At 43.0% G+C, this 258,813-nt stretch overlaps 4 long non-coding RNA genes across 5 annotated transcripts, besides 1 other annotated feature; 3 read left to right on the top strand and 1 right to left on the bottom strand.

The window, feature by feature from the left end:
* Window positions 1-8,179: 8,179 nt before the first annotated feature.
* LINC01282 (long intergenic non-protein coding RNA 1282) lies at window positions 8,180-32,669 on the top strand. Its single transcript, NR_110385.1, has 6 exons — window positions 8,180-8,340; window positions 20,728-20,903; window positions 22,972-23,092; window positions 23,264-23,467; window positions 32,363-32,441; window positions 32,531-32,669. It is a non-coding gene; the product is annotated as a long intergenic non-protein coding RNA 1282 (long non-coding RNA).
* LOC105373176 (uncharacterized) lies at window positions 12,935-16,301 on the bottom strand. The gene is made up of 2 exons (XR_949023.2): window positions 16,186-16,301; window positions 12,935-13,824 (listed from the first exon to the last, which is right to left on the bottom strand). It is a non-coding gene; the product is annotated as an uncharacterized LOC105373176 (long non-coding RNA).
* Window positions 62,854-62,933: an enhancer, noted in NCBI's record as "active region_29524". NCBI's record gives its function as "activates an Ori minimal core promoter by ATAC-STARR-seq in GM12878 lymphoblastoid cells {active_cell/tissue: GM12878}" and the evidence as "EXISTENCE:reporter gene assay evidence [ECO:0000049][PMID:35858748]".
* LINC01281 (long intergenic non-protein coding RNA 1281) lies at window positions 72,592-94,998 on the top strand. The gene is made up of 4 exons (NR_038968.1): window positions 72,592-72,731; window positions 78,024-78,185; window positions 92,054-92,312; window positions 93,787-94,998. It is a non-coding gene; the product is annotated as a long intergenic non-protein coding RNA 1281 (long non-coding RNA).
* Window positions 94,999-100,167: 5,169 nt separating this feature from the next.
* Window positions 100,168-211,494, top strand: LOC105373175 (uncharacterized). Of its 2 annotated transcripts, none has more exons than XR_007068217.1 (3): window positions 100,168-100,231; window positions 100,491-100,591; window positions 210,041-211,494. It is a non-coding gene; the product is annotated as an uncharacterized LOC105373175 (long non-coding RNA). The 2 variants fall into 2 exon arrangements; XR_007068216.1 differs by lacking the exon at window positions 210,041-211,494 and adding an exon at window positions 185,824-186,164 and having other exon boundaries at window positions 100,422-100,591.
* Window positions 211,495-258,813: the final 47,319 nt, after the last annotated feature.

The following is a 258,813-nucleotide window of genomic DNA, read 5'->3' as shown; positions in this document are numbered from 1 at the left end:
TTTAAATTAAGTAAAATAAGCAAAGTGTTTTTCTTTTTTTAAACACTGTAGCCATGTTTAAATATGTCCCCCATATTCTTTGGCACTCTTCCCATTGCACAGTGGCATCTATTATGCCCTCTCCTCTAGAATCTGGGTGGGCTTGTGACTGCTTTGAACAATTGATTATGGAGAAACCAATACTATGTGACTTCTAGGCTGGGTCACAAAAGGTCATGAAGTTTCTTCCTGATTCCCCTGGAACGTTTCTTGAATGCTTGTGCTTGGAATGTTCAGCCTCTCAAGATCCTCAGGACAGTCTCAGAATCCAGTATCCATGCTGAGAGAAGCCTGAGCCCTGTGGAGTAGTCATGCTTAGGCACTCTACTGGACAGCTCCAGCTCAGCTCCCAGTCAACAGCCAGCCACTGGTCTAGAATTGCATCCTCCCACTTTTGAAAAAGACATGATACCAAGATAAATGTTTTTCTGACTAAAACGAAAACAAAAGCAAGAAAAAATCACGGAAGTCCAGCCTTGTTGAACCTCCAGAAGACTCCAGCTCCAGCCACCACCTGGCTATGATGGCTGGAGAGATCCCAAGTGAAAAACATCCGGCTGAGTCCACTCTATTCACAGAACCGAAGAGACAATAACATTGTTTTAAGTCTCTAAGTCTTAGGGTGGTTTGTTAAATAGCAATAGTAACTGGCAGAAGCATCTACTCTAGTCGGTGTAAGCATGAAGGGCTAGAACGAGATCCCTCTAGTACTGCAGCCTCACTTAGTGCTCCACTCATTGGCATTTGTTGTGTTCTTGCCCCAATTCTCATGGCACTGGAGGGAGGGGCAAGGCATTCCACAGGAAACCTAAGCATCAGCTAGCTGGGAGGGCTGCCAAGCAGGCTAGGGGAGCCCCAGCTTGGAGCAGCCTCCACATGAGGCAATTAAAATGTGAAATGTAACCTTTAAGGAAAGAGCCTGACTTTACCTTTGCATCTTGGAGACTTGGGATGCAGAAGACCTGTCAAGTCCTGTCCTCTCCCCACCCCCCACTCTCTCCCCAGCCCTGATCACGTTTCTGTCTTATGTTTGGACACAGGACTCAGACTTGTGTACACATGGAGAATAGCGTCTGGCGCCAAGAACGCAGAGCGGCTGAGAACTGGTGTTTCTCCTCTTAGGAAAGAAAATGACAGGGAAAGGAAGAAAAATAGGAAAGAAGAAAGGAAGAGAGAGAAGAAGGAAAAAAAGAGGGAGGGAGGGAAGGAAAGGGTAGGGAAGGAAGGAAAGAGGAAAAGAAGGAGGAAGAGGAAGAGATGGAGAGAAGAAAGAAAGGAAGGAAAAGGGAGGGAAGAAAAGGAAAAGAGGGAGGAAGGGAGAAATGGAAGAAGGGAAAGAAGGAAAAGAAGGAGGAAGAGGAAGAGATGGAGAGAAGAAAGGAAGGAAGGAAAAGGGAGAGAAGAAAAAGAAAAGAGGGAGGAAGGGAGAAAAGGAAGAAGGGAAAGAAGGAAAAAAGGAAGAAGAGAGGAATGGAAGGAAGAAGGGAAGGGAAAGAGGGAGACAGGTAAAGAGGGAGGGAGGGAAATAAGGAAGAGGGAGAAAGAGGGAGAAAGGGGGGAGGAGCAAAGGACGGAAGAAGGAAGGAAAGAAGAAGGGAGGGAAGGGAAAATAGAGGAAATGAAGGACGGCACAGGGAAGGGGAAAAAGGACGAAGAGGAGGAAAAGAGGGAGGGAAGAAGGAAGAAGAAAAGGAAAGAGAAAAGAAGGAGGGAGGGAGGGAAGGAAGACAGGAAGGAAAACCAAACGTCGAGGTAGCACTGTGTGTTTGGATTTCTTGCTTTACTGAAGTATTACCTTCATCAGAAGCAGATGGACTGAATCACGTCAAAGTCTACCTAGGCAGGAAGCATTGTTTTAATTTACCCAGGTCACGGCAAACATATTGTCATTCAGCATGTGAAACTGTTTGAACTTACAAGGAGTAACCCAGCAACAGCAATTACCCCACGTGTCCGTTGTGCTCTGATGATACAAACGCAACTGGAATGGAGTCTCATAATTTCACAAGGTGACAAAACATTGAATTCTGATGTTTCACCTCCACCTGCGAATGAGCAGGGAGGTGCTGAGAGGCCAGCTGAATACACAAATTCCTTGGGCCCATGGGCACTGTACAGAGGCCGGCTGCACTGGGGCAAGCTTGCCCTCCTCTCAACCTCAGGCCGGCAGCCAATGCAGAGCAGCCCCACCGCGGGCTTTTGTCTGCTGAGAGCACACCCCCTGCATTTCTTATCAGATTTACTGTGACAAGGACCCGGAGAAAAGCAAGATGCTGGTAAGAGCTCATCAATTCAGACCCCACTATTCAGAAATTTGGATTTATTTTTTTGTCACGGAGAACTAGAACTGATGTGAATCTTGGCACTATCCTTGAAAAAAAATCATTCATAATAACACAACAATAATATATAACATTTACTGAGTTCTGACTCTGAACGAGGTACTGTCTGGAGTGCTCTTCGTGGATGTCTCATTTAATCTTCAAAGCAACACTGTGAGGAAGGTCCTATTATTCTCTCCATTTTGCAGGCGATTACTTTGAGGCACAGAGAGGTCAAGGCCTGCCCAAGGTCACACAGCTAATGAATGGGAGAGCCTGGATTCAGAACCCCAGCAGTCTGATTGATGCCAGAGCCATATTCTCAATCACACTTTAAAAGGCAACTCCCAGCTAGGTCAAGAATTCAGATTGTTTCTATGGACCTGAAAATCATTTTAACAGTACCCATTTCTGTTGTTAAAAAAAAAAAAAAAAAGACAAGACAGTGACCCAATCGATGATTCTTATCCATTCATTAAGTCAAAGTTGCTCCTTGACCATCCTGTTAGCCCTTATTTCATGCATGTGAAATGAATAAAACTTCATTTTGTTCAAAAAGACCCTTGGATTCAGACTTTCTATGCTTTTAGGTGGGCTTTCTTATTATTATTCAAAGTCACTGAGGTTTTTCTCAAAGACTTCGGAGACTAAACTAATCACAGCTGCCTTTGAGGGGATCACCGGGGATGGGATGTTTCAAAGCGCCATCTAGATTGGCAATCAGGGGACAGCCCGTGTCATCAGCTGCTGACTCCCAGGGCAGCTCAGCAACGGGGCTGAGAGCCCTTGACTCCCACTTCTGTTGATAGGCACAGTTGGTGGCCTCTGGCATTTGGCTGGAACCCGGTAGCTGGAGAGATTCTTTGAGCTGGAGATAACCAACAAGGAGCCAATGGAGAATACAGGAAAGAGCAGAGGAATTTGAGGTCCTATATTTGGCACAGACAAGAGCTGTTTCTGGGTTATAAAATGTCTCTGGGCCTGTGTTTCAGGGCAGGTGTGGAGGAAGGAAGATGGCTCTCTCACCGTCTCCGGGAACAGATGGCTGGGCCTTCCCTGCAAGCAGCCGGCTTGCCAGCTGATGCTACAACATACTGGCTCTAAAACCCTGGCAGGGCAGGCTGAGGCTACCTGGATTTTTTAAAACCAAAAATTCCCCACTCCTCAGCTATGTGAAAAGGCAGAAAATTGCATTGTCCTATACAAAAATCACAACCACAAAACCCCCAAACCACGCACAAAATAAACAAACAAAAACACTCTGAACCAAAAACCTTTCAGAAAACAGGGACAGGAGAGAATCTGCCCACAAGCCGTGAAAGGTTTCCCTTAAACCATTTTACTTTGGCAGGAAAGAGGAACGTCTAGATTCTCAGAACCATATGGCATTGGGGATCATCTAGTTTGGGGTCTAGTGTTGCCAAATATTTTTCTAGAGAACATAAATAGTCATGTTTTCATGCAAAAGTTCGTGATTTTGAGAAGTTGATTCAATTTAAAAATTTTTTAAAAGCCATGAAGGCCACACAAAATCCACCCAAGTACCTCATTTGGTTCTCAGGGCTTTGGTTTGCAACTTTTGAAGAGCCTTGGCCTCTTGCAGAGATGGAGAAACTGAGATGGGGAGAGGTGAAGAGGTTGTTACACTGGAGAGCAGCAGATGGCTTACCAACATTAGGTCAGTAGCAGATGCCATCAGCACCCCACCAGTGCCCCTCCCTCTTTCCCAATTCAGTTGGCTCCCTCTAACCCTCAACAGCCAGTGTCTGCAGATCTATGCCCAAGGATATTTTCAAAACTGTGAAAAGTGGCTTTCCTTGTGAAAGCTGGAAGCACTGAGGAAGTAATATCCCCTGGAAGCAGCTCACAAGAAGTGACTATGGGGGTTCATGTATAAATACCCCACCTCCCTCACCCCTTAGATGGGATAACTCTGAGGCACATGCTCTACACCCTTTCCCAGAGCTTCCCCAGGAGATCGAGACCCAGTCACCCACTGTGGTACCTGGATTGATAATGCACCTGTCATTGTCTGCCCTCCCTTCCCTGTCTCACTGCTCCATGTCCTTCCAGGTATTTCCTGCATTTCCCAAATAAACTAGCTACACTTGAATGCTGTGTAGTGGTGTGCCTCAGGGAGAACCAAAACTAAGCACTGGTCTGATTAGCTGTGATGTGTATAAAGAAGAGAGCCTTTATTTCTGGGATGCCTTCTGATGAAAACATTATAAATTATGGAGGTGAAATATTTCTCTATATCAAGTGTCAGGTACCACATGCCCAGTGTGTGAACTCTGGGCCTGATTAAGGGTGCCTATTGGTTTCATGGATGTAAGTGGGGAGAAACAGTAGAGACTGTTTACATCTCTCCATAGCCTTGGGAAAGGCTGCCCTGGAAGAAGACATGCTGGTTCAACTGTACTCAGGAAAAGAGAATGTGCTGGCCCTGCCCAGCACAAATAATTACTGGGACCATGTTTCTGAATATCACCTAAATGCAAAATAATGAGAATGCCATTTCTATTTAATAATGCTTTTATTAAAAGCAAAGTTCAATTCAGTGATGTGAAAAAGCAGGAGAAATTATCTTTTCATTTCTTTTCTCCTTTTCCCTCCTCTTTCCTTCCTTTCCTTTGCTCCTCTCCTCCCTTGTCCCTACAGGAAGGACAGGCACTAGCCGCTTTGGCACCAGCACCAGCTGGATGACAATACAGTGCTGGGGACACCATTTAACTCCTTCTTGGCCAGTGAGGATGGTGCAATGGAAAGTCTAATAGTGCATTTTCTCACCAATCCTTGTGACTTAAAGAAGTACTGATAAAACTTATTTAGGGGTGAGTCTTAACCTTTGCCATGCCATTGAACCCCTTTGGCATCTGGTAAAGCCTATAGACCTTTTCTCAGAATAATAGTCTTAAGCACATGAAATAAAATACAGAGAATCACAAAAGAAACTAATGATGTTGAAATACAGTAATAAAAAAAGCCAGATATGTGATAAATGCACATTTACTAATGCATTAAATATGATCTACTGGCAAGTCTAATAACTACTATAATTTCCATATAGTGCTGAGCATATTTCAAGATATCTGCAACAACTATAACGTGATGAAAAAATATCTATGATTTCTCTTTGTGATAAACTCATAGATATCACTAATACAACTATGGACATGCTAAACTGCAGTCAGAGGTTAGTGCAAATAAATATGATTTTTCCCCATCCAAATTGACAGAGTCCACTCACCCAATATTAACCCCCCCTAGTTATGAGGCAAGAGGTGGAGAAAGCCATTCTTTTGCAGCCTTCTAGTTTCTAGGGAACATGGCAGGTCTTTGTGGGAAATTGCCCAATTGTCCCTTCAGTCACATTTTTAGCAACCATTTATTGAACACCTATGGTGTTCCAGGCACTTTATTTACTTTAAAAAACCTGTTTAGGCTTTCTGGTACGAGAAGATGATTAATCATACTCCTCAGTTCATAGCACATAATAAACCCTGGTCTATGAAGGCCCTGCTTGTGTTTTATTTCCTCTTCCACCCCCACCCCACCTCCATCATCCCCAGTCCTCACCTTCGTGCCCCACCCCCATACAAGCATCCCCTCTGTGTCCTTGGTATGTGTCCTGATATATGCAGGCATCCCTGTCAAATAGGCAAAGCCTTTTTGTGAGTGGGATTTTAGTTTCCATAATTGGCATCATGTTACAAATCTCATTTATTTTCTTACCTTTTTTTCACTCAATGCATTATCATGAAGAACTATTGCCATTGTTGTATGTCCATTTTGTATGTTGCTTTTTGCTGCTGCATGGTATTTCATAAGGTGCATCCACCTTAGTTTCCTTATCCATTCCTTTAAAAATGGACACTCAGTTTGTATCTAACTTTCCTCCAGGTTGTCACCAACAAGCTCAGTGAACATCTGAATAAAGATGTCCTTATAAACCTGTACATGAGTCAGTTCCTCTAAGCTGTATGCCTGGGATGTGGGAGGTCACCAGATCATAGCGCATGTACCAACTAAATTTCACTGAGACAAGCCAGATTGTTTTTTAAAAAGCCTGCACTCATTACACACCCCACAGCCATGCACGAATACTCCCCTCCCCACATCTTCATCAACGCTTGGTATGTTCACCTTTTTAGTTTTGGCCATTTTGATGGTTATAAAGGGTCAGGTACTTTACACATGATAGCAGATGCTTTGGGGCCCCAAGTTGCATCTTGGAGCAACTTTGATATCTACCCCAGTGGAGATGGACCCATCTGTATGAGTTCAGAGTCATATCAAGCCCCCATTGCCTATATCAAAGACTTCAGTAATCCATTTGTGTCATGACTTCTCTTCTGTCCCCCGTTTCTCTCTCTTAGCTCCTTGAGCTTACCCCCCAAGTAAACTACCCATAACCAAGTCCTCTGCTTTTTAGAGTACCCAATCTGAGACATATATATTGTTCCTATACCCACAACAACTCTGTGAAGTAAGTGTTCTTCTCACTTTAAAGAAGAGGAAATAGGCTCAGAAAGAGTAAGTGACTCGCCCAAGGTGACACAGCTGATAACTGACTGAGCTGGGATTGAAGCCTGTGACCATCAGTCATTCTTTCATTCAGGTATGTTTTGCCATTGTGATGTGTGCTTTGAAGGATGCCAAAGAAGCCTGGGTCTCAGCACCTGATGAATGCTCTCACTGGGGAACTAAACAATGTAAATTAAGCAGTCAAAGATGAGTGCCATTCTTTGTTCATTTATTCATTAATTCAGCAAGAATTTATTGAATGTCTACAGTGCCCAATATTAGTGAATAGTAGTAAACAAACACAATGATTACCTTCATGAAGCTTATATTCTGGCAGGGGGTATAGAGAAATAATATAAATAATAATTGCAATTAATAAGCTGTTCATTCTTCCAATTACTTTCCATCAGCCTGGATTACATTTGGCTGCATAGAACAAAACCAGACTCCAGGGGCTTAAGCACAAAAGGCTTTATTTTTCTTCCATAAATAAGAAGTTTTGAGATAGGCAGCCTAGTCCTGATGCATTTGCTCAGGAAATTCAGGAATATAGACTGTTTTTCACTTCTGGTTCTGCCAACCTCAGATGGCCAGATAGTGGCTGCTCCACCTCTCAACATTGTGACCGTGTCCCAGGCAAAATAATAGGATAAGAGTTAAAGAAAAGAATCAAAGGGTTCACTTCTGCCAGGTCTTTCCCTTTAGCAAAACAAAACCAAAAACCTTTCCTGGGAGTACTACTCAGCAACTTTTACCTACGTCTCTTTGAGCAAAACTGGGTCACGTGCTTGTGCATAAATGCAAGAGAGTTTGGGAAGAAGTAGTTTAACTAAGTACATCATCACACCAGACATAATGGGGGTTCTATTAGTGTAAGGAGCAAATCGATAGTGGGTAGTGGGTAGGCAGTGTTGGGCACAATTCTATTCTGTCTCTCAATTTACATGTTGAATGAGGTTGGAAAAAGTCATTGAGTGTGAGGAAAGGAGATACCTGTGAGAACCAAAGACCTCAGCTGCTTCTCTTCTCTCATGCTGTCTCCTCCTGCTGTCCTGGAGTATACTTGCCAACAGGTCTGTGAGATCTTAAGAACTAAGAGAGTGAGTACAGAGTAACACATCTTCAGTTGAATGATGCAGAGGGGTCCTTGTCTCTTTAATTATTATCTAACGTCACAAAGATCATCTTTCTCTGGATTATGACAAAGTAGCTGATGCTGTGAGTACCCCACCCACATTCCCCTTAGCATTTACCAGTCCTGTGCATGCCAGCCTGATTTCTGACTGCAGGAAGCTGTGTCTTGCAGCCTGTGGGCTTTTTCTGGCTGCTGTGGCCCACTACGCCTGCAGCAGGACTGGAGGCTTGCAGGACTGATACCCATTCCCCAGAGCAACCCTCAACCAATGACCTTCAGGATTGGGTGGATAAATATCCCAGCTCTCTTACTCTTCAGGTAGAATGGCTCTAAGATGTATTTTCTACATTGTCTTCCAGAGTTCCCTAGTGTGATTATGTTCCACTTGCCTGTAGTGATAACCTGCTTGATAATGTACCCTTTATTGGTGGCCTTTCCTTCCTTGCCTCACTTCCTGTGATGTTTAATTTTATATATCAATTTGGCTATTCTGTAGTACCCAGTTTTTGGACAAACACTACTCTAGATGGTTTTGTGAAGGTATTTTTTTTTTTGAATGAGATAAATATTTAAATCAGTAGACTTTGAGTATAGCAGATTACTCTTCATAATGGGAAACCTGTTATGTGGATGGGCCTCATACAACCAGCTGATGGTCTTAAAAATCCTGAGGTTCCCAGAGGAAGAAGGAATCTGCGTCCAGACTGCCTTCCAACTTGGATTATGGCAAGTCCAGACAGCAACATCAGCACTTCCCTGGGTCTCCAGCCTGTCAGCCTGCCCAGAAGATTTTATACTTGCCAGGACCCAGGATCATGTAAGCTAATTCCTTAAAATAAACCTGTCTCTATCTCTATCTCTGTCTCTCTCTATATCTCTATCTCTGCATACAAACATCCTATTCTGTTTATCTGAAGAACCTTGATTAATATGCTTCCTCATTTCCTTATTGGTCTTTCCTAAATAAACTATTTGCATTCAAATTCCTTTCTCAGGATCTGCTTTTGGGGGAACCCAAACTCAGACAGGTCATGTGCCAACCTGTGGTCATCTCTATTATTAGTATGGATCATGGGAAAGGAGACTACACCAACACTTTGGGTAGTCATTCAGGACCACAACTTGGTTTCCCAACAATGGCCTGGACATCAGAGCTCACTGTCTCATCTACAATAAAACTTCCCACCAAAATGCTGTTATTAATGCAACTCAACAACTAACTTACAGCTTCTGGATGTCTCTATTCATATTTTGAAGAGAGAGAATCTCATTCAGTTTTTATCATGTATTTGCCCCCAGGCAAGACATCTACAGTCAGGAAAGTAGAGTCATATGGCAAAAACATGAGTATTATGTATGATGGAAGCAAACCCTGTGCATGACATGGACAATTTTTAAAGAATAAGGACTGGGCAGCCACACCAATAAGCATCTGCTACACTGATATTGAAGCATTCTGCCAATTCTAAAACATAGTGTTATTAGCAATTATAATGACAAAGAACATGAGTGAGACTATGTAAATAGGATTGCTTATGGATAAATCCACATCCTTATAAATGTCAAAGGACAGCTCACTGTGAGGATGGACTTGTTGCGAGGAATGATAAAATTATTGCAAATTTCTTTCAAGGGAGGAGCTTCCACAGATCTGGGCTTCCTGCAGGTAAGGAAAATTAAACATATGGAAATGGAATGAAAGGTGAAGAAAGTGTTCTCTCTGCATGTGGAGAAAATATTATAAATAGATCTTAAGCAGGCAATAAGATTAAGGCATTTTGTGAATCTGAGCTTCTATGCTTGTCATCTGTCTATTATATGATGTCAATAACATCTAGAATGCCTCTCACACCAAGTCAAGCAGGTATGGTCTTTCTCCTCTGCCCTCCATGGTGCTTCTCCTTCCTTTGAAGGTGTCCATCATTGTGACTCTCTCATAAGGTCAATAGCTTATTTGAATTCTTATGTAGAGGTTAAATATTCTTGGACCTACTTTTATGCTTATGTCAGTATCTCTTCCAGAGTCCCATCTGCAATTAAGGCCCCAATGAAGGGGGAAAGATGTCTGATGTCTGCTTTCTTGGGAAGAAGAACACTTTTTAAAAATTTTTTGTTATTATTACTTTTTTGAGATGGAGTCCCACTCTGTTGCCCAGGCTGGAGTGCAGTGGCATGATCTCGGCTCACGGCAACCTCCGCCTCCCGAGTTCAAGTGATTCTCCTGCCTCAGCTTCCCGAGTAGCTGGAATTACAGGCGCCCACCACCATGCCCAGCTAATTTTTATATTTTTAGTAGAGATGGGGTTTCACCATGTTGGCCAGGCTGGTCTCAAACTCCTGACCTCAGGTGATCTGCCCACTTCACCTCCCAAAGTGCTGGGATTACAGGCTTGAGCCACCATACCTGGTGGAAAGAGGCTTTTATGTAGAGGGAATTCCTTCCAGGCAGGAAGAGAACCATCTGCCCTGACGGGGGAAGCACATGGTTCGACCCTTGCTTCCCCATACTAGACTGAGATTCTGAGAGTGGAAGGGAAGATCAGTGACAGTGGGACTTTTGTGCTCCGCATTTGGAACTCGGATGTGGGGACTGCCAGACACGGTGGCCCCATGATGCTCGGCTATAGCCATATAGTTAGCAGCCGAGTAAAAGTTGCAGTGCAGTTTGATCAGGCAGTGTTCTAATTACCTACTGCTATGTAAAGAAAGCATCCCCAAATTTAGTAACTTAAAGTAAGGACCATATAGATTTTTACCATAAATGTGAAATCTGAGCAGAGCTCAATGGGGACAGCTTTTCTCTGTTCCACAAAGCATCAGTTGGGGCAGCTCAAAGGCTGGGGGCTGGAATCATCTGAGGGTTCGCTTACTCACATGTCTTGCAGTTGATGCCGGCTATTGGCTGGGGCTCAGTGGGGACTGTCATCCCTACATGTGACCTTCCCATGTGGGCTGGGTTTTCTCACAACATGGTGGCTTGGTTCCAAGAATGACTGTTCCAATAGGACCAGGTGGAAGCTGTATTGTCTTTTTATGGTCTCAGAAGTCATATAGCATCACTAGAATCATAACCACTATAATTATAGGCCTGCCAAGATTCAGCAGGTGTAAACAGAGGCCCCATTTCTTGAAGAATTAGTGTGAACTTCACATTTAAGAAGATAACATGGGGTGGAATATTTTGGTGCAGTCATCTTTGGAAAATACAATCTGCCACAGGCAGAGAGAGGGCAAAGAGACTGAGCTAGCACGTGGAGCCATCCTCAACTTCCTGGTGCTGTGTATGGAAGTCGTAAATTCCACAGGCCCTAATGGGACTGCAGGGGACAACTGAGGGTCAGTTTGGGGACCTTATCAGGGAAAATTGCTGCTACCAGGCCAAGGGCTGAGTGAATGTCATGGCCACACCTCAAGGTGTCTGCATCACCATCAAGAACTAAGGCTCCGTCATCCATAGGGTGCTATGGGGTGGAGGGTGGTTTAGATTCCTGGTTGCTGAGGAAGGCCAAAAACACTGAGTTGGGGTGGATGTAAGAGTTAGGGAGATGCAATAGAAACAGCAGGAAGCCCAGGACCGGGGCTGGGCATTACTAGTAGAACACCCAGAATAAATGCCAAACACTGATGGGGAGGACTGGGGAATCTGTCTTGGGCAAAGCAGGTGAGAACAATACAGTTACAACAGCTTTGAGAAAAAGAAGATGAGTCGGAAGCAGGGAAAGGATTCTGGTGAAAAGAAGAGCTGAACTGGTTCTCCAGGTTGAGGGATGAGGAGTCAGCTCCCTTTTGGGGAGCCCAGGAAGCAAGGAGTAGAGCACTGGCCTGTCTTTGGCATTTCTACACACACGGGCTCCCTAAATTCTCTCACACAAAACCATTGTGAGACAGCTATGATTATCCTCATCATACAGCTAAGGAAAAGGGAGCTCAGAGAGGTAAAGAAACTTGCCCAAGTCATTTACTAAGTGACAAAGGCAGATTGTGCTCTTTCCCTCTCAGCCTTATCTAATAGAACTTTCTGAGATGATGGAAACGTTTGATGTCTGTGCTGTCCAGGATAGTAGCCACTCATCACACATGGCTATTGAACACTTGAAATGTGCCTAGTGAGGCTGAGGAAGTGAATTTTCAATTGTATTCAATTTGAATTCATGTAAGCTTAAATTTAGATAGTCACAAATGTGGCTAGTAGGTACCATATAGGTGAGGGCTGATATAGATCATTAGCAAGTCACTGCCTGCCTTAATGGAGTGGTGCCTTGCATCTGTCTGATGGGGAGCTTTTGCACCTCTGTGTGTGTGTGCACATGCTTTCATTTTGAGAAAAAGTCAAACTTGCAGAAAATCAGCTATTTCTTCATAATATTTAAAGAATCCAATTCCCAAACAGTTTTTAGTAACCAATATGTAGTGCATTTGTATTCCTTGGAAACTGTTTAGAAAGAATAGTACAGAGTTTGTAAATAAGTCAAATTCCTATATACCTCTTGTATTGCTAATGGTTTGGAGGAAACAGCTCCAACGGATCATTAAAAATGTAGAATAATTTTACATCATTAAGATTTAAGAATGTAGGTGATATCCAGCAGGAGAATGCCAGAATGGGCTAACTCCAAATTGTGTCAGGAAGTTACAAGCTACGAGGGCTTAAATGACACCTGCCAACATGAATTACTCTGTTACTAAGATCAGGAATGATCAGTCCTCAAACACTAGGAGAGGGAGAGATGAGAATGAAGATTTTAAAAAATCTCAAACTAGTATCATGGCTTAATTAGCCACCAAACTAGAATTTGTACAACCTAAAGAGGGTTGCCTTTCACAGTAGGAATTGAAGGAATGTTGAGAGTAATGACAGCATCATCATAATCAGTACATAGCTTCCATCAATGACTTCTCTGAAAGAGAAACAGTCACTTAAAGGTTTTATTTATTTACTTAAAATTCATTCATTATTCATCCATTTTGCTTAAAATGCAAAACCATTCCTTTCTTAACACATCCTTTACTCAATAAAAATAAGCTAACCTTGCTTGATTAACAACATGAGCTCTGAGACATGCTGAAAAACAGTGGTTATTAGAAACTTTGCACCTAGCTTATTTAAAGACAACCATTTCATCCAAACAGATGAAACATTAGGCAGCTCCATACATCGTACAATTTGTTCAGTGACATTTATTGGAACTTGAGTTCCTTCTCCAGATCTTACAACCAACAGATTTTCAAAGCACTGGAACGGAGTCTGTCCCATTTTTTTCCTGCCACGTCCAGATCATGCCATTTGCCTTGCTCAAACTTTCCCTTGTCTTAATGTTGCAGACTGATCATGGGAAAAGTATAAAGAGGTTGGGACTTTGAGATTCCATTCTTGTTTTCTGAAAGGTGCTGTTGCCTCCTATTTGATTTCTAGAAAGAGGGAAGGGATAGGCTGGCCCTAAAGATAAGGCTACAGACTTGGAAGCACAAGAGAAATAGGTAGAAAATTAAGGCAAGGACTTAGGGTACACACAGTTGAAGACAGGAGTACAATGTCGGGGCTGGACTAGAGGCAAGCAGGAACTTGTAAAAGTCAGGAGTTTTGAAGTCACAAGTGACTTGAAAACCGCGTCTAAATAACTTAAGAAAAAAGAGAATGTGTCGGTGTATAAAGTCGGAAACTCCAGGAGTAAATCATCAGGAATAGCTGGGCCCAGGCACTCAGTTGATGCCATTAGACTTCTGTGTCTTTCCTTTCAGTTTCGTTGCCCTCTGATTTTTAGGCAGGCTCTTTCTTCCCGGTGACAGCTGTAGTCTTCTCACCTAGGAGCACAGAAACTCTGTTAGAAAGACTTTTTCTTCTTTCTAATCGTTTCTAGGGAAATTTCCAGGATTATATATCTTGTTGACCTAGCTTGGGTCACATATAGAGTCTGACCCAGCTCTTCTGGCTAGAGGGATAGAATGCTCTGATTGGCTACGTCTGGAGGATGAGCCCCAACCCTGCACTCCAGGAGTGGGGTCATCCTCACCAGAATCATGAGGATGAAGGGTGGATGAGGTAGATCTCTAAAATAAAATCCACGTGCTCTTATTAGAAGGAGTGTTTGATGCTGTTGTTGCCACAACAAAGCTGCATAAGAAACTACCTTAAAACTCAGAGACTTAAAACAAGTCTTTAGACTTTAGCTCATGGAGAACATCATCCATAATTGGTTACCTTCCTGTCCAAGTGTTAGAAAAGGGAACTGCATGTGCAAAGGTTTTGAGGCAGGAAAGATCTTGGTATGTTTGAGAAACCAAAAGTCAGGCAGGGGAGGATGGGAATAGTAGGGAGGGGCTTTAGGTGAGAGACTCATTGCAGGTAAAAAGGGATTTCTTCAGATTTATGTCTTAGTAATTTCCCTCTGCCTGTTGGGCAGAGAATTGGGTAATTAGATTGGAAGGGGCAAGAGAAGAAGTGAGAGGTCTGTTTCCATAGTCAATGCAAGCAACCAGCTGGAAATAGGCAGAGATGGTGTGAAGTGGGGAGATTCTAATGGTATTTTGGAGGAAACAGGGTTGACAGTTGCTGATTGGGGGTGGTGAGGGGAGGGAGGACTAGCAAAGATGCCTGATACTGGGCAGCAGTGTAACGTCAGGGAATGCCCAGGAAGCTAGTGGGTCATAGGACAATTGCACACTCCCAGGGGGCTGGTAGGAACATTAATTAGTTCATATTTGTCTGCATATTCTCAGATAAAAGAGGCTTTATAATCTTCAAACGAAGCATGAAATTTTGAGCTGAAAGAGGCCGTGTAGTGCAAATGAAGATGGGAATGGTTGGGATGGTAGACCAATTACAAGGAGCTTGAACGTTCTTGGTCAGCATCTCTCGGACAGCGGGTACTTCTGGTGGCCACAGAGGGTCTTTTCATCACCAATCTTCCATTCCAGCTGAGATGAGGTCTTTTATTTTAACCTGAAAATAAAAGCCCTTTCCCTGAAGACAGTACCTGCCATCATGTTAATTTCTTCAAAAAGGAAAGAAGAACAAAAAGGAAAGACTTACAGGGTCTTGGGAAGATTATAAAACTCATTAAAAGTTCATTTAAACTTGAGGCAGCCTTGATGTTATTCAGAGATGTTCTCCCAGGTTTAGGGAGAGGGGTAAAAAAGGAGGTCTCAGGAAGGCCTGGGGTGGGGTGAAGGTAGCAAGACATTATTCCCAGGAAGTAATTCCAGTGGACTAACATTAGATGGTAGTTTCTTCTCTTGTAAATTTGACGTTTGTCCGTTTCTTTTAACTGCATATTCTTTCCAGGTTGCTCAGATGAAGCGTCAAAAATTATATTAAAACGCTAGTTAGGAAACATCACCCCCAACAAATCCTGTTCATCAAAATGTTAGTGGTCTCTCTGGGGGCCCTGTGTTCGGTTTGTCAACAAGCTGAAGCCGTGGAGCTGGGGATCCGTGAGGCCCAGGAGCATGATTTAATTAATATCCTACCCATAATACCTTGCTGGGTTTATGCAAACAAAGCCCTGTCACTCCTCACCTTAGGATTTACCCTCTCCTTGAAGCAAGTATTTATTTACCCACAGTTTGACCTCATGATGGTGTTCAGCAGATGTGGATCTTACTTATTTGCATTGTTTTGTGACAGTTGGAAAATTCATTAGTGGTTCAGGGATAAATCCTCTGTGGACCGCCCCAATGATAGGTGAAGTAAGAGGGTTGTCACTAATTAATCCTCCTCTTCAGCGATGCTGGATATTGATGATAACATAGTGCCCCTTTCAGAAATTGCCTGTATCTGTTTGAAATTTGGGGGGCAAAAGTGACAGAAACTGCCTCTTGGCTACCTTGGGCAAAAGGGACTGTTAAAGGATGATATTGGGAGCTTAGATAAATGACAGGGAGGCAGGAACACCGGGTGGGAACCCAGCTGTGTGGCAGGCACTATAGAGGCTGGTGCAGGACAATGCTCTTGGGGCAAAGGAGTGTCCTGCAAACCCTCTTCTGGCTGTGTGTCACTCTGCTCACTGCTCAAGATCCTCTCAGAAGATGAGGTCACATAGCTGCCCTTTGCTGGATGAGGGTAGTGAAGGAGAACACTCTTTGGCTTCCATGGGGAGTGGCGAGGCCCCTTAGGTACCATCCCACCCACCCACATAACACAATGGGAAAGAGGAAATTCCTCACCAGCATAACTGGTAGTGGGAGAAGGTGTGCAGGGCCAAAGTTTGACCAATGTCCAGCATCCTGCTTGCTGTCTGTGAATCACTGCCAGTTCCCAAAGCCTGCAGGCATCAAATGTTTTGCTGCAAAGTGTCATATCTAAGGAAAAATGAGGGGAACTGGGATTATTCCACTCAACGAATCAGACTTGGGTTGGAATAGAACTCAATGGTGTATCAGCCCACTGTCTCTCTGTAAAGCCCAAAGCACTGTTAGGCTGAGGACTTTTGTTAGCTCTTCATACCAACTCAGTTGTAAAGTGTGTGGTGTGGGGATTGTCATCCTGTTTTATACAGATGAGAAAGATGGGGCTCTCTTCCCACGCTTTTCACTCTGCAGCAAGCTACATCTCTATGAGGAACATTTATTTGACAAGTGCTTGCCTGGAAAATAATGGCCAGCTTGTTTTCATCTATGCTGAAAGGCAAAATCGAAGAGATGGGCTTTATGACAGACACACTGATCGGGCAACCAAATAATAAAATGACCTCATACATTCAACACACGTTTACTGCATATCTGTGATGTGCAGTCTAGATATTAGCAGGCAGAGTGTTTTATGGGGAGCACTTTAGGGTTAGGCAGGCAGAAGGGCAACCCTCCGAAGTCCCTGGGCTGTCCTGGAGCAGGCACACCTTCCTCCTCGGAAGCAGTTGATCCTAAGGACAGAGAGAGTCTTATCTGTAAGGGTGGTAGAATGCACCAATTACTCAAAAGGCTCACCATACAAAAGTGTATTTTGGTTGAAGGGCAAAGCTAAGGATGGGAGTAGGGAGTACAAGGACCTCTCTCAGCACCCTGTCTCCTCTCCACCTGAGAAGATTCCCTGGAATGAAATAAGGCTTTAGAAGCTTTGGGGGCTGGGTGCGGTGGCTCCTCCCTGTAATCCTAGCACTTTAGGAGGTTGAGGCAGGACGATTGCTTGAGGCCAGAAGTTCAAGATCAGCCTGGGCAACAGAGTGAGACCCCATCTCTACAAAAAATTTAAAAATGAGCTTGGAGTGGTGCCATGAGCCTGTAGTTCCAGGTTCTCAGCTGAGGCAGGAGGACCACTTGAGTCCAGGAATTTAAGGCTGTAGTGAGCCATGATTGCACCACTGCCCTCCAGTCTGGGCAACAGAGAGAGACTCTGTCTAAAAAAGAAAAAAAAAAGAAAAGAAAAAAAGAAAAAAAAAAAAGAAGAAGACGCTTTTGGGAGCATAGAAGTAAGAAGAAATAGAAGATGGCCTGGAGGGAAGGGGGCAGTTCCTTAAGCTTCCTAATATGCTCCCGGGGCGTCTAGTACCCTGGGCATGTTGATAACTTCCCTTTTATCTCCTGGCCAGACCAGTCTTCAACTCCAGGTTTGTGTATCCAACAGTCTCAAAACCCACATGGCCACAATTCGGCTCTTGATTTTCACCACTGAATTTGTTACTTTTCTCGCAACTGTTATCATCTCAGGAAAGGGCAAATCCCTCTACTCAGTTGCTTGCCTTTGATACTTTTCTTCCTATCACCCTCCTCCCTCCAAGATCTAATCTGTCACTACTAAGTACTGCTCATTCTCCCTCCACAAACTCCCAGGACATCTCTTCCACTGCTTTTCATTCCCGCAGCCACCAAGCTAGAAGCAGCTCCCTCCAGCTATTCCCTTGATTGACTGCAGTTTCTCATAACTGGTATTCTGGCCTCTCCAATCCATGCAGCAGTTACAGTGAATTTTAAAAACCTCTCAGCATTATTTCAATGCACTTAGGATAAAACCCCAGTTCCTCCTAAGTCACACATGGTGTTGTAGTTCATGTCTCATTGCCAGAACTCTCCCTTCCCTCTCTGTGCTCCAGACAGACTAGGTCTTCCTTTGGTTCCTCCAGTGATTATGATGAGCTCTCACCTGCCTTGAGGCCTATGGAAGGCTGGATTCTCCAGGAAGATCGCAATGCAGATTTGAAAAGTTCCTGTCAGCCTAGTGGCAGCTCTGAGCAAAGGGTGCCCATGAGAGCAGCCCTTTGTTGGGCAGAAATGGCCAGCCGAGAATACCACCTCCTTGCTCAGCTGCTGGCCCAGGGCCGCTCTGAGAGGAATGTGACCTCAGCTCAAAAGCTGAGGCTGACCCTGCTGAAGCCAACAGCTGTAGGCTGTCAGCTAACTGCAATTCTCGTAGTTGGGCAGCAAATCTTTCCCTGAAAGGGGATCTGAACAGTGCTTCCTCATATATGCCATAGGAAGTCAACACATGCTCTTTCTCTCACTCCCACCTCTCGCATTGATATCTGTCCCTCTAGTAGACTGTCAGTTCTATGAGGGTGTGCATCCAGTGGCTAGTACAGTGCCTGGCACACAGTGGGTACTCAATAAATATTTCTCTAAAAAAAAGTGAAAAAGGTAGATAGAGAGGGAAGGAGGGATGAAGGCAGAGAGGGAGAGGGAGAAGGGATGGAGTGATGGGGAAAGAAATAAAGGGAGAGAGGGAAGTAGGAAGAAAGGAAGGAGAACAGGGGAAAGGAGAGGTGTAGGGAACAAATGTATGGGTAACTGAATGGGATCTAAGCTCATAATGGCCATCCTTTACCTCTTTCCCCTTTGTATCTGCCCTAAATTCCTGTGTTCTCCCACCTCTGGGCCTTTGCATATGCTGTTCTTTCTTCTTGGAAGAGATTAACCTGCACTTTTTATCCACTCACCATTCAGGTATCAGCTTATTCTCACGTTTGTAGGGAGGTCTGCCCCTGAACTCCTTTATCTGTTAGGGTGAGTTTAACTGCAAATAACAGAAGCTCAATATAACAATGATTTAAACAAGATAGAGGTGTGTTTCTTGCTCACACAAATGCCCAGAGGTAGGCAGTACAGAGTGGGTTTGGCTATTTTGCTCCAAAAAGTCTTCAGTGACCCAGGCTCCTTTTATCTTGTTTCATCCCCTATGGTCTCCATTCTCAAAGTCACTTATGGTCCAAGACAGCTACCCTGATTCCAATTATCACATTCATATTCTGGCCAACAGGAAAGATAAGGGGGAAAGAAGGGCACTTTCTGGAAGTTGCATACACCATTTCTACTTATAGCTATTGCCCAAAATGTAATGGCCATAGCTAGCTGCAAGGAAAGTTGGAAACTGTTGTCATTATCTGAGGTAGCCATTGTTCAGCTACAATTCAGGATTCTGACTGTCAATTAAGGAAAGGATATTGGAACACAACCCCTAGGAGCCTTTGCAATACTCCTCATGTAAATGAGTTATTTATCTTTTTTGTTTCCATATCTTTGTCCACCCCTCCTTTAATTCATTCCAGTTGTATATGTTCAGAGCCTATTTTCGACTTTTGAGTTACACGATGACAGTGATCAGTCCTATTTTGTTTTTCTCTTCATTTCCAATGCCTATGCACATAGTAATATGAAATAGATATTTGTTGAATGAATAAATGAATGAATGAAAAATGGCTCTCATATGGGTTCTCATAGCATTGGAAACACATTTATGTTACAGCAACCATTATATTGTAGTATTGTGTGTGTGTGTGTGTGTGTAAATTTTTTAATTGGCATATAGGAGATGGGTTAGGAAATATTACCTTGGGGTATGTTCATTCTAACCTCCCTGAGATGGTTTTTACAATGTATTGCAGGTCCCCTTCAAGTAGGAAAATCCTTGGATGCTCAAGTCTCTTATATAAAATGGTACAGTATTTGCATATAACCTATGCTTATCCTCCATATACTTTAAATTATCCCTAGATTATGTATAATACCTAATACAATGTAAATGCTATGTACTGTCAACCCTCCGTATCCACAGTTAAATCCATGGATCAAAAATACATTTTAAAAAATTTGTAAGAAACAGTAAAAAATAACAATACCATAATGAAAAATAATACAAATTTAAAAACAATACATTATAACAACTATTTACATAATATTTACATTATCTTAGGGATTATAAGTAACTAGAGATGATTTAAAGTATCTGGGAGGATGTGTGTAGGTTATATGCAAATACTACACCATTTTATATAAGGCACTTGAACATCGAGATTTTTGGTATCCACAGGGATCTTGGAACCAATCCCTGTGGTTACAAAGGGACAACTGTAAATGACTGTTATACTGTATTGTTTTTCTAATTTGTAATATTTGTATTGTTCTATTGTTACTTTTAATTCATTTTAAAATATTTACAATCCCTGGTTGGTTGAATCCGTGAATGAGAAACTCATGGATAGAGAAGGCTGATGGTATTTTTAAATTGGAGTTTTAAATTTAAAAATAATACATGCTTATCATTTCAAATTAATATGCAGATACTTTACTGTAAAAACTGAAGCCTTCTGGTGTAGGATAGATTATTGGACACAATTCTTCACCCCTTCTGTATCCTTCTCTACCCTTTGCTCTGCCCCCTTGACTTTGGAGCATGGCCATGTGACATGCTTCAGCCAATAGGATGTTAGTAGAAATGAACCAAGCAGCATCTTGCCATGTGCTTATGTGGTTGTGCTTTACCTCTTGTATCTCTGCCAGCACCATGAGAAGAGCTTCTCCCCTGTAAATGGCCACTCTCACTTGTGGGTCCATGACTAGCTGAACTGAACCCATTCCACAGTAAGGACCCAAGCCCAGCAGATCTGCAGCCAAAACCAAAGTTGCTCAGTGGGACCCATGCCACATAAGCCGACCCATGGCCAACCTGAAAATAAGTAAGCAAGAATTGTTGTTTTCTAATCATTGAGGTGTGGGGTTGTTTGTTACAGCAGCAATAGCTGACTAATAATCTCTCTTTCCTCCCCCTCAGACCTTTATTCTGCTTGTGCACACATATTTCTGTGTAGATATGTGGCTAGACTATCAATTTCTTAAAAGTGGGGATTGGGTCTTCTTCATTTTTATCTTTTCCCCTTAGAACAGTGATTGAAAACACAGTGGAGTGGGAAGACAGGCCATGGCATATGACATTTCCAGTCAATAACATACTGCTGTGTGACCTCGGCTAAGCTGTGTGATCTTCCTGTGCCTCACTTTTCTTATTTATAAAATGGGAGTATTAAAATCTACCTGACATGGTTGCAGAGAGGAAGGTTTGAATATCCTAGCAGGGTGCCTGGCATGAATGTGCATTACAGAACTGGCATCTTTCATAGTTGGTACAAAATACATGTGTGTTGTTGCTTAGGTAGATATGCCTGAGATGAATAAGGAACTGATGTGAATAATGAGGTGGCTCAGAGTGCCTTGGTGACAGGTCAGTGTCCACCCTTTAGTACCCTTCTTGTCTTGTCATTGTTCTTTGCTTTGAGATCATTGAACCTCACAGCCAAGTTTCCTGGGAAGACAGACAAGCATCTTGTCCTTTGGATGTCAGCTGGTGGGGTGAACACCAGCCAAGCAATCAGAAGGCCTAGATTCTGAGGGCTTCTTCAGTCCATTAGGTAAACCATTCAGCTGTCATTGCCTGGGCCCAATACCAACCATGAGGCAAGGAGATGTTAGTTTTCCCATTTTGCAGACAAGGAAACTGAGGCATGAAAAAATGTTATGACTTACCAAAGAATGAACATGAATTACTGTCTGAGACAAGGGTAGACTCTTAATCTAGTGCTTTTCTTCTATACCCCACTGCCTCCCAGACTGTCAGGAAAATGATGTAATCCACTCCGAGAATTCCCCTCTGGAAGCTCCCCCAACCCCAGCCTGTCTATCTGAAGATAAAAGCAACCACAAATTCAGTTTACATCTTCTTTTACTCCCTAGCCTGTTTGAGCCAAGGCTGAATGGTGCCAATTTGCCTATGGTGGTTTTTATGATGTGGGCTGGGATCACTGGGGACTGTTCTGAAACCATCAAATTCATTTCAATTAGAAGTGTAACTTAATGTCCAATTTTCAAACCAGATTCCCTAGGTAAAAGGAGGCCATTTTGTTTGCTGAGCTGCCTCAACCCAGTGAACAGTATTTCTGGGTACCAATTATGCCCAATTGTGCACCCTGGTTGGGGCATTTTCTCCAAGTTAATAGGAGGCACAACTCAGTCAAAAGGAGGGGTGGGAGAGTCTGCATGGAAAATGGGGGGACATGTGAAATTTGAGCCAGTATAGATCAATTCCAGAACACTGCCCAGGGATTCCTAAAAAAGAACCCAGGGAAAAATAAATACATCTCATCCTTATTAACACTCCAAGCCCTTAAATGAGTCCCGATGTTAATCCCTAAGAGATGCCTAAATATCTATTTCAAATTGCTGCCCTACTTGTCTTATAAAACAACTTGTACTTCTTTTTATTCTCTCCATGTTCAAAAATAAAGGAAATTCCTTTTGCAGTCTAGGGCCAAGGAACAACCCAGGCCTGGCTTTGATTACTGAAAGCCAGAGAATTTTGAGTGAAAGCTGCAGCTGGCTGCCAGGCTTGTTATTAGCAATAAGCATCAAGCCATTCTCAGGAGAGCAGGGGCCTTTTGAGAATGTCAGACAGCAGCCTGCACCTCCTTTTGACAGCACCTGCAGTCACTGCTGGAGGTACAAGCCTGTCCAGAACTCCATTTCCCCTTGGCTGAATCAGCAGCCATAATCAACAGAGAAATAACTCCTTATATTTATATAATATCTACCTACAAGCAACTCAAATTGCCATGATCCTGTTTAAGATTCGACAATGGCTCCCCATTGTCTCTCAGACCAAGTCCAAATGCCTAGGCTTATTGTTCCAGGTCTTGTGACAACAGAGCCCACCTTAGTTATTCAGGAGCTTTTTTATTTTCTTTTTTTAAACAGATTTTCAGCCAAGACATTCTTTTGCAGCCTAAGAGGGTTATTATGGAGAGGTGGAAAGATCTTCAAACCTGGAAGGCTTGCTTCAAACCCCAGCTCTACTCCAACTACAGGATTGGGGCAGGCAAGTTACTCACTCTACCCAGGACTCAGTTCCTTTCTCATTTATAAAATGATGCATTCACAGTAGATGATCTAATCTAACATGTCCTTAGTGAATCTGAAATCTTATATATTTTTTGCTCCGCTAACAGCCCTTTCCAATCCCTTTCTCCCCACTCTGCTTCTATTCTAGAGGCTGGAAGAGCTAAAATGTTCATTTCTCAGCCTCTCCTTCTGCCAGCAATAAGACACTGGGAGGTCTGTTGATGTGGCAGATGGCGGTGGCATGCCCTGTGTCCCATGCCCACAGTCTAATCACCTCTGACTTCAGTCACAGCTGTGGTGGACAGTTCCGTGTGTTCCAATTCACCTCATGCAAGACAGCATCCAGTCTCAAGTATGTGCTGTGCATCTTTCTGCTCTCTGCTCCAGGGCCTTCTCTGACACTATGGAAGCCCACTGGGCCTGCATAAAAACAAAACTTGGAAGTGTGAGATTCATGCCCTTGGGATCGACCCTTAATCGATGGGGAACACGGCCTAGTGGATAGATGCTCCAGCCACCTGTCCTTTGGGGGCACACTTCTGGGAGGCATTGTGTACAGTTATCAGGAGGTCTGGGTGCAATTGAGCCTCTAGGGCCCCAGGCAGTAACCTTTTTAATATGCCTTTATATTGTCATTTTCGTCTTTACTCTCTCATTCTCCTTGCTTCCTCTTGCGCATACAGGGATCAGTTACCAAATAAACTATGTGCACTCAAAGTTTTTGTTTGGGGCTCTGCTTTTGAAGCTACTTAAACTAAAAGAACTGGCATCACCTCTCTGTCTTCTATCTTGACTGCAAATACAGATATGATGGCTGGAGCTAAGCAGCCCTTTTGGGATCAGCCATATACCATGGCTATATGTGAGTGAGTGTGAGAGGGAGAACAATTTAGGTGGCGGGGGATGGTGGTGACTCCACACTGATTGCCTGGGATGGGAGAGTTTCCCTTGGTTTCTCTAGGCTCCTCTGTTTCTATCTCTCCTGATGTGACTGTCTCCTTCCACTGCATATGACTTTAATATTAAACACAGCTTATTATTGTTTTTTTTTTCAATATAAAGTGCTGACACAGTGCAAGCCAACTACCTTCTCTAGTGGCTCACAGAAGAAAGAGTGATCTCTTTGGACACCACGGGGATGGTGGCTGCTCTCCAGTGTGTTGTGCCTCTGTGAGAGATTTTGATGGCACGTGATGTTACTGGCTGATGGAAGAACCCAAGCCTCATGCATGAGGGCCCCCACTTTTCTCATATCTGGAGCTACCTTCTTTGTGACTATAGCCCTCTGCCTGGGCCATTTCGTTCATTGCCAAATTTAGTCCCTTCTCCTAAGCCTAGATCCACATTGCCAGGGCCTGCTGTTTTTCCCCACGTGGTCCCGGTCATTTGGATTTAAACATCTGTGGGACTTGTTCAGTGGGCTCCCTCTTCTTGTCCTTTTGCCTGCCTCTGATACCCTGTGATTAATCATTTGGTTTTCCTTGCACAATGTGGCTCAAATGGATTGGTCTTTGTTTATATTCCTACCAGTCCTGCCCTCGATTAGGCCCTTAATACTTCTCTCTCTTTTTTTCTTGAGACAGGGTCTTGCTCTGTCACCCAGGCTGGAGTGTAGTGGCGTGATCATGGCTCACTGCAGCCTCAACCTCCTCAGGCGATCTTTCTCTCTCAGCCTCCTCAGTAGCTGGCACCACAAACATGTACCCCCACATCCGGATAACTTTTTTGTATTCTTTGTAGAGGTGGGATCTCCTTATAATTGCCCAGGCTGGTCTTGAACTCCTAGGCTCAAGCAATCCTCCCACCTCCACTTCCCAAAGTGTTAGGATTACAGGCGAGAGCCACTGCACCCAGCCCCTTAATGCCCCTCCTAATTGCTTCCTTGCTGCCCTTCTTGGTTCACATCACGCTGCCCTATTCACTCCCAAGAAGTTACCCTTTTAAAGGGTGTTGCTGAGCAAGACATTCCCTTGCTGGAGAACTTTCAGTGACTTCCTTTTCCCCATGGAATGAAACTCAGATTGCTCATTTTATTTTCTAACTAAAAGGAATCAACCATTATTGTGAGAATATATTACTTACAGAGCACCACATTTGGTTTATGCTATTCCTCCCCTCCCCCATGAAATGCCACTCCTCCATCTCAAGCTTTGGAGGTTCTCCCCTCCTTCGAATGCCATGTCTCGCCCTCGAGACTTTCCAGATATCTTCAATCAAATTAAAAATTTCCTCCCTTTTTTTATCCAGAGCAGTGCATACTTCTACTATAGTTTTCATAGATATGCTCTTGCATTGTATTGATTTTTGTGTGTGGACTGTCTCTTTACTAGGGTGTTACTCATTTGTATATCCTGGTGGTTTGGGGTAGAAAGAGAGGTGATGGATGGTGTGGTGGCAATAGTGAAAAGACCAAGCCTGGGTGGCAGCACACAAGCTTCAACACCAACTCACAAAGTGGTTCCAAATATTTGAATTCTACATGTGAAGAAAGTTAAGCCTCATTACCTCAACCAGTTAATTTCAAGTATATTTTCCTTTGCACAAGAGTGCTATATCATACAAATCTGTATAAATACATTTTAAAGTACTCTTTTAATAACTATACAATAAAAATTCTAAGTGGCATGAAAGCATTGAGTTATAATTTAAATGGTGGCATTTTTTCCCCTGCTTGGTACATAAAATATTGGGAGGTCTTATATTGATGGATCTAAGATTCAATGAAATATCCTTGCCACAAAGGAAAAAAGACAAGCAATGGGGCTCCTGACCCTATCTTGGCCATCGGGGAGGGTTTTCCTGAGGAAGTGACATTAAGTTAAGATCCATGCAAAAAAGGACACTAGGAAAGGATTCTTCAATTTTCTTAGGTGAAAGAAATAAAAATATAGCCCCTGTTTCATCCTACTTTCATGAGATTTCCCTACCAGAGGCCCATGGCTCCTCAGCAGGCCTGATTACCAGCTCCCTTAAATGTAGTTCAAGGCTGATTGTGCTGCATTCAGTCCCTGCCTCTTAACCTGGGGATGAATGACACTGACTGAGGCAAGGAGTACCCAACTTTTCAGGGAAGGCAGAAAAGTCAACAGCCTGTCCCTCCAGTGTATGATGTCCCCATTGCTTCAATGTCAGTGTACAATGCCAGATTTTGACATTGATTTTTTCAGATCTGAAACCTTCCTTTGGTTTGGGGCTTCATTTATGTGTGTTCACTACCTCGAAAGGTAACACTAGAAGAAGGGTTTTTAAAATGCTGCCTTGCAGCAAGGGGAAGGGATTGCTTATCTTGGACACACACAGAAAGGAATGAACCAGAGCCTTCGGAGGTTTCCAAAGTGTACTTCAAACCAGGAGCTAGATGAAAGTGAAATAAACAAAATGGCATCTTTATCATAAATATAAGCCAACAGGTTAACCAATAAACAGATTTGGCAGAGATAGTGATGTCTACTTCCTTACTTCTGGAAGATTTGGCTCATTGATCATGGGACTGTCTCCTACTATGTCCAGATTGAGCCTCAGAATCCTTCTCATCACACTGGTGCCAGGCAGCCTCTGCCAGTCAATTAAGGAAACTGATTGATTAGGGCTTCACTTCTGGGGGAAGGAACACTGGAATCCCAACCAAGAAACCTGGCCAGTATGTCTAGCTGTGCTTCCAGCCAGCTATGTGGCTGTGGGAAAGTAATTTAATTTCTCCAAGCCTCAGCTTTCTCATCTGTAAAAGGAGGGACTTGCTCTGAGTTCTTTTCTAGTTCTCACATTGTAAAACTATGAAAAGCAAATAGTGGTAGCATTGGAAATCCATGTGGGCTTAGAAATCACATCAACATTTTGAAGGTCTACTAGATGCTCAGTGTGGCTGTTAAATAATCTGTAAGGAAACAGAAATGTAAACTTAAACAATCAAGAGTCCACCAGTTAGGTCTGGGAGGTGACACTTGTGAATATGAAAGAATTAGGATAGTGAGAAAATCTGATACAGAGACAGCCAATGGAAATTCACAGAGAGAGAGACTTCAACTTGGGATGGATGGAGTTATATCTGCCAGCTATTGCCACAATAATACTGCGTAACAAAAACCTCCTTAAAATCTCAGTGGCATATAATAATAAACATTTATTTCATTTCCAGGTCTGTAAGTTTCAGCCACTCTGGGCCACTCTGGGCAGGACTCAGCAGGTCTCAGCTGGGTTTGCTCATGTGGCTGCAGTCAGCTGTGGGGCAACCAGATGGTTCTGCTCACCTTGGCTAGGCTCAATCATATGTCTGAGGGTCTGCTTGGGAGGTTATCAGATGATGTAGAATGGCTTTGCTTGGGATAACTAGGGTGAGTTGGCTATGCTCCTTACATCTTTCTTCCTGTAGCTTCTTGGCTCAGGCATGTACTCATGACAATATATTTGATAACAAGAGCACAAACAGAAACACAGACATGCTAATTCAAGCTTTGCTTGCCTCACTCTGCTAACATTCCAGGAGAGGATGAAGGCCGTCTACAAACGATGCTTTGATAACTTAAAGGATGCATTGCCCTGGGGCTAAGGGACTATTTTCTTCAAACTCATACTTATGATAATGTGGTTCAGTGAAGGATTGTTGAGTCACTTCCACACATGACAGACCATCTGCGCAAGTAATTTGGATGTTAAACTCTAGAACTTTCCAGCATCATCAGATAGTTTAGGGCATCAAAAGGGGAAGAAAGGTGGTGCTTTAGGCATTGACGCTGTATAGGGATTAGATAGGAGAATCTTTAATGACTATTCTTTTCTGATTTTCTAAATTGGTGCTCAATAATCATTCCAGACCAGGTTTAAGCACCATCCCAGTTCTGCAGGGCCCCGTCTACCCCAACCCCTCTTTCTCGGTCACTTGTGCTGTCTAGTCAGAGCGGCTTCAGCCACTGCTTTGCTTTCTGCAGTTGGGAAGTGCCACTTCGCTAGTTTCACTGGGCTTCAGCCTGATTTCTTCTTACCCACTGCAGGGTCTCCAGCACTAGTTTCAAATTATGAAGACTTGGCTTCTCTAAAAGCTCCTGGAGAGGTAAGGAACACAGCTGGGATATGTGGGGGAATTAACACCACTCTGGAGTGAGCTGTGACAAGAGAGAGACAAGTGGTAGGAAGGGACTGGTATCAGGGCCCTTCACTCTCATTGGCTGGTTTCAAATGCAGTGGTTTCATAGCTTCTTTGAAGAAGTCCATGATGACTGAGTGGTCAGCTGTGCATTTTGTGAAATGTACCACCTTGTGTTCATTTTCGTTTTTTCCCTGCCTCACTTCTTCTTTCCCTTCACTCCTACTGTCCTGTCACTTGCCTCATAAAGCATCAGCAAGCTGGCCTCAGCCTCTGTTTTCTTGAGGACACCAGCTATGATACTAACCAAACTTCACTTACTTCTATAGTTTGACTTTTCCAGTACATAAATGCAGGGGAAGGGGGCCTCAGATTTATTGAGAGATTTTATTACACAAAACTTCCTTCACCTCAAATGCATAGACACTCGTGTAAAATGGCATTTGGATTTACAGATGAGTTTCCAATGAGGCTACATTAGGAAGGAACACTCACTAAGAATAGATGATTGGCCAAGAGATATAAGCCACTGAGCCAACTAGTCTGAGTTTAGAGCTTGGTCTGAAGACTAGCTCAGGACAAAATTGCAAGGCAGTATGAAGACTTTGCTTGGTATCTCCTTGCCTGTCTTTACAAAGAACCTCTTCCCATCTTCCTACCAAAGAGATTCTTTTCCTTTTATGTTCTAAATTCAGGCAGCAGCCGAGGTTAGAAAGAATACAATAATCGTGAGTTAAAATGATAGCTTATCGCAACTTGAGGTCTAACTACCACTCAGGGTAATTTCATTTTGTTGGGGAACCCTTGAAAATAGAAGATCATCTCTACAAAGATCTGAATATCTAATAGTAGGAATTCAGGCACTCTAACAACTGGCAGGTAAATTACTCTGTGGTGAGCTTTTGCTTATTTGACCCTACAGAAGTGACTCTTAACTGTCCCTTTTTTTGCAAGGTGAACCAGAAATGATTATCTCACCAGGAAATTGAGCCTCAGAGATGTAATGAGGCTTTCCCAAGATCACTTGGCTGACTAGTAGCAGCTCTATCTCTTCTGCCACTACTCTGGGAGAGATGAAGGAGATCAAAATTTGGGAAGCCTTTCCTGTGATACTGTGCACTCATGAAAAGTTTCTTTTTGCAGTCTGATGGATCAAGAAGGTCAACAAATGGAGGTCAAGGGCGGGTGGGCACAGAGAATTGTTCAGTCTAAGATCGCCCCTGAGAGGGGTTCTAGCATGGCTGCCTACACCAGGTCTATGATTCCAAAGGATGGGGCCTCAGTCCCTTGAGGGTCTTCCCAGTCCCAGGCAGAGCTGCAGCTGGAGTGGTGGCATCAGGAGGCTAAAGACTTGCTTCTGAGTTAGAAGGTCCACAGCATGCAGGCCGTGCACTGCCAAGAGCAGGGCAGAAGGGTTCTAGCTAAAGAGGTTGTTTCCTCTGCCAAGGTTCTAAGCAGCCCAGGAAAAACCCTTTGGCTTCTCTGAGCCTTGGTTCTCTGGGAAAAACAGAGGCAAAACCTTCTTTCCCTACCCCGAAGCATTGATGTTGTGCCACAGGGAAATTTTTTTCTAAATTTAAGTACTGCACAAACACAAGATGCCAATGGCAGAGATAAACTTCTTACCATACGGCATGCAGTAACTTGATGGAAGAGGCCTGTATTCATTTCTTGTTGCTGCTGTAACAACTTACCACAAACTTGGTGACTTAAAACAACACATATTTGCTCTCTTACAGTTCTGGAGGCCAGATGTCTAAAATCAGTCTCACAAGGCTTAAGTTAAGGTACCAGGAAGGCTGGTTCCTTCTGGAGGCTCTGAGGGGTGAACCCATATCCTTGCCTTTTCTAACTTCCTCATATCACTCCAACCTCTTGCTTCTGTCATCACACCTCCTGCTACAGACTCTGATCTTCTATCTCCTCTTGTAAGCACCCTTGTGATTACATCCAATCTACCCAGATAATCCAAAATGATCTCTCCAACTCAAGGTCCTTAAATTAATCACATCTGCAAAGTCTCTTTTGCCCTGTAATGTAACGTATTCACAGGTTCTGGGGATTAGAATGTGAATATCTTTGGAAGCAATTATTCAGCCTATCATAAAGTCCATTCTCCCCTCTCTAGCAGAGCTACTTTCCGCACTATCCCCAGAAAGTGTCCTACTGTGAGCTGTCAGTATCCCAACCATGCTCCTACAGTACTTAACATTTCTGTGTATGCGGGTTGGACTTCCAACTGCCAGCACCTGCATCTCTGCCTAAGGACTTTTGGTCACTGGAGCCTGCTCTGCCTGTGCAAGAGGGAGGTGCCAGGGAATTGAGGTCCCCATGTCCTCCCCATTTCCTGGGAGGAGCCTTTAACCAATGTCTGATGGGATCTGGTGGATACATACCCCAACCCTCTTGACCCTTGGTTTGGATAACTGAGGTGTGTTCTACATACTGTTTCCCAGAATTGCTCTCCAGTTGCCCACAGTGGTAACTAGCTTGATAACACACCCTTGGTTGGCTGCCTGCCCTGTCTCTTTTCCCCCACTCTTCTACATAAAGAATTATTGGGGCTGGGCATGGTGGCTCACGCCTGTAATCCCAGCACTTTGGGAGGCTGAGGCGGACAGATCATGAGGTCAGGAGATCAAAACCATCCTGGCCAACATGGTGAAACCCTATCTCTACTAAAATACAAAAATTAGCCGGGTGTGGTGGTGTGTGCCTGTAGTCCCAGCTACTCGGGAGGCTGAGGCAAGAGAATCACTTGAACCTGGGAGGCAGAGGTTGCAGTGAGCCGAGATTGCACCACTGCACTCCAGCCTGGGGACAGAGTGAGACTCCATCTAAAAAAAACAAGAATTATTGGGAGATAACTTTTAGAATTATCTCTCAAATTAACTACTTACACTAAAATCCCCACCTCTAAACTAAGACACAAGTCTTGCCAATATTTCTTCTAAGACTTGCTCATGATGTTTTCTTGCCTGAAGTGTCCCTTTTCTCTTCCTGCCCATCTGTTTGTTTTTCCAAGCCCCTCTCCTCCTTGGGGTCTTCCCCAGCACTTCTGTGTGCTCACCAACCTCTCCTCTTGCTGTCTATTCCATGAGGTCCCAATAGGTTGTTGTCTGTATCAAATAATTGGGAGAGACAGTGCAGCATACAGGTTAAGACAATGGATTCTGAAGCTAGACTATGTCAGTTCAAAGCCTCCTCCACCACTTACTACCTGAGCAATAGTGAGCAAGTTACTTACTCTCTCTAAGCCTCAACATGGGGTGGGAATAAAACCAACCTATTGAGCTTCCTGAGAGAAATAGATGTTAGCATAGACAGTTTTCTTAGAACAGTGCTTGGAATATAACAAACACCCCATAAGTCATACCCATCATTAGTCTCTTTAACAGGTTAATAGACAGTGCACTTATAGCATTGCATGAGCCTCTTTCATATACTTATTTAACCTGCAATTAAGCAATTAATTTTTGTGGGTTCAATATCATTTTCTCCTCTAGACTATAAGCTCTTTGAGAGCAGGGACTAGTTCATGTTTATCCCTGCTTAGCCTCAATGCCTGGAGCAGTGAGTTGGTGTTTTATAGTTTTTTTAAATGAGTATTATTTCCTAAAGGAAAGGTGGAGAAAGAAACAGGGTCTGATAAAGGATGGAGGGAAGAAGGGGCCATGTGGGGAAGAAAAACAATTTCTATGTAGTTCTGCCTGGTGCTCAGTGGATGCCTCAGTGTGTCCAGCTAGGAGGCTTGGAGTAGTCAGCAAGCCCTGGGCAGCACTTAGAAGCACTTAGGCCCCTGGGCCTGTGATAGACAGATGCACTTCCCAGCTTCCCCTTCAAGGAGGGCTTCCCTGCCCTGTTGCGAGGAACATGGTCAGCAGGCAGCCTCCAGCGGTCAGTTCCTTCTGGGGAGCATCTCAGCTGCTGGGAGCTGTCTGGCCCTAGGTCATGCCTTTCCCTTGGGTAGTCCACGTCCCCCACTGAGCAGTGGAGGAGTATAAAGGTCTAGCCATTTCTCTACCCGACATGAGACTTTCTAGAGGCGAACTTTGTCCACAGCACTTCACTGGGTTGGCTAAATCTTAACCAGGTGTGCAGGGCAGCTTGAGTCCCACTCCTTGCTGACCTCTGCTCACTCCTGCTTCCTCTCCCTCCCTTTCACAGGTGTGGACTTCTAACAGCCATCTTATATCACAAACGTCATCTCTGCTTCCAGAGGGCACAGCCTAGAACAGGAACAAAGGTTCGACCTCCTTCCAAGTTCAAGTTAATATTTGAGGCTCTCTTTAGAAGTTCAGGGATCCAGAACCACATAATATTTTTCCTCTCTAGGGGCTTAACTCCTCAGTGATGTTAAGTATCCTGACTGAAGCCTGGGAATGTTCCACACTCACTGTCCTGTGGCCCGGACAAATGAGAGTTGTTTATCTTTCAACTCCACTTAGAAAAGTAAATTTAAAAAACTCATTAATTCAGACTGTTCTTATTTGGAATTTGTGATGATCCAGAGAGGGCCCCTTTGGGGTTTGTTTACTTTTGCATTATCAGGGCAAAGAGCTCACCGGGCAGATGGAGAATATAAGCAAGATTGTAAGGGAGACATGTCAACAACTTTAAAGAGAGGGGAGAAAACTTCTATCACTTTAGAAGCACCAGTTTACGGTCCCAAAATTCATGTGACATTCTTATCAGTTTATTAAAGCTGATATAAAAATATTTTTATTTTTATTTTTTTGAGACAGAGTCTCACTCTGTCACCCAGGCTGGAGTGCAGTGGCATGATATCGGCTTACTGTAACCTCTGCCTCCTGGGTTCAAACAATTCTCCTGCCTCGGCTTCCTGAGTAGCTGGGACTATAGGCGTGCACCATCATGTCCAGCTAATTTTTGAATTTTTAGTAGAGACGGGGTGTCACCACGTTGGCCAGGCTGGTCTTGAACTCCTGACCTCAAGTGATCCACCCACCTCGACCTCCCAAAGTGCTGGGATTACAGGTGTGAGCCACCTCTCCCTGCAATCAAAATACTTTTTAAAGCAACCCATTGGTGGTCTAGTTGGCATTACTCTATGAACTTAAGTTCAATCTGACATTTACTGAACCCCTAGTTCCTGCAGAGCATGAGATACCCACAAGGAGTTTACAATCATAGTGGATGCTATCACCACATTAAAAATTTGCATTTCTTTCTTTCTTTTTTTTTTTTTTTGAGACAAGGTCTCACTCCACTGGCCAGGTTGGAGTGCAGTGGTGCAGTCTTGGCTCACTGCAGCCTCGACCTCTTGGGCTTAGGTGATCTTCTCACCTCAGCCTCTCAGTTAGCTGAGATTACAGGAGCACCTTACCTTGCCTGAGTAATTTTTTTTTTTTTTTTGTAGAGACAGGGTTTCACCATGTTGCCCAGGCTGGTCTCAAACACTTGGGCTCAAGCCAACTGCCCTCCTCGACCTCCCAAAGCGTGATAATTACAGGTGTGAGCCACTGCACTGGGCCTTTTTTTTGTTTTGTTTTTTGCATTTCTTTTCTAATATTTAAAAATGCTTCCTAAATATCTAGCCCCGGCCTCCAACCTGATATATATAAGTGAAACGATGTATAATGAAACCAATTATTTTTTCTTATCAACGTTACTAAAAATAACATTGAGCTTATTCAAGGACCTGCTGTATGTCCTTTCACTTAAAGTCAATTTCCAAGACTCTATTGACAACATTAAGTGAGGACTTACAGTACTAGTTATACAGTAACTACTTGTTAAATGAAAGAATTCTGAATCAACTTGACCTCTCCCAGTCACTGATCACCCAGCGACTGAACAATTTGGTCCCTAGAGCCCCAACAGGTTGTATGTTCACTACTGTGGTACTTTGGGATGCCCCAAACAGCACACACAGTCTCCCAAGGTTGTATGTATCACAGAGGAAATCCTCACCCACAACAATCAGCTGTGATCTAAACGTTTTTGAAAAAAGACCCTGTTTAAAATGGCAGTTGTGACCTTGGCTCAGCGTGCTTCCCGGGGACAGAGCTGGCTGGGTTTTTGGCCTGCGGCTCAGCCTGCAGGCATCCAGAACTTCCAGACAATTACCATTCCCCTGGAATTGCCCTCACTCCTGATTGCTATTGGTTAATTAAAGAAATCTAGGCTCCAGACTATATTACCCCCCCATATGTCACATCCGATGTAACTAACGAGTTCTCAGCAGTACAGGATTTTGTGTGTGTGTGTGTGGCAATGTTGTTAAATCTGATGCACTTCCACTGCCAGCGTGCTTCTCTCCATAGAGAGGATTCCCTTTCTCCCCTGTGACTTTTCATTGCTGTGCAAATGCTTGAGCTCTGCCAGCTGTAATTCTGTAACTTTTCTCGACTCATCCATGAGGTTTTTAACCTTAGTCCTGGTGTCTCCACTTTGTGCTTCTCCTTCTCATCCGAAGACCGTCAAACACTTCCTAAACTCTTTAACTATTACCAGTCTAGGGAGACAGTCTTTCTCCCCTTCTGGCAAAGTAGACTACTAAAATGGCTGGTTTAGGGAGACTCATCTAGTCAGAATTAAGTTTCTTCTATTTAATTCAATTCAACAAGATCCTGTCACCAATCTGGGTGCTTTGGGGACAGTAAACAAAGATAGGGTCCCTGCACTAAAGGTGCAGTCTTGTCAGAGAGATAAAATGAGATTCTGACAGCATTTGCAGAAACATACACTTCATTCATTTAACAAATATTTACTGAGCATTGTATTAGTTAGGATAAAGGCTAAGCCACTGTAACAAAAGATCCCCTAGTGCAGAGGCTTACAAAACAGAGAAATTCATTTGTCTCTCATATAATAATTCTAAGGTTAGTGGTCCTGGTTTGCAGGGCAGCTTGGCTCCATGTGGTTCTTCAGGAATCCAAGATCCTTCATTTTTGTGCTCTCCTATCTGTTAGAGTGTTGCTGTTATCAGTAAGGTCAAAGCCAGGCCATGGGCTCATTTGTGTTCTAGCTTGTGGAAAGGTAATAGAGGAACTTCAGGGCAAGCAATTTTTAAAGCACGTGAGGCAAAGTTGCACACACATCTTCCACTTTCACTCTATTGGTGAAAGCTTAATTGCATGGCCACATCTAGCTGCAAAGGAGGCTGAAAATGTTATCTCTATGTGGAGGGTTGGTGTGTCCAGAAGGAAAAGAGGAATGGATTTGAAGGAGCAACAAAAAGTCTTCCACAAGTATATACTATGTGCCAGAGACTTCCAGATCCCATGGTTACAGCAGTGATCAATAAGACATGGTCACTGTGTTAGTCTGTTCCTGCACTGCTATAAAGAAATACCCGAGACTGGGTAATTTATAAAGAAAAGAGGTTTAGTTGTCTCACGGTTCCACAGGCTGTACTGGAAGCATGGCTGGGAAGGCCTCAGGAAACTTATAATCATGGCAGAAGGCAAAAGGGAAGCAGGCACATTTTACATGGCTGGAGCAGGAGGAAGAGAGAGAGAATGGGAAGGTGCTATAAACTTTTAAACAACCAAATCTTGTGAGAACTCTATCATGAGAACAGCACAAGGAGGATGGTGCTAAACTTAGAAACTGCCCCCATGATCCAATCACCTCCCACCAGGACCCACTTCCAACACTGGGGATTACAATTGCACGTGAGATTTGGGTGGGGACACAGATGCAAACCATATCAGTCACTGACCTCAGAGAGCTTAGATTCCAGTGGGAAAGAGAACAAATAACTCCTTCTATAGTTGTGAAGCAGGAGAGACCCCAGATTTGATACCAAGACCTACATTCTTAAGCATTGGGCTCTGGAAATCCTGGACTTTAAAGCTCTCTCTATATATATATTTTAATTTTTCGAATTATTAAAAACATTTATTTTAGTCTTGGGGTACATGTGAAGGCTGTTACATAGATAAACACAGATCATGGATGGGGGTTTGTTGTACATATTATTACATCACCCAGGTATTAATCTCAGTACCCAATAGTTATCTTTTCTGCTCCTCTCCCTCCTCCCACCCTCCCCCATCAAGTACACCCCAGTGTCTGTTTTTTCTTTAAAAGCTATATCTTTTAAGCACTCTTCCATTTAATATTTGCCAAAGACTTCCCCCAGTCTCAGGATAAAAACCTAGATTTTTGTTAGTACTACCCTGGGAGAGCTGGTTCCTGCCTGCCTGCCTAACTTAGTTTTCTGGGCAGATTAAACTTATGCTCTTGGCTTCAGTCATGAGGAACTACTTGTAGTTTCCTGAAAACAAAGCTTGCTTTCCTCCTTCTATGCCTTTGCCCAGGCTTTCCCCTCTGTCTATAATATTCTTTCCCCAAAATGCCAGATGCCCTCTCTCTGTCTTCTTACCCTTACCTGTCCAGTGGCTTTGAAGTTCAAGCAACTGGACTTGCTCTTTCCAGAAACTCCCCTTCCATCACAGCTGGTGCAAATCTTAGTTAGGCTTTGAGCCACTGTGTGAAGTGGTAGAAAACACTCAGGCTTGGGAATCAGACAGGTCTGGCTCCGAATTCTAGCAACTCACTAGCTATGTGGCCTTGGGAAGATGTTTGTCTTAGGTTGATTGGGCTGCTATAATAAAGTTCCATAGACTGGATGGCTTACAAACAACAAAAAATGATTTCTCAGAGTTCTAGACTCTGGGAAGTCCTAGATCAGGGCAGTGGCAGGTGTGTCTGGTGAGGGCTCGCTTCCTGGTTCATAGATGGTGTCTTCTCACTGTGTCTTCACATGGTGGAAGGGATGAGGAAGCTCTCTTAGCCTCTTTTATAAGGGCACACTTCCATTCATGAGGGTTCTGTTCTCATGATCCAATCATCTCCTAAAGGCCCCACCTCTTAAATGCAATTACCTTGGGGGTTGGATTTCAACATGTGAATTTCATGGGGACACAGATATTCAGTCTATTGCAGTACTGAATTATCTACCTGGAGATAATACCATGAAGAGGGAGAGTTAGTTAGAACTGATTTTTATTTTTTTAAATCCAGTGCCCAAAGCAGAGAAGATGCTCAACAAAGGCCATTTCTGGTATTGCCATCGTATGTCTGCCTCCCCTAAGAGATCATGAGCTTTTCAAGGCACAGACTTCACTTTGGAGTCCCAGAGTCTGGAGAAAAGAAGGTGCTCAATATCTATCTGTTAAAGGAGTAGAGGGGTTGATTGTGTTAATTCATGCTAAGATGTAAATGAATTACTTTCATACTGTCTCCTTCTGGGGCATTTATGTAGTTTAAAGGACCATAGAAAGATAGAAATATTTACTACAAATATAATATTTCCTAGTGGAATTTAAGACAAGCTTTCAGAGCAAAAACACCTGGGTTCTTGCAAATCCCGGGAATTAGCTAGCTACTCCTTCCAGCTATTAGTGAGTCCTGTCTCACCCAAGCAACCAACATCCATCTATCCCAAATTGCCCTCTCCTCTTTCCTACCAGGGAAATATCTAACTGGTTGGTGTCCTGCCCACAGTTAGAGGGTAGAAATACATTAGGATAATTAATTTATGCAAAGCTACGAAACACTGGGGCCTGGCGAAAGGACAACTGGGGTTGGGGGAGTGAGAAGACCTGGGTGTTCTACTATCTCTGTCCTTCCCAGCCGTGTGACTTTGACCAAGGCCTCCCCAGTCTCTCAGCTTCACTTCACTCACTTGCATATTAAAAGGGTTCCTTGGGACAGCTGATATTTAAGGTCCAAGAGGACATCCCTGGTCCCACAGTAAGGCTGTGTTTAGATACAAGAAAGCATACACAAGTTGGCCCATTTCCAAAAGAGTAACAATAGGCAGATTCAAAAGCTCAGTGATGCTAAGAATGCTCTAGAGACTGCAAATTTCCATGGCCCAGACTTGCAGAGCAGCAGCTTGGCCCTGCCCTGCCCTGTCCTGCATGCCTCCTCTTCCCCTCTCAGCCTCTCCAGATGACTCTGGAAAAGGCCAGGGGTCTCTGGGCAAGACTCTTGCTTTTCTTTCCAATGAAGCCCCAGCCTTGCCTTCTTAGCCCATGGCCTGCTAGCAGACACTGTCCTCCTCTCCTGCAACTCTTTGTTTAGGCCCATGTCAGCCTTGCTAATTATTATTCAGCCCAAACACCTCCGTCATTCTGGCATTTTCATTGATTCAAATTAAGAGCCAGACTAATAATTAATGCAAACTGTCCTCTCGTCCTCAACCCCTGACTGATGGATTTTCAGTGTCAAAACATTAACCTTTAGGTTTGGGACCTTGATGCATTTAAACCCCATAAGCACCTGATAAGCAAGCAAACTACAGAATCTTTCCCTAAATCAGCTCTTTCTATCTTACCAGCCCTTATTTGTCTATGCAAAAAGATATTTATCTTGGGAAAGAAAACAAACTTATATTCACAAAGACACACACACAGAGAACCAAACTAGCCATTATTACTGCAAAGGTGAAATTTGAAAGCTGTTTAACAGTTCTCCTGGCTCACCACAATGGGATTGAAGATACTCAACTGAATCCCCAGAGGAAACCCCATGAGGCAGTATGGAGACTCCCCTTAGGAATTCTTTCAGACCCAGAGAGTCGGACCAGACTCCTCTGAGCATGAACACAGTGTCCTAGTTATCTACCACTATGTAACCAAACAACCCTATACATTAGCGGCTTAAAATAACAGCAATCACTTATTTGCTCACAATTCTGCAATTTAAGCAGAGCTTGTCAAAGAAGGCTTGTCTCTGCTCCATGTGGCATCCACTGAAGTGGCTCAACCTGGGGTGAAGGATCCACTTTCAAGATGGCTCACTCATGTGGCTGCCAAGTTGGTGCTGGCTTTTTGCTGGAAGCTCAGTCAGGGTTGTGGTTGAGAACCTTAGTGCTCTGCCACATGTCCTCCTCATATGTCTTGGGCTTCTCCTAGCATGGCATCTGGGTTCTGAGAGGGAGTACTCAAAAAACTGAGTGTACAAGAGGACAAGACCTAATGTGCAAGTGATGATTAAGCCTTAACTTGCTTCATGCTTGCTAGTGCCCCATTGGCCAAAACTAAGGTCAATCTCAAAGTCATTGTGAGAGGGGACTCCATAAAGAAATCAGTAATATGAGACATGGTTCATTGGGGGAGGAGGCGAGGAAAATGTAACAGCCTGCCACAGATGACAACTGAAGATGAAACATTAAGATGAACTTTCTTTAAATACAACAACCACATACTGTATAATTGGATTTTTTTTAAGCAAGTGCTGTACAATAACCTCTTTTAAACAAGAAGAAAAAATGTGGCCTCTTTTAGTTCTTTCTAGTTTTCTTTTTTATAACATGAAGGAGTCCAGTGGCTCTAGAGATCTTTAAGGTCCATTTTGATTCATTTGTGCCATGACTTCTTAAACCAGTGGCTCTGCTCTTTGCTTTCAAATTTCCTGTCGGCTCCTACTCAGGATATCTTTCTCATGCTGCAGCCTCAAGATATGGAGGAAAATAAATTTTCTGGGTGTTTGAATTTAAAACAGCCTCTTAATGCATGGACTCAGAGAACTGGAAGGAGGCCAAGCCATCATTTGGCCCTCTCCCTTCATCTGAGAGATGGAGGAAAAGCTGAGGACCTCTCCTTGGGGAGGAGCAGAAAAGAGCTAGGCTAAAACAGCTATAGAAGAGGCCACAGAAATGGGATGGGACCCCAAGAGGTCAACCATTCTCCAGAACCTTTTTTGTCAGACCTAAGTCTGGACTTTCCTACAAAGCCAAGGATATCAGAAACATATCAAAGAGAGCAAATGTAATGCCATAACAATTAGTAATTTCAAAAAAGCCAGAAGATGTACTTGCCAAGTTGATAAATATTGTCTTGAATCCTCATTCTGAGGACATACTTGCGTTTTGAGTGAATAAGAGCATTGTTTATCTAAGGCTCTTGAAGCAAATTTGTTCTTTTTTAGTAGGTCCAGATAGATACTCATTGAATAGAGATCTGAATAGCACCTCTTCTGCTGCTGAAAAGAGTGGGTTGGTGTGGTTAACAAGGGTAGATTTCGTAGTCAGCTCAGCCCCTAATCCTTAAAAATGAAGTGCAGGTCTCTAGTAGAAGTGATGAACCTCTGAAAGGCATCATCCTAGGGTACTTGTGGGATAAAGAGTAAGTTTCTTAATTATTCTAGTGGGTCTTTTTGCAACAGTTTGTACCAGGTATAGCTAGACACTTTCCAAACATGCAAAGTAGGCCCTAGCCTCTTCTGTGCAGTGGCAGCCCCATGATTTATACTTGCCATGAGGTGGCCTGAGTAACCCCAGTTCCTGCTCTTCACAGGAGCTGGGAAGAATTGGGACCCTCTCATTTCCATCACGATGGAAGAATTGGATCTTGGTCTACATTTCTTTAAAAAAAAAAAACCCTGAATAATGTGGCCACCCTTGGTTGAGATCTTGGGCTTTCTAAAGTTACTGCCCTCTCACTCTCCAATGGGCCACTTGTCTGCAACTTGCATAGCATCTCCTTGATTTGGTAGCGGTGACTGATGGCTTCAGGGAGATTGAGGGAGGGGCTGCAACATCCACCAAGCTTCATGCTTCATACAGTGGTTGAAGAAGATACCATCACATGTGTATGACTTGCTCCATCCATCCATCCATCCATCCATCCATCCATCCATCCATCCATTGAACTTGTATTTAGTGATCAACAGTGAAATTTAAAGCACTATATTTAATAACTTGAAGACAAGCTCATATTCTAGTTGAGGAGAATACAAGGAGAGGTAAAAATTTACAAGAAGACGACATTGTTTAAAGGCAGCACATGGCAGTCCAAATATAATTGATTGACAAAAATTTCAGATTATAAGAACTGGTGTTTAGAGGAAGGTGAGGATGGAAGGGGTTAGGAAAGGGTCATGGACTCAGCTGGATTCACCTGCATATTCCTTACCTTGAATTCTCCCCCACATTTTGGCAACATATAATATCTCCACTCTACAAATGAGACATCTGGAAGCCAGAAATGGGAAAAAGTGACTTTAAACAAAGCTATGTAGTTTGCACATAGCACATAGTGGAGGAGGAATTAGAGATCAAGTTTGTTTGGATCCAAAGGCCCTTGTGTCCATTACACCATGATGCCTCCTTGAAACAAATGTCAAACACGCTTTTCTCATCTACTGCATGTTCCAGCCTGTGGAGGACCCTTGCATTTGCAAACATGTTAAGGAGACAGGTGTCTAGGAATAAAGCCTGGTGCTCTTGGGCCATGTTTCACAATTAACTGTAGTGGTTTAGGCCTTTGCTATTCAAAGTGTGGTTTATGGACCAGCAGCATCAGCATCACTTGGGAACTGGTTGGAAATTCAGAATCTCAAGCCCTACGCAGACCTACTGAATGAGGCTTTGCATTTTAACAAGATCCCCAAGTGACTCATATGTACATTAAAATTTGAGAAGCACTGGTTTTGAAGGCATACAGGTATACTTCAATTTTAGTACTTTTAGAGTAGTGCATCAAGATCCAGCTTAGAATAAAAGATAAATGAGGAGGGAATTCTGTGCTTTAGGAAATTCACCACTCAGTTGGGTTAAGCGTTGATTGTCATTATGGCATTCAAATTAGGATGCCATGTGTAACTTCTCAGGAATCTATCTTGCACCTACATTCATACTTGGGCAGAGGGAGATAGCTTTCATCCACTAGGGGAGAGGAAGCTTAAATTTGACACAGAAGGCATAAACTAGCAAAAGGAGACGAATAAAGATAATGTGTGCTGAGGAAGTTCAGAAACCTAGATGTAAAGAGGGTCTACATGTGCCTCTGGGATGGACAGGACTCCAGTCCTTCTGGATTGCAAAGCTTCCTGTCTTCTCCTCTGCTCCCGACATCCCAAGGACATAGTTTGTCCTCAGATACAGGGCAGGAGACCCCTATCTTCAGCTCCTCTCCCTGGTAGGCTGAGGCAACACAGAATCCCTTGCTCCCAGGAAGAGGGCAGGTGTGTCCTGGGCAGTACACCGCCCCCAGATTCATCTCCAACTATTGTGTCTGGCTTGATCCAGCCCAGCCTAGTTGCAGAGAGCAGCCAAATTTTCTCCCTCACTTCTTAGAAGCTGCAGGAGTTCCTCTAGCATGTCACCAGCACGGTGGCACTGCATTTATAGTTGGTGATTTTCTATGTCTGAGATTCCTGCCCCCAATCCCTCCATGCCCAAAGGCATCTTCTTGGGCTTCTCCTGGTCTGGCTTCTCTCCCACCTGCTGATATCTGGTTTTGGCCTGCTGGTGTTCTCTCTCCACCTCTTTACTCTGCTATGTTCCTATTAGCATCTCCAAGTCATTTGCTGGAGCAGGTGTCCCCTTTTCTAATCAGGTGCTGCTGAGAGAGGTCCACAGTTCAGCTTTGCCCCGTACCTGCCAGACTGGCTTCAGGCCTCGGCCCTCACTGACTTGGATACTCTCTGCAGCTCAGCCTACAGTAATGCGAGTGGTTTCAGTGTACGGGTAAGCATTCCGGGAAAGGGGCCAGGGGAGACTATGCATGAGAGGGGACCTCTGGGAAGGGAGCTGGAGGGAAGGAATTTAGCCCCACTCCCTGTGGTGGGCTCAATGGAACCCAGTTTTCCCATGAGACTGAGCCAGGGAGATCTCTCCCACCAAAGCTTTCCCTCTCTTTGCCCTGGGGGCCTAGGTGAGAGTTGGTTTTCACTCTTCCTGTCTGGAGTAAGTTACTACAGTTTCTGGGATCCGATGATAAAGAAACAGGGTAATTTCTAAAGAAAATGTTTGGATTTAAAGAAGGGGTTCTGAAGGAAACTCATATCTTCTTTACCAGCATCGAGTTTCTTTTAGTGTCTGGACTCCCAAGTTCAACCTCTATCTCTCTCAGCCTCTCTTTCTGTCTCCTTGTGTCTTTCTAGGTCTCTGCCTGTCTCCCTCTCAGTTGCTCTTTGTCATGTATGTCTCTCTGTTCTGTCTGTCTTTGATCCTCTGTGTTTCTCTATTTGTTCTTCATGTGTCTCGCTCCATCTGTCTCTGTCTCTGTCATGTCTGTCTCTCTCTGCTTGTTCTTTTTTCTCTTTCTCTTAGTGTTTGTTCTCTCTCTCTCTCTCTCTCTTTCTCTCTCTGTGTGTGTGTGTGTGTCTGTCTGTCTGTCTGTCTGTTTTTTCTCTGTCTCTCTTTGATCCTGTCTGACTCATACCGTTTTGTTCCCTCTTTGTGTGTGGATGTCTCCGCATGTCTCTCCCTGTCTCTGTGGGTATGTGTGTATATGTGTCTATCTCTCTTGCTTTCTTCTCTCTGCCCTCTCAGAGTTTCATGATCCCTGAGCTGCTCTCTGGCAGAGCATCTTCTCCTGTTTCTGTGTCTATGCTTGGCCTATCTGCACAGTTTGTTCTTAGATCCTGATGCAGGGTCCCTGCCCTGCCAGCTGCCAGTGTGTGGCTCTGGGCCCTGTGTCTGGCGGTTCTTCTGTGGGCAGGCTTGGTGCTCACAGCTTGCCTTGCCACCCAGACCCTGCCCACACTGGCAGAGACAACATTATTGGAGGGCCAATGGCTTGCATGGGCACTCAGTGCAGGAGCCCAGTTTCAACTGGGAGGGCAGAGATCACACACATGCACACCATGTAAGTATACTCACACAGACACAAACACTCACACGGATCAATTTTGGTAAACACACTGACAACATATTCAGATGCACCATCAAGGAAGGACTTGTTTCCCAGCTGCTGGGAGTGCCATCAGTGGACACTCTCAGCTGTCAGCCTTTTCCAGGCTGGCCTCAGTGGCAGAAAGAACTTTGCACCTTCTTGGGGAAGCTCATATCCAGTGGGTGATTTCTACAAGATTGTAAAGGCTTGACCATCTTGACCTATCTTGGAAGGACCATTCTAGCTCCACAGCTCCCCATGGGGTTGGCCCTGCTTCCCAGCAGCTGGTGAGCTCTGTCTGGCCATTCTAGCTTCCTTCCTCTCATTTCCCAGATGTTGATCCCAAGGTCCCTCCTTAATCCACATCCTGCACACTAACCTCAGTCTCAAAGTTTTCTTCCCAGGAAACCCAGCTGGTGACAGACACACACATTTATATTCTTGCTGTTTTCTTTCCTTCCCTCTTTCTCTCTCTCTCTCTCCACACACACACACACACACACACACACACACACACACACACACACACACTCTACTTAATTTTCTTTCCTCCCTGGGCATTAAAATTTACCTTTTCCCTTGGATCTCTCCTTTGTAACGTACTGAAGTTTTGTTCCCAGGAAAATAATTATGTCCGTGTTTCTCGCCCCAACTGGCACCAGCTGCCTGGTTTAGACCTTGCAATTGTCTCTTGGACTGTGCTAGAATCTTTGGCAGTTCCTTACTTTGCATTTTCTTCATCAGCACAGTGGGAAGAACATAGGTTTAGGAGAGACGAGACCCAGTTTGTAGTCCTAACTTCATCACTAATCAGCTGTAGGACCTTGTGAAAACCATTTTCACTCCTATGCCTCAGTTTCCTTGTCTGTAAAAGGAGTTCCCATGAAGTCTACCTCACAGAGCGAGAGATGGTATCTGTGTCTGTACTGTGATGTGCTACATAATTTTTAGTTTTATTAAACACATCAGGTGGATTAAGCCATGTGACAATTTTTCCCTTTATTCTCTTTCCTGATTTTTTTTTGGTTCCTTGATTGTGCAAAGGCAGCAGAGCCCTCACCACCACAAAACAGCAACTCTATTATTTACTGAGCCCTTACTATGACTATTCATTTTAATGTCTCATTTGATTCCCACAGCCATCTTGTAACGATGGCTCTATTATCCTTTCCTACAGATAGGAGCACAGAAATTTGGGAGGTCGATAACTTGAGAGTTTATTCAAGGTTAAATGGCAAGTGAATGCTGGTGCAAGATCCACATTTAAACTCCATCGTGTCCAACATGCTTAAGGTAAAAGGGCAGAAAGAGATATTCCATGCAAATGGACACCAAAAGTGAGCAGGAGTAGCTATTCTTATATCAGACAAAACAAATTTTAAGGCAACAGCAGTTAAAAAAGACAAAGAGGGACATTATATAATGATAAAAGGACTAACCCAACAGGAAAATATGGGCATTATATAATCATAAAAAGACTAGTTCAACAGGAAAATATCACAATCCTAAATATATATGCACCTAACACCAGAGTTCCCAAATTTATAAAACAGTTACTACTAGACCTAAGAAATGAGATACACAGCAACACAATAATAGTGGGGGTCTTCAATATACCACTGACAGCACTAGACAGGTCATCAAGACAGAAAGTCAACAAAGAAGTAATGGACTTAAAATATACCCTAGAACAAATGGAATTAACAGATATTTACAGAACATTCTACCCAACAACTGCAGAATATATACTCTATCAGCACATGGAACGTTCTCCAAGATAGACCATATGACAGACCACAAAAGAAGCCTCAACAAATTTAAGAAAATTGAAATTATATGAAGTACTCTCTCAGACCATAGTGGAATAAAACTAGAAATAAACTTCAAAAGGAATCCTCAAAACCATGCAAATACATGGAAATTAAATAATCTGCTCCTGAATGATCATTGCATCAGCAATAAAATCAAGATGGAAATTAAAAAATTATTTGAACTGAACGATAACAGTGACACAACCTATCAAAACCTCTGGGATACAGCAAAAACAGTGCTAGGAGGAAAGTTCATAGCATTAAATACCTACATCAAAAAGTCTGAAAGAGCACAAATAGACAAACTAAGGCCATACCTCAAGGAACTAGAGAAACAAGAACAAACCAAACCCAAACCCAGCAGAAGAAAAGAAACAACCAAGCTCAGTGCAGAACTAAATAAAATTGAAACAAAAAAATACAAAAGATAAATGAAACGAAAAGCTGGTTCTTTGAAAAGATAAATAAAATTGATAGACCATTGGCAAGATTAACCAAGAAAAGAAGAGAAAAGATCCAAATAAGCTCAATTAGAAATTAAACTGGAGATATTACGACCAATACCACAGAAATACAAAAGATCATTCAAGTCTACTATGAATACCTTTACATGAATAAACTAGAAAACCTAGAGGAGATGGATAAATTTCTCAAAATATACAGCCTATTTAACCTAATAAACAACAATCTATTTATTCCTAGATTAAACCAGAAAAAATAGAAACTCTTGACAGACCAATAATAAGCAGCAAGATTGAAATGGTAATTAAAAAGGTACCAACAAAAAAAAAGTCCAGGACCAGATGGGTTCACAGCTGTATTTTATCAGACATTCACAGAAGAATTGGTACCAATCCTATTGACACTATTCCAAAAGATGGAGAAATAGGGAATTTCCCCTAAATCATTCTATGAAGCCAGTATCACCGTAATACCAAAACCAGGAAAAGACATAACAAAAAAGAAAACTACAGACCAATATTCCTGATGAACACAGATGCAAAATTTCTCAACAAAATACTAGCTAACCAAATCCAACAGCATATCAAAAAGATAATGCACCATGATCGAGTGGGTTTTATACAAGGGATGTAGGGATGGTTTAACATATGCAAGTCAATAAAATGTAATACACCACATAAACAGAATTAAAAACGAAAATCACATGATGATCTCAATAGATGGAGAAAAAGCATTTGACAAAATCCAGCATCCCCTTATGATTAAAACCCTCAGCAAAACTGGCATAGATGGGACATACCTTAAGGCAATAAAAGCCACAGCCAACATTACACTAAACGGGGAAAAGTTGAAAACACTCCTCCTGAGAACTGGAACAAGATAAGGATACCCACTTTCCCCTCTTCTATTCAACATAGTACTGGAAGTCCTAGCCAAAGCAACCAGACCTGAGAAAGAAATAAATGGCATCCAAATTGGTAAAGAGGAAGTCAAACTGTCACTGTTTGCTGAGACATACATGATCATATACCTAGAAAACCCAAAAGACTCATCCAAAAAGCTCCTAGAACTGGTAAATGAATTCAGCAAAGTTTCAGGATACAAAATTAATGTACACAAATCAGTAGCCCTGTTATAAACCAACAGCGACCAAGCTCAGAATCAAATCAAGAACTCAACCCCTTTTATAACAGTTGCAAAAATTAAAATAAAATACTTAGGATTATACCTAACCAAATAGGTGAAAGACCTCTACAAGAGAACTACAAAGCACTGCTGAAAGAAATCACAGATGACACAAACAAATGGAAACACATCCCATGCTCATGGATGGGTAGAATCAATATTTTGAAAATGACCATAATGCCAAAAACAATCTACAAATTCAATGCAATTCCCATTAAAATACCACCATCATTTTTCACAGAACTAAAAAAAAAATCCCAAAATTCATATGGAACAAAAAAGAGCCTGCATAGCCAAAGCAAGACTAAGCAAAAAGAACAAATCTGGAGGCATCACAATACCCGACTTTATACTATAAGGCCGTAGTAACCAAAACAGCATGGTACTGGTATAAAAATAGGCGTATAGACTAATTGAACAGAATAAAGAACATGAAAATAAAGCCAGATACTTATCCCCAACAGATCTTCAACAAAGCAAACAAAAACTTAAAGTGGGGAAAGGACACTCTTTTCAACAAATGGTGCTGGGATAATTGGCAAGCCATATGTAGAAGAATGAAACTGGATCCTCTCACCTTATACAAAAATCAACTCAAGATGGATCAAAGACTTAAATCTAAAACCTGAAACCATAAAAATTCTAGAAGATAACATTGGAAAAACCCTTCCGGACATTGGCTTAGGCAAAGACTTCATGACCAAGAACCCAAAAGTAAATGCAACAAAGATAAATAGATGGGACTTAATTAAACTAAAAAGCTTCTGCACAGCAAAAGAAATAATCAGCAGAGTAAACAGACAACCCACAGATGGGGAGAAAATCTTCGCAATCTATGTTTCTGACAAAGGACTAGTGTCCAGAATCTACAAGGAACTCAAACAAATCAGCAAGAAAAAAAACAGATAATCCCAGCAAAAATTGGGATAAGGACATGAATAGACAATTCTCAAAAGAAGATTTACAAATGGCCAACAAACATATGAAAAAATGCTGAATATCACTAATTATTAGGGAAATGCAAATCAAAACCACAATGAGATACTACCTTACTGCTGCAAGAATGGCCATAATAAAAAAATAGTAGATGTTGGCATGGATGTGGTGTTGAAAAGGGAACACTTTTACACTGTTGGTGGGAATGTGAACTAGTACAACCACCATGGAAAACAGTGTGTAGATTCCTTAAAGAACTAAAAGTAGATCTACCATTTGATCCAGCAATCCCACTCCTGGGTGTCTACCCAGAAGAAAAGAAGTCATTATACAAAAAAAGATACTTGCACATGCATGTTTATAGCAGCACAATTCGCAATTGCAAACGTATGAAACCAGCTCAAAAGCCCCTCAATCAATGAGTGTATAAACAAAATGTTGAATATATGTACCATGGAATACTACTTAGCCATAAAAAGGAACGAAATAATGACATTTGCAGCAACCTGGGTGGAATTGGAGACCATTATTCTAAGTGAAGTAACTCAGGAATGGAAAATCAAACATTGTATGTTCTCACTCATAAGAGGAGCTAAGCTATGAAGATGCAAAGGCATAAGAATGATACAATGGACTTTGGGGAACTCAAGGGAAAGTGTGGGAGGCGGGTGAGGGATAAAAGACTACACACTGGGTACAGTGTAAACTGCTCAGGTGATGGGTGCACTGAACTCTCAGAAATCACCACTAAAGAACATATTCATGTAAAAATAAAAATAAACTTGATTGTGTCAAAAGCCCATACTGCACAAAGAGAGATAAGTCTCCTGGATGTCATGATTGACTCAATGGAATAGGATGAGATCAATCCATAGATCTACCAGAAATCCTAGGGAAGGGATGATGACCTTGATACTTTTTTTTCTTCCTTCCTTCTTTTTTTATATTTAGATGTTGATTAATTTTTATTTTTTTCCGTAAGTTATTGGGATACAGGTGGTATTTGGTTACATGAGTAAGTTCTTTAGTGGTGATTTGTGAGATTTTTGTGCACCTATCACCCAAGCAGTATACACTGCAACGTATTTGTAGTCTTTTATCCCTCACCCCTCTCTCACTCTTTCCCCATGTCCCCAAAGTCCATTGTATCATTCTCATGCCTTTGTGTCCTCATAGGTTAGCTCCCACATATCAGTGAGAACATACGATATTTGGTTTTCCATTCATGAGTTACTTCACTTAGAATAATAGTCTCCAATCTCATCCAGCTTACTGCACATGCTGTTAATTCATTCCTATTTATGGCTATGTAGTATTCCATTGTATATACCACAGTTTCTTTATCCACTCGTTGATCGATGGGCATTTGGGTTGGTTCCACGATTTTGTGATTGTGAATTGTGCTGCTATAAACATGCATATACAAGTATGTTTTTTTGAGTAATGACTTATTTTGCTCTGTGTAGATACCCAGTAGTGGGATTGTTGGATCAAATAGTCATTCTACTTTAATTATTTAAGGAATCTCCACACTGTTTTCCATAGTGGGTGTACTAGTTTACATTCCCACCAGCAGTGTAGAAGTGTTCCCTGTTCACTGCATCCATGCCAACATCTACTGTTTTTTATTATTATTACTATTTTTATTATGACCATTCTTGCAGCAGTAAGGTGGTATCACATTATGGTTTTGAGATTTTGATTTGCATTTCCCTGAACATTAGTGATGTTAAGCATTTTTTTTCGTATGTTTGTTGGCCATTTGTATACCTTCTTTTGAGAATTGTCTATTCATCTCCTTAGCCCACTTTTTGATGGGAGTGTTTGTTTTTTTCTCACTGATTTGTTTGAGTTCGTTGTAGATTCTGGATATGAGTCCTTTGCCAGATGTATAGATTGTGAAGATTTTCTCCCACTCTATGGGTTGTGGTTTACTCTGCTGACTGTTCATTTTGCTGTGCAAAAGCTCTTTAGTTTAGTTAGGTACCAGTTATTTATCTTTATTTTTATTGCATTTGCTTTTGGGTTCTTGGTCATGAATTCCTTTCCTAAGCCAATGTCTAGAAGGGTTTTTCCAAGATTATCTTCTAGAATTTTTATAGTTTCAGGTCTTAGGTTTAAGCCCCTAATCCATCTTGAGTTGATTTTTGTATAAATTGAGAGATGAGGATCCAGTTTCATTCTCCTACAGGTGGCTAGCCAATTATCCCAGCACCATTTGTTGAAAAGGGTGTCCTTTCCCCACTTTAAGTTTTTGTTTGCTTTGTTGAAGAGCAGTTGGCTGCAAGTATTTTGGTTTATTTCTGGATTCTCTATTCTGTTCCATTGGTCTATGTGTCTATTTTTATACCAGTACCATGCTGTTTTGGTGACTATGGCCTTATAGTGTAGTTGGAAATCAGGTAGTGTGATGCCTCCAGATTTGTTATTTTTGCTTAGTCTTGCTTTGGCTATGTGGCCTCTTTTTTGGTTCCATATGAATTTTAGAATTGTTTTTTCTAATTATGCGAAGAATGATGGTGGTATTTTGATGGGGATTGCATTGAATTTGTAGATTGCTTTTGGCAGTATGGTCATTTTTACAATATCAATTCTACCCATGAATGAGCATGCGATGTGTTTCCATTTGTTCGTGTCATCTATGATTTCTTTCAGCAGTGTTTTGCAGTTTTCTTTATAGAGGTCTTTCGACTCCTTTGTTAGATATATTCACAGGTATTTTATATATTTTTGCAGCTATTGTAAAAGAGATTGAGTTCTTGATTTGATTCTCTGCTTGGTCACTCTTGGTGTATAGAAGAGCTACTGATTTGTGTACATTAATCTTGTATCTGAAAACTTTTCTGAATTCTTTTATCAGTTCTAGGAGCTTACTGGAGGAGCCCTTAGGGTTTTCAAGGTAAATGATCATATCATCAGCAAACAGTGACTGTTTGACTTCCTCTTTACTGATTTGGATGCCCTTTATTTCTTTATTTCTTTCTCTTGTCTGATTGCTCTGGCTAGGACTTCCAGCACTATGTTGAAGAGGAGTGGTGAGAGTGGGCATCCCTGTCTTTTTCCAAGTCTCAGAGCGAATGCTTTCAACGTTTCCCCACTCCATATTATGTTGACTGTGGGTTTGTCATAGATGGCTTTTATTACATTAAGGTATGTCCCTTGTATGCTGATTTTGCTGAGAGTTTTAATCATAAAGTGATGCTGGATTTTGTCAAAAGCTTTTTCTGCATCTATCAAGATGACAATGTGATTTTTGTTTTTAATTCTGTTTATGTGGTGTATCGCATTTATTGACTTGCATATGTTAAACAACCTCTGCATCCCTGGTATGAAACCCACTTGATCATGGTGGATTATCTTTTTAATATGTTGTTGGATTCAGTTAGCTAGTATTTTGTTAAGGATTTTAGCATCTATGTTCATCAAGGATATTGATCTGCAGTTTCCGTTTTTAGTTATGTCCTTTCCTGGTTTTGGTATTAGGATGATGCTGGCTTCATAGAATGAATTAGGGAGGGTTCCTTCTTTCTCTATCTTGTGGAAAACTGTCAAAAAGATTGGTACGATTTCTTCTTTGAATGTCTGGCAGAATTCTTCTGTGAATTTGTCTGGTCCTGGACTTTTTTGGTTGTTGGTAATTTTTTAATTACCATTTTGATCTCTCTGCTTGTTATTGGTCTGTTCAGGGTATCTAACTCTTCCTGATTTAAGCTAGGAAGGTTGTATTTTTCCAGGAATTTATCCATCTCTTCTAGGTTTTCTAGTTTATGTGTGTAAAAGTGTTCATAGTAGCCTTGAATGATGTTTTGTATTTCAGTGGTGTCAGTTGTAATATCTCCTGTTTCATTTCTTAGTGAGGTTATTTGGATTTTCTCACTTCTTTTCTTCATTAGTCTTGCTAATGGTCTATCAATTTTATTTATCTTTTCAAAGAACCAGACTTTGTTTCATTTATCTTTTGCATTTTTTTTTGTTTCTTTCAATATCATCTAGTTCTGTTCTGACCTTGGTTATTTCCTTTCTTCTGCTGTGTTTTGTTTGGTTTGTTCGTGTTTCTCTGATTCCTTGAGGTGTGACCATAGATTGCCTGTTTGTACTCTTTCAGACTTTTTGATGTAGGCATTTAGGGCTATGAACTTTTCCTCTTAGCACTGCCTTTGCTGTATCCCAGAGGTTTTGATAAGTTGTGTCATTATTGTCATTCAGTTTGAAGAATTTTAAAATTTCCATCTTGATTTTGTTTTTGACCCAATGCTCATTCAGGAACAGGTTATTTAATTTCCATGTATTTGCATGGTTTTGAAGGTTCCTTTTGGAGTTGATTTCCAGTTTTATTCCACTGTGGTCTGAGAGAGTGCTTGATATAATTTCAATTTTCTTAAATTTATTGAGGCTCGTTTTATGGCCTATCGTATGGTCTGTCTTGGAGAAAGTTCCAGGCTCTGTTGAATAGAATGTGTATCCTGTGGTTGTTGGATGAAATGTTCTGTATATATCTGTTAAGTCCATTTGTTCCAAGGTGTAGCTTAAATCCATTGTTTCTTTGTTGACTTTCTGTCTTGATGACCTGTCTGGTGCTGTCAGTGGAGTATTGAAGTCCCCCACTACTATTGTGTTGCTATCTATCTCATTTCTTAGGTCCATTAGTAATTGTTTTATAAATTTGGGAGCTCCAGTGTTAGGTAGATATATGTTTAGGATTGTGATATTTTCCTGTTAGACAAGACCTTTTACCATTATATAATGTTCCTCTTTGTCCCTTTTTACCTCCGTTGCTTTGAAGTTTGTTTTGTCTGATAGAAGAATAGCTGCCCCTGCTTGCTTTTGGTATCCATTTGCATGAAATCCCTTTTTCCACCCCTTTACTTTAAGTTTATGTGAGTCCTTATGTGTTAGGTGAGTCTCCTGAAGGCGGCAGATAGTTGGTTGATGAGTTCTTATCCATTCTGCGGTTCTGTATCTTTTAAGTGGAGCATTTAGGCCATTTATATTCACTGTTAGTATTGAAATTTGAGGTACCATTGCATTCCTCATGTTCTTTGTTGCCTGTGTACTTTGGTGGGTTTTTTTTTTTGTTGTTTGTTTGTTTGTTTGTTTGCTTTTTAACTTGTATTTTTGTTTTATAGGTACTGTATGATTTATGCTTTAAAGAGGTTCTGTTTTGATGTGTTTCCAGGATTTGTTTCAAGATTTAGAGCTCCTTTTAGCAGTTCATGTAGTGGTAGCTTGGTAATGGTGAATTTTCTCTCAGCGCTTGTTTGTCTGAAAACGACTGTATCTTTCTTTCATATATGTTGCTTAGTTTCTCTGGATACAAAATTCTTGGCTGATAATCGTATTGCTTGAGGAGGCTGAAGGAGTGCCCCAATCCCTTCTAGCTTGCTGAGGCTGCTGCTGAGAAGTATGTTGTTAATCTGATAGGTTTTCCTTTATAGGTTACCTGGTGCTTCTGTCTCACAGCTATTAAAATTCTTTCCTTCATCTTAACTTTGGATAAACTGAATACAGTGTGCCTGGGTGAAGATCTTTTTGTAATGAATTTCCCAGGTGTTCTTTGTGCTTCTTGTGTTTGGATGTCTAGGTCTCTAGCAAGGCTGGGAAAGTTTTCCTCTACTCCTCCTCCAAATATGTTTTCCAAGCCTTTAGAATTCTCTTCTTCCTCAGGAATACCGATTATTCTTGGGTTTGGTCATTTAATGTAATCCCAGACTTCTTGGAGGCTTTGTTCGTATTTTCTTACTCTTTTTCTTTGCCTTCTTTGGGTTGGGTTAATTTGAAGACCTTGTCTTCAAGCTCTGAATTTTTTTCTTCTACTTGTTCAATTCTATTGCTGAGACTTTCCAGAGCATTTCACATTTCTAAAAGTGTGTCCAAAGTTTCCTAAATTTTTTATTGTTTTTTCTTTAAGCTATCTATTTCCTTGAATATTTCTCCAGTCACTTCTTGCATCATATTTTGGATTTCCTTGCATTAGGCTTTGCCTTTCTCTGGTCCCTCCCTGATTAGCTTAATAACTAACCTCATGAATTCTTTTTCAGGTAAATTGGGGATTTCTTCTTGGTTTGGATCCATTGCTGGTGAACTAGTGTGATTTTTTTTTTTTGTGGGGGTGCTGTTGAAGAGTCTTCTTTTTTCATATTACCAAGGTTGGTTTTCTGGTTCCTTCTCATTTGGGTGAGCTCTGTCAGAGGGAAGGTCTAGAACTGAAGGCTGTTGTTCAGATTCTTTTGTCCCATGGGGTGTTCCCTTGATGCAGTACTCTCTTCCTTTTCCTATGGATGTGGCTTCCTGTGAGACGAACTGCAGTGATTGTTGTCTCTCTTGTGGGTCAGGCACTCAGTTAATCTACTTGGCTCTGGGCTGGTACTGGGGGTTGTCTGCACAGAGCCCTGCCATGTGAACTGTCTATGGGTCTCTCAGCTGTGGATACCAGCACCTGTTCTGGTGGAGGTGGCAGAGGGTGCAATGGACTCCATGAGGGTACTTAGCTTTGGTGGTTTAATGCTTTATTTTTGTGCTGGTTGGCCTACTGCTAGGAGGTGGTGCTTTCCAGAAAGCATCAGCTATAGTAGTGTGGAGAGATATTGAGGTGGGTGGGGCCCTGGAACTCCCAAGATTATATGCCCTTTGTCTTCTGCTACTAGGATGGATAGGGAAGGAGCATCAGGTGGGGGTGGGGCTAAGCGTGTCTGAGCTCAGATTCTCCTTTGGAGGGTCTTGCTGAGGCTGCGGTGGGGGATGGGGGTGAGATTCCCAGATCACTGGAATTGTGTACCTAGGAGGATTATGCTGCCTCTGCTGAGTTGTGCAGGTTGTCAGGGAAGTGGGGGAAAGCCGGCAGTCACAGGCCTCACCCAGCTCCCATGCAAAGTGAAGGGCCAGTCTCACTCCCACTGTGTCCCCGCCAACAGCCCTGAGTCTGTTTCCAGGTGGAGGGCTAGAGGGGCTTGAAAACTTGCCCAGGCAAAGAGGAGGGCTTTAGTTCTTTCCCGACCTGTGAAGTCTGCATGCTGTATTAGTGCCCTCCCCTGAGTTCTGACCAGGAGGCTTCTCACCCAGTTCAAATTGTTACAAAGTTCAGCTAGAGAATTCCTTCTCCCTGTGGAATTTTACCCCCTGCTCCTCTGGCCACCCTCCCAATGGATCCCTGTGGGGCCAGGCAGGACTGGGCTGCTTGGGGACCCAGCAAGCTCCCAGGGCCTTTCTGCTGCTTCCTCTACCCGTGTATTTTGCTCGGCTCTCTAACTTGACTCAGCTCTATGTAAAGTTAGAAACTTCTCCTGCAAACAGACCTTCAGCTTCTCCAGTGGGGGTGTGTGTTTGGGAGAGTAGAGTCTCCCTTTCCTACTTCTGCAGTTGGGGCACTCACAGTATTTGGGGGTCTCCTGGGTCCTGCAGGAGCAGTCTTCTTCCTTCAGAGGGTCTGTGGGTCCTCTTGGGATTGGTGGTTTGTTCTTGCAGTCAATCTGGAGCTAAAATTCACAATGCAAGCCTCCACATACTGCTCTCCAGAGCTGCAATCTAGTCTGCCTCCTGTCCACCATGATCTCAGGAGCTCCCCAACCTTGATACTTTCTTGAGAATTTGGCTCTAGTCTATTTATTACCCAAGAGCCAGGGGCAAGCAAAAGAAGATCTGGGGTCAGGAACACTGAGATGTAATCCAAGTTCTGCCTGAATTAGTTGGAGAGGTTTGCACAAATCTCTTAAATGTGGCAGGTTTTCACTTTGTCATGGGGTACATAGCTGCATGATTTCTGAGGTATTTTCTTGCTCTCAAATGCAGATCACCCGCTGAAATGCCTACTTTCTATTCTCTGACTTTCTAAATCCCATCTATCTCTCAGACTGCAGCCCAAATCTTATCATCCCACAGTTGTACCCATTGACTTCAGCCTGCACTGACCTCCCCATTTATGGCTGCCCATGGGCCCTAACTTTTTTCATATTCATTTAGATGCTTATTTATGTGCCATCGGGCAGAGGACAAAGAGCTCACCTTTGGACTGAGACCAACATTTAAATCTAGACTCTGGAATTTATCTGTGGTGCAACTTTGGGCAAACCATCAACCTCTCTGAACTTCAGCTTCCTCTTGGTAAAGTGGTGATGGTGCTTACTTCACAGAGTAATTGTGAGAAAATGATATGATAATTTTATGCATGGGAAACTTCAAGATATTATATCAATCTTAGTTTAAATTATCAGTATCATGATTAATCAGTAGTTGATTTGCAATTTGATGGAGCATTCCTGGAAAGTTGGGACTTTCTCTTCTGTAGGATCTAGGACATGTGTGTGTAGTTGGCACTAAAGACTCCAACTGGCCTGAATTGAGCCTGATATCCAGGAAAAATATCTGGTGTATTCTCTGTGAAGCAATGCATGAAGATGGTTGAATTTTTGAGAAGCAGGCAGTACCTCTTCCAATCTGACCTCAAAGGTGAGGAAACTAACCTTGGATTCTATAGAGTGTGGGATCACACAGTTCCTCCAACCACTCTATGGTATATGCCACAATATTCACCTTGTCTTAAGATCACAGAATGCAGGCTAGATGCTTCAACCAGGACAACTCTATGTAATAGGCAGTTGCTATATTGGAAACACGGTATTGGAGCTTGTGGGCCAAAGTTCCAATGCTGTGGGCTAGCATATATGTGGGCCAAAACCACATGTATGCTAGCAGAAGCATAGGCACAGGAAAGGCAGTCCCTGGAAATGGAATGTGAGGGATAGGCTGTTGCAAGAACAGGAGAAGGATAACTTTGTGCTGTAAATAAGGACTACTCAACAATAGCCCACAAGACCTCTAAGACTGTCTAAAAGAAAGACGGATCAATGTGTGGGTAGGTGAAAGAAATCCAACCATGCATAAGAAAGTCAGGTATGCTGGGTGTTTTCTGGTTGTCTCTCATTCCCAAGACTGTCCTTCCTTATTCTGTGCTGTAATGCTGGGGTTGAAACTTGTCAAGGTTTATGTCCCAGGATCTTTTGCAAGTTGACTCCCATTATACCCTGCTGATAGGAGGCACTGGTAGGAAACCAGAAGGCAGGAGATAGGAAGCAGCATTGTCTGCCCCTCTTTCTCTTTCTGTTTCCTTCTACCATGGGGGTCTCTGGGAGTAGCTATGCCCAGTCCTCCATGGTCTCAGTTCCTGAGGTGATGGTCCCTCCTCTTCATTCACAGAGGTTAGTAACCACCTCCTATTTGTTCTCCTAGCCTTCACAGTGGTAGCTGTTTCCTGTAGTTTCTAATCTTTTGGTTAATTGACTTTCTTTTGCCTTTTTCAGACTTCCAATACCTGGAAACCAATACCCCGTTTGAAATCCTCTCTGTTTAAAATACCTAGTTGGTTTCTGTTTTCCTAACTGGATATTCCATAATGTAAAGTAGAGATCAAGGAGCAATAGTGCTCGATGAGAGCTACTGGGGAAGTTTCCTTTCCATTAATCTTGGCAATACATTTGGTTGAGACAAATGGAATAATAGTAATAATAATGTTATCTAGCACACAAAAACAGTCATCATGTACCAGCCATTATTCTAAGTCATATACATATATTAACTCATTTAATCCTCACAACAGCCCTGTGAGACAGGTACTATTAGTTTGCATCTTACTGATGAGAAAAGTGAGGCACAAGACACAGAGAGATTAAGTGAAGTTGCCTGAAGACATACAGGTGGTAAGAGGCAAACTGATATTCACACTTAAGAAGCCTGGCTCCAGAGTCCATAATTTTAACCACTGTCTTATCTTGGTTGTCTCTAAAAGCAGACCTTGAGACAAATATTTGGGTTCAAGTAATTTATTTGTGAAATGTTTTCAGGAAGCACAGTGAGAAATGAGGCAGAGAAGAAAAGAAGAAAGCTGATAAAAAGAAAATGTGTTAATAAGTTGGTTACTGCTGTGGGCAACTGGGACTTGATTCTGCTGGGGGTGCCCTGAGAGGGTGTGTATGGCCCAGTATTGAGGATCATTCCTCATGTGTTAATTCCCTGGTCATTTCAGTCATACCCTGCATGTGCCAAGCATGCTCACGTGACCAGAGAACAGCCTCAACCAGTGGGACACAGTAGCCTCTAGTCATATATATGATGTTTCAGCAGTGACCTCCTGGGTGGGCAGAAGGGATATGGGCAGGGCATTGAAAGTGCCTACTGTACTCACTGAATTACAATGCTTCTTGGTCACTCAAAATCATGTCCAACTAGTTGTATCACGAGTAAGATGGCAAGTACAGATCACTGTATGGAACTCAAGAAACTCAGAGCTACTCTTCCTACACCCAAGGAGATGTTTCTAATGTCAATGACCAAGATGATCTCACCCTTCATCTACCTTCATCTTATCTGTCACCATGTCACATAGACTTTACCTCCTTAGTAGCCCTTCTGCTCCTTCCTTTCTGCCTCCTCGCTTTGTCTTCATTCAAGCCTTCATTGTCTCTCAGCAAGACTGGCCTCCCAAACTCCATTCTCTGACCCTTTCCAATATACCTTATTGCTGGAGTCATCTTACTAAAACACAAATCTGATCACGGCCCTCCCCTAATAAAATCCCTTGAGATTTTCCATAGCTTTCAAGGAAAAGGCCAAAATCATTGATATGGCAAATGAGGCTACCATCTATGAATCTAACACCGCCTCTCATACATCCTACACTCATGGACTCATTTCCATGCACAGTCTGACATATCCATGCCTTGCTGTATGTGAGTCTTGTGTCCTGACACCTTCTCCCTCTTCTTCATCCATCTCTGATTTACAAGATTCATCTCAGACATTGCTTCTCCCAGCAATGTCTTCTTGCCCCCACTCCATGTTCTCAATAGATGTGCCTGTTGCTCTCAAAGGGCTCTGCATTCCCTGTACCCAGCATAGTATTTGCCGCATGGTGAAGTTGACCAAAGAATTTTTAGTTCAAACTGGGACACTTCTGAGAGTGAAAGGGGATATTCATAATAATTATATAAAGACAACTCAGACTATCCTAGGGTAGTCACCACGTATTGTCACCCTAACACCCATAGTAGATGCCCAATTCATATTCAATTCAATTATCAACAAACTCACATAATCCCTACAAATTTAGTGAAGTGATCTCATAAACAGAGCTCACATATCACAGGAGGCGTCCAAGATGAGCCATTGGAGGCCAGAAGTATTAGAAAAAAATATATATAAATATATTCACATATATAATTTCTCCTAAATCTCTCTTCTGTATGTTTGACTATTGGATCAGTCAGCTGGCGTCACAATTATGGTGAATGACAAAATCACCCTCAAACTTTGTGACTTAAAATAACAAACATTTATCCTCATTTTCATGTTTGTGGGTTGGCTGACTCAGGCTCTTCTGGGCTGCCAAGCTGCAGGTTGAGCATTGGTCTGCTCCACGTGCGTCTCTTCCTCCTTGGACCTGCCTGCTACCTGTCAGGTTCTTCTCATGGCAATGGCAGATTTGTTAAAGGGTTAGCCAAAACTTGCAATGATATTTCACATCTCTGACTGCATCACATGTGCTAACATCCCATTGTCCAAAACAAGTCACAAGCCCAAGCTCAATGTCAAGGAGTGAGGAGATATACTATGGCTACCATGATGTCATGGCAGGAATGTGAATGTACAATACTACTCCAGAGGAGTGAAGAACTGGAACCAATAATTCAATTTATCTCATTATGTATGCATTATATTAGGGCAGTAGTATACACACACATACACACAAACATGCACACACCTGGAGCCACTATATAACTTATAGATACATATGTGTTTTTATATATATATATATATAATATAATATATATATTTTATACATACACACATACATACACACATATATGTAAATATGGAACTCAAAATATTTCATGGATCAACAGAATTTGGACACAGCATCATATTATTACCATATGGTAGGTAGTACGTCTGTTAGTGCTCAGTAGTCATTGATTGCCTCTCCCAGGAATCATAAATACCCTTTTGTTGACAGTTGAAAATACTTAGCCATGCTGTCTTATATCCAGTGGCACATCAGTGTCCTAAGGAATCTCAAGGTCTTGTGACATAGGTACCTCAGATGCTGAGATTCAGGAGAACCAGGTTCCCATCCAGCTCTGCCACTTACAAACCACATGATATTGGGTCTCCCTCTGAATGTTTTGGGGGCTCAGTTTCCTCTTCTGTAAGAGGGAGCTATATTACCTGCCCCATCTACTTTATGGAGTTGCTGTAAAGATGAAATAATGAGAAACATCTTAGAAAGTATATGTTATCTTAAGGCTAGGCCCTGCAAGCAGCAGCCTCTGAGGCAAGGACTGAAGTGTGAGTTGTTTATGTAGAAGCTGACCAAGGGAGCACTGCTGGAGAGTGGGAAGTGAGACAGGGAAGGGAAGGCAGCCAATAAAAGGCATGCTGATGAGCACGTTATTGCTGTGGGCCACTGGGGCTCAGTCCCACTAGGTCTTCTGGGAGATGCTACAGAGCACATGTTAAAGTTGTCCACCCAAGGGATGCACAAGCTGGACTATGTATGCACCAACTTCCTGTCTGGCATTGGTTGGTGGCTGCTTCCTCTGCCCATCAGAATAGTCCAAGATTCCATATCTTGGCTACTGTGAATAGTGCCGCAATCAACATGGGAGTGCAGATGTCTCTTTGACATACTGATTTTCTTATGTTTGAGACATGTCTGCACTCTCATGTTGATAGAAGTACTATTCACATTGGCCAAGATGTGGAATCCACCTAAGTGTCTATCAACAGATGAATGGACAAAGAAAATGCGGTGCATATACACAATGGAATATTATTCAGCCTTTAAAAAGAACAAAATTCCATCATTTGCAGCAACATGGATGAGCTTGGAGGACCTTATGTTAAGTGAAATAAGCGAGCCACACAAAGATAGATGCTGCATGTTCTCACTTACATGTGGGAGCTAAAAATAGTTGATGTGATAGAAGTAGAGAGTAGAAGAGTGATTACTAAGAGGCTAGAGAGAGTGGAGTTGGGAGGAAGGATAGGGAGAGGTTGGTTAACAGATACAAGAGTACAAACAGGTAGGAAGAATAAATTCTAGTGTTCTATAGCAGTATAGGGTGACTATAATTAACAAAAATTATATATTTTCAAATAGCTAGAAGAGTGGATTTTGAATGTTCCCAACACAAAGAAATGGTAAATGATTCAGGTGATGGATATAGTACTTATCCTGATTTGATCACCGCACATTGTGCTCATGTATCAGAACATCACACTGTACCTGATTAATATGTACAATTATTGTGTGTCAATTAAAAATAATAATAAAAGCCAAAAGAATTGTCCAGGAGTCTATGACACTGAGTCAATAATCTCTCCAGAGCAGAGTATCTGCCTGACCTCATTTGTGAAAATACATTTGTATGGAACTTCAGACTATTTCAAGCACTTGTATTTACACATCACAAAGCAGTATAGTGTGACTGTTCTGAGCACTGATCCTGGAGCTAGGCTACCTGGGTTCAAATCCCACCTCTGCCACTTACCAATTGTGTGCCCTTGGGCAAGTTATTCAACCTCTCTGTGCCTACATTTCTTATGTGAAAAATGGAGATAAAATAATGGTACCTATCTAGTGGAGTGGCTGTGACTATTGAATAAATTAATAAAAGTAAAGCTTTTGAAACAGTGTCAGGCACTCAGCAGGTAACAGTTTATGATATTCTTATAAATCATATACAAAGCAAGTAAAGAGTATGATTCCTTTTTGAAAGCTGGGGAAACTGAGGCAGGGGGAAACTTGCACACTCATCTGTCAGATTTGGTTGCTTTCTTTAACTCTACCCTCAGCCCTTGCCCAGTCCTTAGTTTCTACCTGGTCTGAGTTGGCAAAGGCTGGCTTCTGTGAGCTCACACGCTCCAGGCTCTGGCACAGCTGGAAACACCGGTGTGTGTGTGTGTCCTCTGCATCCCAGTGGTTCTGAATGGCAGGCACTCAAGGAGAAAAAGGCAATGCTTCAGCATGAATGCACACAGCCAGCCCAAGCAGCCACCCTTCCAGGAGCTCTGGGCCCATTGGGCAGCCTCGAAGCAGGAGCTATTGGGTTCTGGATGGCATACTCCACACCTTCCCCTCCCTGTGTAGAGTTTGGCAGGTTCCCTGGTTCATGTTTGCTCCCCCACACACAGATGGTGCCTCTTCCAACACAAAGACAAACACAAACACTGCTCTCTCTTCCCACGGCATCTTCTAGAGACCTGGCGGACACATGGGCAGATTAGTCCGGATTAAAGTTGGTGATATTTTTCTGTCCTTGAAGAGAAAGAGAGAGAGAGAGAGAGAGAAGAGAGAAAGGGGGAGAGGGATAAGGGGGGAGAGGGATAAAGAGGGAGAGAGAGAGGGAGAAAGGGAGAGAAAGAGAGAGAGAGAGAGACCAACAGAATAAGGAAAAAAGACACAGAAGTGCATGGACCAAAAGAGAGGATCAAATTTCCTTGATATAAAGCCAGGATTTGGAAACAGAGGAGACAATTATAGTCTCTGCTTTCTGGCAAAGACACTCAGTGACAGTGGGTTCCTGTGGCCCTGAGTAAATCTGAAGGAGAGAGCAAGAGTTGGGGGCCTGCAAGTGTGACTGTGATAAGGACACTCATGTTGTTAGTACAGAGGAAAAACAAAGCACAAAGTGAAACTCTCAGAGTGTGTTCTATTGATAGATCTAAATCGAACACAGGAAACGGCCCTGGCCACAGGGATATTGTAAATATGAAGGCAGCCGTGGGACTTGTAGTGTGTGCATGAGGGTGTGGTGTAACTCAGGACTGCAGGACTTCGTGGTGGGTCTTCTGCCAGAAAGCAGTGGCTGTAATTGTCTCCCTCTCTTTTTCAACCCTGCCTTTAGACCTGGAAAGAGCTTTATCCTCCTTCTTGGTCTCTGAGGTCATTTGTTAATGTAATAGTTACTGGGTGTTCCTCTGAGATGCAGGCATTAGGCCAGGCACAAGAAATACACATATAAATATGATGTCAGCCCCAGGCTCCAGGAGCTCCCAGTCTGGAAGAGAAAACAGAAACATCGTCAAAGAAACCAGCTCCACAGCAGAGGGGGTCACAGAATAACATAAACATGCTCATGTGCAGTACAAACTCAGAGACATCAACTCCAAAGAGTAGGAAACTTGGTGATAACACTCAGAATCACCTAAGATGTGTGCTTCCTGAATGCAAAGCCTGGACACAACAGTGATCTGGGAGAGAGAGGCTGGCCCACAGGCTCCCTGGAGCTAACGATTGTCCACTTGGGCAGGGTCCTCTGATGGGGTAATCTGGGGGCTGCAGGAGAGGCCCTAAACAGCTCATCTCCCCACTGCCATCTCCATGTTACAATATCTAAAATTTCGACATGAAAGAAATACTTCCTCTTGGCTTTTTAAAAAGAATTTCTTTCATCTGTAGAAGCACTTCACACCTGGAGCAGCAGTAGCATTTTCGCTGGGCTGCCACTAACATTAGATCCCTTGATACCTGGGGCCTCTCAGGGCACCGAGTTTGCAGTTAAGGGAATTCCTGGAGGTGTGTGCAGTAAAGAAACATACAAAGGTGTTAGCAAGTCCCTAGACCTCTTTTCTGAAGGCTGAAAGGCGCTGGAGGAGAACAGAGTAGAGGTGAAGTGGTAGGTCCTAGAAGCACGGAGAGAGGACTGCCCCATGGCCTTGAGTAGCACTGCCTGTGGGTTGATGTATCTTTAGGAGGGGGTTACAAAAGCTCATTGGACAAACTGCTATGGGCTTAGGATGTGCTATGTGACAGGGTGTCTCTATATTTTTAGACACAAATTATTGATGGTGTCACAATGTTGAAAAGAGGCAGTTTGTGGCCATTTTTTCCAGGGGGAACACTTCTCATTTTCACGTATCAGTGTCTGAGTGACTTTGTGTGCCAGACACTGATGGTTGTTTAGACAAAGGGTGTTCCCCATTTTACCTTGCTAATGGAACTTTGGTTTGTTCATTGGCAATGTGCCCAGGCTCAAAGGATAAATCATGATTAGACCAAGGCAACCAGACAATTCTCTTTTGCAATTGACTAGTACCTTGTGACCCAGTTCTGGACCGTGAGATGTAAGAAGATCTGTGCTGGAGAGACACTGAGAAATACTAGCTCCTCGATAAAACAAGGCCACAAGAGAACAAGGCCTTTTACCCCTTCTTTTCTTCCTGCTTTGGATGCTGACATGTGAGGATGATGCCTGGGGCTGCTGAAGCCATCTTGAGACCATGAGGCAGCCAATCTGAGAATAAAGGCATCAGTCTGAGGATTGTGCAATTGGAGGATATTTGTTGGCCTGGTTAAGCTGCTGAACCAATCCTGCAACTGGCCACCTCCAGGCTACTGGTTAAGTAAGCAATATGCATACTTGTGGCATAAGCCACTGGTAGGTAGATTTTTCTGTTGTACTGAAATATATCCTAACTGCTATTTCATACTGACATTGGAAATTGGAGACCAGAGTAATCAATAAGATGAAAACATATACTGTTAATTCTTCCAGGTGGGAAATACAAGTTGTTTTCTGTTTAGGTAGAGCACTGAACCTCACAAACACCAAATTTATTTGTAAATCGATTGATTGTTCATTGGCGTTCATTATGAGGGAGCCTAGGACGGCAGAAAGCTCATGGGACTGGTGTCTAGATAGCAAAGTTTTGGTCTCAGGTCTGTGATCTCAGGCATCAGTTCTCTCTTTCTGTAGAAGAAACACAAAGGTTTGAAATTGAATCAAAGCCCGACATTCAATAGGGCATTAGTCCAGGACAAATTTTCCAGACTGTATTTTTTTTCTGTGACTGAAAACCCTTACTTCTTCAAATCTGAATCTTAAAAGATGAATAAAATTCATCTTTAAATAAAATATCTTTAATGTGAACTAATATTTTATTTTAGTGATAAAATAAATGAATAAAAAGAGTTTCAACTGGTTTCTCTTGTTTATTAAATAATGTAATAAATATATATTACATCTATATCATTTTTAATTGATCCATGGTGGAGAATTTGAAGAGCTTACCTTTTCTTAGTAGAGTTTGTGTTGGGAAACACAGAACTAGATGGCTCTGATTCTGAATAGAAAAATGTGTTAGAGTTCTTTGCCGATACAAAGAGCCAAAACGAAGGTTTCAGCTGGTGGTGTTCTAGTTTCAGGGGGCCAGGGCAGAAACACTTAGAACAGAAACTGGGATGGCATCCCAGCTTCCTGCCTGTTGTTCAAGCCCACCCTGACTTTCTGGGTGAGGGACCTGTTTGCCAATGCTATGCTTCACTTATGACCCTGAATAAAAATCTGGATACGCTGTTCTATGGAAGTAAAGCAAAAAACTTTAATTTAGGAACTGTCATATACTAGTGTATGGAAATCCATTTCTGAGGCCCTTTGAATTCTTGTTTTCATAGGACAAGATCAATGGCTAAGAATCAGATAGTCAAATGCTGGAGGACTCTTTACTGAGCTCTGCTACAGGCACAGTGCTATGTGAAGACATGGTCCTTCTTTTCTAGGATGTCTGTATGTATGCATAGTCTAGAGAAGCTGATATTACAAGAGGCCCAATCCCATTTTTCTGGACAGAAGGAAAGCAGTCGACAGTTATATAAATGGACAAATATAATTATATTGCTCTGGAGTGGGACTGCTCTATGATTTAATTAAATCAGACGCGTTTAGCCCATTTCAATGGCTATTGAGGCTTCTCACTTTCAGAGTAGCTTCAGAGAGCCTTTTGGACTGAATTGTCTCGATGCAAAACACAGCTGAGTTTTGAAAATGGAACCCAGTGTCCCCAGTGTATTTCTGCCCCCTGACAGCCTAGGAGTATTTTTTTTTTCAGAAAGTCGAGAATTCAATACATCATGATTCTTTTTTAAATCATAGAGCTTTCTGCAGCCAACCAATCTGGAGTCCCAGTGAGTTAACTGCATTCTTTATCCCAAGGCAGTTTGGTAGAAGAAATTCTATTAGTTCTGCTGGATGCTGGTCTGAGTCCCAATCAGAAGATGAAGCAAGAAGACGAGATTGGCTGAATATACATATGTTTGTTTTGGGGTGAGGGAGTATCTTAAGAAAAGAGAGTTGGATCAGAAATAGAGCTAGACTCAAAGAACACTGCAGGCGACAGAAGGCCAGCACACTATCTTTCCACATGGAAAAAGAATGCCTGAGAATGAAGCTAATGCCAAGGAAAGCAAAATGAGATGGAGAAAAGGAGACAGAGTTGGAATCTGAACTCTTAGCTACAAGCAAAGCTTTATATTTCTGATATATGTAAACCAATAAACTCCTCTTTTTATTAAGAATAATAAAAAGCCAAGCGTACCACAGATTTGGTCCAAAAAGTCTAGCTTCTTCAGCAGGAAGGCAGGTAGCAAGGAAAGTCCTCAAATTTTCAGAAATGTAAAGAAAGAATTAAAAAATGGGATCAGAGACTGTGAAAAAATAAAGGTGATAATAAAAGTGCTTTGGAGGTATGGAGTGCTTCATAGTTTCTAAAACAACATCAGTTCTCAAGACATACAATAGATACTTCAACTTGTCTCAATGCTGCAGAGCACTGTGGGACTATTGGAGCTTTGATATGAGTACTGTATGTTTATGAATGCAATCTAGGGTAGCATTAGCTTTTGGGGGCATTTCATTCCAAATAACTTAATTGCCACAAGGTTCCTATGGGATTGATAAGTCAAGTATTGTTATTTATTATTATTCCCATTTCAATAATAAAGAAATATTCAAGGTCACAAAACTAAGAAGCGGCAATATTGGGAATTAAATGCAAAACATCTGACTCCAAGCTCAGTGCTCTTTCCACCACGGTATCATCCAATTATCTATTCAGTTATCCATCCATCCATCCATCCATCCATCCATCCATCCATCCATCCATCTACTCTTCCTTCCTTCTGCTTACTTATTCATCCATCTATCTGTTCATCTATTCAACAAACACTAATTAGACTACTTTTATGTGATAATGCTTCAGGTTCTGGATATAAAAAATGTAACTTTAGTATTTAGACCTCCACAGGCTTTGAGGGCAAATGAGGTGCTATGGTTTGGTTATTTGACCTTCTAAAACTTATGTTGAAATGTGATCCCCAATGTTGGAGGTGGGACCTGGTGAGAGGTGTTTGGGTCACAGGGACAGATCCCTCATGGTAATGAGTGAGTTCTTGTTCTAGTTCCTGTGAGAGCTGATTGTTAAAAAAAAAAAAAAAAAAAAAAAAAAAAAAGCCTGATTCCTCCTCCTCCTCTCTCTCTCTCTTGCCTCCTCTCTCACAATTGATCTGCACACACCAGCTCCCCTTTGCCTTCTGCCATTAGTGGAAGCTTCCTGAAGCCCTCACCAGAAACACATGCTGGTGCCATGTTTCTTGTACAGCATGAATAACTGTGAGCCAAATAAACTTATTTTCTTTATACATTGCCCAGCCTCGGGTATTCCTTTTATAGCAGTACTATTGGACAAGACATAAGTCATACTAGAATTTATATCTGTGTTAGGGTTCTCTAGAGAACCAGAATCAATGGGATGTGTGTGGGTGTGGGTGGGTGTGTGTTGGCGGGGGGAGAGAGGGAGACAGAGATACAGAGACAGAGATAGAGAGAGATTTATTTTAAGGCATTAGCTCACACAATTATGGAAGCTGGAAAGTCCAAAATCTGCAGGATAGGTTAGCAGAGGCTGAAGGCCCAGGAAAAAGCTAGTGTTCTGACAGAATTCCCTCTTGGTCAGAGAAGGTCAGATTTTTGCTCTATTCAAACCATCAGCTGATTGGATAAGGCCCACCCATATGAGGGAGGGTCATCTGCTTTATTCAAAGCCCACCCATTCAAATGTTAATCTCATCCAAAAACACCCTCACAGAAGCAACCAGAATAATGTTTGACCAAATATCTGGGCACTGTGATCCAGCCAAGTTGACACATACAATTAACCATCATAGTATTTAAGTTGCAACAGCATGTTGTTTCTACCGAAAAGGCTACAGGATGATAAAGTTTCCTCCAGGTTTTTCTGAGACTGCTCAGAGAAAGCTTTGACTGTGAGAAGAAGTCCACTCAGGTTTTGTAACTTTGGCATCTTAGAGGAGAACCACAACCAGTCAACCATTCAGGAGATGACTCTTCTTCATGGACCCTGCTCCAACGCTGCTGAGAAGATGTGGTTCCCCTGGGGACTATGGTCATACTCACAGTTCCACCACACATCAGTTCTTTCCGGCAGTGCCAACCCTGAAGTGCTAGAGTGCCAAAGTTGCATTGAGATCTAGAGTGAAAAGATATGGGGAAAGAATGACTTCCTCTCCAAACTTGGGTGGCTTTTTATCCCTTGGGTCCTGGAAAGTTCCACTTGTCTCTGTCTCACATGCTTTTATAATGAAATCAGCCTTTTCCATGTTGACCTTTACCCAAATGGTCTAACTGATTGCACTTTAAATATATAACCACAAACCTCGAAATAGCATTCTAACCACATGGCAAGCCTTCTTAGGAAGCTTGTTAAATTTGCCCTCTGATAAACCTACTTCACACTTTCTTCTCTTTCTTCAAACGTACATTTCCCCAACTCCTTACTCAAAAGCTTATGCTCTCATGTCATTCTTTGTTAACAAAGTGGAAATAATGACATGAAGCCTCCATATTTTCAACACTAACCCAACAAATTTACATGCTCTGATTTCCAAGTTACCAAGTTACCAAATCCAATGGACACTCTCCTTATCCCTCATTGTGCTGGTTCTCGCAGAAGCAATTGACACAGTTGGCCCTCCCTGCTTCTTCTTCTCTTTTAAATTTAAAATTTTTTTGAGACAGGGTCTTGCTCTGTCACCCAAGCTGGGGTATGGTGGCACAATCACAGGTCACAGCAGCCAGCTCAATCTCCTGGGTTCCAGCAATCCTCCCACCTCAGTCTCCCAAGTAGCGGGGACTACTGGTGCAAATCACCACACCTGGCTAATTAATTTTGTTTTTGTTTTTTGTAAAGACAGGGTCTCACTGTTTCCCAGGCTGGTATTGAACTCTTGGCCTCAAGCGATCTTCCTGCCTCAGCCTCCCAAGTAGCTTGGATTACAGGCACCAGCCACCATGCCTGGCCCTCCCTGCTTCTTAAAATACTTCCATACCTCATTTTTCATGACACAAATTTTGCTCTTTGTCTTCTACTCAACTTCTACAAAGATAACTCCAAGGTTTAGTCTCACAGTCATCTTTTCTTTATCTATACCTACACTCCTAGGTGATCGCATACAGTCTCATGACTTTGAATACTGAAGCATCTATATTCCAGATTTACATTTCCAGCACAGACCCCTCCAAGCTTATAGATAACCTGCTTAGTTTTGTTCATTTGGGTCCTCCAAAAAACAGACTGGATTACAAGTGCAAGAGATTTATTGGAGGAAAATCCTGTCAAGTAAAACAGCAGGTAGGGAGCTAGAGCAGGTGGAGCCTCCAGAGAGCAATGCAGGTCTGACACCTGTGGAAGGAGAGTGAAGGAAGGGGACTTGGGTAGAAAAAGTCTTGGACTGTAGCAGAATTCCAGAAAATGTCCAGCCAGGCTGATGAAGAGTCCTTGAGCCAAGGTTGCCTGTCAGAGGAGTCCCCATGTCCTGCAGGAGTGGACCTGCTTTAGTATCCCTGGTGTCTTCAGTCACTGCCTGGGAGCAGCCTGTGGCAAATGTGGCCTCAGTGTGCAATGTAGAAGGTGGGACCATCAATCAACTTTGCTTCATGCAGCAAGAGATCTAAGTGACACATTTTCACCACCCCAATATCAGTTAACATCTCTTCTTTAATTTCTAACAGACATCTCAAACTTAGCATAGAAAAAAAATGGAATTCTTAATTCTTAATTGTCCTCATCACATATGTATTCCCTTTAAATTTTTGTCATCTTGGTAAATGGCCTCACTTTCTTCCAGATGCTAAAGCCAAAAATCTAGAAATCATTTTTTAATCTTTTGCCCCATTCCCTACATCCAGTCCAGAAGTAAGTCCTTTTGGACTTACCTCCAAAATCTCAAATCCATCTACTTCTTTCCATTTCCACTGCTACAGTCTTATTCCAAACCTCCATCCTCCCTCACCTGTTTTCCTAAATGGCCTCTCCACTGCTACTCTTGCCACCACTATAGCCGATTCTTCACAGCAGCCAAAATGGAACATCCCGCAGGCTGTTGCTTCAGCGGTGCACCATTATAATAGTACTGGAATTTGAGCACACTGCCTTGCTCTGCAATGCCCTATGTGATCTACGCCTGTGTACTTCCTTGTGCTCACCAAGACTGAGGCACACCTTGCTCCTATCTGTTCTTCAGACACTGGTCCACCCTCCCCAGTGCCTTTCTGTTCTCTTCCCCTATCTTCACACCTCTCCCTTCTACTCAGTCTTTAAAGATCATGTCGCCTTTGCTTTCTCAGATAGCCTTTCTCTGACCACCTTTTTAAAAGCAGACCCTTACCCCCACCCAAGTTATACATTAGCAAAAAACAGTGATTATTTCCTTCATAGCCTGTATCACTTTCTGCAATTACCTTGTCTATTCATTTTGTTTACATATTTCTCTGTCTCTCTTTATGCAAATGTAAACTCTATGAGAGCAGGGACCTTGCCTGTCTTGTTTAATGCTATTTCCCCAATGCTTGGCACAGAGCTGAAGATAATAGAAGAGACATATTGACTGTTTGTTGACTACTAAGCGAGTGACTCTCTCTTTAACAAGGGCTCAAAACTGTCCTTCAGGTGCTATTGGTAGCTGTTTCAGGTAGAAATAGGTTTTATTGCATATAACAGTGGCTTAGTCAAATTGTGATTTGCTTCTATTTTTCACAGACCGCGAAATTCAGGGGTAGTCAGTCAGTCTAGGACTGTACCATGGTTCTACAATGCCACCAAGACAGGGGGATTCTTCATGCTTTCATTTGGCTGTCCTGAATGGGTGGCTTTCAACTTTATGCTTGTTGTTTCACGGTCACAAGATGGCTCTCTGCCCTCTTTATAATGTTTTGTACAAGGTAGGAAAAAGAAGGTCAAAGATCAAAAAATATCAATTGGCTGAGTCTCCCTTTTTAAGGAGCTGTCATGGGCTGGGCTGCCCAGAATTCAGACTCTTAGATGGACATTAGCATGTGGGAGATTTATCACGGAGACCTTTTCGGATCAACAAGAGAGATCTGGGTCGTGCACAAAAGATTCTACCATGCAAGCTTTCTTGAAAGCCCATATACTAACTTCTACTTATATTTCAGTGGCCAGAGCTGTAGCATGTAGCTACCTTTAGCTGAAGGTAGCTGCAAAATATAGACTTCTAGTTGGGCCACCATGAACAAAATGAAGGTTCCATTAATAAGAAAGAAGGGGAAAATATTTAGGGTATTTAAGCAGGTGACCAGTGGCCTCTGCCATGGTGCCCCTTCTCTACTCTCTTATCTCTCTTCTCTCTCTTCTCCTACTGTTTTAGCATTAAAAATGAACAAACAAGCAAACAAACCAAACACATAAACAAAGCAAACAAACATGAATAAATCTCCTTCTTCCTTCATTAGCTAATAAACAAAAACTTATTAAAAGTCTCACAAAAACTGTGTAAAAACTTATGTGTATAGACCTTGCAAGGAAGATGGTTGCCACTATGCTAAAGATATTTTGATCTTCACTGGGGCCGACTGAGCCAAGATGAAGAGATGTAGATTCATCCCCAGGAAATACAATATAATGTGGAAACAAACTAATATATGACAACCTGATATAAGACAATACCCTAAGTGGGAGGGGAGGAATGTTCTAAAGGCAAAGGAAACTGAAAAGAGGAGCACCCTGGTCTATGTCAAAGAGACAGGGAAGGCTCCAGAAATGCAGAGATACTGAAGACATCATCATAAGGAAAGAGGAGCATATATTTTGCAGGGGCCAGAGGGGCAGGGAGCTGGATGACAGGCAATATACAACCCAAGCTGGAGGAACTGAGCACTGGGAAGCCAGAATCTAAGCATGGTGGAGACAGAGTGTGGGACAAGCTCAGGCACCTGCAGCAAAAATAGTGCTGGCCAAGGAGCCATAGTCCTTTCCCTGGCTTTTCACTCCTCCCGCCTAGGTCCAGAGATGCTCCTCTGGGCAGATCTCCAAGCTAGGGAAAGTGTGGCCTCTTGACAATATTGCTGGAGAAGGAGGGAGGAATGAGGTTTGTAGCCCGTGGCAGGTGGGTAATGCCTATGAGTGAATTAAATTCACACAAGCAGCCCTTTCACAATCGTCTAGACAGGAAATAGAGAAGGGAGCTCAGTGGAAAACATCAGTTGTGCCCACGCACCCAACTGTTCCAGTAACATAAAAGCAACAGCAGTTGGAGATACTTAAGGCAGCCATGGTATTGACAGAAAAAGACTCTGGATTTGGATTGCAGCTGTAGCATTTATTAAATGCACGTCACAACCTCTCTGAGCTTCGTTTTCCCCACGTTTCAAATGGGATGCAGTGGACCCTGTTGCCTACCCGGTAACTTTTTACCTTCTTTATCCTTTTTTACAAAACCTCAATGTCATTCAGGAATCCTCCTTGTTCAGTGAGGCCACATGCTTCAAAGGAAGCAGGCTGTAGTCTTGGCCTCACGAGCCAGAGAACTGGAGTCTATGCCCTAATTCTCAAATTTACAAGAAATGATTCGCCTAAGTTAAGTATGATGGTCCCACTCCCTTTGGTAGTGATTGGTTACTCATGGGTGTGTAATTTAATTCTGGCCAGTGCTCTGGGAGGGGAAGGCTTTGGAAGCCTTCTGGGAAAGATTTGGATGATAAAGAGAGATGTATTGAGATAAAAACTCTACTTTTTCTATTACACCTTATAATATCTGCAAATGAATTCCAGAACTCCAGCAGCCGTCTTGCGACCATGAGGCGATTTTGCCAAGGACAAAATAATATACCAAGAATGCAGAGGGAAAGATAGAAAGAGCATAAGACCTAGATGACTGAGGTGAATCACTGAATTAACCAATCCTAGAGCATCCACATTTTAGACCTCCTTATTACATGAGGGAGTAAATCCTTTGTTTGAATCAGTTGCACTGAGATTTTTTGTTATTTGCAGTTAAAGGTTATCCAACTGATACAAAAGTTATCTGCTGCAGTAAGGACTAAACACAGTGGCATGTGAAAGTGTCAGTCCAAAGCCAGTACACTAGGTCCATAATATATATTTATTCATTTATTTGAATTCTATTTCATTATAATATCTCTCAAAATCCCAACTACTTATGTAATTTTTTTATTTGAAAATTTTTCTATCTTTGGCTGTCTGGGAGTCACTAGCAATCTGGGCCATTGTCTGGCCTATTAACTATTTGACCTGCTTCCCAACCACTTCTAACTATTGGCCCAGGAGTGGTCCCCAGAGTATGTCTCCTAGCAAGAACCCACAGCATGGGGCTCAGGGCATAAAGACAGGGCCTTTGATTTTTAGCCTAAGGATAATTTCTCCTAGAAAGAATCAGGACATCTTAAAAAGCAGTGTACATTTTTAGAAAATATGATTTAGAAAAATCAGAATTAACTTTGTTTTGAAATTAGTCTCACAACCAAGTTAGGTAACTCCAAATGGAGCTCTGAATTTACAATTTCAGGATTCTTGTATTGCATGTCCAATTTGGGAATTAGTGCATAGACTCCAGATGAAACAATTTGACAGCACAAAACCAATGTACAGTATAAATATTCTTATTTCCTAACTACTTGTCAGCTATTTCCAGTGAGTAAATATTTACACGTTTTCCTCTCCCCCTGTGGAAAGCAGTACTCACATATATGAACATAAATATTTTGGTGTATGTAAATATTTACTCACATGAGCAATATATTTCTTTTTCTAGTCTCTGTTGTAAGTTTTTTAATAACAGAACAATTCCTGCTTACAAATAAGTTCTGATCTTGCAACTCTCCTAAAATATTCTGCAAATGAGAGGCATTTTATGGTAGTGGTTAATTGCTGATTAGTTAGAGCAGCTGGGGATAAATTTGAACTCAGCACCCTACTAGCTGTGTGACCTTGGGTAAGTTCCTTAGTCTTTCTGTGCCCTGAGTTTCCTCATCTGTAAGATGAGAGTAATAATAGTATCTAACTTATAGGATTTTTCAGAATATTAAATAATTTAGTGCATATAAGGTGCTTCACAACACTTGGCATATTGTAAACCTTTAATAATTAAATATTAAAATGAATATTTTATCATTGTCAGTTACAGAAAATGTCATTTTTTTCTATTTAGTATTATATTATGAATATAAATATATTTATAAATAATATCTTAATTTTATGTCTCTTTTTTATCATTCAAAGAATTTTCAAATGCTAACAATAGATTCCATGTGAGTAAATTACCCTAGACTGGCTTTTGATTATTTCTCACAATCCACTGGGTTAGTGGCCATCATTTTTTAAGCACTTACTGTTTGCCAGGCATTGTGTTATGTGCTTTCAAAGGCAACATTTAATTTAATCATCACAGCAACATATGAGGGTTTTCAAACTAAAAAATAGGGCCTCAGTGAGGATAATTAACTCATTTTACATTAAACAACTGGAAAGTGATAGAGTTGAGACTCAAACCCGGGTCTTCTTGATGTGAAAGTCCTTGCTCCAAACCATTATGCGATCTTGTTTCCATCATTTACATAGAGATGTCCCTTGCAGGAAGGGTTCGGTGTTTTAAAATTTTCTTTTGTCAGGAAAGTAGAGTAAATTTTAATTTATGTTCTGGCCTCTGGGAAAATATACATCATTGACAAATCAACATTGCCTCACTCAGAGCCTTATCAACACCATGTTATAAAATGTGGTTGACTGTATGGTGTTGAGACTCACCCCACAGTACCCCATCTTTTGAGTTTTAGCTTGGATTCTTTTCACAGACTCTAGACAAGATACAGAATCTCCCTGCCCCCGATGCTGATCTTGTATTCATGCTGCCCAGCTCCTCCAGATGGTATGTTGAATCGAAATGTTGGATTTCAGCCATGTGGTCCCTGTTCTCAGGAAGCTCCCAGAGACATCCTCTGATTAGGTATCCTTGGCACATGAGGAAATAATGTCTCCCAATTATTGGAATCTTCTCTTGCTCTTGACCACCAGGCCTGTCAGCAATCATTGGACCAAAGCCAATGGTATTTTCCAGTGTCCCATGCCCTTGCAGCACTTTTTCCATACAGCTATAACCCAGATGTCAGGAAACTTACTCTCACTGCCTCCACAGCCACCTGCATCCATAAAGCTGCTGACCACACAGCAGACTATGGTGTCCAGTTACTGACAGGATTCATGTGGCCAGAGCCTACTTGGCCACCTGAATTGCCTTGGAAAGATGACCTACACCTCCCTTTCACCTTCCAAATCTCTCAGAATTATATCAAATGGGCAGAACTCTAGTTCTAAAGTAATGTTCAAAATATGGTTTATTTTGTTTTACATTTTTAATTGACACATAATAATTGTACAAATTTATGCGGTATTGTGTGATGTTTTGATAAATGTATGCATCTTGTAATGAGCAAATCAGAACAATTAGCATATCCATTACCTCAAACATTTATCATTTCTTTGTGGTGGAAACATATAAAACTGCTCTTCTACCTATTTTGAGATATACAATACCTTATTGTTGACTATAGTCACCCTACTGTATAATAGGACACTAGCACTTGTTCTTTCTTTCTAGATGCATCTTTTTACCCATTGATCAGCCTCTTCTTATCCCCTCTTCCCCCATACTCTTCAATCTCCGGTAACCACTGTTCTATTCACTGTTTCTACGAGATCAAAAAATTTTAAGATTGTTCGTATAAGTGAGATCATGTATTGTTTTTCTGTGCCTGGTTTATTTCACTTAACATATGGCTTCCAGGTTCATCCATTCACATTGTCGAAAATGACAATTTTATTCTTTTTTTATGACTGAATAGTATTCCATTGTGAATATATACCACATTTCCTTTATCCATTCATCTGTTGTTGGACACTTGGGCTGATTCCATATATGGCTATTGTGAATAGCACTGCAATGAACATGGAAATGCAGACATCTCTTTGATATACTGATTTCATTTCCTTTGGATATATACCCAGCAGTGGGATTGCTGGATCATATGGCAATTATAGTTTTAATTTTTTGAGGAACCTCCATACTGTTTTCCATAATACTGTACTAATTTACATTTCCACCAACAGTGTGTAAGGATTCGCTTTTCTCCCAATATGTAGTTTTTAGCTTTCCAATATACCCAAATAGAAAGTGGTTCAACTGGAGTTTGAGAAAAGTGAATCCAGTTATCCAGCACAATTCTCTCACACGGACCTGTTCTGAATTTCCTTTATGAATTTTTGGGTTGAAGGCACACCTTCTTATTCCCTTGGTCTCTCTTTCTCTTAGACACCACTTATATTCAAGTTCATGAACAAATTAAGAAACAGTGATTTATTATTTAAGAATCACTTTTGAGCACCTACTTGTCTGAGAAGACACTGTATTAGGCACAAACAACACAGAAAGGAATAAGATTTGGTTCCAGTTTTCAAAAAGTGCACAGCCCTTAAAGGTAGAGGGACAAGAAAGTAAATTATATGATACTGAGTGAGAAACGGTAGAAGAGATATGTGTGTAGGATTCTGTGGAAGTGCATCTAAAAAGTCAGATTCTTAACCATGCTAAGAGGGAAGTGTTAGAGAAAGTAGAGAGAGAAATAAGGAAAATGCATCTAAGAAGAGGCAGAGGCTGGCATGAAACTTGATAGACATTGAACCAGGTATCCAGCAGGTATCCAGTGCTGCCTAAAACCACTCCAGTACTTATCTTCAAACAACGTTTTATTTTGCTCGTGATTCTGCAATCTGGGCTGGGATCAGCTAGGTGACTCTTCTGCTAGCTTTGCTGGTAATCACTTTTATGATTGAATTCAGCAGGCAGTTTGGCTGATGGCTGAATTCAGCTGAGATTTTCTTTCTCTCCAAGTAGTCTTGGGCCTCTGTCCACATAGTTTTTTTCACGTGTTTTCTCTTACAGAGTCAGCTGGATTTCTTAGACAGTGAATCAGGCTCCCAAGAACAGAAAAACAAAAGCTGCCAAGTCTTCTTAAATATTAGGCCTGTAGCTATTCAAGTGTCACTTAAAGGTAATCGTAGGAGACCGGCCCAGATTCAAGGGGAGATTACAGAAGGGCATTAATGCCAGAAGTAAGTGCATTAATATGGTTCCTTGGAGCTATCATATGATTGATCAGCTAGATGAAGTTGAAAGAGGCTCCAGTCAGGAGAAGAAATAAGAGCAAAGACCTGGAAGTTTATAGTGTTTTGAGGAAAATTAAGCATTTCTGGGTGGTAAGTTGGTGGGTATATAGGCACCAATGAGTAAGATAAAGCTACAGTGCTGGCTTCTTCAACCATGATCTCTGCTTGGCTCTCATCACTTGCCTCATCTGACTTCCCTGGACTTGACTTGCTTCCTGGCAATGACTCCTGGTCTGCTGAACTCCCACCTGATCTAGCTCTTTTTTGATCAGATAAATATCAAAGCTATGTTGGCAATTGTTATCTGACCACTGAAGCCATTTTCTCTTCTTTCTGGGCACTCGGGTAGACCATAATTCTCAGCTTCTCTTGTGGTTAGTTTTGGCCATGTTAACTGAGTTCAGGCCGAAAGAACATGGGTGCAAGTGGTGACGTGCAATACTTCCAGACTTGGATTGTTGAAAACCTTCCATTCCATCTTCCGTTTTTTTTCCCTCTCCAATTGGCTGCAAATAGAGAACAACTTCAAAGCAACTTTGAGAGCCTTGTATGGAAGATGGCAACTTTGAGAGCCTTGTGTTGAAGATGGCAAAGCCACAAGATGGAAAGTGCTTGGGTTCTTGGATCATTGTATGGAGGGGTTCTGCCCAACTAGGATCACCCAGGCTGGATTGTCATGTGAGTGATAGTAAAACAATTTTTGTTGTCATAAGCCCTTGAGTTTGTGGATGTTCATAAGTTATAGCTGTCAGCATTGCCTCAACTAATATAACGGGGAACCGAGGAGGCAGAGAAGTTCTTAGCATCACCCTGAGAAACAGGAGAATTTGTGGGGAAGGAGATTGCATGAAGGGGAGGATAATAACTCAAGCTGAAGCAGGGCCAGCCAAATCTGGGAAGAATTCTTTGAATGAGGTAATGACAGTCTTCCTTTCCATGTGGCCAAATGTATATAGAGAAATATCTGGAACCCACTGCAGATTGACTCATTGACACATTCTTATCTGAAACTGAATTTTACCCTCAGTTTCTTAAAGTATCTTTGACAACTCGTATCCTTGGAAACTCTTCATATTTAACCTACTGACAGGTGAACAATATAGCTTTTTGGGTAAGTTAATTAAAGGAAGAGGATTTTATGTTAATGAAATAATTCATATTTGATTCTCTGATTTAATTTGGTTCCCATAACAGTCCCTCAAAGTTAGATGGACAAAATCTAATATATATGTATTTCTGGATGGAATAGTCAAGGCTGAGGGGGAGCTTACTTGGCTAAGACCTCTCAGCTACATGGAAGAGGCCTGGGACCCATGTTTTCTAGCTCTAGAACATTTGTAAGCAAAATATGCAGACCCTGGTGATAGCCCACCCATACTGTCTAGACCTACCTGACTTCATTGCAGTTGAGGTGGACAATTCTAGAGCACACTACAGCTCTCCCTCTGCAAGGACCTGTACCTCTCAGCTTCTCTGCCTGATGATTTGTTCCAGCACCCTGGGAGTCTTCTTAGCTCAGCACAGGCACGACTTTGGAAATGTAAGGGAGTTAATGTCCCAGAGGTCAATCCTCAAGCAATGGGGTGCAGGAAGTTGTTGGATAAATACCCAGCCTCCCATTCCCTGAGGTGTACTCCACCTGGTTTCTCAGAGGGTTCTCAGCAGGACCGATCTCCAGCAAGCATCCACAGCTCATTAGCACACACTAAACTGGCTTTCCTCCCTTCCCTGCTCCCTCATCCATGCTTTGTGGGATCATCTCCCAAATAAACTGCCTGAACCCATTCCTTATCTTAGAGTCTGCTTTCAGGGTAACCCACACTTAAGCAGTATACGTGGACTAGAGAAATTAGAAGCACGCAGGGGAAAACAGGATTTTTTTTTTTCTCTTGCTCCCTCTGAACTGAACTCAGGCATGAGTGAGGATAACCTCTCATGGCAGTGAGTGAGGATAAAGGCCACATGAACACCTCATCAGACACTTCCTGTCAGACTCTCCTCCTTTTCATAGGCAGTTGGTGGCACCTGCCAGTCTGGACTCCTCTATGCATGGTGACTTTGCTCTGCTGCCCAGCTGGCACCAGGCACTAGATGAACAGCCTTGGTCCCAGACAGCAGCAGATGCTGCCAGCTCACCATCTCCTGGCAGCGGATTCAGGGTTGGGACTGGGCAGCAGAGTTTGATCACTTGCCCTGGCTGCCACAGTTTCCATCCTCTTCCCTGTATCTTCTAGTCATGAGAGGCCTGTTTGATAGAGATGTCAGCTCAGCAGTGACTGATGTGTTGAGACAAGCTTAGTGTGGCATGGTGCCATAGGGAGCAGCAGAGGGGCCTCAACCAGATGCCAAAGGGCCCACAGGCCCAGGTCTGACATGCTGAACTGTGGCAGGCTGGGTGTGCAAAGATGTCATCTGTGGGTTATCACCAGAACAGCTGTGTTCATTTGTTCAAGCATTCATTCATTCACTTGTATAATATTTACTGATGCTCCTTATGTGCCTGGTACTGTGATATGAACTAGGTATATGAGAGAATGAGAGAGATGTAATCTCTCCCTTCCTTGAACTTATAACATAGAATGGAGGAAGATATTGATAGAATATCAGACATATAATTATATGGAATCCTGAGATTTTCTTTTCCCCATTTCTCATACCCACCCTCCATCTGGAGCCAAAGCCCATATCAAGACAGAGTGCTTTAAAGATGGTGAAAAGAAAGAGTCCTTTAGTATGATAAAAGCTCCAGAGTTATGCCAGGAAGCAAGCAGCTATGCAGCCACTGGTAAGAAAATGTAATACACAGAAGTTCTGCCAGCCACTCTAATTATGACAGGTATTTCTTCTCTGCAGGCCAAGGTGAGACAGGTCAGTAGGTGGTAACTCCTGGAAAATGGGGTGGGATCATTATTTGCAGGGAGGTATAAATGGCTAATATAAGAGCAAGTGTGACTTCTTCTCTAAGTGCATGCCATCACATACTAGCATCTCAGGGCTAATGAGCATAAGGAAATAAAGTTCTAAACATGGGATTTCAACATTTGTAGGGAAAGAGTTGGGATGTGGGGACAGCTTATCTTTCTAGGGTCTTCCTTGTGTTTCTCACATAGGCTGGCCTGGGTCTGGGAGTGCTGAGGTTGGGGCTTGGGCTTCCTGCTTGTCTAGAAAAGGGCCAAATCTCAGCTCCAGTCATTGTTGGTCTCCAGGGCTGCTCAAGATCTGGTTCTTGCAGATGCTATTTGGAGCAGCTCCCAAGCCATTAAACCCTTCCTCCTGGGGAGCTCCACAGCTGTCAGAGACGAGGAGGAGACAGGGTGGAACAGCCAGTTCAGATTCACTTCAAACCAGAAGTGGAACAATCCCTGTTACATTATTAATCCCTGGAGCCATGTAAAGTTTCATCTGTTTTCTCTCAACGATTTGTTACAAACTACATTTTCCAAAAGCTGCAAGACCTACGACCAAACAGCATCTTTCACATGTGTGTGAAAATCCTGGGGTAACTCCTACAGGGCTAAGAGCAGAGGGCATGGGTTCTAATCTTGCCTTTGACACAAGCCAGCTGTGTGACGATGACAGGGCCACCTTTCCCCTCTGAACTTCAGTGTCTGTATTGGTTAGCTATTGCATGTAAAAATACCCACAGTCTTAGTAGCATACAACAATAACAATTAGTATCACAGATCTGCGGGTCGGCTGGGGTTTGGCCAATCTAGTCTGGGCTCAGCTTAGCAGCAATGCTTCAGACTGTAGTGGTTCTGCTTCATATCACAGGACTGGGGCTTGGATGGGCTAACTCTGCTCCACATGCTAGTGGGCTAGACAGCTGTTATGGTTTGAATGGTTTTGTCTCCTCCAAAATTCATATGTTTGAAATTTAATCTCCAATGCAACAGTGTTGGGAGGTGGGGCCTCTTGGAAGGTGTTTAGATTATGAAGGCTCTGCTCTCATGAATGAATTAATGCTGATAATGCTTGTAGGAGTGGGTTCACTCTCTTCTGCTCTTCTGCCATGTGAGGGCACAGAGTTCATCTGTCTTGCCCTCCCACCTTCTGCCACATGAAGAAGCAGCAAGAAGGCCCTCACCCAGGTGTCAGTGCCTTGATCTTGGACTTCCAGCCTCCAGAACTATGAAATAAATAAATTTCTGAGGTATTCTGTTATAGCAGTACAAATGGACTAAGACAACAGGCATGTTCTCTGCAACAGCAGAGGTATCAGGAGGAAGTGGAAATATGTGAGACCTGTTAAGGCCTAGGCTTAGAACTAGCATAAGTCCCACTCCACTGGCCAAAGCAAGTCAGTTGGCCCCAAATCAAGAGGTAGAAAGTATGCTCCACCCATGATATGCCATGACCATGATGCGACTGCAGGTTGGGGTGAAGAAGCATCAGGACCATTTATTCGACCTACCATAGTCTCCTCACTTATAACATGAGAAGATCAGCAGATCACATGGTTCCTTGGGCCCCTCATAACCTAAATATTCTGTAGGTCTAAATAATGATGTAGAAGCAGAACAGTGTAAAAGGATATAAACCAGTGAAAAAAACCAAGAAATAAATCTGGTATGTCTTAATAAAATTTCTCTGAATGTATGAGCAAATTACAACCAGGTACAAAGAGATGGCTTTTGAAACCTGCCCACCTCACTCAAATCGGGCAACTAATTTTCACAAGCTCAGCATATGTGAGCATCTATATAAAAATGCAGAAGGGCCCTGCTCCAAGTTTCCCCACCTGTCCTCGCCTCCCTAATACCAATAAGGTGATTTAACCTGAAGAAGAGGTCAAGAGCTGAGCACCTCCCAATGTGTACATGTTTTCTGCTTTAGAGGCAAAAGAAGCAGCTTCCTACTAGAGAATATGCAATAAAAAAATTATATCAGCAGGACTCTCTTTGCTGGAAGTGTGAACTTGATAGAAATCAGAAATGCAAATGGTATTCAAGTGCGGTTAAAACTTCCACTTTCCAAAAGGGGGAAAAATTAATTGCTTTTATACTTACTGTAGTGATAAGCCGGAGGCACATGCTATACACAAGGAACAGCATCCAGAAACCTTCCAAGAGGTGGAGGGAAGGGAGGCAATAAATCTCCCCTAGAAAGCCTCACGTTCCTCACTGCAGATGTGCATGGCATGTAATTTTTTAGCTGTGTGGTTCAGGGACCTGCTAAGAGTTTCAGATTCAACCGACTTCTGTGAAGGCTTGAGAAGGAGATGTTTGGGAAATGCTCATAAATGATAAAAGAAGAGCTTAAGCAGTGAGTAGGTGTCCAGAACCTCTCAGTTGCTGAGGAAAAGGTGTTAGTTTATGGATTTTTATTGCAAGGACATCTGCAGCTTCTCAGCTTTATGGAGCACATATGTTTGCAAGAAAGTCCCACAAGCCTCAAATCATGTCCACCTTTTTCAGAGGGTGGGCCCTGGAGGGAATGCCCATGGTGTATGGATTGATAGGACTTCCATGAATGGGGTAACTATTTTGTCCAGTTTTCCTGGGACAGTGCCAGTTTATTTCTGTTACTTCAGTACCTTATCTAGTTAGCAACCTCATTCACTCTCAAAAGTCTCAGTGGCACAATAACTTTGAAAAACTGTTAGCCTGAAAGACCAGGCTGTGCATTAGACCCATTCATCCATTCAGTTAGCATTCCACTATGAGGACCTGGGCAAACACCTGTTATTTCCCTAGAGTTTATGAATTCCTAAAGACAAGGGCTGTGTTTCATCCATTTTTTTTTAACTTTAAGTTCTAGGGTACATGTGCACAATGTGCAGGTTTGATACATAGGTATACATGTGCCATGTTGGTGTGCTGCACCCCTCAACTCCTCATTTACATTAGGTATTTCTCCTAATGCTATCCCTCCCCCAGCCCCCCACCCCCCGATAGGCCCCGGTGTGTGGTGTTCCCTGCCCTGTGTCCAAGTGTACTCACTGTTCAATTCCCACCTATGAGTGACAACATGCAGTGTTTGGTTTTCTGTCCTTGTGATAGTTTGCCAAGAATGATGGTTTTCAGCTTCATCCATGTCCCTGCAAAGGACATGAACTCATCCTTTTTATGGCTGCATAGTATTCCACAGTGTATATGGTTTCACCCATTTTTGAGGCTACGGCCCTTCTCCTCTTCTCTCTTCCAGTTGTTTCTCCCTGCTCCCCCAGGTTCTGTTCTGCCATTCACAGCCTTGACTCTCACATTATTTTCTAGAAGACTCTTGTCTCCCCAGTCCTCACCATAACCCCCTCCAACAGCCATTAGTTCTGTGGCTACATCCCTGGATCAGCCCAAAGGTTGATGAACATTGCATCATTCACAATCTCCAAGTCAGACTACGTCAATAGAGGGCCATGCCATTAACTCCCCCAGGGACTTCTAGAACTCATAACTCCCTCAGTCTCCATATCATTTTTGTCATACAAAACAAACAAAACCGAGATGTATTCTCTAAATTTAAGATCATATTTCAGAGACAGCAATAATCTTGGATATGTGGAGACTAGCTAGATGTCCCTCAAAAACATTTTGCTTTGTTCCTGGGTACACAACTGGACTATGTTTCCCAGTGGTCCTTGGGGTAAATTGTGGCCATGTGACTGACTTCTGGCCCATTACATGTAGACAGAAGTGATGTATATTACTTCCTGGTCCGATCCATAAATACAGATGCTCCTTGACTTATGATGGGGTTATGCTGTGAAAAACTCACTGTAATTGGAAAATATTATAAGTTGAAAATGCATTTAATGCACCCAACCTACACAACCTCATAGCCTACCTTAAACATGCTCAGAACACGTTTGCCTATGATTGGGCAAAATTACCTAATAGAAAGCATGTTTTATAATAAAATGTTAAATATCTCATGTAATTTACTGAACACTGTACTGAAAGTGACAAAGAGAATTGTTGTATGGATACTTGAATTATAATTTCTACTGAGTGCGTATCACTTTCACACCATTGTAAAGTCATAAAATTGTAAGCCTAATCATAGTAAGTTGAACCACTGTAAGTCAAAAACTATCTGTATTTCCCACATGGTCCTTTGATGTGTTTCTTCCATTTCCCATATCTGGGGGTTGGATATTGATGCCCACAATGGTGTTGGAAGACAGGATGAGATTCTCAGCCCTGGCTGCCCAAGAGAGACACCAGGATACTTAAAACAAAATTCTGTGCACACATCCCACCCTGAACTAATGGAATTAGAATTTCTACTGTCAGAGAGGCAGAGCTCTCCATAGGTTTGAACACCTCAGTGACTGTGTGAAGAAAAGTCCCTGCTTCTTCCACCAAGTGTACTTTACCTGAAAAAAAACAAACAAACAAAAAAACACTTCCATTGTGTTAGGCTCGTTCTGGCTTTACTTTAACTAATACAATGAGCAACTGCATTTCTACAAATGGATTCACCAGTCATATTCTTACCAATTCCTGGATGAAAGGAGGCTGTTGGTAGGAGGTGAGTAAAGAGATTCACATCAAGGAAAGGGGCACAGGCCTCCCACTGATCATCTAGGAAATACTTGAGAACCTAGGGTTGTGAAAGGAGAATTGTGGTATGGTGAGGAGTGGACAGATGGAGAAAGGAAGCTGAGGCCTGCAGGCCCTATTTTTATATGGTCTGAGAAAGCAGGTATGAGTGTGTGTGATAAGGGAGTGTGTTTTGTGAGTTGATGATATTAGGCTGAACTTGAAGTCCTCCTAACTTTGGAAATAAATTACTTGGATTACAACACTTTTCAATTGGATGACAAATCTCCTTGTACTTATGTGGCCATGCTCCTCTACGTGGAGGCATGCCTCCCTGGCTAAGAGAAATTGGCTTGCTACAAAGGTTTTGCATTCTTGCTGGTTCAACATGGGTCTTTGGCTTAAGGCTAACCATCCTGGAAGCCCATGAACTGGATGCTCTTGCTTAACTAAATGACTTTTCCTGGCTCTTACCAAGAGCTTCATTCTCTTTCTCCTTTTCCTTTTCTTCTCCTCCTCCTTCTCCTCCTCTTTTCTTCCTTTTCCTCTCCCTTCCCCTCCCTCTGTCCTTCCTTTGCCCCCTGCACTTTCCCCAACCTCTCCCCTCCCTTCTCTTTCTTCCTCTCTTCCTCTTTCTCTCCCTCTACCTTTGACCTTCCTTTCCCTTTCCCCTCCTTAGCCTCCCTTTCCCTCTCTTCCTTCTTCTCCTTCTGTCCTTCCCCTTCACCTCCTCTCCAGGTTTTTTAACAAAAAGGTAGCTTTCCACTCCAGTCACATCCCTTGAAATCCTGACCAGCCAGGCTATGGAGGTGATTGTTAATTGGCTCATTATTCACTTATTCTTTCAATCAACACTGTTGGTTGGGCGGGGCTTTGTTGGGTAAGGATGGGTCTTGCCAGGGTTACCACTGTGCTACAAGTGGACATACAGAGACAAAAGAGATTATCTTTGTTGTAGAAATAGTCAGTCTTATGAACAGCAAAAGTGGGCAGTTACATGGTCAGGAACCAAGGAAGCAGTTAAGCAAATCATTAAGAGTTAAAGGCTGCCTCATATCTAGCAGAAGAGACCTCAAATCCCCAAGGAGCAGACGATTCTGTTTATGAAGAGCCCATCACTGATGCTGGACGTTTTTGTTTTGTGGGTACAAGGCAAGTAGAACCCTCGCTATGGAGAAGGCTTGTCAAAGACTGTCCCTCCATGAAGCTCAGGGAGGAGGAACTTGATATTTTCTAGGGAAGGTTAGGGCAAATGTACATAGGAGCAAGAGATCTTGTAAGAAAAATGGGATAGTAATCTTGACACCTTCTTTCTGGGGGTTTTAGACCATCCCTGAGGGACTGAGGAGCATGATGTTGCCAAGCAAGAAGCCTGGTGTTCATGCATGAAGAGGAAAAGAGAGGGTGCATTGCTGAGCTGGTGTGTCCTTGGAAAGTTGCCTAGGAGGGCATCTAGAAAACAGATGTTTAGAAACAAAAGAAAACCCAGGAGCCCAGTTCTACTGTGGTCTGGGACTACCACAGACAAGTGTAAATCTTGGAGTTGCATGCCTAGTTCCACAGCATGGAACAAAGTTGGACTTAGACTGTGTACCACCAGCATTTCCCTGTTTCCTGGGTGATGGCGTTATGGACTTTAAACTTTTTTATTATGAATTAAAACACACATATGCAGAAGCTCACTTAATGACCACACAAGCCCCATCTGTGTCAAGCACCACCTGGGTCAAGACATAAAGCAAAACAAGCACCCTAGAAGCCTCCTTCATGCCCTCTTCTTATTATGCCCATTTCTTCCACTGTACACATCTTAATTTCTAACACCACACCTTCCTCTTGCCTGCTTTTGAAATAGACACGTAAATGAACTTATGTGATCTGGACTCTTGCATCTGGCTTCTTTTGCTCAATATTACATTTGTGAGATCCATCCATGTTGCTGTTCATTTTCCTTGCTTTGTAGTACTTCATTGTATGAATATATGCTGATCCATCTATCCATGCCCTTTTTGATGTATATTGGGCGGCTTCCAGTCTGGCTGTTCCAAACCAAGCTTCTGTTAAGATTCTGGAACATGTTGCCTAGGAACACAAGGACCATTTGGTGAATGATGATAATGAGACCATGGCTGGAAAAGATTTTCTCAATTTTTTTGACTCCTTGAGCAAGTGTGCTCTGGCAGCACTTGGACTCATTATGGGATGCAGAGAGAGAAGGAAGGGTAGCAGCAGGTGCTAGAGAAGAGACATTGCAAGATGGGGAGTTCTAATCAAAGTAAGTTGAACATTAAAAAAAGACATACCTCAGACTGAGGAAACTGAATAAACTGAGTTTCTCAAATAATCTATTTTTTCCCCCCATGATGCTGGAGTGTGAATAAGAAAAGGCCCCAGTAACAGTACCAAGAATAGTCACTGGCTCTGGTTACCTCAGTGAAATTTCTGGAACTCTGGCTTGAAGTTCTCTCCTTGGCCGCAACAGGATGGTCCTATGTGAGCCTGCCCTAGCCCCCCTCCTCAGTTCCTGTTCAGATGTGACTGTCCTTCATCCACTCATCTCGTGCATAGCTTGCTCCTCTCGGCTCAGTTCTCCATCTCTCCAGAGTCAGAGCCTTGTATCCATCAGGGGCCCCACATTCTTCCTTCTTAGGTCAGTTACTCACTGTTACAGGGTGGCACACTCACTGTGCTGTGCTCCTAGCTACCCCTCTGCTCTCATCCAGCATCCATTCGTTCGTTGAACAAATGCTTATTGGCCAGGTGCGGTGGCTCATGCCTGTAATCCCAGCACTTTGGGTGAGACAGGAGGATGGCATGGGGCCAGGAGTCCGAGACCAGCCTGAGCAACATATTGAGACCTCCATCTTTACCAAAAAGAAAAAAAAAAGTGCCTATTGACAGATACTTGGTGCCAGGATGGGCACCTTTCTTTCATGTCAGAGCCACTGCCTAAGAGCTTAATGAAACAACTGCCTAAGAACCTCCAACCCTGGGCTGCCATGATCTCTCTCATGGTACAACGGGTTCTTAGGTAAACATTTCTTCTACCAGGCTTCCTACCCATGCCCTCACCCCATTCTGGGCCTTGCTCTGCAACCAGCACAGTACAATGTAGTTCAGAGGAACTCGACCCACCCTATCTATGCTGAAGTGCTCACAGGCCTTCCTGTGGGGGTTGTAGGTAGCCCAGGAGTAGCAGAGCCTCCTGTATTTGCCCTTTACCATCCAGTAGAAGAGAGAATCTCTTCTTGTAGCTCCAGAAAAAGAAAGGAGCATTCTCACCTTTCCTTCATCCCCATGCAGGGTGGGGGATGGAGAGAAGTGGGGAGGGGACAGCAAGCTTGTTTGATAAGTCCCTCTCCTGGGGATACTAACTCATCTTCTCTTTTCCTTCTTTTGGGACAAGCAGATAGCCCGTGGATTGTGCTTTTTCATTTATGATAGACTATTCAGCAGAAGAAAGAACAACAAAGGCAACAGCCTTTCAGTTCTCTTTGGACTGCACATGAAATCAAACCTGGAACAGCCGTCCCCTGTGTTCTTCTCTCTGCTGCCCTGCCTGTTGCCTTTCTCTGCTCTAATTAATTCTGTTGATTCTCACATCCCCACTCCTGGGCTCCTCTATATAGCTGTGTAGGTCGTGCACTGTATAAACTCTCCCATCCCCAATCCCCTCTGTGTTTTGCCTGCCATGCCTCCCCAGTCCCTTTAACCCCATAGAGCCCTTCTTACTTCATTTCCTGCAAGTTCCTCTTCCCTAACTGCCTCAAGAGAGAAGAAGCCTGACCTCTGTAGGGCCTGACCCACATTTATCACCCTTGGCAGGGTAGGGCAGGGCCAAAGCCAGGTGTCTACTGCTCAAGAGAGTCAAGGGGCCTCCTTTCCCAGGGAGCTGCCCCAAACAGCTCACAAAGCCCGGAATCTTTTTCTCATCACAGTTTTGCCTTGCCAGAAGTAAATTGTTCTCTAGGTTCACCAAAAGGCCAAAGAAGCTGTTTCATAAATAAGCTTAGCATCTACTTTTGCGTATTCCCTTTAACCTGGCGGGCTGCTCCTCCCCGAGCACCAAATTTGTGGAACTACATACATACATCCTTACAGCACCCTGCACAGTTCACAGCCTCAAGCATGTTAAAAAAAAAAAAAAAGGTGACCTTGTTTTCTCTCCATAACAATCCCATGATAGAGATATTGACCAGTTTTATGGAAAATAAAACTGAGGCTTGGATCACATCCCTGTGGCAGAGTCAGATTTGAACTGAAGTCTGCTAGTCCCAAAGAGATCCAAGGTCTGCCTGTGTTCTTAGTCACCCTAGATCTTTGCTCCCTTGAGCTGTCCCACGCCCGTCTCCCACCTTCCCTGTTCCTCTCAGTGCCTGTGCTCATGACCCATGGCCTTTCACCCTCCCATCAGACCTATGTGTCCAATTCCAATGCCTGCCTTCCCTCCTTGGTCCCATCTCACATTTGTCCTCCTGGGGTGCTTTCAGCCACTCTCCACATAATACTGCTGTCTGAGCCAGCCCAGTCTGGGGATCTAGCACTTAGGAATATGCCCACAGGACTGGCATTCTAGCTGGGTGTGTCCCATCCAAATACACAAGATTTTTCTTTTCCCTCCAGCCCCTGACAGTGCCGGTCATCCAGTTCTACAGTATAAACTGGCCATAGGCCCACAACGACACCTCTAGCTTGAGCACTGCCTTAACAAAACAACAATAACAACAACATCAACATCATCATCATCATCATACACAACAACACAAGTCTGAATGGCTATCTGCCTCCTCTCCATCCCAAGCGTCATCTCTCCTCCCTCTCTTCCCCCAGCCCTCAGGGACCAAGATGGGGAAATTGTCCTGTAATCGCATTTTACATGCACGTGCACAGGATCGAGGCATTTCTCTCATCTGGTTATCTTTGGAAACACTGGAAGGGAAGGGGATATTAAAGTAATCCTCCTCTGCTTCCATCTTGAAAAAAAAAGCGGCACATTTTGATTCACTACCTTATCTTTAAAGAAACCCGACATGGAAAAGGCAAGGAGATAAGATCTATGACTTCATCAGCTTGTTCTCTGAAGTTGTTTCAAGCTTCACCATCCCCCGACAGGCCCCTTCATTTCCTGTTTTCAATATCTAATGGCAAAGAATACACAGCCGCTCAGAGCTAAGTGACCCTGGGGGTCAACACAGGAAGCTGGCCAGGGAGGAAGCTTTTAAGATCCAAACTGGAATCTGGCCACAAGTCAGGAGCACATCTTCTTAATTCGAATTTTATTTTTACCTTCACTTTGTGGTCAGCAGCTCTCAGAACAGCTGCTGGTTTGAAATACCTTAAATGTAATTTGAAAACTCATAAGGTTTAAAATTAAAAGAAAAAAATACTTTAGGATCTTATAACAGGAATTCTTGACAACCTCTTTCTTTCAAGATGCTCCAAATGCCTCCCAGACGTGATTGCGTCAGTTCTTGCTGCCTCCCACGGTGGAGGCCAAGGAACCAGTACCATCTGAATCATTTTATGGAGGGGAAAACACAGACACCCACTTGTTCCTGCTTACCCAGCAAGTCAGCACAACATTATGACAGGTGTTTTCCAGTGCCCAACCAGTCTAGAGTAGGGAGTGTGTGTGCATAATATGGGTCACAATCACAATGTCAAGAGCAAGGAAAACTAACTATCTTGGTTCTGGCCACCTGCCATAGAGGTGCACTTCCTGGCAATGGCCATTTCTGTTCCATCTCTTCTGTCACCAGCAGCGTCCTTGGGTGGGCTCTTGTTGGTTGACATGACAATACTGCCAGCTACTCTCTTGACAGTCAGGGAATAGCATTCCTTGCAGGGGGCGTCACACAGAAACATCCCTACCTGCCAGGATCGTCCACTATCTGAGGGGCTGAGCACATGGTGCTTCTATGGCAAACTGAACTGCATGGAGCACTAAGCTTTGTCTCTCTTAGATGGGTTTCCTTTTCCTGCTTCCTGTCTCTAATACTTCCCAAAGGCCAGAGGCCTGACCACACAGGTGTAGACCTTGGATCAGGGAGCAGATCTGTCACTTGCAACCGAGGGGTGGCCCACTATGATGTGGGTCTGGAGCATAAGCTCAGGGCCTTCTCCCTGCAAGGCTGATCTGGGGCAGTGTTGCATATTCTGGAGGTTGTAGTAGATGGTGTCAGAATCCAACCCATATCTTCTTGCCGCTAATATTTTAAAGAATACCACCCAACTCCCAGCCAGCAATTCCTTTATTCCCTTGCTTCAGGGCTTTCTTAGGACAAGAAGCATACTTTACCTGTTGCTGCTGACAGCCAGAAGTACCAAGGATTAACATCCCTCCTAATTCTGCAGAGCAACCCTCAGCCATTGACAGACAGGACTGGGTATATAAATACCCCAGCTTCATCACCCTCAGGTGGGCTAACTCTGAGGCACACATTCTGTGCTGACTTTCAGTGGTTTCTAGCAGGATTAAGTTCCAGTTGCCCACAGTGGCAACTGACTTGGTGATGCCTTCTTTTATTTCTCCACTCGCTTTACTAGTGTTTTTTTGGATTAGTTCCAAAATAAACTATTTTCACTTGGGTTCTTATCTCATTCTGCTTCTGGAGAACCTAACTGAGTCATGGGAAGAACTCTTCTGCCACCCCAGCCACTGATGGGGCTGTCACTTCCAAGCCTGAAGCAAAGATTTCTGGAAACTTTCCCATGTCTGGAGGCTAAGTCTGGGAGCTTCTCTGACCTCTTCCTAGGCCTTTTTAAATCTTCTTTTCCATGATTCCATGATTCTCAAAGTCTTGCTCCCAACATTATCCTTAGCTACAAGATATCATCCAGGTCTAGTACACTGTTCTCATTTTTACATTTTATAGAACACAAAACTGAGGCTCAGAGGGGTAAAAAACTTGCCCAAATTTACTTACTTTGCAAATGTCAGGCAAAGAAGAGACCAAAACCCAAGCATCTAGATTTATGGTCCACAGTATTTGTCAAGTAAAGCTATTTATGTGTAAACTTGGCTCATGAGTTTTTGTTCTGAATCCTTCTTCTTTTTCATTACAGCAAAGAATTGGGTCCTGAAAGTAGCATACTCAATGGGGACTGTGAGCATGCATCACTTAATCAGTACATTGGCACTCCACTCCCTCCTGGGCCAGATTGTATGTAGGTCAACACCTCCAGTGGCTGAACCTCCAGAAGGGCTATCACAAAGGTCTGAGAATCTGTCTCCCTTAAGGCAGCGAGAAGTGGTCACAGACACGGCTTGGCTGCTAGCATGGCAGAAGGTCTAGTGGGGGCAGCTGGGACTCCACCAGCCCAGGTACAAGGTCTTTGTATTTACTCTTTTTTTTGGCCTAGAATGCTGTTCCCAGATGGCCACATGGATTAGCCCCTCACTTGCTTCCAGAATTTGCTCAAATGCCATCCTCAGAGAGACCTTTCCTGACCACTGTCTAAAATACAGCCTCTTGTCCCACAACGTTTTAAACCCACTTCATTTTCTCTCTTAGCATTTGTCACCCACTACATGATATTGTGTGTTATCTTTGTTTATTTCTGCCCCCGCACCTTGACCCCAGCCATGAGCATGTGCGTTCCACAAGGACAGATACTTGTTTTTATTGTTTTTTCTTCTGCTTTATTCTCATCACCTTGAACAATGTTAGTGCATCCTAGAAGCTCAAGAAATACCTGTTGAATGAATTAATTAAACACTAAAAGCAAACTATGGCTCAGATAGGACAGGTTAGTTACCTGGGCCCAGGTAGTACATTCAGCTAAGTGGAGCAGAGGCATTATGGGGCCCCAAGCCAGCTTGACTCCATGGCCTCTGGCCCATTTCTCTACCTTGTGCTGGGCTCGTTAAGTTTCCAAAGAACATGGGATTCATAAAGCAGAAAACAAGAAGAAGAGAGATGGATTCTCAGTGGAGATAGGACATATTCCCCTCCCTCTCTCCTTCTCAACCTGCCTCCTCCCTCCTCTGTCTTATCCCAAGGAGCTCCTTAGGAAGAAACCCATCCCCAGTATCTCCCAGAAACTGCTCTCTGAACACTCAGATGCACAATCAACCATTGTTAAGTCCTCAACAATACCTCATCAGCAAGCACAGCACTATAATTAAAAGTAAATCCAGCTCAAGCTCTTTAAAATAGGATCTAATTTAATTGGTGCATTTAATCTATCACTGTCACTCCAAGCCAACCGGGGGAGAATCTCATCGTAGTGGTAGGTGATGGGAAGACTTAAGTGGCCCCACTTCAGGGTCTCCCTGTTGCCCCAGGTCTTGTGAACTACTGGGAACGTAAGGCAGCAGCAAGTCTGGGAACCATACGGGTGCCAACTGAAACTTGGATGTGGCTGCCATGGGGCTCTGCCCTGACATCCAGCCACACTCCCATGAAAGGCTTTCAACAGGGGGTCTGGGCAGGGGTCTCTCCCTCCTATCCACATATCCTCAAAAATGAATCTCAGGGCACCATGCAGAGAAACTTCAAGAGAACTAAGCTCATCTTCACAAGGCTGGCATTGGGGTGTAACCTTTCTACAGAGTCACTGTGTGTCTCTACTTTGAGTCACTATTAGTTTAAGACCCAGCTCAGAAAAAAAAATTCTGTCTCTTCAGAGTAAGATAACACAAAACACCGATCAGTTGGGAAGTCATAAAGTTTGATGCTTCAGGATATTGGCCCCAAAATAATATAGAAATGAGTTATGATCCTGGGTAAGCTACTTACTAAATTATGACTTTTGGGATAATTTTAACCCCCCAACCTTCATTTCCTTGTTTGCAGAGTGAAGATAAGAATACCTATTTTAAAGTTCTGTTGTGAGGTTCAAGTGCCACATATGGGGCCACCAGAAGCTGTTGGCGCCCCTCCCACATCCCTGTGGTCCACTCAGGAGGTTAACTGCAGTCAGCTGTCATTCTGCTGGTGGCTTCCTGCGTCTTTCTGCCTGAGCTTGTTCTTTGGCCCTGGAGGAACCCTCCACCAATGAGAGATGGGAATTGTTGGATAAAAGTCCCAGCTTCCACTCCAAGGCATGTTCATGATCCATGCAGCCTCTGAGAGGCCTCCCATGGGCCTGAGCCCCAGTTGCCCACACTGGTAATACACACATCTGCTCACTCTCCACTGGCTTTCCTCTCTCCCTTTCTCACTGCTTCACCTTCCCAATGTGCCTCCTGGACCACGTCCCAAATAAATGATTGCACTCAAATCCTCGTCTTGGGGTCTGCTAAGGGGAAATCCAAGTCCAGACATTGGTATGACTCAAGTGCTTAATAAATAGACCATGTCACTATTGTAGTTTCTAGATACCCAAAATTCAAATGTGGGTCTCTCTGCTTATATTTTGTATTTTCTATGTAAAAAATTCCCTAAAGCCCTCCAGGAAGGACTCCTCTCCCTGTGGCTCCATGCCAGTCCTATGCTCTGCAGCCATAGGGAGGATTGCTGTGCCAATGCTCACAAACCTTGGGGCTGCCATCCCCAAGACTCCTTGGACTCCATACAAAGATTGACCTTAGGAGGAGTGAGTCACAACAACTCCATGTGAGTATTGGGAGGCTTTATAGGTTGAATTATGACTTTCCAAAGAGATTTGTCTTAAACCACAATTCCTTAAAATGTGATCTTATTAGGCAACAGGGTCTTTGCAAATGAAAGTTAAGATGAAGTCATTAGTGTGGTCCCCAATTCAACATGACTGGTGTCCTTATTAAAAGTGGAGATTTGGACACAGAAAGACACAAACAAGGAGAACACCATGTGAAGATTGGGATCATGTGACCAAAAGCCAAGGAACTACCAGAAGGTAAGAGAGAAGACCAGGAACAAATCCTTTCCTAGTGCCTTCAGAGGGAGTGTGACCTAGTTGACACCTTGATTTTGGACTTCTAGCCTCTGAAATTGTGAGACAATAAATGCCTGTTGTTTAAGCCACCCAGCTTGTGGCACTTTGTTACATCAGCCCTACCAGACTAATAAAGGGGAATTGTCTTTATGTACTGCCTATGTGTGGCTGCAGGAACCATGTGTATGTATAACAATGGGGTTTTCATGAAGCTGGCTTTTTTTTCTGTGTAATTCTACAGATTCCTAGATAATATCAGGCCTTGACACTGGCTGCCCAAGCTAAGCTTTTCTCCGATGTCTTCCAGCACTCTATTTTCTCAGCCCTTTGTCTCCAGAGTTGTGTTGTCTCCCTTCCCCTCCTGTTGGCCTGTAGTTACCAAAGTTCCAACATGGCTTCATGGAGACATATGGGGGCCCCCTTTCCACACGGCCCTTTTTTCTCAAAGATTCATTCAGGCTTTGTCCTTACTTGTCATCAATGCTCCATTTTACACTGAAGTTAAAGGCAGATGGGAAACAAAGTCTTGCCCCTCTCAGAAGTAGGTACTCATTAGAAAAGCTCAGCATCCAAGAAATGATCCTCTAGCAGTAGGAATTTCAGCCTGGTGTCTCCAGATCACTCACCACTGCCACTAGAGAGTGCCTCAGGCTATTCAAACTCCATGGTCTCAAAAGTAACTTCACCTGCTTCCACCTCTGGCCTGGCCAACTTCAGGGACCTCCTGGACTGGATATTCTGTTTGCCACTCTAGACCCAGCCTTTGTGCTTCTCCACTGTATTAGTCCATTCTCACATTGCTATAAAGAAATACCAGAGACTGGGTAATTTATAAAGAAAATAGGTTTAATTGGCTCACAGTTCTGCAGGCTGTGCAAGAAGCATAGCACTTCTGTTTCTGGGAAGGCCTCAGGAAGCTTCCAATAATGGAAGAAGGCAAAGGGGGGAGTGAGGCATCTCACATGGCAGGAACAGGAGTATGAGAGAGTGAGGGGGGAGGTGCCATAGATTTTTAAACAACCAGATCTCATGAGAAGTCATTATCATGAGAACAGCAACAAGGCGATGGTGCTAAACCATTCTTAAGAAACCCACTTCCATAATCCAATTGCCTCTCACCAGGCCCTACCTCCAACATTGGGAATTACAATTTGACATGAGATTTGGGCAGGGACTCAGATCGAAACTATATCATTCCACCCCACCCCCTCCCAAATCTCATGTCCTTCTTCTATTGCAAAATACAACCATGCCTTCCCAATAATTCCCAAAGTCTTATTCCAGCATGAACTCAAAAGTCCAAAGTCTCATCTGAGACAAGGCTAGAGTGCCCTACATCCATGAGCCTATAAAATAAAAAAAAAAATTAGTTACTTCCAAGATACAATGGGGGTATAGGCATTGGATAAATACCCCCATTCCAACAGGGAGAAATTGGCCAAAAGAAAATGGCTATAGGCTCCATGCAAGTTCTAAACCCAGCAGGGCAGTCATTAAATCTTAAAGCTCTAAAATAATTTCCTTTGACTCAGTGTCCCATATCCAGGGTACATTGATGCAAGAGGTGGGCTCCTAATGCCTTGGGCAACTCTGCCCTTGCAGCTTTTCAGGGTTCAGCCCCCATGGCCTCACTCATGGGCTGGTGGTGAGTGCCTGTAGCTTTTCCAGGCATAGTGTTCTGCAAGCTGCTGGTGGATCTACCATTCCAGGGTCTGGAGGATCATGACCTTTTTCTCACAGCTCCACTAGACAGTGCCCCAGTTGGGATTGTTTGTGTGGAATTCAGCACCACATTTCCCCTTCACACTGCCCTAGTAAAGGTTCTCAATGAGGGCCCTGCCCCTGCAACAGGCTTCTGCCTGGACATCCAGGCTTTTCCATACATCCTCTGAAATTGAGGCGGAGGCTCCCCAGCCTCAACTCTTACACTCTGTGCATCTGCAGGTTTAATACTACTTGGAAGCTGCCTAGGCTTATGGTCTGTCTAAAGCAGTGGCCCAAGCTTTACCTTGGCCCTTTTGAGCCATGAGTGGAACTGGAGCAGTCCAGATGCAGGGAGCAGTGTCTCAAGGCTGTGCAGGGCAGCAGGGCCCACAAAACCATTCAGTCCTCCTAGGCCTCCAGGCCTGTAATGGGAGGGGCTGCCAAGAAAGTCACCAAAAAGCTTTTGAGGCCTTCTCCCCATTGTTTTGGGTCTTAACACTTGGCTCCTTTTTTACTTATGCAAATTTCTGCAGCCTGCTTGAATTCCTCCCCTGAAAATGGGCTTTTCTCTTCTACCACATGGGCAGGCTGCATACTCTCCAAACTTTTATGCTCTGCTTCCCCTTTAAATATAAGTTCCAACTTTAGGTTATTTCTTTGGTCACACACATGAGCATAGGTTGTTAGAAGAAGCCAAATTTTGAATGCTTTACTGCTTAGAAATTTCTTCTGCCAGATACCCTAAATCATTTTGGCACTAGGGACCAGTTTCATGGAAAACAATTTTTCCATGGACAGGGTGGAGGGGGTTGGTTTCAGGAGGAAACTGTTCCATCTCAGATCATCAGGCATTAGTTAGAGTCTCATAAGGAGCATGCCATCTAGATCCCTTGCATGCACAGTCCACAAAAGGGTTCATGCTCCTGTGAGAATCTAATGCTGCCACTGATCTGGCAGGAGGCAGAGTTCAGGTGGTAATGCTCACTCGCCTGCTGCTCACCTCTTGCTGTGCAGCCCAGTTCCTAACAGGTTATGGACTGGCACCAGTTGGTAGCCTGGAGGTTGAGGACCCCTGCTCTAAATAATCATTCTCAAGTTCAAAGTTCCACAGATCCCTAGAGCAGGGTCACAATGCAGCCAATTTCTTTGCTAAGGCATAACAAAAGGGACTTTTGCTCCAGTTCCCAAGAAGTTCCTCATTTCTGTCTGAGACCTCCTCATCCTGGCCTTCACTGTCTATATCACTATCAGCATTTTGCTCACAACCATTTAACTGGTTTCTAGGAAGTTCCAAACATTCCTTCATCTTCCTGTCTTTTTCTGAGCCTTCCAAAGTCTTCCAACCTCTGCCTGTTTTCCAGTTCCAAAGTCACTTCCACACTTTTAGATATCTTTATACAGGTATCTTTTATACCTAAACATGTGGAAGTGGTATCAATTTTCTGTATTATTCATTCTCGCATTGCTATAAATAAATACCTGAGACTGGGTAATATATTTTTTTAAAAAGAGGTGTAATTGGTTTATAGTTCTGCAGGCTACAGAAGAAGCATAGTGGCTTCTGCTGCTAGGGAGGCCTCAGGAAGCTTCCAATCATGGCAGAAGGCAAAGGGGGTGTGAGATATCTCACATGGCAGGAACAGGAGCAAGAGAGACATGGGGGAAGTGCTACATACTTTTAAATGGCCAGATCTCATGAGAATTCACTCACTGTTAGAAGGACAGTACCAAGGAAGATGGTGCTAAACCATGCATGAGAAACCCACTGCCATGATCAAATTACCTCTCACCAGGCCCTACCTCCAATATTGGGATTACAATTTGACATGAGATTTGAACAGGGACACAGATCCAAACTATATCATCCACCCTCCTCTGAACCCCAGAAAGGCTGGCTTTTGTGGGGTACATCAACTGGGAAGCCCCACCATCTGGCTTATGGTTGGATTTTACCAAGGAGAGTTTCTGGCAGAAGCTAAGAGGGTGGGCAAGCAGACAAGTGGGAGTATTTGTTCCCCTGGCTCCTCCACCCTCCCTACCAGGTTGAGGTTGATTCTGGCTGCTTTCCTCTACCTAAGGCCCCAGCTCCTGTTGAGTGGCCCTCTCTTATAGCCATGGGACTCTCTGATGTCTGGGAACTCTTCCACTCCTTTTGAGAGTGCCATCTGTTTCCTGCCCAGAGCCTGGCTGGCAAAACTCCTAATCATGATCCTTGGGCTCAAATTTCACCTGTCACCATCCAACCCACCCTCAAAGCTGCTTTCTGAGAGAGCTTGCTAAAGCTCAGAACATGTCACTATTTAAACACTGATGGGCCCTCATTGCCTCATGGGGGCTGAAATGTAAACGCCTTCTTCAGGTAGATTCAAGTTCCTGCACAATCTGGCCCCTGTTTACATTCTGGCCAACCTCCTACTGCTCCCTATAATGAAGCCAATGCTTTGGCAAGGCCAGGAAGCCTGCACTTCACACTGCACGTGCCTTGCACACTCAGGGCTCACTGCCTGTGCACCCTAAAGCTCATTGCTCCTCCTTCTGTGCCTGAAGAATGTGCATCCTTCAAGGATTGGCCGGCCCAACTATTGTGTCTTCTAGAAGATATCACTGATCTTTCACTTCTCCCAGCCCAGGGTGAATTACATGCCCCCATGCAGGTTGTATTGATCACCAAGCCAAGACTTATCCCAGCATCTGGTGGTTAGATTGCTTGTTTGTCTTTACCATAAGCTAATGAGTTCTTTGAGGGCAGAGGTAACGTGTCTAATTCATCTCTCCATCTGTAGCAGACCCTGTTGGTGTCTAATCCTCAGCCTGTATCACCTTGGCCGACCCAAGTTACCTGCAGCCACAGTGTATGGTTCAAAGTACACTGATAACTTCCAACCTCAAGAGCCTGCCTTTTTTTGCTTCTGTGTCTCAGGGTTTCCCCAGAACCTTGGGAGCATGATCTGCTGCAGTAGGCATAACCCTGTAATGTAAGGAAATTAATACCTCTGGGGCCAAAGAAGTTAACACCCTAGGGATGGGAGTTGGTGGATTGATGCCCCAGGCTTTCGGTCCTCTTTTAAGAGTATTCCCAGGATGTTCCACATGGTGCCTCAGAGAGTCCTCAGGGAGATGGCGCCTAAGTTGCCCAGTGGTAACCTGCTTATTAACGTCAATAGCTTTTCTTCCTTCCCTGCCACACTTTTCTCATTCCCTTGATTGTGCCTCCTAGGTATTCTCTTGAATAAACAATCTGTATCTTAGACCTTGTCTCAGGCTTACTTTTGGGGGAACCCAAACTAGGACAGCATCATCAACACCCACACAGTGCCTGGCACATAGTAGCAGACTAATAAATCAAACAAGAATACATGATTAAGAACACAAAATCTGCTGACCCAATTTGGCTATATGAAGACCTCTCTGGCATTCAGAAACTGTGCTGTTTTGAGCAGTCAGGGATCCTCTTAGCCAGGAAGATGCCACCCACATTTTAGGGGGCAGCCTGAGCCTTTTCCCAAGCAAGATGCCTCCTGGGGAGACTAGTGCAGACAGGCAGTTCTGATTATGTATGCAAATACAGGTCTGGCCCTGAAGCTTATTTGAGAGCCACACAGCTCAGCTAAGCCACCCTGGAGAAAGAATCTTACAAAGAATACTAAAGAGCATCCAAGTGTGAAGAATGAAACACACGTGAGTTTTCTTTTTTAAAAAATGGAAATCAAATTGTACTTTCATCTTGGCTTTCTTACAAGTCGGCAGTCCCCAAATAAGCCCTAAAAAGGCAGAAAAAAATATTTTATCCAGCTTTCTGACCTGGATTTAGACAAGCCATTAACCTTATTAGAGCGAACCTCATGAAATATTATGTGTCTATTCCCAGAGATGAGCCCCAAGAGGATGAGGAAGGGAGAGGCTGGTGGGGGTCTGATTCTCATCTCCACCTTAACAGAATGCACATGAAGTCCAGCCATGGTGTAGCCAAGGAGACCCACTAAGACCACCAAAAGCTTGGAAATGAGGATGCAGGGGCAAAGGACGGCATTATAGGCGGTAAGAATAGCATGCACAAAGTCATGCTACTGTGTGGGGTGTTGGGGATGGAGGGAAAAGAAATAAGAATGAGAAAGTAAGCATGGGCTTTATCACAAAAGGCCCTGTGCATCTTTCCTGGGAAATTCCATGAGGGATCCCTGAAGCGGGTCCAGGAAGCCAGTTTTGAGACTATTGCAATAATCCACATGGGTGCTGAAACCAAAGAGGTTGCATATGAATGCAATAAGCAGAGATGGATTTAAGGGGTTTGAAGGAGGTAGAATGAAAAGGACTGGGTTGGGACAGTGTTAACCAGATGGAAAATGTGGTCCTTTAGTGAGTCAGTGTATCCAAGAGAGAAAAATGAAAGAGGCTATTTTGATGGTGGTAGTGATAGTGTGGGCTGGTGAGCTCATTTTGGATCTAATAGATTTGAAGCACAGGTGAGAACCTCCAGATGGATGTGTCCTGTGAGCAGTTCAAGGGATAGTCTCAGAGGAGACATGAATTTTGCAATTATCAGCATGTAGATGGTAATTGAAGCCATGCGAGCAGATGAGTTTATCCAGGGAAAGTGAGCAGAAGGAGGAACAAAGAAGGTTGAAGACAAAATCCAGGAAAGATAAACATTAAAGGAGTGGAGCCAGAAAAGGAGATTGAGGAATAGTTGAAGAGTTCAGAGAACAGGAGATGGTTTAAGGGAAGTCAAGGGAGTAGGGAGATTCTGTAAATTGGCAAACAGTGTCAAATGCTACATAGACGCCTAGAAAAGTGAAGACTGAAAACTATTCTCTGTATCCTATTATTGTCTCAGTGAGTTCTTGACTTGGTGCTTGGCATTCCATATGTACCTCTCAATTGTTGGGGGAGGAGGGTTTATTGACCAGTTTATGGGCTACCCAGGCCCTTTGTCTGCTTTCTTTTGAGTCATTTCACAGTTTATCAGCCCTTCAACCAAAGGCTGGACAAGGGAAATAAACTTTCCCCAGTCAATTTTATGACATAATCTATCAGTTCTTTGGAAAGACTTAGCTGAGGAATAATGTGAAATGATTAGTTGGTTTCCATTTGTTGTTGTTGGATTGTCTATGAATTTCATTGTTCAAGGAAGGGCTGGTGGTCTTCTTTGGAGTCAGCCATCCTCTTTCACTACATACACAAAATAAATATCACATGGATTAAAGAGAGACATATAATTTTTAAAATATCTAGTAGAAAAACCAGAAGGAAATAGAAGTGTACATTTAGCAAACCTCTGGGGGAAGAAGAACTTTCTATGTGTTGAAATGACAGAAGACACCAGAAAGGAAAGAGACTAACCAGTTTAACTTTATAGTTATTCTTAGTTAAAAATATTTGTTTATATATATAACATACATGCACACAACATTTATAAAATACTGCAGCAAATTTATTTTTATATAGAAATCAGAAAATGGAGAGAAAACAAAAGCATTCAGTTGTTAATATTTCAATGGGCAAAGAACAAGAGTAGATAATTTGCCAAAGAGAAAATACAACTAGTTCACAAACATTTAGAAGAATGTCGTGCCTCACTAGTAAGAAAATAATTGCAAATTAAAATAATGAGGTGCCATTTTTTCCTATAAAATTGCCTAAAATCTTACCTAGTGCTGCTGAGGGTGTGGCAAAATTATTGCTGACAATGATGTCAATTAATAAAACTATGTTGGGAAGGCATTTGGTAAACACAAATTAAGATCCATAAAAATGTTCATATGGCTAGACTTAGCAATTCCACTTCTATCCAAAGGAATCTAGTCTAAAGACAAGATCATAAATCTGAAAAACACTGTATGCAGGGGAATACTATAACAGCAGCAACACAAATACCAAATCTAAACTTTCAGCTACAAGGGACTGATAGAATAAATTGTGGTGCATTTACCAGATGAAACATTATGAATATATTTAAAATGATGGCTAGGATGATTGGATAGTACCATGGGCGAAGAAACGTTGTATAATGTTGACTGGGAAGGGGAAGAAAATTTGCTTAAAGCAGTATGTGATAATTACATAGATTCATACTCACAAACACACACAAATTAAAACATGAAAAGAGGCAAGGTGAAAATACACCCAAACACTATGTCACAATGCTGCTTTTGAGTGAATTTTTTTTTTCTTTTCCATATTTTCCATATAGTGAAGTGACTAAACCTGGATTCAGGGGATCAAATACTCTTGGATTCAAATCCAGTTTTATCATTTGCTGTGTTATATTGGGTAAATTATTTAATTGAAGCTTTAAGTTTCTTTTTCTGTAAATGGAGAATTATAACATCTGCCTCATAGGAGTGTTACGAGGATTAAATGGGAAAATGTAGGAAAAGTGCTTGTCATTGTGACCAGAACATAGTAAGCTATCAATAAATAAGAAGTTTTATTATTGTAGTTATTATTACTTAGATAATGCAAAGAATCCTACAGTTTTAGAAACTTGCTGAACCCCATGGACTAGGAAGTATGCCCTAAATCTAAATAATACTGTCTTTTATTTCATGCCCTCCCTCTGTCACAGTCAACCACCAAGATAGAGTTTCAGAGTTAATTTTAGGAGGGAAATGTTTTCTTTGCTTAACGAATGTGAACTTCTTCATTTTTCTGGTTTGTTTTTCTTTCAAGTTGTTTTTACATCAACACCACCCGGGCAGGATGCGCCAGGTGACAAGACTGTGGGAAATTTCACATAAAAATAACTTTCGCATTTCACACACTGAGATGCCAGGCCTCAGGGCACTAACAGGCTGGGTCACTCAACATGCCCAACATTTCTTATTATCTCAAGTCTGGGTGACTCCTTTTTTGTTCTCCACACTCTCAAGCCTTTCTTTCTCTTTTGGTGAGCATTAGCAACCGCCAGGGATTTTGTGGGATGTCCTAGCAAGAAACCTTAGCAACACAGGGATCAGAGGACCTGAGTAAGACTGTATGTGAGTATGTGGGTGTGTGTGTGTGTTGGGTGAGCTTCATGAGAAAGGCCAGTGCTATGATTTGAATGTCCCCTCCAAACTCATGTTGAAATGTAATTGCTATTATAACAGTGTTGAGAGGTGGGCCCTTTAAGAGGTTATTAGGTCATGAGAGCTTTGCTCTCATGAATGGATTAATCCCATTATTGCAGGAGTGGGCTAGGCATTGTGGGAGTTTGGCTCCCTTTTTCTTCCTGTCTCATATGCTCATTTTCCCTTTTGCCATGGAATGATGAAGCATGACGGCTTTCACCAGATGACTGTGCCATGTTCTTAGACTTCCCAGCCTCTAGAAACATGAGCCAAATAAAGTTATATTCTTTATTCTAAAGTTCTAAATTACCCAGCCTGTAGTATGCTGTTATAGCAGCAGAAAGGAAGACAACCAGGTAGGAAGTAGGTAAAGGCAGAATCCTAGTGGGTAGAAAAGGGCCAAAGCAAATAATGTGTGTACACTTCTTTTCTGGCCATGTTCTGTGTACATGTGAAAGCTGCCAGCTCAGAAATTTTCTTCCTTAACCACCATTTCCTATCCTCTCACTCTCTCATTTCTTTGATCTAACCCTCCTGTGTCCACCAGGCCCCCAGGCTCTCCTCTTCTCCCATTCCTCAGTAAACACTCTCTCCTCTCTTTCCCAGACTGGCTTGGACATCCCCCACTGCCAGTCGTTAGCATCATGACCTTATCAGCATCCTCAGTATCCTTCCACCTTGGTCTTTCTACCAGAGTACCAAACCTTTGTTTTTCCCCTCCAATACCAGTCACCCTGTTGGAAAGAATCTTACAACTGTGTCTCAGAAGGAGATTGTAAACTGATCTTTTTCCACTTCAGCAGAACTACTGACAAAGGGTGGTCATCTTTTACCCAGCCTAGGGAATCCCCACCCAGCCCCACTGTCCCCACTCACCATTTCCCATTAAGGTGGCTGCTCCTAACTTTTTCTTCTCTCCTCAAGCTCACAACCCAGTTACAGCTCCCTCAGTCTTGTTACGTGCCCTAATTTCCTAATTGGAAGACAAATCAAAGGCAAGTTGAGGCATAAATTCTCCAGATTCCATCTCCCCTGCCTTCAAACTTTACTTTTTTCTGTTTTTCATTCTTTTCTGAAGAAAAGCATCCCCTTTCCTTGCCAAGAATAACTCCTTTTCCTTGTTCAGAATGACACCTCCCTTGTCCTGATTCTTAGCTATGTGTAGCTAACATGCTATGAGCAATTCACTCTGTTCCAGCCACACTTTCAATATTTTATCTTCTACTGAGAACAACTCTAAAAGGTTTGCTCTATTATTTTCTTCATTTTAAAGGTGGGAAAACTGAGGTGCAAAGAGGAGAAGCAACTTACTCAAGGCTACCCAGTAGTGATTAGGAGAGTGAGGACTTGAACACAGACCATCTGGCTCCAGGGCCCATTTTCTTGGCAACTGCATGATGCTATCCCTCTTAGTTTTCTCAGGAAATTTGTTCCACCAATTATTTCTTTAATCTCTGCAATCTAGTCCTCTCTACACATTCAATTTATCTCTTTTCCTAAAATAAACGCTTGCTTCCTACACTTCCTCTTCAAGGTGCCCTGTGCCCTTAAAATACCAAATTACCTATGAAAATATACAACATGCTCTCTCTAGCTCCTTATTGCTATTTTACCCCATGCTCGTCTCAACCTAACTTTTTGTCCCACCACACCCCTGAAAACTGAAAGCCTTATTGAGACTATATTTTCCAAGATGGCCATAAAACGCTTTCCCATACCATGTGATCACCTTATAATGTGACATTGCCAGTCCTTTCTTCAAGACACGGGGTTTATGTTCCCCCCAACCCTGAATCTGAGCATGTCTATGACTGTAGTGGAATGACAGTGTGTGATTTCTTCAGCTTTCACCTGTTGAGGTACTCACTCTTAGAATCTAGCCACCATGCTGTAAGGAAGCCTGCCCAGCAGCCACACAGAGTGGCCACATGTTGGTGCTCTGGCTGATAGCTCAGCTAAGGTTCCAGCCAGCAGCCCGTATCTACTATCAGACATGTGTGTGAAGATGCTTCCAGATCATTCCAGCCCCCAGACTTTGAGTCTCCTTAGTGAGGCCCTGACATCGTGGGGTAAAGACAAGCTATCTCTGCTGTGCCCTGTTTGAAACTGAGAGATAATAAAATGATTGCTATTGTTTTAAGGGACTAAGCTTTGGGATAATATATCATGCAGCAATAGAAACTGGAGCAGACTCCAACAATTACCAAGACTAATAGTATCTTTATAATACTCATCCCACCAGGCTTATCTTCAGTATTTAACTTGGGCCATTTCTTTCTCCTCAAATTCCTCTCCTCAATGACTAGAAGACACTAAAAAGACACAACTAAATGTAGAACATGATATCATGGATTGGATCCTGGAACATAAAAAAATGACACTAGTGGAAAAACTGGTGAACATGCATGAAATCAGTAGTTTAGTTAATAGTATTGTGCTTATGTTAATTTTCTGATTTTGATATGTGTACTACAGTTAGGCAAGTCATTAAAATTATGGAAAACAGAGTGAAGGGTATATGAGAATGCTGCACTATTTTCACAACTTTTCAGTAAGTCTAAAATGATTTGAAAATATAAAGTTAAATAATAACAAGAATAGCACACAAAATAATGATAATATTTATGAAAAAATCTCTTCTCACTTGGCATCTGGTTTCTCAGTTTCCTTGTTTCCCATTGGTAAGCATTCTTTGTTGCCACCCTAATGTCTCATGCTACCCAGCATTCTATTTTGCCCTTCTGGTCTCTCTATGCACCCCTTATGCCCCAGCCACACCTACCACCTGAAGGGTACCTTTTCTGAGTTCTGGACTGAATACCACCTGCCTTTAGTATTCCAGATTCACCTGTTTCTCAGGCAAAATCGAGATTATTGCTTCTCGCATCCTCTTCCTCTGGCTGCACAGTCTGGTTCCTCTTGCTCCATCTTAGCAAGTAACCTCACTGTCAACTCTGTGGCCCCTGGTAGAAACCTCAGTTACACTAATGCAAATGACTCAACCACCTAAATTGTTTTTAAATTTTGTCATCTCCACTCCACTCCTACAGCCAGATGCCTGCCCTCTCTTATTTAGAATAATGAAATCGTCTTCTAACTGGTTCTTCTGCCTCTTGTTTCTTTCCTCTCTCTCAGCTTAATGAGTATCACCAGAGATTATTCTGTAGTACAAATCATGGTCATGGCACTTTGATGATTCTGGCTTTTTGGAATGAAGTTCAACCTCCATAGCATGGGATGCAAAATCTTTCTCAAGACTGGTCCCAGATAACCTATCCAACCTTACCTCCTAGCAGTCTTTTTCCCATTTCCACCATCTTAAGTATCAGCTGTTCACAACAATTCACAAAACTTCAGAGTGTTTCTTCACACCTGCAAATCCTTGTTTAGGCTGCTTCCTCTGCCAGGAATGACTGGTGAAATCCATAATATCTTCCAGGCCCAGCTCAAATGCCCTCTCATCTAGGCACTGTTTTCTGATGCTTCCAGTCAGTTCATCATTAATTCTTCCTGTTCTATTTCCCTAGTAAACTTTTTATCAAATGATATTATCTTTATATGCTAAATTGTGAATGTCCAGAGGATATAGAGTGGGACTTACTCACCACTATATCTCTCAATAAATGTTGAATGAATAAAGAATCAGATAGATATGTAAATGGATGAATGGATTCTGGGAGGGTGGTGTGTGGGTGGAAGGATGAGTGAATGGAGAGGTGGTGGGTAGGATAGATAAGTAGGTGGGAGATGGGTGGGTTTGTGAATGAATAGCTAGGTGGATGGTGGATAGAAGGAGACATGGATAGGTGGTGGCTGACAGTGAGATAGAGGGCATGTGATTGGATGGATGGTCGGTGGATGCATGGATATAGAATGGGAGGCAAGTTGGTGGAGCAATAGGTGGATGGGTGGTGAATATGTGGATTGGATATGGGAGTGGTTGTAAGACACTGGATGGATGACAGATGAGTGGTGGGTGAGGGAATGCATGAGTGGAGAGTGGAATTTTGGGTTGATATCAAGAAAAATCTTAGCGGAAATAAAAAAGCCTTACCAAAGAGTTATGTGTCCTGAAGTCATGTGGTTCAGGGTGGGCTCAATGTCAACTCAAGTCCACCCTACCAATCTAACTCAAACTTAGGGCTCTTGGGGCAGAAACCTGTGCTGGTCATCCCTACCTTCCAGAGTCAACCACAGTTTCTGCCTTCCTCAAAACAGAGGCTTAATCAAGTCTTGTTAAGTGGAACTAATTTCTTCCCAATTACCTTCCTCTAACATCTAGAAACAGAGGGCTTAAAGAACTGTCCCTTGTTTGGTTCAGGGGAGAGGTCTGGCCTGCCCTTAGTCCTGCCTAGCCTGCCACTGCTTTGTTCTTCCTTTTTCAACAGGGACCAAGGGTCTTCTTTTACCTTTTCTGGGCACAAACTTTGTCATCTCTAATATGAGTCTTGGGCTAGGTCAGTTTGGCTAGCTTGACATCTCTTGACCCAGGATACAAAGGAGGTAAGTAATGAGAAGGCATCCACTGTTGTCAGTATTTCCAAAATCCAGATGGGGAACCATGTGCTTGTCTTTGAGAAGCCCACCAGGCAACTCACAAGTCAAATACTTTTGCTTTGGGCTTGCATTACATCTTTTCTGGAAGAAACATGGGCAAACTTCAGATTATGCTAATCAGAAGCCCTGCTTTATAATTTTATTGCTTTTTATTTTAAAAACTGAAAATGAGTGAATTATTACATAATAGTTGTAGCTAAGTTGCAAAATCCTTCCAAATGTGATGATCATATGATCATGGGGGGAATGTCTATCTCCTCATGGTCCTGAAATTCAGCTGGCCCACCCACATTGCCCAGACCACTGGCCTATTACTGGTAATTATTGGCCTGCTCTCCCAGACCCCCAGCTCTGCCCCAAATTCCAGATATGCCACTGTGACTTGCAGATTCATGGCTCCCCTGGGTCTACACCTGCTTTTGGTCCACATGGTTTGCGGAAGCTTCCATAGTCTCCTTCCTTTGAAATACTGGTTACTTTCTTATTAAATACTCTCTACAACCTCCTCAAATGAGAGATCCTGTCCTTTTTCCTGTGCCGTTGCTCCCCTCTGCCCAAATTCACCTTTCCTCCCTGCCCAAGACTGCACTGAAGAAGAATGTGGATTGGGATCCATAGAAGCCGGGGCCTCTGAGGTCCCTTCTCTCCAGAAACCTCCCTCAGCATTGTGAGAGGGACCTTCATGATTCAAAGCCAGAGCTGTTGTAGCCACTGAGGGCTGAACCATAGGTGACATCCCAAATTCCAAACATGTGGTCTAGGCCTTTGCTTCTCAAAGTGTGGCACCTCGACCAGCAGCATCAGCAGCAGCTGGGAGCTGGTTAGAAATGCAGAATGTCAGGCTCCACCCAGACATCCTGAATCAGAATCTGAATTTTAACAAGATCCCCAGGGGATTCCTGTGCACCGTTAACTCTGTGAAGCCCCGGGCTAGATGACAAAATCTCAGTGTGATTTAGCCAATAAGTCCAAATTCTCACCAGCTCCAAAATGTCTTACCATTCACCCGTCAACAAAAGTCACCCACACCCCCATGAAATTGCCACCCCAAGAAGTATCTTTATTGTAAAAATACTATCAAAACCCTGGGTAGCATACTCAGCCTTTTATACCTTAGTATAATTTGGTTTTCAGCCACAAGCAATGGAGTCACCCAGCATAGCTCTGAGGAAATGGGATGATAAACAGGTAAGCTTTGGCAGGAAAGACAAAGGGAGCTAGAAGGGTTAGAGCACAGCCAGATGAGCATTTGGTGGTGGGGGAGGGGGAGGAGTAGGGGCATGGAATGAGGTAAGGAAGTGCAGCTGGAGGGGGTGAGCAGACCTCAATTGAGGAAATAGGGGAATGACTGTGATCCCCCCTACCAAATTCATATGTTGAAGCCTTAATCCCCAGTACCTCAGAATGTGACCATATTTGGAGACAGGGCCTTTAATGATACGATTAAGTTAAATGAGGCTATTAGATTGGGTCCTTTATCCAATAGGGCTGATGTCCTTATAAGAAGAGGAAATTTGGACACAGAGAAAGACATCAGGGGTGCACATGCAGGACACAGGATGCCAGGTGATGGGCAGCCCTCTGCAAGGCAAGGAGAGAGGCCTCAGAAAAAAACTCTGCCAACACCTTGATCTTGGACTTCCAGCCTATTGAATTGTGAGAAAATGCATTTCTGTTGTTTAAACCACCCAGCCTGTGGCACTTTGTTATGGCAGCCCACGCAAACAAATACATCACCTTGGCCTGTTTCGTTGTTTTACCCAGAACTAGTAGAGGAAAGAAGCGTGTCATCTCTGTTAGGGGTGTCCCCTCCACACACAGAGCCTGCTTCTCCTCACAATGAGTTTTGGGAATAAATGTAGGCCAGCTGAACCCAGAACAAAAGCTTGCTGCTCCTTAATGTTTCCTCTCATACTCTTATGCACACTCCCCATAAAAGTGCCTGCACTGTTATAGCCAGTTGCGTGGGTTCTTTAAATGGGAAGAGGTCTGAGCACCTTATAATAAAAATAGCTAACACTTCCTTCCATAGCACCTACTTTGTTCCAGGCACTGCTTTCATCAGCATTGTATGCATATTAAGCCACCTAACTTTGTGAAGTAGGTTATTGTATTTATTGTCTGCAGTGAAAACTGTATGCCTCCCTCAAATCCCCCAACCTCTTTAGGAGCAACAGTTTCTTTTTCTCTACCCCTCTCCCCACCCTCTTGCTGGGATGGCTGTCTGCAGATGGTCCTAAGCTATCAGTCTCTTCAAGAATGCCTCAGTTCAAAAGAGTCAGCAAACCTCATGCAACTACTGATCAATACAGGAGTATAAAAGCTCAACCCTGCACCCCCAACCCTGGATCATCCCAATGTCAGATCCCCCCAAGAGGGAGTCTGCTGAAGCGTTCATTGATGTGACTCCTTTACATCTGTACTTCTCCCTCGGCCTACACTGCTTCCTTCCCTACCCTTTCACAAGTGTTGGTGTGGAGAGTGTGCCCTAATTACCTTCTTGCATGCCAGTCTCCATCTTAGGATTGGCTTCCTGGACAATTGAATCTTCCACATCTCACTTTTACAATTCAAGAAACTGAGGCCCAGAAAGAGGTTACACAATTGTTCCAAGGCCACACCATTAGCAAGTGATAAAGCCAGGTCTTGAGCCCATGCAGTCTGGCTCCAGAATTCAAACTTTGAATCACACAATCCCATCCAGTGGATAGCTGATTGCTAACCCTCTCTTTGATGGCAGATGATCCAGAGAAGGTGGCAATCTGGGCTCTCTTATCTTGTCTCCCTGAAAGTCTATTAGGAGTCAAGTGGGATGGATTTCCTCAGGGCTCCGTTCTCCTAAGAGGCAGCCAGCAGACCACCTATGGAGCCTCTCCCAACACCTGCAGCCAGAGTGGCTCTTTCCAGGCCAGGAGTTATGAAGACAGCCTTCTTTCTCTGACCTGTCCCTCCCTGCTGCTGCCCTGCTCATGTAGGAACACAGCATAATTGCTTGCCTTGTGGAAGCGAACCGAATCAGTGTCCCTCTGCTGATAGTGTTAGTGACAGGTGATTGCATCAGGACACTGGAACAGCAGCCAGGGCCCTAATGCCTGTGTTATTTACTGGCCCATCATGTATAATTTCAGAATTTAATTTTATCTTCACAAACTTACAGGTGCAAAATGCAGGATAAAGTTCTTTAAGGGGCCCCTGTGAGAAACCAGGCTACACTTGTCCTCCCTCCCCACATCCGCAAGAGCTCTCAGGGTGGCTCACTCAAATTAAATCATTATTGAGTTGGAATAATCCTGGTAGGTTCAGAAAATCAGTTTTAAATTCAGCCTGCTAGCAAAATTCTGAATGTATTTACTTTCTAGATTTCATTTCTCCATCCATATTAAAGCTCCGTGGCATTATCAATTATGGGTTTATTGCAAAGCACAATAGGATTCAATCTGGAGGATGCCTCAGGGTATGTCTTAGCAGGACGATAAAGCTAATAGTAATGGGTCTACAACTTCTAAGGCTAATTTCCACAGTTACAAATTTCATAAATAAATAGAAGGCATGTCAGCTTCCAGTCACCCAGCTTGAGGTCTCTCAGACTGATAAAAAAGGACCTTCCAGAGATCCGGGGGCTTCTGTCTGAGTCTTGGTGGGCTTGCCTGAAGTTTCTCAGATCCCCAGAGGAAGAGAAATGATGATCACTTCAGATGGAACCCTTTAGGACCCTTGTGCTGCTCCTCTGACCAGGCCATGAGTTGCTTTTGATGAAAATGGACACAAAAGCACAGCCAACCCTGAAATCTGGGAGGCTGGTGGTACAGCATCAGCTCAGAATCCAACCAAACTTTGCAACTTGGTAGGATGGGCTGTTAAGCCCTAGTGCTGCCATGCTTAGCCAGGCTTCAGGACTCCAGACCGGTTGGAGCTGTGTTTGATGCAGTCTGGGGCCCCTGTTGTCCTCCAAAAAAGAACAGGCAGCAAGGACAAGAAGGTGGTGGTGTAAGGGGACAATTTCTACCCTCCTGTCTATTCTCAGCTAGGTGCCTCTTATACAGAGAGGATGGGCCCTATCTACTGCCTCTCTGATGCTTGTACTCACATACCTTCCACCTGGCCTGCAATGTGGTCTCAGACACTCTGTTGTGCAGAGCTGCATCTTCTGGCAAGCCTCAGCTAGAGGTGGTCAGTTTCTTGTGAGCTCAGACTCATCTCCAACTGGCAGCATTCCACCTCATGTACAGACCTCTAGTCTTTCCATTTTCTACGCTAGGCTGCAATAGCACTCTTGGCTAGTGCACACGTAAAACCCAGAAGTGCAAGGTTAACACCTGCAGGGGCAATCTTCAATCAATGCAGCACAGGAATTGGGGATAAATGCTCCTGCCTCATTTCTTTCAGGTGGGCAAGTCCAGAAGCATTCCATATACTTCCCAGGATGTCCTAGCAGGGTCGAATCCTGATTCCCTGTGGAAGGAACCCTAAAACACACTTCTATTGTATTGGCTTTTCCCCCTTTTTTAATCTCCTTCTTCGTGCTGCCTCTCCCTGAGATCACCTCTCAAATGAATGCCCTGCACACAAGTCTAGGACTCAGGTTCTGCTTCCAGAAGAAACAAACTAAGACAGATGCACATCATTGGATTCATTCCTTTGAATAAGATAAAGGCAGGGCATCTTCCCATAGCTCTTGTAAAAATGCACACATGTAACTTGGCAGGGGGAAGAAAAGTCCTCTCCTCTTTCTTATTCATGTGGAAGTTCCACCAAAGGAGTTATTTGTCACCTGGGAAGGCAGAGAGAGGAGAATCAAGAGATGCAAGATCATTAATGGGAGGCTGGAGGGGTGGAAGGGAACAGGACAAAAGAGGCCCTGGGGAACCAGGACTCAGCAAGAGTGACAAGAGCAAGGGCAGGCAACAGATCATGTGCTCTAGGTTGTGTGTGTGTGCACACGTGTGTGTGTGTGTGTGTGTGTGCATGTGCCTATGTAGAGGGGACTTCACAGCTTCCAGACAATATGAAGGTGCATCCTTAGGTGAGAAAGGGCCTGGGTCCTAAGACAGTGTGCTAGGGTCAAGACCCAGTGACAAAACTTTGCCTGAAACTCAATTCTGACTGGACACAGCTTCTGTCCTCAACAGTGACCTCTAGATGCCAGTAGGGTCCATGAGGTTGTACAGTCTCAGCTGTCCCAAATGAGGCAGATAAACAACAATGCCAATGCAGAGATCAGTCAAAAGATGTCTCAGGAGTCTTTGGAAAGTCAACTCAGTCTAAAAACAACACCAATTAGCAGTGGCTGACATTGATTACAAGATTACTATTGTGCCAGGAACTGTTCTAAATTATTTGCCACATATTAGCTATTTAATCCTCATGACAAGCTTATGAGGTAGGTACTATTATTATCCATTATCTACAGATGAGGAAATTGAGGTGGAGTGGCTAAAGTTACATAACCAGTAGTGCTAGACTAGGATTTGAAGCCAGGCAAATATATGAGCAAGACAAGGTATTTGGTGCTTTAGGTACATAGATGTCATGTGGGACACATTTCTGGCTTTCAAGGAGTCTAACATTTATTGGGGGAGACAGACATTCAGACATTTACGCAAATAACAAAGATATGAAGCAAAAGGAAATAAGCCTTATAATAGCCTCTAGGGTACTATCCTCTGTTAAATAGTCTCTGATTCTATGGCTTATGTCTCATTCTGGCTTTTACAAGAACAGGTGCTTGGAAGTTTTGGGGTGGATGTGCTTAGGGTCCCAAGAGTGGATGAGGTTAAGTTGATGTTTTAATTCAGATGAAGTCAAGCCTCGTTGACGCTGCTTGGGAACAGGGCTATGATTTTCCTTTAGGGATACTTGCTGAATCACCCCCATATGCACCTTCATTCATTGAATCATTCATTTATTCTGTAAACCCATATTAACCCCTCTAGCTCCTGTGTGTATATCCCAACTTGTTTCAGGTAGCATAAATATTCTGGAAAATCACACTAGACAGGCTCCCCCTATGCCTGTACCCTGCTGAGTAGGCAGCAGGCCAGGGAACCCAACACACTTCCTGCCCCAGAGTTGACTAGAACAAAAATGGTCACCTGACTTACAGTGGTAGAGCAGGATCGGTAGGTCTTCCATAAGCTATGTTGAGCCAATTAAACTGTGACTCTACAAAACTTGAAGCAAAAGAAGTCTTGTTCTCATCTGTAGTTGATACTGAAACTTGCAAGGGCTTATAGATTCAGGACTTGGTTGGCTGTGATAGGGTAGGCATATTGAGTAAGTGAAGGCATCCTCTCGATGGGAGAGGGAGCCTGAGGAAGGCTCGTGGAGAGAGTCCTGGATGAAGGATATCATATGGCCCCTCAGATAGAGTGAGTCCCTCAGTTCCTGATTTTTTATTCCTGGTTCCAGTTTATAGCAGACTTGCTGGTCTCCATTTTCTGCTCTTGAGATTTTGTGAGATCTGTGTATTGACAAGTAAACCTCCTTCTTATTGGAGCTAGCTGGAGTGGGTTTTTTCCCCCTTACATACAGAAGTTTTTATTATTATTTACTCTTTAGACTAAATGGAATTAACTGTTATATTGTGGTATACTAACAAATAGTAAGAAAACACATAAGAGAAAGCAAGGGAATGTAAATAATAAATGTTTTCTTCTAAAATATAGAAAAATGTTTTCTTTTAAAACATAGAAAGAACAGATGCAAACATATGAAGCCGACATCCAGAGTCTACAATACAATGGGTCAAAGTGGAACAATGATAAACTTTCACAAAAGGGAATATTAACTGTAGATTCATGCCTAGGAAAACATTAAACTTCATAATTACAATTGAATTTATTCATTCAGATATTAAAAATACATTTATTGAATACCCATTATCTGCCAGGAACTTTGTAAAACTTGGGGAATATGGGGTTGAATCTGTCATAGATGATGCCCTCAAAGTGCTTACAGCCTAGACAGGAAGACAGCAAATTAGACAGACAATAACAGTAATGCCTAGAAAGTTCAGGGAATTACAGTAATATAATAATACAAAAATTAGTACAGGCTGGAAATGAAAGAAATGAAACTCCTGAGGTGCCAGGCTCAAATTAAAAGAGAAGTTTGAATAATAAATGTAGGAATTGATGCTGCAGCATCCAGACTTCTATCAGAAAGAATATAGATAGGCCTTAGTAGTTAGGGGTTAGAGTTTGAGTGTGGATGTGAAGTCAGAAAAGATGATCTTGGGCCCTCATAAAATAAGAGAACTGAAACAGATCTTTGCATAAAGCTGATACCTTGTAAGAATGAAAAAGGGTAGCGGACAATTTTGCCATCAGTCCAGGATAGTGGCAAGTATCCTCTTCTCTTTTCCCAGAGCTCTGGGTAGTAAATAAAAAGTCCTTTATAAGAATTCAAAGCCATCTGGAGTGTAAATTTACACTATATGTATGATATAGGAATTCCTCAAGGCAAAAAATTACATAAAAGCTGGCCCTAGAAAACAAAGGCAAAACTCCTCTATAGCAATACTGCCACACTCCAGGGTGAAAAAGCCTCCCATAAAACCACCTAAGAAAGACTGCTGAAGATGACTTCACAAAACAAACAAACAAACAAACAAAAACAACATTACAAGCCATATGAGGACATGATTCACCATGAGGAAGAGTCAGCAAAAAAAACACATAAATAAAATAATAAATAAGCACCCTAAGAACATGAAGTAATAGGACAACTGAGTAAGACTGTTAACAAATTTAAAATAATTAAATCAATAAAAGAAGTGTAAGTCATAATTAAAGAATGTGACAGTATATAAAAACAAAGCAGATACATTCAAAAAACAAATAGAATTTCTGAAAATGAAAAATAAAGTGTTACTGAAATTACAAATCTAATAGATTAGTTGAACAGAATAAGAGACAGAGCCAAAGAAAGGATTTGTGAACCTCAAGATAGAGCAGAAGAAAGCACCTATGATGTATAGTGAGATGAAAATAAAAGAGAGAACAAGGAAGATATGAGAAGGTTCAGTGAATATCTAATAATGTCTCCAGGAATACAGAATAGAGAATGTAAGGGTGTGGCTAAAAGGTATACAAAATGGCAGAGAACTTTTCAGAATGAATGAAATACATGAATCCTCAGATTCAAAAGCACAATGAGTCCTGAGGTAAGTGAAAATTAATCTACAATTAGATGCATCATAGTGAATAGCAATGACAAAGAGGAAATCTCAAAGACAGATCAAGAGAAAAGGAAAAGCATTTACAAGGAGCAACAATTAAATGACAGCAGCAGGTTTTGCAGCAGCATCAATAGAGGCCAGAAGAAAAAATGGCTGAAGAGCAGAGGGAAAAAGAGTTATTAATTCAGAATTTTATACCCATCTCAACTATCACTCAAGAGTGAGAATGGCAGTGATCAAACTTAGCATTACTAATAGTGAGTCCCACATGTGCCTCCTGATATGGTGCAATATGAAATAGGTAGTGTCACCTATGAACTATTCTTGTAAAAAATGTTTAACCTAAAAAGAAAGGAAAAAGGGGGCTCTTCTGGATTAAAAGGGATTTAAGAGACATAACAACTAAATGCCATATGTGATCCTTGGGTTGAGTTTTGATTTGAATGAATCAGCTATAAAAGCCATTTTTGGAACAATTGGAGAAATGTGAATATAGACTGGATGTAAGATGATATTAGAGAATTACCCATAATTTTATTTAGTTTGTATGATAATAATATTATGTTCATGTTTGAAAACTTTGTGTGTGTGTGTGTCTTAACTCTTCTAACTTTTTTCTAAACTATTATTTTAGGTTAAAGGGTACATGTGCAGGTTTGTTATATAGGTAAACTGTGTGTCATGGGGGTTTGGTGTACAGATTATTTTGTCACTCAGATAAGCATAGTACCCAATAGGTAGTTTTTCAATCCTCACCTTCCTCCCATCTTCCACCTTCAAGTAGGCCTTGGTGTCTGCTATTCCCTTCTTTGTGTCAATGTATACTCAATGTTTAACTCCCATTTATAAGTGAGAACATGTAGTATTTGGTTTTCTGTTTCTGTGTTAGTTCATTTAGGATAATGACCTCCAGCTCCATCTATGTTGCTGCAAAGGATATAATCTTATTCTTTTTTAAGGCTGCATGGTATTCCATGGTGTATATGTACCACATCTTTTTTATCCAGTCTACCATTGATGGGCACTTAGATTGATTCCGTGTTTTTGCTATTGTGAATACTGCTGCAAAGAATATACCCATGCATGTGTCTTTACAGCAGAACAATTTATATTCCTTTGTGCATACACAGAATCATGGGGCTGCTGGGTCAAATGGTAGTTCTAAGTTCTTTGAGAAATCACCAAATTGCTTTTCACAATGGCTGAAATAATTTACATTCCCAACAGTAGTGTATAAATGTTCCCTTTTCTCTGCCACTTCTCCAACATCTGTTATTTAATTTTTTTTACTTTTAATAGTCATTCTGACTGGTGTGAGATAGCCATATCATTGTGGTTTTGATTTGCATTTCTCTAATGATCAGTGATGTTGAGCATTTTTTCATATGCTTGTTGGCCACATGTATGTCTTCTTTTGAAAAGTGCCTATTTGTGTCCTTTGTCCACTTTTTAAATGAAGTTGTTTGCTTTTTCCTTGTTAATTTGTTTAAGTTTCTTATATTTACTGGATATTTAACCTTTGTCAGATGCATAGTTTGCAAGTATTTTCTCCCATTCTGTAGGTTGTTTGTTTACTCTGTTGATAGTTTCTTTTGCTGTGCAGAAGCTCTTTAGTTTAAGTCTCATTGCTCAAATTTTGTTTCAATTTCAATTGCTTTTGGTGTCTTCATCATGAAATCTTTGCCAGGGTCTATGTACAGAATGGTATTGCCTAGGTTATCTTCCAGGTTTTTTATAGTTTTGGGTTTTACATTTAAGTCTTTAGTCCACCTTGAGTTGATTTTTGTATATGATATAAGGAAGGAGTCCAGTTTCAATCTTTTGCATATGGCTAGCCAGTTATCCTAACACTATGTATTGAATAGGGAGCCCTTTCCCCATTGCATGCTTTTGTCCACTTTGTTGAAGGCCTGATGGTTGCAGGTGTACAGCTTTATTTCTGGACTCTATTCCATTACATTGGTCTATGTGTTTGTTTTTGTATCAGTATCATGTTATTTTGGTTACTGTAGCCTTGTAGTATTGTTTGAAGTTGAGTAATGTGATGCCTCCAGCTTTGTTCTTTTTGTTTGGGATTGCTTTGGCTATTCAGGCCTTTTTTTGGTTCCACATGAATTTTAAAATAGTTTTATTCTAATTCTGTGAAGAATGCCATTGGTAGTTTGATAGGAATAACATTGAATCTGTAAATTGCTTTGGGCAGTATGGACATTTTAACAGTATTGATTCTTCTTATCCACAAGAATGGAATGTTTGGCCATTTGTTGGTATCATGACTGACTTCTTTCAACAGTGTTTTGCAATTCTCATTGTAGAGATCTTTCACCTTCCTGGTTAGCTGTATCCCTAGGTATTTTATTCTTTTTGTGTCTGTTGTGAATAGGATTGCATTCTTCATTTGGCTCTCAGCTTGGATGTTATTGGTGTACAAAAATGCTACTGATTTTTGATGGCTGGCAAGATGGCTGAATAGGAACAGCTCTGGTCTGCAGCTCCCAGTGAGATCAACACAGAAAGCAGGTGGTTTTTGCATTGCCAACTGAGGTACTTGGCTCAGCTCATTGGGATTGGTTAGACAGTGGATGCAGCCCACGGAGGGCTAGCTGAAGCAGCATGGGGCATCACCTCACCCGGGAAGTGCAAGGGGTTGGGGAAATCCCTCCTCTAGCCAAGGGAAGCTGTGAGAGACTGTGCCATTAGGAACGGTGCACTCTGGCCCAGATACTATGATTTTCCCACGGTCTTCGCAATCCACAGACCAGGAGATTCCCTTGGGTGCCTACACCACCAGGGCCCTGGGTTTCAAGCACAAAACTGGGCAGGCGTTTGGGCAGACACTGAGCTAGCTGCAGGAGATTTTTTTCATACCCTGGTGGTGCCTGGAATGCCAGCAAGACAGAACTATTCATTCCCCTGGAAAGGGGGCTGAAGTCAGGGAGCCAAGTGGTCTAGCTCAGCGGATCCCATCCTCACAGAGCCCAGCAAGCTAAGATCCACTGGCTGGAAATTCTCACTGCCAGCACAGCAGTCTGAAGTCCACCAGGACACTCAAACTTGGTTGGGTGAGGGGCGTCTGCCATTACTGAGGCTTGAGTAGGCAGTTTTCTCCTCACAGTGTAAACAAAGCCACTGGGATGTTCTAACTGAGTGGAGCCCACCACAGCTCGGCAAAGCCGATGTAGCCAGATTGCCTCTCTAGATTCCTCCTCTCTGAGCAGGGCATCTCTGAAAGAAAGGCAGCAGCCCCAGTCAGGGGCTTATAGATAAAACTCCCATCTCCCTGGGACAGAGCACCTGGGGAAAGCGGTGGCTGTGGGCACAGCTTCAGCAGAGTTCAATGTTCCTGCCTTCCAGGTCTGAAGACAGCAGCGGATCTCCCAGTGCAGCACTGGAGATCTGCTAAGGGACAGACTGCCTCCTCAAGTGGGTCCCTGAATCCCATGCCTCCTGACTGGAAGACACCTCCCAGCAGGGGTCGACAGACACCTCATACAGGAGAGCTCCAACTAGTATCTGGTGGGTGCCCCTCTGGGACGAGGCTTCCAGAGGAAGGAACAGGCAACAATCTTTGCTGTTATGCAGCCTCTGCTGGTGATACCCAGGCAAACAGGGTCCAAAGTGGACCTCCAGCAAACTCTAGCAGACCTGCAGCAGAGGGGCCTGATTGTTAGAAGGAAAACTAACAAACAGAAAGGAATAGCATCAATATCAACAAAAAGGACGTCCACACAGAAACCCCATCTGAAGGTCACCAACATCAAAGACCAAAGGTAGATAAATCCACAAAGATGAGGAAAAACCAGTTCAAAAAGACTGAAAATTCCCAAAACCAGAATGCCTCTTCTCCTACAAAGGATCATAACTCCTCGCCAGCAAGGGAACAAAACTGGGTGGAGAATGAGTTTGACAAATTGACAGAAGTAGGCTTCAGAAGGTAGGTAATAACAAACTCCTCTGAGCTAAAGGAGCATGTTCTAACTCAATGCAAGGAAGCTAAGAACCTTGAAAGAAGCTTAGAGGAATTGCTAACTAGAATAATCAATTTGGAGAAGAACATAAATGACCTGATGGAGCTGAAAAACACAGCATGAAAACTTTGTGAAGCATACACAAGTATCAATAGCCTAATCGATCAAACAGAAGAAAGGATATCAGAGATTGAAGATCAACTTAATGAAATAAAGCATGAAGACAAGATTAGAGAAAAAGAATGAAAAGAAATGAACAAAGCCTCCAAAAAATATGGGACTATGTGAAAAGACCAAACCTATGTTTGACTGGTGTACCTGAAAGTGACAGGAAGAATGGAACCAAGTTGGAAATACTCTTCAGGATGTTATCCAGGAGAACTTCCCCAACCTAGTAAGACAGGCCAACATTCAAATTCAGGAAATAGAGCACCACAAAGATACTCCTTGAGAAAAGCAACCCCAAGACACATAATCATCAGATTTACCAAGGTTAAAATGAAGGAAAAAATGTTAAGGGCAGCCAGAGAGAAAGGTTGGGTTACCCATGAAGGGAAGCCCATCAGACTAACAGCAGATATTGTTTTTTTTTCTTTTTTTATTTTATTTTATTTTATTTTATTTATTTATTTATTTTTTTATTGATCATTCTTGGGTGTTTCTTGCAGAGGGGGATTTGGCAGGGTCATAGGACAATAGTGGAGGGAAGGTCAGCAGATAAACAAGTGAACAAAGGTCTCTGGTTTTCCTAGGCAGAGGACCTCGCGGCCTTCGGCAGTGTTTGTGTCCCTGGGTACTTGAGATTAGGGAGTGGTGATGTCTCTTAACGAGCATGCTGCCTTCAAGCATCTGTTTAACAAAGCACATCTTGCCCCGCCCTTAATCCATTTAACCCTGAGTGGACACAGCACATGTTTCAGAGAGCACAGGGTTGGGGGTAAGGTCACAGATCAACAGGATCACAAGGCAGAAGAATTTTTCTTAGCACAGAACAAAATGAAAAGTCTCCCATGTCTACCTCTTTCTACACAGACACGGCAACCATCCGATTTCCCAATCTTTTCCCCACCTTTCCCCCCTTTCTATTCCACAAAACCGCCACTGTCATCATGGCCCGTTCTCAATGAGCTGTTGGGTACACCTCCCAGACCGGGTGGTGGCCGGGCAGAGGGGCTCCTCACTTCCCAGTAGGGGCGGCCGGGCAGAGGCGCCCCTCACCTCCCAGACGGGGCGGCTGGCCGGGCGGGGGGCTGACCCCCCCACCTCTCTCCCAGACGGGGCGGCTGGCCGGGCAGAGGGGCTCCTCACTTCCCAGTAGGGGCGGCTGGGCAGAGGCGCCCCTCACCTCCCGGATGGGGCGGCTGGCCAGGAGGGGGGCTGAACCCCCACCTCCCTCCCGGACGGGTCGGCTGGCTGGGCGGGGGGCTGACACCCCCACCTCCCTCCCAGACGGGGCGGCTGGCCGGGCCGGGGGCTGACCCCCCGCCTCCCTCCCAGACGGGGCAGCTGGCCAGGCAGAGGGGCTCCTCACTTCCCAGTAGGGGCGGCCGGGCAGAGGCACCCCTCACCTCCCGGACGGGGCAGCTGGCCGGGCGGGGGGCTGACCCCCCCACCTCCCTCCCAGACGGGGCGGCTGGCCGGGCGGGGGGCTGACCCCCTCACCTCCCTCCCGGACGGGGCGGCTGGCCGGGCAGGGGGCTGACCCCCCCACCTCCCTCCCGGATGGGGCGGCTGGCTGGGCGGGGGGCTGACCCCCCCACCTCCCTCCCGGATGGGGTGGCTGGCCAGGCAGAGGGGCTCCTCACTTCCTAGTAGGGGCAGCTGGGCAGAGGCGCCCCTCACCTCCCGGACGGGGCGGCTGGCCGGGCAGGGGGCTGACCCCCCACCTCCCTCCTGGACGGGGCGGCTGGCCTGGCGGGGGCTGACCCCCACCTCCCTCCCGGACGGGGTGGCTGCCAGGCGGAGACGCTCCTCACTTCCCAGATGGGGTGGCTGCTAGGCGGAGGGTCTCCTCACTTCTCAGATGGGGCGGCTGGGCAGAGACGCTCCTCACCTCCCAGATGGGGTCGCGGCCGGGTAGAGGCACTCCTCACATCCCAGACGGGGCAGTGGGGCAGAGGCGCTCCCCACATCTCAGATGATGGGCGGCCGGGCAGAGATGCTCCTCACTTCCTAGATGGGATGGCGGCCGGGAAGAGGCGCTCCTCACTTCCTAGGTGGGATGGCGGCCGGGCAGAGACGCTCCTCACTTTCCAGACTGGGCAGCCAGGCAGAGGGGCTCCTCACGTCCCAGACGATGGGCGGCCAGGCAGAGACGCTCCTCACTTTCCAGAGGGGGTGGCGGCCGGGCAGAGGCTGCAATCTCGGCACTTTGGGAGGCCAAGGCAGGCGGCTGGGAGGTGGAGGTTGTAGCAAGCCAAGATCACGCCACTGCACTCCAGCCTGGGCACCATTGAGCACTGAGTGAACCAGACTCCGTCTGCAATCCCGGCCCCTCGGGAGGCCGAGGCTGGTGGATCACTCGCGGTTAGGAGCTGGAGACCAGTCCGGCCAACACAGCGAAACCCCGTCTCCACCAAAAAAATATGAAAACCAGTCAGGCGTGGCGGTGCGTGCCTGCAATTGCAGGCACTCGGCAGGCTGAGGCAGGAGAATCAGGCAGGGAGGTTGCAGTGAGCCGAGATGGCAGCAGTACAGTCCAGCTTCGGCTCGGCATCAGAGGGAGACCATGGAAAGAGAGGGAGAGGGAGACCATGGGGAGAGGGAGAGGGAGAGGGAGAGGGAGAGGGAGAGGCTAACGGCAGATATTGTGTCCGGAATTGGTGGGTTCTTGGTCTTACTGACTTCAAGAATGAAGCCACGGACCCTCCCAGTGAGCGTTACAGTTCTTAAAGGTGGCGTGTCCGGAGTTTGTTCCTTCTGATGTTCGGATGTGTTTGGAGTTTCTTCCTTCTGGTGGGTTTGTGGTCTCGCTGGCTCAGGAGTGAAGCTGCAGACCTTCGCGGTGAGTGTTACAGCTCTTAAGGTGGCGCGTCTGGAGTTGTTCGTTCCTCCTGGTGGGTTGGTGGTCTCGCTGGCTTCAGGAGTGAAGCTGCAGACCGTCGCAGTGAGTGTTACGGCTCATAAAGGCAGTGTGGACCCAAAGAGTGAGCAGCAGCAGGATTTATTGCAAAGAACGAAAGAACAAAGCTTCCACGGTGTGGAAGGGGACCCAAGCGGGTTGCCACTGCTAGCTTGGGCAGCCTGCTTTTATTCTGATATCTGGCCCCATCCACATCCTGCTGATTGGTCCATTTTGCAGAGAGCCGAGTGGTCTGTTTTGACAGGGTGCTGATTGGTGTGTTTACAATCCCTGAGCTAGACACAGAAGTTCTCCGTGTCCCCACTAGATTAGCTAGATACAGAGTGTCAACACAAAGGTTCTCCAAGTCCCCACCAGAGTAGCTAGTTACAGAGTGTCAATTGGTGCATTCACAAACCCTGAGCTAGACACAGGGTGCTGACTGGTGTGTTTACAAACCTTGAGCTAGATAGAGAGTGCCGATTGGTGTATTTACAATCCCCCAGCTAGACATAAAGGTTCTCCAAGTCCCCACCAGACTCAGAAGCCCGGCTGGCTTCACCCAGTGGATCCCGCACCAGGGCCACAGGTGGAGCTGCCCACCAGTCCCGCGCTGTGCGCCCGCACTCCTCAGCCCCTGGGTGGTCAATGGGACTGGGTGCAGTGGAGCAGGGGGCAGCGCTCGTCGGGGAGGCTTGGGCCACGCAGAAGCCCACGGCAGGGGGGTGGAGGGGAGGCTCAGGCATGGCGGGCTGCAGGTCCCGAGCCCTGCCCTATGGGAAGGCAGCTAAGGCCCGGTGAGAAATTGAGCACAGCAGCTTCTGGCCCAGGTGCTAAGCCCCTCACTGCCCAAGGCCGGTGGGGCTGGCTGGCCGCTCCAAGTGCAGGGCCTGCCAAGCCCACGCCCACCTGGAACTTGCACTGGCCTGCAAGCACTGCGCACAGCCCCGGTTCCCACCCACTCCTCTCCCTCCACACCTCCCCGCAAGCTGAGGGAGCCAGCTCCAGCCTCGGCCAGCCCAGGAAGAGGCTCCCACAGTGCAGCGGTGGGCTGAAGGGCTCCTCAAGTGCCGCCAAAGTGGGAACCCAGGCAGAGGAGGTGCCAAGAGCAAGCGAGGGCTGTGAGGACTGCCAGCACGCTGTCACCTCTCAATATCTCTTCAGAAACCCTATAAGCCACAAGAGAGTGGGGGCCAATATTCAACATTCTTAAAGAAAATAATTTTCAACACAGAATTTCATATCCAGCCAAACCAAGCCTCATAAGCGTAGGAAAAATAAAATTCTTTACAGACAAGCAAATGCTAAGAGATTTTATCACCACCAGGCCTGCCTTACAAGAGCTCCTGAAGGAAGCATTAAATATGGAAAGGAAAAACCAGTACCAGCCACTACAAAAACATACCAAATTGTAAAGACCATTGACACTATGAAGAAACTACATCAACTAACAGGCAAAATAACCAGCTAGCGTCATAATGACAAGATCAAATTCACACATAAAAATATTAACCTTATATGTAAACAGGCTAAATGCCCCAATTAAAAGATGCAGACTGGCAAATTGGATAAAGAGTCAAAACTCATCAGTGTGCTGTATTCAGGAGACCCATCTCATGTGCAAAGACACACATAGGCTCAAAATAAAGAGATGGAGGAATATTTACCAAGCAAATGGAAAGCAAAAAAAAAAAGCAGGGGTTGCAATCCCAGTTTCTGATAAAACAGACTTTAAACCAACAAAGATCAAAAAAGACAAAGAAGGGCATTACATAATGGTAAAGGAATCAATGCAACAAGAAGAGCTAACTATTCTAAATATATATGCACCCAATACAGGAGCACCCAGATTCATAAAGCAAGTTCTTAGAGACCTACAAGAAGACTTAGACCCCCACACAATAATAGTGGGAGACTTTAACACCCCACTGTCAATATTAGACAGATCAATGGGACAGAAAGTTAACAAGGATATTCAGGACTTGAACTCAGCTCTGGACCAAGTGGACCTAATAGACATCTACAGAACTCTCCACCCCAAATCAATGGAATATACATTCTTCTCAGCACCAGATAGCACTAATTCTAAAATTGATCACATAATTAGAAGTAAAACACTCCTCAACAAATGCAAAGGAATGGAAATCATAACAAACAGTCTCTTAGACCATAGTGCAATCAAATTAGAACTCAGAGGTAAGAAACTCACTCAAAATCGCACAACTAAATGGAAACTGAACAACCTGCTACTGATTGAGTACTGGGTAAATAACAACATTAAAGCAGAAATAAATAAGTTATTTGAAACCAATGAGAACAAAGACACAACCTATGAGAATCTCTGGGACATAGCTAAAGCAATGTTTAGAGGGAAATTTATAGAACTAAATGCCCACAGGAGAAGGCAGGAAAGATCTAAATTCAACACCCTAACATCACAATTAAAAGAAGTAGAGAGGCAAGAGCAAACAAATTCAAAAGCTAGCAGACGACAGGAAATAACTAAGAGCAGGGCAGAACTGAAGGAGATAGAGACACAAAAAACACTTCAGAAAATCAATAAATCCAGGAGCTGGGTTTTTTTGAAAAGATTAACAAAAATAGATAGATGGCTAGCCAGACCAATAAAGAAGAAAAGAGAGAAGAATCAAATAGACACAATAAAAAATGATAAAGGGGATATCACCACTGATCCCACAGAAATACAAACTACCATTGGAGAATACTATAAACACCTCTATGCAAATAAACTAGAAAATCTAGAAGAAATGCATAAATCCCTGGACACATACACCCTCCCAAGACTAAACCAGAAAGAAGTCGAATCCCTGAATTGACCAATAACAAGTTCTTCCAGATGGTTTCACAGCCGAATTATACCAGCGGTACAAAGAGGAGCTGGTACCATTCCTTCTGAAACTATTTCCAACAATAGAAAAAGAGGGACTCCTCCCTAACTCATTTTATGAGGCCAGCATCATCCTGATACCAAAACCTGGCAGAGACACAACAACAAAAAAAGAAAATTTCAGGCCAATATCCCTGATGAACATCAATGCAAAAATCCTCAATAAAATACTGCAAACTGAATCCAGCAGCACATTAAAAAGCTTATCCACCACAATCAAGTCATTCTCATCCCCGGGATGCAAGGCTGGTTCAACATACCCAAATCAATAAACATAATCCATCACATAAACAGAACCAATGACAAAAACTACATGATTATCTCAATAGATGCAGAAAAGGCCTTTGATAAATTTAACACCCCTTCATGCTAAAAACTCTCAATAAACTAGGTATTGATGGAACATTTCTCAAAATAATAAGAGCTATTTATGACAAACCCACAGCCAATATCATACTGAATGGGCAAAAGCTGGAAGCATTCTCTTTGAAAACTGGCGGAAGACAAGAATGTCCTCCCTCACCACTCTTATTCAACATAGTATTGGAAGTTCTGACCAGGGCAATCAGGCAAGAGAAAGAAATAAAGGGCATTCAAGTAGGAAGAGAGGAAGTCAAATTGTCTCTACTTGCAGATGACATGAGTATATGTTTAGAAAACCCCATTGTCTCAGCCCAAAATCTCCTTAAGCTGATAAGCAACTTCAGTAAAATCTCAGGATACAAAACCACTGTGCAAAAATCACAAGCATTCCTATACACCGATAATAGACAGAGAGCCAAATCATGAGTGAATTCCCATTCACAATAGCTACAAAGAGAATAAAATACCTAGGAATATGACTCACAAGGGATGTGAAGGACCTCTTCAAGGAGAACTACAAACCACTGCTCAATGAAATAAAAGAGGACCCAAACAAATGGAAAAACATTCCATGCTCATGGATAGGAAGAATCAGTATTATGAAAATGGCCATACACCCAAAGTAACTCATAGAATTCATAGATTCAATGCTATCCCCATCAAGCTACCATTGACTTTCTTCACAGAATTGAAAAAACTACTTTAAATTTCATGTGGAACCAAAAAAGAGCCTGTGTAGCCAAGACAATCCTAAGCAAAAAGAACAAAACTGGAGGTATCACACTACCTGACTTCAAACTATACTACAAGGCTACAGTAACCAAAACAGCTTGGTACTGGCACCAAGACAGATATATAGACCAATGGAACAGAACAGAAGCCTCAGAAATAATGCCACACATCTATAACCATCTGATCTTTGGCAAACCTGACAAAAACAAACAATGGGGAAAGGATTTCCTATTTAATAAATGGTGTTGGGAAAACTGGCTAGCCATATGCAAAAAACTGAAACTGGACCCCTTCCTTACACCTTATAAAAAATTAACCCAAGATGGATTAAAGACTAAAACATAAGACCAAAAACCATAAAACCCCTAGAAGAAAACCTAGGCAATACCATTCAGGAAATAGGCATGGGCAAAGTCGTCATGACTAAAACACCAAAAGCAATGGCAACAAAAGCCGAAATTGACAAATGGGATCTAATTAAACTAAAGATCTTCTGCACAGCAAAACAAACTATCATCAGAGCAAACAGGCAATCTACAGAATGGGAGAAAAGTTTTTCAATCTATCCATCTGACAAAGGGCTAATATCCAGAATCTACAAAGAAATCAAACAAATTTACAAGAAAAAAGAAACCATCAAAAACTGGGCGAAGGATCTGAACAGACGCTTCTCAAAAGAAGACATTTATGTGGCCAAAAAACATATGAAGAAAGCTCATTAGAGAAATGCAAATCAAAATCACAATGAGATACCATCTCACGCCAGTTAGAATGGTAATCATTAAAAAATCAGGAAACAACAGATGCTGGAGAGGATGTGGAGAAATAGGAATACTTTTACACTGTTGGTGGGAGTGAAAATTGGTTCATTTTCCAATGGTTCATTGCTTCCATTGTGGAAGACAGTGTGGTGATTCCTTAAGGATCTAAAACCAGAAATACCATTTGACCCAGCAATACCATTATTGGGTATATACTCGAAGGATTATAAATCATTCTACTATAAAGACACATGCACATGTATGTTTATTGCAGCACTGTTCACAATAGTAAAGACTTGGAACCAACCCAGATGCCCATCAATGATAGACTGGATAAAGAAAATGTGGCACATAGACACCATGGAATACTATGCAGCCATAAAAAAGAATGAGTTCATGTCCTTTTCAGGGACATGGGTGAAGCTGGAAACCGTCATTCTCAGCAAACTAACACAGGAACAGAAAACCAAACACCACATGTTCTCATTCATAAGTGGAGTTGATCAATGAGAACACATGGACACAGGGAGGGGAACATCACATACCAGGGCCTGTTGGGGGGTAGGGGGCTAGAGGAGGGATAGCATTAGAAGAAATACCTAATGTAGATGACAGGTTGATGGGTGCAGCAAACCACCGTAGCAAGTGTATACTTATGTAACAAACCTGCACATTCTGCACGTGTATCCCAGAACTTAAAGTATAATTTTTAAAAAGATAGAAAAAAGAAGAAATGCTACTGATTTTTGTAACATTGATTTTGTATCCTGCAACTTTGCTGAAATTGTTTATCAGATATAGGAGCTTTTGGGCAGAGACTGTGGGGTTTTCTAGGTATAGAATCATATTGTCTTCAAACAGAGATAGTTTGACTTTCTCTTTTCCTATTTGGATGCCCTTTACTTCTTTCTTTTGCCTGATTGCCCTGATGAGGACTTCCAATAATATGTTGAATAACATTCATTGTTTACCCCCAAATCATTCTGAAGCAGGTTTTTAAATTTCCATGTAATTGTATGGTTTGTATGATCTCCTTAGTATTGATTTCTATTTTTATTATGCTGTGGTCCAAGAGAGTGGTTGGTAAGATTTTTTTTTTAATTTGCTGAGAATTGTTTTATGGCTGAGCATGTGGTCAACTTTAGAGTATGTGCCATATGCAGATGAGAAGAATGAATATTCTCTTATTTCTGGATGGAGAGTTCTGTAGATGTCTGTTAGGTCCATTTGGTCAAGTGTCAAGTTCAGTTCCTGAGTATCTTTGTTAGTATTCTGCCTCAATGCTTTGTCTAACACTGTCAGTGGGATGTTGAAATCTATCACTATTATTGTGTGCTTATCTAAGTCTCTTTGTAAGTCTCTAAGAATTTGTTTTGAGTCTGGGTGCTCCTGTGGTGAGTGCGTATATATTTAGGATAGTTAGGTGTTCTTGTTGAATTGAACCCTTTACCATTATGTAATGCCCTTCTTTGTCTTTTTGATCATTGCTGGTTTAAAGTCTGGCTAGTCTGAAATTAGAATAGCAAACCCTGATTTTTTTCTGTTATCTGTTTGCTTGGTAGCTTTTTCTTCATTCCTTTACTTTGAGATTATAGGTGACATTGCATGTGAGATGGTTCTCTTGAAGAAAAGATACAGTTGAGTCTTCCTTCTTAATCCAATTTGACATTCTGTGCCTTTTAATTGGGGCATTTTGCCTGTTTACATTGAAAGTTTGTATTGATATCTGTGTGGATTTGATCCTGTCATCATGTTGTTATCTGGTTATTATGCAGACTTAATTGTGTAGTTCTTTTATAGCATCGATGGTTTACATACTTAAGTGTGTTTTCGTGGTGGCCAGTAATGGTCTTTCATTTCCATATTTAGCACTTTCTGAAGGACTTCTTGTAAGGCAGGTCTGGTGGTAATGAATTACCTTGGAATTTTCTGGTCTGAAAAATGTCTTATTTCTCCTTCTCTTATGAAGCTTAGTTTGGCTGGATATGAAATTTTTCGTCATAGTTTCTTTTCTTTAAGAATGCTGAACATAGGACCCCAATCTCTTCTGGCTTACAAGGTTTCTACTGAAAGGTCTGCTATTAGCCTGATGGGGTTCCCTTTGTAGATGACCTGCCCCCTCTCTCTAGTTGTCTTTAGCACTTTTTCTTTTGAGAATCTGATGACTATGTGTCTTGGAGGTGGTCATCTTGTATAATATCTCGCAGGGGTTCTGGTTCTCTGCATTTCCTAAATTTGAATGTTGGCCTCTCTAGCAAGGTTGGAGAAGTTTTCATGGATGATCTCCTCAAATATGTTATCCAAGTTGCTTGCTCTCTCTCCCTTTGTTTCAAGAATGCCAATGAGTTGTGGATTTGGTTTCTTTACATAATCCCACATTTTGCGGAAGTTTTGTTCATTTTTAATTGTTTTTTCTTTATTTTTGGCTGATGGAGTTAATTCAGAGAACTGGTCTTCAAGCTCTGAGATTCTTTCCTCAGCTTGGCCTATTCTGCTTTTAATACTTGCAATTGTATTATAAAATTATTGACGTAAGTTTTTCAACTGTATCACATTAATTTGGTTCTTTCTTAAAATGGCCATTTCATCTTTCAGCTCCTGTATCATTTTACTGTATTCCTTAGATTCCTTGGATTGGGTTTTGACTTTCTCCTGAATCTTGAGAAAAGTTTTTTTTTAAGAGATGCTTATTTTTTAGGAGCTCCACACTTAGAAGTGTAGATCAAATGGAATAATAGAGAAAGATTTAATAAAAAGACTACCTATACAGTATAGTCATGAGATAGGAAACCAACAAAATATGTTGAAGCACCCCAGAGCTATAGGGGTTCCCAATCACAGGTCTTAAGAGACAGGAGGGAGCAGTTACTGGGACCTAAAAAACGAGCCATGGCTATAGTGCTAGACAATTTACTGAAAGAAGCTGTGGACTCTAGTGGGAACACACAACCACTGCTCACTCTTGGCCCACCTTCTGATCTTCTGTCTGATCCTCCCATTGGCCAAGCCCAACTAAGAGCAAGAGGGCAAGGGAGTGTGAGGAGAGGATGCAGTCCAGAGAGGTCAGTTTCTCAAGAAAAAAGCAGGATGGAGAAAGTGATGGGGCAAAATAAAAGTATTCTGCACCAGGGAAAATGTGAAGATGCCTGTAATAGATGAAGTAATATGGCATATGTTAACAATTGTTAAATCCCTATGGAGAATATGCATGTTTGCTATATTATTTTTCCTACTTTTCTGTATATTTGAAGTTTTTCATAACAAAAAGTGGAAAGAAAGTGAGGGCAAAATAAATGTAGACATTTTAAAACAAAGTCTGAAAGAACATACTCTTATGATCTAAACTGGAAGAACTACTAAAGTATTGACTTCAGAAATGAAACCCAGAAAGAAGCTGTAGGAGGTGAAAAGCAATGATGAGTGATGAGCTTGGTAAATAGATGAGTGCATCTAAATGAGCATTAGCTCTTAAAAAATAGCTGGAAATTACAGATCCATGTGTAAAGTGATATTGTAGATATAGAACAGAAAAGAGGACATCTAAAGTAGACAGAAAAGGAGAGTTGAGGGAGGCTTCTTGAGAAAGGAAGGAATGACAAATTGGCCAGGTTAAAAAGTCAAATAGGATTTATCAAAGAAGAGTTAGAGGGAATGAAAAATCCAGGTAGAAGGAACAGCATGAGAGACAGCAGAGATGATTCCAAGGATACTTGGCATTTGAGACACTTGAATGGTAAGAGATCCCTTTGGGAGGTCTTTTAAAAGTTAGATCTTTAGGGACCTAAGCTAAAGCCTGGGGAATAAATGAAGAATTTTATGCAGAGAAATAATCTGATCAGATTTGTATTTTAGCAATGAAACTCAAGCTCACTTTTGGAGGACTGATTTGAGAGTTTAGAGGGGAGGCAGATAGCAGTTCCAGCAATCAAGGCCATCGAAGCAATCAAGGTGAGGCAGAATGAATGTCTGAACTAAGGAAGTGACAGTGGTGATGGAGAAGAAGCTGATTCAAGAGATAGTCTAGAAGTCAAACGAATAAGACTTGGTGATTTATAGGGAGTGGGGCAGTCCGGAATGGCTCTCAGCTTTGCCTGGGTTACTGATGTACGTAGGTAAAACCACAGGACTATCAACTTTTGGAAGGAGCAGTTTGGGAGGAAAGATGATGGCTCAGTTTTCTTCAAGTCTGAATACTTAGATCTGAAGCTATGAACTAGGAGGTAAAACCATAGACATCAAGTCTAAATTCAGACAAGGTGAAAGTGCAAGGAGAGCCATGAAATCTTGCCTGTTTCTTATAGGCAAGAGAGAGAAGGAAAAATTTTTCCAGAGTATACTCCCCCAACTCCACACACACATACACATTCTTCCTCTTACGTCTTATTGGCCAGAATGAATTGGATCATATGGCATCCCTAGCATCCCAGGAGGCTGGGAAAATGGAGAAGAAAATTGTCATAATTGGCTTAGACAAATCATGGTCCGATGCCTGGGAGTGACATAATGCTCCCAAACAAAATTGAATTTCTGTTACCAAGGAAGAAGGGTGGATGGGTACTAGGCAGACAACTAAGAGTGTTTGACCCATATAATCACACTAACCAGGGCTGGGATTTGGGAACTCTTGAAGATGAACTGCAGGGGAAGGGAGATAAGCTACCACCAGACACTCTGTTTCGAAGCCTAGAGGTCAGTGCCAGGAGATTCCTAACTTCTTGGTGAGCTTAAAGAGTGTGGGGAATTGGCTTCATATCAAGACACAAGAGATTGAGGGATAGAAGCCAATGGTGATTGAAAATTTCTTACCTCAATAGATTGTTCTGGGACCCAGGACTGTGCTGAATGTGTAGATGGGAAGCTTGATGGGCCCCAGCTGGAGGGATTCAGGGAGGCAAGGAGTAAACGAAAAAAAAAAATCAAGTCAATATTAGGTTTGCTCTTAGACGCAGCTTAAAAATCATTCCTAATTGATGCAGTGTGCTACAGCTTTAGTCTTGTTCTGAATTCCAATGTCAATAACTCATCCTACTGCTAGGTTCTCACCTTCATCCCCACAAGGCCTCTTGGGTGTTCCTTGTTTTTGCTTATCTAGGGCAGGAGTCTAGTCCCCAAGTAGAGCCAGATGCCTGCAACCCCTCTTTCTGGGAATCAGTTTCATGGATGCCACCTGCCTGCCTTGACTGCCCAGAATTACTTTCCCAAAGGCCCTCACAGCCCTGCCTGGCTGATCTTCATTATAGGAGAAATTCCTTGAGGAAGAGTAAAAATGGTATCTCTCATCCTTTCCAACTTCCATGATGCTTCATACAAAGTTCCCCTCAAAACATTTTTTTTGTGTGTTCAATTGCATTAACTTGAGGAGGGATACAATTTAGTGGTTAAGAAAGCAGTCTCCAGAGCCAGACATTCTGGGTTCAAATTCCAGCTCTGCCACTCTCAGCTATATGATCTTGGGCAAGCAGTGGTGTTCAGCAACACCCTTTGAGGGGGGTAATAATAGTACTAACTTCCTTAAAGATTTTTTTGAAGACAAAATGCACTTGGATCAGTGCCTGGCACACAGAGAGCACTAGGTGTTTGTTCTTTTCATTGAAGAAGCAATTGATCGTGAGCTGAGGGCATCAAGGCTACTCCTGGGGAAAGAAGACCTTTTTTGGCTTCACCAAGCCTATCATTCTCTCCTTTACTCATGTCTCCTATTATGGAAACCTTCTTTCTCATTTCCTGTGTCCTTATTGAAGTTTCTCCCACCTGCCCCGCCTTCCAGGCCAGTAACATCTGCTCCAAAATGACTTTCTTGCCCCTGAATCCTCTAAACCTCTTGCTCCCAGCTACTTGTCACAGAAGGAAGAAGTCTGGGCCACTATTTTATTCTGCAGTGTTAGTGTCTTACACCAGATTAATATTTCACCCCTCACTCATGCAAGGGTGTTTTTATATCAGTAGAGCAAACTTCAACATAATGGGTCAGGGGAGATACTTTTAGAAAGAGAATATTAGGTGCCCTTAAATTACCACCTAGGCCACTGTCCACATCAGTTGCAAGATGGCTGTCATGTATACTATCCATTGTGTGGGAGACAGGGCTGGGGTATGGGTGACAGGGCAGTGTGGGAACTGCTAAGTGGACCACTTCCCCTCACTGGAACTAAGGATCCCAAGAATTTCTTCTGTCCCTAATCAGCGCTGCATCCCTAGAAATCCCTCCATTGGAAGAGCCTCCATTTGCTCCAGTATCAGAGCATGAGGGGATGCCAGTGATTGAATTCAGGTAAGGAGACTAGAAAAAGGAGACTCTGAGATCCCTTCCAGACTGTCTTGAAGTGAGCTGGTACCCCTCTCTTTCATCTCACATTCTCTCCTTCCTCCCAAGGGGAAAACTAGTTCAAGGAAGTAAATACAAAGGCACACAGAACTTAGAGTAATGCCATACCACTACTAATAGTAAGATACTGTCTTAGTTAGGGCTGCTATAGCAAAGTACCATAGACTAGGCGGCTTATAAACAACAGAAATTTATTTATCACAGTTCTGGAGGCTTAGAAGTTCAAGATCTGGGTGCTGGCATGGTCTTGTTATGGGGAAGCCCTGCTTCTGAGCTGAAGACAGCCAGCTGACTTCTCCTTGTATTCTCACTTGGTGGAAAAAGAATGAGATAGGTTTCTGGTCTCTTTCTTGTAAATAGGGCACTAATCCTATTTATGAGGGCTCCATCTTCATGACCTAATTACCTCTTAAAAGCATTACCTATTAATACGATCACACTGAGTCTTACAGACTTGTCAAATTAGGACACAAACCAACAAAGAGAGATTTACCTATATAACATGTCTGTCAACTGTCCCTCTGCTCTTAGATCCATCGCTGCTGTGCCTTTTATGGCAGATAATTACGTATCCCAGACTCCCTTGCCCTTCAGCTTCCAGCTCAGTTTGGCCAATGAGAGGCACTGGTAGAAGATTGGAGAGCAGGGGGAAGAGAGAAGTCAGAACATTTCACCTCCCTCACTCTCAGTTTCCTAAGGCATCTCTGGCAGTAGAGACATTCCAGATCCCACAAGACAACCTCTCCTTCTGTGGCCACAGCTCTCTGGGGAGCTCTCACCATGGTTTAAGCTCACCCTAGATGGCTCCAGCCCCTGAATTCCATAAAGCCATCCCTGTATCCCTTGAGACTTTAAGGTGGTAGCAGCTTCCCACTGTTGCTAATCTCTGGATTGCCTCATCATTCTCTGTTTGACTTTTTCTCCCTTCCAGTTTGTGTGTAACCAATTCCCTGAATTAACTTGAAAGACTTGGAGAAGTTTTTCTTTTCCTGTCTGGATCCTGATTGATGCACATACATTGTACCCATAAAACATACATATATATGTACATATTCTTGGAAATATACAAACAAAACATGACTGCATATCTCTTTGTAGAATCAAAAAGTTAAACATGGAGCTCGTTTATGGCTTTTGGTGTTGGTTTCCCTCTGTGGGTCTTTTCAGAAAAGAACCAACACCTCCAGTGTTGTGGCTTGCCACTGGAAGTGACACTCAGGTCACCCTCTGATCCCACAAGTGAGAACAGTGCCCTGTATAAAAGGCCACAGTTAATTTTTATTGCACATACGTGTGGAGAGATACCTGCTTGGCCTCCATGTGAGAGCCATAACTCTCTTAAATTGATGTGTCAGCAAACTAAAACTCAATATTTTTTTTCACACAGTATATTTTACAGTCAGAGGCCCTTCCCTAATCGGAATAAAGCAATTTGGCTCCCTGTCATTGCTCACTGAAAACATATGAGCTGGTTGGCATTTCTAGCAGCCCAGATTTATCAGGGTCTCTGATCTGGTGCACGAGAGGTTCAGGGCTGTGGCATGGACAAAAGTGGATTTTTTATGATAGCATTGTGCTGCATCTCTGCATGGGTAGATTTATCCCTTCATTTCAGAAATATTTCTACTGTCTTTAGTCCCAAATCTACTTCAGTTTGAAAAGATTACACACAGTTTGCATGAGGGTTTGGGGTCATTCTGTACCTTGAAAGCTTGAATTTCTATCCTATAAAAAAATTCCCTGAATTGCCCTCTTCAGCACTATGGATTCTGGAAGTTAGAGCTCTGAAATACTAAGTCTCCTGCATGTCAGCTGTCAGCTGCATTAGAATGGGCCAAAGACAGGATTTTTGGAGCCTGAGGGCCAAGGTCTCATCCACCAAGTCTTGTAAATCTGTATCAGAACAGAGCCAACATTCATACAAGTGTGGCTGTGCCATACCTCCCTAAGTTTACATTCCCCTGAGGGCAATGACTGAAGGGTAAGGGAGAATGAAAAACCCTCTCCCTTGCCTGGGGTCACCACAGAATATGAGGTGATTTGCACACCAGCGCTTCCCTGTGGGATCAGGCTGAGGCTGGGACTTTCCTTGACATAAAACCCTTTTTTGGCTTCCTTCCCTTCTCTATCCTGCTTCTCGCACTTCCTTACTGTCCTCCTTGGGAAGCATTTCATTACTAAATCACTCAAACCTGAATCTTCATCACAGGTCTGTTTTCTAGGAACTCAATCTAAGACAGCGTGTTGAAAGTTTCTTATTTCAATCACGTATTGGATGCTACAACATTCCTTCCATGTGGTTATCAAGCATCTGCTTACTTACTTCTAGAGAAGGGCACTCACCACCACCAAGGATAGAAAACCCATGGTGCAGGCAACTCCATACAGCAGAGAATTATTGGACACATAAGCTGGGAGCAGCCTTGGAGGTCATCCAGACCAGTCTCAATTTTGATATGAGAATGTTGTTGATACCCTTTCCTATGTTCCCTTAGCACACTTGATTTCCTAGAAGTCTCGGACAAACTTTGGCATGCAGACAGCTTTCCACTTCAAGAGTTTGCCCTTCACTTCTGACATCACTCTCCAGAATCATGAGCACAACCCAGAAATGTGGGTAAGCTGATGCCCAAGGGGAAATCTTGAATGAATGGGGAATAGGAGTTGGTGCGCAAATGCCCCAGCCTTCCCATCCTCCAGGGAAGCTGACTCAGAGGTGTGATCCACATGTTGTTTCACCTGGCTCCACACAGCATTGAATGTTAATTGCCTTCAGCATAACCAGCTCATTAACACACATTTATTACCTTTCCTCCCCTCTATCACTCTCCTTGTTCCCTTACTTGCAGTTCTTGAGACCACCTTGCAAATAAATGACCTATACCCAATCTTCATCTCAGCATCTGTTTTGAGGGAATTCAAACTAAGACAGGAGCCCAGAGAAGCTAAAGGATTTCTGTTCCTTTTCCCTGGGGAGGCTACTCTTCCCACTAAATGAACTTCTTTTCTGAAGATCCACTGAACTGGCAGAGTCCATTCAATGAGACATCTTGAGCCTCAGCCCCTGAAGCTCCACGCCAAGGCTCTCAACATGATTCTATTCCATGTGCATTCATTCTGTTGAATAAACCACAGTTCAGCTTTGTTCAGTAATGCTTTACTTGAAACTTTCCTTAATATATTATATTTTATAACTCATTTGCATAAACACATAGTATTGTATTTATGTTTATAGTATACATATTTTCTTAGGACACATTTTCTATGCCATAATTGGATTGCTGTGCTTGTTTATGTTACTTGTATTACTAATTAGGGAACAAGTCAGGCCTCCTGATCCCCAAGTCCACACACATTAACCCACTGTGGCCACTGACAGCCCTACTAGGCTCCTCTAAAAGCTCAACAGAGAGACTTTCCAGCAAAGTTCCTCTGCTTAATGACATATGACTTTGACCTCAATCCCCCATGCACCCCTGTGAGGAACCCCTGGATCTAGTGAGCAAAGGTGAATCATGGCAAGCCACAGGATTCCATTGCTCCTCTGGCCTAAGGCCCAGACTGAAGTATGTCCATGCATCATCTTTTTCTCTGCCCCATCCAGTTCCTGCCAGGGTTCCTTCAATGTGGGAAGGGCCACTCCTATGACATCAGCCATAGGGGAGAATTCTCAAAAGGTTGCTTTCCGAGGGAAGATAAAAAAACAAAACAAAACAAAACAAAAACCATTATGCATATACAAAACCCTTTAACCTCCTGGCTAGGCACAGTCAAAGATCACCTACCCACTCCTGGGCCCAATAATATCCTTGACCTTGACCCATTTCTACCAGTCCTCCTCCTCCCCAGAGCAGAGGGAGGAGAGAGAAGCCTTGAGCTCCCCCTAGAGGTTACATGTTTCCACTTACTGTTTCTTTATCAAGTGTTGGGAGTTTGTGAAGAATAAAGATACTTATCTATTGAAGAACAGACTTATGTAGGGGCTACATATTGGTAATACACATTATATATACTTCATAATTTCATATCTGAGCCAAGCATGATTAAAAACAAAGTATGAACTATATACTCTGTGCAATGCTTAGAAAAACAATTGTCAAGAGTCTCTCAGTAAATACTATCACAGTCTCACTCTTGAATAACAAAACTATGTTATTATATGTGTGATTATAAATTGGAAATATGTAATATGGGTGACTACTTAAGAAAGAACTAAAGAACATTATTGTGAATCCTGTCTCCTGCTACTAGGGATAAATGTAAATTGGGTGAGGTCATGATTACTCAGGCCCCATTTTGAGTTCAAGATGAATAAACACAGACAGATGAGGACTGTAATACTCCCTGTGGCCACCACAAGGCTAACAAAATACCTCTATGCAAGCAATATAACTACAGAAACAAACCTGGCACACTTACATTATATTTTTCTAGGTACCTGGTAATCTTTATGACCGATATGGCCTTGCACACTTACATTATTTTTTTCTAGGTACCTCGTAATCTTTATGACCGATATGGCCTATAACACTGTCCAATCTGAGTGTAGAAGTCTGAACTTCAAGCTCCAGCTCAACCACTAAATAGCTGATAAACCTCATGAAAGTTTCTTAACGTCTCTGAACCAGAAATTCCTTAATGGTGATGTGAAGCTAATGGTAATGGCTCTATGTCTTATAAGATGCCTGTTGAGTATCACATGCAAGAAGGTATAGAACTGGCAATCATGACCCATTTGTGCTCATCAATGAATAGGCCATTTCTACAGAGGGGTGACAATAGGTATATAGATGTGAAGGCTGGTTTGAGGTGTAAGGGGAAGGGGCATGGCCATAGGACATGTTTTCCTTCACTTAGCTTGAGATTTTTTTGAGGAAATTATAATATAGGCTTCCATAGATATATAGATAACAGGTAGGCTTCCATAGATATATAGATAACAGATGATAGGTAGCATTAGAGTGTAAGATCCATATGGATATGAATTTGCTTCTTTTGATCACGAATATAAATATGCACTTAACACAGAGCAGTTAATTAACAAGTATTTGTTAAATTAATTGATTTGCTATTTCTTATGTACTAATTGATTTGCTATTTCTTATGTACTAATTGATTTGCTATTTCTTATGTACTTGTCTTTCCAGTTCCTACAGCTGGGAAGACAATCCCCAAAAGGGAGCCCTTGTGTTTTTTAAAAGAGAAGTGAAGGCAGCCTGTGTAAAACTTGTGCCAGGTGCTGTCTGAACAAGTGTTCGTTTGTGGGCTCAGGGTGGTGCCCAAGTCTTAGAACTTAGAACAAAGAAGAGAACTCAGAGCAGAGAAACTTCAGCAGGACATTTTTTTTTTTTTTTTTTTTGCATTGCTGGAGTGGAGGGTGAGGTTTCAGACACAGAGCACGGGAATGTCCAGGGTAAGATGGGGACTCAGAATGAGTGAACTTGGTGAAGCTAAGTGGGTCTCCATCAAGTCCATCATCAGTACACACTCTGGGTGCCCTATTATAAAGGTCTTGAGAAAAGAAGTGCCTGGGTCAACCTAGCCCCAAACCAAGTAGATGCTAGAGCCTGCGGATTCTCTACTCAGAAAGAGTCTCCTGAAATCGGGATGATCTACTCAGAAGAACACTGGAGAAAGGGAAGCAGCCTGACACTATGAAATTTTTACTGCAGATCAACAAGGGGGCTGGAGAAATGGTTCTCATTTCCTGACACCTGATTGGAGGGGGTTCAAGGGTCATGGGAGGAGAGGAAGTAGAGATGGCAGGTTTAGACAAAAGCAGTTTTACTATAAAGATGGGGAGGAGAATGGATGGTGGCTGGAGAGATGTGTGCACCAGGGAGGTTTCTAAAGTATTTTTTAATGGCAGGTATTACAGCATGTTTTTATGCTGATGGAAATGATCCAGTGAAGAGAGAAAAACGGAAGAAGCAGGAGAGAGAAGAGATAACTGCAAGACCCAGGCCTTGAATAAGCAATAGAGGATGGGATCCAGTTCACACCTAGTGGGGCTAACCTGGCATATAATAACACAAAGTTCATCCATTTTATTAGGAGGAAAAGCAGAGTTTGTGAGTATAGATTTGGGTAGGTAGGCAGATGGTGTGGTGGAAAGGAAGCAAGTTCTCTGCTTCCATCTTAGGGAAGTAAGGAAGAAGGTCATCAGCTGAGAAGAAGGAAGGGGGAGGAATTGTTGGAGGTTAGAGTAAAGGTGAAAAAGTATGAAATAGTCATCTCAGAGAATGAGGAGAGAGAATTGACTGGGGAAATGCGATAAGATTGCTTGGCTGCACTGAGGTCCCACTAGAGGTCTGCCATCATAAATTTCAAGTGAGACCGGTCAGAAATGGTTGAGTGTTTTTCACCAGCTTGCTTAACAAGGGCAAGCAAAATAATGGAGTTGAGAGAATGTACAAGGAATTGACAATATGTGCAAGAAGTGGTTATGGGAATGGGCTGTGGACTCTAAGGTGAAATAGGAGAATAAGGAGAGAGTAAAGGAGGTAAGATGCAGTGAAAAGTTGGTGCAATGGCGGGACTGGGGACCTAAAGGGGCCCAAGATTGATTGGCTTCAGAACACTAGAGAAAGAGAGCTGGGATGATATGAGGTGGGAATATGGGAAGCTGGAAACTAAGGCTTGGGAATGGAGCAGTTTTGTTAATGCCACCTTGGCAATAGGTAGCTGAGATGGAGATGATAAAGACCACAGAAAGTGAGGATGTCAAGGCAATGAGAGGTCACAATGTTGGAAGGTCTCTCTAGGTGTTTGTTGAAATGACAAAGAGTTAAGAAATTTGTAGTGGTGGAGAGAAAGATAGTGTTCCTGGTGATAAAATCTTCAGTGAAAAGCAGTGATGGTGTGTGTCTGATAGAAGATGATTGCAATAGGGAGATTGTGGCAGCCACAAGAATGCCCTTCTCAGACCTCTTACTGGCAGGAGTGTAACTGACCTGTGGCTGCACTCTGAAATCCATTATCACATTGAAGCCACACCCTCCACCAGCTGCTCTCAGCCATGAGTGAGCACAGCAGGGACACTAGGGCAGGCGCCTCAATGGGAGATGCAGGATTCCTCTGATCTGCCCCTTTGGCCCAAGGACTCCTCATTAGTTTTGCCAAAACTTTCTTAGACATGCACTGAAGTCAGACTTTCCCAGTTACCCTTCCTTCTACAGAATTAGACCTGCATCATGTGTGAAGGCTCTCTCTGCTTCCTCCAGCTCCCTCTCCATTTTTCCCCCCAACAGGTAGTTTCTCTAGTAAATCTCTTGCATGTCTAATCTTGTCTTAGTGTCAACTTTTCAGATGACCTGAGCTAGCAGAGAGAGGATATGGGGAGTGTATTGGTCCATTTTGTGTTGCCATAAAGGAATACCTGATACTGGATAATTTATAGAGAAAAGAGATGTATTTGGCTCATGGTTCTGCAGGCTGTATAAGCATGGTGCCAGCATCTTGGCTTCTGGTGAGGCTTCAGGGAGATTACAATCATGTCAGAAGGTGATGGAGAGCCAGCATATCACATGGTGAGGGGAAGCTAGACAGAGAGAGAAAAGGTGAGGTGCCAGGCTCTTTTAAACAATCAGATCTCACATGAACTCACACAGAGAAAACTCACTCATTATCGTGATGACAGCACCAAATCATTCATGAAAGATCCACCCTCATGACTCAAACAACTCCCACTAGGTCCACCTCCAATGTGACATTGGAGGTCACATTTCAGCCTCCAAACCATATAACAGAATGTGGTCTGTAAGAATTGCTTCCAGGGATCTGGGTGCTTTAGGGATAAAGGAGGGACAAAATAATCTGCAAGGAAAATCTTCATCCCTTCTCCAAGCCCAGGATTCATGGGGTTTGGGTGTGACAGGGTGGTAAGAAAATACCACTTCTTCTAAGGGCTGAATGGGAGGTAATGTCTCCAGGATTCAGACAGAATTCAGGTAGGCAAAAAGTGAAAGGAACAGTCTGCCAATCCCTGACCCGACCACCTAGCCTGATGATACCAATGGTGCCCTGATAAGATTCTGTAACCCTAGCCCAGACTTATGGCATATGCTACAGAAGCAGTCAGACAGCATGATTCCCAGACGGTCACCCTGCATGCACAGTAAACTATCCCTCCTCCCCTGGGCTCATCTGTCTAACGAGCCCAGCCATCACCAGCCTAAGAGATTTTGCTTTTCTAATATGGGATGGAAACACTCAGTCTTTTGGCTTTAAAAGACCTGCCCTATTTCTCTTTCCTTGTACCTCATCTCCCACAGCCTAGACTCCATGCTGGATCCCGTTACCCCTTAGCAATGAAACTTCTTCACGAAGAGCTCAATGTTTGATCTTTATTTTATTTTCCTTTAAGTTTAGTGAAGAGTTTGAAAATATAAAAGTTATTATGTGGATAAAGATCACATGTTCCAGAGGGCAGAGTTGAAGTGTCCAGGTGGCTGGGGGAGGGGTGGGGGGGAGGGGCGGGTTGGAATTGGGAGCCCAAGTCAGCTTGGGGAACATTCAGACCATTTGAGAAGAGGGGTCTTAGAGAAACCTGAAGGGATAGGACAGTTGGTAGTGGCCAAGATAAATCAGGATGTGAGGCATGATGGGACAAGCCCACATGGTCTCTTGGGAGGGAGTAGATGATCAGTAGTTGCAATTGTGGGTCCGTTCTTGGGACCCATATGGATTTGTGATAGAAGGGCAAGGGGTAAGAATTCCAGGAGCCCACAGAACTCTGGGAGCCCCTCTTCAGGTCTACTTTGGGCCTTGTCAAGGCCAATGGAGGGGAAGCCCTGCCAAGAACATGCTGAACACTGCAGGCCTTGCCTATACAGTGTTCAACAAACATTTGTTAAAGATCTACTATGTCACAGACTAAACTAGATGCTAGGGACATATCAGTGAATATGACACCATCTCAACTTTCAAGGACCTTAAAAAGCAAAGAGAGCAACACAAAAAAAATAAATGCACTATAATAATAAAGTACATTATTGTAATAGTCTTCTTGTGGGGCATGAATGAACACATGCACGGGGGCTCTTAATCTTGAAACCTCCAATCTGACCCCTCCCCCACCAGGCCTTGTAGAGAATGAAGTAATATGTGCAATGCCAGTCCCCATGGCTGTGCCAACATCACTTGCGGACAGCCATCCTTGTCACCTTTTCTCCCAAATATGAAGACATCGCCTGTCATTCACTGCTGTACTTTCTGAGGCCTGCAGGCCTGGATGCCCTCCTGTTGCCTGCTGCTTGTGCCTATGAATATTCCTGCCAACAATTCCTCCCATCCTGTATACAAATGACTGCTGTGATCTGAATGTTTATGTCTTCCAAAAGTAACACATTGAAACCTAATCCCCAGGGTGATGGTATTAAGAGGTAGGGCCTTTGGTAGGTGATTAGGTCATGAGGTTGGAGCCCTTATGAATAGGATTAGTGTGCTCATAAGAGGCCCCAGGGCGTTCATTCTCCCCTTCAATCATACAAGGATGCAGCAGTAAGGCACCATCTATGAGGTATGGGCCCTCACCAGATGATGAATCTGCCTGAACTTTGATCTTGGACTTCCCAACCTCCAGAACTGTGAGAAATAATGTCTGTTGTTTATAAGCCACTCAGTTTATGATATTTTGTTATAGCAGCCTGAACATACTTAGACAATGACATTCTTCTCATTAAGAGAGAGTCTGTGTCCCCTCCCCTTGAATCCAGACTGGCCTGTGACTTGTTTTGGCCACCAGAATGCAGTGGAAGTAACACCATGCTACCTCTAAGCCTAGGCCTTAAGAGACCTGGCAGCTTCTGCTGTTACTGCCTTGCTGCACCCCCCTTTTCTGAGACATGGTCTTGTTCTGTCACCCAAGATGGAGTGCAGTGGCACAATCACAGCTCACTGCAGCCTCGACCTTCTGAGCTCAAATGATACTCCCACCTCAACCTCCTCTCAAGTAGCTGGAATTACATGCATGCATGCACCACCACATCTAGCTTATTATTATTGTTATTATTATTATTATTATCATTTGTTGTAGATACAGGGTCTCACTATGTTATCCAGGCTGGTCTTGAACCTCTGGGCTCAAGCAATCCTTCCACCTGGTCCTCCCAAAGTGCTGGGATTATAGGTATGAGTTGCTACTTTGACTCACTATGTAAAGAAGTCCAGGCCACCCACTTGGAAAGAGAGGCTAAAAAAGGGGACCAAGTGGAGCAGGACTGACATGCACAAGGATCCAGACACATGGGTGAGGGCATCTTGAACTTTCCAGTGTACCATCAGGTGATGCACCCACATGAGTGACCTAGCCAATCACATGTGGAGTAGAGATAAGCCATCCCTCCCAAGTCTTACCTGCAGGTAAACCCAATCAGGGTTCCATTCTCCCTCCTGCTTGTTTGTTAGTGTAGTGGCCTCATGCTCATTATTCAGGAGTGATGAAAACTAACTAGCTATTCATAGGCCTAATTTCCTCTTCTTTCTGGGCACACTACTATATTTCTCAGGCTCTCTTGCAGTTAGCTGAAGCCATGTGACTAAATTCCAGGCAGTGGACCAGTAGGGAAGTGATGTGTGTCACTTTCAGGCCTGGTCCCTAAAGACAGGGACTCTTTCAGCTGTTTCCCCTAATCCTAGCTTGGTGTAGATGAGTGACTTTGGAAGACCTGTGCCGAAAATGGTGCAGAATATACAGCCTGTGTCTCTGAATTCACTTAGAGGGAAACTTCTCATGAATCAGAAGTACCTGTTTTAGGATGTTAAGTGAGCCAGAAATAATCTACCATGTTTGAGTAGCACACATGTTGAGATTTGTTTCTTACAACAGTTAGCATAATCTCCATCAACAAATCAGATATTTCTGATATAAACAAGGCATTTTTAGGATCCTTAAATTTGGAACTGAAAGATGGAAAGAATTATTGGATAATAACTCTCTATGTACAATATGGAAAAAATTTAAACTGAAATAACTAAGCAGTTAAATTAAGTAATCTCATTTGGCCTGGACAGCGCTGGCCCAGGGTAGCTTTAAATACCATCCTCCTCCTCCTTTTCTAGTTTCCCCTAACTGTCAGATCCACCAGCAGATAAAGGCCTGCCCAGGTCTGCAAAGGCCCTGACAGCTTCAGAAAATATGTCCTTCAATCCAGTGAGTCTTGGCATTCTGTCATTCAGGGGACCCAGCCATCCCCTCCTTGAATTATCTTTGATGCCGATTAGACCTGGTGCCCAGATTAGCTCGCAAAGCCTCTGGGTCATTGTGTTGACTCCTCTTCCTCCAGGCACTTGAATCAGCCAGCAGAATTGGAATCCTACCCAGAACCCCATATTTATTTTTGGTTCGTTGTTTTCTTATTTCCTTTCCCCTTACCCACACCAAAACCCTATACTAAACCCAAGGTTATCTGTTTGGGATTGTAATATCCTGTCTGCCTTTTGCTAGTCCCTGTCCTTTCCCAGGAATGGGATCTGTCTTTGTGTTCCCAGCTCAATGGTTGGGGTCTTCACTAATGACAGATGTTCAGGAAACATCCTCTTCCAACCTCTAAGGATTTAACCAACTTCTGAATTTGAGACCCACCTGAAAAATTCTTGAAGGAAAATGAGGCTGCAGCAACTAGTGGACACTACCTGGGCCTTCTGAATGGCTTTTCCAGGGCAGCTGGTTGTTTCCTCAAGTATACATTTCACCACTTTCTGTGGGCATTGTGCTGCAGAGTGACTCATGACTGCATACTTGAGTCTGCACAAGTCCTGCCACTGTGCTAGTGTCTGAGTCTCTTTCTGCTGTCTCCAGCCTTGCCCCAGGCTTTCCACATTGTCTTTATCCATTCCCATCAATTCACCTGGCAGTCATCCCATGCAGTGTCTTTATTTTGTTATGTCTTGTAACAGTCACTACTGGTGTCTCTGTTCACATCCCCTCCCCAAGCTCACCAATATGGTTCCCTGTGGACCTTATTGTTAGTTCCCATGTGCATGCACTGTGATTCCAACTGCTTCCCACCTCAAGCATCTGTGTCTCTCTTCTTCTCTATCTCAGGGATTTCACTAGCACCAAAGGAGCCCAAGTAAGGACAGCTCAGAGGAATGGGGATTTCTTATTTCCATGGGGTAACTGTTAAGCAAGGGGGAATCAGAGTCAGTAGACTACATACTCCAGGAGCTTCCTCAGTAGGTCAGTTCTAATGGGTAATGTACTGGATTTAATGATGGCCTCCCAAAAGACATGTCCACCTGGAGCCCATAAATGCAAACTTATTTAGTAAAAGGGTCTTTGCAGTTGTAATTAAGTTATGGATCTTGAGATTAGATCATCTTAGATTAGGGTGGGCCTTAAATAGAATGCCAAGTGTCTTTACAAGAGAAGAGAAGGAGAGAAGACACAGAAAAGAAGGCTATGTGGTGAAGACTGAAGTGATGCAGCTACAAGCCAAGGAATGCCAAGGGATACTGGCAACCACCAGAAGCTTCTGGAGGGAGTCTTGGAATGAAAGAGCCAACTCTGCCAACAACTTGATTTCAGACTTCTGGCCTCAAGAACTGGGAGAGAATAAATCTCTGTTGTTCTCACCTGTCAAGTTTGTGGTTATTTCTTATGGCAGCCCTAGTGAACGAATCCATATATTCTACACAGTTTCTCAGAGGGTTCCTAGAAGTTTGAGCCCCAGTTGCTCAAAGGGATCTTTCACTTGGTCTCTTCTTCCTGTCTTACTTTTCCCACTCCCTCACTTGAGTTACATGGGATCTGCATCCTCATCTTAAGATCTGCTTTTGGGAGAACCAAAAATAAGACATGTGCGTAGTAGGGAATGCTTCTATCAGTAACTCAAGACCTGAACATTAATAGGATTTGTTGCCCTCTCTAAAAACCCACAGCTGCTCTATCATCGGGTTAACTCACTTTGCCCTTCTCCTTTCTCCTCCTCTTCTTCTTTTCCTTCTTCTTTCACATATGCTTGGTTTCTTTCAGTCAATCATTTTTGTTTCATTCACTCCTGCTATATGGCTGGAGAAAGGATTCATCTATCCTTTAGAAAACCAAAAAGTTGGGACAGGAAAAGTTTGGCTTCTAGAAATGTACTGAAAAATGCCACTTCCTCAGGAAACAATGAAACAAACAACCTTACCTATTTTCTATGGTACTTGCAGTTCCTTTACCCCAAAGCACCTCAAAGCTATAATGGTTCAAAAGCAATTCATGATCTCAGCACTTTAGGCTTTTAAGCTTGAACTGCTTATTCCATCAGGGTCACACTGGGACCTCCCCAAACCATGTATCCTTCCCTCTGGGTCTATTTGACCTTTGGATTCTAGCCATGTCCACCATTGGCCCAGCCTGCTACTAGCAGGGTCATGAGTGGGACAAATGTGTTTGTTCCTCTTCATGCATCTGAAACTGTCTTTGAGCACATTCTAAAGCAGTAGAATTTGGGTTTTAGTTGCTGACCTTCATTATTTGAGCCGCCTGCTCTTCTCTGTCAGAACTCATTGTAGATATTTAAAGTGAACTGTTAGTTTCACATAAAAGTGCAGGAAAGTTTACAGTTGGAGAGTAGTCCAAAATCTATTCATTTATCACCTGCCATCTATTTTCTAGTTCAGGTGATAAAGATGTATTTGCCCTGCTTTTATTTTGATTTGTTTCCATTCTAATTCAAAAGTTTCAAGTAACCCATCTACTCTGATGCCATTTTGCTTTCCCACATGTAGAATCTTTGATTCTTGGAAGGAGTGGAAAAAGACCTGGGTGAAAAGCTTCTACTTGGATGTTTAAAAGTTAAGGCTAGAAAGGATCTCGAAGATAACCTAATCCAATCACCTTAAAAAAAAAAAAAGATGGGATCTCGCTATGTGACCAGGCTGGTCTCAAACTCCTGGGCTCAGGTGATCCTCCTGCCTCAGCATCCCAAGTAGCTGGGACTACAGGTGTGAGCCACCATGTCCAGCCCAACCACCTTCTTTTACAGGAAAATAGAGACTCAGAGGAGGTGAAATTACTTCCCCTAGGTCAAATGGCTAACTGTAGAGTGAGTTGCAGAACTCGGGGAGACATGCAGCCCTATAGGCCACAGTGCTTTCATGACCGAGTAAGTTGTGGACTGAAAACCAATGCTCTCCCAGTATCTCCAACTGACCAGGCTGAGGTTGCTGTCTGTTGTCTACATCAGCCTTATTAGTTTCTCTTCCAACTGTGCTTTAAACATCTCTTCTTGTCTTCTCATCTCTTATCAGAGTCGCTATTAAATTCAATAGGGGGCTTACTTTCTTTTGTCTGCAAGTTTCCTCTGTAAAACATGAAGCAGTCAATATTTTTTTTCAAATCCAGCATTAGATAAACCCACCATTAACTGAACATTTTTCCTTAGAATTGCCCCGGAATGCTTTCACTATTTTTTGCCCAGTGTGGGGACAATGACTCACACTGGATATTCCATCACCAATGCCTCTGTTCACACTGAGGCCAGAGCAGAGGTTTTCTTCCAGCCTAAAATAGGGAGGTACCATCCATTTGTTAAAATGAAATAAATGTTCTCTGTAGCTTGGGCTCCTGGGCAGTAGACAAGCCAAATAAATGCGGAATTGCTCTTTTTTTCTCCAATTCTATGGTTTCAGACAGAATACAATATCTATCCATTGTCTAACACAGCCCATTAGCCACCTGGCTGACAGAAAATAATCTTAAATGGACACTTTGAAGATGGGTCAGCCCACGGCTTTTTTCTCATAGGTTTCAATCTTAATAGAAAACTATACTTAGCACTATAGAACCTTGTCAGTCAAAAGTCAGGGACTGTACTGTGTCACAATCCCTTTTTGCTAGGAGGAAAAGTAACACTTGGATATTGTTATTTGTATTATCATTATCATTATTAATATTATTTTTGAGAACACAGTAATATGCCAATTTAATTCTTTTAGTATTAACTCATTTTTAAAATTAAAAGCCTATAAAAATTACCAGCTGTACAACCTTTCAGATTCACCTCTGTCATCCATAAAAAGTGGACAATAATAGCCATCTGGCAGAGTTGTGAGGGTTAAACAAGAAAGAATCCATAAAATAATCACCTGATACGAAATCAGTGTTTCTTAAGGGTAAAACTTTTTTTCTCTTAGCCATATAATCTTTCTGAAGGTCAAGTTTGCCCTCTTCCCACAAAGCTCAAGGATGCCCCCTAGATAAACAGAACAGGCAATCTAGTGCTTTTCTCATGACAGGATGACAGTAAATTTTGTTGAAAAAAATGGAAATGAAGCTTGATGTGACATCCTTCCCTATGACTGAGCTATAGAACTCTGTCTCTATTGAAGGTCATTGGCCCACACAGAAAAATCAATCAAAGGCTGTGACCTGCAATGTAAATTAGCATTCTTTTAGAGAAAACCACAGGAAAGGTTGAACTCACATCATTTCAAAAATCAAGAAAAGGTAGTCCTGCTCCCAGTATGGCTGAATAAGCTCCTAAGCTCCTACTTGACTAACTCTGCCACAGATATCAGCTACATGGTCTGAACAAAATACAAAAAGAAAATAACTACCTGAAGGCCCTGGAAGGCAGCAAAAATAAGCAGATCCTGCCGTGGAGTCAATCTAGGGAAGCAGGGGGAAAAAAATGGATGAGCTTCTGATTTTTACAGCTGTTAGTCTGAGATTAGACAATAGTAGCGTTTAGTCTGAGATTAGACAATAGATGATGCTGCAAGGGGCTGCTGAAACTCCTATAGAAAATCCAATCTTCCCAGCATGAATGGTTCAGGGCAACCTGAACCCATAGTCATTAGAAAATGAGGCAAAAATCCTAGAAAGTAGTGGGCTAGAGAAGAGCATCTAAATTCAGTGTATATATTTTGCCCAAATCTCCATCTGATCCCTGAATCACATGTACAGGGAAGACTCAAAGTATCCCAGGTAGGGACAAAAAAATTACACTGAGATTTGAGTTAGCACCTAAAAAGCAGACTTTGCAGTTTGAGTCCAACCAATTTAATTGTCTTTTTAAAAAGAGAAATAATCTTTGGAGGAATATAACAGAGACCACAGTCCCCATAACATTCACAATGTCCAGGATATGATCCAAAATTACTCAATATATGAAGATGCAGAAAAATGTGAATAACTCTCAAAGAAAAGATAATCAATGAATTATATCCTCAAGAGAACCCAGATGTTAGAATTAACAAACAAGAATTTTAAAGTAGTTATTATTATAAATATGCTAAATGACTTAAAGAAAAATATGCTTGTGATAAATGAAAAGATAGAAAATTGTAACATAAACTATAAAAACAAATAAAAATATTTTATCAGTAATATCTGAAACAAAAGTTAAGAAAAAGAAACAAAGCTTCATTGAACAACTCTTTACAAATATATTTGCTTTATATTATGTTATTTAAGGAGAAGGTAGAGTGAGGAAACAGAGACAGAAAGAAGAGGCAGAGAGGGAGGGGATGCTAAAAGGAGAACTGGAGAAAAAAAGCAGGAAAAGAGTTATGACCAAGGCAGCTTCCAGAAAAAGGAAGATACAGAAAAAGTGGAGAGAAGGAATACATTGAGGCTGAGGGAGCAAAATATAGGAAGAGAGACTGGAGAAGAAAAGTTCATAAAATCTTAAGGCTTATAAACTACTTTTGCTTAAGTCACTGTTCATTTGGCATGAACTGGAGAGGTTTATGGAAGACCTGAATATATGGCTTCTAATCACGTTTAAAATGGCCTTTTAAAATGTCAGTTATTGCTTAATAAATTACTAATCAAACTTAAAGAGATGCCACTCTTAATTATTTCCTTGGCTTCAATGGTGGAACCTTAAGTCACAGTCGCCTGAACAGAGGTTAGATTCTTCATCTTCACACCACACAAACCCCAGAGCATTTGGGTCACATCTATCACCTGTGACAACTGTCTGGCTGAGGAAATTCCAGCAAGATGGGTCCTCAGAAATGACTTCCTCTCACCACCGTGAGTAGGGTTGGCAAGGGGTTGCATATCTAACGGTTGTTAGGGTAGCTTGAGAGCCTGAGAGGAAAGCACTATCTAATCTAAAATCAACTGAGATCTTGCATATTTTCTGTGCTCCAGTTCCCTTGGGACAAAACTGGCTGCCAACTAAGCCTGTCAGGGGCAATTTACAGTTTAATAGAGGATTCTGGTTAATAGACAAACCCTTAAATACTTAACGATATGATTTTGTAATGGTAGAATTTCAGAAAAAAAGATAGTTTTGATTGGGAGATAAAGGCTTCTCAGACAGCATAACCCCTGTCTCTTGGGGCTGGAGACCAAGCTGGAAAATGACCAAATGACCCTAAACCATTGATAAACCACTGTCCAGCTGTGGGCTTTTAGTTCACATGCAATGAGAACCAACTGAGCAATTTCTAACTCTTCCATCCTAGTGTCACTTTTCAGATTCAGAATCACACATCAGATTGACATTGCTGTATTCTTTCTTTTCCATTCGATTAAGCTTTTAATCCTCACCAAATATGACTATTTCCATGCTTATATCCCTATATGGCAATAATGGTCTTTCTTCCTAAATTGGATGTGTTATTTCTGTAAAATGTTTTCGATCACAAGCCATTCCTTATTTGCTTTGAGAAGTGATAAGAATTAGTTCGTAATATCACTGATGAGGGAAAACGTTAATGGGAATTTTAGCATCATACAACATCAATGGAAATAAAGGGAACTTGCTAGTCTACATTTATTCGCTAAACTGCATTTTCTTAGAGCCATGAATTCAGGAAAGGTTGCATGATAAAGAGAGAATACAATAACAGTTGGCCTTGATATAAAAGCTCTTTGTGTACAAAGCAGATGCAGATCTGTAAACAATGCGAGCTTCTTTCAATAGATGTCCTAAATGAATTTAGGCTGTTCTTTGCTTTGTTTTTCAACAGAAGCAATTTTAGCATTTTGAGGAAATTCATTACTTTCATCAATAAGAATAGATTGAGTTATGGGGTACATGAAATTCTGCTAAATACTCAAGATATTGAGCTTTTTGTGGAAAAAAAGGAATATTAAGAATTTCTCTTATTGGGTCAGTCAAAAACATTTTAATGACAACTTAACTCACTATATTTCAAGCTGTGTGGAGATATATAATATATTTTATATATATATATATGTATATATATATGTATATATATATACATATATATGTATATATATATATATATATATATATATACATATATATATATATATATATACAGATGAGCTCTATTGTCAGACAAGCTGTTCCAAAGCTCTACTTTGTTGTCAAAGTGGATACAGGAGCAAGTTTTGTTTGTGGAGTTGGCTCCACTCTTTCTTCTAGGACCTATCTGAGCAATTTCTTATCCACTTTTTAAAAACAGCTTTATTAAGATATAATTTACACACTATTGTGTATTTTCAATTGTGTAACTACCACCATTATCTAATTTTAGAACATTTTCATCATACCAGAAAGAAGTCCCATACCCAATAGCAGTTGCTCCCCATTCTCCCTTCCTTTCAACCCCTGGAAAACACTACTGTACTTTCTGTTTTTATAGATTTGTCTATTCCAGCCATTTCACATAAATGGAATTATATAAGATGTAGCTTTCTGTGTGTGGCTTCTTTCATTTAGCATAACGTTTTCAAGGTTCACCTATTCACCTATGTTGTAGCAGGTATCAGTACTTCATTCCTTTTTATGACTGAATAATATTCCATTGTATGAATGTACCACATTTAGTTTATCCATTAATCAGTTGATGGACATTTGAGTTGTTTACACCTTTTGGCTACTATGAATAATGGTGCTATGAACATTTGAGTACAAGTTTTTGCGTGAATATGTGTTTTTATGTCTCTTGGATAGGCACATAGGCGTGGAATTACTGGGTCATATCGTAATTTCATATTGAACATTTTGAGGAACTTCCAAACTGTTTTTCCAAAGTAACACCATCTTAAGTTCCCATCAGCACTATATGAGGGTTCCAGTGTCTCCACAACCTCACCAACTTTGTTATTATCTGCCTTTTTGATTAGTGCCATCCTAGTGGATGTGACATGGTATCTCATTGTGGTCCCCCTCCACTTTTAAGTGTCATTACTATAAATATTCCTCAGCCATCAGTTCCAAAAAGGCTTTTACCTTCACTGTGTCCCTGAGTACACCTCTCCCCTTGTATCTGGTAGCAAATCTGAAGAAGAAATAATCATTTCTTCATTCATGTGCTAGACACTGGAGATAAAACAAGAGACACATAATCCCAGTCCTCTTAAAGCTTACAGTCAACAGAACAGATGGATATTTATACAAGGGATACTTTATGATATGGAGAATATCTGGAGGAAAAAGCCAGAGTCCCTATTGTGCACCAATAGAGGATGGCAGGAATGAGGATAGAGTGATAAAGTGGGTGGGAAGATCATAAAAGGCCCCACGAGTCAGGTTAAGAAGTTTGGACTTTAAGAACATGTGTAAAAATAAAGGTTCATCTAGAGAGAGAAATCATTTGATCAGATTTGAGTTTTTAGATAGCTACTCTAATGGAAGCAGAAATCTATAGGATAGAGAACCACATAATGGCAAGGGTGACCAGCCCTATTGTAACTTAGTTCCTACAGCAGAAGACATCCTTCCAATCTCTGGGTGGACCCTTGCGAAACTGATCCTGTGTTCTTGGCCTCATGGCTGAACTCCTAATTTTCACATAAATCCTATCAATAACCTGTTCCACTTTACTCAAGGCAGTGGTTCTTAAAATGTGGTCCCTGGACCAGCATCATCAGTATCATCTGGGAACTTGTTGGAAGTGCAAATTCTTGGGCTTTACTCCAGATCTACTGTGTCAGAAATTCTGTGGGTGGGCCTAGCAATCCATACTTCAATAAACCCTTCAAGGGAATTATCATATACATTCAAGTTTGAGAACCATTAAAATAACTTGAATGAGATTCCATTTTTTTTGTAACTATTTTACTATTACAAGACAGAGCGGTTCCATACAAGGAAATGATACAAGGTGATACATATTTAGTTGTCTAATGGCTTAGATTAGGGGTCTGCAAACTATAGCCCATAGGCCAAATCTTATCAGCCACCTATTTTTGCAAATAAAGTTTCATTGGAACATAGCCAGGTCCATTTGTTTAAATATTGTCTGTGGCTGCTTTTGCATTGCAATAACAGAGTTTAGTAGTGATAACAGAGACTATATAACCCATAAAGTGGAAAATATTTACTACCTGAACATTTACAGAAAACGTTTGCTAACCCCTGGTCTAGACTAGTTGCATGATACAGGAACATTTTAATAAGGGAGATGTCAGAGAGTCCAAGTAATAAAATAAAATACAAACACATGTGATAATAAAATCTAGTTTCTCCAAGTATGACACTAGAAGGCACATTGCTTGGTGAGCGGAAGCAGTTTGACCATATTAAACTTCACAAAGACCTCAATGAAGTCAAGACCAGGAAATCTCAAACTTAAGGGGACCTACTAAAATGCACATTACAACTCCCTCTCCATTATGATTGAGAGGTGTGAATCTGAGGTGGAACTTAAGAATGTATATGTTTACCCAGTGCTCCAGAATAATCTGACACAGGTGGTTCCTGACAACTCCTAGATGAGCACTGGGCTGGAGGCTGCTCAAAGGGCTGTAAACACAGAGTATCATGAAGCAGCACAGTCTCGCCCTCAAAGCATGCATTGCTTTCTGAAGCTCACTCATCTTTTCCCATCCATGTAGGACCCAGGAAAAAGAAGAAATCCTTCTTTGATTTCTGTTTTATTTGATTTCTTGCTTTTTTTCTGGCCTTTAAAACCCCCCTCCCAGCATCATATGTTAGATGTCTGGATACTACCAAGCTTAAGGCAAAGGAGAGGCTAAGCTTTCTCTTACATGCCTGAGGCTTCTCCTTGAGTTCTGGGTCCCTATCTAAGGACTCACCCTTCTGGGAATGACCTTGGGTTTCAGAAAAGATCATCTTTCTTGCCCATGAAGATGTCTTACTTTGCTGATCTCAAATGATGAGCCTTAACAGAATACAACATAATTACTGAAACATTCACTCAAAGGAAACTGACATACAGCATAAGAGTCATCTGCTTATGAGGTCATGGCATCTGGACAGTATTATCAGAGAGTTGATGGGATATGATACACAGCCAACTCAGTTCTACTACAGGACAGCCGGATGACTTAGCATGGCCTCCTTTGTGACTGATATGTCCAAGCTCTTCAGATCTAGCATTGTAATTCTCTCTACTTGTCTATGTGCCTCACTAGACTGTAAGTTTCTTGAGGCCAGCTGTGTCACCTTTATCCTTGTATCCCCAGCACAGTGTTTATCTTATAGTAGGTTTTCAACAAATATTTAATAAATGAACAAGTAACTGCATGGATGGTTTACTGAGTCATGTTAATCTGTTAAGCCCAAGGGTGAATATGATGGTGCTTTCTTTCTCCTGTTTAAAAATCCCATTGCATTAACTAAAGCATTCCAGCAGTATAAGTAAATTTGTCAAGGTGATTGTTACATCAGGGCTTTCATAGAATTTTTTTCTAGTAAGCAAGTCTTAGAAAAACCAAAAGCAGTATGGACTTTTAAATCCAAATTCAAGCCTGGCCTATCGAAAGCATCTACTTCGTGTCCTAAATCTGGGTGACCCCAAAGTGTTGTTCTAATATCTTCAGCCAAAGATAAATAAAGGGTGAAATATTTCAGTTGACAACTTACCTACATTCTAGTTGGCCTCATCAACTTAGAATTTGGTTCATTTATCAAGTTTTCTCATTTGAAGTTTGCTGCATAATTTCCCTTTTCTGAATGAAACTTACTTGGTGAAACACTTCACTGTCAATCTTAGCTTGAATTTAGTGGCTTTGAAATCACTGGCCCATAGACCAGCCACGGCTTCTAATAAGAATAAATTCTAACAGGAAAAAAAAAAAAAAAGATGCCTGAACAGGGAGTAGGGAGACGGAGGGAGGCAGAAAAGAGATTATTTGTCCCCAGGTTGCAAGCACAATAGGTGAGTAAAAAGATGCCTATGCATGAAAACACTCCTTCCACATGACAACATAACAGATGATGCAGTTTAGTGTAAAGGTGACCTCAGCAGTGTGTGGAAAATCAGGGGTCTCACCCTACCATCACCACTCCCTGGTTATGTGTATAATCTTAGGTACACTGCATCAGCTCTCAGGGGTACCAGTTTCCCCATATGATGACCTGAAGGAGTTCAAAGTTCTTTTCAGGTGTGTACTATATACTCCAATTATGGTGGTTGTCCTGCCTCTGGCCCATTCAAAGACAAGCCCATTCACGGCCAGGAGCAGGACCCTGACCCAAGGCAGCCAGTACATGATCTGACATGGCCTGGCTTTAAGAGACAAATTCAGCTGATTAGCTTCCCCCCTTTATTAAATATAAACTCAGGAAACACCAAGAGAAGGGATCTATTTGCGAAGGGAGCTAAAGTTGAAAAGCCGTTAGGTAGAGAGAAGTCACGTATGACAAGATGGGCCCTATGCAAGTCAATGTGATGAGCAAGAAGTATGAGCAAGCAGAAATTGGAAGGTAGGGATTGGTAGATGATGAGAAAGTCTGCGGAGGGAGGGAATGGAACTGACATAGGAGTTTGTTGAGCCCCAGAAATCCTGCTCTTAAGGGTTATATACTCACCAGCTTTGAACCTTTTGTCAATTTTGCATTTCCCAAGGCCTAGCTATACAAAGGTTCCTAGACACAAGTATCCTTATCCCACTGAGGTACTCTTGTAAGCTTACTCAGTTGTTGCTTCTTGAAACCTAAAAGAACCTAACTATAGCAGGAGCCTGAAGTCTATGATCCTATGAAGTTTCACAAGGCTATATAGCACAAACTGTGTGCTAGGCACAAAAAGAATAAGATATATTAATTTAAATCAAGAGTTTTCAAACATCAAAGCCAATAGCTAGTTAAAACCCAAACCCAAACCAATGCTGAACCTTCATACCTTTGCTCATGCGGACATGGCCACAATCCCAGTACTCAGGGCTTCTGGAATCAGGTAGGGTGTGGTTGCTTCTCAGGTCAAAGGGACAGAACATGCAGGTCTGAATCAGCCACCAGAGGGAGTATAAACAAATCCACAAATAGGCTAGGGGGAGCCTCCCTTGTCACATTTCTCCTGGGTGATAAATTTCCACCAACTGTGTTCTTTCATCTGTAGTTTATTCCAGGAGAACTGCACTTAGCTGAAAGCAAGCATGGGGTCCCAAACAGGGGAACACTTGTTCAGACCTGAAAGCATCCAAGGTCAACTACATCGTGCTTTTGCAGTTTCATACCATGTATTGTTCAGGTAGGGCAGGGTTTCTCTTTGCACAACACAGGCAGTAAAAAATTAAAGAACACCCTGTGTTCTAATGATTGTCTACACATTGTTTAGAACCGGGAACATCTTGACTCACAGAGATAATGATATAAGGAGTCTTTGGATTGGCAAGCCAGTCCTTCGGTGCTACTTAATCTTTGATCACAGAGTCAACACTTGTGAGAAATGAAAAATCATTTAAAATATTGCTTCTCATGACCTAATGTACTTCAGCTCAAGAATCAAGCACCACCTCCTCCAAGCAGCATTTCTTGATAATTCTGGCCCTGGATGAAGCCGAGTGCTTTCTCCTCTGTGCCCCCCACCATACCTTCTGGTCCTACATGTCTTTCTTTCATAGTATCTATGATACTTTATGAAACTCATGTTCACATATGTCTCTCCCTACTCTTCCCCAAACCCAAGACCTCTTAATGATCTGGATGATGTATGTCCCTTATCACCCTGGTGCCAAGCACAAAGTTTGCACTTGAGATGCGTTAGATGAAAAGGGATGGTGGTGGGATCCCACCACACCCACTTCTCATCGTACTTTAAAGTCCCTTCCCACCATCACTCCATGACTTTTCCTTCCTTCTATAAAAAAAACTTAGGGATGGGAGCTCAAACTTAAGGCAGGAGTAAGAAGACATCAAAGATTTCTCCTTTGTACGACAAAGAGGACATTTTATAGCCTGTGAGAATGGCCAGGGTCGGGAGGGAGAAGAGGGGAAGGGAAGAAGACCCAACAGCTTTGTGGCTGATTCCTGCACTGGATCTTTTTAGAGGTGAGAGAGTGGGCAGTGGCCTTGGCTCCCACAGATACACAGCTCTGAATCCCCACCTTGGCTTCATCAGAAAGGCGACCCAACATTCTGGAAAACACAGAAAGAGCATTTTCCACATTCAGACATAGCTGACTATCTGTGCTCATTGAAGAGAATTATAATTTGGAAAATAAAAATCTTGTGTGTTTGGCTTTGGAAATTGTGAAATAACTATTGGAGTCTTGGGTGCTAGGCTTAGATTGGCTGCTTAGCAGTTCTGAGGCCACACAATATCTCACTGAGAAAATGGATGGTTTGGACTACTGATTTCAATGCGGGATCTTTGCAGTAGACTTATCTTCCCATTTCTTTTGACTACTTTGCTACCTCATGGAATTTTAGAGCAGGAAGAGATCTTAAAAAGCATAAAGCCAAGCTTCTTCATTTTACAGCTGAAAAACCTAAGAGGTCCCAGCAGGTAAAAACATGTGTTCAAGGTTACCCAGCTAATCAGGAGTGTGTCAAGAGCAGAATCCAGGTGGTCAGACCCTTGACTCGGCACACTTCCATTTCCTCTCGCTGTGTCCCAAGCTGACACCTGCACAGGGGGCCAAGGGTGCGTCGCAAGTTTTAAGGAAGTAATTTTGAGTTTTAAAATTAGCTGTGGATAAGTTACACATGGATAATCAAGAGCTGACTGCAGCCTGGGCTCTAACTGAGCTTTAAGTCAATATTATAAGCTTGAATATTTATGGGTGTTTTGGTTTGTTTCCAAAAATGGATGAAAGTGGCATCTTTCCTCCTGTCACATAAATGGAAAACACCAGAAAGGCAGGATTTACAATGCTTTCCCAGCATTTGTGCATTTTGATGTTGATGTGGTTGGACTGAAATCTGAAGGAAGACAGAAGGAAGAGGGCATCACTAGTTTCTCGGTTTGAAGAAGTGAGGGGGTGATTACAGAATTTGGAGTTCTCAAAGTAAAAGGTACTATTTGGCTGAATGATTAGCTATGAAATTTGAAAAGCATTCTCGGGCATTTTTAAAGAATGCCTCTGAGCTTTTTGGAGGAAAGTGACAACGTGAGGTCCCCTCTTATGCTTGGCAGTCAATTCCTGGCCCTGGCTATGACATTCCATGGCTTTTGAAAATCTGACCTCCTTCTTTTTTTCCCACTTCTATTAGGGTTAGAGAACATTTTTTAAATTTATTAAATTTTAATTAAATTGTATTTTTCCTTTGATAACTTTACAATGTTCTTGAGATCATTACAGAAGATAAGAGCAAGGGACTTTAGAGTGGAACTCTGGGGTCATAACCTTGCTCTATAATGTATTAGCTTTGTAACCTTGGGTAGGTCACACCTTGATAAACCTCATCTGTAAAATGGAAGAGTTATGTGTGGCCCATGGACTTTTTTGGAGGATTAAACAAAAGATGAGTATGAAGTGCTTTGTAAACTGTAAATAGCTGTACCCTAGTGCTTAGTCTCCATAGTCCCTATTAACTGCTAGTGGATCCTGGGCGGTTATGTGATCTGGTGTGGGAATTTTGTGGACCACTTTTTCACATACAGCAGGCCTAAGGAAATGTGTCACAGGTAAGGCTGGTCTTGAGCAATCACCTCTTTGAGTCTCTGTTAAAGGTGACATTTATGAGCACTTATGATGTGCCAAGCATTCTACTAACACTATACATGGCTCATATCACTGAATTCTCACAGTAATGCTATGTGGTCAGAATTACTATTATTCCAATTTCCTTATGTGGAAAGTGAGACACAGAGTGGTTAAGAAACTTACCCCAGGTTACACAGCTAATAAGTGTCAGATCCAGGAAATGAAACCAGGTGTGCCTTACTGCAGAGTCCTGGCTGTCAGCTACTGTGGCAGACAGTATTTTCCAAAGATGGCGGCAACAAAAGCTCCCATCCCATGCCACTCCTCCATCAGAAGATGGAGTCTAATTCTTCTCGTGGGCTGTCTTTAGTGATTCACTTGTAACCAATAGAATGTGGCGAAAATTACACCATGTGACTTCTGAGCTAGTTCAGAAAGGATCATGCAACTTCTGCCTGGGTCTCTTGGGACACTTGCTCTTGAGACTTTCTCTTTTGTGATGTTCCTTTCCAAAACCCAGACTCTGTGGTATGAAAAGCCCAGGCCACATGGAGAGGCTGCGTGTGGGCTGCCTGTTGACAGTCTCAGCTGAGGTAAGCCTTCATATCATCCTAGCCCAGGTGCCAGCCACACAATGAAGAAGCTTCCAGAGGATCCCAGTCTCCTTCTGCCCAAGTCTTCTCAGGTGAGGTGCCAGGCATCATGGAGTTGAAACAAGCCACCCCTACTATACCCCATCTGAATTCTTGACCCATGGTCTCCATAAACATATAAAATGAGTGTTGTTTTACATCACTAAGTTTGGAGAGGTTTGCTGTGCAGCAACAGATAACTGGAACAATTACTTTGCTATTCTCTCTCAGTTCCCTCAGAGGATCTCCCTTCATGACTGGTCAAAATTCCTGACTGCAATGTCCTGGATGGTCCTAGCAAAACCTACCCATCTGTTTCCCATTCTCCCAAGATCCTGAACTCTCCACATGAGAGAGAAAAACCCAGAGAGCATTAACTATACTCATCCCTGCTAAGCTATTTCCTGGCTAATGCTCACCACTTCAAGGTATAAGAGGGCCTTCTTCTGCTAATATGCCCATCTTCATAAAAGGTTGTAGGAGCCAGGCCAGCCAAGTGAGGAAGTTCCTGGCCCTGCACTGGATAGGCTGGAGACAAATTTCTGGATTGGGGCCTGTTCATACAAACAGGAAGGCTGCGTTTGCTCTGCCTGGTGCTGGCTCTGTTACAGAGCAGCCAAGGATGGTTTTCCTTTGAAAAAGTCAAAGTGGGCTTAAATGGAGCCACACAGACATGGCGCCAAGTGCTAGACCAGTATCATAATGGTCCAGGCACTTCCCATCATGCCTGATCTCATCACATCTCTCAGCTTGGCTCTCGGAGCTTCTCTCAGCTGGGGACCAGCACCCAGCTAAGAAACCTGAAGGTGGGACTCTGTGCAGAGCAGTCTTTAAGTCAGGAAGGTGACTCGCTGTTGGGGAAAGGTAATGACTGGGAGGGAACACAAAGTGGGAGAGGGGCTTCTAGGGGCCCGTCACATCCTGTGTTTTGATCTGGGTGCTGCTTACACGGTGTGTTCACACTCTGATGACTCATGGAGCTGTGCACTTACAACTTGTGCATTTTTCCTGCGTGTGTGTCACACATCAATAGAAAGAAAATAAATCAGACACGCAATTCAGCTGCGGGGATGAGACCTAAAATAAATGCCTGAGGAGTGATAGCAGAGGCAGTGTGCCGTACTACAGCGATTGGAGTGGTGCCACTCACAGTGAACTCCTTTAGAAAAGAGACTTTTTTATTTGTGTCACCAGTACCAACATAGAGCCCAACATACAGAAGGTATCCAACGAATGTTCACTGACCCACCACCTTTAGCTTCCCTTTCCTCCTTTTTGCTCATTAACTCCAACTAACAGGAAAAGCTTTTCCAGAAGGTAACAATACCCCACTGTAACAAAGTCTACACTTTGTTATACCTACTCCCTGCCATTGTTGATACCTTAGATGACACAGGACAGATAAAGCAAGGATGACTGAAGACCCTAAAACTCCCCAAAGGAAGCTTTAATCAAAATTTTTGCCTGCCTCCCCCAAGCAAGCCCTCCACAGAGCTCTGAAGAAATAGAGCTATGCACTATGCAGTGGATTGATGCAGCACTGGGTACTTCATGTGTCTCAACTCATTTAATCTTCACACTGACCCCGTTGGGTTAGGACTGCTATTAATATCGTTTTGCAGATGGCTAAACTGAGGCACAGAGAGGCTAAGCAACTTGCCTAAAGCCACATATCTAGTAAGTGGTAGAACCTGGGTTAGACTCAGCAATTCAGCTCCAGAGCCCATGTTCTCAAGCCCTAAGGAATCCTGCCTTTAGGTCAAATTAATACACTTGGGAAACATTTCCAAAATATTTGTTTGATAAATACTGAAAAACGCAATAGAGAGTAGTTTATCCTACAACATAAAATGAACCAGTGCTGGAGCTGGTGATTGATAATTATTTTCAGCAATTGGGGGTGAAGGTGGGGAGAGGCTGGAGGGTGGTTTGCTGGGTCTCCCAGGCCTAGCAAATAAGTGTTCCTTGGATCAGAAAAAACCAAAGTCCCAGTCATAGAAGAAAGATCCCTTGCTATTCCCCCACCCCCCTCAGGATCCAAACAGATAATCAGAGCGTGCAGACATTCAGCAGTAATCAATTAGTACCTACTTTAGATTAAATTGAGAATATGTAAATCGGGCGCCTCATCAAGGCTGCACAGAGCCAGTGATTTGAGACGCAGGCACCCCAACGACGTGCTGCAAACATCCCAAGTCTCTGCGACGCAGAAGGACATGCAAATCTTGTCCCACAGCTGAGAAATTTCTTAAACTGGGAAATCAGCTATTCTTCTTTACACACACACACACACACACACACACAAATGTACACATGCACATTCCTCTTCCACCTTTCTCCATCTTTCCAGAAGCATATAATTTCTTATATCAACAGAAAGAGCCTTTAATATGAAAATCCAGTGTGAGGATTACAAGCAGCAGAGCATCTCTGAGCTTGATCCATAACCCCATATCACCACAAGGTGATATGGTCCAGAAGTTAAGCCTTGTTTTGGTGTTTGGTACTATTTGTCTGTTTGGTTGGTTGTTTTGTTTTTGAGAGCATTTGAAAACAAAATCAGTGGCTAAATATGACCAGCGCTTCCTGGTTTCCCCTTCAAATTCTCTGAAAGGGAAATGAGAGAAGAGGATACCTATCAAGTTTCAGAATGTATTTCCAAGAGTAGGCCTGGCATGCATCCCAAGAGATGAACATGCTCCAGTATCAACACACTGGGCAAACCAGGTCCTGGAAAGCCAAGTCTGGGAAGGCAAGGAGAGTCCAGGTGTGGCTGGGGCAGAGGCCTTTGTAAGGCAGGTTCTATGCCAACACCTGTCTATGGACATCCTTGACAACATAGAGTAGGAAGCCCTAACTGCCTGAGAGGGGGAACTAGAGAAAGTTACAGCCAGTAGGAAAAGAGTATTTCCCATCCCACGCCACTCCTTGTAGCCATAAAAGCTGTCATTGTTGAGTCCTAGAAAACTGGCATCTTTCATGGAATTTTCTCAAAGGACATGTCATGACTGAGAAAGATGCTGATTTCCAGCCATGCAGTATGGTGTTAAGCCTACAGAATGAGAGCTAAGGGCTTTTAAATGTAGGCATGTGGCTAGAGAGCTAAAGAAAACTCTCCCAGGAGACACACAAGGTTTTACTGGGCCCAAGGTAAGGAGGACCATTCCAGTTGGAGCTGTGATTCCCACCTTTCAGTCAGAAAGCTGAACTGATTAAACTATCAGAGCTTTCCCAACCACCTTCTTATGACTGCTGAAGGCATATATTTTTTTTTAACTTAAATGAATTTAAGAGAAAAATGGCTTTTAGGAGAATTCTGAGATATTCTTAGATATTAAATAACCAACAAGTATTATTTGGCACCTCCCAGATGCTGAACACTGCATTAGACATGAAAGTAAATATATATTAAAAGTATAAATGTACATTTCATGACTAAAGATAAGAAAATTATTCCTTGGAAAATTCATATTTCAATTCAGAAGATGAAATTATGAATTTAAGAAATGATCAGAAGATGGCAAAAAGTAAGTGAGGACACAGAGAGCTGAAATGGCAGAGAACTGGTTGTTTGGGGTTTCTTAAAGCAGAGTTAAAAAAGGAGGCAAGTTAACCTAACATTTGGTGAGAAGAATCTGATTTAAGGGAAAAGAGCAAGGTGGGGGGATATTCCCATGGCAGAATGAACAAGAAGAGTATACTACTGAGTCGAACTCATAGTTCCTGCTCAGTGTGGTAGATTATAAAAATGCTTACAAATTGTTCCCTATTCTGTATCCACTTCCTTGTGAGGTGACATTGCAGATCCTCCCATCAAGAGATGAGATCTATTTCCCTACCCCTTGAATCTGGGTTGTCTATGTGATTTGCTTTAGCCAATGGGCCATTAACAAAAAGACACAGGCAGAGGTTTGAAAAAGACTTATACATTGGGGCTTGTCTTCTTGCTGTACTTGGAACCTTGATACCACCACCTAAATGAGCCTGCACTAATCTATTTGAGAGGCTACATGGAAGAGAACTGAGACACCCTAGCCAACAGCCTGCCAACCACTAAACATATAAGGGAGATCATTCTTGACCATCCAGCTCCCAGTCAATCCACCAACCAAATGCAGATGCAGGAACAAGCCAAGCAAAGCCCAGCCAAGCCAATTCAGATTAGCTAACCTACAGAATTGAGGGCTAAATAAAATGGGTACTGCTTTAAACCACTAAATTTCAGGATGTTTTGTTATGCAACTAAAGTTAACTGATACATTGGAGAATAGCTAAGTTTGTATGTAGAATAAATTTACCTGAAAGGGACTTAAATAAATTGGGTGGTCAAGATAAGCAGAGGGCCTTAAAGACCATAAAGGAGGAGCAAAAGACCATAAAGAACTCTGATGTTCTTTGACAGAGCAATAGTATGATAACAGCAATATTTTAAGCATAAATAAATGATAGATTGGAGGAGTTAAGCTTAGAGTGGAGAAGCCCAGCCTGGCTTAGGTCTTGGATAAGGGAGGATCCAAAATGTCAGGGGCATTTCAGAGGAAAAACATAGTAAGACATTAAGACAGATAAGCTATAGAGTAGGCAAGAATGGTCTCAAAGATGCCTCAAAGTGTATCTTTCTGGAGCCTGGGAAAACAATGATGCCAAAGTTATCAAAAGAAAAGTCAGGAAGGGCAGGAAAATCCAGTACGATTCAGTCAGAAACTTCATGGATGCAAAAAAATAAAATTGTAAAACTCACTTAAAGAGTGATTTACTGGAAGAATCAGGATGTCTTTCAGAGTTCAAGGGAAAACTGGCAACCCAAGCCGTAGAAAGGGCAAGAAAGAGACTAAGCTTGGAAATCTCAGAAGCAAAATTTTATGGATCTTCACCCTGCCATTCCAGTATGCTCTGGTTCTCCATTCAGCTCAACTTCTTGAAAGAGAGAGAATCGGATAGGCTAGCAGCCCCACAGTAGATGAGCCCCTGGATTAGGTGTTCATGGACCCTGATCTAATTGACTGTTGGGGAGGATGAGAATGATAAGCTTATAGGGTGAACTCACCAGAATTGTAAAGAGCAGATGAAAAGTAAGGAAGAAATAACAAGCACCTCCATAAAATAGGCAAGGATAATGAACAGGGGGAAGAACAGGCTGAATTGGAAGTGAAAGTAAGAACTCCAAATGTAGTTGTTCTGCTGGAAGTTTGAAACAAAGGACTAATGGTTAGGGTAAAGGTTCAGATATGAGTGATATTACTAGAAGTGAGGGTAGACACCAGCAAATAATGAGTAATTGTTTTCAAAGGGAATAGCAAGAGAAGACCCTAAGGCAGAGACCAGGAGCTGTGAGCAATTCCTGTAAATGTGAAAGAAGATAGGTAATCTACTAAAAGAGAAAGGGCAAAGAGAAAAAGCTTCAGAGAAAAGTGATATGGAAACCAAAGCAGGAGGGCCTGGTCAACTATGTCTAATGAAATGGGGGTCAGGGAGACGAAGGACTATAAAAAACGTCCTGCATATGTTTGGGTGATCATCGGTGACTTTCAGGAGCAGAAAATAGAAGATGATGGTTTAATATTTTTTCCCCTAGGAGAGTCAAGAAGTAAAACCATGGGAGGAGTTTACAAGGAAACTCATACTAGTTGGTTTGATACTATACAAAAAGCAAATGGGCTGATTTTCTTGGAGGGTGTAAGGCTGGAGAAATAATTGGAAGTATCTTCACATGTCCACAAAGCAGCCTTAGGAATCTTCTTCTGAGGAAAATAGTCCCCAAATTCAGAGACTGTACAAAGAGACTTCAGCTTTCCATATATCACTCATGGAGGTATCATCCTACAGTTCTGGAACCACTGCCAAAGGACTGGCTGAGCCATGTGTGATTTGTAGGTTCTAAGTTTCTGCAAAGCATTTAGTCAAGCAGTTTGGTAGCAGTAGAGACAGTGGACAAGCCCTTATTGCTCACAGGGATGCCTCTGGGGCTTCTTTCACTGCAGTTAATTTCCAGGACATGGCGCCACTAAATATTAGCATGTCCCCTCGTGTTAATGGCAAATGGCAAGAGGCTCTCATAATTTAGATATTTTTATGGCTGTTCTGTGGAAGCTAATTTTGTCTAACAAAACCCCATTAAGTTTTAGCTCTATCCTTTTCCCTTCCTCCAACTCCCAGAACTGGGACTTATATGTTAATTGCAGCCAGTCTATGCTAATTAGGTTTCATTTCTGTTTCTTAAAGAGACAGATGCCACCAGGTCCTGCCCCAGTCATCACTCTCTCCCACCCCCATAACCAGCTTTTCAGAGGTTAAACTTCAGACTAGATGAAGAATTCACTTAAGGCTTGCACTTGAAGTTGGAAGGCAGAGGGGTCAGTTGTTTCCATATTCCTCACAACTTCCTTTGAAGATAAAATGCTTCCTTTCCATGAAATTCTAAGTGTAGCATTTCTAATTGAGAAACAAATCAAAATACTATCAGATTTTTAAAGTACACACAAAACTCAACAAAATACCCCCAAGCCCTGCTATAACCATTGTTTTAAACAAAAGGCCCTCAATCTTGGAGGTTTCATCAGTGTTGTGATAAGTTTGGGCTCACCACTATAGGTTGAGTAAGGATTTACAAGGCAAGAACTGCTGAAGCAAAAGAATAACTTTCTATATTAGTGTTTGGTTCTGTTTATTGAATGAGTGCCTTCTAGGAGCCCAGTGGGTATTGGAGAGGATAAAAAGATAGCTAAGACAGACTTTACCCACAAAATGTCTTCAGTCTAGTGGGAAGACATTATAATAATAATATAAAATAGGTTACCTCCTATTTATCAAGCCTACTATGAACTCGGTTAACATACATTAACACATTTTAATCATCCCAACAGCAATATGAGGTATATATTTACATATCTATGATACAGATGGGAAAATTGTGGCTCAGAGGCATAGTGTATCAGCTATGTAGTCCCACAAATAATGCTTTGCAACCAACCACCACAAAGCTCAGTGACATACCATAAGTCATCTTGTTTTTTATTTAGCATGGGTCTGTGGGTCTACTGGGGCAGTTCTGCTTCAAGACGTGTGTCACCTTGGCTTGGTTGCAGGTTGAGTTCAAATCGGTTTCATGTATATCTCATCTTCCTTCAACCTAATAGCTAACCTGGGCATGTCCTGATCATACTTACAGTAGAAGCACCAAGGGACAACTAGAGACATATAATACCATTTAAGGCCTTTTAAGGCCTAGGCTCAGAACTCACACATTGTCACTATCACCCATAGTCTATTAACCAATTCAAGTCACATAACCAAGACCAACGTCAATGGGCAGGGAAATATTTTACACCCAATCAAGTAGGAGAAACTGCAAAGTCACATAGAGAAGGCTGTGGGTATAATTTGAATAGAGAAAGAGAGTGAAAAACTGAAAATAGTGATCTAATCTACCACACATAGATTAAAACTGGTGAAACTGGGGTTCAAAGTGAGGATGATCAGGGTCTAATTTCATCTTTTTAACCGTTATGCTAGATGTAATCATGTAAACATAATCAAGTCAATCAGTGACTAATGAATAGTAATGACACATTTCTATTGGGGGATTGGGTCAGGCTTCACAAAGAAGATATCTGGGCATGAAGACCATGAGAATTTTTGATAGGCATGGAGGATGGTTAGGGCATTGCTGCTGGAGGATACAGTGTGAGGATGGATGGAAGGACATGATGCAATCATAAGACTAGAGCATAAGATTCCAAGGTATGGTGGGGAATGATAAAAGCTGAGGATGGGAAGTTAAGATAAGATCAGGATGTAGTTCTGAGCGTGTATGTGATATGATCAGACCTGGAATCCTTTGGATCAGTGCATCTCAAACATTATTGCACATAGGAATTTCCTGAGGATCTTGTTAAAATTCAGATTCTGATTCAGTAAGTCTTGGGTAGGGGGTTGGAGACTGTGCATTTCGAACAAGCTCTCCAGTGATGATGATGCTGCTCTTTCACACTTTGAGTAGCAAGGCTCTGAGCAAACAGCCTGCTAGCCATTTGAGGTCAGGAATTGTTTTCTACCTCTTTGTTCCCACACAGTATCTAGCATGTTGGCTTATACATAACAGACCCACCATGATGGTTGGATGTTGTTGATGCTGCTCATGTTTTCTCTTTCTTTTAATCAGCCTACTTGCCCTCCTCCAAGGCTTTCCCACTCAGCTGTGAAAAGCCAAGGCTTTCCACCAACCTTGTTGCATTGACTCCCTGCGTACCTATACTCTGGCTTGTTTTCTCTTTAGAAATGGAGAAAAACAAAGTGCTGCGAAGAAACAGCCTTCTATTACTGGAAGTCTATGCAGATTCATTAGAGCTTTGGGGAAGCCATCAGAAGTTGATTGTGCTTGAAGGGGTTGCTCATCTCCTCCCATTTCCTAATTTGATTTCACCGCTCTGCAATGAAGTCAGAATTAGAGCCACATTAAATATGGGAAGAGGGAGAAAAAAATTCCACCACCAATCAAGTTGTGAAACTTGCAAGGTGCCTTCTCCCAGCCTCCTCAAGGAATCACCAATTTTGCTAGGGTGAAGGTGACCTCAAGGGGTAACATGGGGCTGAAAAATCATGGCTTTTAGAGTTGACTCACAGAACAGGAAGAAGATAGATTGCAGAGAATTCTCACATTTGTGAATGAGGGGCTCTGGAGAAAGGAGAGAGAGAAATTCTGAAAACCCTACTTTGGTTAGGGCTCACCTTAGGAGTGCCAGGTAAACTGTACTGGAGCCCATGCCTCAAGATGTCCCAACCCAACTGCCTGCCCCTGAGCTTAGAGGTGTCCTTGAGTTTAATAGTTACAGACTCATTCTTGTAAGTTCAGATGATGTTCAGCTGCCTGCAGCAGACACTATTGCTACCCTCCCTTCCTCCCCTTGGCATTCTCTCCTGTATCCTGCAGGCACTTACACTGAACACCTGCTGAGCTCTGCCTGAGGGCTTTTATTCTGGTCACAGGAGCATGTTTAGGCCTCAAACAAGATGAGCTGGAAGTGCCAGAGACTTTATATCCTGGGAAGCAGTCCTCAACCAGTGGGGTCGACAGATGAGTACCTAAGTTTCTTCATCCCTTAAGTGGGATACCTCTGGGACATGTTCTATACTGCCAACCAGAAGTCCTCAGCAGGATTGAGATTTCATCTCCCACAGTTTTCACTTGTTTGATAACACACCTTATGTGGGTGTTCTTTCTTTCCCTGTCTCCATCCCTCTATCAGTGCGCCCTGAAATCCACTTTCAATTGAACTACTTACACTCAAATCTTTGTTAGAAGATCTGCTTCTCGGGGAACTCAAACTAAGACAGTGCCCCAAACTTCCTCCATTAAAATGCCACCACTCCAGGGTGGCAAAGGTCCAGGGCTTCAGGAGGGAGTGGATTCACAACATGAATGAACAAGTTATGAATAAAATGTGGGAGAGGAACTCAGGATAATCCCCTAGGTGAGGGATGGGATGGGAGTATGGGGTATGTTGCGGGGATATGAGAACTAGGTGCAACACAGGTCGCTGATTGCCAGACAGAAAGGCGCCAGATATTCTGTCATTGCAATTCTGCTTGGAGCTTATCCTATCCTTGGGTTTGCATTGCAAAATGGGAAAGATTAATGAGCTCCCCCTAAGATGTGGGGTTTGAGTCTTGTCTTGCCTCTTCCTGAGTGTATAACCTGGAGCGAGTCATTTTCTTTTTCTAAGCCTTGATGTCCCTGGATGTAATTGGAGATAATAATAATGCCCATTGAACCAAACTGCACCGAGGTGGAGTAGAGCAGAGCCCTTAGTCTCTGCAGGCCTGGGACGAAACTTCAGCTTTGCCCTTACTTGCTGGGTGACCATGTGTCAGTTACTTAACATCTCTGAGACTGTTTCATTATAAAATGGAGAAATAACATTAACTTGAACCAATGAAATTGACTATATTTGAGTTTCTGATCTACAGAAACAGCAATTCCATGTAGTTCAACCTAAGACCTTGCAGTGTTTATATGAGGATTTAAAATAATATATGAAAAACACCTAGTGTACTGACTGCCACATAGTAGGTACTCAATGTACCATTACAGCTACTACGACTATTATTGAGATAACATCTTGTGGTGACCACACCATAAAAACTGTAAAACCCTACCCAGATTTTAAGTAAATAATGATAATAATGTCCCACTGTTAAAGGATCCTGTCTGACTGCCGACTAAGATGAAAACAAAGTAACAATCACTGGACAACCAGATGCTGGAAGAACATACCAGGTTTTGCGTATTTCTGGCTCCCTGCAGAACACAATTTTTTTGTTTGTTTTTCCAAGTATCATACTGAAACCATTGTTAGTGAAAGAATCAGAGATGATTTCAGCTTCCATCTTTTGTGATGCTCAGGTTTAAAAAAATAAAGGATCGCCCAGCAAAATTAACTTTATTATTTTAAGAAACAGCCATTGAATCAGCTGTTGAAAATATATTCATTATTATACAATGCCGAGTGCTGTGCACCAGTGCGGGCAGCATCTGTCTGCTCACTAATTCTCCCGTTATTATTACCCACTGAAAGGGCAGGCGGGAGAGAATTCCAGGCAATCTCCCTAGGCAGAGGTTTGCAGGTTTCGTGGAACACTCATAGCTCCCCAAAACGTGACAGAAAAAAAATCGAAAATAGCTAATGGCCTTAATTTTCTTACACCTAACAGCTAACCAATTCATCCCACCCCAAACAGTTACTCATTTGATTCCCTCCCTTCCTTCCTTCCTTCCTTTTCCTTCCTGTCCCTTCCCTCTGTCTTTCTCTTTCACTCTCTCTTTCACACACACACACACACACACCCTACTCTTTCAAATCTGTCAGTCACAGTTTGCGTGTGTGTGTGTGTGTGTGTGTGTGTGTGTGTATGATGGGGCTTAATTTTCTTTGCCTCTCAGGAAGGTCACAAACTGCAATACGAAGAGGCTACTCAGATGGCAAGAAGGGAGGTACAGAGAGAATGGCCTCATCAAAGTCTATCAGGTACAATCAGGACGCAGGATGACATGTGATGTAGATCACCCAAGGTGACCATTGTGAATAAAATGGAGAAGAAACAGCAGAGTTGGGCCTGGGAGGTTGATCTGGTGAGTGTCCGCCCTTTAAAGTGGGTTGCGGGACCTTGTGGAGCAGCTGCTTTTGCAGACTGTCCCCAGGAGAGCAAGAAGTCTGGGGAAGGCAGGAGGATCTGGGAAAAGCACCAGGTACTGCTGCACCAGGTTCTGCTGCCTCAGGATCCAGGCTCAGAGGCAGCACCTGGGGAGGAATTTGGTGAAAAGTCAGCTAGAATTTGTTGCTTCTCTTTCCTTCCCCTCCCCTGCTTCCTGTTGCTGGTGTTAACTATTTAAACCTGGAGCCAGGGCTGTATCTGTGAACATAAAAAGTACAGGAGCAGCAGCTGTAACTGCACCAGATGAAATTGAACTACTCTTTGTGCCAGCGTTTGTGTGTGTGCATGCATGTGTATGTGTGTACATGCGTGTGTGTGTGTGTGGTGGGGTGGGATGGTTCTGCATTTTAAAGGGATGGATTAATGGCTAAATGGCTGTTCTATGCTTTAAAGGGCCAGCTGTTCAGCAGTTTGTATTACAAGATTTATCTCTCTGAGTGGTTTTTAAAATCACCCCTTTCCCCCAGCTGTAGGATTGATGTTATGAAAGAAGAGAAACATTGTCTGGGTGGAGGAAAAGCCTGTAGGTGTGCAACTTAGACCCTTACTATCCAGCAGAGGCCTGGATGGTGCCTCCCTCCAAGGGTTTATTTCTATTTTTATTTCTTTAATTTCCTGGATTACTCAATAACATGGATTCTACTCAAAAAAAAAAAAGAAAGAAAAGAAAAAGAAAAAGAAAAACCCAAACAAACAAACAAAAAAAACCTTCAGAGACTCATTTGCAAGTTGTGGGAAAACAAGGATTCTGTTTTCATCTATATTTGTATGAATCTCCATCCTGATCTTCCCCTGGCTTGGAGCTGTCCTTATCGTCAGCTTCAGTGGCTTCTGACCCATCCCCTCCCCACCTCCCTTTCTTCAATTCTGTCCTCTGCTCCTACTTGCTCTTTGTCAGGCCCAGAACCTTCCATGTCTCCTCCCCACAAGCCATTTCTCCAGCTCCAGTGCCTTTTCCCTTCTTCTCAAACTGCCTATGTCTGCCCTTTGAGTAGTCATAGGAAGACCCCTTCCTCCAGTAAGCCTTCCCTCTCTCCCTCCACTGAACTCCAAAGGCTCTACGTACCAGGGCTCCCCTGAGCAGATGCCATGAATATGTACAGGTCTCTGTTCTCTGCATCTCTGTAGTTTTCCTTACACCCTCCTTCCTGTCTTCTGAAGACAGGGTCCTCATCCTTGTTTTATTTCTTGCTCTCTCCTGCCCATAGCCCTGACTCCAGCTTGGGAGTGGGGTGTCCAGGGACCCTCCAGGATCGATGACAACAGACTGAGGGGCAGCTGCAAAACAACTGGAACAAATCAAACCAAGGCCAAACGTTAACTGCCTCTGGCAACTTCTCCTCTTTCTTCGCCTCTCTCCCAGGACCCAGAAAGGCTAAAGGTTCAGGTCATAAAATCCAAACTCCCCGACCCACAAATCATCATTTCCAGCCTGAGGGAGACACCCAACCCTGCCAAGGTCTTCAAGGACACACATTAGTCATCGGATCAGCCCTGCCCATCCCACCTCCAAGGCCCTTTCATTTCCACACTCCTCAGATTGTTCCATGAGTGGTAGCCAAATAAAAAGTCCAGGAGGTTCTAAGGGAGCCCTGGGTCTTACCTGGAATTGTGTGTTACTGGCAACTAATTCCTGTGGACCGACCCAGGGGAGCTAAGGTTGTCTTTTAGCCCCCCCATGCAGAGGCCAGAAGACCTCACACTTTTACCAGCCACAAGCCAGAGATCCCTGCTGTGAGCAGATGGAGCCTGAGCCACGACCTGCACACGTGTCCTGAATGAGATTTGTTCTCCCAGGAGAAACTGCTCTTTCAAAAGGCTTGTCTTTCTCTCTTTAATGAAAACCTATATTCAAACATGGGACTTGATATCACAGACACATTGTGAAGGGCTCTTTGGTTTTGCAAAATATTTGCCAAAGAGCTCTTTGGGATTGTGAGGCACCCCACTCCAGCCGAGAGAAGGCAGTAGAAGGCAGAAGTTAAGACTATAGACTGAAGGGACTAACAGCCTTAAGATCATTCCTGGCATTACCACTGACCAACTGCGTGACCTTAAACAAGTTATCTCGCCTCTCTGTGACTCAGTTTCCACATCAGTAAAATAGGGGCACTGATTGCAACTACCTATTAAGGTTGATGTGAGGACTAAATGAGATAATTCAGGCAGAGAATTTGGCACAGAGTAAGCTTTCAAAAAGGTTAGCTATTACTTGAAATGTGATTGTTAAAGCCAGCTATCAATCTACACTCAGTTTGGGGAAGGGAAAAAGGCCAGACAAACTGGTAACTTTTCATGTTGAGGAAGAACTGATTTAGCATGAAAAGATGCTGAGCAAATGCTTTATTTCAAGATTTTTTCATGGTGAACATCTACTGTCCCCAAACCTCCTTTTAATTTTGATTATTTTTTTAAAAAAGCAAAAAAAACAGGCAAAGTACCAGTCTCTTAAATGTTGGCCATTTGTGGGGAAAGAAAAATAAAGGAATTAGATTACAAATGTGTTGTTTTATCTATTGTTTCCATTTCCTGATTTCTCTCTGGGGTTCCCTGCCCCTACTCTTGGTCCTCTGGTTTGGATGGGCTACTGAAATGGTGTGCTGGAGTCCACTTCTAACTGTGACTTTTCTTCCCAGCTCCATGTTCAGTAGCATCATGCTGGTAGCTTAAAATCAGCCATGGCGGGGGTATTTACACCACCAAACTTGGCAATCACTACAAATGGGCATCTCCTTTCCCCCATGCCAGAGCTGGTTGTTAAACATTTACCAGTAAATTCATGGGCTTACACTCCTCCTATAGACATGTGACCTAAGAATGGCCAATCAACATATTCTAACTGCCTGGCCTCAGTGATTGGTTCAGAGAGGGATACACGTTCAGAGCCAGACCAATGAGATCTTGGGATATTGCTGGAAAACTTTGGGAAAAAAGTTTCCTGTGGTGGGATTGTAAGAATCAAGCTGCTAGTCTCCAATTTACCTCTATAAGGAGGTGGTCTCATCTGAGAGAAGGAAAGAACAAAAGACCAAGTGCTGATGACTAAAGCCAGACTAACCCTTGTGTTTAAAAGGAAAGTGACCCAGTAAAATGTTCCCTCCTTTTTCTTTTTAAAATTATTCTAATTATTTTAATTTTTTATTTATTTAAGTTTTTTGAGACAGTCTTGCTCTGTTGGCCAGGCTGGAACGCAGTGGTATAATAATAGCTCACTGCATCCTCAAACTTCTGGGCTCAAGCCATTTTTCTGCCTCAGCCTCCCAAGTAGCTGGGACTACCAGTGTGCACCACCACATTGGACTATTATTATTATTTGTAAAGTCGAGGTCAGGTCTCATTATGTTGCCCAGGCTGGTCTCAAACTCCTGGCCTCAAGTGGTCTTCTCCCTTTGGCCTCCCAAAGTGTTGGGATTACAGGCATGAACCGCCATGCCTGGCTCCTCGTTTTTCTTGATAACCCAGTTTGAGCTGGAATTCTGTCATGTGCAAGCAAGAGTTCTCCATAACAGAGATGTGTTAGGTACTATCTAGTGTCCAGGTTTGATCTATCTGTGGTATATAGTTTAACAACTACAAATTTCTCCTGTCCCACTATGAACACTTCTTTGCACTGTGATTTTATAGCAAAATATGATTTTACACCTTTCAAGAGGTAGAGCCTATTCTTCTCCTCCCTTGAATCTGAGCTGACCTTGTGATTTGATTTGGCCAATAGAATGTAGTGGAAGTCATGTTGTACAACATCTGAAGCTAGACCTCAAAAAAATTTGCAGCATCCAGCCCCACTCTCTTGATACCCTGAAACCACCATGCTCTGAGACCACCATTCATATAGGATGAAGGACCGCATGCAAACGGATGATCGACTGCCCCAGCTATCCTCCCTGAATCCAACCCCAAGACAACCCTCCAACTGAATTCAGCCACGTGAGGGAGTCAAGGCAAGACCAACAGAAGAACCTGAAGCCAACCCACAGAATTGGGAGAAATAATGAATCATTGTTGTAAGCCACTCAGCATTGGAGTCATTGTTACACAGAAAAAAGTACTTGATGCTTTTTAGCATGCAAAGTTTATCTACCCATTAATGAGGGGATCAAAGTCTTGTATAGAAAGATACTTGGGGCTTTAGAGCCAGAGTTGAGCTTGAATCCTGGTCCCTCTGCTTAGTAGCTGTGTACCCTTGGGAAGTTTATTTAATTTCTCTGTGCTTCTGTTTTCCCAGTTTCTATGGAGTGAATTGGTTCCCCCACAAATTCATATGTTGAAGCTCTAACCCCCAGTATAATGAAATTTGGAGATAGGGCCTTTGGATGGTCATTAAGTTTAGATGAGATCATGAGGGTGGGGCCCTTATGATTAGATTACTGCCCTAATAAGAGCAGATACTAGAGATCTTGCTTCTCTCTCTCTACCATGTGAGTACACAGCAAGAAGGCAGCTTTTTATAAGCGAGAGAGCCCTCACCAGAATCTGACCATGCTGGCACCCTGATCTCAGACTTCCAGCTTCTAAAACTGTGAGAAAAAAATAAACTTTCATTGTTTAAGCCATCCAGTCTATGATATTTTGTTATGGCAGCCTGAGCAGACTAATACATCATCTGTCACATAGGGATAATAATAGCATCTACCTCATAGCGGTAGATGTCATGAGGATTAAATAAGCTAAAAACTTGGGTACGCCCAGTACCTGGCATATAGCAAGCATTCAATAAGTGTTAGCTCTTATAATTATTAGTATTAACACCCACGCTACGCAAAATAAATAGAAATTCTGTTAAACAGTGATTCTGATTGCAGTAATTGTCCCAGGTTGAGCCTAATACTATGGTCATGGTAGAAATCAAACTTGTTCAATCATGTTTGTAAGGATTGGGGTGGGAGACAGCCAGTAATCTATTAGCATTTCATATCAGAGACTTCTGGGAAATAACTCACCCTAAGTATGAAGGGTAGTAGTAAACAATAATAACTTGCATCTATTGAGTGCTTATGTTCTAGGTACTATACCAAGTGCTCAATGATGTGGATTAGTCCATTTAAACTTCACAACAATTCTATGATGTAGGTGCTATCAATATCTTTACTTTGTGGATGAGAAAACAGTGGCTCAGAAAAGTTACCTTACAGACCAAAATCCCACAGCTGGTGAGGGTGGAAATTCTCTATTCTCGTTGGGCACTTAATGCATAGGGAGAGCCTGGGAGGGTTGATAGCAGTCCTTTGGTGGCCCACTGGAGGGGGTTCCTTTGCCTGACACCAGCTGTCCAGTGTGGGGTTTCGGCACCCCAATCAGACATTAGTTGTCTATGGCAGCCAGGGTATCTCTGACAGGGCCAGGTGGCAGTAATAGTGCCTTTGGCAGACATTAGGGGTGAAAGGCCCATTTGGGCTTAGGCAGGGATGAGAGACTCTGCTATAGCAGCTGCAGGGAGGGAGAGGGGAGGCTGGTGACGCCACAGGCCACCAAGAGCAGGAGCCTGCTGAACACAGCAGGAAGGCTCAGAACCATTTGGGAGGAATCAGAGGGGCTCCTAGTCTCCGCAGAGTGTGTGGGAGTAGACCCAGAGACACTCTGCTTTTTATGGCTGTGACTGTGAAGCTATTCTTGCTCTCAGGGAATTCAGATTGCAGAACATGTCAAAGGCAGCCACAAATCCAGGTGTTGGCCAAGGCAGAGGCCATGGAAAAATCTCTATGCCCAGAAACATTTTCTCCTCCATCTCCTTGCCTCCTGAAACTCTCAGCATGCAATCCACTCTTCAGGGTTAAGACAGCATCTTCAGAAACCCCCTAGTTGTAGGTTAACATATAACAGCCTAGCCCATTATTGTCATAATTATTGCTATTAATAACAACAGTAACCAACATTTGCATGCTACTTGTGATTTTCCAGGGTCTTTTCAATGTAAAATACTCCCAACAGCCCATAACAGGGATATTATTCTATTTCAAAGATGAGGACACAGGCTCAGACAGACCAAAAGAAGTGCTTAAGATCCCACCAACAGTGAGAAAGGAATTCCCTTCACCTTTTCCTCCTAATCCCAAGCTCCAGCTCCATATACCTGTTTATACCTCAGCAGACACCAATTTCTGGTTCATGGAAAGAAGTGGCATGTGTCAGATTAAAAGGTGAACACACATTCTTTGGTACTTTTCCCATTGAGCCGTGCCCTCTAATTCCCCTCCTTTTAAATCTGGGCTGAACTTAGGGGCTCAAAACCAAGATAATGTAGTGGGAGTAAAACTACATGACATCTAAGGCTAGGTCAAAAGTTTTGCAACTATTGTCTTGATCTTGATCTCTCTGTCTTTGTCTCTCTCTGTCTCTCTCTGTGAACCCAATTGCCATGCCCTTAGTGATTTAAGCCACATGGGGAGGCCACCTGTACTCTATGCCAATCCTTCCCAAATGTTGCTGTGCTTATGGATCACCTGGGGTTCTTGTTAATATGCAGGTCTGATTACACAGGAAGGGGAGGACCCGGGAGTCTGCTCCTCTGTACTGAACCACCACAGTGGATCCTGGCCACCTCAGGTCTAAGATAAGGAACTCCAGTTTTTCACAAGCAGCTCTGAAGGTTCCTAACACTGTATTTCCCTTTTGCTGAAGCACATATTTAAATTACACCTACTTTGAGGCTGGTGTGAGAGAGTCAGTTTGCTTTCATTGGAATGTAATATTCGACAAAGCCCATATTAACATTTCTTTTTCCAGGAAGTTGGGGATTTATTAAAGATGCATCCATCACAAATATCAGGGCTCTATAGCTCTCCAACTGTTCTAATCTCTGCCATTTATCAAGATGTCCAGGAAGCAAAATGGTTTGCATTCATTCATTCATTTATTCAACAAATATTTATTTGTTGAATATTTATTGAACAGTTTCTCATTGCCAGGCACATGCTAGTTGGTGGGTAGGGGAAAAAAACTTCATCATAATCATCACAGACCCTGAAGTCACGGAGCTTACAGTCTAGGGAATAAAGCACACATGAATGGAATAGTCACATCCATGAGGCTTTGTGAAGGAGAATGGGGGCTGAGAGAGCAGGTGACAGGGGACCCTCATAAGCTTTGGGAGTCAGAGGTGGCTTTGCTAGGGAAAGAGAGCACCAATTGAGATCTGAAGGATAGAGAGGGGTGGGTGGGTGCAATGTCTGGGTCACAGCCAGAGAAAGGGCACTGCCAGAGGCATGTTTATTGCTCTTGCTGGCCAAACATTCCATCTTCCTGTGACTAGGAATGTCATATCACCCACACTGTTGGTCTAGCCAATCTACTTTCCAGTCTTCACAAGATGGGGGCCTTGCCTCTATCTGCAGCCAGCCACATGTCTACCCAGAGGGAGCCATGCTAGACTGCTCCCCAGTCTGTGTTCTTCCACTATTCAGTTGTTCTATGAGGACAATCATAGATCAGTGGCATACCTAGATTTCTATTAGAATGGTTGCTATGAGTTGAATTATGTTCCTTGCACTTCCCCACAGAAAAAGAGAGGCTGAAGTCCAAACTCCCAGTGCCTGTAAATGTGATCGTATTTGGAAATAAGGTCTTTGCAAATGATCAAGTTAATCATTATGGTCATCCTTAAGGCAATCTGACTGGTGTCCTTACAAAAAAGGAAATTGGGACAAAGACACATAGGGAGAGTGCTATGTGTCTTTGCACTCTCAGACAGAAACGCAGACTCAGAAGAAAGATGGCCATGTGAATATGGAGACAGAGATTGGAACTATGCTGTCTCAAGCCAAGGAATGTCTGGGGTTATCACAAGCCAGAAGAGGTAAGGAAGCATCCTACCCTGGAGACTTCAGAGGGAACATGACTCTGCTAACACCTTGTTCTCAGACTTCTAGCTTCCAGAACTGTGAGCCAACATATTTCTGTTGTTTTTGGCTACCCAGTTTAGATTACTTTGTTATGACAGCCCTAGCAAACCAATACATTGATGGGGTGGCCCATTGGGCTGTCCTAAGGCAGCTGGACTGAGCAGGCTGGAAGGATGGTTACAGGGCACCACCCTGCCCTAGGTCAAGAGTGTGATCACCCAGATCAGGCTGTTGTGGACAAAATGGGGTATAGAGGACAAGAATGGAAGCTGAGGGACAGTCAGGAGGTCTCGGGAGCAGTCATGGATTCATGAGACATTTAGGAGGTAAAATGGATGGATTTTAATGATATACATGGCAGAAGATACAGGTGTCAAATGTGACCCCCAGTTTCTGACTTGAGGACCTGGTAACAGAAAAGTAAAGAGGGTTATGGGGGTTTTTTCTGCCTAATCTCACCAAATAAGTTAATTGTGTTCTCACAATTTTGGGGGCTTTCCTATCTCATTTGGTGGCCAATTTTCAAAATGAAAAAATGTTTTCTCACTAGAGAAGGCATTACTCATAGAGAATGACGAGTAGAGAAAACAAACTAGGGTCAGCTTCTTCCTCTCTCTGCAGTCTCCACCCCAACCCTATCTTGTATTTCTTAAAGGCTAGTCAAGGTGGTTGTGAAGTGGAATTCTAAGATGACCCCAATGACCCACTTCCTTGTATAATCCCCTCCCCTTGAGTGTCCTAATCAGGTGAGTCCTTTAAAGAAGATCTAGAGTTCAAAGACAGAAGAAGTCAGAGAGATATTTCTCCTGGCTTGCCTTGAAGAAGCAAGCCCTCATGAACCCTACAACTGCAAGAAACTGAATTTGGCCAATAACCACATGAGCTTGGAAGAAGATCTTGAGCCTCAGATGAGACTCTCAGCCCCAGCAAATGCTTCCATTGCAGTCTTGTGACACCCTGAGCAGAAGACCCAGCCAAACTGTATCAGAATCCTGACCCATGGAAACCATGAACTAATAAATAGTTTAAAGCCTTCGTGTTTGTGGGAATTTGTTATGCAGCAATAGATGACTAACATGGTGGTGATCTTGATTTCCCTCCGCCAAATTAAAAAATTGATTCAGCCCTTGCTATCTTCTCCCTGTCCTATTACTCCCACCCATGAAATTTGCTCGATCTGGTTGAGGTGTTCCAGTAATAATAACAGCAGATGCTGGAATGTTTGAATGAAAGCATGATTAGCAGGCAGTGGAAGCCTAATAAGGCCCCAGTGGAATTCCTTTCCTCTAGAACGAAAGTGGATTTTTGCATTCATCCAGCTTCTGCTTGCCAGTGTGGGTTTGGGTGTAGGGAAGGGGTATTGGAAGACAAATATCACAAATGAGAGAAGAGGCTGGCCATTATGGGTCCCAGTATATGAAGAAAGAAATACAGTTTACTTTTCCAAAAGGAATAACTGTTAGCTGTGGACTTTGTGGAATCTAAGAAGAAACAAGGAACCTTTTATTAAGCAACAGTGGGTCTGAGAGTCTGAGTATCACTGTGTGGGTGATGTGGTGCTCAACATCTGATGCCCGAATTTGGGTCTCTGCAAAACTGTCCTAGTGTCTTGGTCTGTTTTTCCAGAAAGCAGAGTCCAAGACAAGGACTTGAGTAGAGGTAGTTTATTTTAGAGGTGAACTTAGGAAGCAGGAGGGAAGGAGCAGAGAGTGTGAGACAGGGAAGGAGATAAAGCCAATAAAATGACACATTATCAAGGTGCTATTCAGCCAGGAGTCGGATTTTGCAGGCACTTTCGTGAAGCCAACAGAATGCTCTGTGGAATGCCCCCACTGGAGATTTTAGTGATTAGGGCATTTATTCACTGACTTCTGCCTTCATGGTGCAACAGTTACTCCCAGGAGTGAGTGCAGGTTATCTCCTGCACTTCTGGGCTATTCCTACATAAAGGCTAGACAGGTTTACAGCTTCAGAGAAAATTCTGAGGTAGAAAAGTGGAAAGACACATAGAATGGGAGAGAGATTGCATTCTCCCTCTGCAGGAACCGGTCTCTAATAGCTTCACTGAAATCAGAGATAGGCCAAGGGGACAGGACACAGGGTACAGAAAACATCTGCTACACCTGGTCAGCTACCTCTGCAGCAGTGAAGGAAATCCAGGCAGCTGAGTAGAGCTCCCTTGAGAATATACATATGCACAAAATTGCACACAAAATTCAAAATTTCGGGTGTTTCATGGAGCTCTCATTCCTAAGCTCTCATTCAGGGACCACCAAGGTTCAAAATCTCTACTCTGAAAAAAGAGTGGGATTTACTTCCAAGTTACACTGCTGGAGGGGCTATCTTAATGCCTTCAAATTCTGACAGACTTCTTTGTGGACACTGGCAGGCATCTTGCCTCTGGGAAAGTCAGACTCCACTGAAAAGGTGTTCTGACAACAGTGCATGGCCCTTCAGCACAGAGAGAGCTCTGATTGGTGCCAGAGAAACCATTTTGCCACGTTTCTTAGAGGTGGCTAGCCAGATACAACCCTAGCAAGAAACAGAATCCAGATCAAACGGTTCTGGAGACTTTAACCAAAGGCAAACTCACAGAGCTGTGGGAAGGGTTTATAGGAACCAATGGAATGTTGAGACACCCAGAGACTAGCAACCTTGGGAAGCAGGAGACATGAACAAGGGAAGAATCAGAGTTACTTGAACTCAATAGGAGCTGGAGCCATGAAGGAAGGGCCACAGAAAAGGAATGACCCAGTAGGAGTTTATATTTTTTTTCTATTGCTGCTGTAATGAACTGCCATAAATTAGTGGCTTAAAACAACACAAAATCTCTATCTTACAGTTCTGGAGTTCAAAATGAGTCTTGCAAGGCTAGAATCAAGGTAACAACAGGGTCATATGCCCTCTGGTTAGAATCAAGGTGACAGCAGGGTCACATTCCCTCTGGTGGCTCCAGAGGAGAATCCGTTTCCTTGCCTTTTCAGCTTCTAGAGATTGCCTGCATTCCCCAGCTCATGGCATCTTTTTTGCATCACTTCAACCTCTGCTTCCTTCCTCACATCTACTACTGACTCTGGTCCTCCTGATTCCCTTTTTTTTTCTCTCTTTTTTGAGACAGACTCTCCCTCTCTTGCCCAGGCTGGACTCCAGTAGCACCATCTTGGCTCACTGTAATCTCCGCCTCCTGGGTTCCAGAGATTCTCCTGCCTCAGCCTCCCGAGTAGCTGGGATTACAAGCGCCTGCCACAACATCCAACTAATTTTTGTATTTTTAGTAGAGACAGGGTTTCACCATGTTGACCAGGCTTGTCTCAAACTCTTGACCTCAAGTGATCTGCCTGCCTCGGCCTCTCAAAATGCTGGGATTAGAGGAGTGAGCCACCATTCCCGGCCCTGATTCCCTCTTATAAGCATGCTTAAGATTACACTGGGCCCACCCAGATAATTCAGAATAATCTCTCATTTTAAGATCCTTAACTTAATCATATCTGCAAAGTCTCTTTTGCCATGTAAGATAACATATTCACAGATTCCATGGATTAGCACATAAACATTTGGGAGAGGGCACTATTCTGCCCGCCACAGAGCTGTAGTTGAATGGCACAGTCCCTACCAAAAACATGGATTCAGGGAGAGACTCTTCAGATCTCCTGCCAATGCTTCCCATGATCAGAATGTAATCAGCAATCAGCTACCAAGGGAGCTAGGAGATGCTGTCCCCAGGGGTTAGAAGAGTATAAAATGGATGAGTGGGTGTTGGATTGGTGGGAAAAAGAGAGATAATAACTAGCACAGTGACTATGGTTTAGAGGGGATGAGGTTCACTCTGGAAATGCCTTTTACCTAGGTGGTTCACCTAGGTAAATAAATACCTTGGGGCATTTATCCTATCTCAGTTCCTCTCAAGGTTTCCTTGAGGAAGGCCAGTCAGAGTAATAATCCTGATTTCCTCCAGCCAAAGTCAGCAGTGGATTAAAACCCTGCAACGATTTTCCATTTATACCAAATCTTCCTGTGTTTCAGAATCCAGCTTGAGTCTCACCTTCTCTGGGAATCCATTTTTGATGGCTTCAGACCACAATAATCTATTCTTGCATTTGTTAATCCATTAATTTATTCAACCAACTTTTATTGATCATTTGCTCTTGTACCAAGCACTGTGCTAGGCACTCTGAGTACAGAGTTGAATGACACACAGTCCCTATCCCCAAGAAAACCATAATCTGATAGGAAAGAAAAGAAACATAAATAGTCCCTAGGAAAGGATAAGTGGGGGAAACAGCCCTTGGGGCAGACCCTGAAGAATCTGTCAAATTTAAACCACAAAAATGGAAGTGAAGAACTCCTCAGGTGAGGAAATGTCATATGCAAAGGTAGGTGGTTGTGAGAAGTCTTGGGGTGTTCAGAGAAAACTGAGAAGTTTAAATAAATTGGAAAACATGGAGCACTGGGTAACTTCACAAGAGATAGGTCTGAAAATGCAGGCAGAGGCCAGGTTAAGAAGGACTTTGCATGCCAGCTAGGGATTTACAGAAGCACTACAAGATTTTAAGCAGGAACCTGGAGTGATTAGATGCTCATTTTAGCAAGCTGAGGTAGGGAAACCAGGTAGGTAGAAGACTGGGTCTATTGGTTTCAAGGTGCATCCCTAGAGTCCAAGATTCCACATGACAGTAGGTTTAGGGTGGGAAGATGTACTAGGGCACCTTTACCTTTATCCACAGCAACAATTTTCATCAGTTTTACACCTTAGACTTTTGTATAAAATTTCATTTGATGGAAGTATTTTGCTCCGAAATTGGTTAGATCTCACTGTGATGGGAGAGCCTGGATGAGGGTCTTGGCTAAAGTTGCTAAGTGAGGTTGATAAGTAAGCAGGGGCCAGATATGAACCCCTCTTCTAAGGCTGCAGTGGCAAATTGGACACGGGGGAATGAAAAAGAGAAGTCAAGCATCACAGGGGTTTCTGGCCCTGGTTAGTTAAGTCTGGCTTTGTGGAAAGCTGTTTGTTTAAATCTAGCACTGGGACTCCTGTTTCCATAGGAGTAGATATTGTGAAATAAAGCCAGTGTGCATTTGGCTCACTGAAGGTTAAGGGACTTGTTGCCTCTGGGAAATGCCTTAGTGTTATGGAAATCAGATCATCATTCATTCATTCATTTACTCATTCATTCATTCAATAAGCATACTTTGAATATTCATTCATTCATTCATTCAATAAGCATACTTTGAACACTGCTAGGAGCTGGCCAGACACAGTCCCTACCCTAACAGGATTCACAGCCTGGGTTGTGGTCCATAGCAAGGGAACAAGCAGAGGAGGATGGCTGTGAGTGCCCCTGAAAGGAGCTGCGCCACAGAGAGCCTGGTTGCCAGGGGGGAGGCCACCCACCCCCCGTTGCATGGCTTTCCTAGTCCTCCCCATTCCTCCCTCTCCAACAGTGGCTGGTCTCAGCCTGACATCACAATAAAAAGGGCTGGGAAGACGCCAAGCCCTGTCTTTGCTCCAGTCAGGGAATGTGCTCACTCAGCTGGGACTCAAACCTGAGACAATTGTGGGCTTGTGGGGGAGCTTGGTGAGAAGACTCCAAAGGGTTTCTCTTTTCTTTCCTTTTACCCTTTGAGAGCCACTCTAAAAATGTTACGTTTCTACTTAATTAGAGTTCTCAAACTAGTCTGTATTTGACAAAGTAGAAAAGTGAAAGAATAAAATGCGTGGATTTTTGTTATGGTCCCAGATGGCCAATGAGAATGGCCTCAAATTTTAAAGTAATACAATCCAAATTGGGGATGCTCAATCAGATGGAAGATCCTGGGCCAAGTAAGCAGAGCTATTTAGCAAACCAGGCAAAGGTTTTTTGTAAGCTGCAGCCCAAGAGTTTTACAAAGAACCCACAAAAATTGCACAATTAAGCTGCTCCCACTCCCCTTTTCAGCATACATCTCTTCACACCATGAATGATTTGAAGCTTGCATGCTTTTGGATTGCCCTGGTGAAGATTTAGTTTCCAGCTCAAGAAAACCCATGTCAGAAAATCGTCCTTCAGCATTCTCAGAGGATAAATAAAAAAGATTGCTACTGAAAGAACCCAATTTTGTTTTTCAAAATATATGTGCAAATAGACATTGAAAAAAATATGGGCATGATATAATCAAAATGGTATAAATTGTCATGTATGGATAGAGGATAATAATGATTTCTATTTTGGGGGAGGACTTTTTAATTTTCTTGTTAGCGAACTTCTTTTGTAATAATAAAAAATGAGTTTTTAAAGAATCCCTATGAAAATCAGTTTCGTTATCTATAAAAAGGGGATAATCATGTTTCACGTAAGATACACGAGAATTTGATGACATAATATATACACTGATCTTGCCATAGACCCGAAAACATAGGAGATATCCAATAGATGGTAAATATGCTGTGGTTGCATCAATCTATGTTATGTGTTTTCAAATTACCTTGCTTTTTAAATGAAAGCACAGAATGGAAGTTTTACACAAATGTGGCAGAATAATTTATTAAGATATTAATTTTCAGTTCGATCTTGCTACTGTAGGTATTTTTCCTTCTCCTCATCCTCTCACAGGAAGACAAACCGGGCACTCCTTTGCCTCAGGGGCTTTGTGTGGAATTGTGGAAAACTACAATCCCTGCCATTAAGACACAGGATAGGAAATGCAATTCCAGCCTGTGGCTTTACAGAAACCTAAAGCCAGTGAAAGGAATTATTCAAAGGATGCATCTATGTGAGGAGTGGGGCGGGGGGGTGCCTGCGGGGGGCAACAGGGTTGGACATAAGGAATACTTGGAGTTCAAGGATTTTAAGAGAAAGAGAAATGGAAGAGAGGTAAAGATTGCTTGAGACTCTTTAAAGAAAGGGACCAGGTTCCTACAGGTGCTGCTGGTATGTTGGGGGAATCTGAGCCTTATTTCCTCGCACAGTGACTGAGTAGGATCAAGTCCTATGACAAAAGGGCTCTGGGATGGCAAGTATGATGATGTGTGTAATTCACTTTAAATGATTTTAGCATAGACCATGTGATTTTATGTATGTGATAGTTTAAGCTTCAGCTTTAGGGGCCATCAGTTGCCTATTAGAGACTTCCCACTCCAGGAGTGCTCTGCTGATATTAGACCAGAAAGGCTAACTTACAGAGGTAGTTTCTGCAAGCATGCCTTCAATGGTGTTCCAATCAACACCTGAGGCTTTCCTAATTCATATATAGTAAATATCAGAATGGGCTTTCATTGGCAAAACTAGCGACTTGTTATGTAGCAGAAGGAATGCCAGCAGTGGGCTATCTGTAGCAGATGCTCTTGGCATGCCACCTATGTTCCCTCACCCTCAGACTTTGGGGAAACTGGCCCACTGCCAAATGCCAGCAGCTACCTAGCCTGTGGGCTTTCTCTTCTCACTTTTCTGCCTGTGTGACTCACCAAAATTGCCAGGAAATTGATTCCTTTTGAGTAGTTCTCAAATGAACTTCTTCAATGACCCAGGGTTGGTACATAAATACCCCAGCTCCCTTATCCCTCTGTATTAGTCCGTTCTCATGCTGCTAATAAAGACATACCCAAGACTGGGTAATTTATAAAGGAAAGAGGTTTAATTGACTCACAGTTTTTCATGCCTGGGGAGGCCTCAGGAAACTTACAATTATGGCAGAAGGGGAAGCAAACACATCCTTCTTCACATGGCTGCAGCAAGTAGTGCCAAGCCAAAGAAGGAAAAGCCCCTTATAAAACCACCAGATCTTGTGAGAACGCACACACTATCATGAGGACAGCAGCATCGGTGTAACTGCCCCCATGATTCAATTACCTACCACCAGGTCCCTCCCATGACACATGGGAATTATGGGGACTCAGATGGAATTACTTGGAGGCTGATATGGTTTGGATCTGTGTGCCCACCCAAATCTCATGTCAAATTGTAATCCCCACTGTTGGAGGTTCGGCCTGGTGGGAGATGACTGGATCATAGGGGTGCTTTCTCATGAATGGTTTAGCATCATCCCTTTGGTGCTGTTCTTGTGATAGTGAGTGAGTTCTCACAAGATCTGGTTGCTCAAAAGTGTGTGATACCTTCCTTTTCACTCTCTCTCCTGCTCCTGCCATGTAAGATGCCTCACTCTCCCTTTGCCTTCTGCCATGATTGGAAGCTTCCTGAGGCCTCCCCAGAAACAGAAGCTGCTATGCTTCCTGTACTGCCTGCAGAACAATGAGCCAATTAAACCTCTTTTCTTTATAAATTACCCAGTCTCAAGTATTTCTTTACAGCAATGCGAGAACAGACTAACACAGAGGCATGTGCTCTACCCTGGCCCTCAGCATTTTCCCTACAGATTTAATCTCTAGTTACCTATAATGGCAACTAGCTTGACAACATTCCTTTTGGCCTTTCTTCCAAGGGCTTAATTATACACTCTCTTACTGGTGGTTTTTTCTCCTAAATGAACTACTTGCATTTAAACTCTAGCTTATGGGAGAGCTCAAATTGAGACAGGAACAGGCTATAAGAAGCTAGTAAGGCCTGTAGCCCATATTCACTGGCAGCTCTAGACTGTAGCTCTAAATGATTTTATATATGGCCTTAAATAGGAGAGGTGCAATTGCATGATTCATGAATCCTGCCTCTAGAGTTTTGAGATCGCCCTCAAATGAACCTTTCAAGCAAGATGGTGATGGTTGGAGCACCTGAAAGAACAGAGACTAACGTCTTCCTAAGGTTGTATGAACTGTTACTTTCCTTTAAACAATTAATAAATGTCCAGATAAATGATGAAATTTGTTCTAAGAGCTGCATTCTCTTGGCAGGTTATAGCAAGAGTAGCTAATGCTTCCCCATCGCAATATTTCTGATGGCTACATTTACCTACCCAAAAGAACCTCAGAACTGTTCATTTTGTCATAGATTACTTTGCAACTGTATGGAAATGGGTTACTAAACCCTAAGAGCCATGGTGTTCAGAGCCTGGGCAAAAGACTGGTCCAGCTTGTCCCTAAAATCCATAATAGCCTTGAAGAGCCCATGTGGGCCTCAACAAGGAATATGTATATATCACTGAGCATTTAACACCCCCACACACCCTCAGGATCCTTCTTCAAGTGTCTGGATTGTATAAACTGCTCAAACCTTTCACACAGTCTTGAGAAAGGGGCATGAAGAATTATCAGTAGTCACTGAGATTGAATTTTCCACTGGCTCAGAGCAGATTAAGTTAAATATAGTAAAATTAAGGTACAAATCGCTTCCTGCACCCAGGTTTGTAAATTAAAACCCATACTTACACACATTGGCAACTTACTCTGTCCATGTTTTTCTACAGTTAATCAAATCTATACTGTGTCATAAATTGCTGGATTTTCTAAAATGTTCATTGATTTAAACTGCTCTCAAATCCTCTCCCACCTCCATAAACTTATTCCCTAGACCAAGTGTCTGTCGTCTCTGGATGGGACCCTGCCATACCTTCTAACTGGTTCCCCCAACCACTAGTTCTTGCAACCCTCCACTGCGTAATCTGATTTCCTCACTTAAACCAGAATGATCTTTCAAAACCCCAGCTCTGTGCATATAATATCATCCACTGTCTTCTCACTGCTATGAAGGAAAGAAGTAAATCCTATTAAGCATTTCAGGATGTGTTCCCCATTGGCCTCTCCTGGGCATCTCTATTTACTCTGCCCCCACCACCTTCCACAAACACACTGGGCCCCAAACACACTGTCTGTCTTCCATACCCAGAATGTAGCATAGACTTCCAGTTTCTGGGTTTTTGCATGAACTCATCCTCCTGTCTGAAACAATCTCACCTGCCTCACCCACACTTTTCGTCTAGTTACTCTCACTCTTCCTTCAGTTATCAGCCCATAGTCTCTTCCTCAGGAAAGCCATTCCTGGCACATCGTAGCCCCCAGGTTGGATCAGGACTCATGGTCACAGTGGGAGGGTGAAAGATGGCCCCTCGAAAGATATACTATTCCCTGGAGCATGTACCTGTTACTTTATAAGGCGAAGACTTTGCAGACAGGATTAAATTAAGGATCTTGAGATGAGGAAGTTATCTTGGATTATCCAGGCGGGCTCTACATGCAATAACAAGTGTCCTTATAAGAGAGCCAGAGGGAACTGTGATACAGACACAGAGAGAGCCATGTGAAAGTGGAGTAGAGAGATTTGAAGATGCTGGCCTTGAAGACTGGCATGATACAGCCACAAGCCAAGGAATGCCAGCAACCCCCAGAAGCAGGAAGAGGTAAGAAATTTCTCCTAGAACCTCCAGAGGGAGCATAGCCCAGTGATGTTGATTTTGGATTTGTTGACTCTAGAAATGAAAAAGAATAAATTCCTGTTGTTTCAAACCACTGAGTTTGTAGTAATCTGTTACAGCAGTCTTAGGAAACTAATACATTCACATAGCAGGCATCACAGCTTATTATTTGGTTGAAGTCTGTTCACACCCTGAGACCAAGGGTTGTTAATCTGAGATCTATAGACCACAGAATTCAGATGATCCATTAATTTGGATAAGAAAAAAATTACATATTACATATTTATTTCTACTAAATCTTACTAAAATGTATCTTTTCCTTCTATTATGTATATAGACAGCAAACCACAATAGCATTGACTGTGCTTGTGACTTTGTCACCAACAGATATCACAACTATTTTCATAATACAGTTTTTGCAAGGATCTCAACATATTATTCCCACTCATCACTACCATGAAATTCCTTAGGCTCACCACTAGATCTTGTTATTTAATACATTCATAAAGAAACACATATATTATTATATCACAATTTTTAAAAAATATTTTGGTAACTACTGCAACATCAGTAGTTTCCTTCATGAGCTTAGGCATTTTATAGATTTAAAAACATGTTTCTGAGAAAGGGTCCATAGACCTCACCAGATGTCAAAAGAGTTTGTGGCATGAACAATAGTAAGACTTCTGCACTGGACTCCATGTCCAGAAAGACGGAGACCCTGCATGTTGTGCTCACCATCACATCCTGAACATCTAGAAGTACACCCACTGCATAGTAGTGGTTTGATAAATATTTATTTGATAAATAAATGAATTAATAAATCATCAAAAATCTGTAAAGATGGGACAGAGAAAGGAAATTCAACACCAAGAACTAGTCTTTCCATCAGGAAGTCAACACATAGGGACAAAAAATCTAGAGTTCTCATTCAGAAGGCTTAATACTTCAGCCAGAGGTACAGAACAGTCTTCTTGTTTTGAAGAAATATATCCTTTTTGACTAGGCCAGTAATTTCTCATAACCCAAGAAAGAAAAAGAAACTTTAGCTTAGCCAGCCAGTGTTCTAATTATCTATTGCTGCATAACAAACCATTCCAAACTTAGTGGCATAAACAACAACCATTTTCTTATGCTCATGAATTCTGTGGGTTAGAATTTTAGACAGTGCACAGCAGGGATGACTTGTCTTTGCTCTACAATGTTTCTGTTCCATAGTGTGCCTCAGGCAGAGGGACTTAAGGGGCTGGGTGAATCTATGGCTTGGGACTGGAATCATCTGGAGGCTTCTTCACTTACATGCTTGGTGCCTGGGATGTGACGATTTAAGGCCGGGTTCTGCTGGCTTTGGTGACCAGAATACCTACATATGACCTTTCCTGGTGGCTTGGGCTTCTCTTAGCATGACAGCAGGGTTCTGAAAGGGAGTGTCCTGAGGGAGTGTCCAGGGAACAAGCATTTCAAGAGACAGAGGAATCTGCATGGCATTTGATGACCTAGCTTCAGAAGTCACATACATAGCACACTTCCACCATACTCTTGGTCAAAGCAATCACAAGTCTGTTCAGATTGAAGAGGACATGAACCAGAACCCCCCACCTCTAAATAAAAATTTAAAGCCTTTCAAAGAATTTAAAGCCTTTCAAAGAATTTAAAGCTACATTTTAAAACACTAGCACAGCCAGGTTGGGGTAAGAGGTGTCAAAGGCAAATTACCCATGTATTTGAAATCCTGTAGGAACTTCCCTTGAATGAGCTGGACCTTCAGCGAATGCAGATGAAGCTCTGGATGTTTGATATGGACTCAGTTCAGGAATGATTCATGTGATTGTTGCTGCCACATCCAGAGGATGAAATGAAAGGGAAGACAGCTGAAATATTAATCTATGGAGGCCTGTCTTTTCATGGGGTCTTATAAATTATACAAAGCGAGTCACTGGTTCTAAGTGGATTAGCTGCCCATCATGTAGGGAAGGTCATGGCCCTGTGCTCTAGTTAAGGAAGATTGTTTCCCTCCAGTTTAAATGATAATGTATCTAGAGAAACTTTGAACTCAAACACAAATAGGCAAGCTAAGCTGAAATTTCTTATCATGAGACCAAATAAATTTCCCCTTTAAAGGCAGAGCAGTAATTTCTTAAATTCCAAAGGAATGAAGTCTGAAGTGAAAAATAAACCAAAACTTTAGTTAGTTGACACTCATAGAATTTAAAGTTAACCAGCTTTCCAAATCTGTCTAAAGGTAGAAGCCTGGCTATAGTGACACCACAGTGGTCCATTCAGGTCTTTGAAAATTATTGGATAATTAGCATAATACTATTAACATAATTATAATTTTTACAATTGTGTGATTATATATTGCATTTGAAGAGTTCCTTTAAATTTTTATGGGATTCTTAACATATATTATCTCATTTGTCTTCAACATCACACCTTAATATGGGAAAGTAAGACTATCTTATAGATAAAGAAAATGAGGCACTAAGAGGTTTAACACATTGTCTTAGGTTAGCCAACAAATTATTGGCAGACCAGACCCTAGAATCAACACTCCCAGCTTAATTTCCAGTTGACCATCTAATGTTAATTGCTTCCATGGTGCCTGAGTGAACACCAGCTCCATTACTAGTGATTCTCATAATTTTTTCCTAGACATAGACTCCTAAAGATCACAGACCAATTCTTTCCTAATCAACTTGTCTCTCAATGTTCTCTAGGCATACCCTAAATCTTTTAGGGCTTGTGGCTCCTCAGAGCTGCTTTGCACTATAATAAATGGCATCCTAGAAATCTTCCTTCCAGCTGCTGAGCTTGTAAGACTAATGGTGATTTCAGATATCTCCTTGCACACTGCTGTTTGCAACTGATATTAACTTGGAGCCAATCCCCTCCTAAGTTCATAATTTAGTTAGTGGCAGCAGACGGTCATCTTACAGGTCATTTCAGTCCCTCTCTCCCTCCATGTCTAATCCATATGAGTTAGTCATGTTCATAAACAGGCTTCTCAGCCAAAAAATAAAACTACCTTCTGATTTGCAGTGTTTGCCAATTTCTGTGGTGTAAATACCTTCAACATAGCTAATTTTTAGCTAACAATATGACATCATTGAACATGAAGCTGAGAAAGAGAGGTATATAATCCATTTTTGCAAGCTGGTGCAGCCAGCACTGGCGCAGCCACTGACTCATCCCTCTTCTCCTCTAACCTTGCTGTGATTGATTTTGGATCATTCTGAATCGCTTTCCAGTAGGATTTATGCAGTATCTTTCCAGCTAGTCTGTTTCTTTCTGTTCTTGGAATCCTACCACACCTATCCTCCATTCCCCACCTACTTACTGCTCAGCAGCCAAAGGAACTTTCAAAAAACATAAATTTGACCACGTCTTCCTGCTCCTTAATGCCCAAACCTGGCCCAGTACAAATCCCTAGATTTACTGGACAGTACACAATTTCCCTCAAGGTCTAGAACAGTAGTTCTCTGTACATTGGAACCACCCGAGTATTTTATCTTTATTTTAAAACTTTATTTTGTTTATCACAGAGTTTTTGCATTAATTTTGATTTTTTAAATATTGTATTGAAACGTTACTTATCTTGACTACTGAGTTGTTTCTTTTGGTGTCCCCTTAAATTTTGTACCTGAGGCAAGTACCTCACCCGTTTCATGCCACTCCTTCCATTGCCACCTGGAGAGTTTTTCAAAATCCCTATGTCAACACAGCACTTCACGCTTATTACAGTAAAATCTCTTGGGGTCGGGGCCAGGCATCCTTATGTATAAAGCTCCCTGATACATTCTAATGAATAGCCAAATTTGAGAACCACTGGTCTTGCTTTCATGACTTCTTGGCTTAATTTCTTGCCACGTACCCCAACATTTTGAAGTCTAGCAACACCAAACTGTTTGTAAATTTTGGAATACACTATGCATTTTCATATTCCTAAGCAATTGTTGTTCTCTCTGCTCAGATATTCTTTCTTCTTTTGCTACCTATAGAAACATTATTCTTTGTCTCCCGTTTTCTCTAAAATGCTTTCCTGGGCTTCCCTCATCCCACTTTGTTAATCACTCACTGTATTACTCATCTATTGCTGTGCAACAAATTACCACAAACTTAGCAGCTTCAGGCAACACACATTTATTATCACACCGTGTCTAGGGGTAGGGGGGCAGGAATCTGGGTGTGGCTTAGCTCGATCCTTTGCTTCAGTCCTTCATGAGGCTGCTATCAAGGTGTCAGCCAGGCCTGGGGTCTCATCTGAATGCTCATCCTTCCCCCTTCCCCTCGGTTCTTCTGCCATAAGGTGGGGACTTAAGGCTGGGGTATATTGCCAGTCATTTTCCTCTTCTCTCTCAGTTCCACTCTTGCCCTTCATGCCCTGCTCTGTTTCACTCAGGATTGGAAACCTACAAAAACAGTTATCCAGGTTTATTTGTCAGTTGGCTTCCAGTCAGTTTATTCTAATGGGAAGAAGTGATGGGTACTGGGAAAGTGAGAGGGAGATAAAAAGACATTTTTCTTTTTTCTATGTCTGGTGGCATCTTTGTCAGCAGTGGGTGGCTCCAGGCTCCAGTGACTTTGGTGAGTCAGAGGGGCCTCTGGAGTTTCAGTAATGGTTCTGTTCTAGCCATGTCAAATGTTCCAGCCACATCAGTGGTGAGCAGGACCTGGACTCCAGGCCCCGAACTCTGTTGTTCCAGTATAGAGGTGTCTGTGACTTCCTGCAGTTAGTTACTAATCTCTGGGTTACCTCATGTCATAGGTTGGGTTCTCTGGAAGCTGACACCAAGATAAAGTCTGGCATGCAGGATATTTATTAAGAATTATCAAATGTGGTAAGGAGTTGGAGAAAGCAGAATTGGGCAGATGGAGAGTCAAACTGTGATGCAGTTCTGGTAAAACTTTGGAGACTCCCACAGAGATATCCGGAGTGTATAGGGCCCATCAGTAATCCAGCAGTGGGCCAAAATGGCACTCCAGGAGGGTGTGGCCTTGCGCAAGGTATTGTCTGCAGCTGAGGCAGGTCCTGAAGAGGCTGACAGCTGGAGGCTGCTTGCCCACAGCACTCCCAGCAGCTGAGACAGCAGGTTCTTCCTTGAAGGTGGTTCTGGATGGAGTGTCATGATTGCCACTATACATCTCTTCCTACTGCCCATCCAACACATTTGAAACCTGTTCTTTGTATTCAGTTTCCTCTGTTTTGAAACACCTGGAGTACTTTAGGCTGTCTTGGCTGAACATTAACTTATATGAAAGGCATAGTTCTCGCTATGAAATGAGAAGGTCATGATTCAATGGCAGTTACTCCCAGACAGCAGGAGCAAACAAAAGCTCTTGCGATGGTAGAAGGAGGAGCCTCAGAAAGAGAGAGAAGGTTGAGGGGTCAGATGTCAACATGATCACTTCCCTCATACACCCACAAGGGGTCAAATATGGGGTGGGCATCAACGGAGAGAATCACAAACACTAAGAGAGCTTTGGAGGACCAGCTATGGTCCTGCAAAGATGGTAATTTTAAATCGGAAGAAAGAACAAGAGAGGAGGGAAAAAGACCCATGCCAACTGGTCAGCCCTCTTTAAGAGCTTTCCCAGATGTTCCACTCAGAGGCTGGAAAATGTGGTTTTGATTTGGACATATTGCTTCCCCAAATAAAATAGCATTCTGTTTGTCAAGAAGAAGGAGAGAATGGGTACTTGGTAGGCAATTTGCAGCCTTTGCCACAGATGGTGATAGTGAATTGACAAATTTTGAGTATATTCTTTCTGGTCAAAACTAAAAGTTGACATACTTATGGCCACCCCCCTAATTTTAAAAAAATTGTATTGGTCTATGAAACCCAAAATCCAAACTCACTACTCTTATTCATTTTGCTATACAAGCTTGGGCTAGGATACATAATACTTTTACTAAAATTAGTAAATGTGATCAACTCATCTAGGCTGAACTGCTAATGAGAAAAGACTCCAGGACATTCACCCACCACCCAGGCAGCCTTCCCTCCTGCTTCTCTCAAGTGACCATGTTTTATCTGTGGCCTTTGGAGCCCCTTCTGAAGTCCCAGAAGGAGGCCCTTAATATTGGATGTGGCAGCGATGTTAGAAAGGAAAGTGGCACAGCACCCTAGGGCTCTCTAGACTTTGGACCCATCTCCTGCCCCTGCTTGCTCTACCCTGTGCTCCAGTCATCTAATTCCTGGCATTGATCCAGCAAGCCTTATCCCCGTGCCCTTCTTTGAGCTGGACCTACTGACAGTTATATTTCTTGTCAATCACCTATGACTATGTAGGAAAATTCCTTCTATCTCTTCAGGCCCCGCTCATATTACCTCCTCTGCAAAAGTTTCTGAGATCTCTGTAGCTGGACATAACCCCTCCACTTTGAGCACCCAGAAACCCCACTGGAGGAACTTTATTAGGACAAGTATTATGTTTAATTTGTAATACGGTTGTTTGGGTATGAGCTTGATTTCTTTAAGTCAGAATCCTTATTTTATTTATCATTGTAAGACTGGAACCTAGAATAGTACTTAGTACATAGGAGATACTTAATACATGTTTGTTGAAAGAATAGACATATAATAAATGCAGAATCAATAAATGTTATCATTAATGAATGCAGGTGAATGGATAAATGTATACTATAAGAAATGGGGAAGAAAGAAAGAAAAAAATGAAAGGAAGTAAGGAAAGAAAGAAGAGAAAGGAGAGAGAAAGAGAAAGAAAAAAGAGTGAATGAATGAATGAGTGATCCTGCAGCTCATTCTGGGTAAGCCTCCACTGGCATGGGCTTTGACAGCCTCCAGGGTGGATAACTCACAGACTCAGCAGTACTTCTACCTTCTTTTTGTCAGATTTTCCCTGACAAGAACCCTCTCTTGTCATTGCCCATTATCTTTTCTATCTCTGAGTTGCCTTGTGTCCTCTTCCCCACAGATAAAGAAGGTAATTTAACTTAGCAGGCTCAGCATGACCACTGGATAAGAGCAAGCCTCAGCTGCCTGCAACTAGAGGGCAGCTGGAATGACCACCTGAGTGCAGGTATCTCCAAGGCAGACAAAGACAGGATCAGAATCCAAGAAGGTCCAGGCAGGCTGGACCTGTCATTTAATGTGAGGAAGTCTCGAATCTTCCTGCAACTGGGGCAAATGATCAGGCCATATTTCAAGGCAAAAAGAAAGATCTACCTTGGCAAAATACAAAGACTCATATTTGTTGGATTTTACACTAAAATAGCAAAATGCTGCCAACCAAGCAACCCACTAACCAAATAAGCAAACAGATAAAGCAAAGCCAAGTAAAACAATCCCTGACACCTTAACTTGGAAAAGCAGCTTTTTGTTGTTGTTGTTGTTGTTGTTAGGGTAAACCTTATCTTTTCCAAGACTGCATTTGTTTTCAGTGGGTTTCACAGAAATGTAAGGGTAAGCTACAGCTCTCTGATCCTGATAATAATTGGAATTCTCTCTCCCTCTCTCCCACTCTGCTCCTTACCCAATCCCCTGCCTCCCTCCTCTCAAGATTTTTGCTCCATCTCTCTCTTTCTCTCTGTGCACCCCACTCCCTTCCCGTCTCTCACAACTGGGTAAGGCACTAGTGCCATTTTCCCTTTCCAAGGTGTTGTCCTTTGATCAGGAAGGAAGCAGCAATCACAGCTTCCACCAAAAAGGCCCACTTTGACAGCTATGGTGTCAGTCAGGAACTACATTTCCCTCCTGTGATATCAGACCTAGGGCTATAATCAGATTGAGTATTTGGGTACAGAAGACATTTCATTTCAAAGCATTTAACAGGCATTAACTAATCCATCCTCACTGGTGAAGGAGGTGGCTTCCCGCTACCACAAAGACGTAGCTGGATTCTCAGCTCCTTAGCACACACACTGCTTCTCTTTGTGAAAGGGGGAAAAAAGGAGAGGAAAGCAAAGCAAGAATGTGTCTGCCACGTTAAATTGGTATTCCTTGTGTAAGTTTTGTTTCCTAGAAAGGCACCTCCTTATCAGATTCCAGACCTGAGTCACACATTCTTCTAGTTCAGGCATGAAATGAGCAGAGGTAATTATTTCCACCCATTTCTCCTTCCAGCTATTAGAAATGCCAAGGGGAGGAAAGTGTTTCTACATTGAAATTAATAAAACAAAAACCAAAATCTCCACCAACACTGGAATAAGGTGGTGACATGCAAATAACACAAGGCAAGAAGCAGGCTGATTGGTGCTTCTCTCCGGATATGGTGATGTCAGTAGCAGGCTGAACTCTGAGTGGCTGAGAGAAAGCCTGAAGAGAGATTATTGAGATTAAGACTCTCAGGAGATGGTGTGTGCATGTGTGTGTGTGTAAGAGGAAGTGGGAAGGTGGGTGCATGAGACCAATATCACATGTGGGTGCGCCCCAGCCCATTATTCGAAAAGCAACTGTGTTCATCCCAACAACCTTCTGCAAGAAGACAGCACAGCCTTGGGGATAAAATTGGTTTTTCTATTTTTAAAATGTTCCGCCTTGTAAATTCTCCAGGTAGCCTTCAACTGTATAAGGCTCAAGGCCACTGAGAGCTTCTAAAGTTCAGTGTATCTGAATCTTTGCCCACAAATACATTCTTTTTTCTAAAAGTTGGGGCATCGTGGTTTGATTGTCCTCAAGATCAATACTACTGATCTTAGTGTTGGCCAGGGATCTCACAGCCCTGAGCACCTCCAGCACATGCTGGAGACCTTGACTATCTGGTCACACAATGATAGGCACCACATTTCCATGAGGACATCTGGAGATGTCACCTCTGCTTTCTCATTCCCTTAGAGTCACAGAATTTTGAAGGTAGGAGAGCCAGTAGAGCTCACCCGAGGTCCAATTGCTTATCTCATAGGTGAGGAACCTGAAGCCTAGCAAAGATTAGGGGTTTTCAAGAAGACACTCAGCTAGGCCTCAGTGCACAGCTCTCTCTAGTCTACTCCCAGTCCTCCAGCTAAGAATGTGCCAGTAAAATGCACTAAATTCCAGATTCCTTTCTTCTCAGCAAAGTCAAATAAATAGCAAGCTTCTTGAGGGCACTTCAAGAAACTTCTTGGTTACTTTGCCTGCATTTGCCATATCTTCTTCTCAAAAAAGTCCCTTCTGAGTGGACAGCCAGCTCCATAACCCCATTTGCTTCCTCTCTTAAAGGGACCATAAAAGTACAACTGACCTAAGATGTGCCTATTGATGTTCTCTTTCAGGAATTGGGAATTTGGTCACAGCAACTTAAGTAAATATCTGTTATACACAAATGGCAAAAACACATGTATCAGTCAGGGATCTCTGGAAAAACAGAACTATATATATATGTGTGTGTGTATGTATATGTATGATTTGGGGGGCTGAGAAGTCCCATGATCTGATATATATATATAGAGAGAGAGAGAGAAAGAAAGAAGGAAAGAAAGAAAGAGAAAGAAAGAAAGAGAAAGAAAGAAAGAAAAACAAGGAAAGAGAGAAAGAAAGAAAGAAGAAAGAAAGAAAGAAAGAAAGAAAGAAAGAAAGAAAGAAAGAAAGAAAGAAAGAAAGAAGAAGGAGATTTGTTATGACTCATTGGCTTATATGATTTGGAGGGCTGAGAAGTCCCATGATCTGTAATCTGCAAGTTGAATGCCCAGGAAAGCCAATGGTATAGTTCCAGTCCAAGTCCAAAAGGCTGAGAACTGGAGAACCAATGGTGTGTAAGTCTCCATCCAAGTCCGAAAGTTTGAGAACCTGGAACACCAATGTCAAAGGTCAGTAGAAGATGGATGTCCCAACTCAACAAGAGACAGCAAATTTGCTCTTCCTCTGCATTTTTGTTCTATTTTAGCCTTCAATGGATTGGATGATGCCTGCCCATATTGGCAAGGGCAGATCTTTACTTGGTCTACTGATTAAAATATTAATCTCTTCCAGAAATACCCTCTCAGACACAACCAGAAATAACTGTTTCACCAGTTACCTGGGCATACTTTAGCCCAGTCAAGTTGACATGCAAAGTTAACTGTCACAACATGTAAGATCCCCTAGGGTGTTGGATTTTTCCCATGTATAAGGAGAAATAGAAAATGTCTGTCATTGAGACAGAAGGAGGCCATCATAAAATATTTAATGGCCTCATAAACAGAGGAAGTCAGGAAAAAAGTGACTCACTACCTAGTTCTCAACAGATCTTAAGTTCTGCCTCCAGTCTTCATGAGTACTGTTGCCCTTCCTGCCCTTGATTTCTGGGAAACAACCACAAATCCTTCTAATACATGCTCCTTTCTGCTTAAGGTAGTTTGCATAGATTTCTGTTACTTGCTTATAAGTCCATGCATTTTACTCATACTTTCATTGCCAACATCTAATGCAGTGCTTTCTGTATCAATTACCTATTGCTGTATAAAAAATCACTCCAAAACTTAGCAATAAAAAACAACAAAAAATTATCTCACAGTATTGTATGATCAGAAATCTGGGTATGGCTTAGCTGGGTCCTCTGGCTCAGTGTCTCTCATGAGGCTGCAATTAAGGTATCACTGGGGCTGTAGTCTCATCTCAAGACTCGATCTGGGGAGGATGTGTTTTCTTTTTTTTATTATTATTATTACACTTTAAGTTTTAGGGTACATGTGCACAATGTGCAGGTTAGTTACATATGTATACATGTGCCATGTTGGTGTGCTGCACCCATTAACTCGTCATTTAGCATTAGGTATATCTCCTAATGCTATCCCTCCCCCCTCCCCCCACCCCACAACAGTCCCCAGAGTGTGATGTTCTCCTTCCTGTGTCCATGTGTTCTCATTGTTCAATTCCCATCTATGAGTGAGAACATGTGGTGTTTGGTTTTTTGTCCTTGCGATAGTTTACTGAGAATGATGATTTCCAATTTCATCCATGTCCCTACAAAGGACATGAGCTCATCATTTTTTATGGCTGCATAGTATTCCATGGTGTATATGTGCCACATTTTCTTAATCCAGTCTATCATTGTTGGACATTTGGGTTGGTTCCAAGTCTTTGCTATAGTGAATAGTGCCGCAATAAACATACGTGTGCATGTGTCTTTATAGCAGCATGATTTATAGTCCTCTGGGTATATACCCAGTAATGGGATGGCTGGGTCAAATGGTATTTCTAGTTCTAGATCCCTGAGGAATCGCCACACTGACTTCCACAAGGGTTGAACTAGTTTACAGTCCCACCAACAGTGTAAAAGTGTTCCTATTTCTCCACAGAGGATGTGTTTTCAAGTTCACTCACATGGACCTCTTTAGTGGGTTGTCTCATGACATGGTAGCTGGCCACCTCCAGAGCCAACAACACAACAGAGTATGAGAGAAAGCACCCAGAACCGAAGCCATGGTCTTTTTATAACCTAATCTTGCAAGAGACATCTCATCACTTCTGCCATAATCTATCCATTACAAGTGAGTCACTAGGTCCAGCCTATACTCAAAGAGGAGACTATTTCACAAGGGCAGGGATGAATACTACGAGGCAGGGATCTTGGGAACAAGACTCTTAGAGACTGCCTGCTACACCTTCCTAGCTCAGATTAATATCCAGTTATAACTTTCTGAGTGCATATTTCTCATAAGCACTCTGTATTTTGGGTGCCCTTTGGTCTCTTCCTTATGTTTCTGGAGTACTAGCTGATCGAATAGAGGATACCTAAGCCAATACCTTTCTAAGAAGTACATATAATGACTGGGGAACAAACTTCTGTCATCTAGATTACAACTTCCCTGAAAGCAGGAACTATCGTTATACTTCACAATCCTATGAACATCATGGATAGTTAATAAAGATTCTATTGTTGGCTGAATGGATTTGTATGATACAGTAAAAAGAGCTCTGACCTGAATCTCCAGCACTCAAGTTGTAGATATGGCTCAGGGTTTGACTATTTTGATGTTGGGTGAATCAGGACTTTGTAGAGCCTCAGTTTTCTCCCATTAAAACAAGGAGATTAGACCAAATATTTAAGGCATACAGTAATATGGTCTAAATAATTCCTCCTCATTTAAATTTCCTTTGGGGAAGTATATCAGACACTTCTAGAGACCTTCATCACCCCCTTGGCCCACCTCCAGTTTCAGCCTCAGCTGCAATGGGCAGACTTACCTTAAGCCAAGCGTCTGTCTTCTTTCTGCCCCTGAACCTTCATTACTTATGTGAAAGTTTGCCCAGGTCATGTGCTTGTGTAGCTCAGAAATGGGAGAAAGTTAACATCCTCAGGGACAATCCTCACCAGGGTCAGACAGTGGCTAGTGAATAAATGCCCCAACCTCCTGCCCTTCCAGTGGACAATTCTACAAGGCATTCTATATGCTTTCCTGGGAAATCAGTCCCTGTTGCCCTCCATTATATTGATATTTGTTCCTACTGTGTCTTAATCCCTTCTTTTTTCTCCATTCATTCACTTTACTTCTTCACTGGGATTACCTTTGAAATAAGCTACCTTCACCCAGGACTTTGTGTCATGCTTTGCTTTCAAAAGAACCCAAACTGAGAAGAGAAACCATTTCTTTCTCCATCCAGCCTCTGCCATGAAGGCTAAACCATGAGGAAGCTTGGATCAGGAAGACAGTATATATGGCATGAGTGAAGCTTCAACTAGACCAGAAAATCCTGCTCCTTCTAGCTCTGTCTGGATGAAAGTTTCAGAGAGGGGAGTTGTCTAATTGGAGTGAAGGAAAAGCCAATGGCAGAAGTGCAGTCATTTTACTCTCTGTCTGGGACTCCAGGAGGAGCCAGCCTAGCGCTGTGTACCCGCAGTAACCTCAAGTAGCTACTGGTGAGGCAGAGAGCAAGTCGAGTTAGCATTCCTGAGCTATCCTGGGCTCCATTTGGCACACAAAAGATGCCAGAAATGCTCAAAGGCCCCTAGGGGAACAGAGATGTTGGCAAGACACAGGCAGAAGAGCTCAAAAAAGGAAAAAATTCTAGAGTCAAGTGAGTGGATTGGGCCACCTGAATGGGAGATTGAATAGAGGTCATGACCATGTCTCAGGGGACATTCAATAGCAGCAAGGGCTGAGTACGGACTGAGTCAGCAAAGAGGAAACCACAGGTTCACTAACCACAGACTTCAGCAGTTGTCAGCGTTGTGGGACATCTGTTGTGGTGGAGACATGAAGCGCCCAGGAATTGGAATGATAACACTGATAGATCCCCTTCCTCCACCACCAGAAGGATGTAGCATGTTCCCACCCCATATCCAGGTACCATCTTGGAGAGGATCAAGTAAAGGAAAGCAAACTGGAGAGAGAGACTGCTCTGGTTTGAATATTTGTCCCCTTCAAACCTCATGCTGAAACTTGATCCTCAGTGTTGGAGGTGGCGCCTAATGGGAGGTGTTGGATGGGGGTGGATCCCTCGTGAATGGCTTGGTGCCATTCTGGAAAGAGTGAGTGAGTTCTAACTATTAATTCCCTTGAGAGCTGTTTGTTAAAAGAGCTCAGCGTCTCCTTCCTCACTCTCTTGCTTTCTGTTTCACCATGTGATCTCTGAACCCATCAGCTCCCCTTTGCCTTCCACCATGAGTGGAGGCAGCTTGAGGCTCTCACCAGATACCTGATCTTGAACTTTTCCAGACATCGGAATTGTGAGCCAAATAAAAACTTTTTGTCTTTATAAATTACCCAGTGGTAGGTATTCCTTTATAGCAACACGAAACGTACTAAGACAGGGACAATTTAAAGTCAAGGAGACTGAATTTCCAAAAGAGAGTTTAAATTATTGCAGTGGACCAGGTTTACCAGATCAGAACCAAGTTTTGTACCTACTTCCAGTTCTGTGGGGTCCACTTTGTGTGTGTGAGTGCATGACTATCTGCTTTAGAAAATTTTCTTGACCATGTGATTGGAGTGTGGAGAAATATTTAAACTCCTCCTGGGTGCTGGTTGGACAGAGAGTAGGAGGGGCTCAACCACAGATAGAGGGTCTCTCAGCTGGAGCAGCTTTCCATGCTCAAGCCAAGCTCATTTGGACTGTAAATGCTACATCAGCTGCAGATCCACCTCCAAATGTCTGGTTTTACCTAGGAGGCAGAAGTCAGGGGTCTTAACACACTCAGCAAGAACTGTGGAGGGAGGATGGGAGTAGGGAGGATGGCAGCATCTGCCCCTTTCATCTCCTTGGGCAGTCTCGATTTCCCTGCCCCCATCTCAGAATATCAAGGCTCTCTGCGTCCCCCTGTCTTTCCTGGCCTCCTCTGGGACACCTTCTCTACCAAGACAGTTGCTGAGGGTTCCCCAGGGCAGGTCGAAGCATGATTTGCTTTTCAAGCTCTGCCCACTTATTGATCTCCTGTCTGAGAAATGTCAGCAGCAGCCGGGAGCTCTCCCTGCTAAGGCACTTAGCTTGGAAGCCTGTGGTATCTGCCTGCATAAACCCTCCTGCCTCCTGCCTGTCTGGCTTTAGAACTATCCCCACCCCCACCTTGGGCAAAGTCTTCTAAGACGTGATGGCAAGAATCAAACAGCAACGTGCTCTGAACACTGGGATGGGAACCAGATTTAAATTGGGCAAAAGCCGTAAGCTCAGAGCCAGTGCATTTCACTTCCTGCCATCCCTCCCCCTCTCAGCATCTTGTCGCGAGCAGGTAGGGAAGGAAATCTTCCAGAGAAGGCTGGCCAGGGGCAGGTGCTTGGCCCAGGAGTCAGAAAGTGGGGCGCTGATCCAGAAGCTGGGCGGATAAAGGCAACCCATTATTTCAACTGCCATCCCCTGGCCCTGCACCCCCACCTCCATGCAATTTAAATGCAGGATTGTGAGGAGGGGAGGGGAAGAGAAAGAGACTGTGTTTAGTGGTTAAACCTTTTAAAGTTTAAGTGCATAAACAGGGCCTTCTCCGTATCTGTCTATAGCAATTCTCATGACAGTTACAGCAAAATTACAGAAACTGGGTCGTTTATATAACCCTTTGTATTGTCAAAGCACATTAAATGTCTGCTTTCCTGCACCCTGCTGAGCTGTCTTCAGCTGTCAAATCCCCATACTGCAGCTCAACACACTGAGGGTAAAGGACTCTGGCAATGCGCACATGGGGAATACTGGACCCTCAGGTGCAGCAAATGTTTTGAAAAGGAGATTTAAATTTCCTCTGCACAGGAGTCCCATGGTTTAAAATATATTGAATTCTCTGCTTTCCAGCCAAATGCTTTGTCACCTGGCTAGTGGGCTTTTTTCCCCAAAATGAGCAAACATGACATTTGTTTTTTATTCTGGACAGGGTTGAAAGAGCTCATTCATCTATTTATTCATTTGAAAAAGATTTATTGGATGTTTTCTAAAATCCTAGCACTACAAATAGTATGCAGCAGCCACTGTTTTAAGGACGTTCTACGAATTAACTCTTTTAATCCTGATCTAAACCAGTAATGTAGGCACTATGATTATCCACATTTTATAGATGAGGAAACTGAGGTACAGGGAGGTTTAGTGGATGCAGATGTCCCTTCAGGACCGAGGCACTTATTCCCCCAGCTTCTGGGAGTGTTGGCATGAGGACAGTTCACATTGACTGTCCCTTCAGAAAACATCCTTAAGGTCACACCCCTTCTTGGGGGCAACCCACATTCAGTGACAGGGTTATGCAGGGGTATAAAGGCTCATTGCCTCACTTGGATGCTGGACAACTCAGTGAGGCTACCCCAGCTCCAGAGGTCCCAGAGATTCAACTGAGGTCTCCTTTGTGACCACACCGCAGTAGCTCAACTCCTTCCTTGACCCAGCCCTGCCTTCTTCACTCACCCACTGTTGCTGATTCCAAGGGCACTCCTCAATAAACCTCTTGCACTCACATCTCCATGTCCACCTCCATCTCACAGTGTGCTTCCTTGTGATCCCACCAGATGTAAGAGGATAAGTAACATAACATTTGTCAAGGTCACAGGCTCATGGCCAGTGGATGTCATTTTAACCTTCTTACTTACCTACCACTATCTCATTTACTGAGAAGCTTCACTCTTCCCATCATGGGGCCTAGGACTATATCCATATTCTTTGACTCATTTAATCCTCCAGCCTCAGAGGTATCACTACCCCCATTTTACATATAGGGTACCTGAGGCTTGAGATGGTAAGTAAGGGGTTGGGGCTTCAGTAGGACTTGAGCCAGGATGTGTCAGACTCCAAAGCCCTGGCTTTTTTGGCAGCTCCAGCCCTAGCCCCAGCCATCCATCCACTGTTCATGGGAACGAACAGTGCAGCAGTTTGCAATAATGCTTCTATCTCACAGAGATCTTTCAACTTTCGGAGAGGGATGGAAAGGAAGATATCATCATCTTAATTTTATCAGTGAGAAAATTTAAGCCCAGGGAAGTTCAAAGGACTTACTCTGTCTGTTGGTAACACAGCAGAGAGTGGCACCGAGCTATCCAATTTCTGATGTCTTGCAATTGTCCCTGCTAATGCTTCCCAGCCAAAACTTTAGGTTGAGAGCAGGGCAGGATGCTCTTCTATATGAGACTTTGCCCCTGCCCAGGAAGTGGGGCTATCCATACCTTCACTCTGCCTCTCTGCCTGGACTCCAAGACTCTAGGATTTCGAGAATCTGGGCAGTTGTATCAGCCCCATCAATGCCATTACAATCTTCCCCTTAATAAAGTCCTTGTACACATGGCTCCTCTGCCAGGGCTAAGACTCACTGTAACCTTGTGAATCAGGTAGGGTGGGATTTATATTCCCTATTTCACAGATGAGAATAATGAGACACAGGCTAAGGGTCATAATCACCACCTGGGCCATGGAAGAACTAGGACTTGAACGCAGGACTTTCATTACAAGTCCAGTGCTCTTTCCACCCTGCCCTGCCCTAATTGATCTCCTCAAAGCCACTTCCTTTCCTTGGTTCCCTTCCTGTTGTGCACATATATATCAGGAAGTTAATTCCTGGAGGAAGCAGGGAGACCAATTGAAAGATATCTCATGTGGTGTGATTTGTGGAGCTCTGGGAAGCTCCCCCCTTTCACCCCTAACATCTAAAATTTTCCAGTATTGTCAGTCCTGAGAGCTAATCATTGCCTTTTCCCTAGAACCTTCTTTTGACATGCAAAAGCCAACTGGAACTCCTCTACACTGCTAATGGGAATGTAAAATGATAAAAACAACTTTGGAAAAGTTAGGTAGTTTCTTAAAAAGTTAAACATATGCTTATCATTCCACTCCTAGGAGTTTGCCCAAGAGAAATCATATGTACAAAGACTTGTAGATGAATTCTCAGAACAGCATTATTTGTAACATTCCAAGCCTGGAAATAACTCAAATGTCCATCAATAGGTGAATGTACAAACCAATGATGGTATATCCATATTTTTGAGCAATATAAAATAATAGACTATCAACACATGCAACAATGTGGGTGAATTTCAAAAACATGTTTAACAAAAGGAGCCAGACACAGAAGGATTCCACCTACAGGAAGTTGTAGAACAGGCAAAACTTATCTATGGTGATAGAGGTCAGAATAGTGGTTGTTTTGGTGGGGGGAGGAGGAGGTTTCGACTGGAAAGGAGCACAGGGAATTTTCTAGGGAGATGGAAATTTTCTATATCTTGGTGAGGTAGTGGTTGCATGGGTGTATACAATTGTCATCAAACTATACACTTAAAATGGGTACATTTTGTTGTATGTTAATTATACATCTATAAAACCAATTAGAAGATAGGTCATTGACACCGTAGATGTGATATTTTTAACCTGGGGCTCCAGTAGTCTCTGGTATCCATAAAACTATATTCACTATAGTGAGTCTTAGGTATGTTTTACAGAAAAAGGGCTCGAATTTTCCTCAGGTTCTACTTCTACAATAGTGTCTACAACTCATTTAACACAGATACATAAGAAACAAAGCACCTCAAATAACCATTCTGTGTTACAAATCCAGCAGACAGTTTCTTTCACAGAGCTCTGCAGCCTTTTGGGGCTAGATTCCTGGGGACACAGGGACATGGTGAAAAAGGGAAAGGTTTCAGAAGGAAATACAGGCCAATCTCATATTGTGGATGAGAAGAAAGGGCTGAGGTCCAGTTCTGAGACTGAAGAATCACCAGGTACTTAACCTTGTCTGCCAGTAAGATGGCAGAGAAGCCACAATTGCTCAGGTGTCTGTGACTTATACAGGTTTGAAATCACAATCTTGTCATGCTTGTTTAAACCACCACGATGCAGTGAAATATTTCTGTGCTGTCAGATGTGGGAGGGAACTGTGGACAACATCAGACACACCTCATTCCCTTGGGAACTGGGAAGCTTGGAAAATTCTGTCCTGGCAACAGCCTCCTTAAAACAATCATCTCAGCCCTCCAGACTTAAGCTGGGATGAGGATTGAGTTTTGTTGGAGCAGCACCTGGTGTAGGAAAGCACGTGAGTGTGCCTGTGTGTGCACGTGCACACACCAGCAAGAGCTGGGGCGGCCATTTGCAAGATATTTCAGAAACTAGCAGCACTTGGGAAGTTGAAATGCTGAAACCTGTGAATCAATCCAAGTACAAAGCTCTCAGTTTCTAATTTGGTACCTGTTTCCAACACCTTGCAAAGAGTCAATCTGTGCAGAACCTCACGCTTTTGGCATTTCTGATACTCAATTCTAGGAGGATGCAGTAACAGCAGGTGTCTAAGCCACTGATTTCTTGCAGAAGATCTTACACCATCAATGACATCGAATTTGCTCTTGTAAAAATACTCAGGAACTTTTTGTAGTCCACATTTGGAAGCACTCAATAAAACACGAAAACCTCTGTCTTCTATAGCCTATGGTTAAAGCAGGCCCAGGGAATACTTTTACTCATTCTTTTAACATATATTTATCAAGCATCTAGTATGTGTCAGGCCCTGATCATACAGCAGGAAACATGACAGAGGAAAAAAAAACCGAAACACTTGCCCTCATGGAGTTCATATTCTAGAGAATTAATGAGTAAGTACATTATATAATATGTTAGATAATATGGTAGGAGAAAAGTAATGCAGAGAAAGGCAAAGACGAGGTTGCAGATTTAGGTTAGGTGGTCATGGAAAGTCTCACTAAAAAGAAAACAGGTGAGGGAGCCTGCTTTATGAATAGCTGGAAAGACAGTCCCAAGGAGCAAGATGGCCAGTGCAAAGGCCATGAAGTAGGAATATTCTGGGGTATTAGGGGAACAGCAAAGAGGCCAATGTGGCCAGAACCAAATGAGCAAGGGAGACTAGAAGTATGAGATGAAACTAGCGAGGCCAGATTGTGAAGGTCTCGGTAGGCCATTATAAGACTTGGGTCTTCAGTCTGAGTGAGATGGAGGGTTCTGAGCAAAGGGATTTACTTGAGCTTAGGTTTTAAAGGATCACTCTGGCTGATGTGCCAAGAATAGACTACATTACAAGGGCAGAAGCAGGGTGACTGCAATTTGGAACATTTTAATTTTCATGTACCTAGCATGTATTCAAGTGAAGTGTTGAGTTTTGATTTGGATGTGCAATTCTGGAGTCAAAGGGGGAAGACTGGGCTAGAGGTAAAAATGTGGGAGATATTAGTGTATGTATTCTGTTTAAGGTAATGAGACTAGATTGAATCACTAAAATTGTGATTGGTGATTGAGAATGGAAGGACCAAGAACTCAGACCTAGGTTGCTTCAACATTAAATGGTTAAGATAATTTCTTAAGAAAATCCCTTCAGTGTGTTTTTTTTTTCCTTGAAAACAAAAACAGCCAGATCGAAACATGCAAAATTATCTTCAGATGACAGTAAGGTGACACTTATTTTCAAGTTTACCTAGGCTACAGAGAAAAAAGGAGCCATGGAATAGTGGTCTGAGAGATGTTTGAGAACCCCAATCTGGTATCTATGAATGGAAGGACTTATGGATTGATTGTATTATATGATAATTAATTCTTCTCTTTTTCTATTTAGCTGCCAAAGACCTCCACTGATATCACTGCTTATGGACCAGTTGTGTAGCATCTGTAATGGGGATAAAATAACCCTCATTTCTGAGATTCCTGACACCATAGGATGGCTCTGTTTTATCTAGAGATGCCAGCACATCTTTGCTTTAGAATGTTCTCCTACTTCATTGTGTCACTCTCCAACCAAAAAGTTCTCGAAATTTTATTTCCAGTCACCCTCAAACTGCATATGCATGGTTCTGATCCTAATTAGCATACCAAAGACTTTGAGAACTGAACTAAGACATAGATCACTGCCCAGATCCCAGACAGGCCACTGGATGGTCCACACCCAAGACAAATCTGAAGTGCACTACAGAGCCTTAGAAAACTGAACTGACATAGGAACCATAACCCAAAGAAGGGGGATGGTAATTTGCAGCCTTATCCTAACTAGATCAAGTGCCTGCTAAAACAAAAATATCAATATCCTCCATAAAATTTAATCAAGACCCAGGGTCTTATAGTATAATACTCAAAATATTCAGGAAACAACTTCAAATTACTCAGCATAAAAAGAACCACAAAAATTTCAACTTACATGTGAAAAGACAATCAACGGATGCCAATGATGAATTGAAGCACTTGTTGGAATTATCAGATAAATATTTCAAAGCAGATACTTAAAAATTGTTCGAGTAAGCAATTGCAAACACTCTTGGAACAAATCCTAAAACAGAAAGTCTCAGTAAAGAAATAGAAGCTATGAAGAAGAACCAATGGAAGTTTCAAAACTGAAAAATAAAATAATTGAAATTTAAAAACTTACAGGATGGACTCAATAAGAGAGCAAAAAGTCTGTGAATGTGGAGATAGATCAATAGAAACTATACAATCTGAATAATAGAGAACAGGCTGAAAAAAATGAATAGGACATCAGGGACCTGTGTGATTTAACATTAATGTCATCAGAGACCCAGAGAGGAGGGGGAAGAGTGAAATGCTGACAAATTATTTGAAGAAATAATGGCTGAAAATTTCTCAAGTTTAGCAAAAGACATAAACCTACATATTCAAGAAACTGACTGAACCACAAGTAAGATAAACCCAAAGTAATCTATACCTAGACACATCATAAACTGTTGAAAAGTAAAGATGAAGAAAGACTCTTGAAAACTGCCCAAGAAAAACAACACATTCCCTATAGAGGGACAGCAATTTGAATGACCATGGTTAGCGCATTACAAATGATAGAGGCCAGAAGGAAGCAGCACAACATTTTTAAAGTGCTGAAAGAAAAAAAAAAACTGTCAGCGCAATTCCAAATTGAGCAAAAATAAGCTTTAGGAATGAATAAAGGTGAAATAAAGATATCTGTATATGATAGAAAACTAAGAGAATTATAACCAGTAGATCTGCTCTAAAAGAACTGCTAAAATAAGTTTTTCAAAAAAAAGAGAAATAAAAGAAGGAAACTTGGAATATTAGAAATAAAGTAAGAGCAACAAAAATGGTCAGTATCTCGGTAAATGTAATAGATTATTTTTGATTTTGAGATATTTAACATATGTTTGGTCATCAAAAGCAAAAATTATAACATTGTCTTCTGGAGATTTTAATGTAAGTAGATGTAATATATATACGACAAATATAGTACAAAAGGGAGAGGGTAAAGAGTCCTAAATTGTGATATGTTTTCTATATTCTAATTGAGTAGCAAAACATTGATTCTAAGTTAATGGTGAAAAGTTAAGCACATATGTATTTTGTAATCCCTAGAGAAACCACTAAAATAACTATATGAAATATAGCTAAAATCACAATAGATAAAACTGAATATTAAAAATGTTCAAATAACACTGTGACTGAATACAATGTGGTATACTGGATTGAATCTCAGAATAGAAAAAATGATATGAGTAGAAAAATTGGCAAAATCCAAGCAGGCTTGAGTTTAGTTAATGATAATGTACCAATTATTGTTTTCTTAATTTTGACAAATGTACCATAGTAATATAACATACTAACATTAGGGGAAAGTAAGTGAGGAGTATACAATAACTTCCTATATTATCACTGCAACTTTTCTATAAGTCAAAATTTTTTCCAAAAATAAAAAATTTAAAAAATATTCACATAACCCAAAATTAGGCAAGAAAGGGGAAACAGAAAAACAAAAATAGAGGTAGCAAACAGAAACCAAATAATAAAATGGTAGAATTAATCTAAATATAAGTAGTTACATTAATATATGTGATCTAAACACACCAATTTAAAGAAAGATGATTAGAATTGATTAATAAAAGAAAAACTTGACTCAACTATATGCTGTCTACGAGAAACTCATTTCAAATATGATGATATAGGTAGGTTAAAAGTGAAAGGAGGCAAAAGATGTACCATGCAAACACTAATCAAAAGAAAGCTGGAGTTGTTCTATTAATGAACAGATAAAGGAGACCTCAGAGTAAAGGAAATTACCAGGAATCAAGACGGACATTATATAACAAAAAAAGGCTCAATTTGCCAAGAAGACATAACAGTGCCACATGTGCATGCACCTAACAGAAGAGTTTCTACTATATAAAGCAAAAACTGACAGAACTAAAAAGAAAAATAGGCAAATAAGCAATTATAGTTAGAAATTTTTCAACACTTCTCTTTCAGTAATAGAACTGATAGGCAAAAAATCAGCAAGCATGTAGAAGAACTAAACAATGTCAACCAACTGGATATAATTGACTTTTTTTTTTTTTTGAGACAGAGTCTCACTCTGTCTCCCATGCTGGAGTGCAGTGGCATGATCTCAGAGTTCACTGCAACCTCTGCCTCCCAGGTTCAAGCAAATCTCCTGCCTCAGCCTCCTGAGTAGCTGGGATTACAGGTGTGTACCACCATGCCCAGCTAATTTTTGAATTTTTAGCAGAGATGAGGTTTCACCATGTTTGTCAGGCTACTCTCGAACTCCTGACTTCAAGTGATCTGCCCACCTCAGCCTCTCAAAGTGTTTGGATTACAGGTGGGAGCCACCGTGCCTGGCCCTAAATGACATTTAGAAGAATATTCCCCTCAATAACAGCAGGGCACACATTTTTTTCAAGTGAACATGAAATATTCACTAAGATAAACAATGTACAACAAATCTTAACAAATTTAAAAGAAGTGAAATTATCCAATGTATGTTCTCAAACCATAATGGAATTAAACTAGAAATCAATAATAGAAAGATAAGAGGAAAAGCTCCAAACACTGGAAAAGTTAACACGGTACTTCTAAATAATCCATAGGTGAAAGAGGAAATAGGAGGGGAAATTGAAAAATGTTTCAAATGAACGAAAATAAAAATAAAACATATTGAAATTTGTACAATGTAACTATAGCAGGACTCAGAGGGAAATTTATAGCATTACATGCTTACAGTAGAAAAGAAGAGGCAGCTCCAAGATGACCGAATAGGAACAGCTCCAGTCTACAGCTCCCAGCATGAGCGACGCAGAAGACAGGTGATTTCTGCATTTCCAACTGAGGTACCGGGTTCATCTCACTGGGGCTCGTCGGACAGTGGGGGCAGGACAGTGGGTGCAGCCCACCGAGTATGAGCCAAAGCAGGGCGAGGCATCGCTTCACCCGGGAAGTACAAGGGGTCAGGGAACTTCCTTTCCTAGCCAAGGGAAGGGGTGACAGATGGCACCTGGAAAATCGGGTCACTCCCACCCTAATACTGCACTTTTCCAATGGTCTTAGGAAACGGCACACCAGGAGATTATATCCTGCGCCTGGCTTGGAGGGTCCCACGCCCACGGAGCCTCGCTTATTGCTAGCACAGCAGTCTGAGATCGAACTGCAAGACGGCAGCAAGGCTGGGGGAGGGGCACCCACCATTGCTGAGGCTTGAGTAGGTAAACAAAGTGGCCAGGAAGCTCAAACAGGTGGAGCCCACTGCTGCTCAAGGAGGCCTGCCTGCCTCTGTAGACTCCACCTCTGGGGGCAGGGCATAGCTGAACAAAAGGCAGCAGAAACCTCCACAGACTTAAATGTCCCTGTCTGACAGCTTTGAAGAGAGTAGTGGTTCTCCCAGCACGGAGTTTGAGATCTGAGAACTGACAGACTGCCTCCTCAAGTGGGTCCCTGACCCCCGAGTAGCCTAACTGGGAGGCACCCCCGAGTAGGGGCAGACTGACACCTCACAAGGCCAGGTACCCCTTTGAGACAAAGCTTCCAGAAGAACGATCAGGAAGCAACATTTGCTGTTCAGCAATATTCGCTGTTCTGCAGCCTCCGCTGCTGATACCCAGGCAAACAGGGTCTGGAGTGGACCTCCAGTAAACTCCAACAGACCTACAGCTGAGGGTCCTGACTGTTAGAAGGAAAACTAACAAACAGAAAGGACATCCACACCAAACCCCCATCTGTATGTCACAATCATCAAAGACCAAAGGTAGATAAAACCACAAAGATGGGGAAAAAACAGAGCAGAAAAGCTGAAAATTCTAAAAATCAGAGCACCTGTCTGCCTCCAAAGAAACACAGCTCTTTGCCAGCAACGGAACAAAGCTGGACGGAGAATGACTTTAACGAGTTGAGAGAAGAAGGCTTCAGACAATCAAACTTCTCCGAGCTAAAGGAGGAAGTTCGAACCCAACGCAAAGAAGCTAAAAACCTTGAAAAAAGATTAGACGAATGGCTAACTAGAATAACCAGTGTAGAGAAGTCCTTAAATGACCTGATGGAGCTGAAAACCATAGCACGAGAACTACGTGATGAATGCACAAGCTTCAGTAGCTGATTCAATTAACTGGAAGAAACAGTATCAGTGATAGAAGATCAAATGAATGAAATGAAGCGAGAAGAGAAGTTTAGAGAAAAAAGGACAAAAAGAAATGAACAAAGCTTCCAAGAGATATGGGACTATGTGAAAAGACCAAGTCTACGTCTGATTGGTGAACATGAAAGTGACGGGGAGAATGGAACCAAGTTGGAAAACACTCTGCAGGATATTATCCAGGAGAACTTCCCCAACCTAGCAAAGCAGGCCAACATTCAAATTCAGGAAATACAGAGAACACCACAAAGATACTTCTTGAGAAGAGCAACCCCAAGATACATAATTGTCAGATTCACCAAAGTTGAAATGAAGGAAAAAATGTTAAGGGCAGCTGGAGAGAAAGGTCGGGTTACCCACAAAGGGAAACCCATCAGACTAACAGCTAATCTCTCGTCAGAAACTACAAGCCAGAAGAGAGTGGGGGTCATTATTAAACATTCTTAAAGAAAAGAATTTTCAACCAAGAATTTCATATCCAGCCAAACTAAGCTTCATAAGGAGAAATAAAATCCTTTACAGAGAAGCAAATGCTGAGAGATTTTGTCACCACCAGGCCTGTCCTAAAAGAGTTCCTGAAGGAAGCACTCAACATGGAAAGGAACAACCAGTACCAGCTACTGCAAAAACATGCCAAATTGTAAAGACCATCGAGGCTAGGAAGAAACTGCATCAACTAATGAGCAAAATAACCAGCTAACATCATAATGGCAGGATCAAATTCACACATAACAATATTAACCTTAAATGTAAATGGGCTAAATGCTCCAATTCAAAGACACAGACTGGCAAATTGGATAAAGAGTCAAGACCTATCAGTGTGCTGTATTCAGGAGACCCATCTCACATGCAGAGACACACATAGGCTCAAAATAAAGGGATGGAGGAAGATCTACCAAGCAAATGGAAAACAAAAAAAGGCAGGGGTTGCAATCCTAGTCTCGGATAAAACAGACTTTAAACCAACAAAGATCAAAAGAGACAAAGAAGGCCATTACATAATGGTAAAGGGATCAATTCAACAAGAAGAGCTAACTATCTTAAATATATATGCACCCAATACAGGAGCACTCAGATTCATAAAGCAAGTCCTTAGAGATCTACAAAGAGACTTAGACTCCCACACAATAATAATGGGAGACTTTAACACCCTACTGTCAATGTTAGACAGATCAACGAGACAGAAAGTTAATGAAGATATCCAGGAATTGAACTCAGCTCTGCACCAAGCAGACCTAATAGACGTCTACAGAACTCTCCACCCAAAATCAACAGAATGTACATTCATCTCAGCACCACATCGCACTTATTCCAAAATTGACCACATAGTTGGAAGTAAAGCACTCCTCAGCAAATGTAAAAGAACAGAAATTATAACAAACTGTCTCTCAGACCGCAGAGCAATCAAACTAGAACTCAGGATTAAGAAACTCACTCAAAACCGCTCAACTACATGGAAACTGAACAGCCTGCTCCTGAATGACTACTGGGTACATAACAAAATGAAGGCAGAAATAAAGATTTTCTTTGAAACCAATGGGTACAAAGACACAACATACCAGAATCTCTGGGACAAATTTAAAGCAGTGTGTAGAGGGAAATTTATAACACTAAATGCCCACAAGAGAAAGCAGGAAAGATATAAAATCGGCACTCTAACATCACAATTAAAAGAACTAGAGAAGCAAGAGCAAACACATTCAGAAGCTAGCAGAAGGCAAGAAATAACTAAGATCAGAGAAGAACTGAAGGAGATAGAGACACAAAAAAACCCTTCAAAAAATCAATGAATCCAGGAGCTGGTTTTTTGAAAAGATCAACAAAATTGATAGACCACTAGCAAGACTAATAAAGAATAAAAAAGGGAAGAATCAAACAGACGCCATAAAAAATGATAAAGGGGATATCACCACTGATCCCACAGAAATACAAATTACCATCAGAGAATACTATAAACACCTCCACGTAAATAAATTAGAAAATCTAGAAGAAATGGATAAATTCCTGGACACATACACCCTCCCAAGACTAAACCAGGAAGAAGTTGAATCCCTGAATAGACCAATAACAGGATCTGAACTTGAGGCAATAATTAATAGCCTACCAACCAAAAAAGTCCAGGACCAGATGGATTCACAGCCCAATTCTACCAGAGGTACAAGGAGGAGCTGGTACCATTCCTTCTGAAACTATTCCAATCAATAGAAAAAGAGGGAATCCTCCCTAACTCATTTTATGAGGCCAGCATCATCCTGATACCAAAGCCTGGCAGACACACAACAAAAAAAGAGAATTTTAGACCAATATCCCTGATGAACATCGATGCAAAAATCCTCAATAAAATTCTGGCAAACCAAATACAGCAGCACATCAAAAAGCTTATCCACCATGATCAAGTGGGCTTCATCCCTGGGATGCAAGGCTGGTTTAACATATGCAAATCAATAAACGTAATCCAGTATATAAACAGAACCAAAGACAAAAACCACATGATTATCTCAATAGATGCAGAAAAGGTCTTTGACAAAATTCAACAACCCTTCATGCTAAAAACTCTCAATAAATTAGGTATTGATGGGACATATCTCAAAATAATAAGAGCTATTTATAACAAAACCACAGCCAATATCATACTGAATGGGCAAAAACTGGAAGCATTCCCTTTGAAATCTGGCACAAGACAGGGATGCCCTCTCTCACCACTCCTATTCAACATAGTGTTGGAAGTTCTGGCCAGGGCAATCAGGCAGAAGAAAGAAATAAAGGGTATTAGATGAGGAAAAGAGGAAGTCAAATTGTCCCTGTTTGCAGATGACATGACTGTATATTTAGAAAACCCCATCATCTCAGCCCAAAATCTCCTTAAGCTGATAAGCAACTTCTGCAAAGCCTCAGGATACAAAATCAATGTGCAAAAATTACAAGCATTCTTATACACCAATAACAGACAAACAGAAAGCCAAATCATGAGTGAACTCCCATTCACAATTGCTTCAAAGAGAATAAAATACCTAGGAATCCAACTTACAAGGGATGTGAAGGACCTCTTCAAGGAGAACTACAAACTGCTGCTCAACGAAATGAAAGAGGATACAAACAAATGGAAGAACATTCCATGCTCATGGATAGGAAGAATCAACATCGTGAAAATGGACATACTGCCCAAGGTAATTTATAGATTCAATGCCATCCCCATCAAGCTACCAATGACTTTCTTCACAGAATTGGAAGAAACTACTTTAAAGTTCATGTGGAACCAAAAAAGAGCAGCACTGCCAAGACAATCCTAAGCAAAAAGAACAAAGCTGGAGGCATCACGCTACCAGACTTCAAATGATACTACAAGGCTACAGTAACCAAAACAGCATGGTACTGGTACCAAAACAGAAATATAGACCAATGGAACAGAACAGAGCCCTCAGAAATAATGCCACATATCTACAACCATCTGATCTTTGACAAACCTGACAGAAACGAAATGGGGAAAGGAGTCCCTATTTAATAAATGGTGCTGGGAAAACTGGCTAGCCATATGTAGAAAGCTGAAACTGGATCCCTTCCTTACACCTTACACAAAAATTAATTCAAGATGGATTAAAGACTTAAATGTTAGACCTAAAACCATAAAAACCCTAGAAGAAAACCTAGGCAATACCATTCAGGACACAGGCATGGGCAAGGACTTCATGTCTAAAACACCAAAAGCAATGGCAACAAAAGCCAAAATTGACAAATGGGATCTAACTAAACTAAAGAGCTTCTGCACAGCAAAAGAAACTACCATCAGAGTGAACAGGCAACCTACAGAATGGGAGAAAATTTTTCCAATCTACTCATCTGACAAAGGGCTAATATCCAGAAATTACAAAGAACTCAAACAAATTTACAAGAAAAAAACAAACAACCCCATCAAAAACGGGCAAAGGATATGAACAGACACTTCTCAAAAGAAGACATTTATGCAGCCAAAAGACACATGAAAAAATGCTCATCATCACTGGCCATCAGAGAAATGCAAATCAAAACCACAATGAGATACCATCTCACACCAGTTAGAATGGAGATCATTCAAAAGTCAGGAAACAACAGGTGCTGGAGAGGATGTGGAGAAATAGGAACACTTTTACACTGTTGGTGGGACTGTTAACTAGTTCAACCATTGTGGAAGACAGTGTGGCAATTCCTCAAGGATCTAGAACTAGAAATACCATTTGACCCAGCCATCCCATTACTGGGTATATACCCAAAGGATTATAATTCATGCTGCTATAAAGGCACATGCACACGTATGTTTATTGCAGCACTATTCACAATAGCAAAGACTTGGAACCAACCCAAATGTCCATCAATGATAGACTGGATTAAGAAAATGTGGTACATATACACCATGGAATACTATGCAGCCATAAAAAAGGATGAGTTCATGTCCTTTGTAGGGACATGGATGAAGCTGGAAACCATCATTCTCAGCAAACTATCACAAGGACAAAAAATCAAACACCACATGTTCTCACTCATAGGTGGGAACTGAACAATGAGAACACTTGGACACAAGAAGGGGAACATCATACACTGGGGCCTGTTGTGGGGTGGGGGGAGGGGGAGGGAAAGCATTACGAGATATACCTAATGTAAATGACAAGTTAATGGGTGCAGCACACCAACATGGCACATGTATACATATGTAACAAACCTGCACGTTGTGCACATGTACCCTAGAACTTAAAGTATAATTAAAAAAAAAGAAAAAAAGAAAGTCTTGAATAATAACAAACAGTTCCCATTTTAACAAATTAGAAAAAGAACAGAATAAACCCTAATCAAATGGAAGAAAGAAAATAGTTAAGAGCAGAAATCAATAAAATTGAAAACAAATAAATAATAGATAAAATCAACAAAACCAAAAACTGGAGCTTTGCAAAGATTGATAGAATTGATAAATCTCTAGCAAGGCTGACAAAGAATAAAAGAGAAAGAAAACACAAATTACCAATATCAGGAAGGAAAGAAGACTATCATTATAGACCTTGCAAACATGAAAAGGATAATAAGGAAATAATCTGAACAACTCTATGTACATGAATTCAACATGAATTTCTCCCTATGATCAGCAACAAGGCAAGAATGACCACAATTACTCCCTTCCAATTCCACACCAGTGAATTATTCAGTATAGTAAGTCAAGAAAAAGAAATAAAAAGCAAATATATTGGAAAGGAAGAAATAAAATTGTTCTTACATGCCAGCAAGATGGTTGTCTACATAGAAGCTTGGATGAAATCGACCAATTTCTTGTCAATCACAAATTAGCAAAACTCAGCCAAGATAAAATAGATAACCTGAGTAATCCTTTACCTATTAAATAAATTAAATTCATAGTTAAAAACCTTTCAAAAAGAAATCTCTAGGCCCAGATGGTAAATTCTACCAAACATTTAAAGAAGAAATAACATCAGTTCTTTAAAATCTCTTCAGAAAACAGTAGAAGATGGAACACTTCCCAGCTCATTTTATAAGTCCAACATTGCCCTGATAACAAAGCCAGACAAAGGAATTTAAATAATGGAAAGTTACACACTAATACCTCTCATGAACATAGACACAAAAATTCTCAGTGAAACATTAGAAAATTGAATCCATCAATATAGAAAACAATAAAGCAACCAAGAGGGGTTTATCTTAGAAATGCAGTATTCAAAAGTAGATAGAGTAGTTCACAATATTGACAACTTAAAGAAGAAAGAAACCACAAGATCATAACAATTTATGCAGAAAAAAGCACTTAATAAAATTCAATATTCATCCACGATAAAAAAAAAACTAGAAGCAAAAGAACTATCCCTTAGCCCGATAAAGGGGCATCTACAAAAAACCTAGAGTTAACATCATATTTAATGGCAAAAAATGCAATACTTTCTCCCTATGATCAGAAACAAGGCCAGAATGACCACAATTACCCCTCCAGTTCAACACCAGTGCATTAAGCAGTGCAGTAAGTCAAGAAAAAGAAATAAAAGGTGTATATATTGGAAATGAAGATATAAAATTGTGCCTATGTGCAGGCAACATGATTGTCGACACAGAATATCCCAAGAAATCTGCAAAACAAAAACAAAACTAAAAGCAAAAAAAAAAACCCTTAGAACTAATAAGTGAGTTTAGCAAAGTTGCAGATAGAAGTTCAACATACAAAACTAAATGGTAATTCTATGCACTAGTAATGTACACTTGTAAACAAAATTTAAAGCAACACAATTTATAATAGCTCTAAAAGAATGAACTACTCAGGCATAAATGTAAAAAAATATGTATAGGATCTATATGCTGAAAAGTACAAAACAGTGATGAAATAAATCAAAGAAGTCTTTTAAAATTGAAGAAAAATGGGTATATCATGGAAAAGTGATATACCATGGTCATGGATTGTTAGTTTAGTGTAAATCAATATGTGAATTCTCTCCAAAAATGATGTATAGATTAAATGCAATACCAGTCAAGATCCAAGCAAGATTTCCCAACATTTATATAGAAAGGCAAGGAAAGTAGCTAATACAAATTTGAAAAAGAATAAAGAATCAACAAATCACATTTCTCCATGTTAAGACTTACTCTATAGCTACAGTAATTGAGACTGTGTGGACTGGCAAAGGGATAGACACATAGATCACTGGATTAGAATAAAGCATCGAGAAATAAACTCATACTAGTATGGCCAACTGATTTTTGATGAAGTTGCCAGGAGTGGGCACTAGTCCCTTTTGGCAGTCTGTGGTCAGGGATTTAAGTGGGCACAGGGAGCCCTACATGGAAGAAACTCTAACTTTCCCCATAAATCCTGAAAGAGCAGTTGAGTGCCTCCTACAGCCCATAGCCTTTTCAGAAGCAGGCAACGAGGTGGGAGGAAGTGTCCCAGACAGGGGAAACAGCAAGTGGAAAGGCTCTGGCATGTCCAAGTAACAAGGAGGCGAGTGTGGCTGGGGCATGGGGAGCAAGGGGAAGAACAGTAGAAGGTGAGGTCCAAGGGGCCCAGGCACAGAGGACCTTGTTGGCACCCAGAAAGACTTGAGTTTTTCCTTTGAGGTTTGCCCTGGGAGGGTTTTGAACCAAGGAGTGACACAATCTGACTATCTTTGTAATGGGCTCATTCTCACTGCTAGGTTGCAAAATGACTAAATGAGGGCAAGGGATGAAGCCAGGAGACAAATTAGGAAGCTGCTGAGATAATCCATGTGACAGATGGTGGTGACTTAGACCAAGGTGGAAGCAAGCAGTGGAGGTGTTGAGATGTTGTCAATGGGTCTGGACATAATTTGACATAATTTGAAGGTACACAGTGTCGGGAGAGAGAGGGAGAGAGAGAGAGAGAGAGAGAGAGAGAATGTTAGGGGCTGTGGTGAGAATTTTTTACTGTGGGTTGTAGTAAAAAAAAAAAAAAAGAAGAAAAATCTGAGTTCGGAGGAGGTGGCTCACGTCTATAATCCCAGCAATTTGGGAGTCTGAGGCAAGAAGATTTCTTGAGCCCAGGAGTTCAAGACCAGCCAGGCAAGCCTGGGCAACATAGTGAGATCCTGTCTCTACAGAAAATATTAAAATTAGTTGAGCATGATGGCACATGACTGTAGCCCAGGTACTTGGGAGGCTGAAGTGGGAGAATCACTTGAGCCCAGGAGGTTAAGGCTGCAGTGAGCCGTGATCGCTCCACTGCACTCCAGTGCCTGGGAGACAGAGAGAGATGCCATCTCAAAAAAAAAAAAAACAAAAAAAAACCTGAGCAATAATATTTCCCCTCCATTGTTTCCTTGAAGGCTGACTCAGAGATCCTACAACCGCTTCAGACCTCTGGATGCCAATCGAGAGTATGTCCCTGTAATGGGTGAGGCAAGCAGAAAGCTACTGTCTTACCTTCTTGGGAACTTCTGAACTTTTCCCCAAGGTGTATGGAAGAAGCAGCTCTCCTCAGCTGGCCTGCCGAATGGCCTGGCATCATGGGCCCAGCCAACAGAGTTTGGTAGACTGGACCCACTCCATGGGGTTTCAGATCACAAATGAATAGATTTCCTTTTCTTTATTTTATAGATAAGAAACTTAGATGTAGAGAACTATGACTCCTCGCCCAGTATCTTAGATCTAGTTGGTGGCAGAGCTGCAGTTTCTGTCTGCTGGTCCAGTTGTGCATGGGAAGTGCTCAGGGCAGATGGCCACCTTCTGCTTTCTTTAGCAATCTTCTCTTTCTTTCTTTCTTTCTTTCTTTCTTTTTTCTTTCTTTCTTTCTTTCTTTCTCTCTCTCTTTCTTTCTTTCTCTTTCCTTTCCTTTCCTTTCTTTCTTTTTTTTTTTGATGGATCCCCACTCTGTCACCAGGCTGGAGTGCAGTGGCTCGATCTTGGCTCACTGCAACCTCCGCCTCCCAGGTTCAAGCAATTTTCCTGCCTCAGCCTCCCAAGTAGCTAGGACTAGAGGCAAGCTCCACCACGCCCAGCTAATTTTTGTATTTTTAATAGAGACGGGGTTTCACCGTGTTCGCCAGAATGGTCTCTATCTCTTGACCTTGTGATCCACCCGCCTCAGCCTCCCAAAGTGCTGGGATTACAGGTGTGAGCCACCGTGCCTGCTCAGTAATTTTATCTTTCTAAAGAGCCCAGAGGCCTTCCCTCATGAACCAGGTCAGCTGTGCAGCGGCCAGGGTGGTGGTGCAGGGAGTTGATGCCCTCCAGGCTTCTGCTTCTTAAGGAGCCCCTTGCCTACTTGCATGCCTGCCTGCAAGCTCTGACCTCCCATTCACCCAGGCAATGAAGGAGAACAAGCAGCAGAGGCAGCCGGGCACAGTGACAGACCAAGGCAGAGTGACTAACAGTGTGAAGTGCCCATCAGGCAGTTGTGCTGGGTGTAGACTGCAGCTTTTAACACAAGTGAGGGCATGCGCCTATTGTTATTTTAATTTTTAGGCTACAGAGTTGTTATGGGCTCAGTTGTGTCCTCCCCAAAATTCAAATGTTGACATTCTTACCTCCGGTACCTCAGAATGTGACTGTATTTTGATACAGGGTTTCTACAGAGGTAATCAAACTGAAATGAGGTCTTTATCGTGGGCCCTAGTACAATATAACAAGTGTGCTTATAAGAGCAGGAAGTTTGAACACAGACACTCACAGAGAAAAGACGATGTGAGACTCTTGGGTAGTAGACAGCCATCTACATACCAAGGACAGAGGCCAACCCTGCTGGCACCCTGATCTCAGATTTCCAGCCTCTAGAAGTGCAAGAAATAAATTCCTGTCATTTAAGCCACCCAGTCCATGGTACTCTGTTATGGCAGCCTGAGCAGATTTAGACAAGAGTCATCCTGTGTTCTTAGATTGCAGGCCAAGATATGACAAGTGTTGTCCTCCCCAGTCCAAGCCGATGCCCCTAATCAAGGGGCGGCCACTGAGACAGAAATTGAGGAGTGGGGAGTGGAGAGGCCCAACACAAAGCACTTCCTGCAGCCTCTGTCTCCAGCATCCCTCCTCTCTCCTTCCCCACTGCCTTCTGGGCCCGTTATTGGCCAACCAGGAGCAGCTGTAGGGCCTCACCAGGCCCCCCCACATTGCCCGAAGGAGACCCCACAGCTAGAAGCACCTTCCTAACAGCCAGCCATTGCTCCTCTGGCACCTAAAAGCAGCTGCAAGCAAGGGCAGGGGAGAGGGTTAAGGATGCCTGGTTCTCCTGGGGTTAGCACCTAGCAGCCTCCTGTGATCCCCTCAAAAAGTAAGAAGCTTTAGCCTGTGGGTGCACCTGCTTGGTGCCTCCTGGAGACCTTGTTTTTAGCACACGCACCCTTTCCTCTCTCTGTCTGTCTTTTATTTCTAAATAAGAGAAGGCAGTTCTTTCAACACCAGAAGTGGAAAAAGAGGGAGGGGGCCAAGGAATGAAAGACTCAGAGAGTGTTACACATAACAGTGGGCGTATTTTATGGAAAGCAGCCGACAATCAGTGTTTGCAGACGCCTTTTATTTTATATTATTTCCTCATCTGTTCAGCTTTCTTGGGCGGAAGCCAGAAAGTTAATATTCTCGGTCAAAGTCGGCCTTTTATCTGTCAGGTTCAAAATGAAACCTAGACGCTGGGGTTTTAAAGTGTCTCAGCCAAAAGGCAAACACACCTTCTCAGCAACTCCAGCCCAGGGACTGTCGCTGAGGCTGATGCTCCTGAGAGAAGCCTGGCTCTTACTGGGGACTTTTGATTAAGAGTTGCTGTTGTTCCTTCAGCAGGACACGCGTCAGCCTGGGGAACCCAGCCTGACCACAGCCTTTTGGCGTCATAGCGCATGAACATGGTGCCATCAGCCAGTGTCTGGGTCACCTCACAGATCATGCCGGGGTCCTAGGCAATTTGGCTGGCTAAAAGAGGCAGGTGAAAGGAAAGGTCAGGAGGGGGTGGTTAACCCCTGCCTGAGTCCTGGCTGGGCTCCTGAAAACAGACTCTGTGAGAAACAGTCTGCAGAGTTGTGATGGTTTTCAAACTTGTCTCCAATTTCTTTGACGGTACCCCCAAGAAAAGGTGGAGCTTTATTTCCCTCCCCTTGAATCTGAGCTGCCTTTCATGACTCACTTCTAATAAAGAGTAACAAAAGTAACAAAAAGTGAAGCTATGTAGTTTCCCAGGCTAGATCATAAAAAGTAAAACAGCTTCCACCTGGCGCTCGCTCTCTCATGGGACACTCACTTTGGGAGCCCCGAACTGCCATGTAAGAAATCCAGCTGTCCTGAAGTCACTATCCTGGAGGGACTGTGTGGAGAGACCACACAGAGACACCAGGTGCCTGGCTGTGGCAGCCCTAGCTGTTACAGTGTTCTCAGCCCAAGCACCAGACATGTAAGAGAAGAAGCCTTAGTGATGTCCTCACCTCCAGCCATCTAACTGCAGCAGCATGAGAGAGCCCATGAGCTGCCTTGCTGAGCCCAGGCCCCCTGGAACTGTGAGTGCTGAGAAAATGATTACCACTATGTTACACCATTAAGTTTGGGGCTGTTTGTAATACAGCAATGGATAACCAGTACAATGGCCTTCTCCGTTTTTTGTCTCCTCCACAGCAAAACTGTGGAAGATAGGTCCCTTTCTGCTGTAAAATCCTCTTTTGGCTGTTGATCTCGGGTCAAAAGGCTTGTATTTCACTTGTGATTCTTCCTGTCACATAATATTCGTCATTCACTCAACCCTTCTAGACCTCAGTTTGCACATCTATAAAATGGGGATGATAGAATGAGGCTAACTTTACAGAGATGTTAGAAGGGTCAAATGAGATGGCGGATATAACTTATAGAGTTCTCAATGCCCTGAGATCCAAGAGCTATGATAAATACATTTCTTTTGAGGGCCTCTTCATCACAAGTGTGCTGCAGAAAGATATATGCAACCTATATAACAGGTGTTACATACATGTAGAAAATGAACAGCCCCACGCAACTCTAAGAGGAAAGAGGACTTTGTAAAATACAAGAACTACATAGAAGCTTCTTCTTATTTTTTTATGATCTATCATAATTACAAGGGGGCAACCACTGATGTTGCTCAGCTGTGGAGATTAATTTTATTCTAGGAAGCCCAAGACTTTGTGGCCCTCTCATTTATACCCTAATCAAAGTGAGGGCCTCTGCAGTCAATTTGGGATGTCCCCTATATTTGGAGGTGACTTAAAATGCAGTGGGAAGTCCCTGGGAGTAGAATTCCAGAGGCCTCCCTGTATCAATCGCCCCACTCAACCCCAGACCCAAGTACACTCAGTAGCATATTTGGGGCTCAACCAAAACTGAAAATAGGATCTGCAGGAAGGGATGAGGAGTGAGAATTTTACCACATGCTACACTATCCCACACTTAGCTTGGACCCAGAATTCTTCTCGCCTCTCTGAGTATTCTGCCCTCAGCACTAAACCCTTGGCGTGTCTAGGGGCCTCTCCCTTTCTTACAATATGGCTGCAGCTAATAAAGGCATAAATGCTGCAAAGCACTTATTACAGTAATATTATCTTTATATTATCCCAGCATTACCAGGCCGTGCTCAGGGGCCGGGGAGGCGGGAGAACCTCTTCGGTGCTGTCAGTAATCGGAGGAAGGCAGTTTAGTTTAATGATAATGACTTACACTTACATAGCTGCCCTCATCCCAGAGGACCCTGGAGCACTTTACAAACACACTCTCACTCTGAGCCTTTCTAACAAACCTGAGCCGCAGCAATGCTTATAAATAATATATATTCTGAGTGCCTCTATATACTGCAAATGTATGATATAAATATGTATAAATGTAACAAATATGATTTTTGCATGTTACATTTATAATCTTTAAAAAAACGGTGACCCATCATGGGTGTGCAGTCACAAAACAGACTCATAGGATGCTGAAGTCCGATAGATAGTGATACTGCACAATAGATAGTGATACAGACAGTGATACTGAACCATTTACAACAGGTATCAGCCTGGGGCTTTTCAAAGCTAAGGAAATCCTTCACAGTTTGCATTCATTGGGCTCCTCTTTCACTGGGAAGGTCATTCTTAGGTGAAGTTTGTTCAACCAGTTTCAGCTCAGGGTCAAGCAAATCCACAGATGTGGACAGCGTGGATGCACACCAGGGTTGATTTTGAAGCGTCAACACCAATGTGCTGTGTGATCACGGACAAAGCAGTAATCTTCTCTGGGCCTCAGTGGAATCCTCAACGTAAGTGGCTATAAGGCTCTGCGGTAGCTTGTGGCATTGTTCTCAATCCTTCAGGCCCTTCCTATATTAGAATTACATACATTTATGCCCTTTGCCAAGTGTATTTGTAGTTCTTCACATTAGAGTAGACAGAGTTTCCTTCACTATCTCGTGGATTCAGAGTTCGGTCATGTTTTCTGATTACCATTGTTGTGCAACAAATGGCCCCAAAACTTAGTAATAAAGAACAATAACCATTTTATTATGTTGATGGACACTGTGGATCAGGAATTTGCTTGGGAGTACAGTCAGGATGGTTTGTTTCTACACCAGGATGTCTAGAACCTCAGTCGGAAAGACTAGAAATCTGAAAGTGACTCAATATTTAGAGCTGGGATCATCTAACAGTTGTGGTCTCACATGTCTAGAGCCTGGCTTGGGCTAGTCTGAAGACTAGGACAGCCAACCAGAGTGCCTACATGAGGCCTCCCCAGTGAACCTGGGCTTCCTTACAACATGGTGGTCTCAGAGTAGTCAGACTTCTTACACGGCACCTCAGGCCTCTGAGTGCAAGCGATCCAGTGACCAGGTGGAAGCTGTATTGCCTTTTATGATCTAGTCTCGGAAATTAGTGTCACCTACTGTCTTCTATTGTTGAAGTCAAGTCACAAGCCCACCTGGACCATTAGACTCCACCTGTTGATGAGAGGAATGTCAAGGTCACAAGGTAGGAGAGTGTGGGATAGGGTATACTGTGGTGGCCATCAGAATTAGTTTCCTGTGCTGCATAACAAATTACCACAAGCTTAGTGGCTGCCATAATGTATATTTTCACCATTTCCCAGGGTCAGGAGTTTGAGCACAGCTTAACTGTGTTCTCTGCTCAGAGTCTCACAAGGCTTCAATCAGAGTGTCAGCCAGACTGAGTTTCTTTCCGGGGCTCAAGATCCTCTTCCAAGGTCATGTGGTTTTTGACAAAATTCAGTTTCCTCATCTGTGAAAGCGTAGTAAGGATTGATGGTAAAAACCTGTGAATGTGTTGGGGATACAAAAAAGAGCTACACAAATGCTGCTTATTATTCTCCAGCTAGATTGTAAGATCCTTGAGGTCAGAGACACAGTATTGTATTTATGTGGTTTTTTTTTTTTTTTTGAGACAGGGTCTTGCTCTGTTGCCCAGGCTGGAGTGCAGTGGAACAATCTCGGCTCACTGCAACCTCAACCTCCTAGGCTCAGGTAATTCTCCCACCTCAGCCTCCTGAGTAGCTGAGACTATAGGCGCATGCCACCATGCCCAGTTAGTATTTGTATTTTATTTTTAGTAGAGACAGGGTTTTTCCATGTTGCCCATGCTGGTATATTTATGTGTTTTGAGTGTACCATAGAACATCAAGTGGTACTAAGCACATGGCTGAGTCTCAAGAAATGCTGGCTTCTGACTGGTTGGATGGATGCATTGAGGGGTGTATCTATGGGTGAGGGATGAAGACTTGAGTCCCAAGAAGATTCTGGGATGGGTTCAGGCAATATGGAGGTGTGTGGGGGAGAGATCTGGTGTGTCTCTGTTACAGTTAGAGGCAAAAAAGCTTGCCATTGGAATGAAATATAGGAAACATTTTGTATCTCCACTCTTGAAGACAATCTGAATGCCTCTGGGGAAAGGTGCAGTGTGGTGATGACAACAGGGCCTTTGGACCCAGACAGACTTCGGTTTGAATGCTGGTTCAGCCCTTTTCTAGCTGACTGACCTTGCGTGAGTTATTAAACCTCTCAGCCTTGAGGTTCTCCATTCACGAAATGAGGGTTGTGGGAGAGATAGAGACAATGGTGTGAAACTGCTCACAGAGCCCATGTAGATGCCTGTTTAACATGAGCTGGTTTTATGAGAGGCAGCAAGATATAGCATGCTCAAACTTAGGCTCCAGAACTGCATTGCTTGGTTCAAAGCCTGGCTCCATCACTTCCTAGATAGGTGACCTTGGCCAAGTTACATAACCTTGCTGGTCTTCCATTTCCTTGCATGTAAAATGAGGATAGTAATTTTATATGCTTCATAGAATAGCTGTCAGGAATAAATAAGATAATGTATACATAAAGTGCTTGGAATAAAACATGGTCTGTTGTAAGTACTCAATGAATATTAGCTGTTGTTGATTCTGCTTTTCTTCCTTCTCCTGCTCCTTCTTCTCTTCCTTCTTTTTCTTCTCATTGTGCATGAGTGAGGTCCTTCCTGTTAGCCATCCCACTTCTTTGCTGTCTCTATTACACAACCCCTGAGATGACTGAAAACCTCCTTGATTCAGTTCCACAGACATATAGCCAGGGCGGTGGGAGAACTAAGCCTTACTGAGCACCACTCCTCTCTGTTCCTTCCCTTAGCATCCCCTGGCCACTTTCTGGAATGGCACCTCCCCTTCCCCTACTCATCTGCTCAAGCCAGAAACCTAATGAAGTTGACAACTTTCTCTCCTTCACCTCACATTTCCAAACCAATACCAAGTCCTGTCACCTCTGCATCTAGAGTCTATCTGGAACCTGTTTACAGCTCTTTACCTCCACGACACCAGCTGATCCCAGCTACCACATTCTCTGGCCAGGATGCAGCCATAGTCCCTAACTGCTCTCATTATTGCCCTTATAATTCACTTTCCACACAACGGCCAGAGAGATTGTTGTCATTCACCTACTTAAACCCTTCCCGTGGCTTTCCACTCCGCTATGTATAAAATCCAAACTCCTTAACACAGTCCCCAGGGCTCAACTTCTCCTTCTGCCCAGTTTTGTTTCCTCCCTGCCCTTCCATTGGTACTGATTCCAAGGGCATTCCCTGATCAATTTCCCACATGCTCAATGCTATTTCAAAGTCTACTTTCTGGGAAATGCAACCTGTGCCATTCTGTATCCTAGACCTTCCAATCATCCATTTAGCTTTGCCCAGAATTCATGCATTTTTTACCAACAATGCCTCCTGTCCCCCCCCTTTTTTTTTTCCTGAAACAGGACTGTCTGTAGCTTCCTGTGGAGTATTCATTCCAGCACAGGGGTTCTCCAACTTAAAACACTTGCCCAGCCCCACATTCAGAGTTTCTGATTCAGTGGTTCTGGGGTGGGTCTGGGAATGTGCATTTCTAACACGTTCTTGGTGATGCTGATGCTGCTTCTCAGGGAGCAGGCTGTGAAGGCCACTGGTATAGGGAAGTGACAAATAGACTGAGATTGTCATCCTTCTCTCAGTTCTAGTCTCTGTGGTCCCTCAGCAAGGTGGCCACACGAAGTCCCCTTTCAACTGGGAATTTATATTTAATTATATTTAATTTATATATTAAAAAAAGTCTGGCCTAAGTGGATCCTTGGGTAGAAGAGAGAGGTCAGTAGTCTGGAGATGAGTAAGTCGCTCTTATCCTGCAGCTACCCCAAGTTTTCACCCATCTGTTTTGTATTCACTCCTCCCCGTCCCCTGCCCCTCTCCTGAGCCCTACTTGCTCAGGAAGCCATCTCCCCAGGCACGTGTGTGCCAGATACTCTACTGGGCACAGTCACCGAGCATTCTAATCTGCTCTTTGGGTCCCTTAAGCTGGAAGTCTCGAGAAGAGCCATGAGAAAACAGCCAAGAGGTGGGCCGAGGCTCAGGGAACTAATTGAAGAACGACTCCTCTGCGGGGCGTTAATACCTTGCAAAGAAGTGAATCTACTGGCATTTTTTTTTAGAGTTTAATAAAAATATATATGCACCGTGAGAAAATCGCAGCAATAATTCCTTGCACCTTTGTTCCAAGAAGCCCAAAGCACTCCCCATATATTATCATATTCATTATCCTATTTTCTTCACGTTTCTCATTAATTTTTTTCCGAGGTGATATATTAATATGAAATTCTAAATCACATTAAGGATACCACGAGCCCAACTGGTTCTCCTTACCCTAACTCCACCTTTCTCTTCTGCTCTTTCCATCCATCATCCTCATCCCCCACATCCCCCACACAGGGGAGGGTAAGTCAGCAGCTGGTAAGCAGCTGATGGAGAGGGGGATAGGAGATTGGAGGAGTACAGGTGTCAAAGTGCTCCTTTGCCGTTGGGAGGCTTTCCAAGTCCAGTCACCAGGGCTCAAGTCCTCTCACCAGAGTCACTTGATCAGGTCCAGGACACTGAGGCAGGTCAGGAAAAGGAAGCAGCCTTCCCACCCAACTCCCCTTAATGGGTGTACAACCTACTCCCCCCTCCCTCTTGCAAGAGGGAAAGAATCAGTCTCATTACAGATATTATCATGCAGCACTTCATATTTCAAAGAGCTTTATAATCGCTAATTAGTTATTGCCAGAGAATATGGAAATGGCGCCTTGCTAACTCCTGCAGACCAGAGGCCAGAGTTCTGCAAGCAGGTCAGCCTTCAGCTGGCTGCCCGGCCTGACCTGGCAGGCAGGAAGTGTGGCCAACCGCGGGTCAGAAGGCAAGAGGCTTGTAGTCACAGCCAGTGAGATTCTGTGGTTTCTGTGCTGATGCTTCTGAGTAACCTGTCTGCATTCTGTCAGTTTAGGAGAGCCCAGAGATGAGCTAAATGCCTCAGGTGGCAACATAAAAGATGCAGCCAAAGCTAAAACAGCATCCTCAGCCAGAAAAGCCAATGATGAAGAAACACTTCCCCCTCTTCCCAGTGTGCTGAGGTTAATTCCCAATACGGTGGCTGCAACAAGCTTGAGGTTCATGCTGAGGGATGCTGATGTGCACAGTACAAGTGAGCCCATTCCAGAAGCCTCCTGAAGGACCTCACGGACACGCAGGTGTTCCAGTCAGGCTCTGAAGCCCCTCCAGCGGAAGGAGGGACAAGAAGCAGCCTTGTTCACCCTGGATACCTCAATACCATTTGAATTTCGTTCTAATTCCCCTCAGAAGCTGGAGTCATAAGGGGCCTAAAGGAGGCAGGCCCTTGGGGAGGCTGACTCAGCCTTCCTGGAGGAACACTCCCTGTCCGGGATGAGAGGAAGATGCAGGGAGCATTTTCATTTGGGACTCCATCTCTCCTCCTTCCAGTAAATGGGGATTGAGGAGGTGCTACCTTAAAAAAATCCCTGAGCAGCAGCAGCAGCAGCAGCAAAAGTTTTTTCTAGTAAAGCATGCCCCTGCAGGTTAAAGGTGGGTGGGACAAAGGCCCAGGAAGCACTCCTGACTTACAGAAATTCCACAGGGACCCAGCCATAGGAAGCTCCAGAAAAGCTCTCTCAGGGAGTGAGCAGAAATCTCCGATACAGATATCCCCCACTTTCTTCTCTTCCTGGTGAGGGGACATGCAGAGGCCACTCAGTTGTCAGATTATAGTTCCCCTAATAACTCCAGTGTTTGTGCTGAGGCAGAGCAAAGTTGAAGTGATAGAGATGCATGCCTCAGTCTATGTCTTTGGGAAGCATATGTCTGCAATACCCAAGCCTTTGCATCAGAGAGTCATTTTGCCCATTGCTGGTGGGTTACCTATCAGAAGCTGCCTGTTCTTAGCACAGAACTATGCCGTGAAACAGATTGATGTGTCCTGGGCCTCATTTCTCAGCACTCCAGCAGGAGGAGGAGACTTGCCCCCGCATTGCAGAAGGCAGCCCTCATAATGAGAATGCTGCCTATGGCCCAGGCCCGCGCAGGATCGAAGGCTTGGTACAGCCTTGTCAGCAGGGATCAGGGGGCAGGGTGGGATGGGATGGGAGTGGGGGTTGGACCACACAGAGAGATTTCCCAAGGCCTTTGGGAACTAGCACTTATGCAATTTGGGTCCTTCTAGGATGTGACAACCGGCCCTTCTACCTCACCTTTTCTCAATTTTATGCTGATGCAACCAGCTGAGAAGTCGAAGCCAAAGCCTTCATTTAGAGCTCAAGCTGCCACTTCATGTCCTCTTATCAATCCCCACCTTCCACCATCCCCTCGACCCCCATGCCCTTCTTTCTCCAAGGGCCCAGAAGTCAAAGGTGATGGAGGCCCACCCTGGGGTAGTGGAGGGAAGCCTGCCATTCCTCATGATTCCTAGATCAGAATGGTCTAACTTCCCTCCCACTACCCAGAGCTGCCAGCAGCAGGCTTCTGCCTCCAGCAGTCCTCCCGGTCATCCCCACCTTCCTTTTCAGCCCAGCCACCTTTTAATACCCCAAGTGGACAAAATACTCCTCCAATGTGAAGGCGACCCAGAGCCTCACTTCTCAGTTCTGATGGAGCAAGTGAAAGACAAATGGGCCCCTGAAGCTGGGGCAAGCACACATCTTAGCTACCCATCTTGATGGCTCTATCCTTCAGGAATACCCCTTTCCTAACCTACTAAAGTTTCCCCTGTCCCTTGTCATAGATATTGCTGGGTGTGCAGGCACACACCACAACCAGACACACACCCCCACATGCACACTCACTCCTGCTCACACACATACTTGCACAGGCACACTTGCTCCCACATGCATGCTCACTCCCACACACACTCACGCGCATGTTCTGGCTGTGTCCTCAGCTCTTAGATTTTGCTTCCGTTACAGCAGAGATAGGTAACGCTAATTGAGTCAGGACCTGGAGAGGTGGGGAAAGGCATGGTTCCCTCTACATCCCAATTGCTCCACCTTCATGTTCAGGCTTTAGCTGGGCTGGTGGCAGGTGGAAGTGGAGCTGGACATTTTGAAAAAGCAAGGAAGAAGGAGCAAGAGAAGGTGGGGAGGAGCAGTGAGGAGGGCTCTGGGAGACACAGTGCCTCTGCTGAGGGTTGGGGGCGGGCGCGGAGTGGGAGGTGGTAAGAGGGCAGACATCAAATTTCCCCTTGAGACCCAGCAGGAAAACATGATGTGGGGAAAGTAGAAGTTTGGGGGTCCAGCTGGCCTCCTGTGTGACCTTGAACCACAAGATTACTTAACTTCTCTACATCTCAGTTTTCCTATTTCCAAAGTGAGGATAAGGATACTTGTCTTTCACCGGTGCTGAGAGGATGAGCAATACTGTTTGTCAAGAGTCTGGCATAGAATAAGTCCTCAACAAATGGCTGCTATTGTCACTGGTGCCTGAAATAGAAGGGATCTTGGAAGCTGTCAGTTCTTGGCCTCATTCATAGGAGACCATGAAGGACATACTGGTGATATGCTTCCTTCTCTTGCAGTAAAGCCAAACCCCTCCTGACTCTTGCCAATTGTTATGTCACAGGGGCAATAGTGCAAAGAGTAGCAGTGGTTGTAGGTTACACTGGCATTCACAGGGATGGAAAAGGTGGGGAGGGCAGTGTATAAGATTAATACAGAGGTGTCTGTGTATGGGGTGACTCCCAGGACAAGTGCCAGGGAAAGAAGAAATGCACATTTTTTTCTTCCTGTTCCTGGGAAAATAGGTTTCTAGTGGGTTGGGGTGTGGCCAGAACCACCAGGCAGGACCAGAGACACAAGAACCCCCAGGCACACAGCCCACCAATGCAGGGCAAAGTTAGCGAGAAACTCCCATCTTTGTGGCCACTTTCCCCCAGGGAAATGGGGCTGTCTCCGTGGCTGCTGTCTTGAAAAAATGGTCTCAGATCATCTTCTCACCCATTCTCTGAGCCTCTTGGAGTATCTTAAATAGTAAAACACTAAGCATGAAGAGGCCATCAGTGTAGTGGTTAAGGGTCCAGATTCTGAAGCCAAACCTCCTGCATTTGAATTCTGGCACTACAACTTGCCAGCTGTGTGAGTTAAGTTCAGTGTGCCTCAGTTTCCTCATCTGTAAAATGGAGAAACTTAGCACAATGTCAGACACATGGTAAGTGCTATTGCAATATTGATTACGGTGCTTACAATTATACTCCTTATACTCCTTAGCCAGTTGTCTTGCATGGGGAAAAGTACTCAGGAGGAGAGTGGGTCAACTGTGGCCTGGTGGTCAATTGAAGCCTCACTGGAGGCTTGGTCCAACGTAAGTAATAAGTCCTAGGGAGCCTTAGTTCTAGCTCTCTCTTTCCAGCAGAGTCCCTGTTCTCCTCTTCTTGTTTCAACAGGAAATCAAAATCCTCAGTCCATGCACGCCCTCCATCCTCCTCTCCACTCCAGGTACACACTTAATAAGGAGCTTTTCCATCTGCCCTTCTGCTTCCTGGCTACAAGCATGAGCAGCTCTCCCTTGAGCCCCTGTTTCAACAAACCCTGTTTCTAGCACAGGGCAGTGCCAAGAGCACAGGGCTGGAGCCAAACGGCCTGGCTGTAGTCTTGGCTCCATCCCTTACTAGCTACTGACCCCCTAGGCAAGTCATGCAACTTGTCTGAGACTCAGTTTTCTCATCTGACAAATGCAGATAAAACAGCTTCCTACCCCAACTTCCAGGGGTTCTTTAAGAATCAGAAAAAAAAAGAATCAAACAGGAATGCTTGTGAAGGCACTCTGCAAGCTGGGAAGAACCAAGCAAGCCATACACTGTGAATCTTCATTCTCTTTCTGTCTCTACTCTGATGAGCTGCTGTTTGAAGTGAGACTTCCAACACTTCTGCTGCTTCTAGTAAAAGGTTATCTTTCTCTCTGCATCAGTCAGATATTACTATGCAAGAAACATTCCAAAACATAGTGGCTTAAAACAATAACTGTTTTTTTCTAATGAGTCTTTAGATTAGCTGTGTAGTTCTACTGATCTGAGCTGGACTTGGCTGGGCGCAACTCACTTGCGTGCCTGTGGTGAGCTGTGTGTCAGCTAGGAGGCTTTGGTGATCTGGGCTGAGCTCTCATAGATCTGAAAGCTTCAACTGGAGCAACTGAGCCAACTCAGCTCTGCTTCACTTGTCTCATTCTTCAGCAGGCTACCTTAGCCCGTTCTCATGGCAAAGGCACAAGAGCAAGAGTGAGGAAGCTCAATTATGCAAGAAGGCAGGCAGAAATGTGTGTGTGCTTCTCAAGGCCCTGTTTGTATCATATGCATATTCCCATAAATGCATGAAAGTTTTGTAGATTTCTGCAGGAAGGAATGGAACATCTCCATCACTGCTTCCAGATTTGGCCTGGAGGACTAACAGCTCTGTACTGCTTGAGCACTCTCATATATAAGCATATGCCTCCCATTTGAATAGTTCCCTCAATGCACAACTCTTGTAGAGTGCACAATCTGAACATCCTACATGGCAGTCCTGCGAGGACCTCTGACATCCCTGCCCTAGCTTCATTTTCCTACTATGTAAAATGGGGCTGATGTCTGCTTTGCCTCCTGGAGTGAATATCTGTAGAAATACCATGAGCAAATTCATATGAAGGCAATTCTTAAACTGTGAGAGCTCCAGAGTTGTATGCTCTCATTAGAGATAATAGTGGAATTTGTCGAGTAGACAAGTTTCAATCGTGGAACCAGGGAATAAAATTCAAAAGAGGGTAGAGTGTTTGCAAGGGAGTGAGGGAGTCAGGAAGGAGCCATAGCCTAGTAATAAAGAGAATCCAGGAGGGTGGGCGAAGGGGAAGCTGGGAGGGGGCACAGGGCTAGTGGCTTCCTTTGGACCAAGGCCGGCGTGATGGAGAGGAAATACTCCGGGGGGGAACACTGGGCCTGCCGCAATAAAGAGAACCTAAGGGAGTCAAGACCCCAGGCTTTGCTGCTTGTTCAAAGGGCGGCGAGTGTGGCACTGATGCTCCCAGCGCCGGGCATCGCGGCTTCCTTTTCTCTTCTCGCAGACGCGCGGGTCCGCAAAGCATTCCTCCTTTAACTATCTGGTGGCCTGGGCTGCCTGGTGGCAAGGCTGTTCCCACGAATCAAGATAAAGTGATTCCCCCACCTCCAGCCGCTCTTCTCTCCCACTCAGCTCGTGTTCTTCGCCTTCCCCCAGCGAGCGAGGCCGGCGAGCTAGACTGCCTCACCGAGGCGGCTCCCGGTACCGTCTGTGGCTCTGCTGGGACCTCTGGAAGCCCCGCGGCCCCGGCGCGCCACGTGTGGTTCCCGTACTTAAGGCCTCCCGCCAGCCCCCACCCAGCCTCCCTTCCCGCCCCAGCTGGCGCAGGAGGGCGGGTACCGCCCTTTGGAAACACCCAGCGCCCTGAGAGGGCAAGACAAGCCGCCTTCCCCGCGCCACAGGAGAATCCGCCCTGAGCTGCTCAGGACAGACCTTGGTTCATCTGTGGGCGGGGACTGGGGCAAGGGTGGCAGTCCTCTAAGGCAGGGGTAGAGGGTGAGGGGAGGAAAGTTGCAGAAAAGAAGGAAGGGAATAGGAGGATGAAAGAGAGAAGAAGGAAGGAAGGTGGTGGGGGTGGAAATGGAGGGAGCAGGAGGGAGAAAGAGAAGAGAGAAAAATGGAGTAAGATAGGGCAGAAAGGATGGGAAAGGAGAGGAAAGAAGGAAAGAGGGATGGGGAAAGGAAGGGGAAAAGGTGAGAGGGATGAGAAGGAGTGGGTGGGAAGGAGAGGGAGGAAAGAGAAAGGGGAGGAGGAGGAAGGAAGTGAGGATGCAGGGTGAAGTTGAAGGGGAGTGAGTAGAAGAGGAGACAGAGGAAGAAAAATGAAGTTGGCAGAAAGGGGCCAAGGAGAAAAGGAAGGGAAGAGGGAAGGCTATGAGAAAGAGGAGGAGGAGGAGGGGAAATGGGACCCAAGGGTTTGAAAGGAAAGGGAACAGAAAAGAAGGAGGAAGAGAGGACAGAACAGCTTTGGTTCTGCTTCTTGTCCTTTTAGACTCCAGTGCCACACTCCTCAGCGTGTGCACGCAGACACACACACACACACACACACACACAATTTCTATGAGGAACTTCGTAAAAAAGAAGCCATATAAAAGGGTGAATAAGGGAAGGAGGACCATAGAGAAAAGCCAGGTGTATAAAAGAGTTTTGAAGCAACACATCCTGTCCCTGGATTTGAGAGTGGCTGGAGACAGAAGTCCTGGCCCACTGGCAGGCTGGACAGGCGGCCAGCAGGAGAGCCAGTGGGTCCAGGTGCAAAGCCCCAGTCTGTTTATTCTGTCTCATTTAGAAGGTGCACTGTGGAAGCAGGTAGCAACCTGCCCTGATCATTAGGTACCGCATTTATGAAATGGAAATCATGTAAATGCCTGCTTTACAGGGATGTTGAAGTTAAATCAAGTTAAACAAACAAATATGCCTCTAGGAGATGCTGCTGGTCCCTCACCTGGGCTGGCACACCCATCCCCCAGCTGCTGAATGTTGGCTGACCTCTTTGCAAGATGGGAGCCCTCTTGCCCTGAAAATGCTCCAGAGGTTACTATCCTGCCCCCTGGGGCTACTGGCAGCCATTGCCTGTCAAAGGGGAAGGGGAAATACAAAAACTCATCACCTTTCCTCAAGGTAGTTAACTGTGTGGTGCTCTCACACTCCAGAGCTTCCTGCTCAATTCCTATCTTGCACTCTGTCTGTCTCTAGGGAACCGGACCTAAGACAGCCCCTTCCTGAGAATTAGTTGTCAGACAGCTGGGACCAAGGATGGGCCTAAGATTGAGGAGTGGGCCTTTTGGAAGTGGAGGGGCCACACACAGCTTTGCCCCAACCTAGATGGGCCAACTATGTGAGCTTCTGGCAGGTCCTAGGCTGTTCTGGGCTAGTCACACCTCCCCTAGGAGGATTGGAAGAGGGAGCTGGGTGGGATTCAAATGAATTTTAAAATAAGCTAGGGGGCTTTTCCCCCAGGCTATGGTTTCCTGGGACATAAGGCAGCCGTGAGCTTTTGCAAACAAGGCTGACACTGTCCCTCAAAATCCCCAAACAGCCACTGAGAAGCCTGTGGGGTGGGGAGGCAGGGAGGAGACGAGGCTGCTGATCTTAGGGACATTTGGTGATGGGGAACTTTGGGAATCATTTAAGGGATGAGAAGGAATCAGGGCACACTTGAATGGGGGAGGTGCCCGCAAAGCTTCCATTTGTGTGCAATTAGTCTAGGGATGCCCTCATTTGCATAAGGTTCATAAATTTGCATAAAATTGCTTGAGGCCCTAACCACCAGTATAGAAAATAAAATAACATGAATCAATTAGTGGGCTTCGCTGTGATTGGAGCAAGCGTGGTGTTGGGGAATCTCCTTCTCATGACTCAAACAGCCCTGGGTTGGCATGAAGGCAGCTGGAGTGCAAGACCCACAGACCAGCTAAGCTGCCTGGGAGGGGCCCTAGGAGGAAATCCCTGTCCCCACCCTGCCCATGCAGGGAGGGATGGGGCAGTCCCACAAGTGGGGACAAGTAGGTGGGCAGAGGAGATATGAAATCGGGGCCTGAGCCAGCACATGTGAGCTGCAGGTCAGGGCTGGTGGAGAAGATGTGAGAGGACCCCATGCATGACAGGAAATGTGGGGAAAAGGGAAGGGAAAGAGAAGGGAAACTCGTCATTTCAGCCCCAGTGTTTATGGAGGGCCCTTATGCCTCTGGCCTGAGCTCAATACACATTCTCTCACTCGATTCTCATGACAATCTTAGGAAACTGATGCAATTATCCCATTGTAGAGGTGAAGAAATATGACTTCAGAGCACTTACAGCTTTGCACAAGATAGCACTAGCAAATGGCAAATCTGGCCTGTCCAGCTCCAGAGGCCCATAGTAACTCCCCAGTGAGCACAGGGCCTGGCATCCAGCAGGAGTGCAGTAAATATTTATTTAATACATGACTGATGTATGTGGAGATGAGCTTTGAGGGGAGGTGAAGGTCAAACTGAGGATGCCATGGCAATTCTTAAGAGAAAACAGGTTAAAAGTGAGCTCTAAGATGCAATTCCTTTTTTTTTTTTTTTTAAAAAAAAAAAAAGCAAATCCTATCAGTCATCTTGGGAGTCTGGGAACATGTAAATAAATCATGTTTCTCCCCCATGATAATTTCTGTGAGCTGGGCTTTTGGTTCCTCTTTGGCATTTCCCCATCCTGCCCTATCTGCTTGCCCACCTTCCGAGCCCTGCCCACACTTGCCCATATGAGGAATTTTCAATTCTGGTCTGGAACCCGTGGTCCTTGGTGAGTCAGCCGTGGCCATAGCTAATGAAGAAGCTGAGGTTGTAGAGCCCAAGCTTGTTTCCCACGGCTGAAATGACATGGGCTCTTATCTTACATTCCCATCCACTAGCAAGCCTAGTGCTGCTAAATCAGCTAGTGCTGATGAATCACCAATTTCTCTCTCCATCTCTCCCTTTCTCTTTTGCATTGACCCTGCTGGTTTATAAGAACCCTCAGGATTTTTTTTTGTCTCTGCTCTCTCCCTGAACCTCCTCCTCCCCCAGAGTCATTGTTAATGAATCAAATTGCCCTTCGACTTGAATTACGGGGAAAGCAGCCTCACCCACTACTTGCGGTAGATGGGGTGGCTGCCCCCAGATCCACACTGGCCTTGTTGCAATGACTCAGAGTGGATGTTTATTTTTGAATCTCACATCCTTTATCTGAGAAAATGGACTACCGATGGGAAACAATTACCTACCACTTACCCCACAGGGCTGATGGGAGCAGATGGCACATGCGATGGAGAAGCAGCACAGTGCATTAATGTCATCAGCAACGATCACAGCCATAATGAGTCCACATCACGGGGACTGAAAACCAGAGAGAGGAAAGAGCAACAGCTGGGCACTCCTTTAGCCAGATCTGGTTGCAACCACCCAAATGGCTTGTTCCAGTTTCACTAATAGGCAGAGGGTGATGAGAGGCTACAAGGGGACCCACAGAAAACAGCCACTGCTTTCAACCCTGCTGATTATCAGGGAGCCCCTCTGCAGAGAGCACACGGCAATTCATTGTTTACCTGGATCCACTGAAAGGCTTTCTTCTGCTCTGACTAAATACAGTGTGTGTGTGTGTGTGTGTGTGTGTGTGTGTGTGTGTGTGTGTATGTGTGTGTGTGTGTGACCACACAGTGCCTCTGACAACTTTGCCCAGAAAAAATGCAGGGGACAGTCAAAGTAAGGTCTATAAAGCTAGGAGTAATGTTCAAAGATAATACATAATGGATGTGAGAAAGACTTGCAATGACACTTCATGATTTGGTGAATTTGGAAGCTGTGATATCAGGGATTGTAAAGAGAAGATGACAGGCCAATTTCTTAGCTATAGAGAGGACAAGGATGGGGACCAAGAATCCAGCCAGCATCCCTGACACTTCAGAGGGGTTCAGGTAGAAAAAAAAATCAGCCCACTGCAGCATGCCTGTTCCTTCCCCAGCTTGCACCAATACCATTACTTTGCTCCCCATCTTCTCCCATATTCCCTTTTCTTTTACCTTTTGCAAAGCCCAGAACAGCTCAAGGACGCCTTCACATTCTTTCCTTCCTTTCCAGCCCAGCCCTGCCGCGAGCTCTATACAATTGCCATGAACATTAGGGTCTTAGCATAAGATGTCCGGGATTGACAAGTTTCCAAGACAAAACTTGGCTTTGAACGTGGCTTTGTCTAACTCCAGAGGCCGGTGGGAGCCTCCCATGGATCATCTGGCTTCCAGAAGGAGGTCATGGAACCCATGGTTTCTATGTTCTTTCCCCTAGGTCAGTGGAACGTGACTTTCCTGCAAGCCAATCTAATCAAGTGTTAGAAATCTGGGGAGTTCAGAAGCCACTTCGTGGTTCTGAGGCTGAATTCTCAGCATTCCTGACGCTTCTGAGTTCCAGTTTGGCTTCTATTCCTGTTTCAGATTGAAGCTATAAATTTAATTATAGGGTTTATGGTTCCTAAATCTTTGATGGGGGCAGAGGGAGGAGGTGCAGGGCAGGTTTATCTTACCAGCTGTTCCCAAGTGAGAAAGTTTTTGCTGGCACCTGTCTGCAGGCAGTGGGTGAGCTCTTGAAGGTGCACAGCTAGATTCAATAGAACTCAAGGGCTCCAAATAAGTTGGGTCATTTTGAGGAGCATTAATATTTGCAGTGACTATTTAAAATTAAAATCATAGAATGCAAAAGTCAGAAACAAACATAGGGACAGATTTGTACAATCCCCTCATTTGGCAGAGAAGGAAACTGAGGATCAGAGTGGGTGCATGACTTGTCCAAGGTCACAGGGCTTATACTAATTGTCTGACTCTACTTGACAATACAGGCTTCTGGACTTAAGACTGAGGTATTTTCTACTATACTATACACTCCATTGACCATCTTTATTCCATGTCACAGCATAGATTTTTTGTTAACTGTTTTGTGTAAACAAGGATGATATTTATCAATATAAAGCATAAGTGTTTCACGGTTTAGTTTATCTTTGCTTCCACATATTTGTTAGTTGCTGTGAACACTCAGGAACTCCTCGACTCACTGGGTCTGGCTTCTGTCTCAACCACTCCATTGAATTGCTTTTTGTGACTCCCTATTTGTTGCTACATTCAAAGGATACTTACCAGACCTCATTTTACTGAACACCTTGGCAGCATTTGACACTGCCGACCCCATCTCCTTCCCTTGAGTGTTCTAGCTCAGTGCTACTCAAAAAGCGTGCGTGGTTTGTGGACTGGGACCAGTAGGCCAACTGTTGCTGGTCTGCAGGGAGAGGAGTAGAGAAACTGAGAATAATAGAAACTTTTGTAGCAATTTGACAGAGTAATTTTTGTTTGCTGAATCTACTACAAAAAAATGAAGCTTGCATTTTGAATGGCTTATTGGACTTTTTGTTAATTCGTTTTTATTGCATTTTATTCCATAAGTATTAGTCTGCTACACATTGGGGGGAAAATCCCTGATCCTTCTCCATAGGTAGTGTAAGAAACACTGCTGTAGATCCTTATATTTTTCTGACCCTGGCTCTCCTGGCCTCATTCCTACTTTATCCACTGTTTTTAAAAAGTTTTGCGTGTCTCCAGATCTCTCACTGCCATAGATTTTCCTTCCCTTATGGGCTCCTATCATCTCTTGAATGTCAGCACAGAGGCCACCCCCTCTAGGAAGCTTTTCCTCTGTGCCACTCCCATAACAGTCTCTATCAGACTTTATTGTGACTGCAAGGCATCATTGTTTCCCCAGCTCCTAGCCCAGTGCCTGGCACACAAGGTAACCCCAATCAGTCTTTGTGGTATGAATGAGTTTCATGTGAGGTGGCCTTTAGATCACCTTCTGGAGCACCCCATTCACCAAGTTTGAAGGCATTTTCCTTCCACTCATTCCCTCCTTTTTACTTTGCCCTCCTTAACTCTTGTAGTAATCATCCAATTGTCAAAAATTAACAGAGAATTCAGAAGTGGCACCAGGTTACAAACCATCCTGTTTGGTATATGAATTTCCTTTTCTGGGGTGGGGAGAAGGAACAGCAGTGATCTTTCACCCAGAGAGCTCATTCCAATGATGGTCTCATTGCATCCTGGAAATCTGCCAGTCCACATGAAGGAATTGTCTCACCTTGATTTAAGCACAGATGGGGAATCAGGAGCTTGGCTTTAAGTCCTGGCCAGAGAGAGTAGTGCCCATCAGATGGAATGCCACAGCCTCCCCATTCCCAGGTCTCAGTGTCAGGTAGGGTGAATGAATGTCAGTCAGGGTGACCCCTGGGGCTAAGCTAAGGAGGGGCATTAATTAGTGATCCTATAGCACACTGAAAATAGAAATGCCAAGTGTTGTTATTAATAGTCGTGTTTCCTCTGCTTTGGTTTCTCAGGTCCCTTATACTTTCACTTCAGAACCTCTGGAAAGTAATGAGAAATGTTTTTCTTAGAGAGAAAAAAAAAGAGACGTAATTGTATTATACCTCACCTCAATATGGTGGGAAAAATAAAATGCAGATGAATATGATACAGTTTCTACAGTAACCCTGAAGACTGAAACCCTAAGGAAAAGGTTGTTTTAATACATAACAATGTAAAACTTTGGGCTGGGCGTGGTGGCTCACGCCTGTAATCCCAGCACTTTGGGAGGCTGAGGTGGGTGGATCACCTGAGGTCCGGAGTTCAAGACCAGCCTGCCCAACATGGTGAAACCCTGTCTCTACTAAAAATACAAAAAATTAGCCAGGCGTGGTGGCACGCACCTGTAGTCCCAGCTACTCAAGAGGCTGAGGCATGAGAATCGCTTAAGCCTGGGAGGCAGAGGTTGCAGTGAGCCGAGATCATGCCATTGCACTCCAGCCTGGGCAAAATAGCGAAACTCCATCTCAAAAAAAAAAAAAAAGTAAAACTTTGATATTGAAAAATAGCCAGAAACAATTAAAAGACAAGTGAAAATCTGGGAAAAAGATTTTTTACATAGATGGCAGCTGAAAGAAGAGTATCCTTAATATGTAAAGTGCTCTTACAATCAATAAAGGCAAAAGGCATGAGTAGGCAATACACAAAAGAAGAAACATAAATCAACTATATATGAGGACTGAAGAGGTTCAGTCTCACTGGTAATCAAAGAGATGCCAAATAAAACAGCACCATAGACTCCCTTTTGTTTATCAGATTGGCAAAGATGAAACATATTGATCATATCCAGGCAAAGTCAGAGGAAATGGGCAATTCCATTTGTCATTAATGGGATTGTAAATAGGTACAGCCTTTCTGAAGAATGCTTTGACAATGCATAACAAAAGCCTTGTCCTCTGACTCACAGATTCTACCTTTAGGAATAATCAAACAAGTACACAAAGATGTGTATGACAAGATTGGTCATCTCAGTGAGGTTTACAGAGGCAAAAGTGGAAGCAATCTAAATATTCAGGGGTAGCTGATTGGTGAGGCATACAGTGGAATAGTATGTAGTCACTTTAAAAAGATGTATAGCTTTATTGATATGGAAAAGTGTCCATGACATGTTGTTGCCACTAATTGAAAAAATAAAGTTGGAAATAGGGAATAAAGAATGATTTGATTTTTGAGCATTTTAAAAGTGTGTGTGTGTGTATGTGTGTGCATGCATATGCACGCCTGTGTGAAAACCTGTGTAAAAGTACTCTGCGATGATACCTTTTGAATGATGAGATTATAGGCGATTTTTATTTTCTTATTTTGTATTTTTTCATAATTTACTGATGTTTCTACAATGAAAATTGATAGTCATCACCACTGAAAAATATGTTTTGGAGAAGACTTCATCTAGTTATTCTGGCTGTTTTACAGGGGTGGAAGAAGCAACAAATAAATACAGAAATAAAAATAAGGAAGTAAAAAATTCAATCAGTGGTAAATTTGATTGCTCCTATCTGAAATCATTATTTTAGTACTCATTTTGGTATCTACCCACTTTATTCATGAGAGCTTCCCTACCCCTAGCAGCCCTGACTTTTTCTTTTGAAAATATCCTGGAACATTCTGTCTATCACATTAGCTGCCCCTGAAATCATTACTGGGTATAATACTTTTATTTTTATTTTTTAATTGCTAATAAAAAATAATTGCCAATTAACTCTAATGAATTCTTAATGAAAAATGATCTCCCCCCAGGGACATATATTACAATCTCAAATCTCTGAGTGAAGCTGTGCAGAGAGGCCTCACTGAGCTAATCTCCACTGGGATCACCCTCACCAAGTGCTCAGGGTACCCTTCCCCTTTGGTGGGAGCCAACAACCCCACCAGTGCCTCTAAGTGACCTTCCCACATGCCAACTTCTGGTTATATTTTTACAGGGACAAATCAGGGCCTGACCCATGTTTAGAAATGTAACCTGAGATTCCAAAGTGTCTTCTGTTAATAAGTGTTACGTTATCTCATGCTAACTATTAGAATGGGAATATGAAGAGTTTACCAATTTTTTCCTAAGATTTGTTAGAGAAATAAAAGCATAGAAGAATTATAGTTTTCTGGACTGTATTATTATATATCAAAAGATATATATATATACACCTTACGTATATACTATATATACATCATTAGTTTGAATCATGTGAAATTTCTGATATTAAACTCTTTGATCTCTCAACCTAGTATATTATTGTTACGTTGGTAGTATCTAGACGTATTATGCTATTAGGAGAATTAAATAGATAATAATATTTTGATGTCGTGTTTGTTGCCTTTGTAGAACACTGAAAATCTTTTTTCAGGGAAGAAAAAAAAGTGAGCATTTTAAGCAGATTTCCCACTGACCAAAGTATACCTATGTGTGTATGAATGTGTGTATTTCCTTAGAAACTGAGCAGAAAACCATCCCACCTGTTTCTAAAAATTAGTCTTAATCTGACTTCCTCCTGTGCCTTGACCAATAATTGCTTTTTGAGTCTGCTTCTTTTTTTTACCACTTGTATCCTAAAAAGGGGGAAAAATCTTCCCAGGTGACATTACCATATTGCTTTGATTTTACACGTTACATTTCTGCCGATTCCCTTTAGAAAGCATTCCATTCTTTGATAGCTGGCCAGAGAAGTGAAGCAACCTGCCCAAGGTCACACAGTTAATTAGAACAATCTGGGAATATAACCTTGGGCTTTTCCACCTTTTCACCCTGCAGAGGAAGTGAGGGCTATTATCATCAGCTCCCCTCATGAAGAACAGGTTGGCTAAGTTAAATAGCAGGGCCAGGAACCAACAGCCTGGAAGGTCTGAGGGAAAAGATCATCAGCTGACAAATTATCGTGATCATTATTAATGTTATTATTCATATGCTATGTCTGCAGCAGAAAACACAGGTTTATTTAAAATGCACATAATAATTTGAGTTTGCTCCAACATTTATTTTCTGTCTAAATCATTTTTTAACTGATATGAATGCAAAGACTTCTAAAGACAAAAAAACAAGTCTTTTTAAAAATCCATAACCTTAAATTAACACCACATTTATTTACACTGCTGCTTGCAGCCCAGAACTTTCTCCTTTTTAACGCTTCAGTGACATTGGCAAGCCATATTTCCACCTCTTCTTGACTCAATTTTTATTTTTTCTAGTAACAACTGCATTGGAAGACCAAAACACAATGCATTTTGCAGAAAGAATCCGAATGGGATTTTTAGTAAGTTGGCCTGACCACTTCCCCAGCAAAAAGATGCCTCTAATTGATCTCTACGTAGAAATGGCAGCTGGTGATGATAACCACTGTGCTCTGGTGGGTAATTATTTTATCAGGACAAGCATTTCTGTCATGATAAGAGAAAAACAGCAGGACTTGGGGAGAGACACCCAGGACAGACAGACACAGATAAGACCCAGCAAGAACCTGACTGCAGGACCACAGTCACACAACCTTAAATGGAAAGTTTCTGATAACCCCTGATGGATTGGAGCCAGGTGGGGGCAGAGAGGGGATTTGGGGGGAAACTGCACGTTTGGAGGGTCAGAAAAGGCCTGCTCCCCGGACAGCCTGCACTTGCCCGGAGCTTTGTTAGGGGGCGCTGTGGGGCTGCAAGTGCTGCTTCACCACCCTACAGAACTGCTGGCTTCCCAAGGCCTATGGCGGTTAAAACCCCCATAGCTCTTTTGGCAAAGAGTAGGTGTGTCCTGGCCAGGTTCCAGTTTGGGTAATTACAGCCTGTCAACCTAAATTCCCCCCAGGATTGCAGTTAAATATGGTACCCGTCTTCACAATTAAATTTTAGCTCTAATAGGACACTAGATTGTCATGTTACGTGACAGTTAAATAGCAGCTGCATCATACCCCAGAGGTAGCTGCACTTTTGTGGTGACTACAAAGATTTCTCTGGGTGTAATAAGTGACCTGTATGGACAGAAATGTGTGTGTGTGGGAGTGGGTGGTGGGGGGTTTCTGCCAAATTGTAGTTGGTAACTATAGGACTTTGCTCATCACTAAAAATTTTTTCAAATGTTTCAGGGAAAAAAATTATGGAGAACACTTAATTACTCCAATATCATTTGCAGTTCTTTTACCTGAAAATAAAAATCAAGATGCTAGGTTGTTGCAGGACAGAGGAGGCCTCCAACTACCATCCATGTCACAGGCATCCTTGCCTTTCTCTAAAGACGTCAGGCACTCTCTCCTCCCTTCGCCTGTGTCCTTGCTTCTCCCACAGCCTGGAACACCTTTCTTTTGTTCTCTGCTTACAGAGGCTGTTTATTCCACCAAGGTCCAGCTCAAATGCCACCTCCTTCATGTTGTGGTCCACAATCCACAATTAAGCGTGTCTCCTCTTAGGACACCCATACCATGTTGCTATTATCCTTACTCAGAATTTATTTAAATGCGTCTTATAATGAGTTGTTTACACAACTGGCACAGGCACTAAACTAAAGCTCCCTGAGGGCAGGAGCACAATGCTTAATATTCCTGAAAGAGAGAAGGAAGGCAGCCTCTCTCTCCTTTCCAAGAGCATAAATAAGAATAACTGGTATTTAGGGAATGTGTACTATATGTTAATCATTTTTCTAAGCACTTGGCATGTATTGACTCATTTAAACCTCACCATCCTATAAAGCATAATTATCATTGTCCTGTTTTATAGAGGAAAATACTGAAGCACAGAGAGGTTCAATAATTTGCCAAAGGTCACACAGCCAGTACATGGTGGCACCAAGAGGGAAAGCCATGAGGCTTATCCCCAGAGCCTCATACCTTTATGCTGCTGTATAGCATAGGTTTTTAATTAAACACATCAGTATCTCAACTGCCTTTCAAGTTTCAAATCAATCCAGGTCTGCAAAAGCACAAAGCTTTTTCTAAAGGGGGAAGTGTGAGGATGGGGGAAGTTGATGGCACACAATCTACCTGTCTCCATTTTAGTTTGGCTATCCTAAATAACAAAAGGGCTGCTTTCTGAAATCCACATTCTTGTTTGTCAGTTTCCATCCTTGGGCAATTATTTCACACTGAAAATGAGAAGGTGATAATCTAAAGTATTCGCAGCCAGTCTTGCCTACAGAGGTGTGAGCAAGGAGGAAGATAGCATGTTATGATTAGAGAGGGAAGAAACAAACCCCAGTGATTGCAATGCGTAAGAAGGGGTTAGTCTCATTATTCTAATGCATAGTTTTCTGCATCCATAGAAATATTTCATTCCAACAAGTTAATTCCTTTAAGTGGCGAGCGCTGAGTGTGGCAGACACGATTATCTTCCTTAGGTTTCTTACCACTTTCTCCCCATCCGGCTGGGGGAAGGACTTCTGCAGCTCACCTCATGCAATTAGAAACAGCCCCACAGGGCAGAGGTGCAGCCTGCGTTCTGAGATACTCTTCTGCTGCTGAAATAAAAACAGCCTTTGAGAATATTCTCCTGCCAAAATCATTTTAGCATTTCACTGTCACACAGCAGGAGGCCCAGAGAGAGAGAGAGAGAGAGAGAGAGAAAGAGAGAGTGAGAGAGAAAGAGAGCGCACATCCTTTCTGCGCACAACCGGCAAGACCTCATGAGTCTTTCCTGTGTACAAGGAAATTAATTAATTTCCTTTCTTATTTTTGTAAAAAGGGGCCATAAAAACATAGTTCAAGATGTTACATTTTCATAAGGAAGAAGTCTCAATTGTAAATGAGTTCCTCATTAAGACAAGGCTGTAATTAGATTGCCCGTAGTGATGATGAATGGGGAGGTTGAAGGGTCTTCGCTTTTTTCTGGGGAAAGAAACATCCTCGAAGGCGGAGGCAAGGGCTGCCTCGGGCGGCCACTCTGGTGCCAGTGCCAAAGACTGTTCTCTCTCATGAAGCTGAAAGAAGAAAGTGTTTCTAAACCTAGGGAAGAATAACAACAGGAAAGGCAATTTAGAGGGTGAGCCAAGGTGGTTTCCTAAACAGAGGCCAGCGTGCCAACAGGGGGCGCTGTACCTCTCCCTAGCTGACTGATCCCCAGTGCTTTTTGCACAATCTCTTTCAACTTGGGTATAGTTTCTCTCTTGCAGTTACTGAAAAGAGGCGAGAACTTGGCAGTTCCTACTGCCCCTTCATAAATGCCTCATTTATTTTTATTTCTACATTCCTGTTATGGGCAGAATTGTATATTGTGTACCCCTAAGCTTCATATGCTGAAACCCTAACCCCCAGTACTTGTACCTCAGAATGTGACTGTATTTGCAGATAGGGTCTTTTTTAAAGAGGTAATTAAATTCATATGAGGCCGTTATGGTTGGCTTAATCCAAGGTTGGCAAGAGGTGTCCTTATAAGAGGAGAGGATTTGGACACACAGAGAGACACCAGGGGTGTGCATGCACAGAGGAAAGACCATGTGGGGACACAGGGAGAAGGTGGCCATCTGCAAGCCAAGGAGAGAGGCCTCAGGTGGAATCAAACCTGCTGACACCTTGATTTTGGACTTTTAGCTTCCAGAACTGTGGGAAAATGCATTTCTCTGTTTCAACCACCCAGACTGTGGTATTTCGTTATGTTAGCCCAAGCTAACTAATACGATAGCAGAGTAGTTTTTTCAAAATATGGTCTGTGGATCACTTTCATCAGAAAGTGATGAGTGGATTAAAGTACAGGTTCCCATCCTGGGATTTAAATCTCTAGGGTCCAGGAATCTGCAGTCTTTCACAAGCACCTCAGGTCATTTTGGTGCACACTGAAAATGGGAAGTTCCTGCAGCATGAATTTGCTGAGAGAAAGGTCACCTCCATGGTGATCTGAAGGAGCTGCCCGAAGGCCACACTGCCTGAAACCCCACCATTAGGAAGGCATTCTTTGAAGTTAAACATTGCCCTCTCCCTGGTGGATCTCTTTTCAGTGCAAATAGCTCCTGGACGGAGGTGACAAATTAAGTCAATAACTTTTGAGTATGAATTCATTTATCAGCTGAATTCCTGTGTGATTGGAAGGATGCCAAACCTCAGAAAAACCTGAAAGTGGGAAGGCATAGGGGGGCTGGCTGAGAGATAGTGGGGTGGTCCACACTGGAAGAAGGTGCCACCTTGACAATCTTGCTCCAGACTAGCCCCAGTGAAAGCAAGGTAGTCCCTAGATGGGCAGCTTAAAAGCACACAGTTCACTGCTCTCTGACAGGAAGAGAAACAAAGGGATGGTATCTAGGCTTTGGGGACAAGACAGCCAACTCTTGGATATCTACTGTTTTCTTGTCTGCTTCTTGGAAGCTGAGGGCAAAATCAGGCCTACTTCTTTCCCTTCCTGAGAGTTAAGTGTGTAGGGATCAGCTGAGGTGATAGAAGAGGGGTGATGGGGGTAAGGAGTGGATATACACAGGCCTGAGATGCAAAATATGTTTAACAACTGGTATGCCATAGGCATGGACCCATTAGAATAGAAGCCAGCCAGAGGCTGGAGTGGGATCCTGAATATCGTCTTTATGCAGGAGTTAACCTTTCATTCGCTGGCTTGTCTGAAGTCCTGGCCTGAAACTTTACCCGACACTCAGGGCATAGGCACAGGCCCAAATGGGTGGGATGGTGACCCAGTAGGTCTGAGGCAGCTCTTTAGTCTCTCTTTGCATTCCCATTGCTTTCATTCTTATTTATTTATTGATGTATTTACAAGGAAGGAAAAGGCATCCTCTCCACCCCTTCCCACTTTCAGGTTCAGGCCCAGTGTACTCTAAGTCAAAGCAATTCACATGTGACTGCAGCACACCTGTGTCCTCCACTTCCTGCATCTTCCAGGAGGTCTAATAGGCTGAGAGTATCAGCAAGTGGGCAAGGGCTGTACTCCTGACTGCTGACAAGTGGCCACCTTAGAGAGGGCTGCCAGAGGGCCAATGCACTAATGGCTGTCTCAGAAACCACAGCACTGAAAATAATAATGGGCTGAAACTCAGAGCCCTCTACAGGCTCCCCGCCCCCCAAATCAGAGCCTCAGGGATGTGCCAACTGCCAGGGCACAATCTAGCCCACTGGGTGCTCCACATGGAGAAACACTTTCTGGCTTCCCCTTCTTCATGGCAAAAGGTGAATCTAACATGAAGTCTGCAAACACATCGACCCAGGCTCCCAAACCCTATTCACTGAAGTAGCAGATGGTTGGAGGAGAGCAAGGACCAGCCAGGCCAGAACATTCACTGGCAAGCCACTCTTCTTTCTCAAGACAGCGTTGATTGTAATAGCAGATAGTGTTAGTGCTCCACTCAGACCCCCTTGGATCCCTGTTGATCCTTTGCGTACTCTGCCCCCTTCACTGTGCTCTTACTTCAAACACCTAGCACCTATGCTCTGCTTCGGGAGGACAGCCCCCAGACTAAAAGTAGGGAGCCACTTTGCACGCATTTGCAGGGAACTGGAAGTACCTGGGTGACTCTCCGTCATTGACTGCTGGAGGCAGATGCATGAAACCTAGCTCTTTTACCCATAGTGGGGCAATTCTGAGGCACAATTTACCCTCCAGAACTCCCCTGCAGATTGGGCTAAGGCTGCAACTCACCTGAGTGTGCCCTTGCCCAGCTTCTTCCTTTCTCTTTCCCTACTTCCCCTCCTTCTTTGCAGGTCTCCCCTGGGAGGGCTTCTTCACCATTCACTTGCTTGCAAATCCTCATCCTAGGGTCTGCTTCTGGCAACCCAGCCTAGAGTTTGCATACAAAATCCTAAGTTTTCCTCCCATTAGCATCTCATAAGCAAAAGAAATGCTCTGCTCCTATTCTCTCTCTCTCTCTAATTACCTTTACCCCACCTCCCCATAAGCCAGCTCTTCCTCCAGACCCCTCTGTTGCCTTTAGAAAGACCCACCATTTTCTTTGACACCAAATTCAGAAACATGGGTATCTTGCATTGTCTCTACTACCCAAGCATTCTTCCCTACTGCCACCCTCCTAGCTTAGGACCCTTTCCTTCTCCTCCCAGACTAATACAGCCAGCCCTCAGTATTAGGTGTCTACCTTCTACCTCCCACTGTTCCAGAATACCTTGGACACTGCTGGCAAATGGATCCTGCCCAGGTCGAATTTCTCCATCCCTCCCCCGATTACAAAGTTTTCAGTGACTTGAAAATTCTGGCTGAAGTAAGTGTATCCTTTTTGTCTGGGCATTCCAGGCTCTCCCCAACATGCCTCCAGGCTGCATCTCCAAATTTTTGAGGGCCAAAATGGGAAGCCACCACCTACACTCAGCACATTCCCTCAAAGTAAGCCTTTTTAATATGTTGAGATCATCATGGTGGTCAAGACCGTGGTGCAAAGACAATAGATGAAGAACTGTGCTAGACAAACACATTGAGGAGACACGAGTGAGACACACTGAATGAGACACATTGGGAATCAGAGAGGGTATGGAGCCATTTTTATTAATTTTCCTCTGGTTTGAGAATCTAGATTCACTTTTACTTACTCGCATTTTACAAGAGCCATATAGTGTTTTTGGTTCCTCCCCCCTAACACCTGTTTAGTTGGGTCTTTAATCAGGCTTCTGTCCAGCCCTTAGGACTTCAGGTTCTCCACTGTGCCATGCAGCAGGCACCCACCCACGGCCTTCACCTTGGGCAGGACACGTGCTCATGTTTTGGAAGTTTCATGCCTGCCACTCAATTAACCCAAATTCATAAAATCATGTATAAAATGTGTGTCCTGGCTTTTTCTTCTTCCAGGCCCCCATCTCCCAGGTTTCTAACCCTGGGCTTAACTTCTCTAGGTAGACCTTCAATCTGCCATCTCTGGTGTAGCATGGGCACAGATCTAATGCTTTCCCACCCATTCTCTACAAGAACCTGTGTTCTCCCTGTCACAAGTTTGTCTTTGGCAGCCCTGGGCAAATAACCTCTCAGCTCAGCCAAGCTCTGGAAACTTTTCCAGGGACAGTCTGTGATCTGTTTTAGTCCTCTGCCTATTCCTTTGACTATTTATAAACTCCTTGAGTGTGGTGGGCATTCAATTGTGTTGCCTAGATCCCCCTTCAAGGAAGGACTTGATGTCCAGCTCTGCAGACAGCTTCCAGTTGTCAGCCCCTTCAGAGTCTGCCTAAACGCTGAGACTGGCCTTGTCATGTCCTTTCTGGGGTGGCCCATGTCTGGTTTAGTGAGCAAGGCAGGGCTGTAGAAACCTGGCCATTTTGGTCTGGTGTTGTACCCTCTGAGGACAGTCTTTGTTCCAGAGTTTGCCTGACTGGCGGAGGCTTCGTTGGGTCTGCATCACACACAGTTCCAGGTCCTTCTTTGCAGAGTTTTTATTTCTCCCCCTTCTTTTCACAGGTGTTGATCCCCCACAGACATCTCATACCCAGAACTCTGCCTCAGCATTTGTATCTGGTGATCACAACATGTAGCTCTGGATCAAGGGGCATGGCTATGCCTCTCTGTGTCCCTTACAGCACTTACCTGTGGGGTTTGCTTTAGAAGACGACTTGCAAATGTTTGCTGATTGAATTGCTGCTAGTAATTACTAACATTGAAGGAGTAGGCCCATGTACCTGGCACCAAATGAAGCAGGTAGATCATTTTACATGAATATATCCTTCAGTCCTCAGAGAACCCCATGAGAAAAGCACCATTATTTCTCCCTTTTTCACAGATGAGGAAACTAACGCACAGAAAGTAAGCAACGACGTGAGAACATGAGCCCAGGCAGTCTGACTCCTGAACCAAAACTCCTCCCCCCCATGTTGGAGCTAAGCTCTAGATGCAGCTGACTGTTGATCACTAACAGTTAACAGGAACCATATGGTGACACGAGGCAGTGTCAGAAAGCCAAAGGGGAACTGACACAACGTTGGAGTGGTAGGCATTCATGTGGGACTGGCTGGCTCGGAAACTTTCTGAGCCTGTGTCTTCCAGCACATCTGTCTCTGTTTTCTCCTCCTAAAAATCATGTCATCATGGACTGCCTGAACTAGCAGCAAACATAGCTTAAACTCGCTGTGGTACAAAGCAGGAGTAAGCCCAGAGAGGTTAAGGAACATCCCCAAGGTCACAGAGCTCGTTGGTTTCTAGCCCTCAAGACCAGCCAGGGTTTCCACCTCATCCCACTCCATCCCCTCTCCACACCACACCTTTCCCCTTCTTCCCCTCTACATCACACCCCAAAGCTCTCTGGTAGTTAGTTGGTGGATGTTGAGGCAGGAAGGGCACCTCCAACTTGGCAAGGCCAACTGTGGAGTCAGAAATCCTCTGCCTTCTCAGTCAGGCCCTCTTGCTGATTCAACTCCATCAGCATTCCAAGCACCTCTGAAATGTAAAGGCAAGGGGATTGCAAGAAGGGTAGTTGTAAGAGTGATGCAACAGCACTACCTCATTTTTATTGCTACCTTGCCCAAGTTCTATTATTAAATTTCTCACTTCCCCTTAACATTAAAACCTAACAGCACGATGGCAAGTGGTTAAGTGCTATGAAATCAAACAAGCCTTGGTGTGCAACCCACCTTACCTCTTTCTAGCAGCGTGACCTTGAGAAATTTACTGAAATTCTTTGAGCATCAGTTCCTTCCTCTGTACAGTGAAGCAAATAATGCTCAATAGTGACTTCGTAGGGTGGGGGAGGGATAAATGAAAGAATGAATATGGAAGACAGCACAGGGCTGCTGAACACAGTAAAGCTACTGTAACTTGTAGCCATTGTTATTTTTATTAAAGATACATAAGAGATAACATATGTGGCACCCAGTAATCATTAATCCAACATCCTCAGCAGGGAAGAACAAATCAGCACATGCATTAATTAGAGTTTCTCATAACAGAAAGGATTCAGCTGATGTGTGCAGTGCCTCTCAGGAGAGAGGCAGGACCAGACTCGCCATCTCTGGATCAGAATCTATCCTAAGGCAGTCCCAGGCCACAGAATCCCTCTTCTCCAAACTCATCACTGATATTGCACCTATAACCCTCATGATTCAGGTTTCCTTAAAGTGAGGATGAAGGCAGTATGACTGAATCAACAAGAATAGGGGTGGAAGGCTGGAGTGGGAGAGATATGTGATGTTTCAATAACTTGGTGGACTGAGCTAACAAGGACCATGCTCCCACTGCAAACACAGAGAGATATCTGATAAAACATAATGAAAAAGTAAATAAGTACACAGTTTGAAAAGGAGGAAGGAAGGAAGGGAGGGAGGGAGGGAAGGAGGGAGGGAGGAAGGAAGGAAGGACGAGCAGATGGAGGGAGGGTAGGTGCAAGGGAAGGAGGGAAGGAAGGAGGGGAAGGAAAGGAGAGAGAAAAAAGGGAGAAAGGAAGAAAGGAAAAATGAAAGGAATCCCCATATTTCAAAAGGAATCATCCATTTCAATCAGCAGCATTCATTGACTTAAGGCTGAAATGATACAGCGAGTAACTAGAGAATGGGATTTCAAGTTTTGAAAGCATGACCAAAAAGGTGACAGAGCCTAGACTTCCAAAGCCCTTAGACATCACATTGCATGATGCTGTAAGATCAGGCCTCCAGCACTAGGCTACAGGGAGAAAGTCCGAAAGGAAGAAGAGCCTTTGTTGCTGGAGGAATCCCCGAGAAAGGGGATTTCTTGCTATGCTTTGTCCACCCATCCTTCCAACCCACCAGACCAAACACCAGATAAGTCTGGGGAACCCAAGTGCTCAAGGCTGTTTTTCTTATCCCATTATCTCGTTTGAGTTCACATACAATATGGGCTTGAGAATAAAATAGATCAAATCCTGGGTCTGTCACTTTCTATCTGTATAACATTGGGAGGATTATATGATTGCTGTGTGTTCATTTCTTCAACTATAAAAAAAAAAACAAAAATAAAAACAATAAACATGTCACTACCAAATATATAGAAATCCAATTCTTAATCATTCTCAATCCCTGCTGGAATAGGACACCCACACGCATGCACACAAATTCTCTCTCTCTCTTTTTCCCTGAATGTATGAGTCTGGAATCTTCTGCTTGCAAGTGACAGAGACTCATTTTAAACTAGCAAAAACGCAAACTGAGCGGGACTTATTTATTCAAGGAACTGAATTTAATGTGGTTATGTTTCTTTGGCCCCTTTCTTAGCTTGTCCTTGCTTTCTTTTCCTTGCCCTCATTCTCTCCTACTGAAAACAGCTTCATCCCTGAGCTGGGAAATTGCTTAAAGCACCTCCAGTCTCTTTGTATAACTCATCATCTCCAAGAAAATCTCAGATTATTTCAGCAAGAATATCTCAGGGAAGGTCTGTTCTGAGAGGTCTGTTTGGGGACATGTGCTGTGCTCTGAACTGATGATTCTGGCCAGGGGGATAAATTAATCTGACTGGGCAAGCCTAGCTCACCTCTTCACCCTTTACACAGGGGTCAGAGGGGAGGAGATGGAATGTCATTAGACCCAACTAAACCTTAGTTCCCCAAAGGAAAAAGGAATTACATTTTCAGAGGAAAGAGGGAAAGAGTCTCAGAAAGTAGGACTAACAGAGATACCCACTACATTCTATCTTTTGGCTACCCAGAATTCATATACATTACTTTAAAAATGTCCCCACCCCATTTAATACATCAGTCCCACATACAATAAATGTGTATTTACTCCCCTCCTAGAGGGAGAGAAGCCAAAGTCTTTTCCAGATACTAAGTTCAAATCCAAGTCTTAGATTACTGTTTCTGGGGGCAGATATGAATGTAGGTCTTTATAGCCCAGTTACCTCCATCTACATCAGGGTTTCTTAAACTTTCTGTACCATAAACTACTTGGTAGTCTAGTGATGCCTATGGATCCCTTTTCAGAATCATGTATTTAATCGAAGAAAATAAAATATGCTTGAAATATATTTCGCAAAACATTATAAAACAAATTCATGATATAGAGATGTATGTACTTCTTGATTGATGCATTAAATAGCAAGATCTAGTAGTAAATCCAGTAATACTACAATTTCAAAAGTGATGACCATGAATGGCATTATGAGATATCTACCACAAGTCTCACATGATATAAAAATATCTGCAATTCACTGGTGACCAGTACTGCTAATACCACCTCAGCCTCTTGCCTGCAATGATATTTGAAAGAAATGCTCAATTTTAGTTAGATATTAGTGAAAATGAAGAAAACTCCAAATCCAGATGGTACATTTAACCACCTAAAATATTCCCCATATAGAGTGGTGAAGGAAAATAAGGAAACTACAATATAAAGCTTCTTTGTTTTGGGAAGAGGAGAAAGGAAAATAAAATACAAGGGATTTTGGATCAAAGTCTGTGCTGTATACCTTTCAGAGGCAGTCAGCAAGACTCCATGCTCTGTGGAGTGAGAGCACAACTTATTCAGAGATGTACCCTTTGGGAGAATTTCTTTTGACCATTGGTCTTGCATGTACTTCCCTAAGGAATGTGCAAGAAACAATTCTGTTCTAGATGGTGCATCCATTTAGCAGCCCAGTGCCTGTCCACACAGCATTGGGCCTGTGGATGGCCTAGGAACTGAACTGTCATAGACACCTGATTCCCAAACTTTGGGAGATACTTTAGCAATGTAGTAAAAATCTCACTTAGAGCCTAGTCATTAGATTTCTCAACAAGAGAACTGGTTAGTAATCAAAGCCAGTGTGGGCCTTAGACCCAGGCAAGCAGGACCCTTGTTCCAATCTTTGTGCCCAAAAGGGCTCTGTATTTTGGAATTCCTTCCTAAAAATTCTTCTAAATACCCCTTTGAGGCTTGAACTAGCCCACAGGACCATCTGGGCATGGCCTCCCCTCTCCCCAGCCTGGTCCCATATGGGTCCTGGTCATTGGAAGCACCTACCTCAATATTT

Source organism: Homo sapiens, chromosome X (genome assembly GCF_000001405.40).
Source record: "Homo sapiens chromosome X, GRCh38.p14 Primary Assembly".
NCBI classification, from domain to species: domain Eukaryota; kingdom Metazoa; phylum Chordata; class Mammalia; order Primates; family Hominidae; genus Homo; species Homo sapiens.
The sequence above is the reverse complement of the archived record's forward strand: the minus strand, read 5'-3'. Positions and strand labels throughout refer to the sequence as shown.